Genomic DNA, 288,358 nt, shown 5'->3' with positions numbered 1-288,358 from the left:
TACTCAAAGAAAGAAAAAAAAAGGGGATGAGGGGAAGGATACCCTTACCTGCTGATATGAGGGATAACAAGACAAGGCTTGAGGATAACTTGCCTCAAAGTTCCTCTTTGGTTCTTAATACAGAGCAGCACCAGAAGCCATCAGGCCCTGTGCTATCACTCAAGTAACATTTACAATTATGGTCACATGTGGAAAAAGTGTGGTCACGTTTGATTTCTTCTGGCCTTCTTCCTTCTCCTTCAGTTGCCTGGAATAACTCACCAAGGCACACCAAGTAGAGCCCTCAATTACACGCCCCATTGGCACCCCCAGTTCTGCAAGCAGCAGCAACAGCACTCCTTGGAAACATCATTAGGCACAAAGCTCAGCTGAGTTTGTCCTGTCAATTTGTTATCTGGGATTTTTATATGAATATGCACACGGTACTGCCACCCTCTGCACTCCTTCTGGCATACAACCATACCTGATCCTGGTGTATTTCAAGTGGAAACTTCTCAAGGCAGGTACTCCTGGGTAGCACATGCACACCAGAAAGGGGCAGTGAGCTTAAAATTCAGACCAGGCTGATGCTGACAGCTGGGCCAATGTGAGGGAAACCTCTGTTCCTTATAACCTGACAGTGGGGGAGATGGTTCTGTGCCAGGGGCTGAATCAGTTGGAGGCATCATTAATACATCTGATGCAGTCTCTGTGGGAGTGCACTAGGGTAATTCAGGTTGTGGGTGTCAGAAATAGTGCATTAGTTATGGGGAGGTGGGGGTTGTAATCAGGAAAAAAGTACAGGATTTTTCTGCAGGTTGTTATGAAATCACTTAGGAGAGCATGTTGCAAGTCATTCTGCTGAGAAACAGAGCATCCAAAAGAGAAACTGCTGTGGGATGCTGGAGAACTCATACACTCCTCAGTAATTGGGAGAGTGGTGCAGTGAAAGTTTATCAACTGGCTGAGAAGGGATGGAAGCAGAGGCTGGAGAATAAGGATTACAGAGTCCCTCTCCTCAGCAGAGCTCTCTGTTTTAGATAAGCCTGCAAGCACTGCATTAGGAGTCTCACAAATGCTGGGGGGCTGGAGCCACAGCCCTCTACAGAGACCCTGCATTAGCCTAAAATAAGGGGATTCTGGAGACCTGCACTGGAACGTCACAAGCTGCTGTAAAATCCCCACGATGCCATTCAGCACTCTATTTTCACTCTACAGCTCTCCTGAAAAGATAGGGACATAAATAATGGACTGTAAGGAAAGGAGGGGTGGCTTCTTGCAACTTCCCTCTGCAGGGAGAGTGTTCCTAGAATAAACCCTCTGTTTGGACACTGAATGAAAGAAATCTGGATCTGGTGGGCAGGATGGTGTTAAGGTTGCAGGCAGATGCTGGTGGAGCCTTCTGCTCTTTCCTCTCTCCCTAACATTGTTTCCAGAGACAGTAATTGGACATTTAACTTTTATGTTGGTGTAGTAAACTATCCTTGCTGTTAACTCTGTCTGGTAATAAAATATGGTCTCTCTATAAAGAAGATTTTCAAGACCATTTTTTTTTACAAGGCTTAGAGAGATTTTATTTTCAGAAAGAGTAAAGTGTTTTTCAAGCCTTTCCCAGCCAGAGTTAATTGTGTCATTACCAAGAGCTGGGACACAAGTTTCACATTTTCCCCACAGGGGTTGTGGCCCAGTAACACTCGCTGCTTCACCATGAGAAGGGAATTTCCAATCAGTGTGTAGCAGGAGAAGCAGGATCATGGATTCTCATGCTGAGAATAATAATCTGTTCACAGAAAGGGACTGAAAAGGATCCTCCAGGCTGGTGGAGATGAAGGTACTGTAAGTGCTGGACAGGCTGGCCCCTATAGATTAGTCCAATGGGCCATGAGGCTCAGGAGGAAATTTGGCCATTATTTCTTCTGACAGTGATGGAGGTAGCATGGGGCCCTAGACACTGAGTTACCCATCCTGCCACAATAATTCTTCCCGGAATGCCATCATTCCTGAGACCATTTAGCATTTCGGCGGTTGCTCTGATCTACTCTGGGCTAACACTTGCTCAATAAACTATAATAAACCTATTAGATAGGTTTGCTGAAGTGTACTGCCAGACTGGGACAGAGTCATTTTTCACTGCATTCGGTTACATCCAAAGCAACGGCCCAGCAGGAATTAATGTTGATGTGATGGAGTGGTGCGGTCTGAAAATGACCTTTTCCTTCCACCCTCACACCCTTTCCTGAGAGCTCTTCTTCTGTGGGGCAGAGCCAGTGTGCCACTGCAGAGGGATCCCCTCCCCAGATGGAACCATGCTGTCATCTAGGTCTAGGGAACCGTGCTCTGGCAGTTTCTAAATTATGGGCAAAAGAGATTTTTTTCTCCTCGCTATCTGAGGGCTTTTAGTATCTACAGCATACCCTTTTCCTTATTAATTAATGGTATGTTTAAAACATAAGTAGGTTCTTATTTCTGCTCGAAACTTACTATAATGCCTCGTCAGCACTTCAGTGCCTCTCCTTTCCCACCAGCCTCAGAGCTGGGTTCAGCCCCTGGTGTGTCACCCTGGCCAGAACCGTGGTTTGCAGCACAGGGCTGGGGAGAATTCACAACCTGGAAAGGAGAGCCTTGCATTTACCTGCACGAGCATGGATGAGGAATGCCAGGCCATGGAATGCCTCCTCACCTGGCCCCTGTCCCGGGCTGGGAGGTGTCCCCACCGGGGTGCTGTCACCACAGCGTGTCCCCATGCCTTCGGCAAGGCTGGCACCTGCAGCAGGGGGATGGACAAGAGCAGATTTGGGAGTTAGCTGAGGTGATATCCTTTACTCCAGCCTTGGCGTCACACCCCTGTCAGGACTAATGCAATTACTGCACTTTTTGCTGAAAGGAGGGAAAGCCTCCCATGGGAGCTCATTCTCTGGGAAGCGGCCGGGCTCGGTGCAGCCGGGCAAGCCGCCAGTCTCAGCCGGGCAGGACGCTGTCGCCAGGGTTTAACCACCAGCCCGAGAGGTTTGTGTCTCACCAGTGCCCTTTTCTAGGGAGGCAGGGCGTGTGTGGGATGCGGGATGGAGAAGGTGCCACGCTGGTGACCCGTCTGCCCGGCCCCTTCTCCACCCGGCACGGCCCCCCCTGAACACGGCTATATTTAGAGGCAGATTGCAAACAAAGTGCCGGTGAGCTGCTGCCGCTGCCCATAAATTATCCAGCTGCGTGGGATGCCCATGGGCTCACCCACACCTCCCGCCGCTGCCAGGGCAGGAGAGGCACCCGGAGGGAGGGCATGCTCATAGCCCCCTGCCTTCCCAATTCCTGCGAGGATCCCCCCGCACTGCCCTGGCCCCCATCTCCCCCTGCCCAGCCAGCAGGAAGGCCGGTTCCACAGATGGTTGCCATGGGTTACATCGGCAGCAGTGGATATCCCTTCCCAAACAGCGGCGCTAATTGGGAACAGGGGCTCTGCACTCGCACGGAGCCAGCTCTGCTCCAGCAGGCTCACCGTGCATGGGCACGGCACAGCTGCAGCTCTCTGACAGCACCTCTGGGCCTCCTGCGCCCCAAAACCTCCCCACAGCATCCTCACAGCATCCTCTCAGCTGGTGTGCTGGGGACAGGCTGCTTGCCCACAGCATCCCCTGCCCTACAGAGAGAGCCCTCCTGGCACAAGCCTGGGGAATGGTGCCAAAATGTGGGGAGGGCGATGGAGGAACAGTGACCCTTGGCAGGCAGCAGCCCCACTGCACAGCATGCACGAGTAGCAATATCCAAATTAGAGCCCAGGCTCTGTGCTAATGTTCCCTCTGGTGAAACAGAGCCTTCACAAGGAATTCAGAGAGGCTTTTCCAGGTGCTTTGCACAGTGACAGAGCCAGCAGGACGGCTGCAGCAGGAGGGGATGGTAATTGGAGAGGCAGGGCACTGAGGAGGGGCTGGTGGGGCACCTCAGGGATCAGTGCCAGGCCTCGTTTAAACCTGATCCTTTTTTGAGATGATTAGAGCACGATCAATAGGCTTGCAAAACTTAGATAGCATAACCTGCTGCCACCAATTAAGCAAGATATTTCAGTCCTGCAGAGGACTCAACACGTGGCACAGACTGTCAGTACAGTTACAGCTTCTGCAGGCAAAAGGGAAAGCTGGGCTCTTGCTCTGCTTCAATCCCATTCCCATCCCACCCTCGGGGACTTCCTGGCTCCTTTTCAGGCTCTGTTTCCCCTGCACTGCCCAAGGCTGCTCTGGAGATGAACTCACCTCTGCTTGGGGGACACAGAGTGAGCACAGGAGGGTCTCTGCAGTGCTGTTCCTGCAGAATGAGCAGTGCTGTTTCTCATTGTTACACATCTGATGTGTTCAGCTCCTACACCAGTGATGTTCTACCCAGGGCTGCACCACTTTGCACACAGGTAAGAGTTTTCCTCTCAGGTGGCAGAGAGTCCATTTGGTGTATCTCTCCTTTTGTGATCCCTTCCAAAGGTTCAGCTCTGCCTCCCTTGATGCCAAAACAAACCATCTCACCTCCCTCTGGGTCAGTCCAAAGCACCTCTAGGTCTGGTCATCAGTTGCTGCAGGCTTCTCCAAGATCTTGTCAGGGTTTCTTGGTCAGCTTAGAGGGACATTGTAAAACTGTGCTGCCAAAACCAGGGCCTCAAGGCTACCTTAGCATCCCTTCTTGTCACACACCTAAAATCTGAAAGTATAAAAGGCGTAATTTCAATATTTTAAATTTATCAATTATGTTGCACAATCTTGTTGGGAGATTTGGTGCCCTTCCAGTGCAGCTCCTTTTTCATTGCCCCAACTCTGCAGCTCCACATTGCCTGTACTCCACAGACTCCTTACAAGATTTGCAGGAAGTTCTGCTTCAAAATATAAAAAAACCCCACCAACAGAAAAAAATGCTACTCAAATTACTCCTGTGCAATCTTACCCAGCCCTCTCAGCCCCTGCAGGGTTTGCTTTGCCCTCCACTTGCACAGACAAACTTTGGAGATCAACACCAAAGACGTCACGTTACAGGAAGCCACCAGCAGACAGAAGGGTGCAGCAGAAACAGATTGGGTTATCAGATTTGTTCTGCAGAAGGCAACAATGACATTGGGAATGTGACATCATCTGTGGCATCTGGAAGGCATCAGAGTGTCTGCAGTGCAGAGTGAAGGGTCTTGGCAGCACTGCTGGGGAATTTACACAGATTGCAGTCTGATCAGAGCAGGCTGGACTGGAGAGGCATTGTGTGATGCACTGGAGGTTGACCAGTCTTTCTGTATACACAGAGGCTCCTAAATACCATCCCATGTGTTAAACAGCCAAAAAAGTATTGTGCGCTAGGAAAGCTCAGAGGAGGCTTGATTTAACAAAAACTGAAAGAGTTTAAGATGCCTTTCCTGGCCAAACATCAGCTAAGGCTGTATAAAATCCTCTTCTACAAGTATCCTAGGAGGTATAATGACCACAGTGGGAGAGTAATTGCATCCAGAAGCCAAAAGGAGAATTGATAAATGGAGCAAGATGAAATTAACTTTAAAAAAATAATGGAAAATGGATAAAGATTTTTCCTAGCATGGAAATCTGTTGAGCAAGAGAAGAAGGAAGCTCCCCTGGCTGAGCCGTTTAAGAACAGACCAGAGAACATGGCCTGCATTGCTCTCTAGAGCAGAGAGCACACACCAAGACACAGATCTGTGGCATTCACATTGTCTGAAAAGAATCCCTTCTCCCAGGATTTTTCTCCTGGGAAGCTGAGAAGCCTCAGATAAAAAGAAAACAAGTCTCATTTGCTTCTCCTGTGTTTTGCTCCTTTGGAATGTGTTTGGAGATTGTTTACCCACAGGTGATTGTTCCATTGGATTCTGGTGGGAGTTGTTTTGACTCAATGGCCAATCATTGCCAAGCTGTGTCAGGGCTCTGGAAAGAGTCACAAGTTTTCATTATTATCTTGTTAGCCTTCTGTAAGTATCCTTTCTGGATTCTTTAGTATAATATAGTATCTTTAATATAATATGGTATCATAAAATAATAAATTAGCCTTCTGAGAACACGGAGTCAGATTCATCGTTCCTCCCTGCCACAGGGGTCCCTGCAAACACAATGCAGATCTTTCTCTTTAGTCACAAGCCCATGGGGGTGGCAGCATTTTACCTCACTTTTTACAGCCACCAAAGAGCCAGCATTGGATTTCCACGTCTACCTAGCTCAAGTCTGGCAGGACATGTGCAAGTTTTGGGGAAAGTAGCCAAACCTTCCAGCACAGCCTTGCCAAGTGCTCCCCAGAGCAATCCTCCCTTGCTCCCCAAGGCAGAGCCTGCAGTGTGGAGCTGAGAGCAGCACGGCCACGGCCCCACGGCTCATTAACAGGGATTCATCAGCACCCTGCTTAATAATGCAGGAGCTGTCTGTCTCTGGGGGAGTTCCTCAGCAGAAACTGCACTGCTGCTGCATCTCAGACACAGCCTCTGCTGGTGTGATGGGTTTCCATGCTGACAAAGCATTTTGGTTGTTTGTTACTCGCGAGAGGCATCCCCGTGCTGAGCAGTGGCCCAGCCAAGAGGGCCATCCAGAACAGGGGAGAGAAATCAAATCCTGGGCCTGACTGGGACCCTGCCCTGTCTCAGCACCAGCAGGGACTGCTGATGGGAGTGCTCTGGTCCCGAGGTCATCTTTGCAGAAGGCAAGAGTAGGAGGTCAGCCTGTCCTGGCGTTATCCTCTGTATATTGACTCCACTGCAGGAGGCAGGGATCAGCACACAGTGCTCCTGCTATCTCCAGTCTCCTCCCTTCTGGGATGATCTCCCTGAAACCTTCATCATGGCCTTCACATCTCTGCCAGCACAGGAGTCACTGCAGCTGGGGCCAGACTCACATGGAATTGCTTGGTCCTTAGAGTACTGCACCCATATAAAGGAGGGAGCAGATGTTGTAATTCCCTGTAAGAGTCACTCACAAGCATTATTTTGTCAATGCCCACCTGTGTGTGGCAGCAAGTGGGATAAGGGATGATTTCATGATGGGATACAGCACTGTGCCCTCTCCAGGGACAGCACTGCCAAGTCTGAGAGCTCTGGAGTCTCCTCATGGAAGAAGTGCCCTTTAACATTCACCCTGAGAAAAAGCATAATAGGAAGAGACTTCAGGCCTTCAAAAGCAACCGTGCAAAACAGCCTATAAACCCTCTACACAAAACCAAGAGAACAAAACCCTCGCAGACTGCCCTTTGGCAGCTTCAGGCTGTTCTCTAGCCAGGCATTCTTGGGCATGCATAGCAGCAGCAGTCTCAAAGCAGGGTCTGAACAGAGAAGTTCCCCAGGAAGTGTGAACCTCCAGCCAGGACAGCATGCCCATTGAAAACAAATTATTTGAGTGAGGTGAGATCAAATCCACCACCATTCCCTGGGAGGAGTGAGCATCTCCAGGCCTGGAAGGTGGAAACAGCTACACTTCCCAGCCCAGCTGCAGGCACATCCCCTCTGGGGTGGGTCTGGGGGAGGACAGCTTCCCTCTCCAAGGTGGGCAGGTGCTCCACCTGAATCACCCTGGGCATCCAGCACAGCAGCCAAGTCCCCTGCAGGAGGTGCCCCAAGCTCTGGTACCAGCACAGAGGTGACATCCCCGTGCCCTGAGCCACAATGGACCAGCCTGGGACACCCCTGGGACTTTGTCACACCTCTCACCCTCACACAGACAGGTCCTGGCTGGTGGCACCAGTGGGGCAAAGCCAAGAAACCCATCCAGCTCCTGATGGGTCAGCTTGGCCTCTTCCTGCACTACAAGCTCTTGGGACTACCCTCATTTCTAAGCACCTTTTGTGGGTCATCCACAGAAAGATGAGGCCTCCCTTTCCAACATGCAGTGCCCATAGATGGCAGCCCTGATGGGAAGTGGTGTGAGCCTCTGTCTCAGGAATAAAGGCTGGGCCATCCTGGTCACACTCAGATGAGCATCCCTCTCATTTTTGCAGTTAGACCAGCAAAAGTAGGGGGAAGCATTGCTCACAGCTCTCTCTGAAAGCTCAGGGGAAAATAAAAACATGATTGTGAAGCCCTGCAAAAATTCAAAATCTTCTGATGACTTCAGAGGGAAGGAAAAAAAGCCCCTACCCTCAAGTCTGGTAAATGCCCAGGCAGCTGCTGAGAGGGACAATGGCCCTGAGGCTCATCCTGGAGGACACAGGGAGGGCGTCAGAACAACGGTGGGGCCAAGCTGGCCCAGCTGCCTGGGAGGAGATTGGTCAGCTGATTGTGCATTTCTGTAAAGAGCCAAGAGCAGTGTGGCTGGGAGCTTTGTGTGAGGAGCTGGGGCAGGGAACAGTCTCAGGCTGCATCAGGAGGCATTGTTGGTGCCTGACAATCCTCTCCTCTCCACTCTAGCAGTGCTGCTAAGTAAACCATATCTAAACATAGAAAACTGGCTAGCTTGGGTTTGGGAAAGCACCCAAGAACTCAGATCATTTCCATTCCCTCATCACACCCACAGAAAACTCACAAGCTCTCCATCCCAGTGCACCAGGCACTTTACGTGCCAGGCTTTGAGAAATTGCCATGCATTCTCATTTTGGCTAGGTGATAGCACAACAGCACTGGTCTTTCACCAATGGAAAAAGAGAAATATAAGGAAACCACAAAAAAGAGTGATGTGAAAAAAACCCACCATCAGTTTCTTCCTAAAAAGGTTCAAACATAGGCACCAGTCTGAGCAGAAGATCTCATTTTCTAACCTCTACCCACTAATTTAAGTAGTAACTTGGATGCCTTGAACTCTTTATCTGTGCCTGGCAGCCCACAAGAGTCATGCCTTGTTCCCACAGGGACTTTCCAGTTCAGTGCTTGGGAGAGCATCCATTAAGACCCTCAATTTCTGTGGAACCCTTGAATTTGCATGCTCCCAGACTGCCTGAGGCTCCCTGGGGAAGCCTGTGGGCCAGTGGTGGCAGAAGGACTGGCTGCTCCCATTCTTCAGGCTGAGGTGGTGCAGGAAGACAATGAACAATTGCTCTCTCGCCATCAAAGCTGTGCAAGCCAGGACTTCATCAAGGAACAGCGAAAGCAGTAAAAGATGTTCCTAGGCACTTATGGGAACACTTGCCAGGTGCCCACTGTTGCTTCAAGCTCTGGAAAGACCCATTTTCTCTAGGGGTTCCCTGAAACAGGGAGAGGGAGGGCAAGGCTCATCCTGCCAGAGGTTAAAGCTGGGAGAAAGGAGGCAGAGAACAAGCCCTCCCTGTCAGCCCTGCTGCTGGGACTGTACTCTACGTGCCTGCTTTCAGAGGCCAGATGCTGCCAGGCAAATGAAGATCTCCTTATGCCTGTTTTAAAGCTGGAAGAATCTCTTGAGATAAACATTCTAAATTAAAGATAAAAGTGCTGTGGGTTTGCTGGCAGCCTCTGTCCCCCTCCCCAGGGATAAGCTCTTGCAGGAGGCTCACATGCATCCTTCAGCCACGTGCCCTGACCAAGGGCTGCACCCAAGGTTCCCCCTCTTCAGGAGCCTGGGAGGCACCCAAATCCCTCTGCCCCTCTGCCTCAGCTCCCTCAGGTTCACCCAGAGCAGGGCAGTGCCCCAGTTTTCATTTCCAGGATCTCTTGGGAGGATGTTAAATCCCAGCTAGTCCTGGCTGTATTTAAAGTGATTGTAATTCACATGGATTGGGCTGTGGTTATAAGCTGAATTACATTCTGATTTAGCAGCAGGGATTAAGGCTCTGCATTTTAACTTATTAACCCAATCCAAGTTAGGAGATTCCTTCTTGCTGCCCTGCTAAGCTCCTGCACAAGGAAAGGCGAGGCTGCTGAGGAGATGCAGTGGGATGGGTGGGCTGTGCCCAGGCTGTGTTACAGCTCCTGGGGCAAGGGAAAAGTGGGGAAAAGAAAGGGAAAAGTGGGGAAAAGAAGGGGAAAAGTGGGGAAAAGAAAGCACACAAAAAAAAAAAAAGTGACAGCAGTTGTTCAGTACTCCCTACATACAGGGAATTCACTCTGTGGAAAGGGGGTACATGGGTGTTAAATCCCCATCCCCAGCCAGCAGCCAGGGAAGTGTTTGCTGCTTGCCATTGCTGCTCCAGCCTGGGCCAGCTCTGCACCAGTTTCCTCCCTTCGCTGACCTCTTGCTGGAGACTCCTGCAGGAGTGAACTCCTCTCTCTGGGCCGTACCAGCAGTGGGACAGCTGGGGGAGGTTTGATTTGCTGCTCTGGGTGAAATGAGCTCCTGGGGCAGCCTGCACACAAATGCTTCCTGGCACCACAGCTCCTCCTGAGCACGAAACCCTGCACCTCCAGGCCCAGGGCTCACCCACTTGGCTTCTCTCTCATGCCATCAGACAGACAATTGGAAACAGCCCAGGCACACTCCAGAAAACTTCACTCCATTTAATATTTAATGAAAACCCAGTGTAACTGTCATGTCCTTTTCTGTTTCCTCTCACTAACGCTGCTGGCTGCACAGGTATCTGTGTGTAAACAGAGCCTGTCTCCTTTCCACTCCATTGCATCTCTCCAGATAGGGGCACAGCCTCTGATACCTGTACTGACCTTCAGAGGAACTCCTGGGGCAGCCCTGTCACACACAGCATGACTTCCTGCACGGTGACCTCACCAACTTGGGCATCTCAGGGCATCCCAGCTCAGCCCTGAGGGTCCAAGGCATGGCAGGCTCTGGGGCTCCCACCCACTGCCAAGGAACTGCAAGGTTGCAGTGATGATGATCCCACTGACCTCTGTGCCACGAGCCTGGTGCTGCAACCCCTGAGTGCTTCCATCTGCACAGAAGAGCAGCTCCCTGCAGGTATGGGCAAGGAGGGAGGGAAGGCTCTGCACTTTCATTCCCTGCCTGTGCTGAGCTGCTGGGTTGTAACACATCCTGGTTGCTCCCAAGAGTGGTCTGCAGACAGAGCTGGGGAGATGATAACAGAAGCAAAAGTGGGAAAAAGATGTTTTATGACACTGTTCTTCATCATGCAGCAAATAGCAGGGGGAGATCACATCCAGCAGGTGGTGGTCAGTGGCTCAGAGTCCTGATGGACATCAGCGACCTGTGGTGTCTCTAAGGGTCCATACTGGGGACAGGCACTGTTAATATCTGCATCAGTGACATAGACAAAGGGATGGAGTGCACCCTCAGCAAGTCTGCAGGTGGCACCAAGGTGCAGCTGACACTCCTGAAGGTGTGTGACAAAGATGACAGCCAAAGGGACCTGGACAAGCTTGGCAATCTCATGATCTTCAACAAGGCTGGTTCTGGGTCGTGCTGGCTCCTGGAACTGACACAGGCTGGGGCATGAAGGGATGGACCAACAGCCCAACTGAGCATAACCTGGGGGTACTGGAGGCTGAGAGGCTGGACATGAGGCAGCCAGCTGCACTGGCAGCCCAGAAAGCCAAACACATCCTGGGCTGATCCAGAGCAGCGTGGGCAGGGGCTGAGGGAGGGGATTCTGCTCCCCTGAGATCCCACCTGAAATCCCACATCCAGCTCTGGGGTCCCCAGCATAGGGAGGGCAGGGACCTGTGGGAGGGAGTCCAGAGGAGGTCACAGAGAGGATCAGAGGGGTGAAACACCCCTGCTGTGAGCACAGGCTGAGAGAGCTGGGGTGGGTCAGCCTGGAGAAGAGGGAGCTGATTGCAGCCCTTCAGTACTGACAGGGGACTGCCAAGGAAGATGAGGACACACTTCAGCAGGGCCTGTAGGGATAGAACAAGGGGTGTTACATGGGGGTTTTGCACTGAGCAGTGCTAGTTCAGATTAGATATAAGGAAGAAACGTTTTACCACACTCATTGTAAAACCTAAGAACAGGTTGCCCAGAGAGTTAGATGCCTTATCCCTGGAAATATTCATGGTCAGGTTGGACAGGGCTCTGTGCAACCTGAGCAAGTTGAAGCTGTCCCTGCAGATGGCAGGGAGATTGGAGTAGATGACCTTTAAAGGTCCTTTCCAACCCAAACCGCTCTATGATTCTATTAATAAAAAATTTTATGTTTGTCACTATTTTCAATTTAGTTAAAAATAATTTTACTTAAAAAAAAAACAACAAACCAAACCAAACCAAAAAGCACAAAACCCAAACCCCAGCACGTACAGAGAATGTTAAAAAGGCAGTTTCCTTCCATCCTTGCAGCTGCTGCACAGAGACATCTCTGAACGTTTGCCCTGAGTCAAGGGGAGACCTTTGGAGCAGGGCTTACACTGTAATTTGGAAGCTGGCACTAGGCTGAGGCCCAGGAGCACAATTTCTGTTCTTCACATGAATGCAAAGCTGAGTTCCTGGGCTCTGTGAAGAACTGTGGGCTCTGTGGGGAGCTGAGGGCACTGCCCAAGAAGGCAGGAGAGGATCTGTTTTCCACTGCACTAATGTTTTCTCTTCCCAGCATACAGCAGTGAGCTCAGCCCTGGGCAGGGAATACACTTAATAGCTCACCAACAAAACCCCATTTTGTCCACCCCCCACAAACGAGGGCAGGGCTGCAGAAACCCTAAGGCTTGCTCTAGAAATCAAGTATGTTTTTTTGCTCCTTGAACCCAGTGCTTCAGAGGTAATTCCTGGCGTTAGGGAAGAAAGAGAAGACCTCATTTCATGCCACCCTTCTCTTTTTCTGTGGCTCCAGAAGAAATGGATGTGTGAATCCTGGTGTGGGATGCTCCTGCCAGCATCCCCTTCTGCAGGGCAGACAGGAGCTGTGGGAGAAATCCCTGCCATGCAGTGTATAACCCTCTCAGAAGCAGCAGACCTGAAAATCATGTCTGCCAGGGAAGAGCAGAAGTGAAAGCCACAGCTGGGAAGGGCTTTAAAAGGACAGGGCTACATCCTGTGGCCCCCATCCTCCTGAGCTCAGTGGCAGAACATCCCAAAGCATTAAAAAGGACATCCCAAAGCATTAAAAAGGACATCCCAAAGCATTAAAAAGGACATCCCAAAGCATTAAAAGATGCCAGAAAACCATACTCAACCCAAGCCCTGATGGGTAGGGCTGGGGATGGGATGGCCAGCACAGGGGAGGCAGCTGCCACTGACGGGATGCCAAGCCATGCTGTTGGAGCTGCTGGCTGGCAAACACACCCTGCTGAGGTCTAGCACGCCTCAACAACAGCAAATTGACTTAAAGAAGAAGAAAATGGCTTAACTAATCTTTGGTCACCCAGCTTTAGTGCTGCCGCTGACACAGCAGGAGGTAGTCACAAGCCCAATGGCTTTATTTATTTAAGTGTATTGATTTTAGCCCAGATTGGAAGAAAACAGGCAGATAAAGGGCAGGAAATTCCTCAGCTGTGAGACCCACACAGAGTACTAGAAATCAGATTTAAACTAGCAGATGAAAATACATTTGCCAGAACGAGGTAATGAATCATTCTGCCAGGAGCACAGAGATCTGGCCAGGAGCCAAACCCTGCCTGTTTAAAAGCAGCAATTTGGGGTATTAAGGGATGACTGTGTTCCTATCACTGACCATCATTTAATAGAGCAGCAGTGCTCAGTGGCTCCCAAGCAGAACTCAGAGCCTGCCTCACACAACCAGAGCAAAACCCTCAGACCTTCCCCCAAGACCTTATTTAAAATCAATGGCCTCAGAGTCAATCAGACTCAATGAGGGAGGGCTGAGCAAGAAGAGTGGAGGACAGGCCACTCCAGAAGGTGTGGACTCAGCTATCAGGGCTGCTGTGCACAAGCAGTGCAGAAAACCACAAAATGCACCGAGACGTGCAGGAAAACGACAAGGGGGAGAGTTTTGGAGGGCAATATTTTGTTTCCATGTCAGCTCTGATTATCTCATTAACTTCTTTTTGATGGCTCAGTATCTGGGGCTCTGCAAGAGAGGTCAGCAGCTCTGTTGCCACAGATCTTGCTGCTGGTGCAGTGTGACACTGTGCTGGGGAGATGGGCAGGCAAGGCCTGGCACCTGAAGGGAATCCTAAAGTTAAATCCCAGAGATAGTCTGAAACCAGTTCCTACCTTCTCTGCCAGCAGGAAGGCCTTGAGCAGTCCAAAATGAGAACCCAGGCTCCAGGTGCAAACCCTCTCCTTCTACAGAAACCTCCCAAGAGGCCCTGAAGATACGCTGATGTACCCACCCTGAGAACAGAAAGGTGCTGTAGAAGCTCACCCCATGATGGAGTCCCCATGGAGTCTCCAAAAGCTGGGGGCCTTGAGATTCCTCTTTGCAGGGATGACAAGAGGCATTTTGCTGCAGAAGGGACAACACCACAAAAGCCAGGACAGGGGCAGCATTCAGCAGAAAAAGGGAGCAGAAGGAGCACCAAAACAGACACCAGGTAGGGGGATGTTTGAAAGCAGGTAGCTTGGGCAGTGCAGCAGAACAGAGCACAACATTTTTCCAGCTTTATCAGGAAATGTCTCAGTTTCAAGGTAAAGTTTTGCATGGCTGTGGACTGTTCATGCCTACACTCACAGCAGAGGCAGCAATTCTGCACCTTCAGAGGGCACAGAGGCAGGCAGGGAGAGCCTCCCCCAGCCACAGCATCTCCCCATGCCCTCTGCTGTGGAACTCCCTGCAGGCAGGTGACTCCCAGCTGCAGAGGGAGACTCACTCCTGTCTTGCAAGGGCAGCAGGGATTCTCCCAGGCAAGGTTGGGCAGGTTATTAGCCCAGCTACCCAATATTCCCACAAACACTCATTGCTCACTGCTCTGCAGGCACTGCAAAGGGCAAAGTTGTCCCTTTGTTGAAAACAAAGATAGGCACATCCCACCTGATTGCTGCAATCTGGAGCCCCAGTGACCACTCTAACACACAGCAGGAAGCAGCTTTGGGAAAACCACATCATCTCTGTGGAGGCAGAATTCAAACCTAGATATGCAAAGCCAAGGCACCTTTCAAGCATCTATTCGTTACACATTTGATAATCGATGTGCTGGATTGTAAAGATATTTTCTTAAGCAAATTGTTGATTTGCCTCCCTGGTAAACCACAGGTGAAAGACACCCAGTCTGCATTCTCAAGAGTCTCCACATACCCCAGGAGCTGCAGGATTGGGTGTTCTCACCGGAGGCTCCAGCTTCCCCTCACACCTGAGCGTGGCTGGGGATGAAAGCTCCGTTCTCAGAGCCAGGGGGAGCTGCCTTATCACTTGGCAGGGGTTTGCACAAACCTTATTCTCAGTCAACACAGGCTCTCAAGCTTTGTTTTGAATTCTGTATTCAGGGCAAGTGCAAAACTTCAGAGCAGCTGCAATCTAAAGGGGCAGATTGATCTGCTCTTGCATCACAGTTGCACTCAAGCAGTAGTTTCTTGTAAGGAAAGGTGCTCTGATGCACTTCATCCAGCACTTGGGAGCTTGGTTAAAATGCTAATCTGCAGGCAGGGTTAAGATTGAGCTGTATTTTAATCTGCCGTTTTTCAGATGTCACCAGATGTGATAAAAAACCCCCCAAACTATGGATCTAACCTGTCAAACCCACAAAGAAGTCAGTGGGAATTGTACATGCTCAGCACTTCTGGAGAAAGACAGACAGGCCAGGCCAGTCCCTGAGCAGGCAGTAGGTCAGCCTGTGCTGAAATGGACAGCTATTTTCTTTGCACAGAGGGACCACCATGCTGCAAATGGTGCCCCTGAGATGTCTGCCTTGGTGGTGTGGGGAGGATTTTTATCCTGCCAGCTCCTCTTGGACTGGGGCCCAGGCTGTGCCCCTTAACAAACCCTCAAAATTAACCATGGGCAAATTTCACTTTGTAACAAAACCTAATGCTGGCAGAGTTTTGCTTCATTTTGAATGCTGCTGATTTCACTCTTCGAGGCCTTGACCAATTGGGAGAAATTGGCAAAGGGCTCAGTTTAGCACTGCACACAGAGCTGTGCTCAGCGAGGCTGTGACGCAGTGACCGTGAGTGGAGAAAAGCTCTTTTTAATTATTTAAACACGTCCTCTTACCCAGTACCTTTGCCTAAGAGAACACAAGGGTCAAGGCTCTTATTTGCAACAAAGGAACCAGGGCCACCAGAGATGAATCCTATAGCCAGCACTCAAAGCCTGGAGGAGAAGGTCTCTTCAGGATGCTGCTAAACAGCACATTACTGAAGCCTTTCCTCATGTACCTGCTGCTCTGCATCTCACAGCTGAGTTTTTCAGAGGTGCTGGATAACTAGAGCACTCCAAAACCCCGAGTTCACAGGCAGAGAATCCCAAACTCCTCTGCCTCTGGGTGGTCTTCCCAGATTGCTGCAAACCTTGCCTCTTTTCCTAAGTACTTTGTATATTTCTGGGCATGTTTATATATTTATATATTTTATATATTTCTGGGCATTTTTTGACTCTTGAGAGGTTCTAAGTTCTGCTGAGAGAAAGCTCCTTTAACAAGAGGCACAGCACACAGCTGAGAGCCTGCATGACTTCCAGAGGGGCACTTCCAAAGTGTCCAACACCAGCAATGTCTCAAAACCAAGCAACACCTGACAGACACCCAAGGAAAATCCCAAGTTCTTGCCAATTTACTCACCAGTGCTGCTGAGCTGCCTGGGAACAGCCTCTTCAGATACACGGCTGAGAAGAAATGTCCTTGCTGCTGATGCACCCAGCTGGTTTTTCCCACACCAGTGCTTCCATGGGTCTCAGATCAGTGTGAGCTCTGCCATCCTGCCCCAGAGTGCTCCTGCCAGCTGCAGGCAGAGGGGAGGCTGGAGCATCTCCAGAGGTGAGGGGATTGGGAACCAGGCTGCAGGAGAAAAGCTGGTGGGACCAAATCCAAAACTTGAGGAGGGTGGTCTGAACCCGCCTTTGCTTTAAGCAGCCTGGAATTGAGCAAAGAATGGGGTTTTGCTAAATGCTGAGGTGGCTGGCAGCAGAGAAACAAATTCTGGCAGGGGAGAATTTATCCTCTAAGCTTGTTATCCTGTCAAAAGAAGAAATGAGGTTAGTTGAGGCTCATTTGTTTGCAAGGAACTCCTGTCTCTCACTATTTATCACCGCATGCCATTACCAGCTGACTTTACCCAAGTGCATCAGAGTTACAGAGCAGTGCAGAGAGGGGACAGAGCATCACCTGTCCCCTGTCCCCCTGAGCTCCTCCAGAGCCCCCAGGACATGGTCTCTCCAGCCTCCACCGAGGGCCATGGAAGAACATGGCATCACTGGTCTTTTCAGCAGGGAAAGGTTTGGTTGGGCCCCTCAGTGTCAGGTTTAGCTCTGGGATGAGTGAACATCTCCTGCAGGACTGGGTCCTCTTCAGCATCCTCTCTGCTCCCCCAGAATCCAGGTTTCCAGCTTGTGCCCACCAGAAGGAGCAGGGGCATTAGATGAACAGTTACACCTTCATCTGCCTTTGGAGACAGAGAATATTGAGGACCATACACTGCACTTCCCATTTTCCTGGGGGCCTGCCCAGTGCTGAGCACCAGGCACCCTGCCTGACCAAGGAGAGGCCCACACTGACGTTGTGTGAAAGAAGGATGCAGCAAAACTCCTGCTCCAGAGGATGTGGGGGCACACAGGGAGGCAGCAATAAGCTGGAATGAATTTCCCAAGAGTTTTGTGGTGGTAAGTGATGGCAGAGGATGGGAATACATTTAACAGCTGGCTCAGCTAGATTTGTGGGCCTGCCCTGATGAGATGACACAATTATCTGACACATATCACACCTACCACTTGACTCCAAGGCTGGTTCCAAGTCAGCTTTAGGGAGGACTGTTGTGAGGCATTTGACACTCGGCTGTACAACACTCCGATTAAAAAATCAGCAGTATATAATATCAATAAACCACACGTTTACTACATTAAGAGCTGGCTGACAGATCTCAACAAGAAATTGTCAGTGGTGAATCATCTGCAGATGGGAGTGTTTCAAGCAGGGCTCTTTAGGGAGCTGCATGAGGCCTGACACTTTCCAGCACTTCCAGCACTGGGAAGCAGATGCAAATCTCAGTGCTGTTACAGTGCATAAATGACAAAGAGATTCAAAGTGATGAATAATGAGGAGCACAGGGCAGCCATGCAAAGCAGCCTCCACAGTTCAGCGAGCAAAGGCGGCTTAAACGGCATTTTACTACTCAAAGTTGCTCCTGGAATAAGGAATTCCAGGAGGACTCCCAGGGTGCTGTGACTGGAAAGCAGAGGCTCTGGAAGGGGTTTTGGAGCTCGTGAGCCAACTGCATAAAGCTGTGGCCAGAGGTAATGTGCATTCCACTGGGAATAATGAGGAAGCAAGTGAAATACACCTGTGACCCATGCCGGTAACGTGGATCCCAGCCCACTGCCTCCGGTGTGCTAACAACACTCAGAGTATTGCTGGAAGGAGAGGATCTAGAAAGGAGCCAAATGATCTCAGTGGTCCAGGGGGAAACCCACCTCCAAGCTTTGCAGCAGGCACATAAAGCTCTCACATTATTTTGTTTTGTCAAAAAGAAAATTGAGAGTTGACCTTAATGGAAGGAAATATCAGGTCAAGTTCTCAGGGAGGAGGAGGATCAGGAATAAAAGAGGAAAGATACAAAGGTTGATAGGGAGGAGGACTTGGATATGGACACTTCCAGTAAAAGATTGATGTGCTTTAAGTGAGTGAAGGAGACAGTGAGACAAACTCCAAATCCACAAACTCCAAATCCAAACTCAGAGGGAGATACCAGAATAAAGCAAAGGGCTGGTAGCAGGGGATTCTAAAGGATGTAGCAAGCAGGGCAGGAAGAGGAAATGTGGTATTAGAAGGCTGAAGAACAGCATGTGAAGGATACACTGACCTGAGCACACAGGCAGGACACAAGCCTTGCACACCTCCTGGGAAGGGAAGGCCTGGATGGAAGGCAAAGGTAAACAAAATTCACCCAGCAAGGTGGGTTTTACATCAGGTGAGTCATGTTCTACACAGATGGCACTGCTTTGGTGAAATACATCCCTAAACAAAGGCATGGCAGCAGATCTCATCTGCCTGGACTCCACAGAAAATGCCTGCTAGAGGAAAATTAACAGTTAAGCCAGCAAAGCTGAGGATTAGTGAGAGCACTGAAGATGAGGAGCAACCTGACTAGAAAGGAGCTGGTAGCAGACAGCACTGAAAAGAGGATGGGATGAAACTCCTTTCAGTCTGCTGGTTTTCTTGTTCCTTGGCTTTCTAAACAAACTTAACACGAAAAAAACCAGATGAATGGTAATGCAATATTTTGGTGACAAAGGGGAAATCATTGCCCATAGGGTGGAATACTGAAATACACAGGAAGAAATAGATCACTGTGAGGAGCCAGGCAACTAAAAACAAATAAGAGGCAACAGCCCAGAAGCTAAGGTCTGACAGCCAGGAACAAATAGCTTGAATTCCTCTCACTCACTAAAAGAATAACAGCTGGAACTGGAGGGAGAAAAAAAAAAAAAGACTCAGGTTCTTTAGCATGCTTTTCTCTGCTGGTTTCCTACCTTAGTGCTGGGCTGGATGGGATTGCCTGACAAGCACAGGTGTGGCCTTACATGGGTGTAGCCTTCTCTTTGGAGTGGGGCTGTACCCCTTGCCATGGGCGTGCTGTCTCCCCAGGGACAGGTCTCTTCACCGGCTGCTCTCCTGAGGTCGTGCTTTCAGCACCAGGGTTCATTTCATAGGTTAAAATGAGCTGATTTCCCACTGAAGCCCTGCAGAGCAGAGAGAAAGAGGGGTGAGACTAAGACACAGAGATACCCACTAGTCCTCCTGGTACAAAATGCAGAGCTAATGAGTTTGGTTGATTTGCTCAGACAGCTCTGTACCCCTCCAAAGGACACTCCAACATCCAGGACATGAGGAACAGCACGTGGAGCAGAGGTGGCCAGCTGGGCATCCCTTCATGACTCCATGTGGGAAGCAAGAGGAGTGGGGAATGCAGATGTCCACTGAGGCCAGAGGCACTGCATTTCTCCAGCATAGCAGCATTTTTTATGAACATATTTTTCCTTAGTCTCGCTCTGAGAAACAACAGATCCAATTATTGCTGAAGCTTCTGTTTAAAGGAAAAAAGATAAATCAGCCTGGGGCAGACATTTGGCATTGAAATATTCAGCTGCAGCACTTGGGGTCTGACAGAACAATAAGCAGCTGAGAGGAAGTGTCTGACTGGTGTTGATGGAGGCACCCCCAGACCTGCCCAGAGGAGCAGCCCAGGACTGTGTGGACAAGCCCAGAGGCTCACTGGCTCTTCTGTGCTTCTTAGCTGAAGCCAGAGCTATCAGAGTTGCCTTTTGCCAGAATAATGGCACTTCCAGCAATAGGGCTGGGAGGGGGCAGAGGCCTGGCATTGGCTGGGAGGTAAGAGCTACTTATTGAATTAAAGCTCTTTCCTAGAATAGTTTGCTCCAGCAATCCCTGCCCATGAGCTAGCTCTCCATAATGGAGATGTCCTACAGCTGGAGCCTCCCACCAAGAACCTCTCAGCTCCGGGCACAGCCACCAGGATCTGAATTTCCAGAGTGTGAGCTCTTCTGGGCAGGCTTCCCTGCTTTAGCTCAGACTTCAGAGCAGCACAGAGCAGCAGGGCAGAGCATGCTGCCCCAGCCCACTGAGGTCAAGGATGCTGTGCACAGCTGTGGCAGCCCAGGCACAGAGCTCTCCTCCCCGTCTCCTGGGCATGCAGGAGGCTTGGGAGGGCCAGGAGGTTGTTTGTGCATGCCCAGGGGCAGCCATGTGCTCAGCAGCCTCTGCTGCTGGGGGCAGGAATGGCAGAGCCCTTCTGGAAAGATTTCCAAGGCAGATGCTGCTTTGTTTTTCTAATAATCCACGTGGTTGTGACTCAGAGTCATGCCTGGTCAAAGCTTGGGGATCAAGAGCTTCACTCAGCCACTGCTGTGTTTGGGGGAGCTCTTCCTGCACTCAGCAGAGGTGGGGAAGGCAGGAGGGCAGCGCATGCCCAGAAACTCATCTGGATTGCTGCCTCCTGAGCCAAAGCCTCCAACCACCTGTCTGCAACATAGCTGGTGCCTCTCCATGATGGGCTGCAGCTGGATGAGGCAGGATGTCAAGGAGGTCAAGCGAGACAACAGGAGAAGCCAGCCCTGATGCTTCTTTTTTCCCCTTTTGGAAGCAAGGTCAAGACCTTTCCCTCCAAATCTAGGCTGCACAAGTGTGACAAATCTTCCTCTTTCCCCAACTTATAAAGGAAAAAAAAAAAAAAAAGCTCTCCATACCAACAGTAACACTTTGTTTTGGAATAAATCAAAGTAATTTGCCAGCTTAGGTTGCAATTTTCTGTGAATGAACACATTCCACTTCCCTGCATCCTACCAAAGATCTGTTATGATCTACCCAGGACTTCTGATGTGAGGATTTGCAGACGTGTTTCCCTGCTGAAAAGCAAACAAAAGCCATGGGTTCTGGCCACAGAGTTTCACACTCCTGTGAGCACTGTATGCCTCAGGTCTGCAGGTTTTGAAAAGCTCAAGGCAAAACCTCAAAAACTCTGTAAAAGCAAGGCTGTCTAGACTGGATGAGCAGGAGAAGGAGGCTGAAGCCTTTGGGGAGAGAGGAAGAGAAGGAGAGGAGATGGAGAGAAGTAGAGCAAAGAACAGAAGCTGTGGATAGGTGATGAGGATCTGACATCAGCCTGTGTCCTCTCCACTTCAGCTGTACAACAAATCAGGCGCACCAGCAAAGCAGGGCTGCCCAAAACATCAGCACAAGGCTTGCTGCCAGCTGTGGGGCAGGCCAGCTGTGCCAGATCCTTGCCTCGCTCCTTGGAAGGACATGGAAGAGGAGAAAGTGCAGGCAGGAGCAGCTGTTTGACTGTGAGCTTTGATCTTGTGTCACCAAGGAGCTGTCTGCCTCCAAGCCCCGGGCTTGCTGTCAGGAATGCTCTGGGGAGGAAGGTAGCCAGACCTTGTCCAGACGTCCTGAGGCACAGAGAATGTTGCCAAGTCATGACAGGGTGTTAATTAAAAATAGTAATGAAGGTGGCAGCATTAACACCCACAGCTCAGAGCGGATGGCATCGCTCAGCTCGTGGGACAGCTCCCCCAGAATGTTCCCATCTGAGCAGAGGGACAGATAGTGTCCCTTCTACCGTGGTAAAGGGGTGCATGAAAGATCCCCAGAGGTGTCACAGCCAGCAGGGCTGCCAATTCCCCACATTTCCTAGGACCTTTCATACAAGCCATAACTCACCTCTGTAATCTGACCTGGAATTGTTCCCTCTCTTGCAGGTTTCTGTGCCAGACCTGCCTCCTGTTCCTTCTGGACTTAGCATGATGGAGTGAGAGTTCAGGGCTGGAAGACCTGTGCTCAAAGCAGCCATTTGTGCTGTACCCCTGCTTCTCTGTGCAGGGGTAATATTTATTCATGTCCCTTTGTGAAACACCCAGACCCTCTAGAAGAAGTAGTGCTGCACACGACAGAGCCATTAAAATAAATAGGTAAGGAGAACAGCAAACTAGCCTGGAGAAATGTTGACATTCCCAAGTGCTCATTCAGACAAAGGAGCACCTCCTGCCAACTGCTAGCACAGACCTTCTCCCAGGTGAGGGATGTGCCAACCAGCCAGGCAGCTGCACAGACCAAAACCGAGGCAGATGTTCCAGCTGTGGGCTCCAGGCACTGCCTGCATGTGCCCACTGCAAGTGTGGCTGGCTATTTTGGGGAGATACACCCCTGCCCTTGCAGGGTGACCCTCCCTGTGGGCCAGCCAGGCGCTGCAGCAGCAGCAGCCTGTGTGCACAGACATGCAGAGCCTGCTCTCCCCCCAGCTGTGGGGACCATCCTGGGCTCCTCATCACCTCCTCAGGCTGGGCTCTCCCAGCATGGATGCTGATAGACAGGAGCTGTGTGGCTCTGATGTGACAGCTCCTGGCCTTGCTTCCCCACAGAGCTGAGCTGGGAATGGGGTGTAGGGAGCCCCACAACACCAGGGGCTGATGCTGGTGAACTGCTTGGTGCTGTGGGGACAGCTGCTGTATTAATGAGGGGGTGAGCTGCTCCAAGCAAGGCTGGCTGCATCGCATGGACACCCCTGACACTCCTCCCTGCAGAAACAGCTGCCAGTGCATCCCCTTGCCATGTCATTGTCCTCCTCTTCTCTGGGCCCATGGCAGCCCACAAAGAATCTGTCAGACAGCTGGGGCAAGCATCCACCTCAACCCTTTACTCATTTTCCCACCAAAACCAAGAGGACCAGCTTGGTAACTAGAGAGCCCAAGTCTCCCAGTCCACACTGGTTTCCTATGCAATCTGCCCTGCCCTTTCTCACAGGGAGGGAGGTCCCATGTCCAGCCCATTTGGAACAGCTCATCTCACACAAGGTGCTTGGTGGTGCAGCCTCCAGGTGCCCCTCTGGCAGTGGGGCAGCTCCCCACGGCTTTCATCAGGCAGACCCTGCTGGAGATGCAGGACCTGCTGTCCCCAGAGTGCAGCAGCCCTGCCAGTCCTTCAGCATGGATGTGCTTCCCTGCTCAGTGCTGGGCCACCTGTGAGCCCTCCAGATCAGGGAGCAGCAGGTTCCCACTGCTCTCATCCCTGCACGGCTCCAACTCTGCTCTCAGGACCCTCCACAGCCCTCCCTGACAAAGAAGCACAGCTCTTGGCAGGCCCTTGTTATTTCAGCTAAGGCTCATCAACCATCCTTCTGTCACTAAATGCCTTATTATGTGCAATTAATGGACTGGCTGAGTGCAGCTACAAAGTCATTCTCCCCGTGAACCCAGGGAGGCAGCTGGGTTAGTCCTGGTGGCTTTCTAAGGCTGCCAGCTCCATTGCTAAATGCAGCTGTGCAGGGGGAGACAGGGAGGCGAGATGAAGCTGTCCTGCCTTTCAAACCCCCTCAGGCAGCATGGCAAAGAGCTCCCTGCCCCTTTGAGGGGCACTCACACGCTGGTCACCATCCACAATGGCTCAGAGGCAGTGGCTGGCTCCAGCCCTGCCCCACGCTGATGGGTCTTTACCGCCGCCTTTAACTTTGTTCATTATTATTAATAATACAACAAGAGGAAAGGGAGATAAGAGCAAACTGACAGTGTAGGCTGAAACAGCTATTTTGACTGTAGCCAAACTGCACTCAGATGTGCAAAGCAAGAGAATAATTTCCACTCTCTGATCTCTCAAAGATCATCCTCTTAGATGTCACGATTACATTTGAAAACAGTCTGATGGTACTTGAAGTCGGTTTCCCTTGACAATTAACCTATATGTGCACACCCTTCATGACTTCTTGCTGCAATAACAGATGTGTGTTTTGAACCACTACTACAGTCCCCACATGCAAGGCTGAAAGCAAGAACCAGGTAGCAGAGGGTTCCTAAGCCAGGCCCAGACAAAAGGACACTGGCCTCATCGGAGCGTGGCACTGAATTAATCTGCCTTTAGTAATGCCTTGTTACCAAAATAAGAGTTACAGCTGGCATTTATGCAATCAGTTCTTCCACTGTGCTAAGGCAGTTCCTAAGGACTGAGTGATAAGGAATTTGATGTAGCTTATTTAAAACAAAACAAACAAAAAAAGCGAAAATCGGCATTTCATGAATTTCACATCCCTCTGCCTTATTTGCTCTATGCAGAAACTATGGTGCTCTTTTACCAAAGGATATCTGATTTTTAAGGGTTTTTTGAGGATGGGAAGTACAAAAGAAGTAGAGACCTAAATTCTGGGGCCAAATTCATCACTGAGTGAAATGGGCCTAAGTCCTTTCAAGGAAAGGGTGAGGCAATTGCTTGGATTAATCCTAATGATCCAAGGCAGAACTCATGGACAAACCCTTGCAGGGTTTTCAGCTCCCAAGCAAATGCAGCCTAAGCAGCTGTTACACTCTGGAAAGCAAAATGAAACCCCTAGGATTTGCCTTAAAACAAATCACATCCATCCTAAGAGTACAACACCCTACTTTGAATACTAAGACAGGACTGACCAGTCTGTCATGGTTACAGCTCTGAGGGACACAATCAGGTCTTCTCTGCGCTGCTGAGCTTAGAGGAAAGACTAAAAAGTAAGGAAAGCCCCTTCTAAAAACCCTTAATGAAGCCTGACAGGCATTAGGATGTCAAAGATGGGCTCTTAGAGTAAAAGTTTCTAATAAAATTAAATCATGGAGACTTTTCTTGGAGAGGAAAGACACTGCATGAGAGGAGGAGCCCTGCAGCCACACTTCTACTCTAGCATCAGGTGATGAGAAGCACCAGCTGCACTGCACAAAGCTGGTGGGAAGCTGCAGCCTTTCTGCTCCTTCCCTCTCCTTGCACACCCAGGAAATCCTCATCCCTTTATGGAAATGAGGACAGGAGCCACAAATGAACCACCTAAGGAAAATGACTGGGGCAAACAGGAGGTGTTAATGGTAACTACACCATCAAGGGCCAGGCTCCCCTCTTGTGCCCAAGTGCACAGCAGCTCTCCAGCACTGTCAGCCCCACTCCCAGGTTTGCTCACAGTAATTCTGGCATGACCCAGGGCATGAGCTGTTTGCCTGCAAGGTGGTGGTTGTATAACCACAGCCCTCCTCTCCCTCCTCCACCTACAGTTTACCTTTCCTCATCAGAGAGGACTTTTCACAGAACCAGCTAAAAGAGCAGCAGAGGGGCTTTCTGCACATGTCACCCAAAGGAAAAACATCAGATGCTGTTTTCCACTTCAGCCACGATCTCTTTTTAATCCCATGCAAGCTGGGAGCGTCTTCAAGGCTTTGTTGTTCCTTTAGCAGAGGGGGAAGAGCTAAAGTTTGAATATGAACACTAAAAACATTTCTTTGAACCGGCGAGATTTACCAATGTGCACATGGCTCCCAGTACAGACACACACTTGGAAAAAAAAATAGAAAGAAAGAAAACACATCTATTCCCCCACTGGTTTCTGTCACCATTTGATTCCCCTGCACTGCAGTTTTACCAGGGAAATTATTGGGGGAAAGGGAGTTAGACAACATTTCCCTGACAGCAGCTTGTCAACTGGCTCTTTGAGTGTCAGGGAAAAGAGCTGCATCTCACATCTTTAAAGTGCCATTCTGTCACACCAGCAAGGGAAGACACACATCAGGCTTCCCTGGGGCCACGTGCTCGTCCCCCCTTCTCCCTCACCACAGCCTCTGCCAGCACACATGGCACACCCATGGCCTGTGTCCCACCAGCCCCAGCCCAGAGCTCGCCACCATCCGTGTCCAGGGTTGCTGCACCTCTTCAAGGGATGGAGGAGCAGGCAGAGATCCTTGGGACTATAATCATTTACAGGTTTTGCCTTCCCGAGGGGATTGGCCCTGCCTGGCACAGAGGGAAGATCAGAGTAGATCCCCTGACATGCCACCTCCACCTGACAGCACACAGCATAATGTGCAAGGGGAGAACAGGAACATTTCTGTTGGGAACAACAGCTTGAGGTTCCCTCACTGCGAGAGGCACTTGATCTCTGACAGCCTCTGGGAGCACTCAGCACAGCCCTTTTTATGCCAGGGTATAGACAGGAGCCTCCATCCATCTTATCTGGAGCTCCAGCCTGCAATTCTCTGAGCTGATAGCTCCAGGGAGACCGAGTTTTTCAAACCCTGGGTTGACTCTGTACAATCCCCCCCCACCATTGATTCTATCCCACATTATCTGAGCAGGGTTGTGGCTCTTCCAGCAGACACTGATATTATCAGGGCACAACAGACCCTCTGCTCCTGAGCCATTGCCTTTGAGCCCAAGGAGCAAGTCCCCCCAGATAGCTCCATTTCAGAAGGAAATACCTTCTGGACTGCAAATGACCTTATTCCTCAAGCCTCTGCTTTCTAAAGTTGAAATACCCCAAGACAAGAGCAGGCATTTTTGGAAGTGCAGGTTTCACACCAGGAGAGGAGAGGATGCAGCTCACAGCTGCGATCAGGTTATCTCCCATGATGTTTCCCCGGCAACCACAAAGCTCAATGTCTGGCTGACATTTGCAAAGTGTAATAGTTTTTGAAAGCCAAAATATACATATTTTGTCAGTTAGTGTTGTGTTTCCCTTGAGACAGGCCGAAGGATCAAACAGAAATTCCATGGAGAGCTGATTAGTCTCCATGTAAATAGGGCAGACAAGCAACTCAACAACATACCCCAGCACCTGGGGGCTGGCAGGCACTGTGCTTCCACACTGCTCACACACATAGTGCCACCATTTACTGAGGACCTCCAGGTATCATTTAAAAAGTGCAGTTAAGGGGAACAGAATACACCCAGGATGGGCTTGGGAACTACTGTACAAACACCAGGCTAGAAAGCCAGGAAGAGTGCAAGATGCAGTGGGGGAGAAAAGAGGGGAAGAGGAGACTTGCCTGGAGTGAGGGAGCAGCAGTTCCTTGGTTAGGACTGTAGGTTTCTTCATCTCCTCCCACCCTGCAGTCAGTCCAACCAGTTAATATCTTGTTTTTACCAAAACAGTTTAGTCCTCACCCCCAAGTGCTCTTGTAGGACCACACCAGAAAGCTCAGCAAGGAATTTCCCCACAGCCTTTGCCTTGCCCTGCTCTATCATACCTTGATTGGTTACAGCTGCTGTGGGAGGGGGCCCAACGAGGGCACAAGCCCAATCAACTTAGGTTCCCATTCCTTCCCATTGCTGCAAGGGATTCACTAAGTTATAGGAAAGATCTTTATTTTCTTTTTTCTTCCTTCTCCTAGTCTTTCTGCTGGGATCATGTGGAAGTCAGCAGCTCCAAGTGGTTTCTGTCTTGTTTACACAGGCACTAGGAGCAACCATGCTCTGGGTCTTCTGCATCAAGGCTAGGTCAGCTTTTCTTCACATGATCATTTCTCTCTGGTTTTATGCCCCATATCCCACTGGAGCTGCTGCCCTTTGAAATTATTTTGCAGTGCAAAGTTTCCCATCTATTTCTGAAGAGCGGCAGGTGTGTGAAGAATCACCCTCCAGGTGATGCTGCCCACAGCTTAATGACAGGGTTACTCATTTCTTCTCAGAGGAGCTGCTGAGGTGTGAGCTGGAGCTTTCAATACAAGAAGGTTTTGTGAAAACAAACTTCTGGCGGTGGTTACATCAAGGGCAAGAAACTCAAAGCTCTCCTCCAGCGTGGGCAGGAGCTGGCTGCAGCAGCCTAAACATCTGAGCACATGGTTCTTTCCCCTCCCCTCCCTGCCCCTCTTGCCTGGCTCTTTCTTGTTCTGGAGGCTCTGTGAACAGGAGCTCCCAAATGCCCAACAACCTGATCAGGTGTTGCTCTGCCCCACAAACACTTGCCTCTGGGAGGATAAACAAGCACACGTCTGGCTCCACACTTGAAGCTGCTGTCTGTGGTTGTGCTGGGTGAGGGCTCGGGCTGGGAGATGCTGAGGATGTGCAGGTAAGGAATGCTGTGCTTGCCTGGCTCCTTGGCTTTGAGAAACTGCTCCACAGCAAAGTGCAGACCACCCTCCTCCCCAGCAATTCCTTGGGGTTGAATTGCAGAGTGACAGGTGTGACACCAGGGCTGTGCAGCTCCCGGTGCTTGCAACAGGAAAAGGAAAAGCAGATGGTGCTGGCTTCCTCCTCAGGCACATGGCTCAGGTGCCAGCCACTCAGACTGGGAAGCACAGCAGTGCCTCTGGAGATGGGATCTGCCCAGGTGCATGGGAGAGGCTGTGTGGCCCCTTTAAGGCAGTTTTGCTGCTGTGGAAATATTTCTAGGGAGGCTCATCACCATGGTATCTGAGCACTACTGACTAATGGGGCGGATGGAATGTGCCTGCTTGTATTTGTTATTAATTTCTGTAAGGGTGCCTTTCCTGACATTTCCTTTTTGTTCTCTGCTTCCGTGTGGATGTAGTGCTTGGGTGTACAGAACCTTTCACAGTGGTGTCCCTTGAAGGCACCATGGAAGAGATGAGTGTTGGGAGCAGGGATAATTAAAGGAATCCTGTCAGCCAGTTCCATCCCTTAGGTTTCCAGGTGGTTTAAAAAGGGAAGGAGAAAGGGAGGCAGGGATGTCATTATAGCCATCAGGAGTTAAATTGGTTTTAACATTTAAAAATAGGAATTCAATGAAATGGGGTAAGTCACCATTTCTCTCCACTTCTGGGATGAAAGAAAGTGGCATTGCAAAGGCATTGACCACTTGGACCAAAAGGAGCGTGGATGGGAATCAGCAGTGGTATCAGCCAGGATGATGGATGCTTTCAAAGTGTATGACTTCAACATGCTAGGATTTTTTTTTTGTTACTTTTTTAGCTAAAAAAATAAATTCTATTGGCAGTAGTCCTGGAGAAATAAATCCTGATGAAAAAACAGAGTCAAAACTATGACTTTTCTTTGAATAGACAATTTTGCTGGCATTGACTGTGTAGAGCTGAATACTTTTGTTAGCCCCTTGGCCAGATCTGGCCAGCTGGCAGCTCCCTTTTGCCAAGGAAGCCTTTTGTGAAGACGAAAAAAGCACATTGCAAAAGGGAAGTGGTGTAGAGCAAATCCTTGCTCCAAGATCACAGTCACCGAGAAGTATTTTATGGTTTTGGCCTTTCCATAAAGGGACTGCTAGAAAAGACTCTCGATAGGCATCTGTGTTCTGGGCTATTTTGTGTGATGCTCCCCGAGGGCTGTTCCACTGAGGGCCTGGAGCAAAGCATCCCAGCTATGTCCACAGTTCTGGTCTTTCCAGCTTTTCCCAAGCACATCCACATTGCCCCTTTCAGGATTGCCATGACCCTGACTCACCCACACCTCACACGTTTCTGGATGTCAAGTGTGCTCCCATCAGGAAGCAATGGAGTCTGAAATGGGTTTGCCCCACAGTTTTGACCTATTCTCTCTGCAGTAGGACAGAGTAGGCAGCAGAGAGGTAAATGCCTGCTGCTCTAAGCTTGCTTGGAGGCTGCAGGGCTGGAGCACAAACCCCATGCTGGTCCTGGTGAGTGATGTAGGGATGAAGCAGCTTCTTCCCAGAGTGCCTGCCCTCTTCCTTGCCCAGACTCAGCACATCTCACAGGTCTCCACTGTTGACAGGAGCCCACATTTTGCAAGCCTCACTCTCTTTGGGCTTGTCTCTCCTGGTGAGAAAACAAGGGGCCCAAGCACTCAGCAGTGTGGGGAGGGGACAGCCTGTGTGAGTGTGTGACCTGCAGCAGAGGGCAGCTTGTTCCACTCCGTCCTTGAACAGCCTGAACCCCAGCTCTGCTCAATTCTTCCTCTGCCTGTGAGCACAGGCCTGGCTTTCCTTTCCTTTGCAGGTGCTATCAAAGTCACAAACTTCTCAGATCCTTGGGAAATGCCAAGCAATTCCACCTTACTGCAACTGTGGGAGACCTGCAGGTTTGCCTCTGCTCAGAGCCATCTTCCAAGCTTTCCATAGTGGAGTCTTTAATGTTGTGTCTGAAAGGTACAGGAAAGTCAGTCCAGATTGTGAGAAAAGCCTGACAAAGTCTCTTGCTGAGCCATGTGAACGTCCACATACTCCCCTGGCTTTTACCAGCAGAAATCAGATCCTGAAATAGACTTGATGAATGTAATCCATCATTTTCACAGGTCTATCTAAGCCACAGGACTCTTTGCACAACTCTTTACAAAGAGGTCAGGCTGCTGGCAGAGTCAAAACCGCCTTGCAAAGGGTACAGCTCAAGAAATTGGGATACATTGGCACACCTGCAGCACCGACACTTTTGGAAGAAACCACCAGCACGGTCTCCTTGCCCTGGAACAACCATGTCCAGGGTTCCAGCTTGCAACACAGACCTGAAGCATGCCCTCAGCTCATCACTGCCCACCTGAGGACCTGCTCCAGGAGCTCCAGGTACCTGCAGGACAGCCAGGTGACAGGGATGTGGCAGACTACTTGCAGAAGCAATGAGAGCTAAGGACCACTGGGAGCATTTGAGGTGGGAAACCAGTAGGTGAACCTGGATTACCCCATCTTTTCTTGGCTCCCCAGCATGCCTGATGTGCAGTGAAGCAGCTGAAATGAGAGGAGGCAGCTCTGACCTGGAGCAGCCAAGGAGCACGTGGGCACAGGGGAGGCTGCCAGGTCACAGCTGCTGGCACTGTGGGCAGTGCCCTCAGCACAGAGCAGCCACAATGTCCTGCTGCCCAGGGCCAGGGGGCTGAACTGCAAGGGCAGGCACCAAGGGGCTTCTGCCATCTCCAGCAGCATCCCAAAGGCTGACACTCATAGCTTCAGGGAGAGGAGACTGGTGATGATCTCTGTCTGAGCAAAGGCTTTGGGAAGATTTCCATGCTCCTTGGACCAGGGATTATATCCCAGATTTTTTGCCCTGTGAGAAGCTGTCATTAGTACTCTGTGGTCTGATCCACAACCAGCTCCTTCTTGTGTGTTACCCTTGCTCTTATCTTTATAATCCTCAGCTGCCAGGCTTCACCAGTTATAGTTTGAGATTGTGAGCCTTGCAAGGCTCAAAATTGTTTTAACTCTTTCTTTCCAACAGAAGGCTCACTTTAAGTTGCTTGTGTGACAGCGCTGACGGTATCCAACCTCTCCTAGAAGGCACACAGCCTTTCCTGCCAAGTTAGCTTGGCTCCTCCAACACTTCCAAATTCCTTTTCCACTCTCCTTGTCCTCTTAATTTCAGACCCACAGTCCTCCTTTCCCTCACTTTTCCAGCCCTCCCAGTTGTCTCCACCCCAGACCTGCAGCAGGGGCAGCTCATGTCCCCTTCCAGCAGTCCCAGGCAGTGACAGAGGGTCCTGCCAGCCCCGTGGGGATGGCAGCAGGCAGACCCAGAGAGAAATCCTGACACATTTCCTCCCAGCTCCCTGCTGAGCCCCTGCCTCCGTGTCCCCTCTTGCTCACGGGCCAGGGAGGCAGGCAGTGGTGGTGCCACAGGGGGCTGAGGGCTCAGTCTCCATCTAATCAAACCCATGTTTTCTTTTCTATCACACAATCCTCTCAGGAGCTCATAACCTGGGAAGGGCTGCATTCCTTAGGCAGATGGGTTATTCCACTTGGAGAGGGTGGGGGAGGCAATAAAATTCCATTTTGCAGCAACAATTCTAATGTAGCAGGTTATTGGTAAAATATTTTTGGATTTGTTTAGTTGTTTCCCAAACATCTTGAAGTGGTGGTTCAAGATGAAGTTATGTTCTGAAAGAGAGTGTCATCCAAAGAATGCAAACAAAATGTTATTTTAAACCCCAGATGTCTGTTTTTCTTCATTCCAAATTTTTCATTTTGTCACCAAGCAGAAAAAAAAAATAACCCACAGATTTTCACACAGCCTTATTCTGTGAAAGGTAAGATATTAACAGGAGCAAGAAAATTCTGTGCAACTCACACTCTCACCTTTGTGCAATTGTTTCTAAAAGCACCCGGGACAGATTAAACATATGAATGCTCACAGCACCTCAAACTAGGAATGCAATTAGTAATTGATTTATGTCTCCTGGTAGCAGGGCAAAGGCAACTTAAGCAGCAAATAAAAGCAGATTCTGTTTTCTAGCTTTGTTATCTGCTCTTCTTCAAACACACTAGCAAGATCTAATTGCGGGGAATTCTAACAATCTTGTGTTCATTAAAATAATCATTTTATTACCATTTATTACATGTAATTTCACAGTGCTTTTGGTCCAGCCACATGGAGAGGGGACCCTGATGACCCCACTACTGCTTTTATTGGGGATGACATCTTGCTTGGCTCTGCTTCCCACCCTCTCACCCTTTTTGGTGTAAGTCCTTCCATGGAGGCACAGGCCCCAAATCACTGTCCATACCTGGGTATGGACTTCTCCTTTTCCTCCCAAGGTCTGAGGTAATACCTAGAGCTTAGTGCCCATGAGAAAAAAAGAGAAGGTGCCACATCCAGCACAGGCTAACCTGACAACATTTTGTATTGTTAAAAGAATGAAAATATTCTCACCACCCTTTTCCAAACCTGTTTCTAAAGCACCCACCGTGCTGCATAGATTTTGCCTGCACAAGCAAACCCCCTGAATAGCAGAGACTTAGTTACAGAAGGACAATTGCTGTGTGGATGTGATTTGAATTCCTTTGCTGCCAATCATCACAGGCAAAACAACAGGAACAGCATTTGCCTATTGACATCAGGGATTTTGCAGCATAATGCATAATTCAGTCGGCGAGGTGTGTGATATTTCCCTCCTGACACTGCTAATTCTCACCAGCAAGACTCACCTTCTCACCCTGTGATTTGCTTTTAGCTGCTGCTTCCATCAGGCTGTCCATGAGGACACAAAGAACATATTAAAGAGCTTACAGTTAAATCAGATCCCTCAGAAACAGGGAGGGATCAGTGCTGTGCAGCTCCCCCCACCCTAAACGTGCATTTCGTAAGAGGCAATGGTATTTATTAGGATTTTTTACATTTACTGCTCCCCATTAGGAACCTCTTTGAGTTTATTTGAAGCTGCTCAGCATTTTTTGGGTGGAGGGGGTTTAAATCCCAGCACACCAGCGGGAGCACGTGCTCTGCCAATGTAGTGGTGCCCCTTCCTAAAGCGTTTGGTTGCTTAACAAGGAAAGATGTTTGTTCAGATGACCTGGGAGCCCAGCCTGGTGTGAACTCCCCTAAAAGGAGAGTTCATCTGTCTCCTCTGCTGTGTTTGCCTAGCTCCAGAGATGAGTTATCAAAAGTGGTTTCTTTGCTGTGGAAGGAGGGAGAGGAGGAAAGGAGAAGGAGGAGGGAAATCAATATGGATATCATTTGTCAAAACATTAAGCCAACTGCTGCTGTCTGAAGCACATGAGAATACAGGAAGGCTATTGAAAGGTGTAGTTTTGCAGGACTTGATGACTTCAACCTGAACAAGACACAGCTGTGAAATGTGGCAAACCACAAGCTGGTGCCTAGGCGAGCACAACCCTTCCCAGATGGGTGACATTCCTCCTCAGCAACCTCACTGGCAGCCTGAGCACACCAGAAATCCAAGAGATATTTGCCTGACAAGCCTCAGGCTCCACTGAGCTCCACCAAAACACAAAGATAAGAGGCACTGGATGCCCTTTTGTAATGGAATGGCACCAGTAATACCTGCCTTGCCCTCTGCTCCCACCAGCCAAGGCTCAGAGGCATTAGGGTGTATCACAGGGGTGATGTCTATCTCTGTTCCCTCTGCTTGCAGGTGGTGTGGGGAGGGCAGGTGACCCACCCACCCTCAGGTGCCCACCTGATCCCTCACTTATGACTTGCTCCTGATGCTTTGTCTTAACTCTGGCTGCAGGAGGCTTCATGCAAGGGCAAATGCCTGCCACCAGCTGCATGGGGTTTGTCCCCAGGGCCTGGGAAGGACAAGGGCTCCTCTCCCCGAGCCCTGTGCAGCTCAGCTCTGCCCCTCAGGTTCTGGGGAGCCAGCCCATGCTCTGCCTGCTTCAGTCACCAGGTAGCATCCTGTGGCTGACATGAGCAATAAGAGCCCAGGCTGAGAGCTGGTGCATTATAAATGATTTATTGGTCTAATAAAGAGCCTCAAATTATCCACCGCCTCCTCCCTTTCTCCCTGCGCCCCAAGGACCGATACAGGCACCGTGCAAACATTCTCTACCTCGCATTATGTAATGTCACAGAGAAGAAAAACAAGTATACAGCCCCCTGGAGGGCCACAGGGCTGGCAGCAGCCCCACCAGCAGCCTCTGCACAAGCAGCTGGGGCACAGACCGAGCACTCCCTGCTCTGTCAGAGCATCCATTGTGCTGCTCCTCCCTTCCCAGCCACAGAGCCCCTTGCCTCCAGCATCCCAGAGGAAATAGGAGTGACCTGCCCTTCTCCCACAGCTTCGCCATTCCCTTCTGGCTGCCAAGAGCCAGGGGGATCCTCCCCTGCCTGATCCCTGCCTCTCCACCCCACGCAGAGATGGGGCTCCTGGTATCAAGGGTTTGTGGCCAACACGAGCTGGGCTGCGCTGGAAGGGTGGCCAGGCAAATAGGCAGCCTTAATTTTAGGAATGGAGGATTTTGCCCCCCAATATGTGAGCCCTGGTAGCTCACCCAGCCTCCCACCTAGCATCCTCATCTCCAATCCATACACTACTGCTCCATCACCATCCTTTTTGCAGCAGTCGATACAAATCTCCAGCTGATAAAGTCTGGGAGCTTGTTATCTACTGCTACACGTGTAGCTTTTTTGTTCATCTCCTCAGGGACCTTCCCTCCTCCCCGGTTAGCCTCGCCTCCTGCCTGCCCTCATGCCAGATGCTCCAGGAAAAGCCCTTCCCTGGGACATGGAGCTGTGCTGAGAGCACCCAGGGTCTCTCCTGCCCCACAGTTCAAGCCCACAAGTGGTTCCAGCTCACTTGAACAGGTCACAGCTTCTCACGAGACACAGAGCTGGAATAATAAATTAACCTACTTTAGATGGCTTGCAGGCCTGAACCAGTAAATGTTGCTGAAGGGCTCGCAGAGCCTCAGGAAGTGGCACTGTGGAACAGCAGAGCATTATCATCATCATCATCTGCTATTACCCTGAAGATCTTGAGGTCAGATGAGGTGAACTGAAGACAACAACACAGTCTTAAATATTCAACATCAAATTATTTGAAGTGTGGCAAAGGGGAAAAAAAAGCAGGATTAAAAAAAAGGTGCAGCTGAGCTGTCCTTCCTGGCATTTTAACTTCAGTGTGTGACAGGAGCCCCACGGCTGCAAGGCTGCCCACTCCTCTCTGCACTTGGCAGGGAGCACAGGGGCTCTCCTGGGCATCCCAGGGCCTCCATAACTCCCAGGAGGACCCTCACTAGGGTTGACACATTTCCAGGCACCAAGATGTACCTCAGCCCACAGGGTCTCCAAAAGTTGTGCTTGTCCCAAAAATGCTGTTCATTAAAAAGCAAAAAATCAAACTGGGGGGGTGATGCAAAGATGTTGGAACGGTGTGGTACCTGTCTAGGGCCTGAACTGTTTGGCCAAGGTAAATAAGAGGACAAAAATCCTGGGAATGATGTTATAAAAGGTGTATTTTGGGTACTTGCATTCCCTGCAAGGCTGACCTATTTAGCAGAGGGACTTTAGCCCCTAGGAAGAATTAAATGATGCTGTTAGGAAAGAGGGACCATAGGGATTGAAACCCCCAAGGTCTCTGCTGCTCTGTGGGTGCCCAGGCAGCCCTGGGCTATCACACTGAACCATCCCAGGAGCTGAGAGCCTTCTCTCCCCTTATCCCAAAGGCACAGCTACACCTCAGCCTGGGCTAGAGCCAAGCACAGTAAGTGGGGCTGCCCTTAGGGAGAAAACACAGTCAGAAAGGAGACTTCAAAGCCTTTCCCCAGTGCCTCTAACCCTCCCAGCCCTCCCCACTTGTTTGGTGCAAGGGCACCTCGTTTCCAGAGCCCTGGTAACAGCAGGTCTCTAAGGAGAGTTCACTTGTGTCTCTGCGTGTTTTCCCCATTTGATTGGGAAGATGGCTGAGATATATTTTACCCCATCATGCTACTTCACGGCTCCTGATGGCACTGATAGGTCCCAGGACTGAAATCCCCAGCTTGGGGCCAAGAGAAGACCTCAAACAAAGCTGGGGCTGAGTCAGAGCAGCCCCACCAGGAGTGGGAGTCAGCCAAACCCCAGCAGATGCACCCAGCGCACACCTCTCCTGCCTTCCCAGACTGAACATCCAGCCTGAACCTGCCACCACACCCCCCCAGTGCCTCGGCCCTGCCAAATGAGATGCCTCCTTGGTGATTTATCTAAAGAGCTTCACCCCTCAACCTGATTTCAGACTTAAAGGGTCCCTTTTAATTGTGTGAAATACAGAGGAAGCCCACTTGCCTTTGCTGGGAGGCCTCCATGTGTGGGTTTGGGTGCCGGCGGAAGGAGATGCAATTTGATTTTCTAGTTTCCTCCTATCCACTCCCCAAAGCACTTGATTCTTTTCCAGGGGGGATAAACACTTACATCCACACAGTTTCCAAAAACCCCTCCCCTGGGTATCTGAGATAAGAGGGACTCCACACCTCCTCTGCTCCTATGTCTCATCCCTTTCACCAGGGAAGTGCCAACTCCTACGGCGCACGTGTCGTATTTTCAGACACACTCACTGCTGCTTTCTGCCTTGTTGTCCCTCACACTGGAGAAGACTTCTCATAAACACCTGAAAAACTGCCTCCCCCTTCTCCTCCAAGCCTCTCCTACAGCACAGGCTGCTGCTGTGCTGAGGTTACCACAATTCCTGGTGACCACTACTGTCCCCTTGCCCTCTCGTGCTGCTCCTTCTCTGCCTGGAGTCTTCCCCTGCCTCTCCCATACACTGTGAGGGCAACACATGGCAGAAACCCCTCAGATTTTGAGTACCTTGCAGAAATAATCCAGTTTCACGTTCTGAAACACAGCTGGGCTCAGAAGCTGGGCCTGGATGCAGCTATTCCAGCAGGGAGTCTAGGCACGTCCCTTTGAACCCGGAGACGTGAAGCTTTGCCCCAGGACACATCAGCCTGCTTTAACCCTCTCAGTATGTTCCTTCCCAGAGCAATTCCTACCATTCTCTGACACCACACCACAGCTGGGGCAGGATAATGGCTCAGTGGGTGCTATTTGCATGTTCTTTAAAGTGGGGCTGTAACAAACTGCAAGCAGGAAGGAGAAGTGTGGTTGTTACTAATGGTGTGTGCCTGCCTGCTCCCTTCTGCTGCTCTGCACTGGGTAGGTGGAAGAAGGCTCACCAAAGCTGCAGCAGTAGATTTTAGTGGCCAGAGGGCAGGATTTTAGAACACTAATTTCTCTTAATTTAACCATTTCTCTCAAGGAGAGAAACTCCTATGGGAAGCACCCAGACACCAGAGCATGATTTCTTATTACTTTATGCTTGACAGCCAAGACAGAGTAACTGCTAAAAGCAGAGATAAGTAGAACACAACAATGCTACCAAATAAAAACTCTTACCTCTGTACACTCATCAGCTCAGTGTGAAGGACTGGGTCTGAAGAGCACAGGATCAGGGTCTGTGACTCCAGGGAAGGAAAGGCATCACAGAGGGCTGCTTCCACCAACAGCCATGAGCTCCTGAGAATACATGGGAGTTACAGGTGCTGCAAGAGGAGCACCTCTAACCTCAGTCAGCTGCTGCACTGAACTTCCTTCTGCAGGTGCAACCAGCCCAACAAAGAGCCCCAGGAATGGCAGCAGTGCTTGTGCAAAGCCCAGGGACAGCCTGGGTGTGCAGCACGGGTCACAGCACCCACAGCTCCTGTGCCAGTCTCCCTCCTGACTCCAGCCTTCACACTGCTCATGAAGAGCTGGCTGTCAAAAAAATAACCCCAGAATCCCCTCCCTGTGGTGGTGGGGGGCATCCACTTGAACTCAATCCCAAGTGCTGGGCTGAGCTATCACCTCACAGCTGCAGGGCAGCCCTGGGAGCCAGTGCAGGAGCCCTATGCCCCGTGTGGCAGCCCACATGCCACAGGCAGATTTGCTACACCAGTTAATTGGTCACCTCCCTGACAGCTCCACTCATATTGCTCATGCTCCTTTACATCACCTGGGTGATATGAGGCTTGCTATGGCAGGTTTGGGATTGCTAGGGAGCTGGTGCAAGTGCTGGTGGAGTTTTATTATTGCTGTTATTTATCATTATTTGCATTACAATAGTGCCCTGGGGCCTCTGTTAGGATTAGGATGCAGTTGTCCTGGGTGTGGGGAATATTTAGCTGGAGACTTACAGCTGGGAACAAGGTGTGTGCTTAAACTCCCTAGGAAAAGCATTGTTGTGAGTACAAAAGAGTCTCTAGGCCAGTGGGTTTTTAGTCTTTCCTGGTGAAAGTACACCAGGAAACACCTTAACACCACCAGCTCTGAACACTGCTGCTTTTCACATCCACCAGCCTTTGGAAAGGCTTAGGGGTGTAGCAAGACTGCTTTTGTTTCTGATTAATGGGGGATCCTGGTCGTTCCATCACCACCCAGAAGACCAAAAGGAAGTCTAGCAAACAAGGAACACATAATGAAGTCTGCCAGGAGCCCCAAGCCCAAAGAGGAGCCTCACCTGTGTTTGGTTTGCAGCCCCCCCTCTGCCCTGGCACGCCTGAAGGAAGGTGTGGGCAATGGCTGGTGAGGAACAGCTCTCCTCTTGCAGGTCAGCCCCTGAGCTCCTGCTGCTCCAAACTGCTGCTCCAAGCTGCTCAGCTCTCAGCAAGGCCACGGGGAAGGGGATCAGAGTGGCTGGAACACCATCAGTGTTGGCTGCTGCCCATCTCCAGAGCTTCCATGGGAGCTGCACGGACAGAACCAGAGCCAGGAGAGCCTGGCAGTGGCTTCATTTCTGCAAAGCAAACACCCCAAAGACCCAGGAGGTCCTAAGACATAATTTAGCAAATACCTAATAGCACACAGCAGCTTAGGAAGTGCAGCAATGAGCACCCTGTTACATTAAGACCACTTTTTGCTATTTATTTAGTGCCATTAGCATTTGTCAGAGCAAATGGAAACCGGCTACTATCCCAAGGAATTCAGCCTCTCTCAATTGTCAAAGCCATAAAAATTCAAGGCGTGGGATGTGGGGATAAGAGCTGAAAGCTCAGGGGCTGAGGAGATTCAGTGTCACATGAATGCCACTCCACACATTCAATCTGACCAGGACACCAGGCTGGACACTGTGACAGTGTTCACAGGGGTGTCAGGATGAGGGAAGAGACGAGGATCTGACTCCAGGTTTCAGAAGGCCTGATTTATTATTTTATGATATATATTACATTAAAACTATACTAAAAGAATAGAAGAAAGGATTTCATCAGAAGGCTAGCTAAGAACAGAATAAGAAGGAATGATAACAAAGGCTCTGGCTCAGACTCTCTGTCTGAGCCAGCTGGGCTGTGATTGGCCATTCATTAGAAACAACCACATGAGACCAATCAAAGATGCACCTGTTGCATTCCACAGCAGCAGAAAATCAATGTTTGCATTTTGTTCCTGAGGCCTCTCAGCTTCTCAGGAGGAAAAATCCTAAGGACAGGATTTTTCACAAAAGATGTCTGTGACAGGACACCACTGTGCTTTGCACATGGACAGGAGCAGCTCAGACAACCAGGTCTCATTCAGTTCATCATTTCTACATCATTACAGCCTTCATTTGGTCAGCAGCACTGCCACTCCTCACAGGGCACAGCTCCTCAGCTGGGGACAGAGTAGGGAAAAGAAGCCTGTAGCCTTTGTGGGACAGCTACAGGGAACTTGGGGTCTGCCTCCCACCCAAACACTGGGCCTGGCCAGCCCCTGAGAGCTCTAAAAAACCTGCTGAAATGATGCCTACAGGAGGTAAGAGGCCAAAGCAGGCAAAGACTTTGCAGACTGGTCCCATGTCACGTCAGATCAATGTTTGCACTGTGAACATCCTGCAGCTGCCCTGGAGCACAATGAAGTGGTCAGGGGTCTAGCTGGAGGGCTTGGACACCTCACTCCCCTTTGCACCAAAGCACTCCTTCCCCTGGCTCTGAAAGCAATCTTCTGTGCTATCTGCCACAGGAATTGCTCACACATTCTGCTTTTTCCTCTTGCACCTGTAGGTTCCCTCCCTGCCTTTGGGACCAGCGAGGGAACACTTTCCAAAAAGAAAAGCTGTACCCAAACACCACACACTGCACTCCCAGACACAAGTCTGATGTGCCTGTATGCCTCTGGATAAAAAGATCATTTTACATGCTCAGTGCTGATGGGCAGTCAAGTAAAACTGCTTCTCCACTAGGCTCACTCTGCAGTAAATTTATTAGCAATGGGACTTCCTAAATAACATAGGTGGAAGAGGGCAACTTGGTGGTATACTGGGAGAGACAGATTTCCACTGCTCCATCAGCTGGCAAACCTCAGTGGGACCATGCCTGCAGCATTCAACAAGCCTGGCTCAGCATGGAGTAAGTGAATCTGGCTGTATTTAAAGAGACAGTCTCAAGGGCTCCCTTTTAATCTCATCTCTGTTTGCTATTCCCCCTTCTGAGCCTATGAGCAACATTTCTTTCCCCTTCAAGTGCTACTCTGCTCTCTCCAATTTTCTCTTCATCCCTCCCTGCCCTCTCCTTCCCTCTGCTATCCCCATGTTTCTTTAATGGGGCTTGAAATTATAATACAGTGATTCAGCTTCCTTCCATGCCTGCCAAGAATCAGTGGCACAGCCCTGAAAAGAGGGTTTTTGCTGGTCTCCTCAGCCTGGGCTGCACCTTGAGGCTGGGGATCTTCTTCCTGTGGCAGGTGGCAAGGAGAGGAACTTGCTCAGGAGCTCCTCAGCTGACCATGGACCACAGAGTGCAGCCAGGGGATGCCATGCACCATGTCCAGAGTGTGTTACTCTTTGCCAGGCATATATATACATGTGGATTTTCTGGGGCTGTTTGAAATGGCCTGGGAAGGTGCCAGCTGGAGTTACAGCGCTCCCTTCTCTTCCTTTGCCTTAATCTTCCCTTCCCATCCCTGCCCTGCCCCTTGCACAGTGGCTGGAAGAAACATCTGCCAAACATCTCTCTGCCACCACCCCGGTTTTGCTCTACACTTTTTTCTTTCCTTCCTTCTAAGCAATGCTCCTCCTGAACAGACAAATTCTTGTGCCACCAAAGAAATTCTTGCACCACCAATTCTTTGTTCCTTTCATTCACCAGCTTCCAGGTATCCCAGTTTTGGAGTCACTGTGTTGACACTCTCCTGGATAAAGCATGTGCAGGCAGTCCAGCTCCTACCAGTAATCCCTGCTTGTTTTCATGCTTTCTAGATGAGTGTTTTGTCTTGGCTTCATTTTTTTCCCCTTCTATCCCACCTGCTTCTCTGCTCAGCCCCTTCTCTTGCCTTTCCGCTCAGTGCCTGCACCTTCCTACTGTGCATCTGTCCACACCTGTGGCTCCAAACCTTCTTTTGTACTTCAGAACACTCACCAGTCCATTTCCTCCCTTGCATCTTCTCCACTTGCAGCCTGTTGACATTTCTCAACCCCTCCCACCAGAGCCCCCATGCTCTTTTTCCCCCTCCCAGGAGGCACAAGGACAAATGTCCTGCCGCACTTTTTCCCGAAGAGCGGAGGTGCTGTGCTGGCCTCTGCCTGTGCTCAGTGCTGGAGGCTCTCCTGGCTGCCTGAGGGCAGCACTGCAGCCAGCTGTGCTCCCCTGCAGCCCCACACCCCTGCCTCACCCCAGCATTCACGGCAATAATTAGCACTAATGACTTCTGCCAAATTCCCCTTGACTTTCCCTCCTGTCAGCAGGCAGGCAGCCCTTTCCTGCACGCAGCCAGCAGGAACAAAGGGGCTTTGTATGGATGTGTGTGCACACGAGGTGACCATTACCTTGAGGACTTCCAGAGTGAAAGGACAGGAATTTTTATGGCTGGAGCCTGAGAGCTGTGCTGCCTGCTAGAGAACAGGCACACATCCCCCATGGGTCAGTGGCAGGCGGGGGACCAGCAGCTGCTGAGCCCTGAGTCAGGAGCGCAGCAGCAGGGATGTATGGAATGAATGGATACATAGGAACACACGTTTCTGGGTGGGAAATGTCCTCCTGGCTGGGAGCAGTGAGTGTGTCTGTGGGTAGGTGCCACCACCACAGCACAGACCACTGTGGTGTGTGAGCACAGTGGGGAGAGCAGCCTGGCGTGCCTCCTGCCCTTCCAGGCTAATTGATTTAGGAAGTAGTTAGGCTTTTCCTCCATTAGAGAGGCAACTGTGCCTCCCCAGAGCTCACCCAGGAATGCTTTCCAGTAACTGTTCAGATACCAATAAATGATGCATAAGCTAAAGATGCTATGTCAATAAGGAGGGGTTGTGTAATAAACAGGAATTACACGAAGGGAAGGGAAAATAAAATCCCTGCTTCAAGTCACAAAAGGGAAGTCCTCAGTATGAAAGGTAGAAAACTGGACTCCTTTGAAGAACCAGCCATTTAAAAAAATCATCAGTAATCCATCTCCTCTGTCATTTTTTAAAACCCCTATGCAATGGCAGCTCAGCCAAGGCAAGACTGCTGTTGGTCTCCTGTGTGTGCCCTCAAGGGATGAGTTTTCCACGTGCACTCAGGATTTCCAGGCCTATAACAGCTGTCTCAAGTCTGGGGTGCAGCTGAGACCAACCCCAAACCATCACACAACTACAGGGCATGTCCCCAGGACACACCAGAGCTGTGACATGGAAAGCACAGCAGAAATGTCTGTAATCACCACCTCCATGCCTCCCTGGCTGCCCTTTGCTACCCAACACAGGGAGCAAGGACCATGGCAGCACACAGAAATCCAGAGATGGGGATTAATGGCTATGATACACTAGGAACAGAAAGGTTAGGCTATCTGAAAGTGCCTTTCTTCTCCCCCTTCAGCTTCATGAAGAACCTATCTTTGTAGGGGACACAAAAGGCAGCAAGAGGGGGACACCATGTGCATTTACTAGACCCTCTGGAGCTGTACCCTCAGTGCCCAGCAGTTCAAAACCCTCACTTCAGGTGATTTTAATTGGAGGTAGAGGTGTTTTAGCAGAGAGTGTCAAATGACTGCTGGACATGCAGGTTGTGTTTACCTGAGATAGGTGCTCTGATCTGGCTTCGTTTCCTTGTTGCAGCACACAAGTTGCTTTGTATTAAAGGGTCAGCTTCAGCAATGTTGGTGCAATCCAGGGCTGGAGTGACAGTGTGAGGAAATGGAGTCCCTGTCCCTCTGATGGCCTGCAGGACCAGAGACAGAAGAATCCACTCAGCCTCAGAGATAGTTCTTTCTCATGCAAGCCCAGCTAGCCTGCAAAACAAAATGAACCAACCCTCCCTGCCACTTATTTCTCACTCCACATCTTTGCAGCTGCTAAGAGGACAACCCTGCTCCTGCAGACCCGTGGACATCTGCCAGAGCAATGTCAAAAAAGGAATTAATTATGATGACAACAATTCTTACACCATATGGCTGTCAGACTCGCTCAGGGAGGGAGAACACCTCTGTTTTCTCACCTTTCTTTCGCCCCAGGAGAAGTTTCATCTCTGGATAGTTCATGACAGGGTACTGCCTGTCCTTTCACACAGCCCTTCCTCTTCACCCCTTCACATCAGGCTGCTGCTTTCCAGCCCTCTAGGTGCTAAAGCTTCTCAACACCTCTCTCAGGAGAAGGCTGAGATCATGGGTTAGCCAGAGGCTCATTCATGCTTGCTACTCCTGCCTAGGAGGATTTGCCCTTACCATTGCACAGGTTGCTTTCCTCTTCCTCTCTACTCCACTGTTGTATCACCATTCTCTCTGCTCCACTCCCAGAAGGAATGGGGGAGGTCTGGATGGATTGAACCTCATCTCCTTCTCAGTAAACCTGCAAGAAATCTTGGCTGTGGCCAGAAATGCTCCCCCAGCTCTGTGGTGATGGACCAGCCCCTGATAACGTGGCTGGTCTTTGCCTGAGCAGCCCATCTCAGAGAGTGGGGGAGAAATCTCTGGCTGCTTTAGTTGTGCAGTGCTCTAAGTGTCTTCTTAAAATCAGCCTAAAATTTGGATGAGCAGAGAGGTCATTCTATTATACCATCTTCTGGCACACGCTACAAGGCCCTCAAAGGTTTTTCTAACCTGCTTTTCTAAGGTCTAGCTAGCCCAAGAAGCCCCCTTTAATGTATTTCTCCCTGGTTTCTCATAACCTGCAGCTCAGAAAGTCCTGAGCTGAAATACCTTTCAGAGCAAGAAGGCATGTTCTGGTTTTTAATAGCCTTAGGAGGTTTCTATCCATGAATATGTCCAAATACTTTTTAAACCATGTAAACACAAGCCCATAGCATACTGTGGCAAGGAGTCCCCAGATGAACAACGCCTTGTATTGGAAATTTCTCCCTGTTGTTTTGAGCAATCCAGCAAGCCAGCTTTAGCTGGTGCCCCTTTATTCTTCTAGGACATCAACCAGGCAATGGGTTCCTTGCCTGCCCTCTTGCTAATGATGTTTCTGATTTTACAGACCCCCAGCAAAAACCACTCAGCAAATTCTCGGCTGAAGAATTCAGCCCTTCTCAGGCAGGCCACACTGACTTACACCAGCTGAGGTCCTGGCCCTCTATCCTTTCTGAAAATGCAGGATGACCCCTAAAGTTTATGTTTGTAAAGCCCTACAAAAACACTTCATGTGGTGGAGGTCAGCGTGCATCTCAGGCATTTTCTATTCCTGCCACACATACACAGCTACATTTTTTAGCACAAAAATTTCCTTTCAAGACATGAACAGCAAGACAAAGCAGGCATGAATCCACTGACCAACAGCTTCTTACAGAGAAAATTGCTCCACGGCATTCAAGGGATGTTTAGAATGAGATGATCAGAGTGGCTCAAGCTTAATACAGCTTGACATCATTAACTGTTAGTGTTGAAGCAGAACAGTAGAGTAAGCTGTACTTATTGCTAGCCAGATAGTCTCCAATGGCCAAGGAGAAAATAATCACTAAAGGCAAGAGGAGATTAAAGTGAGGTGACAATGTCACAGTGCTCTTTTTCTACAAATTATAGATTTTCTTGGCAGTGCTCACAGTCTGTTTGTTCACTAGTACTCACCAGAGGAAGTATAATCCTTTTTTTCCTTCACCAACCAGTTTGTACCAAGCCATTTCCCTTCCTTAACCTCAGCTGGAGTGGCTGTGATCACAAGAAGGGTTGGACACACCTCAGGAAGGGACAATGCTTCTGCTTCACAGGTGACACCAGAGGTCCAGGACACAGAGGTTCATTTCCCTCAAGGGCCCAGCTTCCCAATCTTCTGCAACCCAAAGGAAAGAGAGGATGAGCCACAGTGAAAACATAAGAACAAGGAGGCAGCAGCATTGTGGCTCTCTCCTAGTGCTGCAAGCCTCTTGGAAACACTACCACAAATCCCTCTCCATCATGCCCCAAGGCCACAACAGAGGAAATCAAGCTCCTGACTTGTGCAGGAGAAACCAAGTCTGCTTCCCCTGCTCCTGGCTGCCCTGCCATGTGGATACCTGTTCTGCTGGAGAGCAGGTTACCTGTGGGACAGGCTGGAGTTCATTTGCAGAGCTGGCAGCAGACACAGGGCCCCTAACCCACAGGTGAAACCTGGCATGGTTATTCATTAAAGCAGTCTCTGAGCATGGCAGGGTCTTGTGCTAATGATGACAGCCACACACCTGAGCAACTGCCACCCCTTTTCTTGCAACAATCCTTATTTAGAAAAGAAATCCTTATTAAATATAGAAAATAATCCTTATTTAGAAAATAAAAAGGAAACCCAAAGAGGTCCAAGCCTGCTGATTGTTAGAGCTTGTGCTCCTCACCCACATCCATGCCTGACCTCCACAGTGACTGGCTGTGCTGTGCCTAACCACGTGTGGTCAGGCAGCACTTCTTTGTGCCAGAAGAACAATTCAGAAAGGGAATCAGCCCTTCTGCTGCATGTGCAAGCACAGCTTAGCCAGCAAACCTGGGGCTGAGGAATAGCAATGCCCCCCTGCAGCATGGCTAACAGCAGGCAAGAGAGCCAGAGCATCCAGAATGCAGCTGGGGCTTTGTCCCTCCAAGCTGCTGAGCTCAGGGCTGTACTGCCACCAGGGAAGCTGCTCACAGCAGAGAGCAGAAACAAAAATCCTGCTTGCAAGAGTGGCTAGGGAGGGAGATGAGACATGGACTGCCTCCACTTGGCTCTGTTCACAATGAGGGATCTGTGCTCCCGAGCCCCCTGCACAGGGCTGAGATCCTTGCTGAAAAACTACAGGCTGTTCAAAACATTTCCTGACACTGCCCAGTGTGTCCAAAGACAGTCTCTGGATCAGGGCAATTCATCTGCAAAGGACGCAGATGAATTTTCTGAGAGCTACAAAACAACTCTCTCTCCTGTCTGAGGAGCTAAAACAACTTGATCTTTAGAGTGGCCCTAGAAAGACAGAGCTCACTTTCGGAAATTTGGGTTGTATTGCCAAAAAAGACTGAGGCTCTTCACAGGGATGCAAGGAGACACACTCTCTCCCAGGCAGGTGGATATTTGAGCTTAATAGGCATCATCCAATTGGCAACAGAAATAGAAACTCTTGCTTAGTGCCTGCAGTCAAAACATCTGCTTCACACCTCTTGGCCCTGGGACCTTGAGCCAAAATTCAAGTGCAGCTCTCAAGGGCAACATAGACCCAAGTACCTCTAAAAGTAGTAGACCAAATTAGGATTTCTGCATGCACAGTGCCTACACCATGATGATTTTTATTTCCAAAGCACAGACCTTTCAAAGTATCTTAGAGGTGAAATATTCAGCAACAGGACATTTGTATGTCCATGCTTCTTTGCTCTCCAGCTTTACCCATTAGGTGATCCTTACATGTAACACACCACTGGGCTATGAAGTTCACACACAAGGGATCTCCTTTATGTAATAAAGAGTTATATTGAGGCCCCTTTACCCCTTCACTGATGGAAGGGCACTGCTTTCATGCCTTTCAGCTTTTATCCCTTACTAAGAACATGAAGAGACAGTAATTTTGATATTGGAGTGCCTCTTTTTGTTGCTGTTGTTATTTTGCTTATGCAGCTAGTGAAGGGATTTTTGCTAAACTGAGGAAATCAAGCCCTCGGTCACTGGCAGCTGAGGATGGAAGAGCTCAGGGCAGGAGATGGGTTGCAGCAGGACCTCCTCTAACCCACCTTCCCCTCGCTGTTTCCCTGTGCATCCTTCACACAGAGCCCTCTGATCTGGTCCTTGCTGCTGTGACAGGCTTCTCCATGTCTGTGCTGCTCACAGGAGCCTCTGACCACTGTTTCACCAAGTGAAACCACACCAAAACATATTTCTCACGTGAATCTATTCTTCCTTTTCCCTTCCTTACCCAGGGACTTGAACCTACCAGAGACACAGGGGAAGTGAGAGATGCACGTGGGCTGGAGTATTGGGAAGCCCACAGAAGGGTTGGAGGACCAGGAATTCAGAGTCTCCAACCCCCTACTCACCTTTGGCTTTTGTACCTTTGGGCTGAACACTCGGATTCCTCCATCAGACGGCAACGCAGCGATCGAGAGCTGCTTGGCATCGCTGCTGTTATTGTCTCACGTTCCCCTGTTTGCTGGCACACCAGACCTGGTGCACAACAGCTGCCTCCCCTCCCCAGAGCCCCCTGCCAGCTCTGGGTGCCGGCTGTGACCTGCCCTGCATCCTTCCTGCCGGGATGCAGGCAGAGAGACGGAAAGGCTTTTGGAGAGCTGGAGCGGCACCAAGGGAGAGGGGAGCAGCCAGCGAGGAGAGCTCTTCAAAGAGGAACATCAAAGCGTCAGAGACGGGAGAGAGCCGCGAATGACAGATCTGGTTTAAAGAGCCATCTATCTCCCAGCTCTTACTATGTAAATTACTCCTGCTCGCTGGCTGCTGCCGCGGAGGTAATTGCTGATGTTTTTTGGAAGCGCCTCCTCCATGCCAGGACAGCAGGCACTGTGCCCTGCTCTAGTGGAGGTGTTGGTAGCAGGGATGTTCCCCAGCGAGCTCCTCCTGGGTCAGAGTGGAAGGCTGGCAAGATGCTCTTTGCTTGGCCCATCTGCCCTCCCTGATTCCAAGTTTCTCCACAGCCTCCTCACTGTGCTGTGACCCTCAGACCTCCCATCCCATCTGTCCACATTATTGCATTCACTCCTTCTCATCCTGCCATCCTACTCCTTCCACTTGCTGCTCCCCACTGTCTTCCTCTGGGGCTCCCTCCCATCCTGGCCCCTTTCTGCCCGCCCAGCTGGGCACCACACCCCACAGCCTGACCAGCACAGAGGGAGAAACACATGCTGGCCAGGGCTGGAGCCAGAATTATCAGAATGGAGAGGCTGAGGAAATTCCCTGCTGGCCCGTGTCAGGTTTACAGCACTCGAATCTCCCAGCTGAAATGGGGTTAGAACATGAAATGGGGTTAGGACACAGCACCCAGCCCAGGACCAAGGAGGTGAATATTGTTTTCTGGAGTCTCTCAGGAAGCCTGTTTGCCAAAGTCCGAGCTTCATTTTTTTTTTTTTTTTTTTTTTTTGGAGAAATAGAACTAAGCACTTTGCCAATGTCACTGCTTTGAAGTGAGCCAAGGCAAAGCTGTTTCAATGCAGACCTCCCCTTTCCCTCTCAGGAAGAGCTGACTCCATGGCCAACCACACAGGCCCTTAGTGAGTCCTTCCTTTCTCTCCACCCACCCATTTCCCCTCTTCCAGCTCCAGTGGTTCAATGAAAACTTGATAACTTCCACCTTCCTCACAAGGTGGTCACTTTGCTGCCTTCCACATCTGCAGTGCCCTCAGGATCAGCAAGAACTATGGGGTTAGAGGGAAAAACAGATGAGCCTCTGGGGAAGGTCAGGGCAGGGGCTTACTGCAGGAGGAAGTGGAAGGACACAAGCCTGCAGTCTCTGGGAGTCTTCCTCACCCTTGATAAAAAATCAGAGATAATGGCTCAGCCCAAGGCCTGTGGAGAGCGGTGAGTTTGGATGCACAGCTCTCCCAGGGGTTAAGATGTAACACATTTCCCTCCCTAACTTCATCTGTCTCAGTGGAGGGAATGAGGCCCTGAAATTCACCTTATGGGCTGGAAATGAGCATGAGAAATTGCAGCCCAAAGGGTCAATTTTCCAGAAATATCTAAGTACCCTGGAACAGGGGCTCGAAATGAAAGTGTCTCTTGAGCCATCTCTTTCCTTCACTGCTGTGGTGTGATAATAAGGTGCTTTTTATGTAAGTGACCTATTTTCCTGGGAAGCCAGTTCTCCAAGTGGGGAATTGGAAAATGACTAGTGCAGCAGTTTTGTACTTTAATATGTTTTCATTCTGTGTGAGCAACAAGCAGCTACTGTACCTAGAGGACAGAGGAACTGTCTGCTCTCATCAGGGATGCTCCCTGGTGCCCAGCCCAGACAGGAGGTGGGAGGCTGGCCCATGCCATGTGCCATGCAAGCCCCTGGCAGGCAGAGCCTTCCCCTCATACCTGCTGACAGAAAAGCCTCTCCTCCCTTCCCAGCTGTTTGTTGTTTGCTTGGGTTTTTTTTTCTTTTTTTTCTGTGAAAGCTGCTAAGATGAGGCTGGGGGAAGAAACTGAGGGGACAAAATTGCATGGAAGGGGAAGGGGTTGCTGGCTGTGGGCTTTGGGATGAGCTGGGAAAGAGGGGGTCATGGCTGGTGGTGAGCCCTGGCTGCCCACCCACGGGAGAGTCACATGTCAGGGAAGGTGGCCAGGAATGCTGAATAAACAGGGGGGCTGTGAAAAGGAGGGGGGTATTGACATCTCTGTAGGAGGCTCAGCACCAAACAGACCCAGCCTGCTGGCAGACAGGTAGGTGTGCTCCCAATTTGGTATAAGCCCAGAGCATGGCTGTAGGGCACAAAAAGGGTTCCTTTCCCACATTGCCCAGAAATCAAGCCCAACTCACTGCCCTCATCTCCCAGCATTCCTGTGTGACATGAGGAACACAGAACGCCAGAAATCAGCACTCTCATGTCCCATCTCTTAACTAAAAATTCTGCAGTCAGAACACTGCCCATGAACCAGCCAGGTGGCACAACCAGATGACACTCACAGGGAAGATGAAGCCGAATTTCCAAGACATGAGAAACCCTGTTAAGGCTTGGGGCCATCCCATAACTGCTGGCAAGAAGGGAAGCATAAAGGGGAGGGATTGGCACAGGTGCTCCATGCTGAACACCTGTAGTTCACTCCCAGAGCAATTCTGGCTGAGGCATGGCTGTGCTCTCACACTTCCCCATGTGGTGCCTCTGCCTCCAATGCTTTGGCAAGCACAGCAGACCCCCTCTGCTTAGGAGGGGCCTCCCATGAAGGAAGAGGCATTGGCAGCCCCCCAGCATCATTCCCAGTGGCTTTTGGAGAGGTGGGAAGCCCCCTGAGAGGAGCCTTGACCTTCCCTGCCTTGTGCAACCTCCATTCTTGCCCGCTGCTCCCAGGTTGGCATGGGAGCCGCAGGATTCGCTGTCCTCTTCCCCTCCACACCAGCCAGGCAGGAAACACAATTGAATTTTGCCTAGCAGTAAAATAGTGCCAGAATTACAATTCAGGGCACCCCCAGGAGAAGGGGACAAGCAAGAATCTTTCTCCCAGAGGAGCTTCCTTCACATCCAGGCACGCGGCACTTACGCCCCGCTCACATGCTAAGGGTTCTCCCTTTGCTAAAAACTTACATTTTTAAAAATTAAAAGCCGTGGTTCTGGCATGAGAGATGCATTCACCAGGGACAAGTTTCAGCTCACCAAGCTGCTGTGAATCAGTAGCCCCCTTCGCCCCTAGGCATCAAGAGAGATTAAAAACCATTAGTACACTAGAAAGACAACTGTGGTTTAATCAAAACATCTTGGGAGCCGCTTATGAATACTGTTAGCAGGCAATATTTTCTAGTGTATTTGTCTCTCATTAAGAAGAGCCTAACTTAAGCAGCTTCCTTTTTGAGTTTCTGCTTTCTTAGACTTGAATTTGTTTTAATTGCTGGCACACAGGCTGGCTGACCACTCGCTGCCTTCTGTTCCTCCTGTATCCATCACTGCAGTCCAACATTCCAGAATTTTAGCCATGATGCCTCTTTTGTTTACTGGTTTCCTTCCCCTGGTATTTGCAATTCTAAATAAATTGAATATTTATTACCAGCTCGTCACTTTATAGCAAGGACTGAGCTTCCCCCAACACCCACACCCAGGCAGCCTTCCTGGGGCACCCACCTTCCTCTGCCCTGTGGTGGCCCCATGGGCTGGTCCCTGCAGCCCTCCCAGGGCACAGTGCCACTGCTGGCCTTGGTGGAGCTGGCTGCTGTGGCAGGGTGCCCAAAAACAAAGGGGCTTGCTGCTGTTACACAGGAGAGGAGAGTCAGGAACTGGCTGTGGGCTGAAGGAGGCTGGAGAGAAAGACCCTTCACTTCCAGCACTAGAGAAAAGGCTGCTTTTGCTTGCTGGCCAAATGTTTCCTGCTGGCCTCTCCTCCTGGCTGAGCTGGCACCATGCACAGGCTGGGAAAAGCCAGGCTGGGACTATCTGAGAAGCAGGGACAGGTAGGAAGGGTAAGGGTGTGTTCAGGGGTGGTTTTGCAATGGAACATGGCTGGGAAATCACTGGGTTGTTGCTCCCCAGCTTTCCAGCCCATCCATGCACAGAGGAAACTGGGCAGCCCAACAGGAAGCAGCCACAGCAAGGTGGCACCACCCTTGTGCCATGCACCACCAATCCGTGCCAGTCTCCCCCTCCCATTCCTGCCTCTGACAGCTGCAGAGAGGCATCCCTCAGTACAGCCAGCAGGGACTGTGTCCAAACCTCTCTGGGGGAAGTTGTCCCAGGGGGTGCAAGTTCCTCCAGTCCCCCTCGTCTCCACAGGACAGTGCACAAGCTAAATACTCCAGAATTAAAATATCTCTCTTTTTTCTCTCTGAGATTGACAACTGAAGAATCCTCCTCTTCCCAAACATAAAATAATGAAACAACCTGCTTCCCAACTCTCCAAAGAAAAGTAAACAACATTCAGAGCAACGCTGCTGAAAATGGAACAGCAAACCCTTCTGTCATCCTTTTTCTGACAGAATTGCCATGATTTTCACACCACTAGGCTAATATACACCATCTAACATTTGTCCAATCTTTTTTTTTAAATAACCCAATCATGGAGAAGCTTCCAGAAGCTATTTTACTGCCCTGATCTCACCACTATGAAATTCTCCCATTCTTCAGCCTACATGTTGTTATGCTTTATTTCATTGCTCTAGTTAGTCCCCTGCCAGACGTCCAAAACACCATCAGAGGACTGCTCACTTGCAGCACCTTGACATGCCACTGTGTGACTTCTATGAAATATAGGACTGAAATTTAATCTATATGCCTGTAGCCCCAAGCCATTAGGAGCAGGTTGTAGATTTATAACAACACACTTTTTCTCCTTGTCGCTGGCCCAAGGACTCAGCACTTGCACTGCTGTGACCCCATGGCTGCTGCTGCCTGCTAAGTGCTGGCCAGGATGGCTCTGGGTTCATTGGCGGGCATGCAGGAGGAGCAGCAAGGGGATAAGAACCCCTGTAGGTGCCACCTATATCCCAGCAGACCTGTCCTGTCTTCCCACACAGCCTGGAGTCCCTCCCAGGCAGGCAGCAGGCACAGAGGAATTTGGGCTCAGGCTGGCCCAAACGGGAACAGCACAGGAATCACATCCCAGATCACACCAAGACCAAGTCTGGCAGTTTAGTGGTGCAGATGTTTGCATGCTATGAGTGATTCACAGCATGGAAGGTTCACACTGATCCTCCTTCCCTGCTGAGAGACTCGCCAAGCTCCACACTTGCACCTCCACATAGTTCCCAGCTCTATGTGTGCATCCTCCTTCAAGTCACAAGACCACAAGAGGTTTGAGAGTGACTGCAGCAGCACTTTGGAACATCCCAGCAAATGGTGAATGTACAGGAAGTCAAACTTATAACACCACTCATCACAGAGGATCTGGGTATTCAAGGCTCTCCGAGGATAAGCTGGGCTCCCTTCTCCCATCACCTGAACCACAGAAGGCTTTTTCCTGCACCTGCCAGCCTGGCATGCTGTGGGACAGAGGTTGATCAGCACACAGAACACCCAAGCTATTGTATTTATCAAGTTACAACCCATGTTCTGGCTCCTTCAGTAGATCCCATCTCAGAGAGTCCTCAAAATCAAGGTCAGGGTAAGTCCCTGGGTAGTAGTAATGCTCCTGAGGTCTTTGTACTTTCTGCCAGCAGAAAACAACCTCTTCTCTTAAGGAAACTTCTTTTGTGCCAGTTTGCATTTTGCAATCTCCCAAAGAGCCACGTGCTAGGCAGGAATTCAGTCATTCAGAAATTGAGCATCTTGGGCATCACTCAGGGCACATGGAAGCCACTGAAGAAAAGAGAGGATGTTGCATGTACCCAAAATGCTTTTAATTAATGCCACTATGGAAGATGAGGACATGGCAGCAGTAGATCCCAGATCACACCATTGCATGCCTTGGCACTCCCAAAACCTTCTTGGCCTTGCATGCCACTGATGGACCTGGCATGGTCCATCCATGTCCATCCATCCTGCACAAGGCAGCACTGGCTGTGCAGATGAGCCTGAAATGCTTGGAAACCTCCGGTGGCCTTAGAGGCTACTCCTGCCACTCCTGCCTCGGAATTAGGGACGGCATGGGGAATTTCCAAGGGCATGAAAGAGCCCAGCTCCCTGGAGGCACCATCTGATCTGCTGCTTGGCTGCAGCTCTGGTGCTGCTGGGGCAGCTCCACCCTGCAGACCTCCTCTAATGAGAAAGCCTTCTGCACATTTCACAGATCTGCCACATATAAACAAGTAGGTCATTGCTGTAATCTCTTCATCTGGGTATTAAAAAGCCTGTCCAAGTTTAAGCTTGGGGTGTGTCAGTCTTATTATTCCCAAGGGCTTCTGTTGAGTTTGGCAGGGGAAGCACCGAGGCTGCCAAGGTTAATGAGAGCATTCCCAGTGGCAGGTGAGTGCCCTGCTTTCCCAGACTCTCCACCCAAAACGTGCTTGCAACAGAGCCCAGCTGCCCCAGTCCCAAACTGGGGAGCAGGGATTTGGGGACTGGACAAGTTTTTTTCCAAAGCATAGTGCTCTGAGTCAACTGTATTCCAGGCTCCTGCCAGGAATACAAGGATTTTTCTGAAAGAAATACTACCTGGCATTTAGCTGCAAAGACCCTGATTTTATCAGAGAGTGTAGATGTGTGTGAACGTGTGCTGAGTGATGGTGTGTGAAAGCAAGAGGGCACTTTGTTAGCAGCCCAGCCTCTGGAAACCAGAGCCTCCAAGGGAGCTGACTCCAGCTTAATATTGCACAGCAAATTGAGGGTGCTTGTTGCACACAAAGCAATAATTGTATCTGGTCCAAATGAACTCAGCCATCACTCCAGGATATAGTTATTATTACTGTTAACGGGGAGCTAACACCAGTTACTGCTCCAAAATGAACTCTTTCCTTGTCTCCTGATTGGATACCATCACTCTCTTGCTCATAACAGTGATTGCTTTCTGCAGCCTCCATCCGTTTTCTTTGCAGCAAATACAGCTGCCTTGGTGTTTTGACTCCTTCCTCACTGCACTGATCAAGCTCACATTTCTATTCCTCCATCCTGCAGGCATCCATGCCCTCCAAAATGTGAAGCCCAGGCCTAAAATCAAAGCAGTGAATTTTTGCCAGGCAGATGTACATCCAGATGCTGTCACACAAACACAAGGAAAATCAAGCCACTGTCAAAAACCCATTTACAAGCCAGCAAGTGCTTATATCCAAGGAACACCCTCAGAACAGTTTTCCCTACACAAATCCTGTGGTCTAGCATTTGGAATTTTATTGCCATCCAAGGAACACCCTCAGAACAGTTTTCTCTACACAAATCCTGCGTTCTACCATTTGGAATTTTATTGCCATAACCCTGCCTATTGTGCTCTGCTAGACTAAACCCAGAGATTTGCCTGCTCTACCACTCTTGCCCAGTAGTTCCCAGGTCTGTATTAATGTCACCCCTTACCAAAGAGGAGAGCAGAGCCCCAGAGGTCAGAGGCCCTGAGCTCAGAGGCTTTCTGGGGGATGCAGAATGAGCTGGTGTCACAAACCCTGTGTTGGTTTTGCCCAAATGCAAACCTTGCCTTCTACTTTGGAACACCCACTTTCAAACACAGTATTCTCTCTCAAGGAAAAGATACTAAAATATTTCAGAAATCAACACAAAATCCTTTTCATGCTCTGGCTGAGATTCTCCTTCAAGGTACATGCTGACCCTGGCTTCACCTTAAATAATATATACATTTCCATAAATGTTGCTGTTTGTGTCAGTGCTGCAGACAGCTGTTTAAAGAGCACTTGGCTGGTTTGCTCCATCAGGGAGCAACTCCAGGGTGGCTGATGCAAGCCTAGAGGGTGGGTGGGCGTTTTGGCTGGTGACAGTCCATGTCTTGGCCCTTGAAGGTGCAGGTGGAGCTGGCACAGGGCTCACATCCACAGAGAGGAATCTGGTTGGGACATTCCCAGCCATGGCTTATGACCAGAGGGCAGCTTAGGACACAGACATTGCCTGTCTCTGAGGCTAGGGAGAGAAAGGCAAAGGAGAGCATCATCATCATCATCAACCTGTCATCACCAACCACACAAAACACAGTCTGCTGTCCCCAAACGCCACTCCTGCACTGTCCCTGCAAGGGTAAGAAAGCCACAGGGAGCATGGGACAATAACCACTCTTCTGGCCCCTTCACCAGCAGCCTGCTCCACACCACACACGTGTGCTGGGAGCACCCACAAATATTTGGGATTCATGGGGAAACAGAGCATGTGCTACTCCATCATTCCAGTCACAGGCAAGCGGGCATCCAGGTGCTGGAGCACACCAGGCTGTGCAGCCCTCGCAGCCACAGAGCTGCTCGGCTTCCCAAAAGCACCAGCCCTTTCCCCGTGCCCGCAGACGGAGAGGAGAGGCAGGACCAGCGGCCCCGTGTGCCGGAGCAGCTCTGTCCCCAGCCCTGCCGGCAGTGACAGTGCCTCTGCGCCATCTCTTGGCAGCTGGATTTGCATTTCCCCTCCTGAGCGGCCAACAGAGCTCCTGCAATGAGAGACGGCCGGGGATGCTCACCGCGACCTGCAGCGGAGAAACAAGTGTGAAACCGGCCATCCCGAGCGTGGGAAGGTACAGGGCCCTTTTCTGTCTGTCAGCAGCAAAGACAAGAGGACGCGGACCTGCATTTTTCCTGTGTGTGTGGAACAGGACATTGGCACCTGTGCAGGATGCAGGACATCAGACACCCACCCGCACCAGGCAGAGGAGCTGGCAGAGGGTGCCTGACAGAGAAGGATCAGACCCTCACAGCTGGCTCAGGGAAATACCTAGAAAGCATTCCAAAAACATTCTCTTTCTGAAATCAGGGTTTTCCTAAGCTACTTCCCCTGCAAAGCAGAGCTAAAGCGCCGTGGTGCTGGCTGACAGGTACCCCCTGTGGAACAGTCTGCAGGCTACAATCACAACCCCAGGCTGCCCAAGCCATGTCCCTGGCCTGGGACATGCCAGCCCTGGCTCAGCTCGCTGGTGGCTGGGTTTCTTCATCTGTGATTATTCCTGGGCAGCCCTCTGCCTCCCCCAGGCTTGCAAGGGACACAAGGAGTGAAAGTACCTTGTGTCATCGGGCCCCTCTGTCAGCTGGCAAGGCAGCCCTGCACGCCAGCCAAGTAAGTTAATCAAGCAATGCTTAGGGGACCATAAATAGTTCTCAGCAGTGTGATTTGTCTGACTGCATGGGATAGATATGCCATCAGCCAATTTACCCACAGAGTCAGAAAGGAACCAGGCAGCAACGGCTGGAAAAGCCCAAGTGCAAAGCAAGGCTGAAAGAGGGGAAAAAAAAAAAAAAAAAAAGCAGAGAAAAGACTGCAACACTGACAGATGAGGATTTTGGCAGCAATCACCATGTGTGTGCTTTGTGTATCTCACTGCATCATTGCAAGGCTTAATTAAACAATAAGGGCCCCGGGAAGTTCAGGTGCTATGGGAGAACAAGGTGATGGCACTGATCCTGATCACCTGAAAGGTGAGCTGCTCTGGGGAGAAGATCCATCTTATTTAGATCAGAGCAATGCCAACGGGCTTGGCTGACACAGGAAGAGGAATTGCACCTCTTCATCAAGAATATTCTTTATCTGCCTGTTTTGGGTACAAATAAGAGTAGAGAGATCATTTTGACAGCAGCGATGAGATTGCTCAGAAAATGAACCTGTGAAAATTGATTTCTGAGCTCTCTGTTAGGAGTGGAAAAGAAGAATAATTTCAGGTTGTCCAGAAATGCAGATTTTCCAGTTTGCTTGCTGACACCTACCATAGAAAAAAATAAACACACTGGGTTGGCTAAATCCTTGCTTTTGACACAGAAATGCAGTGCCATTTACTTCATTTTGAGGGCTTATGTTTTGTTTTATGCTCTTTTTTAAAAAATCGTGTTTCAAAACAGAACATTATTTCAAAATGAAAAAGGGAAATGTTTTGTTTGGGAACTGTGGGAATAAAACATTTAGATTGAAAAAAAGCCACCCTCCATTATTTAAGCCCAAACTATTTGTCGCACTTGACATGCATTTGCAAATGGATTCAGTTGCCCTGAAAATTGAGGGGTTTTTTCCTTGCTGATAGCTGCTTCAGGGGGGAGGAGGGAAAATAGCCTATTTCTGCCTTGGAGTCCATTTGTTCCTGAAGCTCTTTAACTCAGCTGGAGTCAGAAATGTTCATCTTCACTGTGGGAATGACCAGGCTGTGCAAACAGCCTGCAGGCGAGGGGTGGCAAAGGTGCACTGCTCTGTGCTTTGGCATCAGGAAGGCTGCAGCCCCTGCTTTTGCTCTGGTATCCTAACATCCCAGGACATAAAAAAAAATTGGTATTGCACATAGAGACCCATTGGGAAAGCCTCTGGCAGCCTGGAAATGCTGTTTGGCCACAAGGGCTGCAAAAAGCACATTTTTTTCCAAACAGAGCAGCTCCTCAGAGCTTCCCTCAGCACAGACCCCTGCACCAGACCATTGCTGGGTGGCTCTGCCAGGAGAAGCAGCAGCCAGGTGTGAAGCCCAGCTGCAGGACACAGCCATGCAATGGCTTGACCCAACACCCCTTCCCACCAGGAGGGCAGCATTTCTCTTTATGGAAACGTTCTTCAGCCCTTATCCAACATTGCTGCTGCTTATTCTACTTTTGCACTTCTAATTAAGCTCCTTATTAAAGCAATTAATTCTCCAAACACAAAACTGCAGTGAGTGAAAATTATTACCGACCGAAGGCTGTTTGGTGGAGTGTGGTAAATGAGTCGTGGAGGGCTGTAGCTTAATCCTGGTCCCCATGGATAAGGATTGTTGGAAGAAAAGCCTTCCCCCACTGCTGGAAGGGTTTTTTGCTGGGGCTCAGCAGGTGACAGGAAGAGAGAAAAGCACAGACACACCCCTCCCCTGAGAGCAGCACTACAGGAGCCTCCCAAACTCATCCCTGACAAGGCAGTCTAGGCATGCTCTTATTTTGTGGAGTGCTGTGTACATTAGGGTTTAATAACGAGCTCAAGATTTAGGACTCCGGGGCCTGAGGGCTGTTCTTCTACATTAGCATAACAGCCATGCAGAAACAGACAGGGGGCCATTCCTCCCTCCAGGAGCCTTCTCTTCCTCTCCACACCTTTCCTCTCTCCAGGCTGCCAGCTCTTCTGGACCTCACCCTGCCAGGAAGAACTAAAGCTGCTTCTTTCTTTCTTTAGGTGTGATCACCTTTCAGAGCACAAGGAGTCTTTGCCCTGCTAATCTACCATTCCCAAAGGCAGGCTGTGATAAACCCCACCCTTAATTCTGGTCTGCTTCAAAAGAAAAGGGGTGGGGAAGAAGCAGCAATACAAGAAGGATAAGAAGTAGCTGAGGCTGACAAGCAGCTCACCTGGCACAAGGAGGGCAGGCACAACACAGATTGCCTGGCCTAGAGCATCCCACGAGCTGCCTGAGCCACAGAGCAGTAAGAACATTTATAATATCTGAGAGATAGATGTAAGAAAAGTCCTCTTCCCCTCCTCACCCTGTTGACACCCATTATGTTGCATTCAAAGAGTACCTGCTTTTTTTTTTTTAGGGCAGACACACTTGACCATCTAAAGTTTTCTTTCTCTCACTTAAGCATCTTCCTCCTCCCTCCAGACCTGTTGGAGTGAGCAAAGTACCTTTCCAGGCACCCACAGGGCCTATCAACAAAAAGGGCTGAGGATGAGCTCCAGCACTGCTGAGCCAAAAGCAGTGCCAGCAGCTATCCTTTAACTTCCTCCACCCCCTCCCCAAAACTTTTGTTCTCTGCCTCTACTACAGTGTAACCTCCAGATGGCAAAAATCCCTTTCCCACCACACAGCTCCTCTTTCCAGGGGGACATTACCTGCTGTGGTTTGGCAGGGAAGGCAGTCCCTGAACCAGAGCTGGCTTGTTGCTAGTCCAGGGCAGTGTTTCCTATTCCTGTCTCTCATCTTCATCCCCAGCTTTGCTTTCCCCAGTGCCTGAACAGGAGCAGCCTGTAAAGGTCCCATCACCCACATGATTTACCTTGTCACAGCCCTGCTTCTGCACCAGCTCAGGCATTGTCCCACGTTGTCCCATCCACCCCAGAGAGGGGTGGGTGCCATGTGGGATGTCCAGAAAGCAAATCCTTCCGCCAGCCTGGGGGTGCCAGACTGATTATCGGGCACTCAAGGCCACTGCAGAAAATGTGTGTCTTCTGCCAGGAGAGAGCCACTGCTCTCTCTGTGCCTGAGCACATTAGAGTGGAGTATTTCAGTTGTGAGACACACAAAAGGATCACCTGGTCAACTGCCTGACTGTTGCCATTACAGTGCAAGAGTTCAATTGTCATTACATTGCAAGGGTTCCATATTGCCAGAGTTTCATAACTCCTTGATGCTTCTTGTAGGCAGCTCCTCCAGGCACCGACTCTTCCTTATCCTCACAGCAGCCAACTGACTCCAGTTCCCCCCAGTCCACTCTTTTATAACACTCTTCTTATTGGCTACAGGTGTGGCCTGTTAAATCAGGCCTGTTCCCAATCTTCAATAATTGGCTCAGCTGCAACTCCTTAAGGGGGTAAGATTACTTTCTATGCTACCCCCATTTTCTTATATTGTATCTCCCTACACCTGACCATTTCAGGTTAAAGCATGTTGTCAAGGGCATTGTCTAAATGCCTCTTAAACACAGACAGGGATGGAGCATCAATGACTCCTAGAACCTATTCCAGTGCTTGACTGCCCCCTCTTTAAAGAAATGCTTCCCAAGGCCCAGTTTGAATTTCCCTTGGCACAGCTTTGAGCCCCTAGCAGGAATATGCTCTACTCCCAGTCAGGCTACAAGCCCACATGCCCTTTATATTGATTAAAGTCTTTATATTGGTTAGTGCCCTCACCTGTCAGTACTGCCACACCCAGCACCCACATGTGAGGGAGAGATTCGTTTATTCTATATCTATCTATCTATCTATCTATCTATCTATCTATCTATCTATCTATCTATCTATCAGTGTTTCATAAGAGCTGGGGTTTTCTCCCTTCTCTTGCTTGTACCCTAGTTGCAAACACAAAGCACAGCCACACTGCCACTGTGCCACCAGGGCACAGCAAAAGGGGACACATCTCCAGAGATTAACAGGCTCTCCGGCCAGTCAGGAGCAGCTACAGCTCCTAAACCCTGTGCAAAGAGCTCCAGAAAGACCCTGTCAGCAGGTGGAATTCTCCTCTGGGTTTCTGCTGTCTGAGCATTGTCATTCAGAGTGAAGCCAGGCTGGCACACAGTAAGCACATCATGGGCACACAGCCACGTGTGACACGCTGGTGCCACATGTTCCCTGGAAAGGGCCCTGCCTCTTGCTCCAAGCAGAGAAACAACACATCCTTTCCAACTTTATGGCCATTTCTGGGTGCCAGCCATGGAGCAGTGGTGCAAGGGAAAAGCTGCAGCAGGGCCAAACTGGTGTCCAACTTCTAGAACCCCTGGCTGGAGGCTCACCTCATGCATCATCTGCAGGGATGTGAGGGGGAGTTGAGCTGCAGAGAGTCTGCCTGCTCCTGTTAGTGCTGCTGCTTTCCACTTGCATTTGAGACCAAAAACTCTGGGCAGTTCTGCTGCTTGTTCTGCTCACATGCTTTGGGCTCCTCGGGCAAACACAAGGTGGGCAAGGCTGTGTGGAGCTGCAGAAGGGAAGCCTCTCAAGCAGGTGTGGCTGGAGCACGGGGAAGGGGAGGCTTTCCAAAGCATTAAAGACATGTCCAGTTAAAGCCTGTCCAGTCTGTGGCCATTTGGATCAGCTTGTGACACGCTGGCATTGTCCTACAGCTGCTGCAAGCAAAAGCAGGAGGGAGGTGCCAAGCCCTGGAGCCCTGCAGTCCCCTGTGCCAGGAGGCTGAGGTGACAAAAGCCAGCTCAGGGCAGAGTCATTAGTTAAATTTCCTTCTGGCATTCCCTGCCATGCACCATGGATGGCTCAGAGCTGCTGTCAGCTCTTCCTTGGCTTGCAGGGCCCCCTCCTCCCAGGGGCACACATCCCAGGGCCAGTGATGAGGAGCACAGCCCCTACCAGTGCTGTGCGTGCAAGAAAAGGGCTTTGCCCTCCCTCTGTGCCTGCAGGGACCACAGTCACTAAACCTGGGGACAGAGTAGGATAAAACCTGTCTAAAATGCTCCCAAACCACACAGACATTCTCTCCTGTCTTTTAGGTTCTACAGTAGCAGCTGTAGCTCCAGATTTCCATACATGGCTCTAGCCAAAGCCAGACCTCCAGACTCTTTCCTTGAATGGTTAGCAAGTAGAGGGACTCCTCAGAAATGCATTGCAAGTGTTAAAGCACAATTACCTCTGGCATGCTGGGGAGGCCTTTCCCATCAAGGTTTGAGTTTTCTCACCCCAGGCAGAGCCTGAGCACAGCAGCAGGGGATCTGCCTCTCCCAGGTGCCCCAGAAGGTCTGGGCTCCACCTGCCCTGGCTGCCAGGGGCTCCTCTCATGTGTCCTTGAGCAAAAGATGGCAACTTCCAACCTTGACATCAGTCCAGGGGTCTCTCCAATTTTGGTGGAATTCGGGAGGTTGGTGCCAGCCAAGGGACTGCCATGTTGGATGTGTCAGTGCTAGGGAAGGCAGTGCCTTTCTTTCACTGCTGAATGGATGATCCTGTTCTAAGGCTGCCACCAGAGAGGCTGGTGCTAGAAAAAACCTCCTTCAGCCAAGTAATTCCACTCATCTGTCTGTCAGGAGAGGGAAGAAAGCAGCAAAACACTTTGGGATGTCAGCCAGGCAACTGTCACAGAGCAAACAGCTGCCTGGCTCTCCCCCAGTGACAAAAACACAGCAGCCTTGGCACAGGGACAGGAGGATGCAGTGTGAGCCAAGCAACAAGCAAGCCTTGCTTGGTCCTTGGTGTTTGGGGGGAGCACTGTGCTCCTCCAGGTGCTGCTGTACCCCCAGGTGAATGTCCAAGAGCAGAGTCACATCAGAGCCAAGGCAAATCCCTCCCTCCCTGGTGCCCTGCCAGGGCTCTGAGGAGCCATGCAGAGAGGAGAGCAGCATTTGTGAGGCTCCTTGTCTCTCCCAGCCAGGAGGGACACGGGCAGCAGCAATCCCAGGGGTCACCCCACCTAAGGAGAGGGTGAGCCCCTGGGCATCAGCTCCTCTACAAAAAACAAGAGTGGAAAGAGCAGAGCAGCACCAGTGCTTCCTACACCAATGCCTCCCCCAAGGCTGAGGGCCTCCTGCAGCATCTACAGATGCTGAGAAACCAGGAGGCAAGGGGCAAGCACCCCTGGGGGCAAACAAATCCTACAACTTAGAGGATCAGGCCCTCTAGGACATGCTACTGCACAGGGAATGGGGTGGAGGAAAGGTGGCCAACCCAAACCAGCTGCCATCCTTTTGTCTTCCTTTAGCTGGGGAAGAGGCAGGAGCAGCCAAGAGTTCTTCATGGGCCTCCTAAGTAAGTGCTTTACTAGAACTCATAAAACAAAGAATCCTACTTCAGGAGGCAAGGCACTCATCTTTCATCAGCCTCTGATCTCCCACAGCTCTAATTGACCTCAGCAGAACACACAGATGCACTGCACTTTAAAGAAGGAATCACACCTCTGTGTTATCCCAGCAATTCCCAGGAGAGGTTAGAGCCAGGGAAATTTGGTTGTTCACACGTATCCACAGGAGGTTTGAGCCCACAAAGACATTTCTGTTGGGTTTCTGGCTGATACCAAATGCATCCTCTTTGATGTGCACTTTTGGGTCAATGCACACCAACATCCTCCAGGTCCCCTTTCATCCTGCAGGAGCCAGGGAACCACTTCTGATGGCAGAACTCATTTTAAAATGACTCCAGAAAGCTGATGTGTGTCTGCACTCTGTACCCCCAGGGAAAATGGGACCCTGCAGACATTCCCAGGAGGTTTGCTGCTGCTCCTGGCTTTTACTCCTTGCTTGGCATTTCTTCCCATTGCCTAAGACCTCCCTGTCACAGAGGAGTTTTGAAGCCCTTCAGCTTTGAGCAACGCCAGCTGAATATTGAGGCTGATTTTCTTTATATAGATGCTGTTTTTCTATTAGTGGTCTCTGGAAGCTCCCAGGCCAATAGTTTGAGAGCAGATTTTATAGCTGCATGTGACAGTAAGGAGAGAAAATATGCTAATACATTCTCAACACAGGAAGAGAAATGCCAGGTCAGGCTGTGGGAAAGGCAGCAGCCCTGCAAGGAGAAGCAGCTCTGCACAGGCAAGGAGAGCAGGTCACCATCATGCCAGTGGCACACCTGGCTAGGAGGGGGCCAGGCTTGCTCAGCTTTCAAGAAAGGTGTGGCTTTCCCTGGTGCAAAGAGTGGATTTATCATGGAATGAGTGTGGAGGCATGAGGGAACAACAGACCCTCCTGGTGGGCTTGCTTGGTCTCCATCCCTCATGGCTGTAGGCACTGGAGTGAGGCACAGCTGGTGACACATCATTTCAGACTCCAAGGGGAGAAATGCTTATTCCCTGCACCTCAGAAAGGCAGCACTGAGGTGGAGAGTAGCTGCTGGTGGAGGGTGAAATCAGATAAGAGGTTTCTGGACAGCTTTGGGGGTCAGATGGCTGTTGGGAGAAGGAAAATTGTAGGCTGAACTTTCCCCACACCTGCTGGCTGCATGTAATTCAGAGAAACCTAATTCTTCACAGACTTCCCAATCAGATAATCCACGGGTTACATGCATGGAAGCACACCAACTTCTTCTCTGGTTTCAAGGAATTCAAAAGGTGAAATTGATTCTGCATATGTTGGGGAGTGCTGAGTTCAGGATGTTGTGTTTCCAATCACTGCTTATGTCTTGCTTGCCGTCCCAGCCCTGGGAAGCACAGCCTCCTCATTGAAAGGCTCTTCTTCCCTCACATCTTCATTCATCAAGCCAGCTGTCGACAGAAGCCTGTAAGCACAAAGCTCAACCACAGCAGTGGGCTTGGGAGACTGCTTTATTTTTAGAAAAAAGACCCTAAAAACTTAAAACAACCATATTTCTCTGGAGAACTGGCTCCAGAACCATTACTAGTAAAAGCTGCCTTGAAATAAAACCATTTCTAATGACGGCATTTAGCAGCAGTTTCAAGAGCCCAGGACTCTCGCAATTTAATCAGAGGGGAATGCATTTTTGGGTAAGGCATTCAGGGCCAGTGAAGGGCTCCAGGGTAGGCAGCATAACTGGCCTTAGCTTGCCTGTCACTGCTCAGAGCAATCTGTGATGCCTTTGCTCACAGGACCCAGCATTTCCCCTCTGGCTCCGCATAATGCACCGAGATCTCCGATTCCTAAGTGGTTTGCAGTGCACAGTTCTTTTTTCTCAGTAACTCTCTCATTATAGGCCAATTTCAACTTATAAATTCATTTATAAGCCAGTCCATTTGTGCAGACCGTCTTGCTGGAGGCAGACTTCTGCCTTTCTCCATCTCCCTCCCTCCCTGCTTCACTGGAGCCTCTAATAAGGGCAAGTGTGTGTGAATCCAGGACATCTCTTGTCTGCTGCTTGTGTGGGGCAGAGGTTGGGGACAGGCACAGCCTCAACCAGAAAATGTGGACAAATTTGGGAAGGGGCAGTGCAGCTGTAACTGGGGGGTGTTTTTGCTGCCCAGCTAGGGTACAGTAGAGAGGATGGTGGTTTCTGCAAACACAGCTGTGCCCAGCCCCTGCTGCAAAATCATGAATCAGGGATGTGCTCACACCTTGCTGCTCCTCCTTCCCAGACCTCCCCAAGGGAGCAATGCCAACCCCAGGACATCCCCCAGCAGGGGCCCATCTGGCAGAGGAAGAACTTGCTTCAGTTCACCCCATCATTCCCAGGACTTTCCCTATCCCAGTGTCCCTGGGATGCCTTCCCATTGTTAACGCAGCTTCGGAGCATAGATCAAAAGTGCTTGGGCAGCAAACCAGGGACTGGGACAGGAGTGGCCATCACCTTTGGGCAAGGAGAGATGAGAAAAAGGGAAAGGGTATGAAGGAAACCCAGCAGCAGGAAAGTTGACCTTGCCAGGCCCAAGAAAAGGCAGGCACCTTTTCCAAATGTGAATGGCCCCAGTCCCTCGGCTAAACCCAGTGAACCAGTGAGGGGTCACCAGGCTGACCCTAGCTGGAAGCTGACTCCAGGTCCATAAAAATGGGCCATCATTCACCTTTGCCACTGTGCTACTGAGGACACACTGACTACAAGGCAGTGACCAGGAGGAGGAGGAGGAGAGGGTGAAGTAACAAGCAATAGGACAAAAAGAAATGGTCTCAAGTTGTGTGGAGGGCAGCTTTAGTGAAAGAGTCAGGAAGACTGAAAAGACTTACCTGGGTGGCGAGGAAAGCCCTGGTTAAGGGGGGTGAATTCATGCTATGGACAAATCCAGGCACAAAACATGGCGAGTGCCAGGCCAATCTCACAACCATCATGTGGTGATCATGCACTAATCAGAACCTTATCAAGGCCCAATCATCTGATGATCGTGAGTCGATCACGGGATGATCAAAAGCCAGTCATGTGCAGAGCAGGTGCCAATACACGCTGATCAGGTGAGATCATTCACCCATCATGTGTCAACCATGAGCCATTCATGTGAGGATCACAAGAAGACCAGGTGAAAATCATGTAACGATCATGCAGCAACCATCATCACATCGATCACGTTAATTGCCTGATCATCACACAACTATCACCTGTCCATCGTGCCGTGATCACACTGCCCACCCCACCAGGCGTTTATCCCATGCCAATCACATGGTGATCCCACGTGTCCTGTCCCATCCCATGACATGCCTGTGTCACCATGGCTCGGTTGGCCCCTGGTGCCCCAGCGGTGCTCAGCAGTCAGGGCTGTGGCTGTGCCCAGCCTGGGCACCAGGAGAACCCTCTTCCTTGGAAGGGTGGTTAGACATTTGTCCTAGGGTGGTGTCATGATGCTGGTATCCCCAGTGGTCTGTTCTGTTTATGCTGGATATTATGCTCTGTGCCTTCAAGACTGACTCTGAGGAGTGAAGCTTTGTTTTGTTTTGGTTTTGTTATCAGCCTGCTCCCCCACAGCTGGAGGGACACACAGATGGGGCAGTACATCGTGCTGCTTTTGCTTTTCACTTTGCTCTTGCTTTTGCTTCTGCTCTTTAGTTAGTTTAGCTAAGCAGTGCGAATTTTTCCCTGGACTGTTTCTCCTTTCCCTTTTTTGGAACCACTCAAACCTGCTCTGGGCTGGGGCCTGGCAAACACTGAGAGTTTGCACCTTGTGGCCTGCCGGGGCCTACTCTGGGCAGCAGCCATCCCCAGTGCCAGAGGGACTGATAACAGAGCGACCATCCCCAAGAGAGACTTTCTGAATTTGTCATCTTTTTCAGAGCGGTGAAAGAGTGGTGTCACTCAGTATTGTCTATTTTGTGTGCTGGGGGGTGCTGTGCCTGTTAAATAAACAGGTTCTTTCCACTTCTCTCCAAGGAATCCTTCCCGAACCGGTTGGGGAGTGGGGCTGTGTGGGTTTGCTTTCTGGAGGGGCCCCCTTTTGGAGGTTTTCTCCCAGATTTGCCCTAAACCAGGACAACGCTGGAACGGGCTGAATCGCGGAACCACCATCCCTGGATGTGGCGCTCGGTTTAGCGCTGGATGGCGGCTGGGCACGGTGACTTTATCGGTCCTTTCCAGCCTGAAGGACTCGGTGATTTTGAGCTCTCCGGCTCCCCGGCAGAGGCAGCCGGGCTCAGCCCCGCTCCGTGTCCCGGGAAGCCCCAGCAGATGGTGCCAGACTGTCAGAAACCCTCCGGGAGCCCGCCCGGCTCTGCCGGGAGCTGCCGCCGCCGCCCCTGCCCGCCGGGCGGGGTGCGAGGTTTTGGAAGCCCCGCACCGAGCTGGAGTAATTCCTTGGAGCATGTGAAAACATCGGCATCCACCTCCCTCACTTCAGCCAGCACTCCCTGGCCAGCATCTCGTTGTTTCCAACGTTTTTATTTTCCACCGCGATGTTTGCTCCTCGGAATGACCAGAGCAATGCAATTCCCCCCTCCCTTCTCTTGGCTGACTTTGCTTTGCTTTGGGCAATTTATCTCGATCCTCAGTGTAAAATTTTCCTTTGCACCACTTCATCCTATTATTCCAGAATAAATCAGGATCATTTCCACGTCAAATGCCAGTAGAGGAGGGAGAGTTCCATTGCTAAGGCAGTTCAGAGACTTTCCCTGTGCTCAGGCATGGGGACAATAGGCCCTTCCTGCTGACCACAGGACTTTTTAGAGGTACCTCAGACTCTCACAGCAGTGATGCTTTCCCAAACCTCTGTGAGCAGAGCTGTGCCAGAAGCTGGTGAAAACGCAGGCAGCTGTGCCATCCCAAGGACCAGCCTGGGAAGTCACGCAGGGGTGTTTTAGGGTGTTTCAGAGGGGGTATCTCAATAGCCAGCACTGGTCTGGCAGGACTGCAAGCAAACAGAAACTCATGGGCCTCAGACCCCAAAAATCAGGACGTGTGTCCCCAGGGAGCTGCACACCAGGGATGGAAAATGCTGACCTCAAGCACCCACGTAGGCTTTGGTGCTCCCAGCTGGTGGTGATGCAGTCACAGCTAAACAAAAGTCAGCTTTCAAATTACAGAGCAGAGAGCCCACCCATTCCTCACCTACTCCCAATGTGTCATTAAAACCATGACACCATGTTCCAGGCACGCCCCTGGAGCCTGGGAGAGCTGAGTGAGTAGAGCCCCCTTGGAAAGCAGGGTTGGGACCAAGAGTCAGTGCTCCAGGAGGAGACTCAGTGCTGGAGCCTGAATGTGGGAGCTGTCAGGCAGAGAGCTGTCTGCCCAGCTTCCTTGCTTTACCTTCCCCTCCACTCCAGGTCCTCATGCAGGGAATGTGTCACCAAACCCTGCTCTGAGGGCTTGTCCCAAACCAGCTGGAGCAGCTGCCTTTGCATGCTGAGGAGCTTTCCCAAACCAAGCTGCTGCTGCTGGAATGGCCAAGGAGCACAACAGCCCAGATCCCTCACACACAGGAGGCTCTCTTCTCTCTGTACGCTCTCCCAAGCAGCACATCCCAGCCTTTTCCTCCAGCAGACATCTCAGCTCTGTGTCCCCAGCCCCTCCAGCCTTCACCTCAGGATGCAGCTCCCTTACCTCTCTCCTGCCCTGCATTCCACAGGCACGAGCATCCCTAATGCTTTCCTGCTTTTTGGGGGAATGCAGGTGCTTCAGCCTTGCTTTATAAACATCCCTGTCTCTTCATCAGGCTGGGCCAGTTGTGCCTGTGGCTGCCAGGGTCTCTGCCCCACAGCTGGGGTTTCTCCCTCCCCTCCAGCCCCTCCTGGCTGGCACATCTGATCAAGGCCTGGCAGCTGCAGCCTGTGCATGTTCGTGTGTCAGTGCAGGCAGGCAGTGCCTCCCCAGCAGTGCTGTAAGGTGTTTTGCAGCCACCCTGCAGCTGCCAGCCTCAAAAGCAGCCCTGGGTGAAGCCTTGCTCCAGACAAGCTTTATTTCCAGGCTGGTTCATCAGTAAGGAGGCCTGAGAGAGCATTTTGCCCCTCACCATGGATGTGTTCTCCCTGCCCTTTCTTCAAGTTGCAATGAAATTTGATAGAAAGGGTTGCAGTCTCAGCAATATTAAGGTCCCCCCTGACTTACATCCTGTATTTCTACAAATGTGAGTAAGCAGATAGAGGATTGAGACCCCCACCATCACACTGGCCTTTGCTCAGCTGCCACCAGGCAGCTATGGCTCTCCAGGGCACAGTTAAGCATGTCCTCCCTCCCCACAGGGGCATTTTTAATCAGAGGCTTCAGCTTGTTCATTTCTCTCTGGGTCACTGCCACCAGTGGGGCCCTCAACCACAAACCATGACCTCTGTGTTGCAGAGAGAAAAGGTGAGACATCACCCAGCAGGAAAACACTCGAGCTTGAACGTTGCCACAGCAGAGGAATCGGGAGCAGAAAAATTGAGGACACCAGTGTGATTTCACATATTTAACCTCCTGATAATTCCCTCTGTCTGTATTACCTCTCAGCTTCCAAATCCTCAGTTCTTCTCAGAGAGAGGGAGATTTCTCTCAAGGCTTTAAATCTTGGGATTAGGTTGCTGGGAAATGCCTGTCCAGGTCACACTGATAGGCTGTCTAGTCTGGTCTCCCACTGTAGCCATGGGAAAGAGCACACAGGGTCAACCACTCCTGGGTTCTGTCCCCACCATCCTCCCACAGCTCCCATCCTCTCAAAGCCATGGGTGTGAGAGGACACTTTCCATCCCTTGGAGTACCCCAGTTCTGAGCCTGTTGTCCTCAAATGCCTCTCACCCTGCCCAAACCTGCTGGGACTCCCTGCCTCCAAGGGCAGAGGGCCAGGTGTTCATCACCTTCTGCATGAAGATGTGCTTCCTCTTGTAGCTTCTTCCAAAGAATTGTGGGAGCTTCAGTGAGTGTCTCACAGTGGCTGTGCTGCAGGGTTGGGTGAGCAGCTCCCTGTTTGCTGCCTGTGGGCTTAGCAGACCTCGTTGGTATTCTTTGACAGCCTCCTCCTCTTCAAAAACTGAAGTATTTTCACATCCCTCAGCTTTCAAAGGACACAGTTAGGGTCACATGAGCCTAAACTGCATCCCTGAAAGTGCCAATATAACCATATCTAATTCCCTGCCCTTGCCTTGGTATTCAGGTAGTGGCCCCAGGTTGAAGGCAAAGAACATATCCAAGGTGACCAATGAGACACATCTGTGGAGATGTGAGAGGACTCAGCCTGAAAATCACTGTAGGAACTGGTGTAGGTCTGGCATGTCCCCATCAGCTCCAGGTCTAGCACGAGTCTTTGACTGTGAGGACATAGAAGGTTTTAAAAGAAGTGAGATAAAGCCATTCTAAGCACTGCTGCAAGACTGGAAGCGTGGCACTAACAGCTTGTGCTGGTGCAGCACAGTTTCAGTTGCTTGCATTTTGTATTGAGGTTTCCTATCACACCACAGGGCTCTCTCATCACCTGTGGCCTGACATTTCTAGAGCAGGCAGAGGCAGCAGTGAGCATTAGTGCATGCAGAACATGCTGGAGATATTGTCTGGGATCTCCAGATGGGTTACATGAGGCAATTAAGAAACTCTGAGCTGGCTAGACTTCTATGACAATGACAAGCAAGAAAAAAATTCAGTAGCTTGTTGGCTTTTCCCTGCACCAAAGGCCTTTGATGGGACAGAGGTCACTTCACAGTGGTTCTTTCCTGGACAATCTTCAAGAGTTTTTGTCCTTCCTTGATGGGTTCAGCCCTGCTGCGGTGATATCCTTCATAAGGAGACAACTCTATCACCAGGAAACCTCTTTTTTCCAGGCTGATATTTAAACAAAGGTGTTTCATGTGTCTGCAGGGTGTGGAAGAGAAGCAGAGGGGTCAAGGAGAGGTGTTTGTGCAGGGCTGGAAAGAGAGATCTACCCTGGCAGCAAAAAGTAAATGTGCATGACACAGCTGAAGGCAAGCTTGTGTGTTAACAAAGAGAAGCACAAAATGAGATGAAAAGTGAGCTAAAGAATATAAACACCAGGGAGTTGGCAGCACTCAAAGACATGGTGTGATCCTACAGCAGCCACTCCACCACCTGTGGCCACCCTGGGACAAACCAGCCATAACAGGGAACACCCTACATTCCCTTGCTTCTTGCAGTGCTGTTATCTGTGTGACAGGAAGGTCATGAAACTTTACTCCCTGGGGTAAACCAGCAGGGTCTCAGCCTGGGAGCAGTGGTCAAAATGAGTGATGTGAGCTGTCAGTGTGTGCTATGCTTGCCATGACCATCAGCCTGCTCAGGATGAGCCCAGGCTCCTCTCAGGTCCCACATGAAGGGCACCACTGAGCCACTGAGCTGCTGAGCACCTCATCACTGCTGGCCCAGCTATCAGTGTCTCCAATGCAGAGAGGTTTTCTGTACAGACACACAGCTTTCCCAGTTCACAACCCAGTTCACATGCCTTTCCTTGAAATAGATTTGCATGCTGAAGCTGAGGAAACCAAAACAAGCAGGGCACCCCTGGCCTTGGTGAAGCATGTGGCTGATGGCCAGCAGTGTGGCAGAGTGGCAGAGAAGTGAAAGCTGTCCTTACCTGGTACTCAAACAGCTCATGATTTAACTTGCTTGTGCTCGCCTGAACTCAGGCTGCTGCAAATCATAAACCCACAACCTCAGCCAAAACTGAGGGATTTGAAGGAACTTGGGAAACTCGGGAGCAGCAGAAAACCTGGGCCCAGAACAGAAACATTACACACAGTTCACCTTGCCCATGGGTAAAGTCACCCCAAGTGCAGAATCCCAGGGGTCCCGATGAGCAGCTCAGGGTGGGGAGAACCCCACATCCACATGCTGGTGTAAAGCCAAGAGTGACAACACCACCACAGCAGAGATGGCAGGAATAAGGTGGAAAAACCATTTTTCATGGCCTTGACAGTGACCCAGAGTCCCACCACAAGAGGAATTGCTTTGGAAAGCACTCTCGCTGGGGATTTATGGGTGAACATGACTGTATATTTTACAGTACATTCTTATGGCCTCATCGGTCAATAATCTGCATTTAACTCAGTCCCTTCAGAGTGTGATGGGCCATAACGCTTGTGAAGCAGCTGCTACATGCTGAAATAATAATCAAGGAAGCAGAGGGCAGAGCTGATAATTGACTCTGCTAATGTGCAAGTCGGGACTTTGAGTTATTGATCAGCTGTGCTTCAGTGGCTCAGCAAGAGCCTGGTCCTCTATGCTTGGAGGTTATTGACTCAGATGTTACCAGGAAGGGGGTACTCTCTTCCCCTGCATACTGCTTTTTTGGGTTGTCTCCTCTTCTGGGTTTTTTTCAGCATTTCCCCTGGGACTGGTCTAGCACAGACCCCTGAAATTGCCTGGCAAAGCAGTCTTGTCCCTGCATCCAGCCTGCTGGTGTCCCACACACTCAGATCTTCAGCAGCAGGAACATAAACACACAATGCTGAGGAGACAACAACTTTCACCCCTCAGCACCTCTTTATAGCACCATCCTGGGCATAGGTACCCCTTTGAATCCATTGCTTCCTCCTTCAGGTTTTCCACCTACCTCTCCTCTTTCTTGAGTGACCTTCTTGAGCTTTGCTGCAGCTTTGGTGTGTTTCTCCCTGTCCCCAGAGGTTGCCATGGCTGATCAAGGCATGTCACTGACACCTCATCCCACACCAGCACTGATCACCTGCTCTCCCATGTCCTGGCCAGTGTCAGAGCCACAGTGATAACTGCTTCCTCTGATGTTGGTGAGGTATCTGCAGCCACATCTCGAATGTGTACTTGCAAAAAGCCTGCCAAAAAAGGTAACTTAGTTATGTCAGGCAGTTCTTCTTTTCAGCTGGTTCACTGGTTTGTTCAAAGACTTGCATGAAAGCCAGAAATGTGGTTTCCTTTTGCAGAATCTCTGCGGGTTGCACCTCTGAGCAGTCTTACCCATGTAAGCTTCATGGCCAATTCTCCTAATTCGCTAGGCATTGCATTCATTTGCATGCATGTCAAAGAGACCTGTAATTCTCCAAATCACCCCAAGAGCTGATAAAAATGTGAGTAAAACATTCTCTTTTTTTTTATATATATAAGTGTGTGTGAGGCTCTTTTTTCTTCAATGAGAGAAATATTTCTTTCTGAGATATGGCCCTTTCATCCTCATGCTCCCCAAGACCTCTTGGCTGTACACCATCATTACCTGGAAGCTTAAGGATACTTACTGGTTGCTCCAGCTCCTCCTCTCTCAGTCTCTGGTGCTCTTTGCTCCTGGTGCAGAAAAGGGCAAGATCTGAGTAAGCACCTCCAGAGCCATCTTCATAGTGGATACTGATGTGAAGGAATTATTCAGCCCTTCAAGAACATATTTAGTTTCCTTAATTGCTCTATTTTAAGTACAGGTGACTCACTCCTCAAATATTTAAGCAGCCTTCCCAATATATAGGTTACTTGGGAAATCAGTGTTTTTACACCTCTAAGTTTCTGCATGCTAAAACTCATTTTGATCTTCTAAGACTGGGAAAAAATGTTGTCCAGTGAAGAGCATGAAAAGCTTAGTCTGAGTTGTCCAAAACCAGTTGTGAGATACTTTGAGCAAGTGCTTTCAGAACAGTCTAAGGATCTGGTGGAGAAAAGTAAAAGAAGATTCAGTGACTGAAAGTTAGAGTCAGAAAAGCCATGTGCTCGTAGCTGGGGAAGGTAATTATGCACTGCAGTTCACTCCAAGAGGAGGGCTGGAGACTCTCCATCTTACCTTCTCCATCACTGCAACATTATTGAGCCCAACACAAGGTATCCAAGTGAAAAGCCAGAACATTTTGGCAGCTTTGCAAGGCTAACCAAGACCCAAAAGCTGTGAGCTCTCAGCACAAGCTTTCAAACCCAGAGAGATGTGACATGTGGCCTGGTAAAAGGCTGGGCAAACAACCACAATGCTGAGCTGCCTGTCAGGTGGCAGCTGCAAGTCCCACCACAAGTGACAGCTGCTGGTGGTGGCAGTCAGTGGCACTGGGTGCCAGTCTAAGCTGCTCTCCAGCTCCTGGCACAGGCAGCTGCCAAGACTGGCCAGCCCAGTGGCCAGGTGACGAGCCCCCAAGCAGCACTGTGGTGCCCAGACATGTGCAGGGGTAAGAGGTGCTGGACACCAGCCCAGGGGACACAGGATTTCTGCCTGGCAGGGCAATAACCATGTGTGTTGTGAGCCCAGCCACAGTGAGAGCCAGGGGCTGTGCTGCAGGATGGAGAGCGTGCCTCACGCTGTGCCCCCCTGACCTAGAGGAGCTTTCTCCGAGCTCTGGGGTGAGCAGATGCTCTTCCAGGCCTAGACAGAGCCCTGCCCAAGGCCAACAAAACACTTCATTCTTGTGGTCGCTCATGAGGCTGGAGGCAATACTGATTTTCAGACATGAAGCCCTTCAGCCTGTCAGGTTCCTGCTGATGATAATGTTGCTTTTGACCACCAGACCAAAAGCTCATTGATTCTTTCAGATGGTGATTTCTCCTAGTTCTGTCATGGTTTGGTGATTCTCAGCATCTTGAAGCAACAAACCATGGTTTTAATTTGAGTTTCTTGTAAATCTCCCTGCAGCCTTCCTCTCCATTTCTTAACCAGACACCACAAAAAGGCCCTCATTTCCTTGGATCTCTCCTCACTGCTCTGTGGTTCACGGCTCTGGGGCCACTGCCACAGGTCTCCAAACCACCCTTCTTCCCTTCCTCCTGAACAAGATTCAAAAACAGAGGCTCATCCTCTTTCATGTCAAAGGAAAAGGTGGGATTAAAGAGCCAACTGAGCTGTTAACAGCTCTTGGACTTCAGGTGGAAGTGTGGCACTCCTCCCTGCCCCTCATCCTACCTCTTGGTAGGGGGAGGTTGCATTCCCCAAAATCTCACTGCAGAGTCCAAGCATTGCTTCCATCAGGTGATAGGTGTCCAATGGACTCTGCTTCCCCTCTGTCTGCAGAAGAGGAGCAGGACAGTTCTCAATTCAACCACAGCCTACTGGATGTTGTGGGATGTGCCTACATTTCCAACAGCACTTCTCACTTTCCGTGTTGCCTTTGCAGCCAAATTTATCTACTGCCAGATGTTGCTTACCTTGCTGAGTCTGCAGCTCATGCAGGTGCCAGAGTTTCACATGGATTTGTAGCAAAAAAGTTGACAAGCCTTTTGCACGTTTGCTGTTGCTGGCAGGGTGCTGAGTGGCAGCAAGGGAAACAGGAAGGCTCTTGTTCTGCTCACTCCCATGATGCATGGAAACCTAAGAAAAAGCCAGGCAGGCAGGAAAGTGATGACTCCATATGGAGGTTTAGGATGCCAGGGGTCAGCTCTGCCACTCAGAGACATGGAAGATGGGGGATTTTGAAAAGAAAAATGGCATTTTACAAGCATCAGGAAAATGCTTTCCAAATGCCCATGCCAGCTGGACAGAGCCTTGCCTGGAAGATGTGTGGATAGAGGGCCTGCAGCACAGGCAGCAGATTTGCAAGACAGCAGCCACAGGGCAGCTCCCAGGATTGGAGGGATGGTGGTGGTGGTTACCAAATATGTGTGTACACATTCCCACTGCCCAAAATGCCCTGCCTGAATTTGGAAGCAGCCCCCCTCCAGCTCAGCAAGGAACATTTCTACACTGGAGCTTCTGACCTCTGTCATATCAACAGGCACCAGATGTGGGGATATTGTTCCAGATGCTTCATCCCACACTGTGGCATCTGCAAATGGGATGGAGACAGAAATGTCTGATCCCAACTTGAACCAACTGCCTCAATGGTTCAGAACAAGGTTTTGGTCTTAACCCATTACAAAAAGCTGGACAGTCCAGAGTGCCTTTACCAGCCTGCTAATGAAGCAAGTGCACCAAGGAGAGAAATATGAATCCCGTTTCTGTGCCAAAAGTGAATTCAGTTTTGGAGAGAAACTGCATATTCAGTGCAGTGCATCCAGTGATCTCTCAGCTCCAGTCTGCTCTTTTCCCTCCCTAACAGGATTTTCCCAGCACTACTTACCTCATCAGCCTTTCCTTGGGACTAAGCCAGGAATCCCAGACAATCTGTCCTGTTGCCTCCAAACAACTTTCTGTCTGTCACTAACAGGTCTGCAGCATCCATATGTCCTGCAGCCTCTAGTGCTAAAAACAGTCTTAATCTCCTTCCTCAGCACCAGTTATCAGAATATCTGAGGCAGAAATAGATGTTAAATTTCAGATCATTAGCAGAAAACAGAACCAATTATGAAAAAAAATAGCCAAGAGTAAGAGATCTTGCACTGGATTAAAAATAGATTGGTTTTATCCATTCTCACTGCTTCAGCTGAGCATGCAAACTGCAGGCTTTGCAAGTTCAAAGGGGAAATGTGTCTGGCTTGGGGGCCAGCAAAGCTGCTCTGTGTGGGCATGTACTCACCTGGCTCGGGTCTGAAGCACAGAGGAAGGTGTGTGCACTCCACAGTTTGTGTTGTGGGCCTGGCATGGCTGGCAGGGGACACCTGGGCAAGCCTGGCTGGGGAGTGGGCAGGGCTGGCTTCTGCACTGGGCAGGGCTGGCTTCTGCACTGGGTGCTCATCTCTGCTGGGCATGTGGGGCCAGAGGTCTGAGAAGGCAGCAAAAGGGGAGCAAAAGTTGCTTTTCCCATGCAAATCTGTTCAACATTTTGGTCTCTGACACAGGTCATGGCCTCCTCGGGGATTTGAAATCATCAGAGAAGAAAAGCTGCCCATTAGGCTCCCCTCAGTGGTTCTGCTGCAGGAATGTAATATCCTCTGACAGCATCCTTCCCTCACACCTTGCAAAGCTTGGAGCTGAAAACCACCACCAAAGGAGAGGCATAACTTCTGCCACCACTGACGTGCCCTTTTGATTGCACCAGCATGGCAGGCACTGACTAAACAAAAAATTCATCCCAAAGCAGGGAGGAGGAGGAGGAGGAGGAGGGGAGGATGCCAGGAAAGCAAGCACAAGGAACAACCAAGTCTCCAGGAGATGAAGTGTGTCTTCCATCTCCCTGTCAGGGGAAATTTTGAGAAAGAATGCTTTCCAGCTGTAAGGGAACACCGAAGCTCAGGGGTGCTAGGGGACAGTTTCAGCTGCTGCTGCTGCTGTTCCCCTGCTAAGGATTTGGGCTCCAGCACCAGGTTCACCATCTGTGACCATCACCACCCCAGGGCAGGCAAGAACCCCCTGCAGCCACAGCTGGCCTGGTGGGCGACAAGCAGGGGGAAATAGTTCATCTGGACCCAAGCAAGGCAAGAGCTTCCAATGTTAAGATGGAACATTGACATGAATATTATGTGAAGATGGATTGTTTAAATGCCTTGAGAGTTTATTTTGGCTGGGACAAGCACAAGGGCTCAGAGAAGGAAACAAAATAAAAAATAGAATACAGTTTCCAAGAGGGTTATTTGTTCTGCATCATCTCAACAGAGTCCCAAAGCACTATTAGCACTAGGCTTATGTTCATTTTTTGGGCTCTGTAGTGCTGCTGGGAAATGGTTTGGAGGGTGTCTACAAATATACACCTCCCCAAATAAAAAGCTGGAAGACATGAAATAAAGAGGAATATGTGAAATAAAGAGGGAATAAGAACATGGAAAGTTTGCATGAAGAAGAGTAGCTGCAGCTTGGCTACACAAGAGCTTCATCTATTCCAAGTACAGTAAATGGAAATAAAACTCTGAGTCAAACCTTATTTGTCCTGCTAATTCAGCTAAGAATAAAGTCACAACACAGAGGGGAGAAAAAGATATACAAAACAGATTTAAATAGCTTAAACTAAACCAAATCATTTAGCAGTACACACTTACAATAAAAGCAATTAGCATGCAAAATATTAAGAACCTATCCCGTCTTTAAAATATCTATGGGCCACAAATAGAGGTGCACAAAAGACAGATTATGAGCAAATCTCAACCTCTTATACCATCACTTCTCAAATTAATTATCTGATAATCACCATGGCATTCATTTACAGAATAAGTATCCCATTTAAAATTAAACCTGCACGTAAATAGGAAAAAAAGTTAATTAACAAAACAATAAAGTACCCAGCAATGCAAAAGCTCTGCTGACTCCACTCCCCAGCAGTGGCAAGAGTCTGATGGAACTTTGTGCTGAACTCTCAGATTGAGGCACTGGGGCCTACACTTCTGGCAGCAAAGCAACACATGCTGCCATAAAAAATAAGTTGCAAATTTGTCAGTGACAGGGAAGCACAAGAAAACCTGGATCCCACTTCAGTGCAGCTTATCCTTATTTCTACCTCCATCAAATAAAGTACATAAGCCTCCATGGAAATCACACACTTGCATCTTGAACTGAATAGGGATAAGCAAAGAACATGCTTAAATATTTTGCAGAATTAGATCCACAATCTTAATTTCATACTGCAGTAATTCATTCTCTGAAAAATCTGTTTCTATGGAAACTTATTTTGGATCCAGCAGAGAGATTTTTCCCTTTGATTCTCACTATTAGAGTCAGTCTTTTCTCTTGTCTCTTTCTCTAGAGATATTCTAAAAAAACAGATTTCCTATTTCTTTGCCTGTTTCACAGCAAACCTCTATCTCTAAGTTCCCTCATTTGTTAAGCAGAAAAAATTCTCAACTATCTTATTGTGATAGTGTGAAGTCTTTGAATGCTGCAGAAAAAGAAAGGATAATGGATAATCTAAAAGCTTCATCTTGCCTAGTGGCCTACAGATTAACATGATTTACTGTACTGAAAGGGAATTCTAATGCTTTTAAAAGCATATTTAGGAAAAAACCCAAAACTGTTTGCCAGCCCTCCCTTTGCCCTGGCTAGGTGTGCTGCCCTTTGTGGAGGAGGAGGAACAGCCCTCCATGGAAGGTGTGAATGCTCCCCAGGTGTACACAGCAGCAAAATTATGTTTTTGTCTTTATTTCCTGATAACTCACTCCTCTTTTTGCTGTCTTGGCTGCTCTGATCATTGTGCAGCTGTTACATGCACCTGGCTATTCTCACATGAAGGTTTTGCTTCTGGATGACAGCAGTCAGCTCAGACCCCATAGTTTCATACGTGAAGCTAAGACTGGTTAATTTTTGCCACCGTGTCTCACTTTACAGTCTCCTACAAAAAAGTCATCTCCTGTTTTGTTACCCAGCCATTCAGCCTCATAGCACCCTGTGAATTTCATCAGAGTCAGCCCTTGCTGCTAATGCCTTGATTAACTTAATATTATCTTTCTTTGTTTAGCAATCATCCTCTTTTCCAGCCCATTTCTGCGTTCGTTGAGAAGCACGGGTCTCATCGCTGGTGACCTCCCTTTTCTGTCAGAACCACTTACCTTCTTTTCTGCCTGGTATTTTTAACAAATAGCTTAGCCCTGCGAGGAGCTGCCAGTTTAGTCCTACCATTACTTAGTTTCTGTAATAGCCATGGACATTGTGGAGCCTCTTTTGGCTCCACACAGACTACAGCCACGAGATTTTCCCCATTCGCATGCTGACTCCTTCAAAGAACCTAACAGATTTGTGAGCCTTTTTCAATAGCCAGACCATTTCTTTGCTTAGTGCAGAGGTCAATCCTCCCTGCAGGTGCCTGCAGGTCCCTCAGATTTCTCATGTCTGCCTGGTCAAGTGCAGCATCTTGTAGAGACATCCAAACCTCTGAATACCCACAGGAGGCATACAACAAGGTCCAGCCTCATCCTAGACCCAAAAGCCTTGTGTTAGTGAAGACTATAATAAATATAAATATAATAAATATTCAGACATCCTTTCGTCAAGATAATTCAGGTCTTTCCCCAAAAGAATCTCAAGAAGATGCCATTGCCCAGTATCAGCTACCAGGCTCCCAGGTCACTGCCTCTGGATTAGGGACTCCATCGCAAGGAGCCTCTGGGTCTGTCCCAGAATATCTGTCAGTTGTCTTGCTCGAGTTCAATTAAACACCCAAATGATAGCACAAAATCTAACCTCCCATAACTTTGCCTCACCTGGAGAATGCCCCAAATTGACGTTCATGTTCTGAGACCAAAGAGCAGGATGACCATGCAGGATGTGTGCCTCCAAACGTGGCCATGTGACACCAGGACAGCCTCCCAAGGACAGAAAGCAGGGGACACCGTGCCACACAGAGTTAGCCTGTGACCGCCCCGCTACCCTTGCTCCCTGTCTCTTTAGCCCTTCAGTAATTCCTCTCTGAATTGCCTGCCTCTCCTAACATTACCAGGCAGCAGCGCACGTCCCACTCCATTAAGCCTGTAAGCCACTGGCTGGATGGTATCTGACTCGCATCCGTTTGCAATTTCAAACGGGCATTTGCTTCAGATCAAAGCAGCAGCGGCAGCAGGAGCAGAAATTAGCATCTCGCAGCCTCTCTCTCCCTGGTTTCATTGCCACAGTGTGTCTCCCTCATTACCAGGGAAATGAAATGTCTTTACAGTTCAGGCTGCCTCTCTGCCTTTTTATCCCGCGGCCACCGCGTGAGGCATTGCCGCCGCATTTAACATCGATTGGTCATGGCCCTTCTCTTTCAAATGGGACAGTGGACCTCTCCTCCCTATTAGCATCCCACGAGGGGGCTGGGAGGAGTCACAGCCCCTCCTGGTATGCCATACTGCTTCCAGCATTCACCCATTAATTCCCTCATGCCTAAAATAATGATAAAACCCGTGTTCTCCCTCCAGCAGGTCAATTTTCACACTTAGTCGACAGCCCTAGAAATGAAAGTTCCTCTCACCCCTACAATGAGTAGGTACAGCACAGGTACACACATTAATCTTGTCAGTCCCACACCACCACAAGCAGAATCTTTTCTGGGGAGTGCAGCTGGCTAAGAGGACACTGAGCTGGTTCCTCTTGCCTGCTGTGGCAGCAAACTGAGACACATTCCACCCTACCACCTCTCATCCATCCTTCCCACCTCCAGCCTCACAGCCGTGCTGCTTCTGCCCTGCAAGGAATTGCTCCTTTCCTGCCCCATGCAACTGCAACTATAACAATAATTACATAATGCCATATTATCCTCTGGAAGAAAAGAGGGAGGAGCAGGTGACTTGAGAAGGACCAAAAAAATCCAGCAGCAGGAAGATCCAATGCAGCAGTTTCTTAATGGCTAAGGAAGGTTCAGAGTTCTGTGAGTGCTTCTGCTTTGTCTAAGTTGCCAAAGACCAAGGCCAAAGGATACACAAAACAGGCAGGAGCTGCAGGAACCAGCTGGAATGCAAAATGGCATCAAGTGAGACCAAAGCACATAAAGAAAACTGCTTCTTTTACTTCCAGTTTTTAAATATTTTATCACAGGAAGAAAACCAAATGTCAGATTTCCAAACCAACTCAGAGTTAATACAAAGTAATTAAGAGATGCTGCTTGAGAGGGGGCATCCCAGGACAACTCCAGGTCATTTGTTTGGAATAATTTATCAAAAGTTTGGCAACCTTGCTCAGCAGCCTTGCCCTGGCAGTCCGGGACAGCACGCCGCTCTTGTGCCCTCTGCTCCAGAGCAGCAGGGCAGGCCAGGAAACCCTGAGCCATCAGCCACAAACTACCTCCTTGCTTGCAAACCACTTCCCTCCACTCCTGCACGGCAACCAGCTCATCACCCACCCTCCCTCTTGCCAAAAAAGGTCCTCAGTGCAGGTGAGTCACTGGTATGATCCTTTGGCCCATTGTACATTGGATAAAGCACTGAGCACGGGCTTTTTCCCTGCCCAAATGCAAGGTGCCATAAGAGCATTCCAGGAAGGACACACAATGCAGGGGTTATATTCCCATCCATCCTGTCCTTACATCATCCATCCAAGCTGCAGCAGTGTGCTGCTCTCCCCTTGCCTTACATTTTCCATACCTTCCTATGAAAACCTTCCACACACAGCACAACACTTCTGTTTTTGTAGCTCCATGCAACCACTTCCCAGTGGATTAATTCCTCATGGACCGAGCCCTCCATTGTCCTGTAACCCTTTTAAACTGCTTTAAAAAACTGTGAAAGGACCCTGTATCTCCCTGCCACATGCTGCCCTCACACAGGACATTCATTCCCTGGGCAAGGGCACACGTGGGGGACAGGGTACAGCACAGGCACTGCTGTGCTGCTGCACCATTTTCTCCCCTTCAGGTGGGGAATGTAACAGCTAAATATATATTTTATCAGCTGTTCTAATTTATATCACAAGCTGAATTTGAACAAAAGGTGTTGATGGGGGTGGGTGAAGGTTGTCAAGAGCCTCAGCAGCAAAATCAACATCCTCCCCCTGTCCCATAAAGCACACACATCTCTCTCCCTTCTCATGCATTTACCACAGCTGAAAGAATTGTTGTCTTTAAAAACAGGACATTTTTGGAGTTTTACTGTGATAAGTTACAATTCTAAGTTCCCTCATGGAAAAAAAAAAGACATCTTAAACATTTAACTGAAAGGTTTGGCAGTGACCCAGCAAAGCCAGAAGAAAAAATAGGGAGAAAAGCCCACTGCTGCAAAAACACACATTCTCCTTGCAGACCCTTTCATCAAGGCCCTAGGCACACTTACAAACTTAAATTAACACCTGGATGAATGGGAAGCTGCTACTTGTGGAGCTCTGTTTAACTGAGCAAAAACGGCACAGAAGAAGAAAGCGCCCTCTTGATGGAGAAACCTCCCTCTCTCTGCCCACCTTTTTCTCCCAGTCCACCAGACACAACAATCTCGTGTTGCAGCAGTCTGCAGCGTTTTGTGTGCAAATCAGATGCCAGAAAAGATCCCTCCACAGACCCACCATGGGCTCCTGAGGTGGCTGAGTGAGGGGGACAGCACAATTCCGGGGGGTGCACCAAACTCAGGTCACTCAGCTCACACAGAGCTCTTTTGGAGATTGACCCACACATTTGACTGCTACAGTAGGGTAGGGGCTGTCCCCAGCACTCTGGTAATGAGTAGCAACCTAAATAATTCAGATTTTTGACTAGAAAGATGGTCTTGATGAGGTTCATCCTAGGCCACATAAAGAATGGGCTGTCAAGCCATCTATTAGTAGTTTGCTGTGGTAATATCTAAGGAGGTGTGAGATACCAAGTGAGGCAAATAGGGCAAAATTATATTTAAAAAGAAGTGGAAACTGAGCACCATCTTTTTAACTATAATCCCCAGGGAGACACAGGGACAAAGTACTTAAAAGTACTAAAAAGAATGCAAGAAAAAAACCAACCCACTACTTTTTTGTTTGTTTTGAACAAAACCAAAGCAGACCTACCTATCTCCCTTGCAATAAGACTGAAAACCTTGTGGGAAGGGATAAGCAGCAGGCATCATATATTCTTGACTTCACCAAGCTTTGTAGGCTCCCAAGGTATTCTTGGGCAAACTAAGGAAACAATCCAAATGAAAACCTGGATAAACAGCACAAAATTAGCAGATAAGCTACGTGCATAGATTTATTGTTAACAGTTGATAGAGAAAAGCAGTTCTTTCTTTCCTTCCCCATGCCCTTACACATCTACATCTCCTTTCCATATCCCCTAAACACAAACCAGGCACCAGGTGGCCAGCTCACACTGCAGCCTTCCCTTGGTGGCCTGCCTCCTCTCCTTCATCCACCTACCACTTCCCATGAAACCTGTAGGAGTTTAATATCCCAGGAGCATCTGCTTCTCTGTCAAACAGACGGAAACCGGCCTATGAGTTAAAGCTTTACCAAGACTGGGCTAAGACAGACAGCAGGATCTTCCACAAACTGGTGCCAAAAGCTGTTCAACACCCCCATGAAAATGGGGCTGCAGTTAGACAGAAAAAGCCAACAGCCTGAGCACACAGTGGAGACACAACCTGCTAGACAGCAAATCTGCAGGACAGGAGCCTGATGGTCACGAGCCAAGCGCAAACAGCGCCGCGCCGTCACACGCAAAGAGGAAATCAAACATCCTACTGGGATGTGTAAACAGGACATAACCCACAAGGCAGGGGGGAAACCTCTGCAGAGAGCCCCACATGCAGCTCTGAGCACTCACGCTGTGGGAGAGGCAGCTGGGGTCAGGGCAGCAAAGGGAAAAGCTGCACGGGGTCCAGAAAACATCCTGCAGGGAAAGACTGAGCGAGCTGGAAGCAGCCAGCACTGACAGAGGTGGCTGAACAGGGAAACAGGAGCAGATGTGTGCAAAAACTGCATCTTCAAAGGACTGAAGCACCTGCCAGTTCTTCAGGATAAAGTCAGGCAGCCTTCCTAATTGCAAAGAAAGTGAAAGAACAGGTCATCTAGAGGGGCTGTGGTGTCTCCAAATCTCTCTGTGGTCGCAGGAAGCAGGTCTGTGTCTGCTGTGGTTTCTATAAAGCTACTTTGGTCTGAGGACAGTGCTCAGAGTATTGCCCTGATACCTGACCTTACAGCTCCCTGGGACCATTCCCAATACAAGATATTTTTCAGGTAGCAGAGCTCCTCAGCCTTGAAAAGGTGAGCCCGAGCTGGATAACAGGGTATAGAGGAGCGGCCCCACAAGCACACACATGGCTTTTTTTATTATATGGGACAACCTGGATGTGTCTAATACCAGACCCCAGCTGTGCAACTTCCTGACTCACAGATAGCCCAGGTGCCAGGGGCTGGATGCTGTCTTCTCCTACAGCAGAAGCAAAGGAAGGAGCTGGAACTTTGTAGGCTCATGTCTGAGATGGTTTGATGTCTACATCTTCCTTCTGGGATCCAAGACTCCATGCCAGTCCTTTACTAGGTCAACAGGATTTGGTTTTTTGTGGATGGCTGTGATTCCTCTGCTCTGGACTTTCTTCATGCCCAGCCAGCCTTGCTCAGTCCTCATGTTCCTGTGACAGGTTTTGGGATGAAGACCCATTTAATTTTGGAGAGGTGATGCTCTTTGGACGCAGGCACTCTCAGGATGTGAAAAGAGCAGTGTCAAAGAGCTTCCCCAGCAAAGAGTGGGCAAAGGCATGGGTGATGACTGAAATGGGACACCAATATTCCACTTCCTGTTCTACCACTGGTTTTTAGCCTGGATACCACATAGATTTTGTCAAGAGACCTAAAATTAGTAGAAATGTGGTACTTTTGTGTCACAGCAGAGAAAGAGCTGTTTTTCCCCTTATTCCTGCAGAGGAATAACACCACTTCCATCCACTGTGGGAGATGCATACTGCAAGGGCCTCCAAATGTACCACAACAAACAGAGCAGGAAATGGGTGAGTACCTAACCTCAAAGACAGAAACACTTGTTATGAAAACCCTATTTGCTTAATAATTCCAAAGCTGCCTCATTCCACCAAAAGCAGACACACACTTTCAAGGATTTATTGCAAGAGCTACTACAAAACAATAAAAAGCCCCTCTGCAAGTACTCAGTCCTCCCCAGCTGTCCAGCTCTGCTCCTCCAAGTTACACCTGCCTCCACAGACCAGCTAAGTTTTCTTGGCCTCTTCATTCCCTTCCAGTTCCATCATCCATCCAGTGATGTTGGTCTTCTTGCTTTTCCTGAATTTGCAGTACCAGCAGAAGACAGCAAGGGCCAGCAGAAGGATCAGAACCAGTGGTAAGTATAAGATGAAGTTCAGCAGTGGTGGGGATGAGCAGATCCTAGACAAGACAGTTGACTCTGAAGGAAAAAAGAAAGAAAAAGTGAGGCCCCAAGCTAGTTTGAGTTTCTCACTCCTAAGTGCTATTTTCTTAACACTTTTCCCTCAATCTTCAACAGCTACAAATTTTTAAGAATTCTTACAGGCTACCTGAGGAGAAGGGAGAGAGAAACCAGGTAATTTGCCTCAATTTCTTGTCTGGGGAGGTCAGATAAGGCCCTGGCTTGTTCATCTGAAACATCCCAACAGAAACAGCCCAGTTCTTCTGCTAACTCATTCCAGACTGGGCTCAGTGAGGAAAAGCAACACACCCTGCCTGACATCAGTGACAGTGGGATGAGGTAGAAGTCTGTCAGAGGCTGCACTACTGAGCAAGATGGGATAAGAGGAAAGCAAGAACACCAAATCAGGAGGTGCCTGTCCCCCCCAGACATCTGCCCCTCCTTGTTACTGCTGATCTGCTATCATATTTCATCCCCAGTGAGCTGCAGGCAGCTGTGAGCACCATCCTCATCCCTGGCAGCTCCTGCAGAACAGCTCCCCAGCAGAGGTGGAGGCTCCTGGGTACTTCAAAGATACCTGCATCACTGGAGGAACACACATGCACACACATGGCCACCCAAAAAAAAAAAAAAATTAAAAAGAGAGAGAGAAAGAAAAAACACCCAGCTAAGATTTTGCCTTTTGTGAAAACCATGAAAACCACTTGGCAAAAACACTTATTCAAAAATTGGAGGAGAATTTACTACCAGTTACTGAGCAATTTTAGCAATGCTTTTTCCACCAGTAATGGGTAACAAGAGATAGAGGGAGCTGATGAAGGAGAAATCTTGCGTGCTAGAGAGCTGTGATGGATACCAGCAGCAACACAACAGCAGGGGGGATGAAGTGCTGTCAGTCCCTCTCTGTGCAATTAAATCCAGATTAGCTCTGCTGTAGGTGCAAAGTCATGAGAGCAGGCCTGTTTCTGGCTGTGGGAGCAGCAGGCAGAGGGAAGGGCTCTGCAGGGTCACTCTCTCCATGCTGCTCAGTTCTGGGAATTGCTGCAGAAGCCAGAACTCGTGGAGGCACCCAGGCTGGCTTCAGGCATGGCAGCTCCAGAGCTGAAGGCAAGCACAAGATCAAGATCCTCTCAGCTGGGTGCCTCATGATTGATTTCACAGTTTATATTTTTTCCTCCACGTGGGTCATCTGAGCCTCCTATTTTCCCAAAGCAGCAACAACTCCTGCCTATTACCTTCCCAAAAACCCTGCGTGCACCTGACTGAAACCTGTGCTTTTATTTACTTAAACTTCTGCGTGCAGAATCCAGTCCCACCTTGCGATATATATCTTCTATTGAAACTATACTAAAAGAATAGAAGAAAGGATTTCATCAGAAGGCTGGCTAAGAACAGAAAAGGAATGATAACAAAGGCTTGTGACTGACCGAGACAGCTGGACTGTGATTGGCCATTAATTAGAAACAACCACATGAGACCAATCACAGATGCACCTGTTGCATTCCACAGCAGCAGATAATCAATGTTTACATTTTGGTCCTGAGGCCTCTCAGCTTCTCGGGAGAAAAAAATCCTAAGGAAAGGATTTTTCATAAAACATGTCTGTGACCCTACCTTTGCACCCAGCAGGTGCCCCCACTCACCCCAAAGTGAAGTTTAGAGAGACCTCAGTCTAGACAGACTTCCCAGAGAATTTTCCCCCCAAAACATTTAGGTCCTGGTCCCAGCACGGCTCTGGGGAGAGGAGGTGATCAGCCCCTGGCACCCAGCAGCGTTACCTGGCGGGATGGTGATGAGCTGGGTGTGCCCTGAGCGTGCCAAGGCCTGCAGAGCCCAGTCCTTCCCCTCGCCCTGCTGCTGCCATTCCTGCAGCTGGCAGTAATATGCCCCAGCATCTCCCCTCTCCACGCCGCTCAGCGTCAGGCTGAAGTCGCGGGCGGAGGCGCGGCGCAGGAACAGCCTCGCTGCCAGGCGCCCCTCGGGGTACTGCACGGTGCCATCGCGCTGCAGGGACAGCAGGGCACTGTCACGGCCGCTGCCCTTCACCTGGAACCAGGTGGCTGTGAGCTGTGAGCGGGGCGGGAGGGCGCTCTGCAGCCGGCAGGGCAGCGTGGCCTCCTCGCCCTCCCGCGCGGAGATGCTGTCGTTGGTTTTCTCCATCTGCAGCTTGAGCTCTGTGGGAGAAGAGGGAGAGCAGAAAGAGATGTTGCGGTGTTGCACAGCTGTAAAAACACTTCTGCCTGCACCCACAGGCTGACAGGAACCTTCTGGAGCAAAGTGTGAGGGATTGGAATGGCCTCCCACAGGCCCCTTGCTGCTGTGACTCATTCTCCCTGGGGTGTCGTGTCCCCCACCTTGCCCATCATCTCTGCCCCCTGTGCAGTAGTACTTCCTACCCCCTCCAAATAAGTGATAAAGGCATCTTTTGGACCAAAAGCTATTTAGGAAGCTGGTATTCTCTGATCCACTTTATTTAGGGCTGGAGAGAGGCTGATTGAGGGAAGAACTGAGCCAGGGAGACCCACCATGCACCCCGGAGGTGCAGTGATTAAGGTGAGAGCAGCTGAACCTCCAGTCTTGTTCCTTAGCAGCAATGTGCTGCAGGGTAAGGAAAACCTGGTGTTTTCCTTCAGGATGCTCAGCAGCACCAGGTAAGGGCAGCTTCTCTATTCACAGCATTGCACAACCACCCAAGTGCACCAGGTGTTGGAGGGAAAAGAAAAAGGCCAAAATTCACTTTGTTATGAAGCATTCCACTACATCTGCCAGTAATAAAAATAGCAGCTCGGTTGGCTTGGGAGGATGTGGTAAATCTTCCTAATTCCCTATTTCCCTTTGAGAGGCACTGACAACTCCTGCATCCCTAAGCCTCTGATCCAACACAGGAGCTGCTGCTTTTCCTAAGCCCTGCCAGCTTAGGAGAGGCCTGGCAGGGGCCTGTCATAAGTTGACCCAACCTTCTCCAGCAGCACCTACACAAGGGATAACACCTGCTCACCTGAGAGTTTGAACTTCAGCGTGGTCCTTCCCGATGTTCTCTCTCCGAGCTTGTACCAGCCATCCACCAGCCAGAGCCATTCCTCCACCACACAGTAGTAGCTGCCCTCGTCCCCCAGGTTTGCAGAGAGAATCTGCAGCTGGAATAGGCTGCTGGACACCCTCTGGCTCAGGAATCGTGACTTTAGCGCAGGAGAGCTGAATTCAGACCCGTATTCCTGTACACCGGTGTAGTTGGCCCTGAGGATTTGCAGGGGTTTTGTGTCTGCCAGAGGAGGCAGGAGGTACCAGGTAACAGCAAACTGTGAATTTTCCTGGGCAAACACAATCCTGCACTGAATGGCTGCGTTACCGCTGGCAATCTCCACAGAGCTGTCTTTCGTATCAACCTGAAGCTTGCTCCCTAAAATGGAGAAACAAAACAGTCATGCCAGATGCAGCTGCCAGTACAGGATACTGACAAGGAGGGGAATAAGGCTGAGAGAAACACGCTGGAAGAAGAGTAAGGAAGAGGGCACACAGAGGACAAAGGCTCATTAGGGGATGCTGGAGCAGAGGGTGGAGGGAGGAAGGAAAGAGCAAATCCACACACCCTTGTGTGTACACACAATAGCAGGGAATCACAGCTGGGTGTTAGTGGGCAGGAGAGCAGCAGAGGAGGTGCCTTGGAGACCACGGAGCAGGAATGGGGGATGGAGGCAGCCATTGTGTTGGAGCTGGGAGGCAAAGCCTCTGTCTGAAGCACATGTGTCTGCCTACCACTGCTCCCATCAGCAGGCTCACACATATGTGACAAAAGCAGCCCACAGCTTTGGAGACTGTGAACAAGTGTCTTTTATCACAGAGTGACTACAGAGCCTCTGTGGGTTTCACTAACAGTTGCCATCTCAGGTGTTTGCTGTGGTTATTAACCCAAAACCACACAGCAGAGTCCTGCACACCCCTGTGATCACACCCAGTGATTGTTCAGTGCTGTGCACTTGAGGAGAGCAGAGGGATGGTGCTGCCTTGGGCAGAGGGAAATCCTGATCCTGATGTGTCTGTGCTGCTCCTGCTCTGAGGGAACCTCTTCCCACAGCACATCACCTGTTGCTGGAACCTCTCCTCCAGCAATGAAAAGGCTGCAAATCCATATCTTTAAAGGTCATCCAGCCACCTGCATTTCCCCTCCATGCTCAGCAGTCAGGGGAAGGAATACACACAGGTATCCACCCTTGGGTAGGGAGAAATTACTCACCAGGAGACACCATCAGGGTTTTAAGGGACTGTAGGCTGAGTTTCCATTCTTAGCACTTTCCTTGCCTATGAGCTGAGCAGCAGGACACCCTCTGCCACAGAGGCTGGGGACAACTGAGCAACCTTAAGGCTCAGCCCCTGGGCGCTGGTCTGGGGACAGGCAGCAGAGTTCACACTGAGATGGTCCCTCAGAATGTCTCAGACCCCTGCCCTTGTCCACAGGTTCAGCAGGGCACTCTCCCTCCCAATCCCAAGGGATGTGATGGCAGCAGCTTGTGGAGAGGGCTTTGGGACAGGAGGGAGCTGTGGCTTCTCCCACAGGGGCTGAGGGGGAAGGAGGACACTGCAGGAAAAAGCTTTCACATTTCCCCTTCCTTCAAGCATTTCTTCTCAAAACTCAAGCAATCCACTTCAGAGCCCTTCACTACCTCTCTTGAGACTGGTCAAAGCAAAATATCCCAATTGATATCTCTTTACATCCCTGTAGAGCCTCTGCTTCTGTGAAATCTGCCAACAAAACCTCCCTGCTTATTCTTTTCTCTTTGCACCCCATTACTCTTCCTTCTCTCTGCAGACAAACACATTTTCGCCACAAGGCTGGCAGTCTCCTCCAGAGAGGCACTTGCACAAGTCCCAGTATCTGCTTATTGTCTCGATTCAGTGATGAGGATTTCCACAGCAACACTCACTGGGATGAGTGGATGTTCCCAAGGGATCACAGTGCTGTCCTGCATTTCACAGTGTGCATTTGCTGCTCTGAAGAAACAGGTGTGGGCAAAAAGCAGAAGAGAGGGGACAGCAGTCACCCTAATTAGGACACTGCAAATTTATCAGATCCATCATGAAAACCACACTGACTTGAGCACACGTGGGAACTAGATGCAAGTTGATGTCTTACACTTGAGTATTTAAAAGCACACTCATCCCAGAGCTGGCTCTCTGGAAGCACAAATGTTCAGAGGGGGATGCTGAAGATACCCAAAAGCCATCTAGAGAGGGTTCTGGGCAGCCTGCTCTAGGTGGCCCTGCTTGCACAGGGAGTTGGACCAGGTCACCTCCAAAAGTCCCTGCCAATCTCCACCATCCTGTGTTTCTGTGACAGGTGAACTGACCGCACTGGAAAAAATAAGACACTTAATTCTGAACTTCATCTGCTCAGCACCAAGGATACCCCTCAGCCAGACAGTGAAGTGCCAGGGAACAAAGGGGCAGGCAGGGTCTTGCTTGAGTATGGCCCAGCCTGGCACCCACTCATGGGCAGGGAATGCTCCAGAGAAGGAAAAGCTACGAGATCTCAGAGAGGAGGCACAGGAAGCAAGCCTTGAGTGCTTGATTTTGATGAGGAAAATTGCTGTTACACGCTCAGAGATCACCTCAAGAGGAAGCAGAGCATTTGCTGCAAAGCCCCTTTGTTTTAACTCCAGGTCTCCTCTCTCTCTGCTGCTAAAGATCATTTACCAAGAGGGCAGAGGAGCTGCCTGCCTCTTCCTTTCTCACATAAAAGCCATGATGCTGTGCTCCCTTTCATTTTCAATTTAATTAACCAAGCTGAGCACCTCAGCACCCATCTCCCTGTGAACCTTGCCTGCTGACTCTTGGCTTGCTCCTGGCCCAGGAGCAGTGGAGCAGGCAGAGGGACACAGCCCACGTGGGCTGCTGGCCTGGGGGACACAAGGTGAAAATGCCCACTCCAGCTCCACTGGAGAAAAACGAAAAAGCCCACTCAGCTGCACTGAGAGGATCATGGAGCACTGATTATGAGATCCCACCTTAGATACTGAAAATTGAAAAGATCTGTCCTCCTTCCCTGTCTGCTATAATCTTCATGGATGTCCTTCCTAGCTGAAGATGGTCTCTGGACCACAGCAACATGTAAACTCCTACAGCACCAACTGACATCAAGTAATAAACAAAGTGCTGAAGCAAAAAGTCAAGCACTCCAGTATCTCTGCAGGCTCCAACTATAAGGTTTTATATGAGGAGAAGCAGGCTGGTGATTTTCATGATTTGCAGCTTCATTTTCTGCCGCTCCCCCTCAACCCTATTGCTGCCTGAGCCAGCTTCCTTTCCAGACTTCCCAACCTTCCCAAATATCCTCCACTGGCTCGTGCTGCCTTTCCAAGAGAGGTGGCACTAGAGGCAGCAGGAACCTCCCACTGTGCATCACCCTCTCCCAGTTCCCACCATTCTTTATGGAGTCACAGTCTCCAGCAGCAGCTGCAACACATTTGGAGCCAAATGTTGTAGTCTCATGCTGCTGCCATCTCCTCTGTGTAGATGCTCTGCAATTACACCTGCTCATCTTAATGCCATTTACACTAGAGATGTGTGCTCAAAGATGCTGATTATTGTCACCCCTTTGCCTCAGTGCCACCCTGCCCCAGCTGGTTGTAGCTCCAGAGCATCCCAGCAGTCAGCTCCACAGGGGTGAGGAATCAGTAACAGTGGAACAGGAGAGAGCACCAGAGAAAAGAGCCCAGACAGGGTAGGGAATGTATTAGCCTATGCCACAGCAAACCCATCAGTTAAAATACATGAAAAATGCATAATTTCAGTTCACTGGGCTGTGATTCCAAAAATCCAAGGATTTTAGAGGAAGGAGCACTTAATGCAAGGAAAAAAAAAGAAAAAAAGAGCAAGAGCTCTCCTTTGCTGGCAGAACAGACATGAGGGCAAAAAACCAAACCAGCCCATGTTCTCACACCTGCCTGCAGAGGCTCACTCGGAGGCTTTGGCCAGTTCAAACCCTGCAGTTCCTGCAGCAGCCCCAGCTGTGAGCAGGGCACGCTGGCTCCGTGGTGCTGCCTTGGGGGCTGGGGTCTGTCTGCTTGCAACATCTCTCTTCCATAAGAGGATGAGGCTCCCAGCAGGATGCTGGCAGGAGGGATGGCAGCGCAGCCCCGGCCTGCAGGGGTGGCCATAAAAGGGAAGCCTGGGCAGGGCCCTGGCTGTGCAGCCCAGCTGTGCCTGGCAGGAGATGCCTCCCCACGGAGTCCCGGCACCCTCAGGCTCAGTGCTGGCTCCCAGCCCGGCAGAGAGGCCTGGTGCTTTCTCAGCATGCCTTCAATATTCTGGTCAGGGAACACAGGCATACCCCAGCATCAGCTTCAGGGGCTGGTCTCTCTCCACTGCCTCCCAGAAACCCACACTATGGGGTGTACTTTGTGCCCCAAACATTCAGCTGGGCTTCTTGGGGGGCTCTGCTTCTTCCCAGAAACCAGGCTTAAAATCCGAGTGGCAAGGCTGATCCCTATATGCTTGGTGTAATCTGCAAATAAAGAGATACTGCCACTTGCCAGCACCAAATTTGCCTCCAAGGTTTTGTCAGGTGCCGAGGAAGCACCAGAACAGGCAGCAACCATCTCCTGCAGCCCTGGGGACGCCCCAGACATCAGGGGCCCTGGTTGCCCCTGGTGACATTTATTGGATTTAAAGTTGCAGGAGAGACCTCTGCTGAAGGGTCTGCTTACCTGGCAGCACCACTTTTATTCCCACGGCATTGGAGCTGGTGCTGGCTGCCGGCCGCCCCAGGGGCAGGACGTTCCTCCTCCAGACCTCCACCTCGCACTGGTACGTCCCCTCGTTGGCAGGCAAGGCGCTGTGGATGTGCAGCCTGAAGGAGGTGTCAGTCTTCGCCAGCTGGGCTTTCCCCTGGAAGCGTGGCTGTGCAGCCCCCCAGAGCACGGTGCCATTGGGAAGGACCTGGACCAGCTCCTCTAAGGGACTCGTGGGCGGGTTGGGCTGGAAACGCCACCGCACAGACACCGGCACCTCCTCCAGGGCGTAGCTGGCACCCACCTGGCAGAAGAGCTCAAAACTCTGCCCGTAACTGACCGTAGCAATTCGGCTTCTCAGTGTGGCCTGCAGACCCAGACCTGCTCGGGAGGAGAGAGCCCTTGGCTTGGGGACACAAATCCTGCCCTTGGCATGGGGACACAAGTCCTGCCCTGTGCCACCCCACCGCCACCCTTCCCTTCCCAAGAAGGAAGGCCATGGTCACTGCACACCATGGAGATGAGCAGCTCTGCACTCAGAGGGCAGGAGAAGCAATCAGAGGCCAGCACCAGGGGGGTATCTCTGATAAATTCCACCAGACAACTCCGCAAGTAGCTTTGTGGAACTTAATTACTGCAAGTAATTATGCTGCTAGAACAGATATTTTGTATTCCAGCTTAAGGAGACAGGCCTGCTGGGCAAGATACTGCCCCTCAGGTCCCCGAGCATTTTAGCTGTTGTCTCCCACTGGTCTCTCCCAAAACACACCATGGAGGACTGGCATCTTGGTAGAAATGGGGAAATTGAAGCACTGCAGGGCCAAGTGGTCAGCCCTAGGTCACCCTGCAGCAGCAGAGCTCAGAGCACAGCAGGCCCATGTCCCACTGATGTGTCTACCTGTTGGAACCCGGGAAATTCCTCTGACTGTCCTGGAGAACTCGATCCCCTGCCCGGGGGCTCAGAGACCTTGGCACAGAGCCCAAGACCCCTGTGCCTTTGATTTTGACCCATGGAAAAACAATTACCAAAGAGAGTTTAAGTAGAATAATAGTTTGTCACAGGGTGAAAAATAGATTTTTTTGGGTTTTAGAATGGGGGCTCGAGGTCCCAAGATGGAGGAATTTGGACGTACCGTGTCCTCCTTTCTTCTTCTTCTTAGCCTCCATGTTCTGGGTGATGGTGGCACTTTTGGATTGGTTTAAGGTAGAAACTCACTGTCTAACATAGGTGATAGGTATTGGGAAGTTATTGTAAATAATGTACACGTAGTTTTTAGTATAAAAAGATAACACCACCTCTGAGGGCAGCCAGTGTGCCTCAACCCAACCTGCCAGACAAACCTTGGTGGGTCGGAGAAAGAATGTTAGAGATAAGAAATTATTAATAAACAGCCTTGAGAATGAGAATAGAAGAATCCTGACTCCTTAGTTGACTCAGAGTCACTGTGACCAGCAGAGAACCTGAGATCCACCCACTTCTCCCACTCAGAAACAGGGATGGCCAAACTCACCTATGGAGCCGACCATCACCGCTACCTCCCCCTTGCCTGTCCAGTTCCGGCCTCGGGACCACTGCGTGGCTTCACACCGGTACTGCCCGCCATCATCCTCATCCAGCGTGCTGGGGATCACCAGGGTGAAGGTGCCAGAGCTCTCTTTCTGCAGCCTGAGGCTCCCCCGAGCCCCTCCATCCCGGTAGGCGCTGCCCAGGTTCAGGGCACCATCCTGCTCCATGGCGGCCACCAGCTCCCTGTGCCCCGGCTGCTGCGGTGGCAGGTGCCACCAGCGCAGGGACACGGGGCCGGTGGCTCCCTGCACCTCACAGTGCAGGACCAGGGCGTCTCCTGCTGTCACCCGTGGGGTGCTGGTGGACACAGACAGGCGCAGGTGGATCTCTGCAAACGACAGTGACCGCGTTGGGATGCTGTGCTCCTTAGGAAAAGCCAGAGATACTCTAGTGTTACATGGAAGACCAGACAAATCTTGATTTTGGAAAAGGAGTTGGGGTGTAGTAACTACATATCCTCTGAACAGAGAGAGACTTGCTTCTCCCAGGAAAATCCTGGGAGGCTGTGTAGAAGCTGTGAGAAACTTAGAGGAAATAATTCAAACAATTATTATCTCTCTTTCTGTAACCATTGTTTATAGATATGGTTCTCCAGAATGTGCTATTCATAGTTCACCAATAGGGTGAGAGAAGATTCCTAAAGGCCAATCAGGTCTTAAGTCCACCATTGTTTCTATAAAACTGTAGATTTCTAATAAAAAAGTGTTTTTGCATGCCTTCTGATGATAGAGTCTCTGTATCACCTTTAGCTGTCCCCGATACCCCTTCACTGATATTGGGGAATTGCCTGAAATTTTCAACCAGCCTTTTCATATAAATTTGGAGAAAGCTTTGTGGTTGCAGTTTTTTGGTTTTGTTTTTGTTTTGTTTGTTTTTTTTTTTCTTTCTGTTTTATGTCTTTCTTGGGACACAGATACCTAAAGAATGAGTTAAGAAACAGAGTCCCAGCAGGCAGCTCCTGCTACATCAGAATAACCATTATCTAGCTATGACAAGGAAACCAAGAACCTCCTACACACTTTTCTTAGAGTGGTTTCTCACAAATCATCCATCCAAAACAGTGAGAGTACCCTGATGGAAATGGCAATGATCCCCCCCCCCAGACATGCCTGTTCTGCTGGGTTTTCCTGTGATTTTCAGGAGCAGCAGCAGATATTGCTCACAGTTTTCAGTACCAAAGATACAAGAGGACCTAGACTCCTCAGAATTCTACCCATTTGCCCCAAAACTTACTGTGAAGAGATTGGACTAAAGCTTTACACTTTGTTGACAGCTAATGTGTCTGTCATGCTAATATGTGCTAAAGCAAATGCTTTTCCCATTATCTATCAAAAACTATGGCATATTTACACTCTTGCTGCCCTTGTCAAGATGAGGCCAGACCTAAAGCATTTCCCAGTCAAGGATCCTGCAGACTTCACCCAGCAGGGCAGCTGTTAGGCTTTACTAACCTACTGGCTTCACGTCGACTTGGATGCCTGATGACACAACAGTCTGGATGCTCTGCAAGTCCCCAGGAGTCTTCATTTCTGACACAGAGCACTGGTAGGTACCCTCGTCCTCCAGCCCCACCTCAGAGATGGTGAGGACGTAAACTGTGTTGCTTGGCTTGAATGCTCGGAGCTGCCCCAGCCTGGCTCTCTCCTGGTATTCTTCCTCCCAGGTCAACACCCCGTGGGGGTCAACCCTGGCCACTTCCATGTCATTGAGGAGCCAGACCACTTTGAAGTTGCTGCTCTTTGGGGCTTCCACCACACAACTGAGCTGCAAGGTGTCCCCTTCAGAAAGGGAGGGTTCAGCGGTAGTGAGGTCCACGGAGAGGTCTGTGCCTGTGGGCAACCAAAAAACAAGGAGGGTGGTGGGTGGCCCTGCCCATGCTTCCCTCCTGCCTGGCAGCACCAGTGGCCTTGCAGAGGGCAGCAGGGGGGAATTCTCTGTTAAAATGTTGTTTTGTTTTGGTTTTTTTCCATAAGAAAAGTAATCAGGATGGAAAACTTGGACCCTGGGGAGAGGGTTGCCAGCTCTGGGCACTAAGCAGCAGTTGCAGGTGGAGGAAGAGCCAAAGCCCTGGGGAGCTGAGCTCCCCCCTTAAGAGCAGATAAACCCAACAGAGCACTCACTGGGACAGCCTTTGGCCACAGCCTCCCCCTGCTCAGCTCAGACATCCAAACTGAGGGCTGCCCTAACTCAGAGGCATCAGCTTTTGCAGGTGCTGCTCTGCCTCACCTCCTGGAGCTGTTTTACCTCATGGAACACCTATCCTGTAAGCCAGAAAGGGGCACAAAGGGCTTTTATCACAGTGGTGGTTTTAACTATGCTGCTTGTGATAGAAAAAGGTGTATGAAGGGCTGGCTTTCAAGTGGCTTGTCTGAATCTACTGTGGCTCTTCCTGCATGCTGAAACCCCCAGTGGCTACTGTGGATTGTGGGCAAGAGATGCTCTCCAAGCTGGAGAGGACTTGGGTTAAGTTCCTACAGAAAGCAGAAATTTCAAGACTTGTCACATCATGGGGAGGCAGGAAGGAAAAAAGAGAAGGTGGATCCTGCTCCCTATACCAATTAGCAGTAGGTACTGAGCAAAGAAGGCAGTGACAGGGGGAACCTGAAGTCATCTTCCCCTTGGCAGACCCTCTTGGGCAGTCAGTCAGCTGTGTCTGAGGTAGGGACCCCATCTCTGGGTCCTATGGTAGCATTCACCTTCCTCACTGGGCATTCACCTTCCTCCCCAGGCACTCCTGGCACCAACCTGGCTGGACAGTGGCTGCAAGCAGGAGACCCACTGGGTACCCCAAAACCCTGAGCCATGACCCCACTAAGCACTGGCTTGGCCAAAAACCTGGAGGAAGGACTGAGCCCCCGTTCCCTGGCTCACACCACTGTGTCCCTGGGTCACACCACTGTGTCCCTGGCTCACACCACTGTGTCCCTGGCTCACTGTGGTGCCCCATGAGTATCAAAACACGAGAAAGGTTACGTGCTGTAGTTTGGAAGGAAAACAGAGCAGGTCCCAAACCACAACTGGAAGGGCTCAAATAATTTACCTAAAGCACAGCACCCTGTGGATTTAAACACTGGTTCATAAACAGTTTGGGAACAGGAATCCCAGCTGCTGCAGATATGTTTGGCATTCCTAAATATTTGCTGCAGAGTTTATAGAAGCCCCTGGAGCAGCTAGCCATGGTCAGAGTGGCTGATGGCTCTGAGAGTGACGGGGTGCTCAGCCCTGGGTTCCCCCACTGGGTGCTGGAGGAGGAAAGCAGCCCTGCAAATTTGATGGAGGGCTTGCACACCCACTGCTGCTGTCCCACCATGGCAATACCAGGAGCACCAACTCTGCCACCATAAGGTCCTCTCACCACCCTTTAACACTTACCACAGGACAAATATCAAACTCTGACAGGGTTTCTAAACAATCCCATGGCACTTATGCCTGAATCCACACACTACCAGTCATGACAAGCCCTCCTCAACAAGAGGATGCACAGAAGTGCACTGACTGCCATTGCTCCCCAGGCAGCAGCAGGCTTGGAAACCTTTGCTGCAAACAGTGAGGGGAATAAAGCTTACCCACTCAGGTTTCAGGAGACAAAGTGACAAGAGAGCACACTTCCTTCCCCCTCCTCCTGATACCTTGCTCCCCTGAGGCACATTCGGAGTGCTGAGTTCTCACCCGTCTGTTCTTTGGTTTCCTGCTCTGACTCACTGCCCTCCCACAGGACATCAGTTCCCCTCACTGCCCCAGCTCTGCTCTGAGGCCTCCTCCACCCACCCTGAGCAGTGGGGACAGGGTACACCACCTCCACAGGCAGGGCTTCAGTGGGAGACTTGCTCCCATTTTACTGCACCCTGTGTTAAAGGACACCAACTAGCCACAGCCTTGTCTTGGCAGCTTTGAACTAAAGCTTACTGGTGAGAGAGAGAGAGAGAGAGATTCTCCCTTCCCCTGGGCACGGCTACTCACACACATCTGGGGGAAGAGCAGGGTGAGGGAGCACAGCCAGCAGAGGCTGTGGCAGCAGGGACAGACAAGCCACCCCCAACAAGAGCTGTGCAGCACACACAGCCCATCCCTGGGCCCCTCCATGCCTCTGCTGAGGCACAGTGACAAGCAGCTGACTTTTTTAAGGCCACAAGAGCCTCGAGGCAGTGTAACAACCCTGTTTTCCACACTCTGGAGTTAGGACTGCCAAGGATCCATCCAGGCTGCTGTGGGCACACGCTGTGCCCTCTGCTAACACCTCACACGGGTCTGTGAGGCTGTGGCCTTGCTGCTGGAGTCAGGGATTCAGCTGCATGAGCAGCCAAAGCACCAGCAGCTCCTGAGCAAGGGCTGCCGTGGCCCTGAGCTCAGCCCAGCCCACCCCCTCAGTGCCCAGCCAGACCCACCAGCGTGTCCCTGGGCTGCGGCACGGGCAGGTGAAGGGGCACTGAAATCTGCTGCTGTAGAGCCTGGAATGCACAGGGGAGCTGGAGCCAACAGGTGAGTTAGTTTGCAAAAGGTCTTACCCCGGCTCAAAACTGCCAGCCAAGTCCTCTGAGTTTGGTTGCGGGAGATGTCCTTCCATGTCTTGTCAGGATCCTCAATCCACTCGGCTGCCTCACAGTACAGCTGCCCCTGGTCAGATGGCTTCACTCCCCTGATGATGAGCTTGTATGTGGTGTTCCCAACCTTGTTCAGCTGCACATCCCCCTCCAGAAACCTCTGCTCATAAGAGGGCCCCGGCTTCAGGATGAAGTCCTTGGAGAGGGTGAGGATCTCCTTGGCAGGCTGCTCTCCTGCTCCCTGAAGAAGGTACCAGCCAACTGAGAGATGGGTGTGCTGGGCAGTGGCCTTGGACACCTCACAGGTCAGCTCCACCACATCCCCTTCCATGTGACTGAGGGCCTGGGGTGCCATGGAAGCCGAGAGTGTGTCTGGAATCACTGAGCATGGGGAGAAACACAGAATCACAGAATATCCTGAGTTGAAAGGGACCCATGAGAATCACTGAGTCCAGCTCCCGTCCCTGAGTAGGACAACTCCCAAGAATCTGCAACCAGGGCCTAGGGGATCTGACAGCACAGGAGAAGAATCTGTAGCTGACTGACAAGGTTTCCATCACCTTGTGTTGAGGTGTGAAGGGACTAAAACCTCAGCAAACAAGAAAAGAGTCAATCTCTTTACAGTGCCCTCTTCACTCTTTACAGTGCCCTCTTAATTAGGCAACCCCAAGGAGATTAGAACCCATCCCCTAATTGTCCCAAATGTAGACTGGTGCAACACCAAGATAAAGGAGAAAATAGGGCTGAACACCAAGTGGAAGCACCATACCACCGTGTAGACTCAGTGGGCTCACAGCTGGGCCTTTCCCTCTGTATCTCCACCCCATTGCCTTCCCTCCCCAGTGGTCTGCAGGAGCTGCTACCTCCCTCCACCTGTGAGTATCCTACTTGGGTCAATTCCTATACTCGCAGAGCCTGGAAACTCCTGCCTTCCCAAGCACTCAGCTGCAACACGTTGTGTCTGTGTCAGGAGCTGAAGTCAGGCCATGGGAGAGCAGAGGCTTCCTTTTCCTCCCCTTGCTCTGGCTGGGAGGCAATAACCACAGAATCACAGAATAATGAGGTTGGAAGAGACCTCTAAGATCATTGAGTCCAACCTATGCCCTAACACCTCAACTAGACTATAGCACCAAGAGCCATATCCAGTCTTTTTTTAAACACATCCAGAGATGGTGATTCTACCACCTACCTGGGAAGAGCATTCCAGTACCTTATTATTCTTTCAGTGAAATTTTTTTTCCTAATACCCAACCTATACCTTCCCTGACGCAGCTTGAGACTGCGTCCTCTGGTTCTGTCAGTTGCTGCCCCGTGGGAGAGACCGACTGTCGGAATTCAGGACATCCCTCTGGCTGTCCTGGATTGCCAGGACCCCTGCCAGGGGGCTCAGACACCCTGGTACAGAGCCCAAGACGCCTGTGTCTTTGATTATGACCCATGGAAAAAGTTACCAACCTTATATGAAGATCTACAAGCCACAAAAGTATAAGAAGAATAATAATTAGTTTGTCACAGGGTGGAAAAATGGATTTTTTGGGGGTTTTTAGAATGGGGGTTCAGGGGGCAAGATGGAGGGATCTGGGCGTGTCCAGCCTTTCTCCTTCTTCTTGGCCTCCATGTTCTGCTGTGATGTTGGCACTTTTAGATTGGTTTAGAGTAGAAGCTCACTGTCTGACATAGGGGATAGGTATTGGAAAGTAATTGTAAATATTGCACACGTAGTTTTTAGTATAAATAGATAACACTGCCCCGGGGGTGGAGTGCCTCTGTCTGTCTCTGAGCGGATCTTGGCAGGCCAAGAGAAAGAATTTTATAGATAAGAAACAAAAAACAACCTTGAGACCGAGAACTGAAGAGTTCTGACTCCTTCTTCAACCGCTGGGCTGGGAAAAGAAACTTCCTAATGCATCTCAGGGTCACTCTGACCAGCTAAGGCCCCGAGAACCGACCCTCACCTGTCTACAACCTCCCTTCAGGAAGCTGTAGAGAGCAATAAGGTCACCTCTAAGCCTCCTCTTCTCCAGGCTAAACAGCCCCAGCTCCTTCAAACGTTCCTCAAACCACAGAACACGCAAGGTGATGGATATCTTGACATACCGACCTCAGCCCCACTCATCACCCCTTTCCCCAGTGTCCCTCTGACAGATGAGATGTCCCTGTGGGGACAGCAGTGACCTGTCCCAGCGGGAGCAGGGCTCTCACTCAGGGCCCACCTGTGAGGTTGGTCTTGGCGCTGTAGCTGCCCAAGTACCTCTCGTCGGTGTTGGGCGTGTGGCACTCGTACTGGCCGGCGTCGCGCTCCTGCAGCTCGGTGATGTGCAGCAGCACGGCGTCCCCCTGCAGCCGCTCCACGAAGATGCCGCGGCCGCGCACGCGCTGCGTGTAGATGGCGTAGGGGAACGAGGGGTCCACGGTGCTGACGATCTGCACCTCCCGCTCGGGGGCCGAGGGCAGGTAGATGGACCACTGGAAGTTCTGCTCCGCCGGGCCCTGGTAGCCGCTCACCTTGCACCACAGGGTGACGTGGGAGCCCTCCGTGCGGTACAGGGGGCCCTCCTGCACTGTCACTTGCCGCTGGGCACTGGTCAGACCTGTCAGCACACACGGTGTTTGCAGGGGGGCAGTTACAGGAACAAGCCTTGTGACAATAGAGCCCTGAAATTTCTTGTCTCCTGTCACACTTGTTTCCTGTCTCTTCTCTCTCTTACACTGGGGGGTCACACAACAGAGGCCAGAGCATCATGGCCAGAGGGCTGCCAAGCCCGTTCTTGCCTGAAGAGCCTGTCTCAGGAGCACTGCAGGGGAAGCAGCAATCAGGCTGAGAGCACTGGAGGAAGCTTGTGGTGTGTTAAAATGAAGAGGGCCAAGCTCTCGGGTCCTGCACAAAGTGTGGGGGACAGGGAGCATGGGGGACAGGGAGCAGGGGTGCAGAGCTGGTCACTGCCACAGGAGGAGATGCAACACAGAAGCTGAGGCACACGGGACAGTGGAGGTCAGCAGCAGGCTGGATGCTGCAGAGATGCTCCATAGGCAGAAATGGAGGAGAACACAGGAGAGGGGGTCAGAAAGAACTTTCCTCTGAAGGCAGGGGGTACAAGGAAGCATCAAGACCTCCCTCCATTTCTGCTTGCAGAGGGTCTGGGGATTGCTACCCACAGACCCTCCCCTTCCATACAGCACCCAGCAGTGACGTTCACTCTGGAGCTCAGCATGCACACCAAGCAGAATGCCCACAGGACATGGGTCCTGAGTCAAAAAAACAACTGTGGTGGCCAGGGAAGAGAGCTGGTGAGAGGGCTGCCTAGGAAACCTTCATAAATTCCCTCCCAATGGAAGAGGGAGTGAGGTAACACCCTCCACACACTGCAATCAGCCACTCAACAGGGACGTGCATGTCCCCTCACTGAAACCCTCTTAGGGTTTGGGCTCTCATTTTGGAGTGAAAACACAAAGCAAAAGGAGCACATGCTGATGCACCTCTGCCCATGGCAACTGAGCCAGAGCAGCGCTGGCTGAGCCCCCCATGCCCTGCTTTCCCCACAACACTTCCAAGAAAGCTCCAGCCACTGGGCAGGGCACTCACCCAGGAGGAGGAGGAGGAGGAAGAGGAAGGCAGCTGCCAGGCACTGTGCCAGCCCCATGGGAATCCTCTCTGCTTGGATCCTCTCCCAGAGGGGCGCTGGTGGGTTCTCATGGGCGATGGCGGCAGCCACGCCGCTATTTAGAGAGAGGCTGGGAGGAAACTGTCTCTCAGTGGTGGTTTCCTCTGCTCAGAAAGGCAGGGAGAAGTCACGGAGTGGGGTGCATCAGCAAAGCAACACCCTCTGGGAGGTGACAGCCTGCACCCTGTCCCCAGGCCACCTAGGCAAGTGTGACGATGCCCAAAGTCCCTTCTGCCACTGCATCCATGCCAGATGCCCACCTGTGGGCACCACTGGCTGTGGCTTTGCTGTCCAACAGCAGCTCATGGGCTAAACCTCTGTCTCACTCCTTCCCCTTTATTGCACGGTGTAGCTTGGTCCCTGCTGACAGTGAGGGGACGACAAGGGGCTGGATTCCAGGGAGGGATGGAAGCAGATTTCTAGGGATGGATGAAGGTTCCTCCAGCTATTTATTTCCCATGGCTGCAGCCAGCAGCATGATGCCTTAGGTAGGGGCTGGAGTGGCACAGTGTTCCCCGAAGATGGCTGATCAAGCTCTCCCCACTCCAGTGTCCCCAGTGGGGCATCCTTCCCACAGCATCCCCCACCAGTCCATCCACACCACATGGTCAGGAGGATCATAGCAGCCAGTCCAGCCAGCTCGTTGGTTCTTGAAGGACCACCACAGAGCCAGGAATTGGCCAGGAACTCTATCCTGTATGCAGATCCCATGGATGTGGGAGATCCTGGCCCAACACTTCTGGCAGCAGCAATGGGACCATGGGGAGCTGCACTGGAGGGCTGAGGTCAGGAGGCTCCAGTGCAGTCCCAGGGGCTCTGGCATATTCCCAGAGACAAGTGCCGTAGCTGCATTGCCTGGGACATGCTGCTGGCTCCTGCTGGCAGATGCCAGGGGTGTCCTGGGACATGGTGGGTCATCCAGGGCCACATCCTGGGCAGGGAAAACCCAGTCTCTGAGGCATGTGTAGCCAAAACACTAGAGATGGGCTCAGAGGCACTGCTGAAATTATTTGTTAGGTGTTTTTTGTTTGGTGAGGTTTTTTTTGGTTTTGGGGATTTTTGGGGGTGGGGTTGTTTTCTTTGTTTTGGGATTGTTGGGCTTTTTTTCCCCAGGTGGCACAAAGCATTTATCCCTGAGCCATGCTGCTCCTGCTGCTGCCAGAGGGATTGACTGAATGACTTAATTAGCTCAGGGATTCACAAGCAAAATCCAACCATAAAACAGCTCCTCTTGCTAGATTCCCAGGGGGCTTCCAGAGGGAATGAGATTCATGTAACGACCCAAAACAAACACCAGGTCCCTCCTTTCCCCATTTATAAAACTAACTCACATGACAGGCTGGGAGGTGGAGGCAGAGGCCTCTTGCTGCAAGGCTCAACCCTCCATCAGCCAGCTCCTCATCAGCTCCTCAGAAAACCATATCCAGAGCAGGGGACAGGCTGTGTCAGCAGGCAGAGGTCCCTGCAGGATCCCACCTGTACCCTGAGGAGGGTCTGTGCCCTGTGGCAGCAGGACAGAGTCATAACTCTGTGGTAGGCTTACATTCCGTGCTGCAGGATTAAACCTCCCCATTTCAGAAGGAAAGGGATGGAGAGGTTTGCTTTCCAAGAGCAACCCACTGCCAGCACTGCCCTGGGGGATCATCCTGTTGACAGTAAGCCAACCCACTTACCACTTTGGAGGAGGGAAAAGCATCAAAAGCATCTCTGCTACAGTGACAGAGTAAATGGAAAGGAAACTTGGAGTTCAACCTCAGTGAGCTTCCGACAGCCAGTGTGCAGAGAAACACACGCTCGGGGACAGTTTAACTCCAAGCTTGCAGCTCTAATGATGCATGAGTCGCAGTTCACATTTGCAGTAGAGAAACTGGGGAGAATAGGACTGCCTGGCCAAACTGTATCCCTGGCAATAATGATGCTCTGTGGACAAAATCAACAGTTCCTTACTCCTGGGGCTGCACAGTCTAAAACTCACTCTCTTCCTCTCTGGGAAATCAGAGCAACCAGACATACAGCAGGGCAGGGTGAAAGGAGGGGATCAGAGAATTCTTTACAAAGACAGCACTGCCATTAGAAGCCACATCAGGGAGTCCAAATCCATGGGGAGAAAGATTCCCTTGCCCTATTTTCCCAGGCATGACACCAGACAGGAAATATGCTTCTTGGATAGCAGAGGGTGCCTGCCTGTGCCTACACAGAGCAGAGGACTTTCCTCCTCTGAGCCAGGTGCTGCATGTGCCCAGGGCCCCACCTGGTGAACTGAAGTGCTGCACAGTCCCATAGGGATTAAACACTCTTGGCCTCTGGCTCCTGGGACAGCCTGGCTACTGCCAGCACCACAGCAGGGCCACCTCTCAGTGCACTTCAGCAGGGTACAGCTATCTCCCCTTCCAGAGCATAAAGTTGGAGATTGGGTTGCCCAGACCACTGGCTTTGTCTTTCACACTGGTGATGACCATCTTCAATTGCATGCCTTCATTCTCCTGCCTCTCCCTGGATCCCTTTGAAAGTGCCCTCACTGGATGTTGCTCAGCCATTTTGGGTCGAAGATTTGCAGAAAAACGCCAGCAAAAGCACAGCATGGAAGGTTACCAAGCTACCATGGAAAGTTACCAAGCAAGGTGGAGGCTCTGCTAAAAGAGCAGAGCAGCCATCAGCAACATCCACAGTGACTCAGAAACCTCTTGGCTAGACAAGTGCTGACATTCACCTTACACACTGCAGTGAGCCTGGGGAGAGATGGAAATAAGGCAGGCTCAGCCCCACATCAGGGCAGAAAGGCTGTGGAGGAAGCTGTTGAGGGTGAAGGAGGTGACTCAGTGTTTATTTTTAGGGGGAGGAGTCTGTTGAGACCCAGAAGTGGTTAGGCAAGCACAGGGGAAAGGCTGTAACCCAGATCCCAGTCTGGCTACATGGGTCCCACGAGTTCCCTCACCCCATTTGGGCGCCTGGGGTTAGGGAAGCTGTGGTTTCCTGCGCCTGCAGCCATCCACTGAAAAGTCACAACAAACGCCACCATCCAAAGGAAATCAGACCTCAAACCATGTTACAGGCAAGTCCAGCTTTGCACAGGAGGGGTTTTCAGCCTGTGTGGTTGTAAACACCTCTGTGCCTTGCAAAGAGCAGCTGCAGAGAGCTCCCCACATTTCAGGCTGCTCTTGTGACCAAATGGGGAGGGGGAACACAGCTCAGAGGTACAGGCTGTAGGCAAGCTCTCCAAAAATGCTGCCTCTGCCTCAAAACTAATTAGATTGACAGGTCTCTGGAGCTCTGTCTCCCACCCAGAAATGCCACTGCTGTCTGCCCACAGTGATGTGGAGAGGCAGGAGGACAGGGAGGGATGGAAGCTACAGCTTTGAAAGCAGGAGGCTGGCGCCAGGCAGGGTTGGAGAGACAGAGGGAAGAGCACAGCATTAGCCGGGATAATCTGGCAGTCTTGGGGGACGCGCCAGAAGCCTACAGATAATCAGGGGAGCTGGTGCAACAGACTTTGAAGTCTGCCATCAGGTTTTCTCAGCCCGGCTCAGACATCAAAGGCAGCTGGTTGCTGCCCCCAATTACAGAGCGAGCCGGCCTGCTGCCTGCCTTCCCCAAGGCCGGCGGCTCAGCCGCGCTCCCCCGGGCACGCGCTCACGGCCAGAAACCTCCTGACAAAGCAGAAATGCCCAAATTCCCTGCAGCTCCTGCTGGAGCCAGGCTCACTTCGCTGGGAGCTCGCCTGGCTGCCACGTGGCTTTCACCTTGGGCTGTGGGAGCCAAGTGAGATCTCGGTGGATACAGATCTGCCCACTGATGTGCTGCGGGGCCTGTCACTCCCAGGAAAACCAGACAGCCACAAAAAAAGGGGAAGACTAACAAAAGAGAAGAAAATAACAACCTTTTCTCATTGTGGTGGGAAAGTTGCTGCCTTCAGTCAAATCTTGCGTGGCCTCGTGGGACATGGCTCCAATGCAGGGCGAGGTCAGGGTCTTCATGAGCAAAACCCTCCAGCAGCACAGAGAGGCTGTTGGGGTCGGTTTGCACTGAAAAAACACAACACAGTACAGCAAGTGAAAGCAAATAATTAAAACCACAAACAAAACAAGAGAAATTGAAATCTAAGAGCAGAAGTGGCTGAGAAGCAGAGAAAAACCTGTCTTGTACCAGCTGCAGCTTCTAAGGAGTCTGGCCACGCTGAGTAGCAAACAGCCAAGAACACACACAACTCTTCAATGAACCAGTGTTTGCTCTTATTTGCACCATCATTTCTACTGGGAAACAAACAAACAAAAAAAACAAAAAAAACCCAAAAAAAACCCAAAAAACCCCCCAAAAAAAAACCAACCCAACAAATCAAAGAAGAGAAGAAGAGAGCAGCCTGCCCTCCATGAATCCTGGTGATCCCCTCTGCAGCACACACAGGGCCTGATCACGTCACAGTCAAGTCTCCAAGTGCAGCCCCCCTGCCCAGCCCGGCTTCTGCGCAGCACCAGGAGCCGCCCCCGGCCCGCTCTGCGCTGGCATCTGAAGCAGCATCAGCATCTTTTACACAAGCAGCATCATGAAAGGCTCTTTGAAGCACAGCAGCAGAGGGATGAGCCTGGTTGTTTCAGTTCCCCATGGACACAGCCCGGGCAGAGGCCGGGGAAGAGAGGAGGGAGGTTAACAGAGGGATGGGAAAGCAGTTGCACTGGAGTTTCTGGGGGGGAGCACAGGAAGGTGGTGTTACGTGTTGGGAGAGAAACTAGGTTTTCATATTAAGCTGCTTATTTAGGTCTCTAAGTTATGGAGATTCTGCACTTCAAAACTAATTAGATTGACAGAGCTTGGATTCGATTACAGGATTTCCAGAAGCAAGAGGGTTTGAAAAAAATCAAATTAAATAGCTAGCCTGGAAACGCTAGCAAGAGAATTAAACACCCATTGCTGCAACCAATTGTTAAATGCATCTAGGCTGGGAAAATGACAACTCCTATTCCCAAAACCCACTGCACCAGTGGCTGCAGCAGGGAGGTGCTCTCCTAACAAACCCAAGTGGAATATGGACAAAACCATGTTTCCCAGTCCTAGAGGTAGGCAGAGGGTCCCAAGGCACTTCAGGAAGCACATGCCTCTCCAGTGGCAGTGTGTGAATTTTTCCCTGCCCTGAGGCTACTGCAGCGAGCAGAGCATCCAGGAGCTGTAGGCGGGGAACTGCAGGGCTGGGGCTGAAGAGGGAGGAGCTGGAGGTCCCACGGAGCAGCACTAGGGCTTGCAGGGGAAACCTCACCACATAAAACCCGACCACCTACATAGACAGAAAGTCCCATTCTTACCAGCCAGGACACTAAAGTGTTTTCTGCACCAGAGGAGTGGGGCTGGCCCAGCACTGCCAACAACGTGGGACCATCTCACAGCTGTGCTCCTGAAATGACAAAGCAAGGGAGCAATGGCAGAGCTACACTTACACCTCACCTACCATCAAAGGCTTTGCTCATCTGCCTGAAAGAACTCCCTCTTTCCCACTCCTCTGAGATCACAGGAATAGCAGTGGCTTTTAAGGCCCAACAGCAGAGCCAGAGTGGCCTTTTTTAAAATCCCAGAACTGCCAGCTTGAGTTCCTCTTGAAGCTCCAAAAGCATATTTTCTCTCTTCTCTTCAAGCATCCACATGCAGGTGTCCAAAGAAAGTCAGCTTGGGGCCTGAGGGGTTGCCAGGGGAACTTTGCCTCCCAGTGTAGGATGGGCTGGGTGTGTTTAGCTACCTGGCCATGCAGTAGATGCTCTGTTTCCTATATGCCACCTTTTCACCCTCCTTAGGTTTGGGTAGAGCACTCTGGACAGCATCATCCCACATTGTCACACCAGCACCACAAGGCAGAGCACATTGTAGGCAATACTGAGGCTGCTGCTGCTGCTCTCCTCCATTTGCACTACAGAACTGGCATCTTGGCTATCGTCACAGAAAGGCTAAGTTGTGTTTACTCTGAGCCAAACAAATTCCCTTCAAACAAAAGGCAGGAGCTGCAGTGAACTCCAGGGAAAGCCTGCAGGGTACACTGCTTTGATTAAACAGAGATGGCAGGAAGAGTTGCAAATGTACACAGTACATCTCACTTGTTTGTGCTCGGGTTGTCAGTCTCAGTGTGAAAGCAACTCCCCCTTCAACGTTGCCACTGAAGGGCTTGATAAAGGATGTGCTCAGGACTGCAACACAGCAGCAGCAGCAGCTATCTTCCTTTTGCCTCACACCTTCCACACAAGACAGCCTGCAGAACTCCCCTGCTCCTCACAGGGACTTGGAGAACACCTCTCACCACCAAAATGTGTGTCTCAGCCAAGCTGGGAAGAGGTGACACTCTGGCAACACGCTGCTGCCACCAGTGACACAAGGTAAAGAAGGGTTTAAAGACAGCAGCGCCATGCCCAAGGGTCCTGAGAGCTGTCTTGTTAACACTGTACACAGTCGGGTCGAGGAAAGGGATTTAATGAATAGCAACTCACAAAAGACCTTTATAGACCTTTTCTGAAAAGACCTTTTCTGCATTCATCCATGCAGGGAACTGTAGGAGACAGAAAGAAGAGAGGGGCGAAAAAAAGATAATGGCACAAGGCAAAGACATCTCAGCACGGACCTGAAAGGCCACAAGAAAAGCCATCAACTTCAAAAGGACCTTAACATCTTATTTCTAATGAAATGGATTATTCTACCAGTCCGAGCTCTCTGAGCTGAAGGGGCTCTCCCTGAAAAACCTGAGATGGACATTTCTGAGCTACAGGAAGGGGCCATGCTTTTGTCAGCCTACAGTGATGGGGGCAGGGGAGAGAGTGGGCAGTGACAAAAACCAGCTAGTAAGGTCTGTCCCTGCAGAAGAAAGCCAAAACCACAATAAAGTAGAAAATTTTTTTTTTTTTTTTTTTTTTTTTTACTGGAAGACTCACCTTAAGGCAATGATTTTCCTCTAAATGCTCCAAGAAGCTTGGTTACTCACTGTTGGCACAGCCACTAGGAAAGACACCTTCAGAGGGACTGGACACTGTGGATAACACACCAGGGACTTCAGTATGAGGCAGGGTTGGCTCCAGTAGCCACAGAGCAGAAAAGCTGCCTGGCTGAAGCCCAGGAACCTGCAAAAGGATAAAAAACACAGAGTAGACTGCATTCATCCTGATAACCATCATCCAAGGGCTGTTGCACAAAGAAAGAGGTGTTATACAAGTAACAAAATAGAGATCAGAATCCACCCTGGAAGTGTTTTCATGGATATATAAGCTATGTTTGGAGAGAACTTGAGGACCCATCACCTGTCTGTGGGCTGAACAATGACCACTGCTCCCTGCTGGGACTTCTTCCCTCCTTCCCAGTCCATCACTTGATGGAGCTGCCATTACCTCATGTCTCTCAGCCCCTACCTGTCTGCCCAATACTTTTATACAGGTATCTTGCCTAATTCCCATGTCTTGGGAGAGCTGTGATTTCCTCTACAGCAATAGTGAGAAACAAGTGTCTACAGTTCTTATTCTGAGATGTGTATCTTGAGTAGCTCAGATAAATTACATTCTTTAATTACCTGTTTCTCAAGTCCAGGGTAGCTATCCTGGGTGTTAACAATGAATCATGTTGTTGTTATTCTGAAAAATGAAAATGTTCAGCACAGCGGTCACTTGTATGGAGCTCCTAGACACTGAGCAGAATTTGTGTTATGACAGCAAGCAGATGGAGAAAAAAGGCTAAACCATCTTTCTTAGAAAGAAAAACTGTCCCTTCTGCTTTGGCAAAGGGAATATAAATGTCTCTTTGGAGTCACATCAGAAATCCTTACTTTCCTTGCATATTGCCTGGAGTCCTCATGAGGAAAGTGGCTACAAAACATTTGTGTGTATGTGCACAGGGTGCCAGTCTTGCAGGTGATTCTGCAGTGGGCACTGGGCTGCAGTTCTGCAGCCTGAGCTCTCAGCAGATGAATCAAGATCACACTATAACAATCGATTCAAGAACACTGTGACAACGTACCCCTGCTCTCCTCCAGAGAGAGAAGCACAAAAGGCCATCGTCCTTGAGATGCAGAGACAAAGGCAAGAAAAGGCCCCTGAAATGAAGCATGAAAAGCAGAAGAGATAAGGCAGAAGGAAGAAAACACAGATTAAATCAGCAAACAAGTTTCAGCACACTAAAAGGATGTACCTGAACACCAAAGGGGAGGTTACAACTACTGCACTTGCATTCAGAACATGCATTTGGCTGTAACCACACACAGCTTTCACACATCCAGGCAGATGCTAAGCAGCATGGATATTTTCTCTTTTTACCACAGTCCTAGCATCCCAGCAACTGCACATTATGCCAGGGCCTTTGTAGAGCTAAGTCAGCACAGAGGCAACAAGAGCTACAGAGGCAACACCAGTCCTGTCCTCTCAGACATCTCTGGGTTCTCAGGTGCCCAGGTATGTTCATATTGCCAGCTCTGCTGCAGGAGCTCTGGAAGCACATCCTCCCTTCTCTCCTAGCTCCACCCTTTAGGAAACTTTTAGTGTCTTTGGCGCTCCTTACCATCCATTAAGTATGTCAAACTATTGCCAGGATCATAGAAGCAAGGAACTGGAGGGCATAAGCCAGGTTAAGTTGCTAAGAAGAAACAGAACTTCATGCCCATTTGTCCTGCAGCTTCATCACTCACCTCTGACGACAAGAGACTGAGTCTGTGGTCTAGTCTAAGGAACAAAATATAATATAATGCTAACTTGCTTTCCCAAAGCCTGTATTGCAAAGTCCTGCCTCTCTACCCCCTTGGCAGAGGTGGAAGCTCTTACGCTTCTGGCACTTGATGGAATGCAACTCTGCTGCCAGGGAGAGGAGAACAGCTTGTGTCTATGGCAGCTCTCCTGAGGACCTGGAAATCCACAGGGCCTGCTTTCCTCCATAACCCAGGATCAGTCATCTGCTGGCTACAGCACAATGCCATTTTCCTCAGTAGCAGAAGGAGACCCCTGGCAAAAGGCTGTCTGACTGAAAGCTACACGTGGCATTTGAGGTGTATTTGGCACAAGGATGAGAAGTGGCTTTTCCTTCAGTTAGCACATCCCACAGCTTCAGTCACTAAAGACTCTCTCTTGAAACACCATTTGTCCTGATACCTGCTGTGCAGACCTCAGCCCCCTGCAGCCACAGAAGTGTGGGAAGTCCCACAGGAAAGGCTAAAGCCACACATTTCCTTGGAAGATTTGCATGGCAGGGCTTCAGCTTCACATGATAAAGAGGAGGCAGGTCTCCTCATGCATCCTGCTTGACACCAGTCAGTTCCAGCCCAGAGAGGGGTTTTGGACTGGCCCTGACCTGAGCAGGGCAGTCAGCCAGAGCCACAGCAGCACCAATAGGGTCTGTCAGAGAAAAAGGACAGCCAAGCGTGTTGCCTGAGCCTGCTGTTATGAAAGCAACTAAACTCTCAGGCTCTGGCACAAAAGTGCTTTTCAGACTGCCCCCATGGCAGCAGGCCATACCCCCATCAGCAGCTGGGAGAGCTGAGTCCATGGCAGGTACAAGGCAGTGTTAGAGACCTGACACCTCCCATCACTCACTGCAACACCCAGGCACTTACTTAACAGTACCCCCTTGCATTTCCAGACTTCTATTTTTCAGCTTTCCTTCTTATAGCAAAATCCAAGCACGTTTACAACAATGGTATTAAGACCCAGGTCATCCCAGGGGGCGGGGGAGGCAAGTGAATTCCATAAAAGCTCATCCAAACTTACCTGTGAGCTGTAACCTGCACAGCTCGAAGCCAAGGACTGCTGTCCCACGAGCACACCACTCCTTCCTGCTGTCCCTGTGTCAGAGGCTCTGCTGAGGGACCATTTGTGACATTCCTACATCTCGGCTGATGGCTCCTGAGGCTCCTTAAGGATTTAGAGCTTGGTGCCACCTCCCAGCTTCCTGCAAGCAGACTCTGCAGAGCACACCTTTCCATCTAGAAAGAAGCCAAAGGTACAAAGGTACACACTTTGCTGTCACCTGGCCGGCACTGCAGCCTGTCAGACACAGCACACACCACTCTGAACACAAACTCACCTTGCCAAAGCCTGTCTTGGCCTCCCAAAACCACTGCTGCCTCAAACAACTTCCTGCTGGAAAGGACATGTGCTGCTTTTGGCTGGAATAAAGTTCATTTTCTTCACAGTATCCAGCATGGGGCAGTGTTTTGGATTTGTGCTGGAAGCAGTGCTGATAATGCAGGGATATTTTCCTTACTGCTGGGCAGAGCCTGCACAGAGCCAAGGCCTTTTCTGCCTCTCTCCCCACCCCAGCAGCGAGTGGGAGCACAAGAAGGTGGGAGGGGACACAGCCAGGACAGGTGACCCCAAGTTACCCCAGGGATATCCCAGAGCAGACAGTGCCATGCTGGGCATATAAAAGTGGTGGGAGGAGGAGGAAGGGGGGACATGCAGAACGAAGGTGTTTGCCTTCCCAAGTCACTGCTACGTGTGACAGAGCCCTGCTCTCCTGGGGATGGCTGAGCACCTGCCTGCCCAGGGGAAACAGGGAATGAATTCCTTTGTTTCCATCTATGGCTTTTTCTTTCCCTATTAAACTGTCTATATCTCAACACATGTATTTTTCTCTTTCACCCTTCCAATTCTCTCCTCCATCCCACTAGTGGGGGAGTGAGCAAGTGGGGGGCTGTGTGGGGCGTGGCTGCCAGCTGGGATCAAACCATGACAGCAAGTCACCTCCTTGCTGTATGATTTCAGTGTCTTTGCATGGTTGCTGGGGGTAAAAAAACATCCCAAACTCAGCCATTGGCAAAGAAAGCATGAAGTTTTCTTCCAACACTATTGATTTTCCTCCTGGTATTCTGGAAATGAGAAGCCTCGTGAAGGGGTCAAGGAAGACTCAACATCTAACACCAGGTTTTACAGCAGATATTAAATATACACTCCCAACTGTGACTCTTGTCCTTAGCTAATCAAAATAAAACTCTTCCAACAAAAAGGGTGACTTACAGTGAGGTAGAAACACAATAGACTCAGAAAATAATTATGCTTCCCAATTCATCCCAGAAATGTAGGCAAATATTTAAAACTTACTGTAAAAATAGGGTTCCTGCTTATTTTACAGGGTAAACAGTGCTGGAAACAGGACTGTGAGGTTTACATTTTATACCTTCAACAATAGTGTCTGCATACATGCAGGGAACAAGGAAAGAACTGCCCCTTAGCTCAAACATCCAGACCCACAGCACAGACATAATCAAAAAGGACATAATCTTTATTTTAAACATAAAAAGAAACATTTTACACGGCATTGTTAGAACTATTCGGTACCTGCATTCCAGAATTGTGCCCAAAACTTTATTTTATAATTTTGAAATTAAAACAAAAGAAAGAAAATATCTTGCCCTTCTGCTGTATGATGTTCAAGGTTGCCCTGGATCGAAATTCCAAGTGCCTGGAGGAATTTACCAGCTTAACCAGGAGACATGGCAATGCAAACAGAGGAAGATCAATGTGAGCCCTTAGGATACTTTGACAATACCACAGGTTGCAGCAGGGAGGATATGGATGCTTGTACTGCACCACAGGCAGCTTACTCTTCTGATACTCTGCAGGTTTAATACACAACCAGATGCACACACACCTCCACTCACACAAACCCTGGTCACACACAAAATAATAATAATAATAATAACAATAAAAAACATGAAAAGTGACCTAGATTTTTTTTTTCCCTTAGAGAGAAGATTCACACTCTATTTTTAAAAAAGGGGATAATACAAAATTGGCACAAGTAGAAGGAAACCTGGGGGCTAGGTCTAGCCCATCAGCTTCTAGCCTTCCAACTACAGCAAATACAGGGTGGGATGGGATGCAGCGTTGCCTTCCAAGGGGCTGTCAGCAGTACAAGCTAGTGGCAAAGCTTCCTTCACTTGGAGTGACAAAGTTGGTTTTTATGGGCTGTGGAGGAAGGTCAGCATTAGCTAAGGACACGGGGACCTTTCACTAGAGAAGAAGGGAGCCCTGACCAAAATAACCCTGAGTTTTTTTCCAGCAGGGAGGAAGTGTGCTATATTGTGTGTTTGGGAAGAGCTGGCTCATCCATTCCCTAATTATTGCCCTGCTCATCCATTCCCTAATTATTGCATTATGGTCACGATCCTCTCCCCTTAAAACTTAACCAAGGGCATAGATAGACAAGGAGTCAGTCTGCCAGGACAAAAAGTGACTGATGCTGTGCTTAGAACTTCACCACCACTTCCACCCCTCCCAAGATGCCCCAATGCCACAACCTTCTGAGAAGAAAGCAGATGTTAATGCAGGAAAGAATCTGCTAGATCAGCCAGCATCCCAAACATCAGAATAGTGTTTCATAACATCCCAGGAAAAAGCAAGATTTCACGACAATAGAGACAGGAGAGGAAGAAAAATTCTTGCTGTCAAAGTAGTATCTGAGTGAATCCTTTCCTCAACTCCCTTCCTTTGGAAAGCATTGCTACAGATTTCTGGGCTTTCACAGTGGAAGCTGGAGACTGCTTCTGCCCTGTTCTTTAGGAAAGGCAGCTAAGTCTGCCTGCAACAGAGGTCTTTTCAGAGCTCTTCCAGAAAGAAAAACATCAGGCCAGAAAGAAAACTTGCTATGTACCTTCAGGACAAAGTCTTTCAGAGGTCCATAGGTCTGGGGGTCCCAGTTTTGGAATACTACATGAAATGTCTTAAATAACAACTTGCAAGCCCCAACTCTGCAAATTAAGGCCATTTTGAAGATGTTTCATACTCATCTATCAAAAATCCCTGGACACCTCTAAGCATACAGATGTATGTTCACACACAGGACACAGAGCAGCCTTCTGGAAAATCCCTTCACATCAGCCTCAGAACAAAGGTCACAAAGCAAGACAGAAAAAAACAATCCACACTAAGAAAACTTAGCACAAAAAGCCTTCATAGGCCAGATACCAGACCTGCAGCTCCCCTGGAATATGCAGTAGGATGAGCTATTAGAGAAGCAGATTGTCTAGGACATAACTAATGTCTAATCAGGCAACAGCACACCACAGCCACTACCTTCCATGGATGCTCTTCTTTACCATCTTTTAAAAGCCATGGTAAGGATTGAGCCCTGGCCTCACCTCTGCATTTCTCACCCTTCTTGATGCAAGCCAAACCACGGCTGTGACATCAGACTGTGGTGAAGTCCTACTTCCTCGTTGGTTTGTACACAGTATCCTTATTCTGACCCTTATTGCTTAGAACACCAGCCGTGCTGGGAAGACAGAACTGCCTGGCAAAGATGCTGCTCCCTCTCAGGAGCCAGGTCAGTGTATTTGGAAGACCAAAGCAGGAGTTCCATACTATAGCACCGAGGCATAGGTCTCAAGCCCAGGGGGAAAGCCCTGCTGAAAGGCTCATGCTCAAGACCAGGGCCCTTGGAGCCTGAAGGATTCTTGCTGCCCTCTTGGGCTTGCTCTTATTCCTATCCTGAGCTGCACTGCAGCTACTGCAGATCTCAGATTCTGCTCACAGGTTTGAAGGTTACCAGTGAGTGACTGGCAGAAGCAGCACTGAAGTCTGGTCTGTGCATTTGGTAATACATAGTTTATGAGTCTCTAAACATGATCAGTTGGCCAACTGCAGATGAAGACCCCTATTTTCATAGGTCACACCATCACCTGGGGAGCAAGGTCTCCAACCTCCCTGCTGAGGCCAGCAGAAGGCTGAGCCTTGTCCCTAGATACCACGTGCCCCCCTGCCACAAGCAGAACAGGGTCTCAGGCACGATGTGAGCAGCTGTAGTGGGGAGAAGAGAAGGTGGAAGGGTGTGGGAGAAGGTGGCCATAGGCAGACATCCATCAAATGCTTGTCTGAGAATCAACTCTTCAAGTTAGTTCCTACTCACCATAGCTAAGAGATTTGAGCACTGAAAATAAAAGGTTTAAAAAAAGTGCTTCAAAGACCTCCACCAGGCAAGGTACGTGTCAGGATTAACTGCAATCTCTTGGAAAGCCAGGGAAGAGAAGGCATGCTGACAACCATAAAACAATTCTTTGCTGGAACAGCCTCGTGATGGCTCCAGTACAGGAACCTTCCCCAGCCTTCAACCCAACACAGAGAAGTCTCTGAGATACCAAGGTGGAAAGAGAAAGGGAACAGGATGGTGTGATGGGGACAGAGGGGAAAGGTAGATTGGTTAATACAGTGAAAGTCTAACACTTACCAGCCTCTTTCCCATTCATCATCCTGCCCACCTTGCCTTCATACAGGGACATCTTTCCAAAACCACAAGGGGGGGGAAAAAACCAATGAACCAACAAACAAAACATTAATGAATTTTGTCACAGGGCCCTGCTGAAAGAAGGCTCAACAGTTTGCACATTAGAAGGACATGATCCCTATGCAGAAAGTGCTGCTGGAAAAGGAGAACTCCCAAGTTGCTAAATATGGCCTGATTGTTCTCAGGACATGATGTGTAACAAGGAGAAGCAGAGGTCCAGGCTGAAACCAGAGAGCAAACGCACTGTCTTGTCTGGGCCTGTGAGCAAGTGTCTCAGCACAGTCCAGGAGCCCTGTGAGTCTCTCCTGAAATGCAGTGTGCCCAGCTTGGTGCTCAGTCCATCTCCATCGACATGAGCCGGCGCCGCTCGCGCCGCGTTTCCTGCACCTCCTTCTTGCAGCACCAGCGGGAGCTGCAGTAGCCAATAAGGCAGGATAGGAGTCCAATGGCCGTGGCCAGGCCGACGCCGATCAGCAGGGGGTACTTGAAAGCATTCAGAACTGAAAAAGGAAGGCAGAGCCATTAGATATCGCTGAGAAACTCAGACATCCCCTTTATTTCTGCTTGACTGAAAAAGGAGAGAATTCCACATTATTCAGTCAGGGACAGATTAATTATTTCAGAAAGAAATTATGCTAATTTTCCTTCTTGATTTTCATCTTCCCAGGTTTGAAAAATTGGTCTTTTAGTCTCTCCCTTTGCTCTTCACCCTAATTCTTCCTCTATAATTTCAAAGCCTTGAAGAGGCTGGAAGCACCAGAAGAGCCCTGGAGTGAGATAGCAAAGTAGAGTTTATTTCAAAAATTATCCTCTCACGCATTTCTCCAAACAAAATATTGGATTGTTTCCCCATCAGAGGAAGAGTGTGGCTGCATTCTTTGTAATTTCCAAAAAGCAAGGAGTGGACTCCTTTGTGCTTTGAATTATTAGAATTACTATATATTTACCCTATCTAATCAACCTTCAAAGCTGGTGCCTAAACAAAAAAAAAAAAAAAAGATTTTGAAGTACCTACTGCTCAGTTAAAAGGCAGTAAGAACTGAAAGGAGTTTGGAAAGTACAGTTATAATAGTTATCAGCACAGTGGGAAGAACAAAAGCTTCTTGTTCATTTCAAGTTCATGGAACTTCCAAAAATGACCTCTCCTAGAAATATCAAGAAAGCAACTAGTTCAAAACCCCTCCTGTATTCATTTTACTCCTTAGCTGAATTCTGAATGCAGTATCTAGTGTGCAACTTCCTGCTCATAAAGTCTAGCAACACTTGCAACTCTGGGTGGAAAGCAGACAAGGCATAAAGTGCAGGGAGCAACATGTCTTGTCATCAGAGAGGGAGGAAAGAGGCAGAGCTCTGATTTTTCTCTTCTCAGCTTTGACACTAACCACAATGTGACTAATTCACACAGCCCATCTGCAAACCAAGGCTTCCTCCAGCAGGCAGCAGAAGGGTTAACACTTGCAGAGAATGATGTGCCCTTGAGTAGAAGATGCCTCAGCTATGGAAAACATCACCAAGAGGTGATCAGGAAAGAAAATGCTCCAGTCTTGTATCTATCAACTGTTTAGGCAGAACAGATTCTTCTCCTCTAAAGAATCTTGAATCAGAAATTGCTAACCATAAAAAAAAAAAAGACAAAATCTAATGAGGCACCTTTAAAAGCAGTTATGGGGAATGTTTGCCACAAAAGGACACAATAAGGTGTTAAAACCTAAATGTTTCAGTGTCTCACCATCCATTTTCACAGAGAGGAAGATGGGTTTGGCTCTGATGTCGGGCTCCCGCTGCCACACGCCCGTGGCAGACCGCACCCAGGGGGTCACCAGGCAGTAGTGGTTCCCGAAGTCGTGGTCCTCGCAGCCGTGCACGCGCAGCCGGAATTCCAGAGGGCTGATCCTCTCCAGGCTCAGCTCGCTGCTCCCGTTCCTCCTGCCCTGGGTCACAATCCCCCTCCTGTCCAGAGAGGCCAGCAAGATGGGCTCTCTGTCCAGGGCAAAGGAGCGCACGGCAAACCAGGAGACATCAAAGGACATGTCGTCTGTGTGTGGGGACAAAGAAGAGTTCAGATGTGCTGGTGAGCCCTGAAAAGCATCCACAGTGCCATTTCTCAGCAGAAAGGTTAATTTGTAAGCAGCACGGCCAGCACTGGTCTGACAGCAGAGGGGGGGGAAAAAAAAAAAGAAAACAGAAAGAAAAAGAGACAGTCCCCTGAACATGTCCTTTCTAGGAAGATTCAAGCAGTGAACTGCAATGAAATGCATTGACAGGAAGAATGGAGTTGTACAGAAAGGGTGACTTACCACAGGGATGACACTAAAGTGATTTCTTGCCTTTCTGCCTGCTATTCTGATATTTGTATTAAACTCTGATCTAAGTTTTTACCAAGCAGGCTTAGTATCATAAGAAGTTCTACAGTTATACTGCATCTATAGTGAAAGGGAATGGGAGTGCTAGATATTTGCTAGCAGAGAGTGATTTGCAGTCACTGTCTTCATGAGGGCCTTACACAAGCACTCAAGATCAGAAGGCTCTATCCTGAAGGCCCCTTCCTTACATTTAGATTTTGCCTAAATGAATACATATTCTGCACAGTGCACAAAAAATTATCTGCAACAGTACAAAACATTCAGGAGCAAAGCCTGACCGTGCTGCTTTTATACACTTTTCCCAGAGTTGTGGGTTACTGAGACACATCAGACATGATGCCTTGTGCAAGTTTCACCACCCAAAGACACAGTCTATATATGGATTTGCAGGAACTTACACTTTTGACACAGCTGACCCGCAGTCAGAGTCCATCAGCACACCCAGCTCGCTGTGTGTTCATGCAAGGTCCTATTGATCTCATTAGCAAATCTCAGTCCTAAGCCTATTAGGCAGATGTAGCTGAGTATCTACTTTCAAAATCACCACTATTCTTTGCTATCATGAGCCCAGCAGCACCTGTCAGAGTCTGAAACCTGGCATGACCCACAGCACGGGCAGGAAAGCCTGCTCACTTGTTTCCTCACAGGTCCTCCTCCCTGGCACATCAGCAAACCCACGGACACAAAGTGGAAACAGAAGTTACTATTTCTGTCCTGAGTTTGGAGTACTGATACAGTGTGTGCACACCTAAGGCAGTCCCAGTGATTCTTGGCAATGTATCAAACCTCCATTTTCTAGTATTGAGAGCTCTGAAAAATACAGCACCAGCAATCTGAAATTTGAAACTGATCTTTTGGCTAAATGAGTTTTTTTTTCTCTTAAACTTTTACATTTGACCTTCCGGCTAATGGAAGCCCTAAGCCTGCTGTTGTACTGAAATTGTTTACAGATCTAAGTGAAGATGATTTTTAAGTCTATCAGGCAAGCTAGCACTTTGAAAAAGAAGGGAACTTCCCTATTTTAAAGTAAAAGGAAGAAAAGGGACAGTCTCAGCTCTTTTACCTAAAGTATATTATCAGCTGGTCATGTGGGACATTCCTCCTTACTGCAGAAAAAAAGCCAAACAAACCAGTGTTTGAGGTATAATTAATTCCTTCCTAAGGTGCACTGGTTTTACACATACCTACAGAAACAAAACAAAAATATGAGAAAGCACATGTTCCTAGGAGAGACAGTGTCTGACCAAACTGTTTTGGGACACCAGCCAGTTTCCTGCCCTGCCTGCCCCAGCCTGGTGCTCTGAATGCACAGAACCTCGGGAGAGCACCTGGCCTGCTCTGCAGCCCTGCAGCAAGTGTCCCAGCCCTACATGGGGTACAGCATAGGTCACACGGACCAGCAGCCCTCAGAGCAATCCCTCTTGCCTCTCATCCTGCAAATGCTACTGGGAGTTACTTGGCAAAGCACTTGGACCACTTCCCTTGAAACCAAAGTTAATAAAAATTACCATAAACACATGTTCAGTCAAAGAGACCAAACTTTGACCTCTGCTTTGTGCACTCATCCAAATGTCTATGGGACACAGGGCCTCTGCTGGAGAGAGCTCTGTTTATAGAAACCACTCTTCATCCCTGCTGTCTGTTTATGCCAAATATAGTAATAGCACTGGTCCACAGGCAGCACGTTGGGAATGACCAATTCCTTCCAAAGATCCAAGACTGACACTTGCTTTTGTGTTTCCAGGTGCTGTAGGAGCATATGGACACCTTTCAGGCTAAGTGAAATTATACTTAACACACCACTGACCTTCTTCAAACAATAAATTTAGATATTAAAAGATAATAATAATAATCTAATCTTCAGATCCTCAGGCAGCTTTGAAGAATTCCTCCTTTGGCATCTCAGATAATTTGAGGTTCCTGTCCCTTCACATGAGTACAGGCACTTGCTGTCATTTTGAAATATTTGAATCTATCTTCTGTAATTACAACGTGGGACAACATTATTATGCCAACATATTTTATTAGCCAGTATACAGTTTGCAATTAGTGACTCACTACAGACAGTCAGAGGGAGGCTTTGGCTCTGAGCACTCTGTCACTATCCTCCTTGAAATAGCTTAATACAGCAAAGTCATCTGATTCATTTCTCTCTATCTCTGGCTTTCATGCAATAAAAACACAGACAAATATAGCAAAGCCAGGACATAAATCAGGTGCTCTCTAAATATCAGAGATGAACATACCTAGCAGCTCCCAAGTGCTAATAAATATGTAGATTCACTGACATAAAACAGGTCACACACTAGGCATCTGCCTCATTCCACACACCTTGCATCGATGTTGACGAGCCACTCTCAATTTTTGACCCAAATGTACAAAAACTCCATTTCAAGAACCACGCTCCCACTCAACAAAGGTTTCTTTTCCTGGCTCTGTCTGTGCCATAGTTAGTAGTGTGGAACACCTGGCCAAGGTGCCCCACAGTGAAGCGTCACATCCCAGTGCCCACAAGGGCATCAAGGACCTCAGTGCCACCAGGACATGCACCCTCTAAAGGAACAGAGAGCACTGGGAGCTGCCCTTGAGAGCTCTGGGAGCAGAGTTAGCAGGGCTGCTGTGCTTCCTCCCCTCCTCAGCCAGTGAGGATCATCAACATGTAAAGCACATCTTTAGGCACATTTCGATTTGACACACAGGGCTAAGCTGTCTGGGTCTTAGCTACTTCCCTGACCAATCACCCCTCAAAAGAGGGAATCCTATTTCTAGACCAGCTTCTTAGGAACCATACACTTCCACTGCTTAGAATGGAGCTCTCTCAGCATCCTGTTACAGTGTTGAATCACAATTTTGAGACCCTTTTTGTTTACTACATTTAAATGAGGTTGAATAGGGCTTCCTAGAGAGCTGAGCAAACCACTTCAAGCCATATAAGGGGTAAACAAGCTGGTTTTGTTAAATTCTCCAGAGTGCCCATTGGGTCTGGCTGGAGCAGATAAAAAAACCCCACATCTCCTTTCAGACACAGTAAGTAATACTTTTAAATCCCTAAGCACACAGCCCAAGAATGGGTGATCTGGGAAGTCTAGAGAGATCATTTGTGAAAATGTGTATTCAACAGAAGTATCAGAAGCAGCTTTTATATCTTCAGGGCACAGAAGAACTACTATTCCCCACTGACACACACACATATTCCCCTCGTACCAATTCAAAACACCAACCACAGCTGCCAAAGCAAAGGAGCACTTCTTTAGAGGAGCAGTTGCTGCCATGTACTGGGCTTAGTAACACACACTCGATTTCAGCAGAGTCTCAAAGAAGCAGAGGAAATTAAAGCATGTAGCAGTCACGCCAAAACCTTTTCTACCCTTTGAAAATTTCCCACAGGGTGGATACACACAAACACACACTGAAAGCATTGTGAGCTGCCTCCACCAGAAAAAGGTTCAAACCATAAGTGATGCCTCTAGAATAAAAAATAAAAAAAAGGATCAATCTAACTAACAAATGGCACTGACAAACATAACCGGTCATTTAGCTTTTCTTCAGCTCCTTGGAAGTACTTTATTTTTCTAACTGTGCATACAGAGAGGGAGAAGAGGTGGCCCCTGACACCAATGTACCACAGGAGGCATATATACTAATGCACATGCAAAGTTGAGTGTCTATGTGCACAAGAGCAGAGCTGGCTGGCATACCAAATACATCCAAAGGATGTGCATCTAACAGGATATCTTAGGAAACATCCTGCTCCTCCTCTGCTCACAGGGGATCCCACACCACAGCCCTGCAGCAGGTCTGACACAAGAAGCAGAGATGGCCTTGAAAGCCGCCACACCCCTCAGAAGGGAGTCAAATGCATTTGCTCTTTTCTCCTTTCTCATCACATTCCCAAATGGAATGACCATGTCTGTACTGCAGTCATCTGTTTTCTTCCAGAAGATGCTGATAACTCTTGCCTTGTTTCTCTAAATGCCAGGTGTGGGCTTTCCCTAACAGCATGCCTCATGTCCCCAGTGGGATGAGACAGCCCTGTATTTTCACAGTCTGTCTAACATTTGGCACTAATTTAAAAAGCAAGTCCTCCATTCCAATTGTGAATTAAATTGTGATACTGACACAGCATAAAGACAGATCAGAAATGGGACACAGAGGAATAAGGCTACCAGTAAAGAACTACATGTTTGCTACCATACAAGCCCTCAATCCCTTTCTCTAACCTGCTCCATTAGCCCCCTCCAGCTCCCAAGGCCAGGAAGGGAGATGGATGAGGAAAGTCTGCACACCCTGCATTAATTCCAGCTGTTCCCTACAGTTCTTCTGCCAGTCTCATCCAGAGGACCAGCAAGGACCGTGTTTCATCACACAGCATGACTGGTTAGGCCCCAAATCCTGCTCATCCTGCAACTGGAGGCTCAGAGCATGGACTGAAAAGTCCCCTCAAAGCCTGCCACAATGCCACATTTTACTCCACTCTAGGTTTACTCGTCTGGGCCTCATCTGCCCCATTACAGATTGAAAAAGAAAGAAACCAAACAAACCACTGACATGAAAGAAACAAGATAAAAAACCACCACAGAGGTCTGCCATGTCCAAGATGACATTACCCAGCTATGGAACAGATTACAGTGCTGACATTTAAGACTCTGCTCTGGTTGCCCATGACTGCTGGAAACAGCATCATCTCCAGCTCCAGGGATCATCTATCAATTCAACAGACACCCACAAACCCTTGTGAAGTTGCCAAGTTAAAACTTAACTGTGCTGCTACGAGCAGCTCCCTAAAAGGCAACACCTTTTTCCTTCAACCTTTTTGATTATCCTTATACTGTCCGTGTTCCTCCCAATCTCAAGGTACCAAAAACACATAAAACCATCCCAAACCCAACTGTGAAGCTCTGACAGGAGAGCCCCACTGCTACTAAGTGGCCTCTTTTCACAGCATGGCTGAGGCTGGAAGGGACCACTGGAGGTCATCTGGTCCAACCTCCCTGCTCAGGAGTTATCCTGGAGCACATGACACGGGATTCTGTCCTGAGGGCTTTTGAATCTCTCCAGAGAAGGAGCCTCCACAACATCTCTGGGCACCCTGTTCCAGTGTGTGGTCACCCTCACAGTAAAGAAGCTCCTCCTCATATTCAGGTGGAACTTGTTGTGTTCCAGTTTTCAAGTTTTTAGTGAGTCAGGGATGCTGAGGCCTCTTTCACAAGGCTACGCTGAGCTCATTTAGGCTGTCGAGCACCAGCAGAAGCAGCAGCTGCTCCCTGTCAGCAATTATTGCTTTGGAAAGGAAGGCAGCTGCTCTGAGTACTGCCTCACAACAATACCTCTAAGAGCTTGAGCACACCTCAACGTGCAAGAGGCTTCCTGCTGAGCAGAAGCCACAGGACAGGCTGAGGTAGATGCACAGGCACACGCTGCTGCTTGCTGTGCCCAATATCCCAGGCTGTGAGTCTTTTGACAGCAATAAAGTTTACTCAGCTTTTCTTCCCTACCAAGCATTTCAATAATACAATCTACAGACTTCTATCATTTTTTCACAGGCAGCACACGACTGTAATCTGGCAAATTGCTTCCCTGCCACGCTCAGATTTAATGTAGAACAGACATCTTGTAATTTCAAAGTGATGGGCCTTTACTAAGCCTGGTACCTCATCTCATCAGCCACTACATCATAAGTAATATTTTCTGCACAGCACCTCTTTTGTAGTGGTTTATGTGTAGGCTTTTAAGTTTGGCATAAATCATGATAACTTTATATTTAGATATATTCACATATATTTATATTTACATATATATTAGTAGTTTTATTTTAAAGAGATGCTTATATCCATATACATAATGACTCAACTGACTCCAAACCCAAATTCTGGGTATAAGAAAGAGAGCTACTCTCACAGCATTTTGATGAAAAGCAGCTCAGACAATGCTTGGCAAGCAGCTAGGTTTTGAGCAATTCTCTGAACTTTTCAGCTCTCCATAAAAATTTGCTTTTGTGTCTGCTACTCTTCCCACAGGAACTAGGTACTGTATTTCTTTCTTCCACATAAAAAAAGGATGCTCAACTCTGAAGGCAATGAACATTCATTTTGGCATTTAGGCTGCAGCAGTCAATTATTATGATTTTTAGATTTACCTTAAGCCTTAAATTCACTCTGAAGTGAGAAGCTGACTGGCCAGGAGTCTAAGATTTCTTTACAGATGACCATTTTCTTCTAAATGGTTTAGCCAATGGAACTCCTTTCCATTTAAAGGGAATAGGAATAGTTTTCATGGCCCATCTGATGGTTGTAGGTTGAGATTACCTGCAATGGGGTCAGTTGGTGGGGACAGCAGAGGGGGATTTGATGGTTAAGAACATTTTTTCCCTCTCCCCTCAGGAGGGGAAAAAAACACTTGCTTTAAATTGAGCTGTGTAAAAGCAAGCATACTGTCCTGCTTTTATCTAGTTCTACAGAACTGTTGGTTCTCAGCTCTCCAGCCTCACTCCAAGGACATAGGGCTGTCACTTCTGAAGGCAAATGAGTTACGGGTGAAATAATTTTGCTGAAATACCTGTCTCGAGTGGCATTCCTTCCATTGTGACGATGCACAGCAAATCTGCCACCTCACCCTGGTAAATCGTTGGGCTGTCAGAGTGCACCGAGACATTGAACACAGGACCTAGAAAAGAGTAACCACAAGTATTCATGCAATTATTCATGACAAGCTTTACTTCACTGTCCAACACCTTTCTTGCACATTTTTGAAGTATCCTCCCCTAGTTTGTGGAGACAGAGCTCTGAAGTAGGGACAAGCAGCCATTAAAGTTTGTTGTAAAATACTTTTTCATTTTTAGCCATTTAATTCTGTACTAAGACAAAATACCTAAACCATCAGACCTTTCACCCAACACAGAGGCTGCTGCCCAAATCTGCCTTCTGCTCTCCAGCACAAAAGCAGCTGGTCTTCCACTAGTGACTCCTTTAAGAGCATGGGAGTTCAGATCTTCAGGCTAATCCAGAATGGATCTTTTTGTTGAGGCTGTCAATAAGAATTCAAGTTAAAGCAAAACAGTATCTTAACAATACCAATGGTTCTACACTGGAACAGACAATACAAGAAGTGCATCTGATAATACTTTTCTGTGGGTTTTCCTTCAGGCTCTGCCACAGATAGCTTCTTCTGAAGATGTCTCAAAGCCCAAGGGTACAGTAACTCCTTCAGCTGCAAAGTGGTGACGATATCAATGAAAACCATTAGGCTGTTTTGAAATACTCAGATACCATTGCAACACTGTGATGTTTTAAAAGACTTCTGACATACATAGGTTAAAATCCCCAAAACTTCTCCAAATTTTGACAACAGCTGCATCTTCTAGTGCAAAAGTAACAAAATCACAACTCCTCAGATATGCCAGCACTGTTAATGCTCTCTATTTCACAGGGCAGAAACTGAAGAATGTAACAAAATACCTCTGTGACTTCTCTTACTAACCAAGGAGTGAACAGAAGGAAAGCTGATCCCAACAGTGACCCCCAGGATGACTTTGGGGGACAGAGCCAGGGAAGCAAAGAAGAAACTTGGGACTCAGTTTAAGAAGTAACCCTTTTGACACTCCCTAGACTGCCATGATTACCTGGCTCACCTACTTCTGGCACAGCAGCAGCAACAACAAGCAGAGAGGGTGGCTTGGGAGGAAAGAAAAAGCTGTTTATTTCCTCTCCTCCACTCTTAGCTGCTACTCTTTTAGTACAAGAACCCTAAATTTCAAATCCACTGAAGATCAGTGGCAAACAATGCTTTTAATGAAGAACACTTCAGGAAATCATCCAAAACAACCACTTGTGCCTTGCCCTCTCAACATGTTTCTACACTGATAGCTCACCACATGGCACAGACAACATGATTCCCAAACTGAGGTTCTGGAAAGAAACTTGGATGTATCATGAAGCTAGAGCTATAATTTTTGGTGCAACTTTTCTAGACTACAAGGGCCTGGCTTGTTTTGGTCAACAGAAAACACACAGCACACTAAGAAATTAATTCCAACTACAGTGCAATAATTACTTCTCCAGCTTTCAAAATCCCCTCTCCCCCAGTTTCCACCAGCCCTCTCCTCTGCCCCAGAAGCAGCTGCACTTTTGTACACAAGGGTAGTATGCAGACATACAATCTGAGAGTTTGACACCCATTTTGAAACTAGAAGATCTTTCTTAAAATTAACACTGCAAATTACCCCCCCAAACTAGGATAAAAGGGTGGTACAGATGCAATAGAGGTTATACATGGATTACCAACCAAGACTCCTACATGTTTATGCTAGAACACATTTAAGGAAACAAGAGACCCAGAATACTGAGATCAGCTGCTCAGGTAGTGACTGCACAAGCAGGCTGCAGCCCTAACTTAGGCTCAGCATGATGGGATCCTTTTCCTAGGAGATGAACAGAGATTACTCTGAATGCTTCCTCAGCATCTGTCTCAACTGGTTTTGTGTGAATTCAATTTGTTTCCTGACATTCACACACGCACACCAAACTATATTCCCCTTGCAGCCTATTTGATTATTTGATAAATCAAGACATTTCCATCCTCTTGTTCAGAGTTGGGCAGACAGAAGTTCCAGGTCCTAGGGGATTAAAGGCAGCATGGATCACGTCACTCCAGCCAACTAAAAGCAGAAAAATCTCAAGCTGTGTGTGAACTGTCAGAGAAAAGAAATAAAGAGACTGTCAAAATCTGCTAGGAATGTCCCTGCATTCCCAGCACAGTCCCTCTGCTGCACTGATCAAAGGCAGAACAGCACCATAATAATCCTGGTACTGTCCATAGCTCAGAGTCTATCCTCAGTCTATCCTGCAGCAGGTGAGGTGACATCACATCAGGAATGCAGCACATGCCCTGCTCCAGCAGACAGGCTGGATGCTGGGAGGAACTGAGCAAGACAGATGAACTGCATGGTTCCAACTCTGTCAGGCTAAGGATGGGCCACCTTACCCCTGCCCCAGCAGGTTAAACAAGAGGGCACATGGGACTTTTCAGGCCTTATTTCTAGGCTGAAAGTCCAGGTAGCTCCTGCATTGAACACTGCCTTCAAACCCTGGCAAACCAACAAACCACTGATGTGGAGCAGAGTCAGAGCATTCCTGGCCACTGGATGCCACAAGGGTAAAAGCTGAGCTTGGCTGGTCACTCAGCCAGGAAAGGCTGTGGATCATGGAAATGCAGCACTCCCAAAACACTCCTCAGTTTGGGTCACCAAGCACTTCTCCGCTGGGAGAGCCAAAGCTTCCCAGGCATGAAGGCTCCAATGCATTGGCATTTCAGGATTGTGCTTTCCCTTGGTAAGGCACAAACAGTTCTTTCCCTTCAGGTATTTCCCTAGCAGGTAACATCTCTTGCAAATTACCTTTTCTACCTCCAGGGAGAAATCACTGTCCTGTGCTAGAACTGGATATCAATAGCCAAGAGGTGTGTTGGGGGTTGTGTTCTTCCCTCTTCAGCTGAAGAGGGAAAACAACATTTAATTATTTATTAAAACCTAAGCAAGATTAATTGCAGTGAAAGTTCCTCGGTTCAGTCTTGAAAACTGTGTGGCTGCAACTTCCTAGGATTATATATTCTTTAGTTGTATCTCAGGTCTTCTGCCCACATAACCCATGCCCTGGGCTCCAGGCTGCCCTCAGGCATGAAAGGACAGAATAAATCACCTTCAGAGATTTATTGCCTCCCTTAAAAAAATGGGGCACTGAGTGCCCCATTCCCCCAACCCAGTGTTCAAGAAGCTCTGGGTCTGGACCATGCCAAGCAAGGCTCAGAACACAAAACTCAAGTACACTTTTCTCAAGTTTTTGCCCTCAAAGATAAAACAAACAAACAAAACAAAAAAAAAACCAAAACAAAACACACCAAAAAAAAAAAAAAAAGAAAACCCAAAAAACCACCCGAAAAAGAGGCCAAACATCTCAGTGCCAAGGTTACAGATACAGGCATTGGTAAAACAGGCAGCTCCCAGCAGACACTGCTGACACTGGCTCAGGGTCTCAGCTCCGTCACGCTCAAGCACTTGCAGTGTCACTGGGAGGGTTGGGGAGGTGACAGCAACTCTCTCCTTCAGTGAGATATGAGTTCATGCTACATTAACGCCAAGAAAAACAGAACTCTGCAGATAACAGATGATGTGGCTTTGGCCATCTTTGCCACCTGCATTTAACAGTTTGAAATACTGTAATTGGCACCTACTGGTCACTTGGGAGAATAAACAAACCAGAGTTTAGTTTCAATTGCAGGGCTGACAGATCAAGCATGACCTGTAAAACTCATCAAGAACAAAGCAAAGTTAAATGCTGAAAAGCTGTTCGTGAGCTTGAAAGCTGAGAAATAACTGGATTTTAATAACTTCAGATTTGAAGATAAGTGTCATTCCTTCAGATAATTTGGAAGCTAAAGAGCACAGATTTACAAAACAAACCAGCATTCCCAATTCTAAGAGGTAAGCATCATAAATTGCCATGTTCTGCTGAGAACTTTGATTTAAAATAAGCCAAAATATCTGCTCCTCACTATAAATAAGGCCTTATGTAAGCTTAGATAAAACACCTAAAAGAAGTTTTCTTCTTTATAAAGTAATAACAATTTTATATTAAAAAGCATCTGCAGTCAGGATGGTAAGAGTTTTCAGAGCATTTCTTGACTCCTGAACACTTGAAAAACACTACACAACTTTAAACAGAAAGTTTAGAAATTGACAGACTTTAAACAGAAAGTGAAGAAATTGAGGTCAGAAGTTTACTAGTAAAAACCCAGAAGTGCTTTAGAAACCAGGTTCCAGAATCAGGATTTCTTCAGTGTACTTTTCTCTGAATGCTCCCTTTTATAATAGATCTCAATGCTCAAACTGTTGATTTCATGTCACCAGGAAGGTAAATCCAGGAGCCAGACACTATATTGATACAGTTTTCAGCTAAAAAGTGCTATGCTAATTCTTCTACACATAAAAATGAAAGGAAAAAGTGTTTGTAAGCTGAACCAAGACTTGTTTAATATTTTGTGCTCAATCAGATTCACACTGAAGGGGCTGCAGGGTGGAAACGAGGAGTTCAAGTTGATCAAGGTAATTTACTCAACTTAAGGACTGAGACAAATTCTGAGCCCTCTTTACCTGATGTCACCCCACTTTCTCCCTGCTTTCCTTCCCTGCTCAGTAATCTGAACACTTTAAATCTACAAGAAAAATGGGAAAATGAAAGAGAATAGCCAAGAGCCAGTTAAAATCCAGTCTGCAACAGAAGAGGCCCTAATTATCTAGGGTCCTAGGTGATGTTTTGTCTTCTTTGATTATCATTTTACCCTGTACTTCTCTGCAGAAACAAGGTACAGTCTCCCCCCAGACACGAGCTACCTTCATTTCCCAGCCAAGTAGAGAAGAGAAAGGTCAAGTAATCTGATGACAACAGAGACCTGGGGCAGGCTGTTCCCCTCAAGAAGCCCATGCCCAGGCCATTACTGACCAGGGACTGGAATTCCAGCACACAGTTACCCTGCTTCTAATCAGACAGCACCACAGACCACAACGGGGAAAACAACTGATGCAACCCACGAGCTCTGCGTCATCCAAAATATTACTCATCTCTGCCCTGGCACCAAATCCTTCACTCTTCAACTGAGAATTCCATGACCTGCTTTTCTCCAGATAATAAGTTTCTTCACCTTCACTTTTCCAGACCCCTGCCCTTTCCCAGTTTCTTCGTGAAGCCGTTCCCTAACAAGCTTTGCCCCAAGCCTCATAATGGCTGTTACTGGAAGAAGCCCTCAGTAGTTAAGTCTGTGGTTTCTACTTCCAGCTACAAATTAATGCACACAGGCACAAAGGCACACAATGACAAAGCACGTTCCTGCCCATTAAGAGTGGCTGGAAAATACCAGCCTTTCTTGCCAAAGAGTTTCTGCTGCGCTGCTTTTCATTCATTTCCGTGATCAAGCTTTCTTTCCTCTAAGAATCTTTCTATTCGCCCTTCTTGAAATTGAGTATCTCTCGGGGTCATTGCAGGGCATCATTTCATTTTAATTGCAAGCTCAACATCAATACTCAGCTCATATTTCAGCAGCTCTTGGTTATCTCAGCTTCTTCCAAAGTGAACGATAATACATTGCTGTGCAATGAGCTCACATGCAGATGTAATCCAGAGTTGAAGATTTCATTGAGATATTTCCCTTACAAGTTCTCTTTTATTTTTGCCTCTCCAGAACTTTCTACCCTCTGCTGAATGGCACAGAGCAGAGACAGCTCAGAGCACAGCCAAGCTCCAAATGGATCTCTCACATAACACACTTCTCAACATGAGATTAAAAGCTTCCTTCTCCCTGCTTCCTTCAAGGGAAAGGAAAATAAGTCACTTGTGTGGAAATCCTTGAGAGTGTGTAGTGGGCAAACACATTCTAAACACCAACCTGGGTTTCATGGTGAAAGGGTTTGAAGATTAAAGGACAGATGCCAAAACAGAGTTTATGAAGCTGTCTTCATACACTGGCTTGAGAAGAACACAAGGGACAGAAGACTGGTGTGTTCCAGGCTGAAAGGAAGGATCTGTACACGTGCATCAACAAATAGCTCAGGAGGAGAGAGGACGCACTGGAGTAGAAAATGTGCAATGAAATTAAGAGAACATTTCAAGACAGGCACTGGCAGCTGCTCTTGTTCCTCACATCACTGGGCAACCTTTTAAAAAAGACATGGCAGAACCTCTCTGTCCTACACTGGGAAGACAAACAAAAAGCACTGAGGAATATTAAATTCTTCACATGGGACAGCTTTCCCTGCCCACCAGATAAGCTTATTTTGCTTACAGCAGCTGGACATACAGAAGGCATTCGTTTTATGAAACTGGTCTAGTGATCCATGTTATCCATGAGGTCATACCAGAAGATTCACAAGATCCTCTCTGGTCTTAAAATATATCCAGCAGAGAACAATCTGCCATTGATTGAATATTTGAAAACTAATGGGCTAGTAGACTCCTCCTCACCACCACACTCCCCCCCCTTACCTCTAGTTCATATGGCCCAGTGGACAAAATCCACATTTCCTTTTTTTTTAGTTCAGGGTGTTTCAAACAAATGCCTTTACATTAACATTTCAGATCATTACCAAATTGAATAAATATGCCCCTCTGCAACAGCAAGTGGAGAAAGGAGAGAGGAGATCTCTGTCTGCAGCCAGCAAGTTCTGCCCTGAATGGAAAGAATCTGAGCAAGACATTTTCCACAGATGTTCATGGAACAACATTTCAGAGCACTGCCACATTTCAAGCCTATTGTGTCAGGAAACACTGAAGTTTCACATGTGCAGTCCCCAGCTCACATATGAAAAGCTCACAGGCCTCTGCCCCTCAGAGAGATCACATGGCACAATGTGTATGCACGCTTAAAAACTCCTCTTTGAAACATCACTCAGCTCGGAGAGATCTGGGAGTGAGTCAAATGAGAGAGAAGGATTTCCAGTCCCAGCAAGCCTCACCATCCCCCATCAAAGGGGAATCAATAAAAACAACTGAGAAAGGAATTCCCTCTAGGACTAAAAGCTTCACGTAAAACCCTTTAAGGGCTTCCTTTTGCTGAAAATGCTGCTTCCTTATTGATCCCCTCCCCACTCCAACAGCCATGATGGAAGCTGAAAATGCTGCCCAAGCCCAAGATTTCAAAGTTTGGAGGAGACTGCAATACATCCTATTTTTCAAAATTACATTGATGTATATATTCCCTCCAGCTGTTATAGATAAGTTGTTTTTCTGTTACACTTTGAGAAACCAGTGCAATTGACTCCTTAACAGTTTTCCTATCAGGGACAAACACTCATAAGATACCACACCCCACCCTCCCTACAACTCAGGATTTAGCACACTGGTGCTCCCCAGGTTTTGTTTTGTTTTGCTTTCCCAGTTGCCTGGAAAGCTGCATGCCCCTCTTTCTTCCCTGCACCTTTCCTGTTAGTATCTTCCCTCCAATTTTGAGGAAATTTTCCCAACAAATAACTAGCTCCCTCAGCAGTTCTGCCTTTCACCATGCCCATTAGGGAAATTCTGGCACAACTTATTTTTTCTGAAGAACAAGTTTGACAGCTGCTTGTGCCACAGGATGCAAGAGAAGGGTGTGATATCTGAGCTGTGCTTTCATAGCTGCTCCACAGCTTTGCCATTTACCCCTGGCTCCCTGACTCAGTCTGCATCAAAGACAGGAGGTTTCAGCACACAAAACCAAAGTAACACACCCACAAAACATCTTCTGTCTTGTATACTTAATTCCAGATGATTTCCCAAATAATAATTCCACAGTTAGTCCATTCTAACTGTACTCATCACATGTTCTCCTTGTGCCCAGAGGTGAATATCCAGCAGGGATATCTGAGTAACAACTGAAGGACACAAAGTTCATCCACCAATTAAAGAAAACTGCAGGTATTTCAAAACAGATTTTGCTACATGCCAAGATTATTTTGGGAAATAGCACTGCAGCAAATTGTGCCTGGGATCTCATTTCTTTCTTCATTCTTTTGTAAAGAATGAAAGGCTGACAGGGCTTCAGGACCATCCCTCCCCCTGCTCCAGCCCTGCTACTGGAATTCACACATTCCCAGGGCACTTCTACACGCTGCCTCCCTTTCTTCACTCCATGCTCCAGAAATCCTATCTGGGTGGAGGGGCTGGGAGGAGAGGCTGGCAGCAAAGAGAAGTCAAGACTACAACACGCACGCTTCCCTCCCTCGCATTGCTCGCAGGTTTCCCTCTGAACCCTGGGTGTCAAAGCATCCCAACAAACTCTCTGGATGGGAGTTCAAAGTGACACAAGACCAGCAATATTGGGAGAGGCACAAACCACCACTTTTGTGCAGGAAAGCCTCCGCATAGGAGCTTGGAGGGGCAGGGTGGGGTTTTGTGCAGATTTCATTCTTGCTGGTTTCTTTTATCACTCCCTTGGCAAATACTACTCTCCCACTGTGTGTGACCCAGATATGAAGAGTAATAAGGCTAAAACTGCAGCCCACTAAACCATCTTGAGAAATTACCTCAGACTGAAAGAAGCTGAGTCAATGTCCTCTGTCTGGCCAGCTTAGATCAAATCTACATCTCAAAGCTTCCTACGAAGTGATGTCTTCACTGCCAGGCTGTCCTCCTACGATCAGTCCTTGTCCTTTTCCCAGTGTGCCATATAAGCAAGTTCAGATCTTAGGAACCACATCATCTAGAATAATTACCTTAGCTGTGGATGCAGCTGAGAAGTCAGGCTGCTCTTGCCTAGACACATACACATCTCCTAAATAGGCTACAGCCTGTTACTACCAGCAGAATATGAGCATGAAAGCCCCATCAGCTCAAAACCCCACCAGCTTGGTTTATCAAATCATGAGAGGAGCCCTTCACTCATATGTGCACCAGTGTTATAAAAACAGCTCCCACTGCACTTCCCAACAATATAACATGACAGAAGTCAGAGTTAATATGCATCTCTGATGATCCAAATCAATGCCATCCATCTCTCCCTCCCTCCAACATATTATCAGGACAGGCACGTTTCTATAGAAAAGTCTCAACAGGCAGGCTTAGTTACAGCTGAAGGTAAGGGTTTCAGCAAGCAATTGAGGAACAGGATGTCCTTCTGGGTACTGAAATCCCTCCCAATTTGTGGAGCTCTGTAGCTCAGCCGCGAGGGACCTCTAAGGTTTTGCAGTGGCAGGATACACTTACTGAGATGGCTGAAATATTACCCTGACCTGGCCATTTTCTGCAATTACATCAACAGTGAGGTGTGCTCAGGAAATTTAATGCTATGCTAATAGAGTCTGTTTTGGAACAGAAATCCAGTTTATATTAATGCTCTTCCAGAGCAGCCGCTACTAACAATCTAGTGATACAGCTGGCAAATGCAGCAGCAGTTGCTCCATACTGAGAACAAGCTCTGAGCCTGCAGGACCATAAAAGCTGCATTAGTAGAGAAAAACCCAGGGGTTATGATTACAGCCAATTCATTAAACATCTTTCTGTAAACAATCAATAGCACAAAGGACACAAGTACCACCAAAGAAGACAAGCACAGCTCTCAGCTATCATACCATTTGTTCCAAAGAGTAGATATTTCTGAGACACAGGGAAATCAGTGGGAAGGCGTCACAGAATTCCCTCTCTCTCTGGCTTAGACACACGGCTGCCAGGTTCTGTACCAACCTGATGTCTGGAAGTCTATCTGGATAGGGTTGGACAAGCCATTGACCGCTTCACGCCACATGCCCCCGCCACCCGGAGACCAGGCGGTCACCACGCAGCGGTACAGCCCGGCATCCGAGATCTGGGTCTGGTACATCCTGTAGCGGAACTCGTTCTCCTGCACCTTCTCCAGGACCACCCCGTCCACGCGGGTCTGGTCCGTCCAGTCCTCCAGCCGCACCACCGAGTCCTGGTTCAAGGAGATGATGCGAGTGGTCCCGTTGGGACTCGACTGGTCCGTCAGGGGCTTCTCGGCCGTGATGAGGACGGAGTAGCGCGGAGTCTTGATGTTCTTGGAGGACACTTTGCACGTCATCTCAAAGGTGTGGCCTGCTACAAAGAATGGCTTCAATTTCACCGCCTCCACTGTGAGCGTGTAATCTGAAGAGGGAAGGAAATAAAGCGGCAAGAGAGGGTTAACAAACAGGCTCGGGTATTTCTGCAGCACTTCAACCTACAAGGTCACAGACAGGCAAAGTTTCTTTTTTGGAGGAACAAATTCCAGCACATTTATCTAAACACATGGACAGCCCAGAATGCTACTCAACAGTGCACACACACACAAGTACACAACAGTTTGGGTCAAGATGCACAAATTCAAACAAACACCAAATACTGAACAAATAGAATACACAGCTTGCCACAAGACAGGATCTCCAGGATTGCTTTATTCAAGAATAAAGATATTAGACAAGATTCATGTGTCTGTGTTCAAAGGGGTCTTAGGATGAGAGAAGAGATGAGGATCTGACTCCATGTTTCAGAAGGCTCGATTTATTATTTTATGATATATATTACATTAAAACTATACTAAAAGAATAGAAGAAAGGATTTCATCAGAAGGCTAGCTAAGAATAGAATAAGAAAGAATGATAACAAAGGCTTGTGGCTCAGACTCTCTGTCCGAGCCAGCTGGGCTGTGACTGGCCATTAATTGGAAACAACCAACATGGGCCAATCAAAGATCCAGCTGTTGCATTCCAAAGCAGCAGATAATCAATGTTTACATTTTGTTCCTGAGGCCTCTCAGCTTCTCAGGAGGAAAAATCCTAAGGAAAGGATTTTTCATAAAAAACATGTGACAGATTCAGTCCCAGTTTCATACTGGCGCTGGAAGAGCACCCTCAGTGACGGGGTAATAAGGGCACTGCTGAAATACTCATGACTAATGACAAAAGCTGCCACTTGCTAAACTGGCAGCACTTAGCGTAGCATCTTTTATTTCCCTTGAAAATCCACCCTAACGGCATTCCTAACGGCAATCCAGACACATTCAGCTGAAAACACGTGACAAAAGTTGGTGTAACAGACGTCTCCACCCCAGGCACCCCCATACAGATTTACACACACCTCTGCCTCCGTGTCAGTCTTTCCTCCCCTTGCTTCTCATACATTTACTTGCATACAAGCCTACCAGAAGTCTTGACATTTCCTATTTGACATCAAGAATTCCAGCAACACTTACTGCTTAGTTTCCTTCCATTCTCTACTGTCTCCTCAATCCCAAGAATCCCTTAATTACAGGGTTTGGGAAAATTATACATGTCAGAGCACAGCTCCAAGACACACAAAATACAAGCTCACAGTGAGAAACTGAGAAAATGAGGAGTGACTGAAATCAGAATCAGATAAAAGGAAAGGGAGTTGCTAGTTTCCTGGCATTGTGATGAAAAGACACCCTGTATGTCGTGGTTCTTCTTAAGGAAGGGGGGGGGGGTGCTGGGGCAGAATACATAGAAGTAACAATCTTGCAAAAATACAGCCAATCCAACTCTCTGGACTTACTTTGCTGCACCATATTCTCCCTTCCCTCCTTTATTAAAAAAAAAAAAAAAAAACAAGTGTAGACCTGTTAAAGAACTCCACAGAACCGTTTTATGCAAGACAAAACTTCTCAGGAACAGGGAAATAAGCAATGGTGAGATTGAAACATATTTCCCAAAACTGAACTTAAATGCAGTAATATTTATGTCCTCCCCACAAGAGCAACAAGATACTTGTCAAGATTACATTTTGCAGTGTTTTGCCTTCAAGCAGCAGTTTTCACAATGAGTAAACACAGCCCACAAGATGAGAAGCCCGGTATGACAACTTTAAATCAGTACTGTATAAAGCAGATCACAGTACAAAGCTATATAAAGAAACAGCAGGAGCAGTGAAGGCTGAGATGCTTCTAGTGGTCTAGCTGAGCACAGAATTATTTGATACTCCACACCAAACCCCCCCTCACACTTCCACCCACTAAGCAAGTGACAATACAAGAGTTGCACATTTAGGCACTCAGGGTACAATCACAAATGAAGTTGTATAGCATCAGAGTCATTCTACTCTCCCTTGTGAAAAGACTCATTAGATACCAGATTCCAGACTTCAAATCCATTTTTTTGTCCTCATTCTGTGTCTGTGAGACTCAGATATTTCCTTCTTCATATGCCTGCAGTATTTAGGAGCCCAGCACAGATCAGCTTTTCACATACTTTTAGGAACATAGTAGGCAATTATATTTTGTCCCAAAAGCAGAAGCACAAACAGCTAGTTATACTTTTCTGGCACATATTGTTGCTTTCTAGGCCATATGAGGAGGCTCTGGGCAAAAATCGCTCCTTACTTAAATGTTCTTTATGTTGTTGATCTTCACATAAGAACACTGGGTCCTAGACACCAGAAAGGAAATCTTACATTTGGTCTCTGGTATATGTGCTTAAGATTAAACACCCTCACATGCCCAGAGCAGTTCAGCTACAGCTGAGATAACTCTCCCTATTACCTGAGTTTCAAACACCTTAACTTCCACTACTCCTTGAGCCACAGGTCAGACAGCAGCAGAAAGGGCCATGTGTTGTCCCCAATAAGGACAGCAAATTTTGTCCCTCAACATCCTTTATTGGTTTTCCATTTGAGGCCATTAGCAAATGCCTTTCCCTAAGTATTTCTGCTACAGGAAAAGGAGAAAGGAGTGGTGGCAGCATGGGACAACAGCAGAAATTCCACTGGTAGAGTTTGTGGAAGAGAACAACTGAGGCCCAGAGATGCAGCTGGAGAACAGTGATAGAGTTCAGAAGGGTTAGAAATTAGGATCCTGAACAGAGAACAAGGAGATACATTCTTGTGAAAGTTCTCTCAAAACATTTTTCTACCTTTAAAAACCCCCGAGGTCATTAGTTTGGATGAACACACAAGGCAGAGGCACCCCCTCTTGTGTTAGACCATAAGAAATTTAGAACAGAATAGAGAAGGGGACACACAACCCATCACATACAGGTGCTGAATATTTCTTTTTGCAACAGAGTCAAAAAAAGATCAAAGGGATGTTTCTGTATGTGCCATAATATTAGAGACCTGCATATGTAGCAAGGTAAAACAACAACAACAAAAAGGCTCCATAGCCTATCAACTAGAAAAACCTGGATCACTATTCTTAATATGCTGGTTCTGTGCCAAAATTGTTCTCCTTCAGCAGCAGCAGATGAAATGTAATTAGCACTCCTTCACCCCCTCGTAGAAAAGCGTGTAGCTGTCTGTGTGTGTGAGTCCACATTATGAAATAGAGGGCAGCCCAAAGATCTGGCACTTATCTTAGAAATAACAGTAATCTGCACAGAAAAATAAGAGGGAAAGGAAAGTCTCTTCATGTTTCCTATGTTAGCAGAAATTACTCATCAGATCTTGCAGCATAAGATGAGCCAGAGAGGTTAAATGAATGTTTTCTTCCAAGAACTGCAGCCTATGGTCTCATTTCTAATCTTTTGGGAATTGCCAAGGAAGCAATGTCTGTCTTGAGCACTACTCCACACACTTGCCTGTCTGCATACATGTCTGCAGTCCCATGTGGAGTCTCATCTCCTTCTTGTAAAGCTCCATGAATGAAAAGCACAATAAAACACACCCTGCTTGGTCATATACAGGAGGCTGCAATCTGCAGTTTATTCTGGAAAGCAGTAGGAGAAGAGTTCCTAAGTAAACCATACCCAAAGCTTGGGCACTACTCCAAGACAGAGGGCTAGCAACAGAAGAAAACCTAGCCAAATGACTCAAATAAAATTCAAGTAAACTGTACTTTGGAGCCTGGCAGTGCAAGCTTCTGCCTTCCATCATTGGCCAGTCCAAGTGGTTAAGCCACACTGTAATTCTCCTGTTGCTCCTCCACCACAAAGTGTGTGCTCAGCTTTAAGAGCACTTCCTGCGTAGTGACCAAAATCAGTTTTCACCTAATCTGCACCAGGCAAATTTCTAGAGAAGCCCAACAGCTAAAAGGGGAGGAGGAAGACTTTAGAATAAACAGCAAACACCTTCCCTGCACTGCTTTGACTCCAGCTGGAAAAGCAGCACGTTGGCCAGGGCTGACAGCAATGCTGGAGCCTCACAGCGCTGCTTGAGGCTGCTGACAAGAATTCTGGTGGTCATAGAGGCCCCTCCATCCCCCAGAGCACCGATGAGGCTGCAAGTGCAGGAAATGCAGCAGACATTAAGGCAGTGACAGCTCTGCCATGGCAGGAGGTGGCTGTACAACACCCCAAGGTACAACTGCAGCCCCAGCAGCTCTGGAAGCACAGCAGGCACACCAAAGCCTGCACTGCAGCCTGCACCTGAACACACCTGGCTGCAGGAACTCCTGTCCCTACAGCCAAACTGGCACACACACTCTCCAGCTTAGTGCCATGGGGATCTCTGTGCCTTGGGGGAACTGTGTGTCTGTATACATCAGCAATGATATATAAAAGTAGCTGGCAGAAATATTATTTGTTCTCTATTTGCAGGACTGTCTGAAAGATTAAGGCACCCTTGCTCCCAATTAAGTGTGATGGGAGGGCCTAGGCAAACATTTAGGACAAGTAACATTATGTTAAATATAATTATTTTGTAAATTAAAGACAGAAGTATTAACAAAACCCCAAATAATAGTACCTTTGGGATTTGGAATTTCAATTAAAAGATAATGTTTTCTTCTGCTAAGTACTCCATGCAGATCCAAAGTTGACAACACTGGTTTAGGAAAAAAGCATTGATTTTTTTTTTTTCAATGCAAGCAGTATCTGTGTTCTAAATGTAACTCATATTCAAATAAAAAAATAAAATTATCTTTTAGAATATCAAACTTTTTTCTGGGTTGAAAATCATTTACAGAGCTAAAATAGGTTTCACCCCTTTTCACTGACTGGAATTTGTACTCTAAATAAGCAAAACATAATACAAGTGGTATTTTTAATTTCTGAGATGAGACAGAGATGCCTTCTTTGTCACCTTGGCAGGGGGGGAAGTAGAAGGGGGGAAGAAACATATCAGGCAGACTATGTCAAAAACAATGGTGATCTATGATAGCAATTGGCTGCACTTGCAAAGCTGAGTAAGCAGAAAGATGTGTGAGCATTATTGGCCCCCATAGAATAAAACAGAAAACAGAGACAATAAAACCCCAAGTTCAAATGGGCAAACACACAACTTATTATACAGTGCACAAAAAAGGGTTTTTTACATGTTTACATGATGTTTACATTTTGAATAAAGGCTCTGAACACCCATCTTTGCTGAGAGACCCACAGACACAATATAAACCCATTTCTCCTTTCTCAAGAACTCAGAACAATTGTTTTCAAAGTGAGATTTCTCCAACATCCTCCCCCAAAGCAGTGCTCTAAAATCAACAAAGAAGATGCAAGCAATGAAATTGATGGAAGAAAAGTCTCTGTATAGGCATAAGCTATGCAAGGAAGAGGCAAATTTCTGTTCTCTCCTTAGGCAAACACGTGGGAGCCTGGCTGCTGGCTTTTATAAGCACTGGGAGCAGTTAGGGACTCAAATCACCAGAGATACTTGTCAAAACAACAGTCAGAGAGCACAGGCAGCAGCAGATTAACTCCTTCATAGCTGCTGGCTACAGCACTGGGCTCCCAGCAGCCGAGTGTGCAGCTCACAGGAATAGGATGTGGCAGGGGACAGGGCACACAGGGAGAGGCATCTGGGGCTGCACTGCTGAAGGGGGAGTTGAGGGGGGTAGAGAAGGGGAAATCAAACCTGTATTTCACCCTCCCCACCTCATATACATACAACATTCTTTTTCAGGAGGGGAAGGTTTTGTAGGAGAGCTCACTTTCACATAATAAATCCCCCAACCCCAAGCTTTGCCAACAGAACGTACTTTTCAGCACAGGGACTACAACATTTACATTTGTGCTGCAAAATTAGCAGAGTTTCTGGAACAAAACCAGAACCAAGGGAATGTTCACACCTGTCACGGTTTGTTTTCCCTCAGAAATGTCAACACAGGCTGAGACTTTTCAACTCCAGCTGGTCTCTGTAGCTGCTCTGAAGGCGACGATCCATTACACCGGCATGCACATGCATACACTCCGTGTTGTGGCATAACACTGAACTAATTGTGACCAACATCCAGCATTAATGAGACTTCTCAGTCCTGCTGGAGAAGTCAGCTTCAGGGGTAAAAAAAAATACAAATGAAAAAACACAAAAAAACCCCGCAAACCTTTCCCTGGACCACACATGTGTAGCATTGAGCACCACTTCTGTCTCCACTGAAGCAGAATCACAGCAGAAGATTTCCAATTTGCTGTTCAGGGATTATCCCTAAACAACTTCAAAATTATTTCAAATTGCTTGTCTCTGAAATATAGTTCTCTGCCTGTGGATGCCTAAGCTATACTGTTAAAGTAGTCTATCAAGATAAATGCAGCTTAGCTAAGCACAGATTTTTGACAAAGACATTGCATCTCTTTCTGATGCTCTCCAACAGACCCCTCTTGCATGACTTCACTCTGAGCCAAAAACAGTACCACTCTACAGCACATCCAGGAAACACAGATCCCATTTTAAACCAGAGTTAAGAAACTTCAGGTAACTATTAAGCTTCTAAAAATGCTCCCAGAAGAAGTTAAATACTGACCAGAGCTAGTTTACTTTTCCCTAAAAAAAAGGTCAAGATCCAAGCAAACCATGGAATTACTTTGTTCAGCTACCCATTTATTTTTTGATACTCTGGTAGTACTATGCCCATGAACTTCCTCAGATATGCCTTTTAAACATGGGCTTGTACAAGAGAAAAATAAAACCACAGCTCCCAAACTGTCAGACAGGGAAGACAAAGTGACATTCCTCTTTTCACCTCAGTACTACCCTATTGTTAGCAGCAAGATGCACCCTAAAGAGACCAAAATACTCCAAGCCACAAAAGTGGGCAATGACCATAGCAGCAACACTGCTGGATGCCACCCCTGCCACTTCCAGCCCAGCTCCTGGAAGTCTCAGCAAATTGATGGAAACTCTCCTTTGATGGTGTCTCTTCCTTTGCACTTCCACTCCAAACTGTTGCATAACAGTGGTAAAGTAGTGATGCAAAATAAAGGAGTAATGTAAAGCAGTTCCCCTCCACAGATAAGAGGCCTTTGCACAAGTTGACAATGCTTTTAAACCTTCATCAACACAGAACCCCATTTCCAAAGCCCATTAGCAGGCCTTCTGGCTGACAAGCCTACTCTCAGCCATCCAGGTGTAAAGTTCCTACCTTGTGTAGCCCAGAAAATGTTGACAGATGCAGAAGCCACATCTTTGCTCTTCACCCAGCTGTTGTTACGGTGCCTACTCCACGCCGAGATGACACAGAAATAATCCCCTCTGTCACTCTCTGAAGTCCACTGGATTCTCAAACTGAAGGTGTCAGCAGACTTTTTAGACAAGATGATTTCCCCGTTCTGAATCCGCTCTCTGCCCCTGTCCCCAGGCAACAGAGCCCAGTCTGCATCCATGGAAGCCAGGAGCTCCTCTGGCACCACGTCGTCACCGGGCAGGCGCTGCCTGTAGTACCAGGACACGGTGAAGCGGATGTTTGCCTCGGTGTCCTGGACATTTGTGATCCTGCAGTTGAGCTCTGTGGGGTCATCCGAAAACTTGGGTGTTTTAGAGGCATTCAGGAACACGTCATAGTCTGGCTCTGCAGGAGAGGAAACGCAGAAGAAACAGGTTAGGAGCTACAAGAAGGGAGAAAACGTCAGACTTAATCAAAAGATATACTAACTTCTAACATCCAGTTTTAGCATCCAAGCTGAGTACCACGATATGCATTTTTCTTACAAGACCTTGGAACTTTGGTTATCAGACTTGCACCTCTCTGACACAGGTACCCCTAAGCCTGCATTTCAAACAAGACACTCCATTTCATAGGTCTAGTCGGACCATTTCAGAAAAATCAGGACTAAAAGATCTTGTTGAGCAAAATAATTCCCTCCTTTAGGCCTGCCCCCAAGAACCCACCTGTGGGTTCAATTTCAACACAGCCAGACACTTTTGCATCTGTCAAATGCTTGGGGCAGCCTGCAGCAGGACACTGGTTATCCTCTAGCTTTGGACTCACCAGAGCTGTCCCATTTTCCCAATATCTCTCCAGAATAAGAGGCCATCTCCCATCTTGAAATGCCTTATTTTCCACACTTAACCATCCTATTGTGTCTCTACAACAGTTTAAGAATGGTAAGAAACAGCCAAACAGTTCACCCAAACCAGGGGACACAGAACACCACTGGCACTGGCCAGAGGCAGAACCAAGAGCTGAGCACATTAAATTTCAGAGCTCAGCAGTTTAAATACTACCTAGGTCAATAAATACTAGGTAGGATAAGAGTTGAAGATGTATAGATCAGAAAAAAGCTTCACAGTCTGAATAGAGAAGTATGTGCTGTGCAGCTGTGAGGCTGGAATACCTCAGGCTGGAAAATCAGTGCCTGAGTTTCACGGGTTAAGAATGGGGCTGTTGTATTTAAATCTGAAATAGCTGGCTGCCCAAAGCCTAAAAGCGATAAGGGAGCCGCATGACTATTTTCTCTCAGACTACAGAGATAGTAAAGGAAAAAGATTATAGCAAGAACCTCACACCACAAAGGAAATACATATTTATTTACTAGTATTAGAATTTTTTTGTCTTGCTGTCTACTATAATTCAGAAAAATGACCAGCTTCCCAACTGTTCGGCCAATACTCATCACACGGCTTTTACAGCCTAACTGTATTCAGCACTCCGTATTTATTTCCTGCTTTATGTTTTACTTGGCATTTTGCCCTCCTAGAAACAATTAACTGAAGCTATAATTGGGACAAAGAAGGCAATCCAAGGCTAAAACTTAGGCTTAGCTCACCAACAAGCCATGATAATAAAGCATCTTAATAGAACTGCTGTGGAAACTCTGTGTGCATGTGCACTTTTGGACTTGAGATGCAAAGGATAAAAACAATTGTAGCTACAATTCTGCTGCTTCTATGTCAGCCTGCAGAAAAGATCTCTCACCAGTGTCCTTGCATCTAGCAAGAACAAGGGCAGCAATACACACCAGACCCCAGAGAATCTGGTAATACTGGTGGGGAGTTTCTGTGACACTAGGCAACATAAAATCATAAAAGCACTGCTTACAAAGACTGTGGTACCTACTACCAGTGAGCATGTGGAGATTTCTGCACTTTTTCAGGGCAAGACAAAATAAAAAGAAAATGCACAGAATTTTGCTACAACCAAAGCACAGATTATTAAAGATGGCCAAACCCCAATTTTGGTGTAAGGCCTCTTAGACCCTATAGCTATACTGCTCTTCTTTTCTCATTCACAAAAGAGTAGTTTACTCCAGGGCCTCATGATGTATTGCTCACACTCTACAACTCTCTTACCATTCCCCCTTTGCCACGCCTTCTCCTTAAAAAGAAGGCATTCAAGACCAACTAATATCTTCATAGCAACAAAGAGAAAGCAGATGCACTTCTCTAGACAGGGGCACAAGAAGGAGAAAGCCACAAGAATCCCAAGTTCTCAGAAAATCGCTTGAAGTTTGGTTTATTTGTGGGCAGGGGAAAGACCCTAAGAGGAGAGTTTCTCTTTGATAGCACCACTCCAGATAGGCGCTTCACCCTGACAGACACTCTAACAGAGGATTTAGAAAGAATAAAAGGCTGGCTGGATAAACCTCATTCCTCCACTCTGTCAGCTGTCAAAGAACAGCCTCACTGACAATTCAACGACTTAATACTCCAGGAGCTCTTAACTTCCATTAAGGAGGAAGAGTTGGTAAATTCTGGATGCAGTTGAAAACCTCAAACACTGAAAATTTATTCTGCTTTTCCTCTCCCTAGCAACCAAGCATCTGCACCTGCTGAAAAGCAGATTTTATTTTCTCCAGTTCCCAAATAATGCTAAATTAGAATGGAAAGAGTAAAGAGAAGTCCTAGAGGTAGAGGCATGAAAAGAAAGCACACACGTGTGCAAGTGCATCTGTACACACATGGACAAACGTACATGACTGCACATGCACACAAGTGGGGAAAGGAGGGAACACTGACAAGTTAAATGTGCAATGTGAATGGCTGAATGAGGACAGGAAATGAAGACATTAATCACTTGTGCACTTTAGTACACATTACAAGTGTACTTGGGGACTGCCACGGCTCAGCTGCTCTGCACAATGCTAAAATGCAACATTTAAAGTCATTGTTGATGGGATTTAACCTTATGGCACAGCTATTTATTGCTGAAAAACAGGCTCTCTATATGCTAGCCTCATTCGGCACTTTCATGTTGGAGGAGTTCTGCCTTTGTAACTGGATAGTACCACCAGTTTCTCATGACAAGAGGATCTGAAAGGGTACATTGAAAGGGTTTGGGCCTGGATGCTTGCTTCCAGTCAGAGCTGGGAACAAGCACCAAGCACTACAGCTCTGCCAGTTCACATCCAGCTTCATTCATGCTTCCAATATCACCAATACCTTACACAATTTAGCAGGTGCACATACCTTACCTACAACATTCTGCAACAACATCCTGAGTTTCACTGGCTCTAAATTGAAGCTATTATCTCCTCAAGAATAAACTAGAGAACAGATTGGGTAGGCTGACATATCTAGACCTATCTGTAAAACAACAGGCTTTTTAAGAAGTTTTACTGGAGTTTCATTTTTAGTAATTCTCCCAGGTAACTTTGCTTCTAAGGATATTTGCATAAAGAGAAATATATTTGAGAGAGATGCCTACATATAGATAATAGATGCAAACAAGAGAAACATTTGTGCAGAAGAGATTCTGCAAGGTCCTCTCCCTTTTCTGACGGGGCCAAGGATTGAGGGATACGTTACCCATGAAGTCTGACAGCACAATCACTCACCCAGTGCTGTCACCACCACACTGACTGGTGCAGAGGTCCTCTCCACCACCTTATGCCAGCTCCCATTGTGCAGTGGCACCCAGATAGCAGCTTCACAGAAGTAGTAGCCAGAGTCCTCCACGTCCACGTCACGCACCAAGAGGCGATAGGAGTTCCTGTCCACATGGCTGAGGCTGATGAGAGTTGAATCACTGACAACAGAATCGTGGTCCATGCTCAGCAACAGCTGAGCATCTGACAAGGTGTCATCAGGTGATGCAGAAAAATACCACATCACCTCTGCTTGGAAAATACCACTTCTATCTGTTGTGATGTTGCATGTAAGATCCAGAGAGTCTCTTTCGGTCACAGACACATTGCTGGTTGAGATGACCACATCTAGAGCTTGGAAAGAGAGACACAAAAATTCAAACAAAAAGTATTTTTTATTTGTTACTTTTAATAAACATAGTTCACTCTCACATTCTATTAACAGGAGCTTCTGAAGAGGCTCAGTAGCCCAACCTTCAAATGCCTATTGGATATTGAGCCGAGTGATCTATTACAAGGGCAATACACATTATCAGTCAAGCAAGGGATGTGAGATGAGGGCAGAGGGGAGAAAGGGAGGGAGAACAGCATTTTTATAACCCAACAGCAACTGGTCCATGAAGGCTTTGTCTCATCCACAGACTGCACATCACCTTTGCACAGCAGGAAAATGTGTACAGAATTTTTCATTCTCACAGGAGGGTCAAAATGTTTTGGGACTATGCCTCAGAAGACCAAGCATTTACAGAAATCACTAGGAACTACATTGGAACTCAACATGGCTTCTGCTGACATTTTTGAGCTCCTCAAACAGGGCAGATTTAGATGAGAAGCAGCCATGGCCACACACTGGAGTCCTGACTGACCTCAGGTGTGCTGCAAAAACATGAAATGGAGGCAAACAGAAGGCAGCAGTAACTCCCTATGCTACTGATATCTGCACTTACTGCTCAGAACAACACACATTGGGGACTTCAAAGCAATACCAACAGCCACTCCAAACACACTCAGCAACCACTGGCCTGTAAGTACTTCTAATATACATATCACATATGGTCACAGCCAGCATTCAAATAGGACTAGATACAGAATATTAAAAAGAAAACCATGGAAGCACAGTGTCAAGACCAGGCTACCACGTGTCTTCACTTGCTCATTCACTCATTCTACACTGCCTGAAGATTAGATCTGGGTCTCAATGCAGCACCATTCCCACAGTGTGTAATGCAGCTGCTCCCAAAGTCTCCACTGAGGCCAGTGGACAGGGCTGCTACAGCAGTGGCTCTTCTCAGCACAAGCAAGAATAGAAATACCTGCTTTAAACCAGCAGCTGTGTCTCTGCTGAGATTAGCGACTTCTGTGTAAAACCATGTTCTACTACATAATAGTTCCCCATCTGCATAAACTTCCTTGGACTATCATCTGGAATGAGACAACACATGAAGGCTAGAGCCAAACTGAGTAGTCAGAACTATTGCCAATGAAACCAAGCAAGGCTCATTCTCACCCCTCACCACGTGATAACACAGAGCAGTCAAACTGGGCAGAGGGTAGCAAGCCCCACCTGAGTGCTGAAATAAAGTCCAGATGAATCTCTCACTGGGACTTGCCTCACTGTCTTATTATGGGATTAAAATCAGTAGGAAAACCTAGCTAATTTAACAGGCTAATATCAGAATACAAACTAAGACTCATCTGCAAGGTTAAGAGCAGCAATTCTCCAAGCAACATTTCTGTCTTCATGAAAGTGATGGGCATTCACAATCTGGCAATATATGCACCTAGAGGGACTTGGAGAAAGTTTACCCATAGGCATATAACCATTTACATCTCAAGTTCTTTCAGCATGCAAGTGCAGAGATTTCAGATGTCAGCACAAGATGCTCTTCAAGTCCTTCTACAGGATGTGTATTCTGCATTTTGCTGGAGAATAACCTATCCCCTTTAGCATAACTTTAAAAAACCTTCATGCCCCTGACAAAGCGCCAGTGCTGCTAATGACTGAGTTTAAAATGAAGGCAAAAAAACCCAAAGAAAAACAAACAAAATCCCCCACAAGAAACAAACCACACACCCAAACCACATCAAAAAACTGTACCACTGCTGGTCTTGGCCAGCCACATGCTGTTTTCAGCCACTGATTAAACCCCACCTACTTAAACCAAACACTGCAAAAGTGTGACAAAATCGACAATTACAGCTCTTAATTAGGCAAGTCCTGTGTCAGCAGAGAGCACCTGCAAGCTCAGCTGTGCAAGAGACACCCTCAAAAAGAGGGTGCAGGTTGATCCAGTAAAATTTCACAGGCTAAGTACCACCAAGACACTAAAACTACATCCAAATGAGCCAATCAAAAAAACACAGGCTTTTGAGTTCTCCCTATAGTGATTAAAGGATTACAAAAATAAAAAGGTACCCTTCCTGTCTGAACAGTCCTAAAATACTGTGATAATCTCATATTTCTGAAGGACCATCACTGCCTGTTTTTCCACCTATTCAGTGATAAGGTGTATCACCCCTGCTCTCCCTCCTCCAACTAGCAGTCAGAATGCTGATGCAGTCAAGTGCTTAGTGCATCTAGTCCTGAAATCTCTATGGGCAGGGATATCTGGATATGCTCAGCACAGCTCTGCATGTATTTCTGTCTCCTTAGCCAAGCATGCAATGATATGTTTAACAGAACCATTACTGTCCTAGACCCCTGCCAACAGAGCAATCAGACCAGTGATAAAAAATCATTGGGTAATTTGCCCTGTTAAATTATCACTGCCTTCCTCCTTTCTCTTGATCTTTCCACACTATTTTAATAAACAGCATACAGAAGAGCTCCACATCTATCACTAAATCACAAGCCATTTTCACAGGGGAAGTGCAGCTGTTTAGTGCTATGGAACCCTGTGTTAATAACAGAGCAGAGGGAAGGCTTTGGGGGACCAGGTGTTAAATAAAATGTTTATTTAAGAAATATTAAAAAAAATATAAAAAACCATGAGCCCTCTGAAGTGAATGAAGGATGAGATAAAATCTGCATCTAGGCTTCTAAGAGGTTCCAGGATATCATTCCATGCCCTTTTCTCCAAAATAAAGCTAGAAAAATTATGTCACAGATTTAACAGGCGTGAAAAATGTATGTATTTTATGATTGGCTTTTCGCAAATATTAAAATGAATATTATATGTGTTGTGCTAGAAAGTAACACTGTATTAATTCTCTTAAGTATTGTGTTAAATATAGTTTTAGGTTATAAAAAATGTTAAAATAGAAACTATGCTATGTAGGAGACTTTTTTTAAAGAAAGGACTCGCAGTGAGATAGCAGCCACAGGACACCTCAATCCTTCAGAGGAAGAGAATTTATTTCCCTCTTATCAGGAGAAACGAACTTCTTCCACCTCGAAGGTGCTGTTAGGATTCGGAGGAAGAAGCTGACCCTGACCAGACAGAATCCTGTGTTTGAATGGAATTTATGCATCATGTATGAGGTGTATGAATATGCAACAGGCTATTGTTTTTAAGGGTTAATTCTTTGTTTATGTGTGTCCCTTTCATGGCTCGTGCTGCCCAGAAAAAGGTACCCGGACGTCCGTAACTCTTTGTATTTATTGTCTCATATTGTCCTAATTCAATTTGTCCAAATTGTTATTACTCTAATTGTATTACTATTTTTAATAACCATTTTATTACTATTAAACTTTTAAAATTTTTTCACAACAGGCCAGCTATCCAAACAGCACTCCAGGTTCTGCTGGAATGCACCCTCACTTCGTTCAGTGACCCCAAAGCACCAGAGCCTGGTGTAAGAGCCTAAATGAGAGATGTGGGGCTCCAGGCAGCTCTCCAAAATGCAGTTTATTCCATCCAAGAGGTTACAGCAGTCCAGGGTGGTGGGCGACAGAGCCTGTGCCTACAGCTGTCAGCTCCAGCTGCAGGCAGGCCTGGAGACCCTTTGGTTTAGGTTACAATGGATTATATACTTTTCTTTGCTGAGCATCTTAATACAGTAGAACCAATCTATACCTTAACTATTATCTATAGCCTATCATAACTACTATAATTACCATATTCATGTTACTGTTCTCCAATCACTAAAGGTCAGTGCATTACAGTTTAAGCTAGAAGCTGTTTTTCAGTTTTCTTGCAGTGGAAAATTCTGAGACTTTTTTTCTACTTGCAACTTTGCTGACTTGTTTGCCTGTGCTATCTTCTTGCTTGGTAAAAACATCATCTTGTTTGAGGTGGGTTTATCCTTTGCTCTAAGCCATAAAAACCCCTTCTAACTAACACACCCTTTGCCTTCTTGGTTAGCCAGTCAGACTGGCTCAGCAATTCTTTTCTTCTATATGAAAACTTGCTTCCATCTCTATTCCTTCATCAGACTCTACATTTAAAAATCTTTCTGCCAAGCATACATATCTGTGAGACTTTCTTGTCAAACTTTCATCCTTCCCAACAGCCTGGACACAGCACCGTGACCGCAGCCCACCAGGAGCACTCACCGGTCCTCTGGATGGACACAGTGGCGATCTCCACGCTCTTCTCCTGGATCTTCTGCCACGAGCCGTCCGCCCCTCTCACCCACTCGCTCACGAGGCAGCGGTAGGCCCCGCCGTCCGCGGAGGAGGCCTGGGACACGGAGAGCCGGTACGTGTCGTTGGCTCCCGTGTCCAGGCGGATGTCCCCGCTGCGGTAGCGCTCCTCGTAGCCGGGGCCCGGCTGGAACTTGCCCTCGTGAGTCAAAGACAGGACGTCCCGCCAAGAGGAGCCGCTCCTGACCTGCCAGGTGACGTGCAGGTGAGTGTGCTCTGGGGAGGTGGTGGTGGCTGAGCAGCGCAGCTTGAAGGAGTCACCCTCAGACAGCCGGAGAGATGTCGAGGAACGAGCTTTGGAACTGCTCACGGACAAGCCGTCGGAAATCACTATTAGGGGGAAAAAAAACCCCAAACGATACAAGCATCACAAAACAATCAAGTAGAGAACACCCACGGTGAGCTGTTCAGATGTGAGGCAATAAAACCACCACAGAGCAACACCTTGCCAATCATTCCTTCTCCCACACATACATATATTCCAGGAAGAAGGAAATTCAGCTGAAAAAGCACTAAAGGAAGTGCTCTGCTTTAAACAAGACAAGACAAGAATTCATTTATCCTTCCACTCACTTTAGTTTCTCATCCAAACATTATCTTTTTGACTATTCCCATACAAAACTAATCTTGATATTCATGTGAATAAAAAATAAGATATGGGAAAAGAAATAGTGTCCAAATTTAATACTGAAAAATGCTAAGTGATAGAGCAAAGCTAGGACAAGACTGTAGTATCAACATGCTATAAAAGAGAAAAGGAAGATTACCTCCTTCATACAGAGAGATCCCTAAATGACACTAAAACTGAGAGAGAAGGCAGCCTGTGGTTTTTACCTGAATGTAGCTTCTCTACCAAGAGGATTAGGGACATGAAATATTTGCAGACATCTTCAGAAAACCCACCACTTAGTGTTTTATTTACATATTTACTAGACAGAAAAAAAAGTGGTGTTTATAGTAAACAGCCTCTCTTCACTTCTTCACCTCACTTGCCTTTGCTATCATATTTCCCAATTTTAAATTCTGGCTTTAGGAGAATTAAAGAGCAATAAGAAGAAGAAGAAAAGAAACGAAAAATCACAATGATCATAAACAACAGAAAATCAACATTCTTAAGGGTACATCTATAATCAATATCAAAAACAAATTTAAAGCACACCTCACTCTTCAGAAATACCTTTCACTTGGACCTCTGCATCATAATTTCCCTGAACGGTGGCATCAGTGCTGGGCGTGGAACATTTGTATCTCCCTTGGTCAGCTGGCTGGATGTTCCTAATCACAAGTTCCACAGCATCGTTGCTGCTCCGTCTCAGTTTGATATCCCCGCGGCCCACGCGTTTTTGGTACTCCTCAGAGGTGAAGGTAGAATCCCAGGTACTCACTATCCGCACGAAGTCAGTGTCCCGGGAGAACTCCCAGTCAAAGTTCTGCTCGCTGGGGCCGTCATAGTCGCTAACGCTGCACGGGATCGCCACCTCCGTGCCCACCACTCGAATGAGGGGACCTTTGGGCACTCTCACAATGCGCCCTCTGCAGAAAGCTGGGCAGGAGAATGGAGAATAGGGCACAGTTAAGGATAGGCTTCAACCAGGAAAACACCAAAAATTAAACATGCCAAGTTGGGCCTCCCACTCTGCAGAAAGCAAGAGCTAGTAAGAGCAATATTCCCATTAACATTTCAACTCACTGAAGAAGGAGCCTCTAAACACACCATTTTTACTGTGGGCAATTTTTTTTTTTGCTGCTTATTTAATACCACATGAGGCAACAAAATACTAACTGAGAGAAAACTGTAAAGAGAAAAAAAAAAAAGAAGAGAATTAGCCATAGATCCAATGGATAACAGTTTCTCTACAAGGCAAGTGGTACGTAAGATGTCTATACAACACTAATAAGTGGTTTTCATTACTACAATGAGGGCATAATCTAATCAGGAATTTTTATAAGACTTCTGCTGATACCACAAGAGAGTCTGAAGTAGTAAATTAATTCTCCCCTAGATTGAGGGCTATGAGAATTTTAAGGTGACGTTCTCCCAAAATGAGTATAGTCACAGCTGCCCTAAAGGGTCATGGCTTCTCAAACACAGGTGAGATTCCTTGCCCTTCAAATTGATTCAAAAGGAAGAACTGATTATAACGGACACAGTTTGCTTGAGTGGATTTCTGCAACCACAAGTTTGCTCTCTGGTGAAGGCCCAGAAGCTGGGAGCGTGAGCAGAGCAGGCTGCCTCCAAAGCAGAGGAACACACAGTGCCCAGACTGTGTTTTCTGGGACCGCCTCACCAGAAGGAAAGGACAACAGCAGTTTTCTGCAGAAGCTGGCAAAGCAGAATGTTATGCTCCAGGCAGAAGTGTGAACCACTTAAACAAGCCAGAGGACCTGGCAGAGACACAGCAAGAGACTCTTCTGGTTGATTTGGCTCTGTAGTCCAGAGAATAACCCCAGCAGCTGCACATGGATTTTGGCAGGTCCTTACTTCTCCAAAGAGCAAACTGCTTTGATTCATAGTTCCAACCAGAGAGATCTCTTAAAAGATGAGTACTACTAAATTCAGCCTCCAAACACAAACAGCTTACTGCATCCCACCACATCCATATCCATAGCAAAATATTTTAACAGCCAGGTAGAACAGAAGCCAGAACACTGAAAGACAGTTCTTGATACAACCAAGAAGACATCTAACAACAACAAAAGCAATTGGACCAAAAAATTGCTCTGAGATACTGCAGAGGAAAAGACAAATTTAAACAAACAACCCCCCAACACACAGAGTATAGCATTCCACATCTGCTACAATTCACCAAGTCCATGGGGAAAGCCACCAGCTAGTGACACAAACACCAATATATTTGCTGAGCCTTTCCCTCCTATCACTCTGCACATCTTCTTGCTGTAGATTAGGACTCCACTTGCTGGCTTAGGCTCATCATGCCAATGGGTGTCCAAGTGTGGGCAAAAGAGTCTTGTGAACAGAAACCCCCACTGGGGAACCTGCTATAAAGCACAGCTTGTCCACTCCAGAGCAGTGTGGAGAAGGATGTGTTAAAGAATAACATTTCTGTGGGCATTTAAAAACTACACAAGCAGCTGTACACACTTAGCATGACTGCAAGAGAAAAAGTGTGATTTTATTTGCAGTTATAGTTCAGCAAACAGTTGAACCAAAGACTAAAATTGCCCCGTTCAGAACTCTAACCATGCTCTTTGCTTTGCAGGCTGTTCACGTGTACCGGCTCAGTCATAATAGTCCAATTTCCTCACTGCCATGACCTTCTGTATTCAACATTAGTACTTCATTAAACTTATTTGTAATGCAGACTGGGGTTAATCTCCTACCCCTTCTATCCCTCCCAGAAGACTGTTTTTATATACCTGATCAAGTGATTGACTAGTCCTAATAAGGAAGCTGGACTTTGCTGCACCATTCACATGTGCATTGGAGAGGAAAACCTCCACTGACAATGTACTGTTCCACAGACAGATGTCTTCAAGGACACATCTCCTAACCCAAGCACCATGCTAAAATCCTAAAATCATCCACAGAGAAAAACAATCAACAAAAAATAAAGCAAGCTACAGGGCTCTGATATACTTCCTCACAAAGTCTTAAGTTGCATTCAATCCTTCAACTTATCCTCTTACAGAAAGCAGTAACAGCAGCAGGTAAGCTTTAAAGCCTGACAGCCAAACCAGCTTCCAGCAAACCACTGTGAGAAGTCAGCTCAGGATCCCGACTGAGGGCACTCTTCAAGCACTGACATCTCTCTAGAAAATACTCTCTGGTGACACTAAAACAAGCAGACAACACTGTTCTGCATGTGTCTTCAGCGGCAGACCCACATACCCTGCACTGCACTAATCCAATCTAGAGGTGACAAAGGCATGACTAATGTGGCAAGGGCTGGACATTTGTGTTTGAGATTAGCACCGACAGCTCAGTTTCTCTTCTTCCAAGGTCACTAAAGACCCTTTGGCACTAAATGAAGGTAGGGGGTGATTAGCACCTTCCTACGAAAAGGCAAACCAAAGTGAAAGACAGGAGCACAGGGAGTCCTCACCAGATCCGTAAAGCCATGACTATCCCCCTCCCCACAGCACAGTCTCACAAGCAATTCCTGCTTAACCCAGGGCTGGAAGGAAGGCAGAGGAACAGACTGCAGGAGAGAAGAGGAATGAGGTGTAACAGAATTTGATACTTTCCAAACAATAGTATTTATTATTGCCAAGATAAATCAGGATTCTGGTAAGGCAGGAGCAGAGGCAACATCACCAAGATTGAGAACTTCCTGCAGAGCAGCTGCTCTGCCCTTCCCACAGTGAGGAGGAGTGTGCACAGGACAGGCACTCCAAGGGTAAGCTGCATTTCTAAGTGACCCAGCAGGCTGGGAATTCAAGGTTCTGCCTTTGGTCCTGCAGCAAGGCTATGCCTAGAGACTAAACAAGCTGTCCTTTGCCGTGCATTAGGGATTAACATTTCATGTAACTGTGGCAGAAGTAGCTACAAACACTGATCTTGGCAAAAGGTGAGCTCCATATTACTCTGGCAGATAAGTGAGGAGCTTTTGCAAATATTTTATTCTCACAGAGTCTTGTGTTAATTACATACACCCCCTCATCTTCCCAGAGCAATCATGATACAAGAGCTCAAAACTATGAAAATTTGTTGGAAACATTTATTTTTCATGACACCAAATATATTTCACTGTTACTATAAAGTGACAGGTTCTTGATGAATTCATCTGAATCCCATTTAACTATAGAAACAGATGGAGGAAGACAAAACAATGTATACACTAGTGACAGAAAACAACAGAACTTCGACAAATCTGCATTTCTCAGTATCACTGATCCCACCAAAGATGTGAATTTAGTGAGAACTCAGTAATTGGATCTGAGTTGGTGTTGGACATTAAATTTTCAAAAGTCCAAGGTTAACTGTTAAATACAAAACTTTATTTTTATTGCGTTACCAGTCCACCAGACAAAATTGCAAAGAACTGTTTTCCAAAACAAAAGGTAATGGAGTCCCTGCAAGGAGGACAGCACACAAACACAAGGCATGGGACATACTCCTTGGGTTTGTGAAACAGGCGACAGCACTACCAGGCAACACTAGTCCTTTTGCAGGGCTGGGCCAGAAACAAATGTAAGACAACCACAGAGCCCTCGTGGGTATTTGTCAAGCACTTGATTAGAGGATTCTCCCATGGGAATGCATGAAATACTTCACCAGAAACATGGACTAAGTGTGGCTCAAGGTAGAATAACAATACAGAGGGGTCTACCATATTAGTAAGACAGGGGCAAGACAGTTCAGACATAGCCAAGGCAGCTTTGAGATAGTATTTTTTCCCTAGCAATGGTTTATAAATTTGATCCACCACCCAGATGCACCATCACCCTGCTGGCATTAAATGAAATCCTTCCAAAAGGAGAACAAGGAAAGCAGATGATTGAATAGATGGGTTGTGAAGTTAATCCGAGTATAAATAGTAACCTGTCATTTTTAGGATAACCAAGAAAACAAGGCAGCAAAATTGTGCAGGACCTACAGAACAGGTAGATGTTTAAACTCTCAACAAGCTACAAAACTCCAGGAAAGGGCTGGTTAAGTATTTCCCCTTGCATTGGGGACATTTGGAAAGTCTTCTAGGAGCTTCATTTTCATATACATTTTGCATCTACGTATCACTTACGAAAGGACAAGATGAAAAGTAATCTGTGGAGCCGTCCACAAGAACGTATTATTGTTGCAAAGAGCACACTTGTGCTTCAGCACTCTCTTTCACAAGGTGCTTCCTCCAGCCTGCACTAGACAGCTCTCTCTAATAAGAAAACATGTTCTCGTAGCAGCCTGGAGAAGGAGGTCGCCTCCACATCCGCCAGCTGAAGGAAAATACAATCTGACATGCAGTAGGAAGCCAATTAAAGTCAAAAAAGTAAGAGCTAACGAATGAGTAAATTGGCTCAGACTAAGCACTCGAGCCTCTGCATCAGAAAGACTTGGAACACACAGTCCAGCTCCTCAACCAAGGCAGTCACAGGAGACACAGCGACAACTTTGCTGACGCCTTTCATCTCAAAAGAGCTTTCCGAACAAAAGGTTGTTTCATTTGCCAACTGAACATTACCATGTCTGGGAAGGAAATACCCAGCAGCCCTTTCAAATTCACAACAGTTTATGACAGGGAAAAAAATACTGCAGCCAACTTTGCAAATGGTGGTAACGATCCTCCCTCCCTGAACTCCTCCATCTATTTCCAGTCGAAGCAACACTCGCTGCAGCACTGGGGGAGTGAGTGAACTGAGCGGGGGCAGCCCCTCTTGTGCCACACTGGAGTGTGAGCAATGGAGCTCCTACCATTAAAGCTATTTCTAGCAAAATCCCAAACCTCTCACTTCTGTACTGAACTGCTTAACTACAGCATTCGGGATGTGTAAAGCCATTTTCCAAACTGAAGAAAAAAAGTTATTTTTGCTAATTTTTTTTTTTTAGCCCACCAGAGTCACGTCCACTCAAATATTCTTCCTCCATTTTCAAAAAAGAAATTATCAGGCTCCTGATGGAAAGCATTCAGCAACTTTCCCTAGCGAGCAGGCAGGTGAAGGGACAGGCAGCATGCCACACATTCACAGCCTCTCCTCTTGGGAAGGAGAGCCAAAGCATATCAACACAGGAGATGATAATCCTTATCTCCAATCTGCCCCTCTTCCCCTTGCCTATCCTCCCAGCTTCAATTACAATCAGGCAGCTACACATCAAGAATGTCATCAGTGACTACCCGGGAGAGAAAGAACAAGTTATACCAAACACGCCTACAATGCCTGAAAATCTTTCAAAACTTTCAGTAATTGTTACAGCAATTTTTTTTTTTAAATATATAATTAACATGATTTTCCTAGAAGAGGCACATTTAAACAAACATTTTACTTTGCTATTTCCTCCACTTTTTAAATGCAGTCAATTAAATTTTCTACGCTACACTGTGTAGTCTGAGAGGAAAAATCGGAGATTAAGCAGAAAAGGAAAGTTCTTGAAGAACCAGAAAGGCAGCTAACTATCAAAATTTCCATATTAGTTTCAAAAAGAGAAGGAAAAAACCAAAACTAAGTAAGTGAGATCCCTTACCATTCCTGCTTAACACATGACATTATCATACCCTTCTTTCCAGTGCAGACACACACACAGCAGGGATTGGGATGTATGCTAAATTATGTGGTAGGCTATTCCTATTCTTTCCAAATAACCAAATTCAGATTGCCTTAACCAGCAGAAGCAACCCAGACTTTACAACTGGCCAGCCTTCACAGGGAAGAAACAAGGGGCTCCTTTAAAAAAAAAAACAAATTTGGTTCTTTATGTCAAAGCTGTAATCACCACAGTAGCCTGGGATCATTGGAGGCACACAGAGCTCCCTCCAAACCTTGTAAGAAAACAGTCATGTTACACCTCTCTGACTGTAGAACTGCCTTACCTAAAAAAAGTCTGATAGATTTTTATGGCTTGAAAGATCTGCAGCCTATCATCTGAAGATATCAGAGAAGAGCAAATGAAAGAGTCCGTGAGAGAGACATTTACATTGTTCTTTCCCAGGCGGCTAGGATTCTTTTTTTAGATAATGTAGAGCTCTTATCAAAAGGAATTAGCCTGGGTGTAATTGCTTAAAACCCATTATCTCTATCAGGATGAAGAAACGCATACTGCATCTTAAGTGGAGCCTCAGAAATGCTATCAAACTGCAAGGCTGCTGGATTGCTGTTATCTCCATACCATCTGAGATCTCAGAAAAACCACATCTCCAGCACAGGGTGAAAAAGCAAGTACCTTCCCAGCTGAACTCCATGTACACCACGTGGACTAACATGAAAGCACAAGTGTTAATTTTGCAGCACAGGAACAACCTGCTTTCTTTACCACTCATCCCCTCACCCACTGCCACTCCAAGCCATGGGATTATGAAAGCACCTGAACAAACCATGAGGCTTTCACTAGGGCACAGTTCTCAGTTATGACAGAAACACAGAATGGTTTGCGTTGGAATGGACTATTAAAGATCATCTAGTTCCAACACCCTGTCATGGGCAGGGACGTGTTACACTAGACCAAGGTGCTGGAAGTTTCAGCCAACCTGACCTTGAACATTTCAAATAATGGGGCATCCACAGCTTTTCTGGGCAACCTGCTCCAGTGTCTTTCCACCCTCATCATAAAGAAGTTCTTCTTAATATCCAGTCAAAACCTGCCCTCTTTCAGTTTAAAGCCATTATCCCTTGTCTTGTCACTACATGCCTTGGTCAAATGTCTCTCTCCATCCTTTTTACAAGCCCCTTGAAGTACTGAAAGGCCATAGTAAGATCTCCCTGGAGTCTTCTCTTCTCCAGACTTAACATCGGCCTTTCTCCATAGGAAAGAAGTTCAGCCCTGACAGTAGTCAGAAGATCTTACTGTCCAAAAAAACAGGGACGGTAAGAGAACAACACTTCACCATATGAAACACACTGTATCATTGCACATAGTCAGCAGTTCATCTGCTCACTGCCCAAAAAGATTCACTTTGGAAAAACATCACTGAACCATCTCACAAAAATGAAAGCCACCTTCTGTCTCACAAAAATCAAAGTCACCTTCTGTCTCTCTCCCAAGGCAGCTGCAACAGGTAGCATTGTCTCTCCTGCCATCTCAGACTTTTGGCAATGAAGCACTGGTCACCTGTACCAGTTCCTCTCCTCTGAAGACAAGCAGACTGGCATCTTTCACTCCAGCACATCACCCATCTCAATCCTGGGCCAAAACAAGCTACAGGAATTTGCTGCAAGTGTTTCTGTGGATTACCCATGCTACAGTACAAGGAGAAGAGACCAGTAAACTGCAGTGGAAACTGTAAGGCAGAAACCAGGTGCATGTGCAGGTAGAGTTTAAAACACTATCACTGGCTGCAGACAGCACAGATCCCTTTGTACGCCACTAATTCCTGGCCATGGGGAGAGGTTTGCTACGGGAAGGTAGACCAAGGCATATGGCAGGCAGAAGAGAAAGCAGAAGCCATACAAACCTTTCCCAAGTGTGCAAAACAGGAGGCTACCTTGTAAAACAGAGCAGCTCTTGGCAGGCAGAGAACTGTGGTACCACTGGTCCAAAAAAAAAAAAAAACCCAAAAAGCCCAAGAAAAACCCCAAAAAAACAAAAAAGCCCAAAAAAACCCACCACCAAACCATCTAGCAGGCAAAGATAACACTAAAGATCATGTTTTAGCTTCCCTGGATGTCGAACAACTCCATCACATACAATCTCTATTCCCTTTCCCTATCACTGACTGACAGTTAAAGATAAAAAGCTGTATCTAAGAACTACTTCTGACAACTCTCTAAAATGCATCTGGGAGTGAAAAAGAAAGGGGATAGGAAAAAAACCCCATGAAATGCCAGAATTAACATGCCACTTATTCCTGGATCTCACCTGACAAACCTGTCCCTGCTAATGGCCTTCACTTACTGTCCTCCAAATTGTCTCTATTTCTATCCTGCTCTGACAGAGCAGCCCATTTAGGTTACCTGGTGACATCTGAACCAAAAAGTCCAGGGATTCTGGAAGTGGTATTTAGACTGCCACACAAGACAGGTGATTTTCTGTTGTTCTTCCTCAGAAGCAATTTGTGTTGCAGAGGAGAAGTTCAATATGTTGCATTGTAAAGAAAACAGTTGACAAAGCAGTAAAGCCCACAAGTCAAGGCTTAAGAGCATAGTTAGAAACCAGGCTGCAAGTATTTCCAGAAATGCTGTATCTACAGTATCTTCACATTTCCTTCAGTGGGGAGGAAAGACACAGGTTAACAAATACCTACTACTAATGGCAACTTGAGCAAGAGAAGTATTTTTTAAAAGTCCCCAAACTGGAATATACAGAATTAAAATCAGTGCTGCTCCGCAACATCATTAACTTGCACTTATCTCTTATCTTAAATCTTTCCCAAAGCAGTTGGAACTGAGCAGAGCAGTCCAAATCCATTTGTTCTATACTGCAATTTCCTTTGGGCAGAGACAAACTATTTTTTTGCTCTGTGTGGAATGCAGCACACCACTAGGATTAAACAGAACTTTTGGGAGATTTAACTGGAGTAAACAATCGAAATAGATAATTTCTAAATCTGCATCTACATTAACTAAAAATCATACATTGAGTGAAAATCCAATGAAGACAAAAAAAATCTAAATCCTAGAAAGATCACATTAAAACTCTATAAGCTACTATGTTTTTTACCAACATATCTTACAACAGGACATAGCTCATAACAGAGCTGATAAAGCTGGAAAGCTAAGAAAAAGCATTTGTCAAAAGACTTTTTAAAAAGCTGCATGAATAGCAATATCCATGTGTTTCACAAGTCTCTAAAATATATATATTATATGAATTACAAAGGAAATCCTGAAACACTCCCTTCTCTCCTTAAAATAATTTCCATTATCATCACTCTCTTTTTCTCCTAAAGCAGAAAGCATTGATTTTTATTAGCATGAAGTAATCATTTGTTTTCCAAGTCATCTTTAATGCTAGGTAATATACAAAAAAAAAAAAACCTTTAAAAATGCTAACAAATACAAGAAACGCTGAAACCAATGGAAAGTCTCTTACTTTTCATTAACAATTACACTAAAACCAAAAAAGCAAAGCAAGAAAAAGCACAAACAGATGTTTGGAGGTTTTCTGGGTTTGTTTTTTTTTTGGGGGGGGGGAGGGGGCGTTCTTGAGTGATTGTTTTGCCTTGTTTTTAGATGTGAGCGTTTTATTTTGTGTTTGGGATGAAGGGGGGACAGGCTGCAGGAGGTTTTTGTTGTTGGTTTTTTATGTTCTTTACCTGGTTAAAATTCATGGCATTTGTCCACTGCAATTTAACCCAACACCCCACTCACACCAGACAAGGTCCTGTCTAAAGCCAAGTTAAATCCAAAGGGGGTGTGGAAATGAAATTTAAAAAGTCAAATACTTTCATAATCCAGATATTACTTATCTTCACCTCCCCAAGAATTATGTTGGGGTTCACTTCAAATCTCCACACCAGGCACTCGTTTCCTAACAAGTGTTTCACTGGATGAGCAAAGGCATCCTGGAGGCTTCAGCAAAAGCAGCAACAGAGGCCCATCACAGAAGTGAGCAGCCACACCACCAAATGACACAACACACACACACACTTGGGCTCCCAGACTCTCCACCTGGGATCCTGAAGGGCAGCTTCACTCTGCCTGCATCTGCTGCTGTGAGAGATTATGGCACGAGGTGGCTGGGCAGCCAGGCTGCTGGAACGGCTGAACAAGGCAGCATATGGCACTGGCCCACCTTGGCTCCACGCTTGACAACTGATTTGCAGCCACAGGAGCCAGTGGGGGGATGGAGCTCAGTGTTTTAGAGCAATCCTTTTTGCCTGTAATTTAATTTTCTAACGGTCTCATCTTCACCGTAAATAATCTCCAAGCAAGCAGCCACATTAAAAATGCCAACAGCAGATGCACACAGAATGAGTGTTATGGCATGGAAATCAGTTCCTGTGCCTTGTAGGACTGTGGAGGTAAGTGCAGTAGCACAGCTTTTGCCAGGTCCTTTTGCAGCAGATCTTCTTGGACAGATTAACCAACTAGACCAAATTAAAAAGCTAGGAACAGATTACAGGCATTCCTGGTTTCAAGCTTAGTGCTCACTGCATCACAGTTTCTTTACATAAAGATGAATGCAAAGAGCCAGGCAAAGATGACATAAGCCAAGAGAGAACAGTTACCTAACTTGTGCTCCAGCAACTGGTGCCCCCAGAGGACTTCACCTGGGCCCCTACACAGCCATCACATCCATACTGCTGCCTGGAACCTGGAAAACCGGAGGCCAGTGTTTTCCAAGCCCTTCTCTCAAAGCCTACAGATCCAATTAGCACCCAAAAGCCAATTTCAGGTCATGCAGAGCAACAGTGTTTAGTATGTTAATCTCTGTGGAGCCTGCATGGTGTTTTTCTCCTGGACAACAAGGAATTGCACGCATGCGTGCACACAGAGTATGATTTGAGAGACATCAGGGCTCTTCCTCCTTTAAGACAAGATTTACATAACTAATTCTGTAATTGAGAACAGGACTGGAAGGTATTTACACTGCTTGATACTGCTGAGCTTTTCTTATTTGCTATGGGAGAGACAGTAAGAGACTCTCTTGCCCCAGAAAAGATAGGTAGTCTCATCTGTAGCATTAAAAAAAAAAAAAAAAAAAAGGAGACACATGAAATTACCCATTTCAGGAAGAGATATTTTCCATTACAGAATCATTTCTCTCTTCCAAAGCAGAGGGTCAGTGGTTCAGTGGGAACAAGGGAAGAAAAGAGGTCTGGATAAGAAAAAAGATGAGAGGTCAGGGACATAAAACAACATCTAGAAGGCACACAGGGATTCCAGTCAAGGTCTCTGCGCAACCCCCACGCAGACTGTTAAATAAAATTACCCCCAGATGGGTCTGCAAAACAGCTGGCTTTGAAAACAGGCATGCCACAGCACTCTTCATTATTTGAAAGGGACAAATACCAACACAAGACAGTTCTGGAAACACAGGAAAAAAGCATTCAAATCAATATTGCTTGTTTCATTAAGACTCCTGAAAATTCAGAATAAAGTTTTAGGTTAGTAGATGGAACTCAAGATGGCCTCCTTATTTACTTCACTAATATTTAAACAGAAAAAAAAAATCTGCATTGCAAAGAAAAATAAGACTACCACAACTATCTACTTTGACACTAGCACAGTCTTAAAAAACAGAAAAGGCTGCAGAGGGGAGCTGATGCTAAGCCCCCAAAAATCATACTGCTTCTTTGGGAGGTGGCAGTGTACCAAAAATCCAAGACACCTGAAGCACAGCAGATATGCTCCTGGAGTGACACTTCTGGGTCAGTTACATCCCGAGGAATACTCAGATTGCTTCCCAGGAAAAAGCAAAGTGCAGAAACGGGAACTCACCTCAGAAATTCAGTCCTCGACAACGAAAATGATAATGAAGGTGCAATCTGTGTGCTCATAAAAGATGCTTAAAGGACTGCTCACATTTGAACTTCAGTCTTCCCTAAATCACAAGTGTGAGCTAAAGCCATAAACACATGTGTGGCCAGGATTTGAAATCCACCCACACTTCGCAGCATCACTTATGCCTGCTCAACAAATTTAACAGCCAAAACTTCCAAAAAAGCATGCAAGACTCAAAAATTTCCTGGCATTCAGTGCCTCCAAGGGCTTGAAGGCAAATTAGCTGTGTAATTAGCTGTCTGTGGCCCTGAATCCTACCTCTAGAAAGCTGTTCTCACACGTGAAAGGAAACAGTATTGCATGTGGCTGCTGTTTAATTTCCTGGAAGATTAATTTTACTGGACAGAAGAAGAGGCTTTCTGGAACAGGTGGGCAGGTATGTGCATGTGGGCAACTCAAAAGAGATCCAGAAACCAGCAAAGCATTGAGCAAGCACCTGGTGAAATTCCACTCCAAATTACCCAATCCTGGAGAAAAACAAACATTTCTACTTGTGACTTATAGAGTAAGCCAAAAAAAAAAAAAAAAAGAAAAAAGAAGCACTCTGCTCTTGTGCGACCAAAGCTAGGTAGTTCTTGAAATGAAAAGGTTCAATTATCAAAAATGCCTGAGCATTAATCTCCTGGGGAACCAAGCCTCCTTTCTAAAGTTCCAGGCTCACAGTCCCAAGCCTTCTATCACCTGTGAAAACCCTGCCCTGAATTGAATGCAGGCACTTTGTTACCTCCAGTAGCAGAACAGCAAGGTTCATCAATTCAGCACCTGGCCAAAGAAGACCAGCAGTCATTTCATGTTCCCCATCACAAATTTAAAGTCTTTTCTCCCTTTAGATTATATGCCAGTAAGTTATCTCTGTTATCTGCTTTGATTAACTTGCAGCATTTGCTGCAGTATCTACTTTAGCCTCAACAATCAATCCTGAACAGCCTCCCTGGTACACACAGGGACAGGTAGCACTGCAGAATGTCACACACATTTAAGCTTCTGGGGAGAATTTGATGCCATTAGACATGCGAAAACCCACATGTAATAAAAGACTATCACAGCATAGCATCATTTGGAGCCTTAGCAAAGTCTGGGGTTCAGCCTTTAGCTACCACTTTCACTTAAGCATGCCCAAATATACATCTCAAAATGCTTCCTGCTATTTCTCTCCTAAGTAGATACTTTGCTGCTGTCATTGGCATGCTATGCATTGGACAGTCAAGTCAACACCAGAGGTGATGAAAGAGAAAGGTAACACAATAAGATTATCTAATAGGTGCCAACACCCAGAACATTTCAGAAACCAGCTTCAGAGGTAGCCAAATGCAACACCCATGAGCCAGCAAATACTTGGGGGAATTAGCCAAGGTTAAGCACATTAAGGTGAGGTTGGATGGAGCTCTGAGCAACCTGGTTCAGTGGCAAGTGTTCCTCTCCATGGCAGGTGTCTCGATTTTGCATGGGACCAAAACCATGACAGCAGGGGGGTTGGAACTAGATAATCTGTAAGGTCCCTTCCAACCTAAACCATCCTATGATTCTATGAGGATACCACCTCTAATTTAGGAAGCTTCCAAGCTACATATGATCATGAAATAGTACACTAGGATAGTAATATCTTCACTCTACCCTAGGCTTCCACTCATGGCCACTGTCAGAGGCAAGACCTGAGGCTAAATAGGTCTTTGGTGTCAGCCTTCCCCTCTCTTCCACAGCCTCAGGAAGCAGGAGCTTGGAGGCACTGCCCTTTTATCACTGCTGCTCCTCAGTGGAACCCAGGCTAGTGACTAGGCCGGGCCCAGCAGTGAGAACAGAGACAAAAAAAGGAGTGAAAGAACACAGAATTTTCAAGTAACTCCAAAATCAGAAGTCAGGGAATCCTTTTGAGCATGAAACAAGAGTGAGAGGCGTGTAGAGAACCAACATGACATTAAAATAGCAGGAGGAGGAGAATACATTTTTTGAAAGACACCCAGAGGGAAAACGCTTAATTGTTTCTTTTCTGATCCAGTCTCCATGCAGAACTATTCTAGGTTACACTATTTAACAAGACAACCTATGCACAAAATAAGTAGCTGTTAATATTTGGGTGAAGCTTGGGATATGCTGAAATTATTCTGTAACTAACACTTATAATCAGCTCACATTGAAACAGACAGCAGATTGCATGCACCCCAGGCATCCTCACATTTGCTGCGCTGGAAAGAAGAGTTATGTCCCACAGTACATTGTTCAGCAGAACAAAAGACTCTGCATCCCAATGGACAGCACACCAGCCATTTTGTGGGTCCTGCACTGGCGCACACGTGTAGCACATCAACAACAGACAACACCTCCAGTACACATTGCAAAAGCAAAGTGCAGTGCTGACCAAGCCACAGAAGTCTCCACCAACCCCTGTGTTCATGCAAACAAAATTTTAATGTAACTTGAAATTATGTCTAGTGCAAACACAGTAGCTGTCTAACACCATAAGAACAGAAGGGGAAAGTACATCACCGATTTAGAAAAGTCAAGGGTGCTAAAATTCACCTGGAGAGCTGTAGATGGATTTGTCCACCAACACTGGCATTAGCAGTCCATGCTTCTAAAGCATGAGGGAAGAGCCTTGGTTGCAGCTTTTAAGTACCTTTGGGATTTCTAGTGAACAGGTGTGTCTCTGAATTGTCCCCTTCACTTGAGGGCAAAGAGCCCTCGGGTAACAAAGGATGCACTCACTGCACAGAGAGCCCATATTGCCCACAGGTACTTCTGACTGGGCCCAGAAAACCAAAGCATCAAACACTCCTGTCCAACGAGCAGAGCAAGCCCTGACCCCTGAGCACATCCTGAAGCCATGCCAAGCCAGAGACCTGCTCACCAGCCTTAGCACTAGAGACCCCAGGAACTGACACATCCCTCCCAGTGCAAGCACAAAACACAGACCCATATGTAAGAAAACAGAAATGTGACATGTATTTCTACCACACCAACCTAAACTGGAGAGGTGTTCATTTGGCACCTAAGCCCTTAACTCAGACTGTAAAAAAAAAGTTTAACTGAAAGCTTGATCTCATAAGCATTAACAACAACAAAAAAAACCCACAAACAAACAAACAAAAAAACCCAACTAAAAAAAAACCCAAAATGACAAACAAGCAAAGAAAAAAACCCAAATAAAAAGATAAAGTAAGAGACTGAATTCTGTGCAGCACTGAGAAGTTCTCCTTGCTCACATGCCTCATGATAACATCTGAAAAGATAGCATTGTTTAAAAAGTCAGTGCTATATCTAAGCCCCCTTGGGCAAAAGAAAAAGAGTTATGCCTTCAGTAATGCTCAGAAAGAATCATGGTATACATGTACTCAGATTTCTCAATGGATGGTTTAAAAATAAAGTATCCTCCTCCCAGCTCTGCACCTAGCCATGTCCAATGTCAGCAATACATACCAATAAGCCTGACAAGCTTTTCATAAATAAATACAACAAAACTGTTTATTTCCCTTTTAATTTCTTCGCTGTTTATAAATTCACACTTTAAACCTTCTAAGTACTACTTACACGCCCTGCTCAATTTTTATTTTACTACACCACATAACCAACTGGGTTGCTGTCTTGCTGGAATGACAGTCATAAGTCATGCTAACAGCACCACTATCCTATAGAAAACTTGTTTATTATTAGAGAGCAATCAGTATTACTACTGTTACAAGAAAATAATAAAGTGGCTAAAAGGCACTCCTGTTGCTAGTGAAGATCTAAATGAAGGTACACACAGAATTTACAGGGCTCTAGTTAACTATACAATTCTGCTCTCACCTCCTGCCTCCCCACTTAATTTTTCAGAAAAAATAACAGGTTTTTAGATATTAATAATCTGAAGAGAATTTCCCAGGAGCTTAAACCTGTTCAAATCCACAACACCAAATTATGACATTTCAAAGTATTCAAGCAGAAGAGCACCTGCCTTAATGGAATGTAAGAGCAGCCTACAAATTCCTCCACTGTTTGTAGTTTTATAGCCTAAGCCTACCTGCAGTCAAAATGCAGGGCACAAAGCACACAGCTACATCATGTTTTGCCTTTCCCCAGACAAAACACAGATTATTGCAAGATCTTTATTCCTTTCACAAAGAATAAGCAAGCCTTGGACAAGGGATTGCCAGCAAGTCTTAAAGTACAGAAGTCCAGTGTGTCCCTAGATGGAAAAGTAGCAATCTTTGCCTTTATTGTAAAAGGATATCCTCTTTAGCAAAGAGAATTGTGTTTAAAAAAAAAAATCTGTTTAATATTTGCGTAATTATCTTCCCTGGGCAGTTTTAAGGTATTCATATTTCTGCCTACCCTGCTCAAACTTCACTTTCATCTCTTAACAATTCAGTGCAAGAAATTCACTACCTGTCCATCACCTACAATTGCTCAGTACAATCAGTGAGTTTTCCCAGAATTCTCTGAGATCCTATTGAAAAAATCTCTCTACTGATGAAAAGAACCATCTTCATTAATCCACCTGGCAGATGCATTCTTCCCTTCTAATCATTATGTGAGTTTACAAATCTAACAAAGCTGTACTCACATCACATTATTCAGATTACAAATTCTCTGGGAAAAGAAAGCTCGTGGGCATGGTGCTGTAAATCATCAAAACCACTTCTTACTCCTAGCTGATACCCACTTTAAGAAAAGGTATGTACACAGCTGACTGCTAGAAAGCTGACTTTCAGGGATAGCCAGATGACTGACCTGACCACAGGCATGGTCAGTCAACTGGCTATCCCTGAAACAAGCATCTGTTAAGCAGCACTAGTCAATAATCAGAATATTTTCTGCAGGAAGGACACACATTTATACAGGGCAGCTCAAACTTTGAGTGAAACCTACCCAGAGTATTGTAAGCCAAGGCTGTTAAGTTATCTGCAGAGAGCCTGAAACAACAGCAGAGGCAAAAGCTGCATCCTTGAATGTCAACACTAGAAGCCAATAACAAATTTAACATCACTACTGTGGATTGTTTCAGGATTTATGTATTTTTATGGAAATGCACAAGAGTTGAATGTTCAATTGCCATTATCACAGTCAGGTTAAGTCCATGAGGCAGTACTGGGGTTACAAGAAACATCCTGCAGAAAAAGCTTAAAATGAGGCTCCCTAGTTTCTGTCAGTAAAAGAGAACAGACTTTAACAACCTAACTTCACAAGCTCCTGCTAAGCCTGGATGTCAGTCAGTTAAATGTTTGTCCCTATTTCATCCTTAAATGCCAGAAATGTTAAAGGAAAAGGAAAGAAAACATTCAGAGAATCACAGAGTATCCCAGGTTGGAAGGGACACATGAGGATCACGAAGTCCAACTCCTGGCCCTAGGCAGGACACCCCAAGGGTCACACCATGTGCCTGAGAGCAGTGTCCAAACACTTCTTGAGCTCTGTGAGTCTTGGTGCTGTGACCACTGCCCTGGGGAGCTGTTCCAGTGCCCAACCATCCTCTGGGTGAAAAACATTTTCCTGATATCCCACCTAAACCTCCCCTGACTCATCTTCCTGCCATTCCCATGGGTCCTGTCACTGTCACCACAGAGCAGAGAGCAGTGCCTGCCTCTCCTCTTCCCCTCATCAGGATGTTGAAGACCACAACGAGGTCTCCCCTCAGTCTCCTCTTCTCCAGACTGAACAAAACAAGTGACTTCAGCTGCCCTTGTACAGCTTCCCCACCAGTCCCTTCATCATCTTCATAGCCCTAATTCCAATTAGTTTCCATCTCAACATAAAACATTTCTGTAACAATCAGAGGTAGATGGTGCTAAGGAGGGGGTATACAGACAGTGGAATTTCTGTATGACCCCCACCATAAACTCAAATAATGTTCTGCCAACTAATCCATTTTTAGAGCTCATTCGGTTTTAAACTCCAGCTTTGTTATTACTTGGGACTTGTGACAGGAGCTTCCATGCAATGCATAACTCAGCATTCATATGGCAAAAATCATCAAAATTACAAGTCACAGAATAACTGTGTGGAAGAGCAGCAGTATTTATGTAACCACAGTAATATAAGGCAATATTCTTTAGAGATCTTTCGTTAGACCAGCTCACAGTAAGAAAAGATGGCATACATGTCCTTTTTCTGAAACAGATATAATAAGAAACTTCCCTAAAGTTTCAAAAGCACCAAGGTCCTAGAGAAAAAAAATATCTCTACTGCTATACCTTGCCTATCATTCTGCCTCAATGAGCTCAAACACAGCTCAGCTCACGTCCCACAGCCCCTCACAGTTCTGCCCATCACAAGTGCACACTCCAGTGCTTCTACTCACAGTGACTTCCCTGCAGAACAAAACACCCAAGATGACCTGACAAAATCCTTGCTGGCATTCACACTTCTGATGCTGCAAAGAAGACTATTTAGGTAGAAGTGGATTCAAATGGAAGAAAAAAAGGCAAAAGGTGACTTCATGCACAGAAACAGATGTTCTGAAAGAGGGCAAGAAAGAGATTCCACTCTCCTAAGAATGCCAACAATATATACCACCAGATGAGCAGAATTCTGTCCAAGTGCTATTCAGGTTTCCCAGCAGGTACTCACTGCTCTTCACCTACTTCAACACAAAGCACACATGCCATCTTTTCCAAGGAAAAGCAGACCCTCCTCAGCACAGGCAGGCTAGTTAGAGACAGTCTGAGGCTCCTGTGGCAGAGGCTGCTGAAGCAGACCCACAGGTGCCCTAAAGCTCCCACCAGCCTTCCAAGCTATGCTTACTGCATGAACCAGGCTTCTCCAAGGAATGCCACAGCAGAACAAGAACAAAGGCAAGCCATGCTTGCTCCCCTCTGCACACCTTTAAAGAGTGTCCAAACCCAGCCTGACTTACCCAGACACATCCCTCCCTCTGAAGATCTGCCTGAAACATGGTAAATGTATCAAGAGGAAATTTTATATCAAATTACAAGAAAAGGGTACATTAAATTGCCTGTGAGGAACTTAGAGATCCTGCAAAGACACAGAAACAATCATCAGACCATTTCCTGTCATCATCTGGTGCCATACATCCAGGACAATATAGAAGTCTTACAGGTAGGGCATTAATTACCACAAGTTAAAAATCTTCTTGGCTTCATGTATTGAAAACAATTGTCACTTCATGAGCTTTTCAAGTTTCTAATGCATACAAACCCAGCAAATGCTGGGGAGCTGCAGAAGGAAGTGGTGGTGTTAACTAGTGCCAAGAAGCATTCAAATAACTTCAAAGGTCGAAGTTCTTCACTCACCCATGCAAACAAAACAGTGAAAACCAGGGCAGACAGGGCTGTCCCTCCTTGTGCATGTGTCAGCCACAGCCAACACACATCTGGCTGTTTTGTATCAGGAACTGGGTTCTGAGCTCACTCAGGAGCCAACCTCAGCTGCAGAGTTTTAATTCCTAGAAACATCTGTGGACTCGTGAGAGTCACCTGACCAAAGCTCTGCTTTGGACTGCAGTCAAGATCCCACAGCAACAAGGCAACCCTGACACTGGAGGATTAGTGCTGAGCCCAGACTGCCACTCGTGTGAAAGCAGAACTCACGCTGGACTTGGGCCAAGCCCACATATGCAAAGCGTGCTCTCACCCCAGTGCACCAATACCAGAAGTGCAACCAAAAGAAGAAAACACAGAAGGAAAGCTAGCACATTACTTTGGTGACAAATGCATGTTCTGTCAAAGTCCAGGTAAGGGGACTCATTTCTTATTCTGGGCTAGGAATTGTTAAAGCAAGGAAAAGACCCACCTTACAAGTTTGAGTACAGAAGTGCCCCATGCACTGCCCTGCATCCACCTGTAGGTTACTACCCTTGCCCAGAGACACAAAGAGGTCTAAGTGCCTCTACAGCATCAGCCAGGGTGAAAAATCTCTCCATATACATACAAACTAAAAGCTGACAGCTCACATCAAGAGGGGGATGAGTGAAAAATACTTCAAACTAACTTTAACAGCTACTTTCTAAGAAGCTTTGGCCTATCTCTGTTGATCCTTAGAGGTTCATAAGGCAAAGTCCAGAACAGGCACACGCCCTGCAGCCTCTGGTCCTAAGCAGGAACAAGGCTACCATGTGAAGTCTCATTTGTTCTTCAGCTATTTTGGAAGGACATCCCCACCCAGTAACTCTATTCACAGTACTGCAGCCTCCCCCTCAACCCGCCCTTTCAGACTTTAAAGGCAGACACCAGCAACAACTCAGATGCCACAGCATACCCTGCAGCCACATGCATCACACTTCAGTCCTTGTTTTAAACTCTGCAGGAGTCTACAATTAGATATTCCATTTACCTGCCAGTGATGAGCAGAAAACTTTGCTTAGAAAACCAGGGTATTTCAAGATTCAACTGCAGAGCTTTGAAAAACCAGCAGTTTTTTACCAATGCTGTTTTGTGGTGATAACTGCCCCAGCACCACCATCTCATGCAGACATACCTTTAACTAATTCTTCCATTTTAAACAAGCTATTCCCTCATTTCCCTTTCTCTTTGGAAAGCATGCCCTGCTCCGGTTATCTCTCCTCCTTTCCTTCTCCCACTTCTAATTTCAAGCAACAGCCATACTTCTGTGCCCAGTGACCCCGGGGGTATACATGCTATTTTCTCAACTTTTTGTTTTAATAGATAAACCTACAGACCTAGGGATGGCAGCAGCTTTGCAACTATTGACAGGTGCCTATCAATAGAGTTTCCAGCAGACAGGGCTCAGTCAATAGCTTTAGTGACCATTCAACCCCACTTGTGATAAGACAGGGAAGACCCAGACTTGTTTTACCTCCCGCTTCCAAACACCAAGTGATTTTGTCTCTAATAAGCTGTCATGTTCTTTATTTTCTCACTGATGAGGCCACCTCCAAGCACTTACGCTCTGCTTGCCAAAAGGTACAGCATGCCTTGTCTAGAACCAAGCCCCTAGATCAAACAGGAACAAGGCTGATGTGATACATTTCTTACTCCACATTAACTTAAAGCTCTGTATAAACTGGATGGGAACAAGAACACTGCACACACACCATAAAGGCTCTTTACACAGACAAACACCATCCGCAGACATCACCTCCCCAACACACAGCATATTGCTGGGCTTCTAAAGAACATAACATGTCTTTTGGGGGAAGGTGGATGTTATCTGGGTAAGTATTATGGGTGGTGCTGTGAAAGCACAAAATAGTCTGTGGCAAAGGCAAAAGGCAAAGGAAGACACATCACTCCTCCTACCCTCTAGGAAGAGGATTAGAGCGCAGACAGAAAGACTAACGCCTCGCTGCTTATTCTAACAGTTTCCATTAACAAATAATTGCCTATTTTCACCTCAGTATTACTAGCTGCATTCAAGCACAAATACATGTACTGATTAGACATGCATTTCTGAGGGGGAAAATGGGCATTGAGACTTACATTACCATTCACAAACCAAGCAAATTCTGAATTTTTGCTCCAAATAAGTATATTTGGTACCCTGAAAACCTAGGAAGCATCCTCCATCAGTTCAGCATCTGTTTCATATTTAGAAGCTATTCTTTGCAAATGCAGGGGTCACACTGCTTTTAAAGCAGCCTCTGCCAATTCCCTTTCGCGGGGCAGATTTAATAGCGAATTCCACTGCCACAGGATCCAGTGTGTAATAATGAAGGGTAGCGTGTCAATAGATGAAACTGCACACATCAATAAGGAGCTGGCAGAGGTCCCCGCGGATGCCTCTCTTGCAACAATCGTTCCAATGCGTGTAGGAGAACAATGCGTTACAGCCCGCTCAAAGATTCCCCACAGCCACACTGCATCAAAGGCCGGCTCAAACACCGCGCTAAAGCTCTGCTCTCGGAGCCAGCCGTGCAGCATGCAGGGAAACAAAGTCCTTTACACTGGCAATTGTTCTTGTTAACACTGGCAAACCTGAGCAGAGCCAGCTTTCTGTCGGAACTGGACTCTTGCTAACCAACACGACCCCCGGCAATGGATCCGCCAAACTCTTTTCAGAGGCTACCGATATGGCAAGGAGAGAGTGACTCAGAGAGCACGAGAACACACAAACTGCAGTCACAAAGCAAGCACCGAGCAGCACAGCTAAACCACGTCTTTAAGAAAGGCAGAAAGGCAAGTCCAGACTAATCAAGCCTGTTAAACAGAAAGAGTGGAATAAGAGCAGCTACAGCAGCAGGAGTTGTTTTACAGCCAGTGTGAAGTAAAGAATGGTGATGGATATCTGGGAAAAAAGCCTGAGAGGAAAACTGAAGCCAGAGAACAAAAGTTAAAAGCAACACAAAGTTTACATTGATTTTTTTTTTCCAAGCGACACATAGGAAAGATGATATATATACTTTGTGTGCTACAAGCAGCAGACTCTCACAGCAGCTCTGATCAGTGATCCACACAGAGCAGTACATCAATCCAGCACTGGCCAATTTGGCAAAAGCAGAGAAAAAAAGAACAGAAGTGGGGGGCAGGGGAGTGGGGGGAAAGGCTTTCACACACATTTACAGAAGTCTGAAACTGGAATAAAAAGGAGGGCTCCATTTCTCCACCCCCAACTGCAGTTGTAATCCTTTGACACCTTACAAGCAATGACAGAATGCTTTCTCTAGGGACCTGAGACTAATTCCCTATTAAGCTTTTACAAACTGATGCTTTTCCAAGTCTATAATGTGGCCAAATTTGGACATTTTCCTAAGAACAGCAAAAGCCACATTCTTGATGCAGAGTCAACACTCCAGCCAAATTTCCAGTTCTTGTTCTAAACCACAGCAGGGTTGTGCTAGAACTTCCAAACTTGGCAGCTGAGATTATTATTGGTTCAAGAGTGACAAGGAAGAAATAGCTAGAACCTGCAAGAATCAAAAAGGAAAAAAAGACTTCACCCTGCTGCCTTCCCCAGTGTAACTACTGGAAATACTGGAGCATTTTAAGAGAATGAGAAAGTGAGGGGAGCAGTGTTTCCTGGGGGGGGGGGGAGAAAGTCAACCTGTGGTAGACATCCAGCCCAGGAAATTTCAGCATGAATGCCTGAAGTCCTGCAGAATAATAAACAATTTAAGAGATGGCACTCATAAAAAACAGTAACAAGCAGATATACTACAGGCATTGCTGCCAGCCCGGCTTATTGGCAGCTGTGACAGATTGCCTGGGAGCTCCAGTCTTTAATTAGTTCTCATTCCTGAAGTTCACAAGTCAATTAATTCTAAAAACCACCCTCAGATTCTTTTTTAAAGGAAATCCTGTCCAAGATTCTCTGCCTTTCTTACCTCTTCTTCCCATAGCTCAGCTAACAGATCCTTTAGAGCATCCATGCAAATTCCATCTGGCCGTGGAGATTATCACTAGTCAAATACTTCAGCTTGCTTCAGCAATTCTTCATATTTCTGCAGCAGGATTTTGCCTCTGCTGCACACAACAGATACTGTTCCCCAGGCTGCTTCTTCAGCCCCTCTTTCCCCACAACTTGCCTCCTCCAGGGTAATGAACAGGAGCACCAAGTCCAACACTCCAGTGCCAGTTTCAAGCAGTCCCCGTGGCAGACACATGGACTCAAATCTACAAGCATTACCACATTGCTTTATAACTTTTTCAAGACTCAACAAAGGCATTTAGCAACATCAGTTCTACCTTCTACCTAACTCACTTTAGACTTGGTCAGAATGCCACAGTTGATTACAGTTTCCACTGGAAACCCAGCTTTGAAACCACTACCAACTCTGGAAGGAATGGGGAAAAAAATCAAAACCAAAAAGACCCATCCTTTTTTTCTGTCTCAGACTTCATTAAGAAGAAATCAGTTATGCTTTACAATTGTGAAATCTTACATGTATATGAATAAACCAGCTTCTTATATGAAACTCAAAAGACCTAAGAAACTTTAAGTTCCTTAATTTCTGTCTTGCTTCTTATCCTATCTTATATATGCTGATCATCTGGAAAGACATTATTGAAGACTTTTGGCACCTTAGCAGCTACCTGTCAATTTATCCAAAAGCAGTTTGGTCTGAAACTGATTTTACACCTTTGCCCCTTGCAAGACACAAGGTGTATTAAAAGTTTCTCATTATTTTTAAAATCTCTTCTCAATAGATATTTGAATCTTGAAGGACAACTGAAATTTGAGCTTTCTATAGAATCAACTGACAAAAAAAAGGGGGAAAATTGAGAACCATTGAGAAACTGGTATCTCCCTGTAAGCTCATTTCGTCTTTAGAACAGGAAATTCTAACAACTTCAAACCTGCTTATGACAGTCTCTCCCTGCCTTGTTCAATACAGTTTTGAGGTACCTTGTGCAGGTTAGGAACTGGGGTCAACCTGGAAACTGCTTATTATTCTTGGACAGAAATGGAAACATGCCTAGACAATTTCACCTCAAAGGTCTCTATAAAACTTTAAAGTCTATAAGACTTTATCACTTACTATCACAGATCTGAGAAAGCAGAACAAATATCAGAGGCCTGGTAACATCTCCAATAAAAGTCAAAAGCAAAGTATTAAACAGATATTTTTATTTGCATTCCAATATACAGACTGACTCTATACTCCATCTAATACCTTTCTTTTGAAAGTACTAGAGACTTTTATAGACACTGACATAACCCCTACTTTGACCTAGCTCCTTGTCTTCCTCAAGTTCTTTCCAACTTAACTTTCAATCGACTTCTATACATAATCTGAAAGAATTCACATTGTCAGACAATGTGTCCCCTTTCCCTTCCTTCTAAAACACAGAACTTCACACACCATAAAATATATCACTGAAAGGCATCTAAAACCAGACAACTGAAATGCTCACTTTCTAAAAATACCTTATTCAGATTTGTAGCCATTTCCCTTCTAAAAAAAAACCCATACATTTCTGTTTTGCAGGTTAGTGTTTGACAAGGATTATGGAGATGGGAACAAAAAAACCCCAACCCACAACAACAAGAAATAACCACATAGAAACAAATCAACCCATGAATACATTAGATGTGAAAGCTGAAATCTCAAATGTTCCTGAATGTTTGTTTATATAACTAGACGGATGGATATATATTCTTTCTTAAGCACATTCCCCTCTAATCAAGCATGTGGCTGCATTTTTAAATGACCCCTACTGCTTACTTCAAATCTTGTTCAGGCAGGTTTATACCTCAGTTCGGGGATTAGAGCCAAACACAACAGAGGCTACCTAAAGAGAGCAAGCTGTTGCTACACTGAAATGTAGCCATCAAGAAACCTGGGGAACAAGGTCAAAGAATTTCAGAAAAAGCACCTAGACTCCCTAAAAAGCAGCCCCAGACAGGCACCTACAAAGATGCAAGAGAGCCAGAGAAGGTGACTAAGCTATCATCTGCCACCCCTAAAGAACACAGGATGTAAAGGAACAAACACTCACTACAGTGCTCACCCCTCGATTCCCACATGTTCCCGCAGCCTACACAGCAAGAAAATACATCAGCATGACAAAGCCACAGGGAAAGAGCTTCCTCCTCAGCAACACCACCTGCCCTTCAGTGCCTCACCAACCCAGTTCCAGTTCACTACATGCTTCTAGTGCATTAGCAGTCTGTAATTCCCTTTTGGAAGCCTTTTTAGCCACCTCCTAAGTCACAGGAGATATGCAGGTCTAGCTGTAAGCCTTCTCCGAGTAGCAGTAAGGATCTGAGCCTGCCTCCTTCCAAGAACAGGCAGGCAAAAGCCTCCAGGGCCAGCCCTGGGCTCACCTGCAGGTGAGCAGGCACCAGAAAGGGAAGAGGGAGCAGATTCCACTTTAACATACCTTGAACACTCCATAGGCAATCATCCTTTCATTGCCTCCCTGCCCTAAACCTTGAGGCTCTCCCTTTCTCTAATGCTCCCACTTCAGCTGCAAATGCAAGAAAAGATTAAAGCACGCTTTTCCTTGAAGTGCATGATCACAATAACTTACACTAATTACCAAAAGCCTTCTATTGCAGAGCTTGAATTAAACCTTGATTCAAATGACTAATTGTTGTAGCTTCTGAGGAAAAGAAACAAAAAATAATTTCAGACACGAGATGCAGGAAACAACTCCATCCATCTAAACACACAGCTCCTGGGGTTCTGGCACGCTGGAACTGACTTTCATCATAGCAGACAGCGAGTGCCACACAGGTCTAAAAGGTGAGTAAGAAAAAGGCCATCTCTGGAAAACCCATTATCAGTGGTTTTCCCCCAGGATCTACTGAGTACATGCCCTCCTCATGCCCCATAGCATTTAAACAAAAACCTTTTTTTTTTTTTTTTCAGATCCACTGAAATTATTACCTTGGACCTCAAACAAGAACCAGGAAAAAAATCCAGGAGGTTGAATGCTTATTGTTTACTTTACTGTCTGAGCCCTGGTAACAATCAGATGCTTGTTTGGTTTTTGGCCGTCTTGTCCTAGGAGAGATGTTTTGGTTTCCAGAGGATTTCACAGGTTGATTAGGTAGATTGGCTGCAGAGTGAAATCACACATGAAACAGACAGAGCACAACGCTCTTATAGTGCCCTCCTTTCTCAGGATCTAACCACACCAGAGGAAGGAAGAAAAGAGAGACCAGATGAAGCCTTAGTATCAGGATCCCACAATCTCCTTACCAAACAGATTATAACTGTACTGGATCAAAAAGAAAGAATGATTAAAACATTCTCGTTTGTCACAGCCAAATACTTCAGCCATTTGCATCCTTTTGCTGGATTATTTTGTAAATATCTGAAGAAAACAGTCAAGTCTAAGTACTCACAAGGGATAAACTTGTGTATGCTTCAGCTCCTTCCCTCCACCTCCCTTACACAAGAATTCTTCAATACTTGCAGCAAAAGCTCCAAGCCATCTCTCCATTAAAGAGCTGCTAGAAATGGTTCACAGAAGTGTACTTCTCCCATCCAGATGAGAAAATGACTACTTTCCAAACCTCTTAACCTTTGGAATATTTCATAGAAGTGACCAAGTAATGGTATCAAAAGACAGGCACTCTACAATGCACACTACAAATAAGACTACAGTTCAGAGATTTTTCTGCACACAAAACCACTTTCAGTTTTAAAAGCACCATTCTAATTACCAAAAAGAAATCCCCAAGAGACAACTCAGAACATCTAGACAAACCAGATCATGAACAATGGCCACATATCTCTGCATGCACACTTTAAGTTCTTCAAATTATTTCATCTTGATTTAAGAAGGAAACAACTTTCCTGTTGTGCGTCATCCTTAATAGTTTTTACTTTTTGCCGCGTGACCTTGAGCATCTGAGAGTCTTGATTTTCCGCTTGTCCTATTAAACCATCCTCTTGAAAAATCTTATTCCCTTTCTGTTTCTAAACAAAAATACTGAAGGTGAGCTCTCCAGCTCATGACTGTTTCCCCAGCTGGCAGCATGCCTATATTGTAAAGATAAATGAGATGACTAACGTCAGCTGCAAGTAAGAGAAAGCACAGTGGACACTTTTGTCTGGTAGGATCTTGGAGACAGAACACCCTCTGCCCCAACAGCCTGCAAGCAGCCACAGGAAAAAGACCGGGACAAGACCAGGTTTAGGAAACTGATTTTTCAACTGCAACTCTCAGCTCTGCAGACCTGGCTATGAAAGATTCAACATCTAAACAATGAGGAAAGTGCTCTGGCAGACTTAAGGAAAAAAAAAAGTCGCAGCAAAGTCAAAAGTACAAACACAAACTAAGTCAGTGAATAGAGTTTTGTTTAAAGAAGAGTGTTGGCATTGTGGGGCTGGGGCACTGTTTAGTTACTCCTTTCCACCTGAAATCTGGAAAAGGCTCCCACTTACTACCTGCAATTAATCAAGTGTTCTGAATCATGAACTACATAGAGTAACCTGTGGGACATGCTTGCTCACCTGTACCTGATGCCCTTCTGGCTGCCCAGAGCCGACACAAAGCCACTAAAATACTACAAGACAGAGCTATCTAACCCGAATGGTCTTCTGGTTCTCTACTTTTACATTCACTGCTACATCTGTAACAGGGTTAGCAACAACGCTGCAAGTACAAAGTTGGGGGGAAAATAAGGGAAAAAAGAAAAAATAAAAGAAAAAAAAAATCCCACGACAACCACCACCCACCCTTTTGTGTAGAGCTTGCTTGTCTTTATTCCTGCACGCTGCCTGGCTGGCACTGACACCAAGAAGGAACAATGCCACATGTCACGCTAACGACAGCTACACAATTACCTGAACGCAGCGTAAACCATCACCTCCACAATTACACGCTATCTCCTAGCGGGAGAACTTCCCGGCAGAGGCAGCAAACCCCGGGAGCCCGGCAGGAGGGCTCCGGGAAGCGCTGCTTCCCCCGCACCCCGTGCGCCCGGAGAACCCGAGCAGGGTGCGGGCCCCGGGGGACAGGCACATGGAGGGTCCCACCTCAGCCAGCGGCTTCACCTCCGCCAGGTGAGCTCTCGGAGCGAAAGAGCGCTCTCACATCACCGCCAACGCAGCCCCCGCTCCAGCTCCTTTACCAGCAACTACGGCTCCACCGCCACGTTCCGCGGCCGGGGCGCCGCGGGACCCCGGAGCCTGCGGGAGCCCCCGGGCAGCACCCCGCAACCCACCCCCGCTCCGGGGAGGCCCCCTAAAGTTTCGGGGAAATACCCGGCAGCGAGCCCCCGGAGGGAGCAGCGGGGGCTGGGGGATCCGGGCCGGCCGATTCCGCCCGCTCCGGGGGCCGGCACAGCCCGGCGGGCAGGCGGCACAGCCCGGCCCCGCCGAGGGCAGCACCCGGCCGGGCTCCGCCGCGCCCCGGGCGGGCACGGCCCCGCGGGCCGCTCCCTCCCTCCCGGCCCCGCCGCGCTACCTGCGGGCAAGGTGGCTGAGCACCCCCGGCCGCCCTCCCCGCCGCCCCCGGCCGCGCACCCCCGGCTCACCGAGCAGCAGCAGGACGAGGAGGAGGAGAGGCAGGCAGGACGCCCTCTCCCCGCGGTGCCCCATGCTGGCAGGGCTGCGCGGCGCCTCTCCCTAGGCGAACGGGACCGCGGGCTCGCAGGCTGGGCTGGCCCGGGGGCACCGGCGGCGGCAGCGCTCCTCGGCCGGCCGCTCGCTGCCCTGCGAGCGCACGGAGCCGCCCGCCCGCCCCGACCGGCCGCGCCGCGCGGCGCAGCCAACCACAGAGACAAACTTTCCCAGCGCCCGCCCTCGCCCGCAGGTAGCGGGGGCGGCGCGGGGTCCGGCCCGGCCCGGCCCCTTCCCCTCAGGCGGGAGAGGGAGGGCGGAGAGCGGGGCCGCGGGGCGCGAGTGAGCGCCTAGCCGAGAAGGGCCCAGTGGAGAACGGCGCTACCCTCGCCGCCTCCCTCCCTTCTTCCCTCCCGGGGCCGCCGCCGCCGCGCACACGTGGCTTGGGGAAGCCCCGGTGCGGGGAGGGCGGGCTGGCCCGGCCGGGAGCGTCCCTGGAGCCCCGGGAGCGGCCCTTGGGCAGCGTGGGGCCGGGACGCTGTTTGGCCGCTCGTTCCTGCCCCGGCTGCGGAGCCCCTCCGGCCCCGCCTCACGGGTGGGGTCCCCCCGTGTGCGCGGCCGGGGCTCGGCTGTGCCCCCGGTGCTCACATCCCGCGCACGGAGCCACCGCACACGTGTGGAGTCACTGCTGGCCCTGTGCCCATCCTGGGCTGCCCCAGGCACGGCGGGCACTCGTGGCCCATTCCATGCCTGTGTGACCTCAAAAACCAGTGCCGGCTGTGCCCATCGTGTGCCCTACCCTTCCACGGGCAGCAGTGGCCTGCCTGTGCTCCGGCGATTCTGTCCCGCTCACGGCCCGAGTTAGGAGCAGGAGAGCACCGACCCTCTCAAGTGTGTCTGTACCCCAAGCACTTCGTGGACAAGGCCACCACTCCATTACCCACTGGTGCCAGGCAGCCCCACAAGCAGCATCGCCCTTTTTTTGAGACTCGGTTTCTTTCCCCTGCCTGAGATCCCAGTTTACTCAATAAGGGGCTGCTGCAGCATGGCATTCGTGCCACCAACTCCACCACCTTCCTTCCCAGCCTGCTCAGAGATTTTTGTTTGCTCGGGGATTTAATTTCCTGTTTGTTTGTAAAAACAAAGAGCGGAGGCACTGGGCGGCTCTCTAGTAACTCGGACAGTTGTCTGCTCTTTCAGTCCCCTTGCCACATTCTCTGGGAAATCTGTGCTCTCCTTGGGCACACCTTGCTGTCTGTTGTCCAGGCGCCGTGGTAGAGAAGGATCTGTGTTATACATTTTCCTGTGGGGAATCTCTGGAGCCTATGCATGGCGTGGGGCAGCTGCTCCTGCTCAAAATGGCTGGTTTAGGTTTTATTCTAGCATCTCCAGTGCACCTTGCTCTTGAGCATGACTTGGCTTGGGCGAGGTTCAGGAAGTGTGCGCTGTGTTCTTGACTGAGCATGATTATCAGACTGGATTTTAGGCTGGACTTTGTTATTCTGTTATGCTTTACAGGAAAGAGGGTGTTGCCTGATAGGAATGAAATGAGACCCTCCTAAAACTGATGAGAAGAACTTTCACCCTCCAACCACAGTTAAATGAGCTCCTGCAAGGAGTAGGTCGACCTCTTTGCAGAGCTGCAGCCACGAGCTGTCTGGAGGACACTTGGTCCTGTGCACAACTGAACTTCTCACAGCTCCCAGACAGCAAATGAGGCTGAATCCACAAACATGACCGAGGAAAAGCTGTATGAAAAAAACAAGGCTGTCTTCAAATATATTCAAAATGCCCTCATATCCCTGCTTGTTCTTGCTGCCTGTTCCCAGTCATTCTGCTCTCCTCCTTTAGCCAGCATTTAAACACACTTTTTCTTCACTGGAATATGTCACTTCCATAAACCAAGACGTGTCCCTTACATCAAATTCAGAAAGCAAGTTAGATGTCTCACTCTTACCAGTCAGCTTCCACCGCACTGGGTAAACTCCTGATCCTTCATCAAGCTTTAGTCCTGAAACCCTGCTGTCCTGAGCCCTGGGTTGTGTTCTCAACAAGCACCTCTCACTCTTTTACCTCAGTAAGAACCATTTTTCCCCTACATATAGTCAGACTTCCAGACAGAAGGGACACTATAACCCATTAATCTGACCCATATACAAAAACCATAGATTTTTTCCTCACTAGCTGGATCAAATTGAGTTAGAAAGACAACACGTCTTAAAGACTCCAAGTAATGGAGTCTTCTTCAGTGGCAACTGCCGTCTTCCACCTACTAATTTATTCCAATGTTTAATTATCCTTGCTGCTAGGAAATTGCTTCTTTCAAGGTTGAATTTGTCTAACTTCAACTTTGAAACATCAGAACTTGTTATGCCTTTGCCTACAAAACTGCACACCCATCCCATTTTCATGGATAAGTAACCATACATGGTGCTTTTAATAACTTCTTGTTTAACTGAATAGATTGTTTCCTTTGAAGCCTCACATTGTAGGATTTAGTTTTGGTCACTGCAGATTTTTTGGACTCCAGTGTTTCTAAGTGTTTTTTTGACTTGCAGGCACCCAGCGTGGGTACAATGTCATTGTGGTCTATATACACATGCTGTGCTCAGAGTAAAAGTAATTTCTCAGTCATTGTTTTCCCCCTTCTCTCATAACTAAAAATGGAAGTAGACCATTTCCTGTGCTGTACAAAAAGCTTGTGGAGTTCATTACCCATGTTGAGTCCCCAAATCTCTTTCTGCATCTGTGTTTTTCCTGAAAGCATCTTTATCCTGCCATTCATCACTATGCCCTTCCCTCCTCAGCACATGGTCTTGCAGCAGGGTGTGTTAAAATACATTCTGTAACATTGTGACAATTTAAGCAGGTGTCTGAGATTCTCATTCAATTTGAGAGCCGTTTCTCCAAGGCTGGTAAATCGCCAGCACAGATGCCAGAAAGAGCAGGTCTGAAGTTGACCGCTGTGTTAGTCTACCTTCTCCTTCAAAGCCTGTTTTCTTCTCCTTTTTGTGTGTCCTACTTTCAATGGATTGTTACATGTATGTGATTATGTAATTTTTCCCCCTTGCCAATTCCATTTTGTATCGTTCAGCTATGAGAGCCAGTCTGAGCCAGAAGCTTTCTCCAAGTTGAAACAAATATCTTCCTCTGTTTTTGTGCATTTTCAATGTTTATTCATGAGCTGCAGAGTAAATACATGGTCAGTTGTTTGTTTCTCAGGAAGGCAGCCCATTTGACTTTCAGTGTTTAGCATGTTGTTGATTTGAGTAGATAGCACGTACTTATTTATTGATGATGCTGTAAAAATGCTTGCTTACGTTTCTTCATACCTACATTTCTGCATAATGTATAGGCTGAAAGTGTCTCTCATTTGGGGGTAACTAGGTTAGCCAGCAGAATTTCGGGGAAGGATCAAGATTGGAGTGTTATATTAAACACACTATTATGCATGCACATGTTCATGAAACATGAACACACCCTGATCCTAAAGAAGCCCACACGCAACCACTCCCTGCTTGCACCACTCCCCCAACATACACTTGCTAGCCTTTGCAGTTTCTCTCTTGGCAAACATGGATAAACAACTCTTGTTCTCCCCACCTTGTTGCCTGAGCAGCAGAGGATGGGGTGAAATGTCTGTGTATGAGGCCCACATCCAACATGGAGTGCAAGAATAAAGAACATTTAGAAGGGATGACCAACAGCAGGAGGACCTGGACTGATGAGGACCCAGCACTTGGTTAGGAGAAGAGATGCAAAAGTGCTCCTCTCATGCAGTGCAGACTGCAGGATGCAAACCTTAAGCAGGGGAGAAACCTTTTGGTGCCATTGCCCGGCGTGTGGCAGCCAGGAGCTCTCCACAACAAACGAGAGGCGTGGGCAGACAGACAGGTAAGGCCATGCTCCACTGCCCCGTCAGCAGCACAGCAGCCTCTAAGGCAGGAAGAGGGCTCTCAGTGGCTTCCAAGCTGTTTGCATGAGAAGCCTGGGGAAAGGCAGCCACAGCACAAACGTTGTCCTGGAGACATCTTGTGCAGGGATGTGCCATCTCATTTAAGGACCTTTTTCTCAAGAGCTAGGGACTTCATCCCCAGCATGCTGGCGAAATTCCACGTTGCTTGATTTCATTCCGCCCCTAGGTTCCCCTTTGTGTCTCCAAGCAGGCACAATACTTGTCTTCATTTCCTCTTCTCAACTCTTGTTAAATTTCGCCTTGCTCCAGTGAACAGAGCGCGTGTTCCAGCCAACGGGCTGCCCCATCACGGTTGTGGCTGACGTGAGCCCCACGCTCGGTTTTGTGAAATGTTTCTGAGCGTACCTGGATGGAAAATATATGCCCCCCTGTCATTCCCCTTTAGCAGTTGAACAGAAATATGGGCAATAGTAGAGAGCTCACAAAGAACTGTGAAAAACTCAGCTTAGCCATTTATGTATTATGCATTAAAACCTGTCTCTATTGAGCTGTCCAAGATAAAGTCCTACTGGCATGTGATCAAAAGCGTAGGAAATTACCTTGATTTGTCCTGGCTAGAGCTGGCTGCCTCATGTAAAAGTATTTGTGAATAAATTATTTGCAGATTGATGAGGAAAAAGTGAGTAATTTATTTGATGAATATTGTTCAGCTGGCTCTTGAACTAACCAAACCATGAGGAAAAAATATTGGTGAATGATTTATTTGAAAATCTAGTTGAAATCTGACAGAAGAAAATGGTCAAACAATCTGCCACAATTATTCAAATTCCGGTAGACCTGGATAATGTTCACACGCTACTAAAGCACACTCCACTGCTTCAAGCTATGGTGGTAAAGAAGATATTGAAATCTGAATACAAATCTTCAAATCTATACTCACCTTCTCCTCAAAAGAGATTCTCCTCAACCACAGACCCAAAGGTACCTATTAATGAGCATAGAACAGATTCTACAGTTTGCAGTTATTTATTCTTATTTATTATTAAGACACTCTGGAAACTCTCTTGCTTGAGAGAACAGCAATGAAAATTGAGTACCTTTTACTCCTCTACAGCCTCCTTTCAGTGGATTTCTGAGCACTTTACAAATTTCAATGGGTTTAATGTTACAGCTGTTCTCTGAAGCAGGAAGGCATAATGAAATCCAGGAAAATAGAAAGCACACCACAGCTACAGGTTTCTTTACAACATAAACTCCAGCTTCATGAACATCTTTAGACTAGATTCCTTTCAACAGAGCACATCTTTCTAAGACTGACAAAATTTCTAAGATTTTTCAAAGATGACTTCCTGAGTTTGGGTTCCTGACTACTTAAGCACTCATAAACACTCTATGCGTTGAAATTTGTTGGGACTTTTGAGCACAAAACACACAAGGAAAACCCCCGTGTGCCGTGATATTTCCATGCATACAGATTTACCAGCATATCTCTAGATAACTGATGGTCTCACAGGTTAGAGCCATCACAGCTGCAGAACAGGCAGGTTGCAAAAAGCTGCCTGTGGCTGTGGGTTGCACATCATGTTGCTGTCGCCACATGAGCAAACCACATGCAGAAAGGTTATCCAACCTGTTAAGCAATAAATGACACATCCTCCTGCCTCCTGCCTCCCTCTTGCACTTCCAGCAGCAGGGCTGCAATCCCTCTGTTGCTTCTTGGTTGAGATGGTGAATGAAATATGAGGGGCTGCACTTCAAAGTGCTGGAGAGATGTTAAAGATCTGATGTTAGATGTTATGGCAGTTCCCACTAGGGCAGGAACAGTAAGGATAAAATCAACACCCTATTCAAACTACTGGAAATTTTCTTGTCAACTTGAGTGCAGACAGGATTTGATCTGTAGTACCTAAGCAACCAAAGAATTAGGGAGCATAAAATACATTCTAAAGCAGTATATGACAAAATTATCCCCCCAACAACTTGCACTCTGAACTCCTACAGAAGTAAATAATTAAATAACCAATCTAAAAGATACATTTTTTTTAATAAGGAAGACTGAATATCAAATTAAAAATCTGCTGTCGGCCTTAACACAAATAAACTGTAAAACCAGAAATAAATATTTGTATAATTGCTGTTGATCATTAGAGGCAGTTTAAAATCCGATTTACTCAGTGTGATTTTTATTCTCCTTCCCACTGGCATGTCTCCTCTCTTGAACTAGGAAAAATCAAAAGGAGTCAATTTTGCTTTCAGGTTTTCTCTCTTTCTGCGATGTGACTGCAAAAAATCATAGGGGAGGATATTGCTCTGTTTTAAAGGAACAGATTTCATTAGATACAGAGAAGGAAAACAATAGAAACATTTCTCTTGGCATTTATTTGTTTTTATACGAATTCTCCTAGGCAAAATTGAAGTCACGAGAGAGGGGAGTCTCTGTTTATAACGTGGGCAGGTACAATTCTACAATTCTTACCCTGCTCCAGATTCACTCTCATGAGTGTAACTGACCAGTTACACTCCATTTTGGGAGCTTGCTTTTTTTTCAGTAAGGTCAATCTGAACTTAGCTCTTCATTGTGTTTTTTACCTGTGGGACTGCTGTCTTCCCACATCAGAAACAGGCTCAAATCCTTCTCTGACCTTGATTGCAGGACATCCATGTGATAAGAATAAATCAGATTAAATCAGAAGCAGGAACACTGCATTTCTTTGGCAGGTCCTTGAACTTCACATATTGTTGCCTTCTATTACACAAGGTGTGTAACCCAACCTTAACTTTAGGCCATTCTGAGGCACAGATATTGTGGAAACAAGAGGCCAGGAGGACTCTGCCTGTGCTAGACTGAAATGCTACACATAATATACACTGAGCTGTCACCTATTATCCTGAGTTGATTTAAAATAATCTATAATCCAGGAATGAGAAGTGAGCACCCTAGGATGTGGGAAATCCTTCTCATACAGCATGACAGTGCTGTCATTATACCAGACCATGAAAGAAGAAACACACCGTCTCTTCAAAAAAGGACTTCTAATTTCTTGAACACTATGGCTAAAAGAATCTTTTCCAGTCCATTTACATTAACAGGAATTAATTAAGAGATTAGGCTAAGACTGGTGATTAGGGCCCTGTCTGAGAATGCGGGCACACTCTTTATTAACAAGAGCCTAGAAACAGGAAGGAGGCTCCACACCCCCCGTGCATATAAGCTAGTGCAGTCACTGCAAAGGAACTGAGATCTCAGTACAAAGGATGATCCAGAAGTCAGTCTTCTGGGGATCTTCCCTCCCCTTGATGGGACTAGAGGAGATGCTATGAAGAGAGCTTTGTGTTCTCAGACCAAAAAAATGTCTGGGAAAGTCAGTGAAGTCTCAACGTGTGTTTTTCAGGTTAATTTCTAACTTGCAGTGCCAAGCAAAGAGAATAGAGATGCAAAATACATGCAAAATAAAACCAACATAAAAGTTCAGTGACAACTGGCATATTGAAAACCCTGCTTTTAACAGAGTTCCAAAAACCAACTCAGAGAGCTTAATGCACAAATAATAAAGGAGAGCAAAGCAACCTCTGTACTTATATATTTCCAGTTCTTTTGGCATCCTAATAGTCCAACATCTCCTGCCTATTGCAATTTGCTCTCCTTTCCTCTGTTTTGTTTTCACATTGAATGACCAGCTAACTAGCTATTGAGCCAGCAGAGACAAAAAAAAAAGGTCAAAAACTGCAGATGTCTCAGTGTTTGTGCCCAGGGGACATCAGATAACAAGCTGTTACAGTCTGCCTGCAAATCCACTGGTTGACTTGTTATTCTTGAGTGTCTGCGTAAGGCCTCATTGATTCTAGTTTGGCACTGTCCTGTTGACCCTGCAGCGTTTTGAGGAGATCTGCAGTACAAAAGGCTCATCAGCTCATCCAGCCCATCTTCTGTGAGTCTTGGATAATGGTCAGAGAAGTAACTCAGAGAAGCTGTGTCTCACCCCAGACCTTCAGCTGAGCTGGCAGCTGAGGGCTCCTCTTCTCTGCTGGGACACTCCATACACCTGTGCCTTGGCAAATCTTGCATCCTGGGAGATGGGCACTGTTAGAAGGTGCTCCTGTGTTGGCAGAACAGGGAATATGTCTGCTGATCATGTGGTTCTTCAGGACTCCCCAAAAGCCCCAGAAGTCACAAGGTAAACCACAGCACAAAGTCCCCTTGCCTACTCTGTGACCGCAGGGACTGCAAGCAAGGAAACACATTCAGATTCAAATCACGATATATGAAACTCTCACTAATTTAGACCCAAGGGACTTCAGAAGAGGGCAGATTTTGGCTCTCTGTGAGAGCGCAGTGTGTGCATATAAAGTCACTGGAAAATGTTCAGTGAGGCTACACATACAGTGTCCCTCAAAATACACTTCTGTGACGGGGGAGCAGTGGCTGTTATTCATGAACTTGAACTGCATGTCTTATAGCAGAATAAGAAGGGTTGATAAAAACAGCATGAATAAATCCTATTAGCATTGTTTTAAGGAGACTTCCACTCCAGCCCTCGCACAGATGAGTGAGCAAAGCTGGGCAAGTCTGCACGGGGGCTCTGGCCATTTTCTTGTATCCCTGAGGGAAACAGCATTTCTCTGTTGGTGGAAGGGGTGAGAGCCTGTACATTCCCTGCCCCTCAGACTTCCCATGGGCTTTGAGGTCAGCTCCTCACCCACCACCATGCTGTGGAGTGGTGTTTCATGCAAGCAAGATGACTTCAGAGCAGGGGGGATTGAGGAGCAGGGAAGGACTAGTGCAAAAGGAAGTATCACTGCATTTCCAGAGCTTGTCACGGAGGATCAGGACAGCTGGGTAGCCTTGGAGACAGAAATTGAAGGTGTGTTACGGGGATTTACATGCTGGTTTTGGAAGTCCTGTTTCAATTTAAGATGATTAGCAATATCTGTGAAAGCCCTCAGGAAGCTGACTCCTTTACGTTTCCATAAAGGAATCAGACAAGGCATAGCCCTTTTCTTTTAGGAAGAATTTCCTAGCCAGTGGCTGGAGAAATGTGCTGCTTTTCTCCTTGCCGCGAATAGGCAGCTGCTGTGCTCACTAGATTATAACCCAGGCTGCATGGGAAGATTTGATTTAAGGCAAGCCTGGCTGATGACTCTCTGCATGCAAAACTTCCAAACAAGGAGGAGGGAGCAGCTGCAATTACAGTTTTCAATTGGGAAGTGAGAAAATAGAGATAATTTCCGTTTCTACAGCAATGTGAATAATTATCAAAAAGAAAATGGTCGACTGGCAGCTAGAAGCCTTGCTCCTGCTACCTAGAGCAATGGGCCAGTAGCAGCAGCACAGGAGAAATCCTTGGACAGAGGAGTCCACTTCTAAATTTTAAATCTCCTTTCCCCATTCTCATGTTTGTTTGTTTTTCATTTACACGTACTTGGAATTTACATTTCCCCACCCTGCCCTGAGAACACTCTGTATTACAAGGTTTGCATGTGAATATCGCTTCTGAGATTTCACCTTGCCTCTGCTTACATCTCAGCACCAATCAAACAAGACTGCAAGGCATTCAGGCACTAAGCCTCCATAAAGCATCCCTTTCTAGATTAGAATCAACACTGTTTATTCTCAAGAACGTTTGAAAACCAGCCATGTTTAGCAGGTGATGGGCACTCCCCATGAAGTTGCTTTGACATAGCGCTAGTTTTCAGGGGGTCTCCTGTCTCAGACAGGAATTCCTAGCAAATTTCATGAATCCAGAGACTGGCAAATCCATGGCAATAGCCTTCTGAAGTGCTAATAAAATGCCAAGCCAATTCTGGAATCATACTCTGGCATACGAATGTGGGCTTGTGTATCGAATGTTGTGATGCATCTGCTGCCAGCTAAAAGAAGGTGGTGCCCCCTGTGAGTAACACTGGCTCAGCTGAGCGACCTGGGCACTGCACAAGAAGTCCAGTGGCACTCAGCTGGTCTGACAGCAAATGCACTGAAATTCACTTAGCTAGCAACACTGAAAATCCACAGGATCCTAATTAGAATGATCAAGTAGTCAACTTTAAAACATTGGTACTATCTGCTACCAAGCCCACAGGCTCTGTGAAATAATGAGCATTAAAGGAAAAAAACCTCTTCAGAAAGGAAGCTCTCACTGATACCTTAGATAGCAGGTCATGCCTTTTGCATTTCTTGATGAGCTTCTGTAGCCAGTCTTCTCCGACTGCTCCTGCCAGCACATGTTGGAGCACATCTCATGCCTATTCAAACAAACAAAAGAGGATGTCTTGTCTTTCTCCTTCCTCCATACTGTGGGGAATTACTGCTCTTCTCCATTCTGCTTCTCATGTGGAGAGAGTAATTTTTAGTTTTTTATTGCAGTAAAAATAATACAAAGCTTCATGAATGAAGCTGGCAAAATACAGAATTGGGCTTTACTCTTCATGCACAAAGATAAAATGGTAACATAATATTTAATCAGAGAGTGAAAGAAAGAGAAGTGAGTTCATTAACTTTTCCCTTGAGTGAAAACTCCTGTTTTCATTCTTCTTTTATTTTTATTCAAATAATTTCCAAGAGAACACCATCCATATGCAAATGCATATGTGTTCTCAGAATACAGCTTTCTTTTATATAGATGATCATGAACTCACTTTAATAAAGGGAAAAATGTCAGGATTTCTTCATAGAAATAATCGGCCAGGCAGCCAGCAGTAAAATCTCTATTAACCTCCAATTATCTCTCCCACATTCCCAAGAGCTTGTATACTTCAGTGGACAGTGTTTTGCAGTGCTGGACATTACAGATCCAAACTGCTTTTACTCAGTCCTTCTGTGTGAAAAATCACATGCTACTTTTTGGGGTTTGTAGGGGCTTTTTTTCCCCCTAGTCGCTAATGACAGCAGAAGAAGAAGGAGCAACTTTTTCATTGAGTTTTCCATGAAGCAAGATCAATGCTCTTTGGAGGCTCCATAATGCTCTGTGAAGATCCACGTCTCCACTTCTGGATGCTGACAGGAGGTTTGGATTTTTGCCAGGAGTGAGCTCAGAGGCAGAACTGCCTGTGACACAGAAGGACAGGGGAAGGGCAAAGACACTTTCATGTTGAATGATGGGCAAACATAATTCAAAATATGACATTTGAATTGTGCCCTCATGCACCAGAGACCAGGGAATGGGAATGTCATTTGTCCTGGGCAATGGCAGGGAAAAGGCTCAGGGTGACAGCTTCCAGACAAATTTTGAGGGAATGCTGAGTCTTGACACGATTGCCCATCTCTACCCCTTGACCTGTTTAATAAGCACCAGTTGCCAGATCCCTGAATGGGGTCAGGCACCAGCTCTGCCTCTCCTGAGGCATCCACATGACAGGGAGGAACATTCTTATTGAGGAGACATCCCAGCTAAAAGAAGCCACACAAGAAAGAAAAGGGAAGTTCAGCCCTGGGAGTACCTGCTCAGAGCCCCTGATCTAGACTGTGCTACTGAGCTCCACCCCAGCAGCTTCCCCATCCAGACTCTGCTGGCTGCACACTCCAGTCCTAAAGCACAGAGCACGACAGCACCGAAATAACTGCAGAGTTAACATGTCCTGAAGGTCTCCTACTTTCACAGGAGCATGTGCAATGTCTCTTCCAAATGATCCCTCTTATGGGTGTTGCCCCCAGATACGCCCATTTGGGAAGCAGTTTGGTTGTGCAAAAGTTTTTAAGAGATGCAAACATGACCATTAAAATAATCGAAGCAATTCCCACACCCCCTCTGTGACATAAAAAACATACTTGTCTCCCATCACCAAGACATGTGATTTCTTTATTTTTCCTCCTGTTATTTCCTTTTAGATAACCACGTTATCAGAACCCACTAATTTATGGGGAACAGAGAAAGACCAGGAGAGTTAGTCCCTTCCTTGAAGATGTTACTTCTGTCAGATTAATATGTGAAAAACAGCCAGGAACTTCTCAATGAATCTTTCTGGAATATTTCCTAAGCAGCTGCTGATTCTTTCTGGGTAATAACAGAAAAGAAATCTGAGAGGAGAAACTGCAGCTGCTGCCACAACAGAAAGAGCTTATTATGAGACATTGCGCTCTTTTGTTTTTTCACTTCATTTGTTTGGGTTTTGTTGAGGTTTTTATTTTTGCCGAAGTGATAAATTGCTAGGGAAAATCCACACCAGGAAATTTTTATATATACATATATATATATACGCCTACCAACAGGCAGGTTCCCATACAGCCACGGATGATGTCAGCTGTTTTGGTTAGTAATGATTTCGTCCCCTGTGGTGCTTTGATTCCCTTCCTACAGGACTCAAATTCTGCGCTGGAGGCACTGGGCTGGGATTTGAATGATTTGCCACCAGTGCCTGTCTCTTTCCAGTGCACTCTGGCTCAGGTTTCTTCCATTCACAGTGCACCACAATCCCAATTATCTTCTTATCTGCCTCCATGGTTATTGCGTTCCAATACTAAACCTTTCCAAGAAAGGATCATATCTTCATCAGATTTTTTGCCCCTATTGCAATGCAATAACTGATAAGAGGGAACACCATCTGCAGAAAAATACAATTCCCAAAGCTGCACTTAAGGCAACCTTTCAGTCCTTAATTACCCAACACTGAATCAGAGAGGAAAGAAAGAAAACCAGCTCCAGGCATCTGCTCCCTCAGTCCCTGAGGAGGAAACCTGAGCTGCCAGCCCAGAGTCACCACCATGCAACATTTCCTCCTGCTCAGAGAGCACGGGGGTCCTGTGTTTGCCTTATACCCAGAACTGGTAGGAAGCGAGAGATTAGGAAATGTGATGTTGTCAGGGCAGACTCAGCCCAGCACTGCCAAGAAAGGACATTTAGAAGAGCTCAGCATTTTGAAAAGAATCACCAAAGCTTTTTGAGTTCCACAAAATGCTACTTTACATTCACATTACAAAACTGCGTGACACCGAGGCCAAGAACCAAAATGAGGGGGAATACCTCATATTGTAACATAGTCAGAATTCAGGTGGCTGTGGGCATGCTACCTGCATGCTAACAGAAAGTGAAGATATTTCTAGTCACCAGCAGGCTTTTCTGAAGCACCTCTGACATCCTCCAACACCCTTCTTTACTGCCAAGCATCAAAATAAAATAAAATAAAATAAAATAAAATAAAATAAAATAAAATAAAATAAAATAAAATAAAATAAATGCTACCATTGAGCAAGTAGGTTATTTACCCTCTTAGGTACTCCATGCCCTCCTCTGGAGGCTGCACACTCTTTTCTCCACTACAGTTCACTTGCTGTGCAAGTTCGGTTTGGCATTTGTCAAATCCTTTCCAAATCTGGAAACACTGATGTGTCACGGAAGTATTTCTTTGTTCAGGGGTTACTGGGTGGATTAATTGCAGTGGCTTCTCAAAGGACAACTTAATCTGCATTAGCAACTCACCTGTTTCTCAGTGCAGCTCCTCTGCACATGTTGGGAAGGATGGATGAGAAATTAGGACATTGAAATAATTTTTGCTGTGTGTTTCTTGATGTGTCTTACCTTACTTGCCCAAAACGGCTGGCACGCATTTGCCACAGCATTTGCCACATACTTAAATATCTTATGAAAATGAGTCAACAGAGAACCTCAGACTGGTTGGGAAATTTTTTGACTTTCTCAGGCAGGCAACTAGATCATATCCTCCTAAGCAGTTGAGTCCCTATATTATTTGTCCATTAAAAAAAAAAATGTAGTTTTAACCAGCAATGTGACTTTGCAAACAGTCCATTGTATGTCTTGGAATCAAAACTGCTCTGTGACACAGACATGTTTCATTATTGATTCAACAAGTTTCATTCCATATGGCTTCAGTTACAGAATAACTAACTAGAGCCTTTCCTTCCTTGCACAAAAGCATCGTCAGCTAAACCCCAATAAGAGAAGCCTTATTTCAGGCATGTGCAAGGGGTGGAAAGAGGCTAATTGAATCTGATCTGATAGTTTTTCCAGTTTTAAAAATTAGTGTGGATTGCCATTTCTTCTAGATGAAGGAGGGGAAAAAACCTAAAAGAGGCCAGATTCTGAGCTGGTGCCCCAGTTGATGAGCTGGTCCCATTTTACAAGTAGGAAAATAGTAGTTCTAGAAGGGTGACTCCCTACAAATGGGACAGGATGGTGTGGGTAAGTGGTGAGGGTTATGGACTAGCATGCAAGTCCTCTGCAGATCAGAAATTAATGGGAACACCACAGCATAGGGGTTTTGCTAAATCCATACCTCTGATTTGGCAGCCACAGTGATTCAGACTTCCTCCTGCAGCTTGTGGTCCTCAGCCAACGCCCACTCAAGTCAACAGAAATTTTTGTTGACTTCAAAGGAAATTTACTTGGCCTTTTTTTTGTCAGCCTTTGAGGGCAATTAAAGCCATATTGTGTACAACTGCATGGAGGACACCGTTCCTTGGATGATGCTTTTCTTTCTTCACTGCTTGGTTGGTAGGACTGGTGATGACAATACCAGTAAAAGTGGAAATCATTCTGCTTGTGCTGTGAGCCTGCCAGTGGCTTCCAGGTGTTGGGTGACTTGAGGAATCAGGGCTTTGCCTCAGTTCCAGCTTTACAAAGATTCACAAGGAGAGGAGTTTAAACCTTCCCTGCCTCTGGCATTCCTTCAATTAATTGCCCTGTCCCTTTCTTTTCTCTAGGTTGTCCCACTGCTGCTTGAGCCCTGTAAAGTAGGGCATTGCAAAAAGCTTGGTGCTAGAAGCCAGTTTTGCTGAGATTGACATGATTAGTCAGGGTGGCAGTGGGGTCCTGAGGGAGGGAACTGGAACCCAGAACACTCTGAGAGGCAAACAAAATCTTTCTGTGGGCAGAAGTGAGGTCTGAAGAGCTCCCTACCTACAAGCCCAATGTCTGCAAGGTTTCACTCCAGCTCTTTTCCTGGTGACCCTTACTGCTTTTGACAAGTCACCAGGCAATTGCAAATCACAAGCTCAGCCCCAACTCCAGTTGGCAGTGCCTTAACTGAGACTGGCAGTGGCTGATTTTCAAACCAGTGAAAAGGTATAAGAACCTCACCAATGTATTGCTGGGAAGGACAGGGCTGTGCCGGAGGCTCTGGGCAGCCAGGAAGCATCACAGCTGTACTGCAATGCAGATCCAAGTGTAGACACACTCATGGCCAAGTCCTGCTTTCAGGTACTCCTTCAGTACAGAGGAAACCCTGTGGCAGCTCCTTTCTTCTAACCAAGAGCAAGTGACACTGTCCTGCTTTCCTCCATCAGCCTGCAGGATGGGGTGACAGCCAATCTATGCCTACTGCCTCTTGCTGTCTCATGGCAGAGGCTTCAGGATACTGTTCCCACCCCTGGGGTCTGAGCAGGGCGCCCATTCCCGTGGAAGGACTTCTGATGTGTTGTGTGCTGCACTGTGTCCACTGCAGGGACTAAATGTTTAGTTGTCCACTGCAGGGACTAAATGTTTAGTTATCTCACAGGGTGCATACATTCAGAGCTGAGCTAAAAATGGACTGGATGTGTTTGCTGCATCTTGAACTGCCTGGGTGCAACAAAACATGACAGGCTGTTCCAGTTGTTCAAACTTGTATCTGTGTTTAATCAGCCCAGGTGCCCAGCTGTCTGCTAAAGGAAATCCTTCTGGAAGCCACTGAGATGGGCTTTTCTTTGTGAAATCTCATTACTGTGATAGGTGGCAGCAGTGTCTGTTATGCAGGTTGGCATTATCTTCAGTCTCTTCTAACGCTGCCTGACTTTCCCTGGCTGGGCTGACATCTTCTGTGAGAGGTCTTGCCTAGGGCTGATGGATTCCTCAGCCTTTTGGAAGACATGCTATTCAAATCTGGTTACTCTGGTCCTGTTAATTTCCTCTTAGGTTCTTCTAGAATACCACTGTAACGCTGAAGTGCTTACAGCAACTCCTGCATTTATAATCACCAGCCCAGCTCACCTGGTGAGAAACAGCAGCTATTTCTGACAGCCCCTTTGAGCTACCCAGGGTCTGCCTGCCCAGGGACCAGCCTGCTGGCACAGTGCATGGAGGTTGAGCAGGACTCTCACTGACTTCTGTCACTGCACCCCTGTGATTTCAAGAAGGGCACTGGGCAATGAGAGCACACAGAGGCAGTGATTACCTACAAATGCTTGATGAAGTGATGTCCATGATATCCCACAGGTACACGGCACCACAGGCAGGGAGAAAGTCCAGTTCTCTGGGACAGAGCTCTGGTGTCTTCTCAGTGAGACAGAGCCTTCTTTCAGCCTCCACATCAACTGTTACTCTTCTCCAAAGAAAGGAGCAGAGGTCAGCAGGCAGCAGCCTCCTCTGTCCTCATGCTTTGCTGTTCAGTCCCTCCACAGCTGCAGTCTGTGCACTGAGACAGGCAGGGGCTAAAGAGCAAGTTGGACACTCATGGGGCCCAAAATCAGATTACACAAGGCCACCAGCATTCTGGCTCTCCTCCACCACCTTCCTGCTTTGTGGAGGGCTTGCTTTCACAATCTTTAGCATTGTGCTTTTAACATCTTTTTCCTTGGAGGAGTGGTGGTGGTAGGAAAGATGTCTAACAGAAGCTGACCATCTTTTGGAAAGATTTCTCAGTGGTAGCTCAGGAGATGACAGGGCAAAGCCCCAGTGACATGTACCAGTCCCTTGGGAGGCCTGTCCCTCCTTGGGAAAGCAGGGTGAGGAAAGCTCAGCTCTTCTTCCTGTGAAACTCCAGCTGAGGTCAGGCTGCCAGGCCCCAGGTGCCTGGGAGAGGTGCTGCATGCCTTGGATGTGTGCTGTGGTTCTCCTCAGGGTCCTGGCCACCCAAATGAGTGGATCTGACCTGAAGCTGGCATGTCCTCCTGCATGGAAATCAGGTGCAAGGAGGTGGAGACCACTGACTACTTCTGACTGAGCAGGTGATACACAGCCAGGATGGGCACCTAAATTCAAGTGCCAAAAAGGTCATGGGCTGACATCATACAGATGTAGTTTCTGACACCAGAGATTGCATGCCCAGGAGCACTACTATTTATCCATCCTGGCATCAGATCAGGCTGGTTTCAGTATTTAAAACAATGTTTCAAGCCTAAATTCTTCTTGCAGCCATGAAATGCCAAAAATTGAGGCTGCTGGCTGACATGCAATCCCTTCCTCCTCTTTCATTTGTGCCATGGCTGGTCCTACTTTATCAAGCCTAGCACCTTCCACTGGGAAATGCCAGTCGAGATTTTACATTTATAAAAATGCATCGTAGCGGATCTCGCAGTCTATCAGAGCATGTGGTACTCTGTATGCTGCGAGCCCATCTTCACTGCTGCACTGAGCAAAATGGGCAATTCTCCTTCTGCAAGGCAGCTATTCAGATCCCAAACAGGGCTGGTTATTTTTTTCCTGACTTGCAGTTATTAAAAGCTCTGTCTTTTGCAGGCGCGTTGTTGTGCTGGATCAGAAATAGCGATGCAGGGGCACTGAAGGTTGAGCCCTGTGTTTTGCTAACACTTTGGAAGACGATGCCATCTGCGACATGATTCAGATCAGTGGTTCAGTGAAATTCTGTTGGCAGGGAGTTATTCACCAGATTAATGTTTCAGAAGTTCTCGTGCTTCCAAAATGATGCTTTGCCTTCCATCTCTCTCTGCTGTTTTCTTTCTCATCTCCAAAGGTAAGCCCTGTCAGAGTGCCTCATTAGCATGTCTGGACGAGGCAAGAAATACAATCTTTGCTGGCACAAGCCCGTGATGCACAGCTTGAAAGGGTGCACAGAGGTCCTGATGCTTTGAGCAGGTCATGCAGATGCCACCAAAGCCTGCACCATGGGCACACAGCGAGAGTCCCCCCCAGACTCCTCTTCCCCACAGCATCCCAACACAGGAGGCATCCCCAGAGCACATGCAGAACACAGTGTGGAAAGGAAATTTGGTTCTTTCAAGAAACATTAATTTTGGCCATCTGAAGACCTCCATGGCAAATCATCATGTGCCTCATTTGTGTGAGCAAGACCAACTTGAAAATGCCTTTGATTTTGATACCCTGTCAGGACTACAGCTCCCTACACACACCAGACTCTGGTTTACAAGCAATCAAAGTATTCTCAATACTCACTTGCAGAGATGGACTTTACAGAGGTCCTCTCAGGCCAGGAAGCCCCATGGCTTTGGGTGCTGCTCAAACACCTCCAAAGCCATTAAAGGGCTCACAGCCCTGTGAAACACCTCACAAACATCCACCAGACAACCTAGACGTGGGAAATAAAATTCTGCAGCACCTCTGTGGGCACCTGTCCCCAGCTATTTTCTGAAATACATTTTTCCATAAAGCACCAGCAGTGTCAGACACTTCAGAGTGGCTGCAGCATCCTAAGGATGTGGGGGGCGTTTTGAATTACACCAGACCTTCTCTGGGCAAAATTATCTCCACACAGCATTATTTGTAATTGAAAATGAGAGGTTAGAGTAAATGAATTCTCATCACCATCACAGATCTTCATAAGCTGCCCACTGCCACAGTAATTAGGCACAAAAATTAGGCAATAACAGCAGTTGTTTCTGAAGTATTTTGAACATCATAAAAATAGTTTTAATGGTTAAAACCCAAAGTGCTGGGAGCCATCACTGTGACAGCTCTGTAGATGAGAGCTGCATCCCAGCAGCAAGATGCAGTAAATTTACTCACAGTAAATCTGGATCACTGGAGAAATAGTTAGATAAAACAGAACATTTTCATACCTGTTAGTTTCTGGTTTGCTGTTGATTGGACAGTGTGTCTGATCATTTTGTGCAGCAGAGTGACAAATAACTTACAAAATTATTTCCCTGAAATTGTTTGGAAATATAGCTCTTCTTGCCACATATTTCATCTGGAAGGCAATTTTTTCCTGCCCTTCTGCAGATCAGCCTGGAGTTTCTGTTAGAGAGAAGTGGTAATACAGAGAGACATCAGCATCATTCATTGAATGAAAATACTGAAACAGCAAACAGTTTCTAAAAATAAAAATATAGTGAATATGTCTTTAGGTCTCTAAGGCATTATATGGTGACTAATCAGAGCAGTTTTCCTATGAAAAAGGGACAGAAGCAATAGAGATGGCATCAGATTTAATAGTAGAAAATGCAAGGTCGTGCCCCGAGGGAGTAATAATGAGAATTTCTGCTACCAGCTGGGAGCTCATCAGTTGGAAGTGACAGAGGAGGAGAAAGACCTGAGCGCACGAGCTGATCAAATGTCTGTAAGCTGGCAGTAGCATGCAGATGTGAGAAAGACAAATGTGAGCCTAAGACATGTCAGATGAGGGATTTCTAATAGAAATAGCAAGATTTTAATGCCATCACAGAAGTACAGAATATTGTATGTCCATATAAAAGATGAATTAATTTCAAATTGCCTTTTTTTGTGCCTTTCTCTCTTGTCATGACCTGGGAGGAGAGAGCTTTCTTCCACAAGAAGAGACTAAATGAGCTTGGTTTCTTGAGTCTAGCAAAATGCAGGCTGGAAAAAGATATATTTGTTGCTTACAAATACCCTGGGGGGAAGTACCAGGAAGAGAGAAGAGCTATTTGAGTGAAAGGGCAGTGCTGGCAGAAGAACAAGTGCCTATAAATTTGCCAGGAATACATTTCAGCTGGAAATTAGAAGAAGGACAGGACTGTCCAAGAAGTGCATCTCTGGGATTGACTTGCAGGAGATTTTATAGGGACAAAAAAACCCAACTTGTTTTAATGCAGAAGTGAGGCAGCTCTTTACCACAGCTACACCAAGCAGCAGGGGATTGGACAATATGGTCCAAAAGGTCCCTTTTGGTCCCTCTTTTCCACTGTCCTCAGGTGCCTATCTTGTTCAACAACCTCAGGTTTCACACTGATGGTATTCAGCTACCTTTGAGTAGCTGAATAACCAAAAAAATTGGTCTTTCTTATTTTGCTGACTAGAAGAACTCACAGCCAAGGCCTGGTTCTGTGTCCCTCTGGGTATTTTCTGGCCCATTTTGTTGAAGAAATTGGTGAGGACAATCCCAAGCCTGTTTCTAATGGACACATGCCACATGAGTCAGACCATCCAGCATGTCTGTGGAGAAATGGGCCAAAGGCTCCAAGCTGCCCTTTGCACTGAGATCTGCTCTGCTCCTGCCTGGGGTGGAGAGAGATCACACATTATCCAAATGTTTTAATGCAGAAGTGAGGCATTGCACACAAAGATTTCACTACTGCAATGCAAAGAGCTGCATGGGCACATCATAAATTCCTTTTTTGGTGTCTTTTTGTGACTCTTCTCTGTGTTAAAGAGATAGAGGTGAAGCTTGGGCTTGGAGAAGGGTGGAAAGGCATGATGTGCAAGTGTCAGGTAGGTGATGAGCAGCAGCTTGAGGCAGCTTGCTTGCTAACTGCTCAGCACTTCCTGCAGCGCTCACTTTTGTAAGGTCACCTGAAATATGAAGAAGCCCAGCCCAGAAGCAAAAATTCAAGTGAGCAGCTATGGCAGAGGATCAGCTGGGTGAGGTTAGGCATGTGACATTGAAGTCCTCACTTAAAGCAGCTTAAATGGAACCATGGGTGGAATTGGCAGGTGGGAGCCTCAGCCTCAGCCTGGAGGAAGTTTGCTAGGTAGTTCTTACCATCACTATGCTCTGAGCACCCCTGAGGGACAAGGAAGTTTGTCCTTCCTCTGCCTGTAACAGGAGACTCTGGGCAGATGATCTCAGAAAGCATCTGGATGCAAAGCATTAGATAAGGACACCTTTTATGTACATTTCTTTACTTTCAGACTTAATAAAACACCACTGACCTTTGTTTTCTTTACCTCTTCTCCCTGGCATATTATGTCTCTCAGATTGCAGTCCCATCAGGGTGGCTGTTCTCTCCATGTCACACTGTAACTTTACACAGCAATTTGTCACCATAGATAAAACATCTTTGCTGTCCCAGGCTGCGTGCAAGTTAGAACAGGCATGGCATGCAAATCCAACCAAAATTCAAGAGTTCAAGTTCAGAGGAGTCTGGAGGAGAGGAAAGAAGGGGGAGTGCTTTAGGAGGACAGCTTTGCAGAGGGCTGCCAAGGCAGAGCGATAGTGCACTCACAGATGAGAGGAGGGAGGGCTGCCCAGGAACAGGAAACGCAGCACAGAAGGGCAAGAGTGGGAGCAAGGGATGCAAGGAGGGATGTGGAGGAGAAATGCAGAGGAAGGAGCTTGGAGGAAACAATTAGAGAGCTAACACTGCTGTTGTGTGCCCAGAAATGAGCAGGAGCCCAAGGGCACTGTAGATAACAGAGTATGGCTGCTGCATCCCACACCAGAGCCTCCCCTTCATTGCTGGGCAAACGATCAAATGCACACACAGACACACAAAGCCTTTGTAGAGGCTTCAAGGTGAAAGGCACCTATAACAGGAATTAGTATTGTTGACATTAAGTAGCTGAGGAAGTTTTCACTTGGAAATGCACCTGGGTTTTGTCCCTTCTCAGCACAGTTGTTATTCAACTGCAAACCTGCACGGGAGTTTCTTAAGTGCATATCTTTGTATTTGACTCAGCCAGCTGGTTTGGGTTTGCAGCAGCAGAGAACCTCCTGTGTGTTTGAGCAGCACACACATAAAGCCTTACTCTTAGCACAGCAACTGAATGTATATGCTTTGTTCAGTTTGATATTCCAAGCACTGAGTAAACCCTCAACAAATGCTGACTTCAAAAACTGGCCACACACCCACGCCAGTCAAACTTTCCACGGAGTCAGAACCTCAGAAATCCCTCACCAAGAAGGAAGCACTGGCCTGGTCTGAATTCATTTTAGGAGAGGAGGGAACAAAGAGAACACATTCATCAAATTTTGTTTAGGCTAATGATACTGGACTGAAATTCAACCTTCTACTTCTGTTAGATTTTATAGCCTTGACAACCAGCAACATCTTACTCTGAAACCCTACAGGGAAGCAATCTTGGGAGCAAGACTAAAAGGAATAATGCTCTTACTCCATCTTTTTGGGCACAAATGCATCCCTCTACAATGAGCTCCCTGTGCCCCTGAGGAACTGTGGTCTCTGGGGAGCCCAGTTTGTGACACAAAAACTGGGATGAGGCAGCCCTTCTCCACAGGGCCTCAGGTTGTGCAAACAGCTCTCCTCCTCCTTCTTCTCCCTGCAGCAGGGCAGGAGATGAGGAAGGAGGCAGGCAGAGCATGCTGAGTGAGTCATGTTCTGGACATGGGTGCAGGAGTAGGGAGGGAGCCATGGGGCAGCAATGCAAGCAGCTCTCTGACTGCACATGGCTTTTTACACCCAATGAGCCCAAAAATCCTTTAAGGGGGTACCCAGGGACAGCCTGGTGAGCACAGCAGGAGCTTGTGCTGCTCCATCCCTCTCCTGCACTTGTGACTCCAGGCTGGTTGGGAGATAACTTTATCTTTAGGCTGAGGAGAGGACTGTACTAATGCCTAGCTGTTGATGCTATCCCCTGGAGAGCCCCCTGTGCCCTTGGACAGGCCTCAGCTCTCCAGGGAAGGCAAGTTTCTGCTGCCAAGGGCCTGTGTGGGGGCACAGAGCTGTGTCGGCAGGCAGGCTGTGTTTGAGTGATGCAGTGCACAGCAGATGTCCCAGAGACAGCCAAGAGGTGGGACTGAGGCAAGGCACAGGGAATGAGTCACCCACAGCTGAAGCCAAGCAAGGCCTGAGCGTTGAGACAAATTGTCTAAGATGAGAACAGGGCCAGAGCCAAGTGGGAAAGAGAAGAAGTCTTCCCATCAGGGAAACAGCCAGAGAGATGGAATAAGGAGGACGAAGAAAATCAGAGAACCACAGAAGTGCGGGGTGTAATAAGGAGCACCCTTCACCAGACTGGTGAGCATCCAGCTTGGTACACTGTCTGCAGCAGGGGCCAGGAGCAGATGTCCAAGGAAAAAGTGCAGAAAAGCCACAACAGGCGTGGAGTGTGACTTTCCCCAGAGGACCCTCCCAGCCTCTGGCACTCCACAGAGTAGCAACTCCCCGAGCCAGAGGCTGTGCCTGCAATGTTCATAGCCTTCAGGGAGTTTTCTCCTCTGAACCTGATTGCTTTGCAATCCCCTCTGTGCTCTTGGCCTCTGTCCGAATTGGCAGGAGCGAGCTCCACAGCCTGAGGGTGCACAGGGGAGGGAGAGAGGGAGGGATGGAGGAAAGCTGCTAAGTGAGGGAGGATGGAGGGGAACCTTCTGGGAAAGGACCCATTGCATCAGCCTGTCCAGCCATTTGCAGAACCCTCCTAAAATGGCAAATTGAGGTCACATCATTGTGGTGCACTCCTAAAGCTCTTGTGTCAGCCCCTTGGAGGGTCCAAGACATCAGCAGTGCATTTGAGTGGACTGCCCCAAGCGTAGCTCTGTCAAAAGGGAAACTGTTTCTGAGAAAGAAAATGCCAAAACCAATGACTTCAGCACCAAGAAGTTTGTTTTCCCTCCCAAGGAGACTGCAGTCCCCACGAGGCCAGTTCCTCTTCAAGAGAAGAGCTCCAGGCACTTGGACAGCCTTCATTGGTGCTCCTTTCTGGACACCTCTGTGCCAATCTGTTGGAGAGACAAACTTGCTCTGGGCACAGCAAGAGGATAGGACAAAGGCTTTTTTTCCCCCCAAATAGTAGAGCATTTCTTTTTTCCTCCAGGAAAGGGGCAGCAAACGAAGGTATTATGCTGATTAAAAGAGAGGAGGGGGCAGGATTTGAGTTACAAAAGAAACCAGCACATTACAGCAAGGGAAGCTGCAAGGTACAAGGCCACACTGTAAAAGAAAAAAAAAGAAAAGGCATTCAAACCCTCTCCAGCATCCATCAAAGCGATAACATTATTGCATGGTACGTTTATAGTTCCCTTGCAGCTGCGGCAGCAGCTTTTCAGTGGGGCTGGGCTTAAAACGAGACCAGAGCCGGTTCTCTGCTGCTCCAGCACCAGCAGACAGGCCTTTTCCACCCCCTCCTCCATGCACAGACATGCACAGCCTGTAGCAGTCACTCCAAAATTCATTTCACCCTTTAATTGGATTTCATGGAGGAGAGCGAGGCGCGGAGGGGGAACGGCCGGGGCTGCGGGGATCCCTGGTGCCTGGTGGGACAGTGACAGTGCAGAGAAGGACAGGGTTGGGACAGGGCTGCTGGGACAGGGTCCTGCCCCGTGCAGAACCCACCAAACACAGTGTGGGCCGGACGAGCAGCAAACACTCTATTTCTGGTGTCAATTTTCAGCGAGTGCGAGTCGCTTCCATTTCATCGCACTCAAAAATGTCTGGGCTTAACTAGGTCACATTTCCTAACTGTATCAGAGGCAGAGGCTTCTCTTGCTTGAGTGATTTAACTAACCACCCTGGAAGAATTTTACTGAGAGGTGCCACGAGTGTCCATGATGAGAGATGACTCCCCCTGCCTTGCTCTGGAGGAGTGAAGAGAACCTGTGCAAGGGACCAAATGCTGTTTACAGCCCCACTGCTTTAAGATCCTAGGTGAGAAGCAGCTCCTTTTCAGCAGTATGAATATATGGTCTCTGGGACAAGCTATTTCCAACTTGCATTTTTACCCCATTAGGTGCCAAGGCACAACTTTTGTACGCTGTGTTTATCCTGCAGACAATGGCACTAAGCAGTGAAAGCTATGGGGCAAAGAGATTCTGAACCCCTGGTGCAGGTGGAAGACCAAACCTCAGCCCTGGGTGCCAATGAATAGGTAAGGAGAGGCTAGAATTGGCAGACATTTCAATGTAAACCCCAATCTCCTCTGCCTCTTTCCCCCACTGCTGTGGGTGCCCAGCACCTCAGCCCTCTTTTGTGAAGAAATCAGATAGGTCCCACATGCTGGCTGATTGTTTCACCCTGCTGGGGGGACCCCTCACCTTCCCTCCCAGCTCAGCATCCCCTTGGCACTGTGACCACTGCCATGCCTCAGGGAAGAGCTGCAGGGAGCCTCAAGGGCAGCCCTCTGGAGCTACAGCCCAGTCAACCTGCCCTGCCAAAATCCTAACCCCAGCACAAAACAGGAATGATTGTGATTCACCTGCATGTACAGCCCTACCCTGAATCATGCTGGACTCTTGGTGTGCACAATGTATCCTTCACTCTCATCCCCCAGGTGTAGCTTCACAGCTGAGAAGAATCCATCCTTTTGCCCACATTAGCCATTCTGGCCATCAGTGTCCATGGATGTCTCTTTGATTGTGCCTCATTTAGGGGGATAAACTGATTTGTCTTTGTTTTTCAAACACTTCACCTCAATCCTCCTGATACAGGTGGGAACAAGACAGTCACTATTTCCAGCCTCTCTGCATCCATCACTTTCTCTGCTCAATTTTGCTCCACATCCTTCATCTGTTACTCATGCAACAAGAGAATGTCTCCAGTCCATAATTCACCTGCTCTGCCTAGACAGCAGAAAGGTGGTATTTTCAGCATGGCTTTCTTTTTTTCTGCCTTTTTTTTTTTTAATGCTGTTCTTTATATAGCCAGCCATTTTGTTCTCTCCTGAGCCAGCTGCTGCAGACTGAGCAGATGTTCCCAGCGAGCTGTGTGTGGTGACACCCAGCCTCCCCCACCATCACCCCGGCAGCTGTGGTGGATTGAGGAACCAGAGAGGTGGCAGTGCCATCGAGGCAGCCTTCCCCACCGTGTGTGTCAGCAGCAGGGGTCACCTGCCCCTTACCTTGGGTAAGTCCCACTGGGTGCCTGCACAGTCTTCCCTAGCCTAAATTATTCCATGCCATCTGCAAAACTTGCTGCTTCACTGCTTCCCCCACTTCTCCAAGTCGTTAATAAATATTAAGCACCAGCAGTGTGCTCACAGCTCACTGCCCAGTCTCCATCCCTGGAGGGAGAGTGCATCCCTTCCCCCTTTGCCACCAGTGAGACCCCCAGCATCCCCTCCCATCTACCCCCCCATCGTCCCCACCTGGCTGCAAGGGGCTCCAGCCCACACAGAGCAGCTTTGGTGGGCTGCAGGGGTGTTTTTATCCCTGGTCAGCCCCTGTTTCTAAAAATGGAGCACAGGTTGCCCGACCTCAGCTGACTCACTCAGCTCCTCCACATTTCAAAGCACTCAATAATTCACAATGCTAAATGGCCCCTTTGGTTCAGGCTGAGCTTCCCATCCCAGGGGATGACAGACACGGCACCGCCAGCTCCTGTTACCCTCTCTGTCCTGCAGCCAGAGCAGCACCTACAGAGGCCCCCAGGCTGACCTCCCACAGGGCCTGAGGTGCTGCTCAGCCCTCTGAGGATGCTGCACCCCTGCCCATGGGGGAAGGAGCATGCAGTGGGCTGTGGAAGGGAAGAAAGACTGGCTCTAGTAGGGATTTCTCTGCTGACTTATTGGGCAGGAAAAATGTGAAACTGGCAAAAACGTCACTGAGGGCACCCACCTTCCCTCCCCACACACTTCTGCATACAGCCCAAGAGATTGTAACAGTCCCCCCCTTGTCATACCCAAAAAATCCCTTTGTGGGGCTTGAGACCCTCATCCCCCTTGCCCAGGGGCTGGTGATGGCCACCTGCACAAAGCTGCTGTCTGTGGGGAGCTGCATCCAACATTTCATCTCTAGTTTGAATGGAAGGGACGGCTTGTTTTAATTTTGTTGATTATCTATTTTAAAGAAAAACATAGGGAAAGGAGGAATTTTGGTCTGCATGTCTCTAAAGCACTGCTGCATACTAGAAGTAGCTGTGGACATCACGTCTGTTTGCCCAAGGATATCCCTAATATTTCACCACCTCCCAGAGCTTTGGCTTTTGTATGTCTTGTCCACCTCACATCCTTCCTTCCAATACCTAAAGGGAGCCCACAAGAAAGATGTAGGGGAACTTTGTACAAGAGCATGTAGTGACAGAACAAGGAGGAATGGATTCAAACTGAAAAAGGGCAGGTTTACATTAGACATTAGAAAGAAATTTTTTACTGTGAGGGTGGTGAAGGACTAGAACACGTCACCCAGAGAAGAAGTGATCTCATCCCTGGGAGCTCCACCAAGGAGCTGCAGTGCAGGGTCTTCTGCCCCTCTCCAACCTTGGGTCAGGCTGGGGCTCTGTCTGCATTTTGCTCAGCCCATGATACATTTAACCAGACTTGTCACTGTGCAGGGAACTCAGCCACTCATGCAGACTGCAAAGCCTTGTTCAGATGCTCACTTTGAGAGCTTAGCCACCAAAAAAAGTACAGTGCATGCACAGTACATGACTTTAAAGCAATCAAAATGTGCTCAAGAAAAAGTCAACTTTAAAGACATAAGCTGAGAGAGATCTTCATTGCAGAGGTTACTTCCCTGCCTAATTTCAGCCTTCCATTCTCTGGGGTTTTGGCCAAAAATCTGCTAAGAACATCACTACTTCTTCCTAATTGGTCAAACCACATTTCTTTTCCAGAGAAAGCCTCCTTCCCGCACAGACCCAGGCTGGAATAATCACCACTGCTTGAAAGACAAGCATTTTGAGCAACTGGGGAACAGGGGATTGGAGAGAAAACGAGTGCCCTGGCTGCCCCTCAGCAACCCCCACGTCTGGTGCTGTGTCCTCACAGCCTGCCTGTCCTGCAGCAGGGCACTTCCCTCCCTCCTTGGCAGAGCTGTGGATGCCTGCAGTGGCAAAGCCTGTTTTCCCTAAACACAGAAGGAAACAAAAGAGAGATTTCCCAGTCACTCTTTCAGGATTGCTTCCCCTAAAACTCTCTAAAGCAGTGCTGCAAGCCCTTCTTTGATGTTTGCTTACATCCTCCTTTATCGGCTTCTGTGACACTTTTGTCGCTTTTCTGCACGAAGTGATGCAGTTCCCTCCCTGCTCTGCAGTGGCCTCCTGTGCTTGCACTCAGTCACCCTCTCCTCTGGTCACACCTCTCCTGACCCACTGTGTGCACCGCTGGCAATTTGGATAGCAGCTCCTACCATTTCAGCTCTATGTTTCACAAAGGGAGTCTGTACGGGGGGTTTTATATGTATCTTGAGAGAGAGTAGCTTTTAACAACAGCTTTTGCTGACCTCTCTGCTGCATCCAATTCATTTTCATATAACTCATCTAGAAGGACTAAAATCTATACAAAATATCACATGCTATCCATTCCTGAACGTTTTTGCCTAAGGCTTTCTGTTACTTGGAGGTTTTTTTTCTCATGTAGGGTCAGAAATGGCAGTACTGAGAGAGGGTTTATAGATATTGTGCTATTTGTATTATACTACAAATCAAACACAGGAGAGGAGGATAGAGGGAGAGAGAATGAGTAAAAACTCTTTTTTTTTTTTTCCAAATCAGCCTGTATTGAAAAGGCAATTATTATTTCAGGGTAGTCTCCTTCTCTCAGACCTCTCCATCAAACTTTTCCTATACACATTCCTCCTCATTTGGTTAGCATTCATTACTATGAGCCTGATCACAGACTTCACGGTGCTCCTTGAAGAAATTCATGCCCCCATCCCATGACGTCTCCTTGATCACTTGACTCTGCACTTGAATACAACGGGCAATGCTTTTTTCTGACACATATGCAGAGCTGATGGCACCAAAATCTTCATGACTTGTCACAGCCTGGATAGGTTTGCTATTTAAAAAAAAAAAAGGAAATAAAGAAAAAGGAGGAGAGAGATGACCAAGCAACTCTTCAGGCAGCCAAAAGATTTCATTTCAGTATTGTCAAAACGAAACATTCAGAACAATTTTTCATTTCTTTCTAAGCCAGAAGGTCTTAAATCCTCATAGATGGAATAAAGAAAATGAAATATATGGCTTTGCCTCTTTGCTTTGCCATGTTTAAAGTTAGACTGTGTTTTCTTAATTTATTGTCCTGCCATGGAGTTGCCAGGAATTGCCAGTCACTACAGATTGCTGAGTTTCCAGAGCAGAGGAATGAATTGCTCACAGCTTCCCCACCCATGGACTCTGCTGCAGTCCCCACTGCCCCATCCAGGCAGCCACCCAGCTTCCTAGAAATGTTTCTGCCTTAAGAGAGGTATTCTTAATATTCTATTAATATCTCCATGCAGGTGCTCTCTGCATCACCAAGCGCCTTTAGCCGGTGCTGTGCTGCGCAGCAAACTGCTTCCTGGGTCTGAGCAATGCAGGCTCCTCTCCTGCACTTTGCCAACAGGTTATTCCCACTGGAATGCTCTTCCAGCCTAGCACTTTGCTGGCCTTCCCTCCAGAAATGCTCAGTAGTTTGTCAATACAGAGCTGGCCTTGGCATGCCTGAAGGGCAACAACGTTGTAGTTGCTGCCCGTAAACCCCATCCTCGCTTGCCCACTGCAGCAGAGTCCTCCTGTGCCCTCTCCAGAGCCCATAATCACCGAGTGATGCTGCCAAGCATCTCAATTGCAAGTTTACAGCCCAGCTAAATTGCCCTGTGCTCCCCACAGTTCTCATTCAGCATTTCCGCCGTCACCCTCTCACTGGATATCTGGTTCAGATTAATTGGCCCGAAGATGGGGCAGCCTGCATTTGTCTGGATTGTTTCCTGCCCGAGCTGCTAACCTCAATAGATATAATTTTTTGAAAAGGAACGCATTGGCAGACCATCAGAAAGGAAAACTCCCTGACAGTGCAATTATAGTTTAATGTGTAATAGCCATCTGGGAGATGCTGGGAAAGCCCAGGCATTTTGGGCGTATGGAAATACAACTTGCTGCTACGCGTGGAAAAAAAATGAAAAACCCACTGAAGAGGACTTTGCAATAGCCAGGGGTGAACAAACTCTGTGTGAACCAATAGCTCATTTTCATCTCCACCCCTGATACCATGGGCAGGGAAGGCTCACAGAGAGAAATGTAGGCCATGCAGGAAAGGTGGGATCACCTGCGGCCAGGGAGAGCCATTCCTGCTGGTGATGGGCTAAGTGAGAAAACAACACCAACTTGCCCTGATCTTCGGTTCAGTGACATTGATGGAGGGATTAATTCAAACTGATTGACCACAACTTCAGACCTCACATTGCTGTCACATATGATTAAAGCTGATCAAGTTGCTCACTGCAGATAAATCCTGTGACAAACGCAGCGCCGCTATCTGTCCCCGCGTTATCAGCCGGCAGCTTGGCTGCTCACGGGCGGGCTCGCTTCTCCAGTGGCTGTGACAAGTGCTTTGTGTGAAGGCATTTTAACATATGGCTGAGCTGAGACCCTTCTGCTGAAAATATCCTACTCCTCACTCAGCATTTACGTTGTGCCATTGGTCATGTAATTCATCCTAAGTCGCCTCTGGTTAGGTGACATCCCCTCCTCGTCGCGAGTTATTTGCAATCACGCCGGATTGTTCCACGAGCCTATTATGCAACTGATAGGGCTCTTCAGCCTGGCTTTGAGAATAAACACCAGCCTGAGAATTCAATTATATTTATTCACATTACTCCAAAAGATAGCTTGCTTTCGTGAACATCTTTGCGGGTAGAAAATTCTTTTGCAGCAGAGTGTTTGGGAATAAAATGGGTCACAATCGCTAAGGAAGACAGGCTGCATGTTTTATTCACGAGCACATTTTGTGAACGTTTATTGCTACATACGCCCAGCTCTAGTGAAGATGGACATCTCTAGTTTTCCTTCTCATTTGCCCTCCCTTAGTTCTTATTTTTGTCTCCAGGTATTATAACTACATCCTATTGACATTTTCAGCTACCAACTGAAGGGGGAGGGGGAAAAAAGTCATTCTGGGAAACTATGAAAAAAAAAAAAATTTTACTCCCTCCTAAACCTTTTCCTTAAATTCAATTATATCACTCTCATCTGCAACAGTCTAATGGCCATTTACAGAGTCCATATCAGATGCAGCCACACGGTTTCTGCTGAGCAAAAATTTCTCTGGCAAAATGCCACTTCATTTACTGGTGAGCTGGTTTGCTCAGCGCATCTCAGCTTTGACAGATTTTCACCAGCTACAGCACAGGATTGCAGGATGAGTTCAGCCACAGTGCTGACCCCTCAGGGGGTGCCAGGGACCCTCTTTTGCTCTCTTGGACCCAGAAGCTCTCCCAGACATTTATTTTCCCAGGCCAGGTAGCAGCAGTAGCTGGGCTTTTATGGAAATTTCTGTGTGGAGTGCTCACACTTCCAGCTTTTCAGGCCATGCTGAAATGGGGGGAGACACAGTCTCTGACCAAATGCACACACCACTGGTCACAGTCCAGCTCAGCCACTCCGTTTTTCAGATGGATTTGGGCACCAGGAGGGCTTCTTACAACCCCTACCACTGAAGACTGGAGATGACTTCCTGTGTTACAGGAGCCCAGACTTTCATTCCTGAACTGTCTTGAACCTCAAGCTGATCTCATCAGTGTGTTTGGCTCAGCAGGAATAAAGAGACCAAGAAAACATCAACCAGCACAGGGAGGGACTCTGTGTGTGTGTTAGAGCCTGCCAACTAGGAAGCAGACAGGAGCCCATCTCCTTCTTCTATAGAAATCAACACCAAGAGTGAAGGATGGAGGGAATGAAGACACAGTGGCCTGGCTGAGGAGGAAGAAGAGAAGGCAGAAAGGGTTTCTGGCTTAAACAGCTCTCTTCTCTAAAGGCTGTTCCTTTCATCTGCCTCAGAAAGGTCAGTGTGGAAAAGGAAAATCATGTTTTAAACCCAGCTCTAAGATAAAGACAAGTTCAGCAAAATAAAAACTCTCACATAAAAAAATTGAGGAGGAGCAAGAGGAAAAAATAAACAAAGTGATTCTTGGCTTTCACTTTATGTTACTATCTGTGGAAATTTCCTATCTTCCAAGATGCCTTTTTTCCATACTACTCATTTCTCTTGGAGCAAGCATTTGACGTAGACCACGCATGTGCAAGGATGGCTGCATGGGAAGGATCCGGTTTTCCTCACAACCACTGAGAAACAGACACAGATGGCTACAGGGATAGAGAAACCATCCAACACCTCCCTGGGTGGGACTGATCTTGCCCCAAGTAGTGTCACCACAAGGGCTCTGGGGCAGCCACTGTGCAGATGGACACAGATGGGTGACTCTGCTGCAATGTCCCCATCTGGTACAGCAGGGCCCCCAGAGGTCCCTGTGTGGTCAGGGGCCACTGTGCTCCAATGCCTGCCATCCCAACAGGCCACCCAGCTTCTCCTTCCCACTGGGAGCAAGGGAAGAAGACAGACTGGCAATGCTCCTGCCACTAAAACTCACTAAAACACTCCCCTGCCACCCCTCCTGCATGAATGTCTGTGAGCATTACACAAACCAACTTGTTAAGCAAGGCCTGCTGCCCTTCCTTGAGGTACTGAATTAATATTTCCATTTTGCAGGCAGGGAAACAAGGCTGGAGAGAGTGAGGGTGTTTGTGTGAGATCCCATATGTTCTCCATTACAGGCCATGGCGCTTCCTGGCTGCAGCACGACCTGACTGAAGCGCTAAATAACAGCCAACATTTGTTCCTTTCGTAAGTCCACACCAACCAGTAGCAGGAAGCACAGTTACAAACTCAGAAACCTGGGAGGTCTGGGGAAGGGTTTGGGCTCCAAGCATATGTGCTCTGGGATCCAGAGAGCAGAAATGCTGGATGCATTAACCTTCTCTGCAATGAGATGCACCTCCTACCAAGGGTCAGACAGGACACAACTGCTTCTAGCTAGCTGGAGCATTTGCTTTGCAAAGAGGAAGGTTTCTAAGCACTCTCCTTTCCTCTCCCTGGGAGGAGAGGTGCCAGGACACCACCAGGAGAGGGGAGCAGCAACAGCAAAGCAAAACCACCACCCCTGCAAAGCCACAGAACATCAGTGGTGGCCTCCTCACAGCTTCCATGTCCAGACGTGCCTGCCCCACACACCACCTTCCTACCACCCTTTCATCAGGAGGTCAAAGCAGCAGGTGATGGATGCAGCTCTTGTGCCTCCTGCACTGCACTGCCACACAGTAACCACCACAGAGGGGCAAAGAGGCCATTATTTATCCAGCCCAAGCCAGGAAAGCACAACTTGGCTGATGGGCACAGAGCACACTGTCCCAGACAGACATAGCTGAGAGAGGTGCAGGCAGCAGAATTATTGATAACAAACTGAGGGATTATGCTTGGACCAGCATCACCACAGTTCTGGAGGGTGACTTGGACCTACAAGAGTCTGGATGTGATCCTCAGCCAGCCAAACCTCTGGCCCCTCTTATATTACTACATAAGTCACACTTAACCCCAATTAGCCAGGATTTATTTTCAAAGTTTCTCTACTCAGAAATATGATGATGCCTTACAGTCTACCCCCTGCATTTGGGGTTCATTGGGGATTGGACTAAATCACCTCCAGGGGGTCTCTTTCAGCCTAAATTAATCTTTGATCCTACAGCTCTCCAGTTTTGAGGGAAGAGGTCTGAGCCAAAGCACCGCTCAAGCGACAGCACTGGTCTTTACCGCATAATCACTTTTATCCTCAGTGCATCTATGAGGGAATTGTTCTTGGTTTCAGCTTGTAAAAACAACATCCCTGTGGAGACACAGCTGCAGCTGTGTTAACGTGGCTGGTCACCCAGAAACTTCTGAAGGGAAGCTGAACCATTTCAACTCACTTCACAAAGAGGATGCTGCCTCACCCTCTGCTTTGAGCCTCAGAGCCATGGCAGTGGTATGAGGGAGGCTTTCAGTATGTGAACCAGATTACCCCCAAAACACACATGCAGAGCCTAACTGGATTTCCTAAGGAGGCTAAAAAGCTGCAGCCTCCCCTTTAGCACCAGCAAATAACCCTGTTTAACACATGTGTTTCACAGCACCCACAGTCACACGCAACCAGGACCCTAGAAGAAAGATTATGTTAGAAACAACCTTTCAAATCTGAGGATGCAAGGGGCTGTACAGAAGAGATTTTCTCTCCTTGGGTAGCTGAATGCTTTTCTGTCCCACAATGCCAGTCCAGAAGCAAAGGGAGGAGCTGTACACCAGACAGCAATTGCAACTGCCCAGGTACTGGGTTTGTACCTTTCCCCCTGAACTAAAAAGTGCAGGTGACAGGAAACCTGTGCAAAGACTCAGCTAATGGTTAAAACAGCAACGTGCTGCCCCATGAGCCTCCTGGGGCTGTGGGCTTTGCAACATCCTTTTGCCAAGACCTGACAGCTACAGCTCTTTCAGCTTGCCTTGAAGGTCCCTCCACAAAACACAGCCAAGCACCACTGACGCCCATCCAGCCCAAGGCACTCATCTCCTCGGCCACAAGACAAATAAAGTGCTCCAGCTCTGGCTTGGCTTTCTGCTCTGCATCGTCTGGGCTAGCCTCTGGCCTTCCCACACAGAACAGCTGGCTCCATGCAGGCTCATGTGTGTCCTAAGGACCTTCTGGGGGCTGCACCAATTTTCCACTAACGCTGCTCTTTGTTTATGCCCAGAGGTCTCCAGGTCAGCAAGCTGCTGGGGGTGGGGAGCCAGAGCCATTGTTTTAGTGTACACAAGAAAGGAGAGGCAGAGCAAAACCAGCTGAAGAGTCTCCCTATCGTGGTAGCACCAGCTGCCATCGCCTGACTGAGCAGATGAGAGAGCTCACTAAAAAATAAAACAGCTTATGCAAAACCTGGCTCTGTTAGACATAAATACAACTGTTGTGACTCACCATTAGGTTGGGACAAAGGCATGAAGAGAGGGATAGAACTGGAAGTTGCACTGGTGTTACTTCTCTGAGGAAGCTGTCCTGAGGAGGTCATGAAGGATGCACAGTACATCTTGCTTCTTGCTTCATGTCTGTTATGAAGAAAAAAGAATAAATATAAAAAGGCAGAAAAAGGTGAAGAGCACATGACCAGTTTAGGACCCTAACCCCAGTGAGACACCCAGCAGGCTGAGACCAGTAGGGGAGGAAATTAGGTTGAGCACCAAGGGTGCTGCTGGCACAGCACTGTAAGGACAAGCCAGTACCTTTGAATGCATTTTACTCAAAGGCTCTTCCCCAGTATCACTCTCATGGTGAAAATGTTGCTTAGCACAAGATGCTACCACCCTTAGGAGCAGCACAGAGCCTGGCTGTGCCTTCCCCAGAGGAGTCAGAGACATCCTCAGACTCAGAACTCCCTCCCACACCACATCACATTGCACCACATCACTTTCAGGTGAGTTAATATCTGTTCATCTGCTTCGGTGGAGCCTCTCACAACACATGGATGCATTTGGGGTCAGTGCAGACTGGAAAGAGTGATAGAGACACTTGGCACAGCTCTTTTTGCTTCATGTTGCCTTAGCATTTGGACAGGTCACCACTGCTGTTCAGGTATGCAAAGCCATAAGCTGGCTTTGCACAAGTCAAATCCATAAAGCCAGCACTTCTCAGTGTCCTCCACATACCTCCTCACAGGTCTGGTCTCTCAGTCAGAGGCAATTCACTCTGAGCAGCAGGAAGCTGTTGTTTAAATGCAGAGCACAGCTGGGGGAGTAGCTGAGCTCTGGGTGGAGCTGATGCCCTTTGCCCAGGGCTCAGGCCCTGCCCCTCTGCAGAGACTGGCAGCTCTGGGCAGGGACACTCCATCACTTGCAAAAGCCCCAGAAATCTGGTCCTTGAGAGCCCTGGGCAAACCAGGCAGCAGCAAGGTGCAAGAATGGGGACAATTCTGGCACACCAGGAATGGCTGCTGTGCAGTGCTGAGCGCTCAGCGTGGGAGTGAGGGGATACCCCCACGACCTCCCCTTCCCTGGTGCTGCAGCACAGCACAGCCTGGCTGCCTGCTCCCATTCCATCAACAGGGAGCCCCTACCACAATCTGTGCCCTCCTAAAAGCCACAAACCTTTGCTGATGCCAGCAAGCCACCCCAAAACCCCTCCTGGCCACTCAAGCCACGCACATCACTCACCATTGTCACTGCCACTTGTTCCACCCCAGCTTTCTGCTTCTCCCTCAGCTCCCGCATATGAGCAACACCCCCCACCCATCCAGCACCTCACTCAGGGCACAGGTGTGCTTAGGCAGGCTGGGTACAGCCACCCAGTCCATCCTGGCAGCAGCAGGGGTCTGCAAAAGCAGTTGCCAGGTTTTAGCTCTTACAAGGATAGATAATACACCTCCCCGAGGGGAGCTCCCACCAGAGAGAACAGCACAGAGCATCCCTCAAGAGGAAAGCATTTTTGTCAAAATGCTGCATTTGTACCCTTAAAACAGGGCAGGGGGATTCAGTGAGGGAGCACACACGGAGCCCATTTTAACAAGCCACACGTCGCCCCAGGAAAACGCCTTGGACAAACGTGATTTCGAGTGGCACATCTGCAGCACCTTGCAGCTTTAGTTGACAGCCTGAACAAGCAGGAGAGACAGGCATTAGAGAAAACAGAATCAGAAACAAGGGGGGAAAGAAAGACCAGAGGAGCAAAGACAGCCTAACAACAAAGGCTTGTCTTTTCCAGAGAGAGGAAAGTATGTGTGTGCCTGTGCAAAGAAAACAATTTTTTTTTTAACTTGAAGTTGTATGGAAAAGGAGCCTGTATACACACAATCTGTAGTATGAATTTTTACAGAGCAAGCAGTGCCTTTGTGCTTAATAAGTGAAGATGTGCATGTAATGTGAGTTCTGTGAGCACTATCTGGGCACATGAAGTGGTTATTGTGTCATGCATTGACTCAGAGAGGGGGTGCTCACCTGAGGAAGGGAGCTGCATGGAAGTGACGCAATTAGGGCGTAATGTACACAGCAAAGCCACACAGCAGAGCCTGTGAAAAGCATTTGTTGGTAGAGATTTCATGCCTGAATCTGCAAGCACCCATGAGAAGTGAGGAGGAAACAGCTCACATTTGGGGACTGGGGATGAGGAGAGTCCTTCTATGCACATGTGAGAGAGTGAAAGACCATGGGATGCTCATAATCCCAGAAGGGAAGCAAGGTGGGGATGCTGCATGTGTCAAAATTCACTCCAAACAAATGGCCAGGAGCTTTATAATCTGGCTGAAATTGGTGTTGCTCCCAGCCACCCCACAGTGCAGCAGGGCTCTGAACATTTCTCCAGCCTGACACCTTTGATTTGAAGTCAGATGGCTCCATGTTTTCAGCCTTCAGAAAACCTGGATTTTCAGGGAACAACATTCAACCGTTATGAATACAAAGAATAAGAGTCACAGAATCATCTAGGTTGGAAAAGACCTCTGAAATCATCGAGTCTAACCATTAGCTCAGCACTGCCAAGCCCACCACTAAATCAGCTCCCTAAGCTCCACATCTATAGGTCTTTTAAATGCCTCCAGGGATGATGATTCAACCCCTTCCCCGGGCAGCCTGTTCCAACGAGTTTTCCAAAAGCCAGGGTGTAGTGGCGGCTCAAAAAGACATCCAAGCTCGGCACTGCTTCCAGCCTGATGTTCTTGCTTAGTGAGGTGGGGCTTTTTCCTCCTTCCTCGAAACACTACAGTGGTTTGAGCACAGGTGCTCTCTTACTGAAGTCCGCATGTTTTAAGGAAGAGCTTTTCGGGAGGCAGGGGGGAAAGGATCAAGTTTTGACCCCTGAATTGCTGCGTGGTGACAATACACTTCATGTTCCCCTATGTTTTACATGGGGGAGAGCACGGGCGTGTGCCTGGAGCCGGGGAGAGAACTCGGGGCAGGAGGAGAGAGAGGGGATGCAGGCGGGAGAGGCGCAGCCGGCTGCTCCCCGCGCACCGAGCGGAGCTTTGTGCTCCTCTTTGATGGCACAAAGCTGCGAGCTCCCAGGAAGATGAAAAGGGCTCACAGGGTTTGTGCAAAAAAAAAAAAGGTGGGGCGAGGGGGAGGCGAAAATAAAATAAAAGGGGCAAGGGAAGAGCCCAGCAGCAGAGCCGTGCACGGAACAGTTGTTTCCAGGTGCCCTCTCCTGGCCTTGCGGGGCTTTCTCCTCGGGGCTCCTCGTCCTCTACAACTGCCTGAAAGAACCACCCCCAGTTGTGCCAGCCGAGGCTTAGATTGGATATTACGAACAATTTCTTCACGGAAAGGGTGGTCAGGCACTGGAACAGGCTGCCCAGAGATGTGGTGGAGTCACCATCCCTGGAGGTATTGTAAAGATGTGTAGGTGTGGCACTTATGGACATCATTTAGTGGCTGATTTGGCAGTGCTGGATTAGTGGTTGGACTCAATGGCCTTAGAGGTCTTTCCCAAACTAAATGATTCTAGGATTCCAAAGATTTGTGGCTCTTTTTTTTTTTTTTTTTGTCTTTTGCATGACCTCCACACCACCCCCCTGCATGGAAACAGAATCCTATCAAGACCTTCCTCTACTCACCATCAGCTTGCACCACTGAGTCTCTGCAGCCTCCACACTAGACACCATGAGCTGAAATAATTAACCAGGGGGCCAGGAGTGATTTATGCAGCAGAATAAAGTAATAAAGACATAAAGTTAGGAATCATTCAGAAAATAAACTCTGTATTTACACAGACATAACCTGCAGACTTATGATGTGCTTCCCAAAAAAGGAGGGTAAGAAGGAAGGGTAGAGAAGAATAGCACGTGGGTTGTTCTACAATTCTATTTAAAATAAGGTTAAGAAATCCCTGCATCTCTAAAAAGCAAAAACATGACAGTGCTGCTCATTTGGGGAGAGTGCTTTCACTTCCTTGTTGCCCCTTGCTCAGCTGTGGTCCCTGTTCCAGTTCCTCCACCAGAATTAGCAGTGTCAGATGTTACAGGATTCCTTCTGCTTTGTGAGGAACAAGGAGACACATAACAGGCCAGGAAAGACCCAAAATGAGCTGCATGGCCCTGATTCCACCTCTGCCCTTCCATTGCCACTCAGCCTTGAGCACATCCCAAACACTGAGTTTCTGACATTGGTTTTTGTTTTCCGGCAAACAAGTTTTCTCAATGCACCCTCTGGGAAATTTCGAGGCAGCAGACAGGGAGGTTTGCCATGTGTTGTGGAAGTGGTTAGGACATGTCTGAGCAGCTGCCAGAGGAACCAAAACCTGAAACTGATTGTAGTGAAGATCACAAGCAGAAAATAGTGATTTGTGTCTCAAATACTAATAACAGGAGTCAAGGGCTTAAGAGAAGTCTCTAGTCTTGCTTACTTGTATCTCTTTGGGTGCAAAATGAGGTCTAAATTAGATGGGCAGTTAACCATTATTGTTTGTGAATCTCTTCTACAGGCACAAAATGCACTCTACTGAGGGTTAGTATGTGAGGGCCATCAGAGTTCAAGAGTTTGGATGAGCTCCCTTTAATCCTGGCCTGTGATAAACAAGCCTGACATAAACTGTGTGTGTGAAGCCTGTGACAATAACAGCTTTCACACTGCCTGTTTCAAGGAAAAGCTTTGTGGCTACAAAATACAGGCCTGATCATCAGGATGTGAATTAGTGCAAGGGAGGAGTAGAAGGCATGGGAGGAAGGGCACAGAGCTGTGCTCATGTGGTCCCACTAGATGACAGCACCAACATGTTCTTGTGCACCCCACGCTCACACCGGCTGGATAGTTCTGCCCTCCCTGCCTAGTGGTGAGCACCACAAATTGCTAAACAACTGCTGCATCCCTAAACTCTTGTCTTTGTTGTATGGCCAGCCCACAAATTCCCCTTCTCCTCCAGAGAGTCCAAGCAGCTCCCTGAGCAACTCCCTGGTCCAGCTGCCCCTTGAGCATGAGTCCAGCCTTGTGTCCCCCCCTCCAGCCATGCTGTTCACCAACAAAGAAAGAGACTTTAGCCCAGAACCCACAGCTCTGGGTGTTAAATGGGCATAGCATGAAATTCCCATTCTTTGTGCATACAATTCTCCCCAGCGAATGTTTTCAGCAGCACATTTGAGGTAGGGCATCCATCCTGGCCCACCCTGGGCTGTCCCTGAGCAAAAGGCTGACCCTAAAGTGGCAGCAGGTAGGTGTTCATCCTGCCAAAGCTGCCAAGAGACCCATGGCACAGATCCACAGCCTGGGCTCCTGGCTGGGTGCCACCACACCATCTGCAGACAAGTTTCTTCTTCCAAGACACGACTGTCCCACGACACCACCACTTGCTCTTCAGGCAGCCACATGACACTGGGAGCTGGGAGAGGGAGCACAGCAGCCAGGTCTCACGTGGGACACGGGCCAAGTGTCCCAGCCCAGGCATCCGTGCCCATCCCCAGATTCAGCCCACAGAGGTTCAGCACCTGCAGTGCAGTCTGCAGAGCTGGGCTAAGCCTCACCTGTCCCACAGAGAAGGATCATCTGCACCATTTCTTCCATCCCAGCCTCCTGCAGCAGTTTTCTCCCAAAAGGATGCAGCATCTTCCTTTCACACCTTGGACAAGGAGAGCTTTTGCTTCTCTTTTGGTCAATCTAGGCCTGTAAATCTTTTTTCTGTACTATTTCTCATGAGGCCTACAGAAGCACGTGTCCCCCAAAACTCCAGGAGAGGGAGAGGACCAGCAGTTCCTGCTGCTCAACATGTGTGTGTACATGTGTTGAGTCAGTTGAGACAGCTGCTCTGGTGCCCACCGGTCGTGGTGCACTTTTTCATCTCCAGAGAAGACATCACTCCTGCGTTTGCCTAAGGTGCTCTGCCACAGATGCTCTTCCCTAGCACAGATGCTTTGCGACAAAGCAGATTCACAGCTGATTCTTCTATGGTTGCCATCTTGAAATGCCTCTCCTCCCGTTGTTGGCGTTGCCTCTAACCCTGGCACCTGTGGCTCTTCAGAGCTGCAGTTTGGAGGTTTTCCAGTTTAAGGGAAATCCAGTTTTCCTGATGTAATGTTCCCATCAGGAACAACAGGGAGGCCCACCTCAGGTAATATTTCAGAGATATACATGTCCAGCCTCTTTTCTCTAGAACAGACCCCAGCCAAACTGTACCTGTGCCAAGGAAGAGGGGTGAAAAGACACGAATGAACCTGATAAGAGAGTGTAGTTTGGCAGCAACAGTCAGGGACATATTTGCTGTTTTCTGCAGCATCACACAAGGCAGCCCACCTGTGACCTGAATTTCTAGGCAAGACGTCTGAAAGAAACAGGGTGGGGACACCCTTTATTTTCACCCCTTCTTCCTTATTAAACACTTTGGAAAACTGTGGATTCTGATCAACTCCTTCAACATTTGGTACTTAATTTCCACTACAGGGCCTAAAGGCTCCTACAAGTCACTTGCTGTGCAGATAAGTTTCCTTCTTGACAGTGCTTTTAAATATCTCCATGTTGCTTGGTTCCTCTTTTGCAGTGGATAGCTTTAGACTAAGCTTGTCTTCTTTGTCATTTATAAATGGCTAAAAGCAAAATAGAGTCTGTAGAAACTGTAAGGTCAGCAGGAGAGCATTGGACGTTTTCCTGGTTGAATTTTGGGTTTGAAATACCAGAACTTCCTACTAGCAGCAGGAACCACATCCTCATTCTGCCATGTACTCCAGGGGCCCTGGCTGCTGAAATCACTGAAGCCAGCTAGAATTGGTCACTACAGTGACCTGTGTGTCTGCAGGACACGGGCCTCGCAGTCCCCCTTGCTGTTGGTGCAGCCTGGTGCTGTACAGCCATTCCTAGAGACACAGATCCCTCAGAACAGCCATTCCCGGAGACACAGCTCCCTCAGGTGGTGCCTTTCACAGCTGTAAAACTTCCAGGAAAGCAGAGATGGAGGGGAACAGCAGCGCCAGCACAAACTGATAGCTACTCCCTTCTCATACAAGAGGGGAAATCCCATTCCCAGCAGGAATACTGATAGCTACTCCCTTCTCATACAAGAGGAGAAATGCCATTCCCAGCAGGAATACAACTAGGAGCATCCCAGGAGCATCCTAAGCCTACAGACTGCCCTTGCTCTCCCTGGTTTGCCATTGTGCCTATTGCTCAGCACAGGGCAAGTCACAAGGGACAGACAGGACATACCAGTCACCATGAGATGAGTCAGGAGTAAGAGCAGAGCCAAGGCAGAGCAGGGCAAGCCCCCAGTGCCCTGGCACAGAGTTCCTTTCTAGGAACTGCCCAGCAGGATCCTCCAGAACACCTTCCAACAAGCACAGGGGGCTCTGGGGCGCCCAGCCAAAGGGGAAGGGACTGACGCAGGCTTTGCAAAGAGCCCATCGTGGAAGAATGTGATGTGCATGCACGTTTTATGAAAGAAAACCTGGAGACCAGGGCACCCTTCCATAGGAACTCGTTGGCAAACAAGCATGCCTTTATTTCACTGCCATTATTCATAGGAAAGCTCGCTTTGGCTTTAGCAGAGGAAGAGGAGTTTGCCTAATTCCAGCTGCTTAGAGCAGCGGTTCCAGACATTTCATCCTGGGGCTCTGCCAGGGCCGGCTGTCCAAATGCCTCTCTGCCTGTCCCCATGTCACTGCTGTCGAGGCGGGGGTGGCAAACAGGGAAATCAGCCTGGGGATGCCTGCAGGCAGTGCTGTTTCAGAGCTGCTCCCCTCAGTGGACAGCAGTGACAGCACCAAGCGCATCTCTCCTCGCACCCCTCTGCCTCCGCACCCTGCTCGCTCGCCTGCCCCGTGCCCCACACCAAAGGGCTGGAAATGATACCAGGCATTTGTGTGGGAGGCCAGGCAGCAGCCAGAAACACTAGCCTGCTGTTTTTAGGTAGGCAGAAAGAGTGTGTGGGAAACACAACCAATGAGCATCTCAGCTGTGGCATTATCTCTTCCTGTTATCTCAAAACTGCGCTTCAGATGCACCCCAGGCAGAAACTGTCGAACAATAGCACCCAAAGCAGAGGCAGGCGAGGCTCTGGCACCTCACTGGGGCCAGTGCTGGTGGCAGGCAGGTGGGCAGGATCAAACACTGCCCTAGCAGGGCCTCACAGCACCATGGGCTCCGTGCCCGGGGTTCACCACAGGCCCAGGTTGTACACTTCCCATGGCAGAAGGCAGCCAAGAGGTTCCTTCCAGAGCCAGGAATTGTTCCTGACAGCACTGGCAAAGGCAGCCAACAGCAAAGCAACCTAGAGAGGGGCTTCTCAGGGTGGGCATGATCATGAGGAACCATGTTCTGAAGCCATGAGGACACCTTGGAAGTCCCCTTTCCTCCCTTAGGCTGACATGTGCATAGGTGGAGTCCTGAGGTGTCATTCAAAGAGGAAGGATAAACCAGCCTGAGTGGGCATTTTGTAGCAAAGGAAAACTAGAATAGACAGTAATGGTGGGAAGTGCCACAGGAGGTGAGAACAAGGCAGCTGGTCCTCAGATGAAAAAAGGAAGGGGTAGCAGGAGGCCCAGCAAGGCAGGCAGCTCATGCCCCAGCCCAAAGGGTAAATCACACTTCAGATGGGAGCTCTGCACAGAAAGAAAAGCCACACCCCAGGACTGAGAATGTGACAAAGTTAAGTGACTCAAATCCTGCTTCCTGACCATCCAGCTCATCTTCTCAAGCAGCCATTTCTGTGCCTGCCCTGTTGTCCTGTATGCCCCATGCACAAAGCCTGGCTTATTCACTGGGCCAGCTCAGCTGATCCCTGCCCTGAACCTCAGCCTGGAGGCCCTGGGCAGTAGCTGGCAGATGCTTTACTGATCACTGTGTGAGGTAGCTCCTCACATGCCTGCCCTTTTCTGCTCACAGCTCCTTTTCACACCTCCCCAGATCCACCAGAAGGTCCAGGGGACCAGCAGTCATGTCATGCTTTGGGAAAGCTCCTTCACCTGTGTCCCTGCTATTCCTAGGGAGAAAGCAACTCCCACTCACAAAGGAAGAGTGAAAGGGCTGTAGCAGAGCCAAGTGGAATTTCAGAGGCCCTCAAGCAGCTGGTCTGGCACCTCTTTGAAAGGGTAAAGGCTGAAGCTGCACCTCTGAGGGAGGGAAAGGTTCCCATGGTTCAGCTGATCCATGGCTCAAGGCAGGCAGGCTGGAAGGATGAGAAAAGGTCCTGTGGTAAACTCCCTTCCGCAGGGAGGGAAGGAGCACTTTGGTGGGGGAGAGTGAGAAGGTTGGGTTTGGCACTCCTCTTGTGAGCTGAGGCTGGCAGAGGAACCAGGAGGCCAATTCCACAAGGCACAGGGCCTCTTACTGTGCTCCCCTTCAAATAACCCTTATCTTTCTTCCCACAGCACGAGATAGGATTGCCCAGCAGCAGTATTTCACAAGCTTGATAGCTACTACAAACTGATCTTATCCAAAATCCTGAGGCCAGACCTCTTACATTATCAGCTGCAGCACCTGAATATCTGTAGCAGAATAAGGACAAAATCAGTGTCTTTTCCCCATGGCATCATTTTGGTAAACATCTCAAGAAAGGCTTGTACTAGCGATGGTTTCCTACTTGACTTTTTACTCGGAGTTTTAGTTTAGGAATTAAATTATTATCTGGCCTGTGCCAGAAGCCTGAGAACCTCCCTCTGGACAGGCCAACAGAGGTACAGGCAGGTTCTGGCTACTTTACTAGAAAGGCCAAGTTTGGGCAGCAAGTGCTGCTGTTTTCACAGGGGTTTATGGTGGGATAGAAGATTTGTATGTTCTACAGAACCAACCATTGCTCTTTTGGGTGCCTGCTCAGTCTGCCCATCTGGTGAGTGCTACAGGACCACAGCACAACCACAGACCTGCTTTGACCATGGGCTGAGCCTCCCTCCATCCCATTCCTTCAGCACTGGCTCTGGAGCACACCACCAACAAAACTGATCCCTGCTAATACCCAGGCAGCAGAAACTGCAGCTCTCAAACAGGGGGATGAGGCAGCAGACAGAAAAGGACAAGACCAGCATTGATCATCTCATCTCATCCCCCTTAAGAAGAGTAGGAAAAAACACTTCACCTCATGACTCAGTGTTAGACGCATCTATAAAAGAAGAACCAAGAAAGATTACAGCAAGAACCACCAGAGCCAAGCACATCCTGTTATGTCTTAGGTCCCAATGTCAGCTCATTTTCCAGAACTGAAACATCCACTACAGCATAAAAACCCGAGATTTGAATGCCCCACGACGCACATTCTGAAAAATGAAGTTCTGCTGGGTGCTTGTTTGATAAGTCAGCATTTTTTCTGAACGTGTCATGGACCATTGGCAGTCATCATTGTTTTTGTGATGTCTCACGTTTGTTCCTGATGTGCTTCAATGGACAATACTTGTACAATGAGACATCACAAAAACAATGGTGACTATCAAAAGAAAAGGAGCAAATAAAAAACAAGTTTTGTTCTGGTGAGCTTTCCATTGCACAGGCATGCTCTGTGATAGTAGTATTTTCTTGCCTGCCAAGGACTGTGTTTTGGGGTAAATCAACCCAATTGGGATAAACCTTCTTTTTCAGGCCCCAGTAACCCTCCCTCTCTCCCAGAAAGGACCCCCACACCTGTAACCACAGAGCAGCACCAGTAAAGCTCTGGCAGCACAGGACAGGCAGAGCAGCTGTGTTCACCCACACCAGCCTGAGCACCCCAGCACCTCCCAGGGATGGTGTGACACCTCCTGCACCCTGCCTCTGTGGCTCAGGGACCAAAATAGGGTTTTTTGCCTCCTTTGATACAAAGTGAGATACTGAAGTACCAGCACAGCTGTGAACTAAGATCCTCTGCACCCAGTCTTCTCTTTATTTATTCAGTACAGGGATATAGCATATGGTATGTTACAAAGTAAACCATGAAACATTTACCAAATGCAATTTTAAATAGCAAAAGCCCAAAAATCAGCTGCAGAAAGCTAAGGCAAGAGAGCAAGTGGCACTCCCAGGGCTATTCCTGCTGGCAGAGTTCAAGTGGAGTGACTGAGCTCTGGAGGAGGCAGAGGCTTCCTTTTCCTGACAAGTTGCCTCCTCGCCCTTACACCAGAAGATAAAAATACTCATATTTCTCAGGAGAAACAAAGCATGGCTGTTTTATCTCCCCTGGCACATGTGGGATGGGCCAGCCTGGAAGAGGTATTGGGTGTCCTTCTGCCTGGCACATCAGCTAGCTGGCTGGATGTCTCATGCTCTGTGCCTCTTGTAGCTCTCTCCTCCTTCACCTGCCCTGCCTTTTACCCCAGATTGCTGAGTGTACCCATGCAGACTCTGCTCTAAAACAGGCCTGTGCTCCCAGCTCCTCAGCTGTCCTGTGGAGGCAGCTATGGCCACCCCCAAGGCCCAGAGGAGCAGCGCATGGAAGGTGATGCAGGTGCACTTTCTGCAGTCCAGCTTCTCCCTTGGGGATGCAGATCTCGCAGCAGCTCTCCATCATGCCCTGGTTATACCTGAGGACTGTGTTTCTTGATTTTACCAGCAAAATCAAAAAACACAGTCCCTCACCCTCAGCAGGAGGCCCTGGGATGCAAATCCCTGAGAATTCAGACAGTGCCACCAGCAATCCTGCTGGTTGGCAGTTTATAATGCTTTGTTTCACAAGCCAAAGGAGACCAGACCTCTGCTAAGCAAAACAAAAATTGTCTGGATAGCCCCACAGAATTATACTGAGAATAAAGGTTTGTTTTATTTGCCTAAAAATGACAGAAAACTGAGTTGAAACTGTCCCTGAAGAGGCTGTGTCGCACATTCTCCTGGCCCTTGTCAGAACAGAAAGGTTTCACAGAATGGGTGTCTCACCCACCCTTTGAAGCCCCAGTGCTGGAGAACCTCTGCCAGAAATCTCTCTCAGTGTTTCATTTAAAAGAAAAATAAAATACTGACCTAACTCTCCCTTGCTGCAATCCAAGCCCACAGTTTCTTTTCTAAACACAGTGGAGAAAGGGAAAGGAAGAAAAGGGAAAAGTTCTCCCTTTCCCATTTGCGTTTTTCCCACACAGGTCCTTCAAGGTTCTCACACATCCTTTCAATTTTTTCTTCTCTGCCTTATGTGACACAAATCCTTTCAACTTCAGACAAATATTTAATTACATACAACTCATTTTTGGTCCAGGAGGCCATGTATTTGATGCTGAAGCCAGAGAGCTGTCCTAATGCGTAGCAGGAGATGAAACCCTGTAAGATCCATAGGTCTGTTTTGTCCAAGTAGAGCTTTAGCTTCCTCTTGGTGAAAACCATCCAAAAAGCACAAAGACGACAAGGTGCAGTGAAAGCAAGTGAAGCACAGAAAGACACAGGGGCTGACTGTTCCATATCCATATCCTAACATGATGGAAAAATGGCCACAGGGATGAATGCCCATCACCTTGAGCCTCCTTGTCTCCACTTGATGCTCTCTCTGGTTTTCTGCAAGGAAAGCCACCTTTTCATAGCTGAGCATTACACAGGGCTGGGCAGAAGGGGCTCCTGGCTGTCACAAACTTTCTTTTCCCAGTGAATGGTGGAGCAGAGAGACCAACATCCCTCCTGCCAGTAATGCAGCCTTTTCTGGGGTTCAGGCTGTTCCCAGCTGGCTGCAGTGGGGTCTGGATAGCTCTGACCGGTTCAGCACAGCTGTCCAAGCTCCCAAGCAGTTCTTGGCCACAGGCAACCTCTGCAAGCTGAAGCGATATCAGCTCTTTAGTGATGATCAGCTCATGGTGATTTCAGCTCTTATCTTGCTAGGCACCTAAGCAAGCAGAGGCAGGGAGAGAGAGGAGAAGGCTGTGTGGGGCTCCACAGCGATGTCTTTATTGATTCTTCTGCGAAGGTTCCCAGTGACAGCTCTTCTGCCTGAGCTGGGCAAAAGCGGCTCTTTATATAGGGTTCAGGGGTTTTGGAAATTGTCCAATGGCCAAGATATCAGCTCTTTAGTGATTATCAGCTCATTGTGATTTCAGCCCTTCTGCACAGTCAGGCAGATGCAGGGAGAGGGAAGAGAAGGCTGTGTGAGGTTCTACAGCGATGCCTTTATTGATTCTTCTGCAAAGGTTCCCAGTGACAGAAGGCTCTTCTGTGAAGGCTCCCAGTGACAGCTCTTCTGCCTGAGCTGGGCAAAAGCAGCCCTTTATATAGGGTTCAGGGGTTTTGGAAATTGTCCAATAGCAAGGGTTAAAGGAAAGTGACCTGTAGTCTTACAGAGGGATAAGCAGGGGTCCGAAGGCAGAAGAGAGGGGCTTCCAGGCCAGTCACCATGAGCTGGCATTTCCTATCTTAGGCTTCTCAATGCCAGGGAAGTCTTACAGGCTCTGGGCCTGCTACACACCAGGCTGTGTGCTCAGGGCCTGTGTCTGGGGGGGTTTGGGGTCCGTGGCTGGGTGCGGGGCCGTGGCTGGGGCCGTGGCTGCGGGGGCTGCTGGGGCTGCTGGGGCAGCGGCCGCTGCTGCACTCGCTGCTGCCTCGGGGTGGGCTTGGATGGAGCCTGGGACAGCTCCCACATCCTCCTCTCATGGTCCACGGGCAGGGTCTGCATCGCTTGCTCCTCCCCTGCAACAACACAAGGGCCCCACAGTCACACATCCACCAAAAAGTCCGAAAGACACGGAAATGTCCTCAGCCCAAGCAAGAAAAAGCCAAGTGTTGGGGTTTAGCTGCCACTCTCAGGTGTTCCTGCTGTGCCAGTGTGTCACCATGATATTTTATGAAAAATCCCTTCGCCGGGATTTCTTTTCCTGGAAAGCTTCAGCTTCTCCCTGTTTTGCTGCTTTGGAATGTGATTTGGAGAATTGTTTACCCAGCATGTGAATTGTTTTTAATTAATGGCCAATCACAGCCACCTGTGTCGGACTCTGAGTCTGTCACAGGTTTTTATTATCATTCTTGTTTAGCCTCCTGATGTATCTTTTCTCTTTTTATTTATATATTCTTTTTAGTATATTATTTATATATTATTTATTTACATATTATTTATATATTATTTTTATTTATATATTCTTTTTAGTATAGTTTTAGTATATCATTTTCATATCATATCATGTAACATCATAAAATAATAAATCAGCCTTCTAAGAACTTGGAGTCCGGTTCTCATCTCTCACCTCATCCTGGGGACCCACCCAGCACCACAACACCAGTGAACAGCAAAAATCACCTCTGCCTGCACCTCCCAGGCCAACATGGAAGTTTTTTTTGGCTGCCTGGCAGAGATCAAGGTACCTGGAGCATTTGGGGCAGCTCTGCCCTATCTGTTGAGGGAATCAGCTTTATCAGGGAAACACCAATGGACACCCCCAGACTGAGCTGCTCTGTCCCCTTTTGGAGGCTACTAAAGGGAAGGTGAGATTTAACACCAGGAAGCAACATCAAAGCACTCTGCCCTGCATTGTCTGTGCTGGGATTTTCAGACTCCTGGCAGCCAGAGATCCCTTTTGCCAGCATTAATTTTCACACACAAAGAAGTAAATTCATACAGACTGACTGATCACTGACTCATCGTTTCTGAAATATCACTCACCTTAACTTCAGGATTGAGGGATTTGCCTCTTGAGACACTGAGTCGGCCTTAAATTCACAGCAAACTGTTCCAGAGAGGCTAGTCACCATAAAATAATCACTAAAATATTAGTTTTCATTTTCTCAGACTCATTTTCTCAATTCCTGCTGAATCCAGGCCCAAGAACTGAGGCTATGGTGTCACTGCACAGCTGAAGCAGTGGTCTGTACCACTCAAAAGAGAACAGCCACAATGTAAAATAATACTCAGGTGGCTTTCTCAAAGCACGTATCAGAAAGTGAGACTGGCAATGCCAGCTGATCTACACAGATTCACCATACGCTAAGACCAGGTTATTGCTCATGTCAGGGCAGAGAAAATGCTCCTGACCACAGGGGGTTGCTGTCAGTGGGAAGCTCTAATATTTTAGGTGGCTGGATAGCAAAACAAAGTCTCTTAAATACTTACCATAAACTTCATTCCTTTTTGCTTTCTTCCTTCTGATACAATAAATAAGACAAATCACAAAGATGACAAAGAAGACTGCACCTCCTGCTATGCTTAAGATGAGATAAAAGTCCATCTTGCCTAGTTAAGGGGATGAAAGAGGATGTTAGATGGAAAGAAATCACTTGCACAACATCTACTTAGAATCCTGTATTTTCTTCCATTGACTGTAAAGGCAGACCAGCAGACACCCCACCTTTTGCCTTTACCTGTTTACAGCAGAAAGTTGCTGTTCCTCGTTGTTGAGAATTTTGATTGCTCCCTGATGGGTTCAAGTTCTGCAGAAAATTGAAACCAGAGTGTTCGTGTGTGCCAGCTCACTGTATTTAAATTGCCACTTGTTTTAGTAGCCAGTGTTACACCAAGGTGTATTTTGCTTTTTCTGTGCCTGTTTCTCCCAGATGAGTGCAAGAGGAGCCCAGAGAGATTCACATATAATTACACTTCCATGAAAAGCTGGCTGAGCTAATGCCCACCTGAAATGAACCTTCTTGCCTCTAAAGGTCAAAATTCAAGGTGACTGGCCTCAAATGCAGGACCAAGTGTTCACAGAGGACAGCAGGGTTAGAAGGAGGTTTGACTGCAAGATGAGGGATTTTTAATCTACTGTGGAGCTGGCAGAGTCCCACCACTACATAGAAAATTTGAGAGGTATTTAGTTTGTGTAGGAAGAGTAGTGCTCCATGGTCTTAGGGGGTTTTTGGTATCTGAGAAATGCTGTGTTTGTACCTTAAAATCATTGGTATTTCTCTGTTAATGATGTGAGAAAAAAACCCAAACTCTCCAACCGAATTCACCCTGTGATAAAAGAGTATTTCTCAAGGGTGAGAAAAAGTGAAATCAGAATTGTCTAGATGATGGCCAATGTCTGCCCATAGCAGCAGTGCAGGCAGACCTGGGCTTGCCTGGCTTGTGTCCTGGCATGGGCAGCTTTGGCCAGCATTTCCTCATCCAGACAAGGAGTTTGGGATAGCTTGCCTTGTCTTAAACAGACCCAATCCAGCAGCACTCTTTCATACCTGGCTGCAAAGTCCATGCCACATCCTGCTTGCCCCTTCCCAGTGCTAACATCAATCATCAATGGGACTGTGCAGTCCATCAGGTCAGGCAGCAGCAAAAATATGCATTGCTTGGCTATTTTTGAAAACAGGAGGATTATTCAGGGGGCAACAGCTGCACAGGAGAGCAGTGGCCATCCTGTCCCTCAGCTCTTTGCCCATCAGTCACAATCAGCACACCTAGGATCACTTCAGTAAAGCCTTCATGCCTTCGGGCTTGCTCCCTCCTCCCTTCTCACACCATGGGCTGTCCTTCAGACTTGGACTTTCCCTAAATTCACTGTGGCAGAAATATGTAAAAATTTGAAGTACTGAGCCAGCTCTTGTGAGCCCCCCTACTCTCCACCACCTCCAGCAGGAATCTAGAGTAAGAAAATGCTTCCAGCAGAGCACTTGTGGTTGGGTGGGATGAACCCAAGCCTGGAAAATTCAAGGACTTTTCCCCAGCACCGCACTGGAATTCTGAATTTTGAACACCACACCCCGTGTCACACCAGTGTGATCTGTCCTTTGTTTGTGCCTTAACTTGCAGAATTTTTATGTGGGAGGATGACAACTGTGATGACTTCTTTTGCCTACTGAATCATTTTCAGCATGACTCTTCCCATTTAAAATGCAACCCTTTCAGTCCTTTTGCTCCATCTGTGGTTAGCTGAATAGGAAAACCTTGGTACATTTGAACCATGCTTATCTGACCTGTGTAACCCCAAAGAAAAACCCTCCAGAACTTCCCTCCTGGTTTCTAGGCCAAGCTGAAGAGTCCAAGCAGCTTATTTTTTCCCCTTGTGAGAGGACTCATCCACACCCATGGGTAGCAGGCAACCACCACATTGATAGACACGATTGTGGAGAGGAGAAAAACACAATGGATCTCCCCGCAGGAGAAGGGGAGGAGCAAAACCCCTCTCACACCCCATTGCCCTCGGCAGTGATCCACCCTAGCACATTCTGACAGAAGAGATTTCTTACCTGAGCAGTTAAATACTTTTTCAGCCATTTTTTCACTGACTTGGTTCTTAACAACGCATCGGAACGTCCCAGAACTCCACCCGTGCCATTCCAGCAGTGTTGCATTCTTTTGGATTTTTCTGCCATTGGGTTGGGTCAGTTCTATTGTAAATGCTTCATCCTTGGCCTTCCCTTTTGTTTCATCCTTGGCCTTCTGTTTGGCTCCACACTTGACAGACACACTTTTATTCCTGCATTCAGCCATGAGGATTGGCTGAGGGACAGGTTCTGAAAAAGAAGGGAAGGGACAGGCACATCTGAGAGAGTTCCTCCTCCTGAAAGCCTCTGCTTTAAGCAGAACAGAGAATTAACCCCAAATCAGCAGCCAATGAGGTCACAGAAGAATGAAGAGCAAATTAGACCTCTACTGCAGAAGTGACAAGGCAACAATAAAGAAAATGCAGAGCAGTAGCCTAAATGGTTGGCCTGGTGAAGCAGAGCTGGACACCAGGCAGGTGAGGGGAGGAAGCTGAGTCTCCTTGTGGTGGGTGGAAGGGACTGAGAGCCACAACCCCCTCCACCTCTGGACCCTGTGTTTTGGTGCAAGGGAAGTTGATCCTGTTCTGGCTGTGCCCATCAGGGAGAGATTTTTCTCTAAAGCAGGAAAAACTATGAAAAGCTCCTCATGATGCTCTGTGTGCTACCAACAGCACTCAGCAGGCACGACAGCACAGCATGGAAGGCCATCAAGCCAGAATGGAGAGCACAAAACAGACACTTCAGCTCTCAATGAGGTTATGACAGAAAAAACTGATTTCTGTCTCTTCTTATGCCCTGCAAACAACTTGCTCCCTTTCCAGTTTCTCTATCACTAGTGGCACTCAAAGAGATGGAAAAGCCTGCAGGATTTTCCTCAAGTAAGGCCAACTGGCAGGGACAGCAAATGAAAAAATAATTATTTCTACCTTTAGGACCAGATAAACAAAAACATGCCAATGCCACCTCTAGTTACAGGCTGAGTAAATTATCAAGATAATAAATACTAAAGCACATAAGGACTGCTCATAGCACATGCAGTCAAGGCTCACACCACAACATCCTCAGCCACCCTTTCCTTGGTAAGCCCACTCCTCCTCTGCAAACTGGAACCTATTCCTCAGGGAAACATCCCAGTGGGAAACATTAGAGTCCAGGTGCTGGAGTTGGGTGAGGATATCATTGAGACAATTTTCTTTTTTTTTTTTTTTAGAACTGTTTATCCAGCCCTAGTAACAAAGGGCCAGCCTGGCTGACAAATTATTCTAGCACCCAACAGTTACTACAGGACTTCCATGTGTCAGAGGTAATGCAACCTCTCTGCTGCACAGCAGAGGAGATGATGCAGCACACAGCTGGGCTGGAGCATTAACCTTGACCTGAAATGAGGACACCCCAATGGCAGCAGTGTGGCTTCAAAAATGAGCAAGAACCATCAGGCCCTGACAACTTCCTCAATCTGTTTACAGTAATAGCTCCCAAAGCAGTGAGACACCCTCACTACTCAGCAGCCCCTTAGACACAAAGGGGCCTCCCATTGCACAGAAACCCTGCTAAAACCATTCCAGCTGTCATTGCTGGAATGAGGCATCATTTCTGCAACCCCAGCTGGTGCCACAAACTCAAGATGTTGGCAAAGCTGTACACGATGACTGAAGAAGGACAGAACAAAGCTATCCCCTTACTGGGGAAAAAACCCATGCTGTCCTACAGCTTAGAGGTCTGGAGAGGACACAGCAGCTTTTAAGGAGCAGAATAGCCACCCCCATCATCCCTACTCACCCCAAAACCTTTGGGCTCTACTGCTCTGATCTCTGAGGACAAGACACAGCACAGGAATGGAGGCTGCCCTCATGCTTTGAACCCAAGCAGCTGAAATCCCCAGGTGTGTGCTTAACTGTGCTTCAAAGAGCACTGTCTTTCTATTTGTTGTGTTGTGCAAGGATAAGGGTGCAGGAGTCTTCTTCCACTGCAAATTCAGCTCCTTCTGTGGTTTATCTCGGGGCGGTGACGGCTGGCTATTTTGTATGTTAGAGCAAAAATGGAGTGGGATTCCATTGCCTGAATGAAGGCATTTAGTGCCATCAGGACTCCTGAGCTCTCCTCAAGGGGCTGGCAATACAAGTTACTCAGCTTGCTGGACCAGCAGCCAGAGAACAAAAGTCATAACTCAGTACCCATAAAACGGCACCAGAAGTACCCAAAACCCACAGTGCATCAGCCACAGCTGTACCCCACATGGGCTCCTGTGGTCTTGGCAGAGGTTTCTGGAAGCAGGATGCTGCTGGGAGCCCAGGCCCCTCTCAGGATCCCACCCCAGCTCAGGGTCCCAGCACTGTTTGTGGCGCTGCAGTAGGGCTGACCACCCTCACCCTGCTCTCAGTGTGAACCTGCTCACAGCTGCTCTCTTGGGCACAGCTGGGAACCTGCTGGCTGACAAACAGGGGAGCCAGAAAGAAGCTGGGGATTTGAGGCCATCAGCCAGAGCAAGAGAAGGGAGGAGAGAGGCAGGCTGCTGTCAGTGGCAGGAAGGAAAAGGTAGAGCCCTACAGAGGTCCTGCCACTCCTAATCAGCAAGGAGGGCACTGAGTAGGAAAGGCTGTGGGAGAGAGCAGAGAATGCCAAGTCTTGTCCAGCTGTTCTGAGCATGGTATGGCAAAGACAAAAACTCACCCTGAACGAATAACTTTATATTTTCCTCTGCCTTCAGCTGTCCATCCTTCTGATAAACCTCCACCTTGTAGTTGCCACTGTCCTCCTTCTCCAGGCGCTGGATTTGCAGAGTCCCGTTCCGGAGTATGGCGCACCTGCACTGCTCCTTGTTCACAAAGTGCTTGGCTTTGTTGTCTCTGATCTGAACCAGCCTTTCTCCCTCTCTCCTCCATGTGGCCTCGTAGATGCTCCCAGGAGCAGTGATGCTGAGAAGAGCTGTCTCATTCACTGCCTTGTAAATCCAGCTGCTGCTGGAGCCTGTGGAGGGAAGCACAGCCAGCCCCTCAGTTGTCTCCAGCAGCCACAGCAGTCACCCAAAAGGCTGTCACTTGCTATGCCACCCTCTTCCTGAGCTAAGCCTCTCTGCTTTACTGATGCCATCTTCTTCCCCTGCTCCAAAATATTTCTTGATTGTTCATTAGATAAACGCCAGCATCCAGTTTAATTCTGAGGGGCAAGAAGGCTAAGAGCCCAGCTTTCAAAATCTAAATTTATACCTTGGCTATACTTGGAGTGACTCTAGATGCCAAAATTCATGGCCTTCCATTCACTTTAACATGAACTTAGCCCTTCCTTCAAAGGTCACTTCTGTGTTTTGCATGTGGCACAGGCTGGTACCCAGAACTGCAAACAGCAAAAACAGTCACATCCCTGGACAGCAGAATCATTTCAGCAACCCCAGTGATAGCAATGATGATAATAATAGCAGCCCATGTCAAGCTGTGAGTGAGTGTAAGGCACTGAACTGGAGGCACACCCACAGCAGTGCCCTCCCTCTCCCATCCCAGTTACTCTGCCCCACTGGAATGTATCCACTTGGATTTTTCTAGCACAGGATCCTGATGGGGAAAGTAAGGCAGGAAGAAACAGCTACCAAGATCTGAGGGGCTGCAGGAGTCATTACAAGAAAAGCAATTGCCAAAAAAAAACCCAAAAATCTTTTCTCTTCCTTTGATTCCAGGTCCCTTCTCCAGGACAGTGACGAGTAGGAGCTTCCCCAAGGTGGTGTCAGGACTGGGAAACACCCGGGCATGGGGCTGCCAAAGGGGTTGTTCACTAAACATCCACCGCGTGTCCAGCAGTGGGGATGATGCACTCCTGGAGCAGTGCCCGGGTGCTCTGCCTGCTCCCCTCCAGCCACTGCCTCTGCAGACCCCATTTCTGGTGAGCCAGCACTTGGGAAAGTTCCCTGGGAGGTCATTCCAAGTGAGGAACTGTCCCCACCCCCGTGGCAGGTGGACAAACCTGCGGGAGGAGGGCGAAATCCGCGTGCAAGTGTCAGGTGGGATAAGCTCACTGGCGCAAGCTCGAAGCCACAGCTTATTTAGTTTGTCATTTTCTTGCGCTCATTCCTCCTCAATTTACAGGGTGAAGCCAATCAGCAGGAGGAGATTTCCCTTCCCATCACCACAGAGAGCTGATTCTGCCCTAATTTTATGTATTTTAAGTAATTGTTTCCCCACAGAGAGAAAAACCTGTGTTTATGCATATTTTTATTACAGTCCTTCACTCCTTGTATCTAGGATAATGATAAATGGCACCACAGAGGGGAAACTGAAACCCACTGGCTATTTCATTAAACTAACAATATTAGAGATAATCAGAGAACTAAAATAGCATGCCTCTGCAACAAGAACATTAATGCTGTAGTGCTTCTGGCAATTCACCACCTCCAAAGAGAGGTTGTTTTTCCAGCATTGCCTTTCTTGCAAGGTATTTGACATATCTAATGAAATGTCCTGAAATAAAGCTATCAACAAAACAGCCTTGGAAGCAGCTATGCCCCGCACAGAGGACACCCCACATTATACCCCAAGGTTTGATTTCTGATACTTGTTTCTGCTCAGTCATGAACAAGTATTTAGAGCTAGGAATAGGATTTCTTTGCATAACTTGTATTTTCTCTTATATTTTAAGACACTACTTATATTTTCACTCTGAAAGTAAAGGAAAAAAGTAATCTGAGTTTCCAAGGATAATTCAATGGCATCTCTGTGGACCAGAGACATTTCTAAATATTAATCTGATCTCCATTGTCTTTCTAGTGGAAAGCTGAGTATTCCACATGTATGATACTAAAAATCTGTTTAGCTAATGAAACAACAATCCTGATAAAAATGCCCACTAAAATGTGCTCCAAAGGGCAGAAAGGTTTTAACTGAGAGACTACAGCTCACTCACAGTCACAAGAAAGAGTTAAAAGAAAAAGCTCCCATAGTAATTTTAGAGAAGGAAGGAAGTCTCTGAAACAATTTTCTATTCGAGGGAATAATCCTTATTTCTGCTGGGGAAGATGTTTTATAGATTGTGTACATAAAGAGAAGAAATCCTTATTTATCTATTAATTTTGTTCTGAAGGAAAAGCAAAGCATTAAACAGCCATACATACAAACTTAGTGGAATGAAACAGAGGGGGAAAAAAATTATGCAGGCTAGTATTGTCTCCATCTCTTAAAACCTTCTCTAATCTATGAGTTAACACCTTAATTAAGTTTTTAGATTAATATTTTAAAAAATAATGAGAGCAATAATATGCAAAATATAAAAAATATATGCAGTTGCTTGCTGTTTTCACATCTTAAACTTCAGCTCCACTGAAGACACTGAAATCTATCACTCTGTTAATATTTATGGAAGAATATAAATTGCACTTTCAAAAGATTTGCACGTCTTTGATAAGAAAAGGAAATTACATGCGATAATGCACAGTGAACTGGATCTCTAATGTAGTACAAGCTGCCTCGAGGGCAGAAAGCAAACTGTATGCTGACATTTCTCATTACACATGTGTCAAATTAAGGCTCATTAACTTAAAACCAAAACTCTTTACAACTTATTATTATAACTGGAATAGGAAACTCAGGTCCTGCCCTCCCCCTGGCTGAAAATTAAATCAAATAATAATAGCAATAACCCAGATGTCTTCACTCATTGGAAAAGTGGAACAAGTTCCTTATCAGTAGCAGCCCACCAAGTTGTAAATGCTTTAAAATGCAATTTTAACATCAGCCCAAAAGAGCAAAAAACTGTAAGAAAAACTCACATTTTACACTGGGAAATAAAAGCATCAAGCACTTGACTAGGAAAATCCTCCTAAAGTTCATTTTCAGGGTCAAAAAACATCCAGTGTTGCCTTGTCTAGTGATAGCTCCTGGCAGGTGAAAGGGTTTTCTGCTGTGAGCAGGCAGTGATGGGACATGTCGGTGCAGCCTCTGTGCCCTCCTCCTCTCCTCCAGCACTTCTCATTTCTAGCAGGGGCGGAAATAAGCCTCAACAGGGTGTTTGATCTGCATGGAGGCAACATGGAGACAACAACGAAAATGGGCACTAAAATGCAGGAATGCCCTGGAGGTTTGTCCACCCAGCTGGAGGGCCAGATGGGGCCCTCATCCTCCTCAGTGCTCACCTGGAGAGCTCAGCTCCAGCATCCATGTGAAAAACGCCAATCACTTGGGGGTTTTTAAAATTTTAAAAGTTTAATGATAATAAAATGGTTATAAAAATAGCAATATAATTAGAGTAATAATAATTTGGACAATTCGGATTAGGACAATATGAGACAACAGAAACAAAAAGTTGCAGACATCCGGGTACCTTTTTCTGGGCTTTTCACAATCCACATGCCATCATCCTAGTGGGAGGGACGCAGTTTTTGGGTGGGGGAGTGATGGGAAGCCTAATTCTCCCCCACAGACTCAGCAGCAGCAAGAGGAGAGCAAGCCCAGGGCCCCCAGGGAGGAGCAGGTGGCTGTTGGACAGGGCTTGGAAAGGAGACACACTTCCCTTGGAAAGCAGCAGGACCAGCTTGGCATCAACATCTGGGGTATGCGGGGCTGGCCAGAGGCACAAACGCTTCCTGCAGGCAGCTGAGAGAGGGATGGGCATGGAAGGGGGTGAGAACCCTGCCTTGATCCAGCCACAATCTGGCCCTGGAGCTGGCTGCTGTGGGAAAGAGAAAAGAAGCTGCGAGGAGCTAGGTCCAAAAACATGAGAGAAGCTAATGAGGTCCTTATCCCTGATTCCAGTATGAAACAGATGGAGTGGTGAGGATTTTGAGTCTTATCCTCACCACCATAATTCCTCTGCTGCAGTAGCCACTGAAATGTTCCAGCTTTTTGTGACAGGCATGGGCCAAGAAAGAAGACAGAAGGAAATCTGTGGCACCAGATATGTACAAGAGTAGATAAACCTTGCTTGTTTGTTCATGTCATTCCTCTTCCTTGAGGTTAGGTCTTCCTTGTAAGACACCTCCCCTTCTCCAGCTTAATCATTTTTTACTGGTATTAATGAGATTAAAAAAACCACTCAGTGGAGGAAAAGCTAGTTTTTCTTCCTTCTTTCTGCTCTTGTTTCCTTCCAAAGAACACACAAAGGAGGCATACACATAATGAGAGAGGAAGCAACAGCAGCAAGATCACATTTCTGTGCCTGACCTCCACCCTCTGTGGCAAGAGACAAGCTGAGGGCAGGGGCTGCCACACTCAGGTATCTCCTCAGCCAAGCAATCTGTGTCAAACTCCTGGACACATCTGCTTCCAGCCCAAGCACCTAAAGAAATTTGGGTAAAGGCAGCAACCCTGATTTCTCCTCTGTTTTTTGAAGTTTTTTTGCAAGGTCCATCAAGCAGAGCAGAGGGAGATCCACCATGCTGAAACCACTGTCCATGCTCTGCTCAACTTTGTTTCCCTTCTTCTTCCTCAGGCAAACATCCCTCAAAGCCCCTGCCTGCTTCCAGGGTACCCCTGCAGGGTGTCTGTTTGCTGGCATGGTCACCCTGCCAACACTCTGGGGTGGGAATTGTCACGGTACAAATGAAATGCAAAGGGAAAGATGTGTGCGTGTGTGTGAATGTGAGAGAGAGAAGACAGGTAAAGCTCCATAGTGGTAGAACCAGGTGTGAAAAAATTCTCTGTATCCATAATGAAGGCCACTACTTTCAGTTAATCAGTTTGGCATGCCCAGGTGCCACACACAGTCTTCTAAACTCACAGCTGAAATGGGTCAAAAGCCCCTATGGTCCAGCACACCAGCTCACCAAACATCTGGCTTGCTGTTGGAGCAACAGGTAGGCAGGAGCAAGAACCTATTTGTAAAGGATATAAAACATCTGTTCAAAAATGAGCTCACTGTGAGCAGTGAAGAAGCACTTGAGAGAAGGGTGAGGGCTCAATGGCTGATGCCCCATGGTCACTGGACTCACAGAAGAGACACCAAGCCTTGGTATTCCCGAGTACTCGGTGCACATGCTCAAAATCCACTTGCAAGACTTTGAGTAACAAGAGTTAGAAGCACAGCCAAACCTGCAAAAAGGGCACACCACTCACCTGCAGCAAGAGTTCCCCATGAGATCCTGGCACGTGCATGGTCTGTCCCAAAAGCAGCCCCTTTTCTAACCAGCCTCTGAAACCTCCTGCAGCATCAGACCCAGCTGGAGAGAGACAAAGCCACCCATGTCTCTAAGCTCAGTCTTCCTGCCAGATGACAAGTGGGGACATGTCAATATTCTGCCAGCTTTACCCTTCCCCTCTTGAAAAGCAAGGCAATGTCATGCTGCAGTCCTGATTGGGCTTTGATCCCCATTTCAGAAGAAGGATTTTTTGGATGTTACTTGGAAGGAGGCACTCTAAGTTGTTGCACTGATGTCTCTGTTTTCCCTTCAAGGAGAGTCCCCGGAGAAGGCATTGAGGAGAAGGTGCCTGAAGGTGTCTCTGGAAAGCACAGCAGCTCTGGGCTGCTGCCACAGAGGAACCCTAGAAGCCAGCATGTACCTTCAGAGATGTGGCACGGGGTAAACATCCTGAGAGCAGCTCCAGCACAGAGCACTGGCCAGAAATGCCCTCCAAGGTGGAGAGAATGGCACAGAGAGAGCTGTGGCTGGAGCTCTGTGTGGCCACAGCCCAGGCACTGGCCCAAGCTCTGCTGGGCAGGATAGGGTGAGCTGTAGATAGATAACAGCTGTAGATAGCAGTGCTCTCACTCGCTTCTCCTCACTGCAGACACCCTCTCTCCTCACACAGGAAGTAACAGCACTGGATTAAACAAAGGCAGCTAGAAAATGGGCAATGATAGAAAAGTAGATGTCTCCCAGCACGGTGCTGCTAGGCCTGGCTCAGTTAGGCCTGTCCTTAGCATCAAACTAAGGATGCTGGAGCCCTGTTTAGCCCATTGCACTGCTACACATCCCCATCTTCTGATGCTCAGGAGACCAGAGGACGGAGCACAGCCACAACAATGGGCTGGTCTTTGCACATCTCTGCTCTCTCTCTGAGGCATTGTTTCCACTGCAGAAGCCACAAAGCGCTGCACTCAAACATTTGCTTCTGTGGCTTGCTCTTTCCTTTACACTTCTGCTCTTTGTAAGACAGCACACAGTTTCCTCACAGGGAATGTAAGTATTATACTCACATCTCCTTGTAAAGGTGACAGAGTCCCCCCACATCTGAAGGCAACATCTCAAGAGACAATATGCAGCTGTTCACAGCTCTAAGTTCTCAGCTTAGTGATGAGCCAATAAACATTCATGCCTGAGGCTTACTTAAAAAAAAATTTGTGATAAAAAATACTGTTATTTGATATACTAGAAAAGGAAGACTACAAAAAGTAGATTTGGAGCCCATCTGATAGCTTGTACCGTCTTCTCTGGTATGGAACTTTGGTTATAGAAGGTGGCATTCGCATGTGAGTCAGACATCCTGCACTGAGCATCACCCAAGACCTTCACACCTCTAAATCTCTCACCAGGCCTTTGATGAGGCACAGTGTGCGAGGAGAAGAGCAAATGTGATTTTAACTGGAGTATCAGATAGGTAATATGTGGAGGGGAAGCTTTGGGGATGGGTAACTTTACTCTTGGGAGCTCTCCTGAGCTTGCACCCTGGCCTGCTCCATCTGGGTTGCCCTGGGTGGCAGCTAAGGGCTTCCTGATGGCACATTCCCCTTCACTGTAGCTTTTCACAAAGCAGGAGGAGCTGTGGGCAGTGGTTGGAGCAAGGGAGAAGCAAAGACAGCCCTAGCAAGGGGCAGTGCCTTGCACTATGAAATGCCAAGGAACTGCTGGCTCCCACATAGAGTTTCAGCCACTTGGTTGATGGAGGACACATCCTGCCTCCTCTTCACTTCTGCCTCACACAGGGCCAAGAAAGGAAAAACTCCAGCTTGAATCAAGTGGTGGAAATATGAAGATCAATAACTCAAAACAGAGCTTTAGCCAAGGGTTTGGCAGGGATGCTGACTCAGTGCCTCAGAGCTAACTGAGAGCCTGAGTTGCCCATACACAACGGAAATCTTCCAGAAATAGTGACACAAACACACAGAGTACTGATACTGAAACAGTTCTCTGCACAAACTTTTTCATCCTTCTCTCAAGAAAAGTAAATTAACATTTTCAAACCATGAACCATGCAGAATAGTCCTCACCTGATTATTTGAAGAGACACAATTCCCCTGCAATGTCCATAATGCCACATTGAAAATTCTGAGGTGGAAGGGATCCACAAAGATTCACCTCCTGTCCCTGAATAGGACAGCCCCAAGAATCACACCCTGAGCCTAAAAGCATTGTCCAAACAATTATTCAGCTCAGACAGACTTGGAGCTGTGACCACTTCCCTGCTGAGCCCATCCCAGGGCCCCAAAAGCCCCTGGGAGAAAGGCCTTTTCCTGATATCCAACCCAAACCCCCCACCCCAACACAGCTTCATGCCATTAAACCATTAGCCCCAGGTGCTCTCTCTCAGACACATTTTCTTCTTTTTCAGCTGTAAGCATGTGTCAACAGCCAAACCTCACAAAAACCACCCTTTATTTCTGTTCTGAAGGAACATAATCCCCCTCAGACCAAGCAGTGTGTGGTTCACAGCAATGACTGGGGCTAGAGCAGATGGCAGCATCCCATCAGTTATTCTTGCAGATGGTGCATTTCAGTCTGGCTGATGATTTCCATCATCTATAATGGCCCTAGATTTAGGAGCTAACTCTCAGCATCTTGTTCCAGTAAATTCAGTGACATTACCACTGCTGCAAAAGGTGTTGGCTTGCTGGCATGCTGCAATCAATCTGTCTCATACCAGAAGCCAGATAAATGACCATAAAAGCCTCTTCTAGTCCTGGCAGTGGTAAATACACAAAGACCTGTGTTAAATACAATGTGCCCCTTCATCATGAGAGAGTGGATGGACCAACTACCCAAGAAGGATAATAGAAGAACAGCTGCCCCTAGAAATACATCTAGGAAAGACAAGTTGTTGCCACCATCTAAGTAATCTTTTGGATAAGATCTGACACTCCCCAGAAGCCATCAGCTTAATAAATGCATGTATACCTGATGCTTTGCACAGTGTTTTATTCTATTACAGTACTATAAATTCAGAGAGGAGGGAGGGACAGTTGGAATGGGCAGGTGGGAGGTTGAGGAGTGATGCAGGAGACTGAGCACAAACAACTGGATAATGCATTTCAGTCCTGGGTGCATTTATTCCTAGGAGTGGCCTTTATACATCTCCCACAGACAAAGGAAAGTCTTCCCTCCAAATGCAAGACATTGTTGGCATTTTTCCTGCTGGTGCAGCCCCTGGGGGACATGTTTGTGGGCATAAAATGTCCCTCCTCCTAGAAGACCTTGCATAAACCCCTCTGAAGCACCACTGTGGATCCTAAAGGTGTCTGTAGTTTATTTATTAGACCTGTGATAGCAAAGCACAAGGCCCACTATGTGGCTTTGTGCATACATGTAAGGAGGTTTAGCTGTTATTACTGGGAAATTAAGATGTGAATGTCTCAGAAACATCTGAATGACCTGTCAGCACAGTCTTGCTGCTGCTCTCTGGAGCAAGAAAAGTGCCCTGGTGTCTTTCACACCATTTACACAGGTGCCCTATGCACCATGTGCACCTGGAGCCATGAGATGCAGTGAAGATTCAAGTTCTTTCCTGCTCAGTGCAGATCCTTGCAGCAGCTCAGTTTCCCCTGCTTCTTCTCTCATCCTACAAGTTTCCTGTGCCCTGTGAACCTGGTTTTGGCCTCTCTGGGGTTTGTCTGTTCCTACATTTAAATGCATCACCTCCTGCCAGGTAGCAACATCAGTGTGCAGGGACAGCAGAGTGGCAGGATGGGCTCAGCTCTGGGGCCAACACCCCACACCTGCAGCAGGAGCCACACCAGCGTTGGCAAAGAGCTTTTCCCACAGAAAAGGAGAGCACAGGCACAAAGCTGCCCATCTCTCTGAACAGTTATGTCCCACAGCTGCTGCTGCCTGCCGGGAAGGGTAATGGCTAAGGTGCTGTGTCATTGCATTTCTGAGAATCTCTGCTTTTCAAGATCTCAGTGAGGCAGGTGCAGGATGTTCTGTGTGATGCAGATGAGCACCTGCCCTGTGTGATGCACTGGTGGCAACTTGTGGTTTTTCACAGCATTTCTACTAGGGCAGTACCTGCAGCCCAGCTCCTTCTGTTGCGCTCCTGACAGTCAGATTGGGTCACCATTCTTTTCAGCCATCCCTTTACACTTCCATCATTGGAGAGCAGCCTTTTTGCTAATTAATGTGTCCCATGTTCCCTACACACATGGCTTTCAGCAGCTCAGTGAAAATCTGCTGAACTTCAGTGGGCACTTTGCAGAGCAGGAAGTTTACTGTGCAACCTCAATGGAAAGTTACTGTGCATGCCTTGTGCCCTCACAGATGCACTGGGTTAGAACCACAGCTGCCATGGTTATCTGTGTTATATTGATATTCCTTTGAGCTCTTCAGCATCAGTAGTTCAGTACAAAAATGAGCATCTACTTTCCTCTTATGCTGAGGCTGTTTAACCAGTGGGACTTTTTAAGATGGATGAGATAAAATTCATGGCAGTGTTGACTCCTCCTGATTTTGTCTCCAGCAAAGAAAGGACTTTTCATCTGCATCTGGTTCTCCAGAGAAAGCTATAAACAGATCTTTGTACTGGCCAAATAGCAAAGCTTTAAACACTCAACAAAAAGCAGGGAAACAAAACTCCTTATCAGACACCAAATCATCTTAAGGAAGAAAAAAAAGTCCCAAACTCTTGACAGCTGGGCAGAAATGTGTACAAAGAGAAGCTGAAGTTGCACAGCTTTCCCCATGACCTCCTATTGCAGCAAGAGGAATCCTGGCCCAATTTGTGCACAGGAAGGAAAGAGAGCTGGCACATTCCCACCTGTATTCAGGGTACCCAAAAGGCTGGATGGAGTGCTGCCTTTCCATCACCCTTCTCCCATCTCATCTAGAAAAACCCTTTCCAGAAAGTGACATCAAGATAAAGATGCTGGAAAGGGTTTGCCAGAACGAGGAGGTGGAGGAAGAAGAAAGGTTATTTCCTGTTTGCTGCTATCAGATTTGGGCTTATTCCCCTTCTTGGGCTTCTCAAAATTAGCACAGCACATTCCCTGCAAATGGCTCAGGAGAAAGGCAGAGAGGAGGGAGGAGTCGCTGCAGCCCCGGGGGCTCAGAGGGGCTGTGATGTGCCACCGGCAGAGGAGTGCATCTGTCTGGGGAGCAGCACCCGTGACAAATGCCAGGCAGGTGAGGAGAAAGCAACAGCAGCCGCAGCTTTCTGCAGAAAAACATTTCATACTGCCTGAAGAGTTTGCAGGATGATGGAGGACAGACCTTGCCTCAGACCCCTGCAACCTCCCCACCTATTTAAGGGAAGAAAAAGCATCTCTGCCTGCCATTACTCACCAGCACTTCTGTGCCCTCTGTCATCAAGCCTGTGCCCTTTCTGTCTTCCCTTTGGATCCTGCACAGCACTCACTGAGTCTGTGTCATCACCCCCTTCCTCTCTCTGTCCTGTCACGGGTCATCCTGACAGCAGAGGCTGTCCCAGCCAGCAATGCTCCTGCTCCTGGCTCAGGCTGTCCCACCCAGCAATGCTCCTGCTCCTGGCTCCATCTGTCCCACCCAGCAATGCTCCTGCTCCTGGCTCAGGCTGTCCCACCCAGCAATGCTCCTGCTCCTGGCTCCATCTGTCCCACCCAGCAGTGCTCCTGCTCCTGGCTCCATCTGTCCCCCCAGGAAAGCCTCCACCAACTTCTCCAGTTGGCTCCAGGTGAATCACACACCTTCCTGAATGTGTCACTTGACACATCCCTGAATCCCACCCCTGCTGCCCCAAATTCCCTCCCCATAGATCTGCCGTTTTTTTCAGAGGAGAAATCTGATGCCTAAGGCTCTTTCACAGGGCTGCAACACAAACTCTCAGTGCTCTTTGCCAAAAACACCATCACAAGTTCCTTTTCTTTTTTTTTTTTTTTTTTGTCTGTTTGAAGATACCTTGTTACATGACTTTTCAGTATCAAAAAAAAAAAAAAAAGCTTTTAAAACTGTTTCACTCCTTAGTTTAGGGAAAATATGTTTTGGCCTCAAAGAGGAAGTTGTATAAACCAAAGATGAGACAGCAGTGCTGGCTGGAGGATAGGCACCCAGCTGTATTGCTTTGTTCCATTTGCATATGATATGGGAGTAGGCAATCATTCTCTCCAATGCACTGCATTTGCAATTCCAAAAGATTTGCTGAAAACTGCCTCCAAGTAATTCTTGGCCTATAATACATCTAGTTTCTGTAGTGTTAGATAATACTAAAACTATCAGTAGCCATCATCAGTTTTTAAAATTCTGCATAGAATTTCCAACAGTAACTATATTTATATTAGCTATAAAACACACACTTTAGACTACAGCCCCATTCAGTATTTTATCATGGATATTGGCCAAGTGTGACACGGAATATGCTAACCAGGAAAATAGATCAATTTAAAAACAAGCTGACATTGGCCACCCATATTTTCTACCTCTGCAGATGGGAACTTTCCTTATGTTAGTGTTTGGCACAATGAGCAGACTACAGCTGTACATGAACTTGCAAGTGTAATGAATGATTTTATAAAGTCGGGTTCCTGCTGACCTCGTGGCTGATGGGAGAGTGGGGGAACCTCTGCTGCCTGGGGCTGAAATCCCACCTCAGGCAGGAAATATCTTCTTGAAGGTGACAATGATGCCATCAGCATGCATTAAATATATACATACATATATATATATATTAAATATATATATATAATTAACACCTGGCAGCAAGGACATGGGGCAAAGGCTTCAAACTGAAATGGGGTAGGTTTATATTGGGTATCAGGGAGAAACTCTTTTCTGTGAGGGTGCTGAGGGACAGGGAACTGTGGCTGCCACATCCCTGGAAATGTTCAAGGCCAGGTTGGACAGGGATGTGAGGAACCTTGTCTAGTGGAAGGTGTCCCTGCCCACAGCAGGGGTGTTGGAATTAAATGAAACTTTAAGGTCCCTTCCAACCCAAACTTTTCTATGTTTCTATGATTTGCTTGCTGAAAAAGTACAAATATCTAGAAGGGCTTAGGGCCTTCTAGGTTCTCAGTAAAGACACCCCAGCTGTCTCCAGCCACGTCCTCTGCCTAAGGAGATGAGTCATGTACTCTCACAGAAAGGAAATGCAACATTTACCCTGAGCAAAACACATGCAGGATGCAGTGCTTGTCAGAGGTCCCAGGCACTGAGCAGCCCTGCAGAAGGCACAATCAGTATCCAAACACTAATCCAAGCTTCTGCAATGACACTTCACAGAATTCTGCTCCCATCTCAGACAGAAATGGGTGATGCTGCCATTCTCACCCACTTCTGTTACCAGCTCTGTGTGTTTACCCGTGGAAATCTGTGGGGCATCTCACTCCTGCCTGCCTGCTGGGAATAATACCAGTTTGGATTTTACAGTTACAGAATTTGCTGTTTCATTCTAAGAAGTGGCTTTAAAGATGTCCATCTGTGACACTGCCTGCTACAGGTTCATTACACAAACCTCTTGTTTGCTTCTTTTGAAATGAGCTGTAATAATTCATAAAAAGTGACATGAACTTACCATGTACATGCCTAAAATCTAGAGGGGGTTTCTTCAGCTACACAGAGATTTCTATCAGAAGTTCACACAACCACTGACCATTATCAGTTTTGTCTATCTGCCCTCAGACTCACCAACTTCTACTCTTGTTGTTTCTGGGGAGCTGAGGGTGACAGGGAGGGCTGGTCCTGCTGGCTCTGGTGTCCCTGCTCCCATGCTGGGCTCTGAGGCAGCACCCCAAGGGCTACCTACACAGCCACAGGGACACCAGGCACAGCAGCCTGAGGTAGAGGTTGAGAAACAAACCACTTTTTCATTACTGGGATGTGGGAACTTTTCTGACGTGATGGTTTTGTGGGGATGAGCTCATCCTGAATGCTTAAAGAAATCTAAAGGGATCCTTCCATTTTCTCTGCTCACCATTCTACAGCACATTTCTTGCTTGCTTTTGCTTTCACTTTGATCTTAAGTCAAGTAAGTTCATTCTCTGTTCTCCTTTTATATTCATAACCTAAATTAATTACACGATGAAAAGATTACATATTGCATTTCATGTCAGTTGCTGCTTAGCACTTGCCACAAGCAAACTCCTCTCTTCCCACTGTGAAAGACTGACATGGATACAAATCCAAACCTCTATTCTGTACAGTGCTACAAACCACTGGTGGGAGGATCTCACATCCCAAAGCATCCACATTTCCCACAGAGCAGAGCTCCCCTCGTCCTGCCAGCACTGGATCACCAGAGGGGTGGAAGCTGCACTATTCCCAGCCTTGCCCAGTGGCCAGAGGATGATGTGGGGGTCAGTTCCCATCACCTGGAACCTCCCCAGAGGCACCCTCCCACCAAGGACCCTCTCAGCAGCCCAGAGAAGGCAGGGCTGGCATTGCACAGCCTCACCAAAGGCACCCAAAGAGGCAGCACAGGCACCTTTGTTCGTGCTCAAATTCCTGATAGCAGCACCCACATCCAGACCCTGTTCTCCTGTCAGACACAGGCTGGAAAGGGTCCCTGCTCTTTCCTGGGTGATGCAGCAGCATAGCCAGACTGGAAAACACCAGGAAATTCAGGCAGATGGCTCCTGGGAGTGCTGGGTTCATGCACTGCAGGGCAGGACCCTCCATGCCCAGTCACACCAGTGTTCCAGGGATAAACCTGTTATGGTCAACTCCAGGGCCTTGATAGGATTCTATCAGGAAATTCCTTTTAACCACAATCTGGGCTCACTTGTCTAAGAGTAAGAAGAAGCTTTCTTGCAAAAGGTGCAATGCAGTCCAGCATCCTCTCACAGCCAAGGTGGTTTAGGTGCCACCAAAAAAATACAGACAGATAAAGATGGGTAAAACCAGACCATCCCCCTGCATCCCTGCCCTGCAGCTCACAGGTACCAGAGCAGGGCTTGGTGAGCTGCTGGGGCACACAGATGTTCTCACACATTAACACACACATTCCAGCTGGGACAAGCTTGTGCCACTGTCCTACAGCCTCTCCTGGAGTGATTTACAGATGAATGTTCTCATGATCTCTGTGCCCTTGGCCACCCAAGTCAGCAATAACTTGTTATCACCTTTCCTTTCTTTGTTTGTGTATGAATTTGAAAATAAGCCTGTACTTTGTGTAAAAACCAGAAAGAAACAATTACTAAATAACAACACTTAAACAGTTCTGAAACAAGGTAGAAAACAGATCTTTTTATTTGGAACAAAATGCATCATGGGGGGAATGGAAAAAGAAAAAAAAAAAACACCAGAAAGAGAACAATAGCTGAGCATGAACACATACAGTTAAAGGAAGAGCACAGGCTGCATCACTTCTCTCCTGACCTCACAGTAACAGAGCCTTTTACCCCTCTGGAATGGCACTTTCAGTGGTAAAGGACAGAAAACCAGCCATGGTTCAATCTGTCTCACAAAGACCTCTTGCCCCTCTATGGGAAAAATCCTTCCAGGGCTGGGATCATCGCAGCGGTGATGGGCACCCCCAGCCCTGCCGGGGCTGGCAGCGGGAAGGCAGCACTAGGATAAGCTGGAGCTGGGATGCCCCAGCCCAGCAGGACAAGGCTGGCCCGGCTCTCTCACCCTCAGCAGTGAAACAGTTGTCTGCTCAGAGCACTGATCAGCCTCTGAAGCATGTGCTGGAGTCGAGTGTCCCCTCCTGCCCCTGCCAGAAAGTGCAGCAATGCTGACTGTGTCCTCCCATTCTGGTGACACCGGCCCGGTGACACCCAGCCAGCATCGCTGCTTCTGCGCTGCCGCCCCAAGCACTCCGTGCCACTTCTTTTGTCATTCAACTCACAGCCTTTGAGGAATGTTTATACCGAAAGGAGTTAGAACAGCACCGTAAGGAAAAGAATTATCACCTCCCTCTTACCGTGGAAAACCCGATTCCTACGGCAGCCTTTAAAAGCAGAGACCGGCTGAATCACCACCAACACAGCACACAGGAGCCAAACATCTTCTAAAGAGAGTCACGGGACAAGGAGAGAAGGAGAACAATCACCTGTGGCTGGGTGCCACTGATGCAGAGCCCTGGCAAGCAGGCAGAGATGAAGGAGTCCCAGGGGAGCGCGCAGCCACCCTCCAGCTCCCTCCCTGGGACACAAGTCCTCAGTTTCGTTTGGATTCTGCTGGGGTGCAGCCCTCGTTGGATGGCTTTCACCAGGCATCCCTTAAATGCATTTCCAAGGGATTCACCGTGTCAGCACAATATAAAACAGGGACAAAACGACAAGGGAGGAGAGGAATGCAGTACACACCTCCTCATCCCTTTTGGTCCCAGTCTGTACCATCTCTGCTTTTACTACCATTCCTTTCTATCCCAGCAGGCTAATTTAACGCTAACAACCAATTTACCACCTCACTCTGACTACTAAAATTGTCTCATACAGTAAATACCTTGCTCTGGCAGCACATCCTGCAGTCCCTGGCAGCTTTGCTGGGACTCAGCTGCCTGCGACAGAATCCCTGCCCTCTCCTCACCACATCCTTCTTCCCTGCAGGTCTAGCCCAGCTGCTGCACAGGCACAGCTCCCCCGAGCAGAACAGGACATGCCTAGCAGCAAGACTTACCTAAGAGATCTTATAAATTGCTGCTGTCTGTGCAAAGAACACAGCCCTGAACAAGCCTACATGCACAGGCAGATGGCCAGCTTCATCAGCTTGCAGTAGCTCAACTATTACACTAAAGGCACTAATGCTTGCATTGATAAACAATCTCAGCCTCAAAATCAAGGTTTCTGCCAAAATTGCAGCCCCAAGCCCCCTCCTGCTGCAGGCAAGCAAGCAAGCGACAGCTCAGGGGCAGCCCAAGCAGGCGGGTTCTGGGGAAAGGTGCCCTGTACCCTCTGTCATTTGGGGCACCAGGAGAGGAGCAAAGCCAGCACCACCCCAGGTGTGCACACAGCATCTGCAAATGGCACATTTCAAGCCCCCACCACTGCTCCTGCTCCAGGCAGCAAGAGGTGAGGGCCAGACCTGGAGCTCAGAGGAGCGACTCAGGTAAGCACCCAGGACAGCAGGTACCCAGCTGAGACCTCCTTTGAGTTTCCTTGGCAGGGCCTGGGAAAAAACTGCCCTGAAGTCTCCTGAGAAGAGGCTTTCTCAGGAAATTTCTGGCAAGCCCTTGGCTTCTGCCTGGCACTGGCAGGCACCTCAACCTGCCTGCAGTGCCTGCCCCTGGCTGGCAAAGGCAGGCAAGGCATGGGGTGGGCAGGGAGCAGGAGGAGCCCTCTCATCCCAGGCTGTCCCCTGGGCTCCTCAGTTTGGCTGCAGCTCTGTTATCAGGCAGAGCATCACAAAGCTGCCCCTTTTGTTTGTTGGTGAACCTGTCAGGCCTTGAAGCCATGTGTGTGCTTTTCTCTGGATTTTCTTTTTTCTTTTAAATGACGTCAGAAGGTCTGACACCTCACTTCTTTCCCCTGCTAAAATTTTCCAGACACAGTGAGACTATGGGACGCAAAGGACGAGTGTCACAGGCTTCAGGGTGGAACAGCAAGCATGTCAGATCAGTCATCAGTTGGATCTGGGAAACAGTCTGAGGCATCTTCCTGGCTTTCCATATCAACTAGGACCTCAGCAGCTGGCATTTCCTCAGCTTCTATCTGCACTGTTAAGTTTTCTTCTGCCACTGGCTGGGGCTCAACACCTTGACCAATCTGGGCAGCATCTGGAAAAGGGAGAAATGGTTTATAAGTGCCCACACTGTGGCTCACCCTCATGGAAGTTCACCCCCTGGTCCCTAATGCTGCAGGCTGCCTAATCTGCTCAGTCCCCTCACCCCAGGCACCTGCAGGTCAAATTTCAATTTTCTCTGTAACCAGTCATTTACTGAGCTATGGATCATGCCTTAGGGCACTTTGGTATTGAAGCTCTCTGGCTTCTTAGTACCAAAGTACCTTAGTACCAAACCTTTAGTACCAAAATCTATCCATTTATATTTGAATAATTCAAGCTGGCTAGCAGCACACATTTAGTTCTTGCCTACTTTCCACATGCATCTCTGCTTTTTACTTAATCGTAAAAAAATTAAATATGGACTACTTTTTAGTCAGACTTATAATATTTGATTTTTTTATTAAAAGCTCTACACTTGAAGTATATTAATATTAAACAATGATCTGAAAGGCCTTTTATTTCCTCTTTCTTGCTCTGTGTTCATGAGTAGCATATAATATTTTGAAAGCAGAGCAAAGAGCATCCAAGGTTAGATTTAAAGCACAGCAGAGCTACAGGAGGCTGTGCATGGTACAGTGAAGGACACCAGAAATGGAGACAGCAGTGCTGAGACCAGGCTATGACCTGACCTATGTAAAGCTGCTCCAGTTCATGATGTCTCTGCTAAACCTACTTCAGCTGATGATGGTGCATTACTAGGCAAGGTGTTGCCAGCACTTTTGTTTGGGAAGCAAAACTGAAGGAAACATAATGCAAAAAGTGGCGTACTAATATCAAAACATACAGAACAGGACATTTCTGGAGGGTTTTTATCACTGCACTCTCTTAACCATATTATGCTAAGGCTGTGGGGGTTTATGCTCTACTTCTTTGAAAAATTTAAAATGTGACCATATTCCCACTCTAGCCTCAATTTAAGAAAATACACAAGCCTCTGGCTTTGATGGGATTTAGCTGTGTTTACAGCTCAGCATATTGGCTCCTGCTGTCCTGAAGATGACTGCTTAAAAAACAGCACCAATTTTTATAAAATGTTGCTAATGAGAAGGGGAGAAGGGTGAGAAAATTACAGGAAAACTGCTGTTTTCCTGTAAATAAAAAAAGATTTGGGGGTGAAATGCTGTTTCTGAGGTATGTGGCACAGGAGATAGCGGAACAGACAGCCTGCTGGCAGCACCCACATGCTTGTGGGATGGCTGCCTCTGCCTCTCACGGCATGAGTAAGGCACTGAAAAATGCCCTGCTGCAACTCCTGCAGAAGGTGCAGCACCTTCCCTGTGCTGCCATGTCCCAGGCCCCCCTCTAATGCCACCTCCACCCCCAGGAGCCACACACAAACACTGTGTCCCCCCGAAACAAGGTGTGTCTGACCTCAGACAGGTCTCTGCACTCACCAGGCTTGGCAGGACGGTCACCCTGGGCAGCCTGAGCCTCCACGCGGTCTCCATTGGGGGGGCTCTTCGTGCCTTCGCCGGACACCACTGACATTGTTAACCCATCGTCCTTCTCCTCCTCTGTGAAACCAAACCAGAGATTTGAAGGAAGAGGCGCCCACAGCCGCAGCCCTGGCAGGGCTGCTGTGAGGCCAGACCCCAGCACGTGTTTGTGTCCCCTCCTGAGGTGGTGCTGGCCCCGCTCCCGGAGGGGGCAGATGCCGAGAAGGGAGGGTGGTCACTGCCAGCCTGCCAGGCACCAGCCTGGCCAGGCTGCCAGGATCACAGCTTGAGGTGATCTGCACGGGCAGACTGCCCCCAGGGACAGAGGACTGCCGTCAGAAACCATTTTGGGATCACATCTGAATGAGGTTCCATTTTATTGCCCAGAGGAGAGGTTTTGCTGTGGGTTTTTCTTCTGGCCAGGAGCACAGGGTGAGGGCAATAAAGGAAAAGTGAGGTTTAATTCAAGACTCTGCTGGCTATAGAGGCTGCCTGTCAGCAAGAAGAGCTTCTGCTCCAGCAGGTCAAGGGAGGACAGGCTGGATGGAGGACAAGCAGCCACACAGCTGAGACCGGGTTACTCTAAGGCCACTGCACACACACAGTCCTCTCCAAAATTCATAACAGGGGGGGTCACAGCATTCCCCACTCACCTGAAGGCACTGGGATGAACTTGTGTCTCCTCTTCTTCATGCAGCAACATATGGCTGCAGGCAAAGCCACCAGCAGGATAAGCACACCCGCCGCACAGCCTGCCAGGATGTAAATGAACCCCGGGTACCGCAGCAGGTCTGCAGGAAGGACACAGCATTGTTATCTACCCTGGTGGAAAAACTCCTTTCTCCCTGTGGGAGAAGCCCTGCAGCCAGATTAGAGCTTGTTGCTTTAGTTTGGATCAGGGCAGCTGGCACTGTGAGCCGTGGCACGTTGTGATTTAAGTCACATCGCCTAATTATGGCATGGAATTTTTCATTAGGAGGAGAGTCCTGTGTGCCCAAGCTGGTGCACTCACTTCTGCCTGCTCTGATCACTGACATCTAAGGTAACCTGTAAGTTTTTATCAAATTTAACAGAGCAGGTGGTGATTTGAAAGATCTACATTTCAACAAGGGAGGGAGACCCAAGGGAGCACCTCCTTGTGGCCACAGTTTTCTTCACAGAGAGCAGCAGGCACAACTTCCCAAGGATTTTTCCTGGGAAGGCAGTGAGAAGTACAGAGAGAAGAGGAGAAAACAATTCTTATCTCTATTCACTGCTCCTGCTATTGCACATGTGGAATGTGCTGAGGAGATTGTTTACCCAAAGTGATTTGGTTAATTGGACATCGGTGAAAGTTGTTTTGAGTGATTAGCCAATCACTCAAAGCTGTGTCCTGGCTGTCTCAGACAGTCACAGGTTTTTCAGTAGTATAGTATAGTATTCTTTAGTATAGTTATAATATAGTATTTATGTAATATAGTGTAGTTGTAATAAAGCAATTGTTCATCCTTCTCAATCACGGAGTCAGAGAGCATTATTCCCTGGCAGGGGGATCACCTGCTTCCACTATACCTCCTGCTGAAGTAGAAGCTGCAGCGTCCACCCTCAGAGCTGGCATCACAGAATCTGCTTAGGACAGTCATGTCATGACTGCACCAACCCCAGAGCAAGGCTCATCAGAGCCTACACTGCCTCAGGCACCAAGACTGTGGCCACTCGAGCCAGAGCTGTAGGAAAAAACCCTTCCCTGGCTCTGCTGCTGCTCGGGGAAGGATTCCACCCTGTTCCCCTGACCAGCCCGTAGAGCAGAGCACGCTGCAGGAGCGAGGGCTGCAGATGGCTGAGCAGAAGGGCAGCACAAGTCACTGGTGATTATTTCCCAGCTCAGCAGCCCTTGCTCAGGGTTGCTGTGATGGGGCAGACCCCCACGTTCACTGCTGCTGAGCAGGCAGCTGGTGCAGGGCACAGAGAGACCTATCCAGGCTTGCTCCTTCACGGAGATCATCTCCCCCAGCCTGGGGCAGCCTCTAGGAAAACTCTTCTTGCCATATGCAAAAAAACCCTACACAACTCCACTTTAACATAAATTCGTTAAAATTCCTTAGGTAAGGCTGTGCTATTCCCCTTCTGAATAATTTAACTACTTTTCAGCAGCACACGTGCCTGCACAGCACAGCAGCAACTAACAGGCTCATTTGGAGCTTATTTCAAGCCCTCAAAAGCACTAATTGCTCCATATCTCCAGAGACTAGGAAGAATTTTAAATGTTCCAGGATATACTACACACCATCATACTCCACCTACTCACTGGGACAGTAAAAACAACTGCACACAGGTGCTTGTGGTATTTTCAGAGTGTTTGTTCCACTCTTTTTAAGAGCAATTGCCAAGTTCAAAAAAAAAATCCATATTCAAAATTAAAAACTTTCAGCAACTCAGAAATAATTTCCCTAATTATTTTAGTTGATGAACGCTTAGAGAATATTGTGAAAAGTAAAAATACAAGTTGGAAATTTTTTTCCTGAATCTTTTCCTAAAAATTTGCCACTTGTTAATAAGGTCTTTTTTGAGACAAAATATTGTGTTAAAAATAAGCAATAAACAAGTCACTAATCAATAAAAGTCTTTTATATATGTTGACTTCTTAACTACTGAATCTTGTGTGTTCAGAGCCCTGTGTTGCCTGGTAAGTTTACGGCATTTCTGCCAAATTGTTTTTGGTTATTCAAAATTAATTTCATCAGCCAACAGGTTGCCCAAATGAATGTTTTTACATAGATCACATACCTAGAGTGGAAACAAACAAATTCAGCCCTTGGCCTGGAGCAAATAATAACCCACAAACACAATTCGTGATTAAATTAATTACAGCAAAATTTGTCAAAAACCTTATAGTGTTGGTATGCCTGTAGCTTTGATAACCATCTGTGCTGCCAGAGATTAGAAGAACCTTCACTACTGGAGGGGCAAATTAAATGATACCCAAGGATCCAGATATCCTGTCTCATTAAACTCTGGCCTTATTCAAGCAGAATACTCAGCATTTACAAATAGCTTGCAATTGGATAAAGTCTCAGCCTCCTCGCAGACTTACATGTCTGAGCAAGGATATGGAGGGGAAAAAACCCTACATTCCATAAGTAAATGGCTTGTGTCTTTACCCACCTCTGATGGATGGGGCTGATGGAGAGACATTTGTATAGATCAGAAAATATTTTGTGCTTCTGGCCTAGATAAAGGGAAAAGAGATGAAGCAAAACACCTCAACTGAGTCCAGCACCAACAGGGCTGAACCAGTGGAAGGGTTTTTATGGGGATGCCAGAAACTGGAAGGCATCTGGATCATGGATGCATGTCAGAGTAGGAAGCAGCCTGTGTTTCTAAAGCAGCATAGAGGATTGGTGCACAGGAGGGTGCAAATCTCCATCACCAAAAAGTAGGAAAAGAGACAGATGGAGATCCATCCTTGCTGCAAAGCTGGGTAAAAGAACCTCCTCAACAAACTTATCCCATCTGTGGTTGTAGGCTGTGTCAGTCCAAAGCACAAGAGGGAGGAGGAAATCAAGGGGTTACTTTCTAAAGGCAGAATTTGGTAACTCTGGAAGGGAAATGCCAGAGGACAGAAGAATTTGTTACTCTGAGGACACCAACAACCCCTCAGTTAGCTGCTGCTGCAAGAGACCAAAAGGAAGATTTTCTGGGGATGCCATTACTCACCGTAGCTGCAAGACAGCGAAATGGGCCTGGTCCTCGTGACACTGTTCCCCTTCAAAATCTCACACACAAACTCCCCAGGCTCAGTTTTGCCCAGGTGAACCTTCTTCCCAGCATCCTTAATGCAAGCCCCCTCGGCTTTCAGGTGGGTGCCATTGAGGAGCCACCTAAAGACCAGGATCTCGTTGCTGGCCACGTTGCAGGACAGCTCCGCAGTTCCATCAGGGAAGCACTGGATACCAATGGTCGGCTCTGGTCACACGCAGCATGGGGCAAGGGGAACAGGGAGGAAAGAGAGAGGTGAGGAGAGGACTCAGCAGTGAACAAGAGCCGAACAGAAGCTTCCCTTCCCAGTAATCTCACATTTACTGTATGAAGGGAGCACAGAAACAAGTAAACAATCTCTTGAATGCCTGCACTCTGCCCTAAAATGCTTTACAGTGCCCACCCCAACGCTGCTGGTTGATTCCTGATCTCTGTTATGGGGATGCCACCAAAATCTGGCATATTGTCATTTTCCTAACTGACATTAAAAAAAAAAAAAAAAATAAATAAAAGCCCCTGGTCTAAGAGGATGGTGGAAACACCCATAGCATGTGCCAGCCAGAGCCCTCCTCTGAAATCAGCAGATAATTGTAGTTTTGGAGGAGACTCAGCCCTCCCCTCCACCAGAGGTTTGTACTTTTGCTGTCACTCTGCCCCTTCTTCCATTTTAGAGAGGAACTGGTGCAAATCATGGCCAACATGGACACGAACACAAGACACCTGCATTAGATACAATACCCAGACTAGGACATTTTAAAATAAATTAATTCATTATTACTCTTACGACATTTCCCTGAATTTCTCTCTTTCAGTCTACTACAAGGAACAAAACTATTTCCTACACTTGCCACTTTGCATATACAAACTAGGTAGAGAACTGGTATGGTTTTGGGACAGCAGGAGTAACACTGAGAACATGTATCCATGGAAATAAGCTCAGAAATCACTTTCTTGTGCTAGGACATCATCTTCAGTTAAAATTCCCTGCCTCCAGGAACATGTTGGCAGTGAAAGTTTTTCCCTGCCTTAGGGGTGGCAACAGAACAGAAGGAGGAGGCAAATGTTCCCAAAGTAAACCCACTGAAATGGAGGTTAAAGCCAGGATGCTTCTGCAGCCTATTTCCAGCCTAAGCCCCTGTTCTTCACACCAAGGAGTCACATCTTTGACCTACTGTGCACGGCAGTTCCGCCTGTTTGCACCCAAAAGGTGTAAGGGCTCATTTGTCTTCACTGAGACCAGTTTGCTCAGACATTTTCATTACAATTTTGTGCGCTTCCATTTATCTTGGAAGCCTGTGTAAGTGAAAGCCCTGCAAAAGGAACGGCGGTGATGAGGACCAGAGCAACGCACTCTGTCTGCCTGGAGCACTGTTCAGCAGCAGGACAAACCCTCCTAAGCCTTCTCCATATTAACCCAAGCAATGAGCTGGATCCTGTACAGAAGTGACTTTGTTTCTGTCTTTGCTGCCTGCAGATGGATGAGCGGGCACACAAAAGGGAGAAGGAATTCTGAGGCTACAAGGGACAGGAGGGAGACTGGCACAGCTCCCAGGGGCACCTATAGCTCCTGCAAGCTCAAGCAGTTTCTTTGGAAAAATTTCAAGGCATCAGGCTTCCAACAAGTTCAAAAGCTTTTTGTTGCTAAGAAGGCCACTTACCAAATACTTCCAGTGTAAAATTTCTGGCGGTGTTCTGAAAAACAAATCCGTATTTTCCTTCATCGTCTTTCTCCACACTCCTCAGCACCAGGGAGCCATTCTCTAAGTTCAGCCATCTACTAGCAGAAGTGCCACACTTGGCCAACAAGGTATCATTTAGGACAGTTGTAGAGCACTTCTTATCCTCCTTGCTCATGCTGGAGAAGTTCTGCAGGCTTTGGATTTCCAAAGAAAAGACTGCTGAGTCGCCGCTAAGCGCACCAGTCCAGATGGCAGAGCCTGAAAGGAGAGCAAGCTTGCCATGTCCATCCATCCCCTCCTGGCTGCCTCCCAGGAAGGAAAATGCCCAGGTGAGACATAAGAGGGACCGACCCAACCCTAGGGACAAGTTGGATCACCAGTGATTGAAAATCTGAGGATTTCTGTAAGGTCCAACTTCCCCCACCTCAACAGCACAGGAATGGTGTGCACACCATGCACACCAGGGAAGCAAAAGGCTGAACAGCTGGTCTTTTCTCTGTCTAAATTTAAGATAACCATCTACCAGCCCCCATCAGAGATGAGAGACTGTGCAAAGAAAGGTCCTCAGGGCATCAGTGCCATGGACCTTGCACGGAGGGTAGCAGAAACAACAGCTGCAGGTGCCCAGCTGCTTTCACCCAAAGAGTAAGGTCACAGTTTTAACTTGAACAGGTCTCGCAGTACCCTTGCACATGATTAAGTTGTTGTGTGTAAATCAGAGGTGGGTAAATGGCAGCAGCTTGGGGACTAACCCAAGGTCACACTGAGTGCTGGGACCTGGACCACGTCGCTCTCCAGCCAGCACTCTGTGTACAAGGACCTTACATTCCCCACTGAAAAAGCTTCTCCAGACACAGGACAGTCAGAAAGTACAATATTGTTAGTTATTGTTACTTTACTGGAAAAATCATCTGTCTTACTTTGGTCTGACTTCCCCTTTCATGCATTTGCAGCTACACTATTTGATGTCGCCCCAAACCTGGTAGCGTCCTTAAAAGATCTTGGAGCAAAATTAGGGTGTCTGCTCATCTAGGCAAACCTGTGCCAACCCCAATAAAGAAAAATCCTACCTACCTTGAGTGACAGTTATTATCACCAGCAAGCAGAGCAGAGTCAAAGGAGAGCTGAAATCCATCTCAAAGAGCTCCTTGCATCATATGCTGAGGAGACGATCTGGCTACAGAGCTCGGTGAATTTAGTGCTCGGGAAATGATGTCAGAAGCAAGAGTGAGGGAAAAAAAAAAGAAAAGAAACTCCATAGTGGACAGATTGAATGATGTTTCAAAATAGACCTGCAAGGTTTTGGGTGACTGAACTCGGGCTAAGCCAATGCAAGCCACAATGTGCTCTGCAAAGTCCCGCAGCTCAAAGGTAGCTGTGAGTGTGAGAGTGGGGCTGAGAGGTGAGGGGAGACAAAAATATCTCCTGGTCAGCTCACCCCATTTAGGAAGGTGCTAACAGAGCAGGCAAAGGAGTAACACCTATTTCTTTCATCCTTTCCTAGTTTATCAAAGTACAGCATCCCCACCCAGGGAGAAAAAAGTCCAGTCAGATAAAGCACTTCACATGAAAACCAGCTGATTTTCTCAAATACTAAAAATGATCACTCCTTGACATCTCACCAGCAGGAAGGAGGTGTGGGACAAGGCTCTCCCTCTGTTCCCAAAGGCTGTGTTGCCAAAGTGAGCTTTGCCAGGCTCTTTTAGTGACTAAGTGGTACCTGCCATGCAGGAAAGGCTCCATACAGGAAAGACTCCATCCCAGGCAGAGTAAAGCTTATGGAAAATTAAGTTGCATTGCAAAACTAAACTGAATATAGCCCAGAAGCCACCCCAGCTCTGTTTGGAGTGCAAATCTCAGAGATGAGACTGAAAAGTCAATCCTGAAGAAGCCCTGTGAACCAGTTATCTGGAGAGCCAGACACTTGGCACTTTTTGAGATGGCTTAAAGCCACAGGTAGGGCCAGACACTTGGCACTTTTTGAGATGGCTTAAAGCACACTGGGCATTACACCGAGTGCCACAATGGGTTACACAAACAACACAGGGACAGCAGGAACTGTCTCACTCACTGGAGGAAGTACACTGGTATAGCCTTAGAGCCAACATCTGGATGCTTTCAGATGCTTAGCAGATGTGCTGGGGAAAAATTACAAGAGCTGGGGTCAGGATGCAGCTGGGAACATTATATTTTTGTTTCTCTGGACACAGATATAGACACAGTCCCCTAAGGAAGCTCCACACAGAGGATTCACAGGTACACACACATTTCTGAGAAGTGGGTAAAACCCTTGCATTGTGGTCTGCACTATTTTTCAAACAATCTGGCTATGCTTGAAAAATTCCACATTTTAGCCACTGGTTTGGCCACTCTGACTTCTTTACCAATGAAGTAAAGAAGCACATCAGCTCCTGCTCCAATGTCCCAGACTTACAAATTTGGTTCAAGCCTATCACAGCAATATGCTGCCTTTATCATATGTGCATAGGACAGGTCTAAATTGATCTGAGACAGAAATAGACTTCTCTGAAACAGCAGTGAAGTGAGTCTACAGACACTCACAGCAGCACAGAGGAAGGGAGAGAGAAAAAAGTATTTACAGTAAGAAACACTTTCATTTCCTTCTGTGCTGCTGAAATAACATGAAGAAAATCTCTCTCAAATACCACTGCAAGACTGGGGCTAGCCATCTGCCTCGGATGTGCACATTCATCTTCATTTCACCTTCATGCTTGAAGGGCAAGCTGGTGGAGCTTGGGGTTGCAGTGCTGTGGTGGAGACACGAGACAGAACAGACAGCATGCACAGGGTCATTCCCAAACAGCACCCCAAAATCTCAGAATCTCAGCAAAACAAGGTGCAAAAGGGGACTAATCCAGCAAAAGTTCACCTTCTCTTCCAGCCAATGAGAGCAGAGCCCATTTGCAGTAAAATGCAATAAAAATATGGCCTTTCTGGTGCGGCTCTGTTGTCACAAAGTGACTCTGCACGGCTGTGACATTGCAGTGTCCTGCATTTCGTCTCCCTCTCGGTGACTCCAGGGCAAATGAGTACATTTATGAGTTCAATATTCCTGACTGCAAGTGCCCCATACATCACACAGTATATGAAGTCCCATTAGGCTTCTTCTGTCCCTCACATCCTCACTAGCTAAAAAAAAAACCAAAAGGAATCACAGCCGGGATAAAGATGACAGCACACACACAATCTGTGTTGTCATCAATCAGCAGCCTCTTTTAAGAGCAACACTCTCAAATTTCACTCATAATGAAACTGTTAGATGAGATCTGGCATTAATTTCTAGCATTGGCTAATGAGTGATCTCGCAGCACCCTTGGCAAGGCAGAGAACTCAGTTCCCCTTTTTATATAGAGACAGGGTTTTGTGTGATTACTGCAGACAAAAAACACCTTGTAAGGCTTAACAGAAATCACAAGTAGAAAAAGGGGGGAGGGAAGGTGGACCAAATAAAAAACCCAAGAATTTGTAGTTAGAAGGTGAACTAAAACCTTTTTTACTTGGTGAGCTGCAAGCTTACAGTGTCATTTTGCCCCTTCACACTGAAGGCTTCATGAAAGGGGAATGGAGATTCATTCCATAGATGGCATAAGGCCTTGATGGAGCATGGAAGATGGGAAAACCTGAGCTAGCAAGTAAAGCAGGAAATAACCCGTGAAATATTATGGAGAAATCTGCCCATATCAACTCTGCACAGGCTGGTAAGCATAGGCAGCACACCTATTTTACTGTCATTAATGTGTGTCAGTGCTCTCTGGGGAAACACACAGGCCCAGATCCACTCAGAGGTAGCCAGCAGAGCTAAATGCAGAAACTCAACAGATGCAAACAGAAAATAGGCCTGCAGCTCCAGCAGTGCACAGCTGCAGTGGCCCTTCTGTCCATCCATCCATGCAGGGCAGGAATGGGGCACACACCTGAGAAATGTTTCTGTGTGGGGCAGCAGGACCCCAGAGACTGATAAATATTCATATTCATATCAACGCTTCCTTTGGTACATTAAACTAGCCAGAGAGCTGTGCTTAACCTCAAGATCTTTCTTGATCATAGCAATAGAAATAGCAAGCAAAAACAAAAACAAATGCTAATGTCAGAGTCTCAAGTACAGATGATATCTCCATGACAGGGACTTTTAAAGAAACCCACGAATTAAGAAAAGGGACGTTGCAGAAACGTGCTGAGATCAGAAAGGCTCCAGACCTAATAAGAGACAAGGTGCATGTGGTTTTCTCCATCCTGTGGTACCTCTGGGGAAGGCACAGTCCAGCCCTTGAAAGAGTCAGGGCCAATAGGAATGCACTCTCTTCTTCAGAGCACCCATGGTTATTTTCATCCTTCTTGCTAAGAGATGGAAGGAATGTCCAACATCCTACAAACAAATACAGCTCCCCTGACATGGCTCTCCCAGCCTGCCCCACGATGACAAGTGAAAAAGAAGAGCCCATATACAGAAAAACTGCTGGAAATGACACAATTTATATTTAGCTGTGTGCAGGGTGAAATGCTTTGCCTTGGCTTGAGAAAAAGAAAGAAAAAAACCCAAACCAAATGGTTTATTATTGCAGAGCTATTCAGGCATATGGGTTCAATCCTGTCACAACATGAGCAACACAACTGCAGGAACATGCTCCTCTTCCTCCTTGTTTTGTCTTGCCTCACTTTGAGGGGAAAGCAGACCTTGCTAAACCCCAGCTTGGAAGATGAACTTGGGAAATTTCACTGACGTTGCCACCTTCAAACTAATAATATAAGCATTGTTTACAAAGGCAAAAAAAGATTTCACAGGTTAAAATTCTCTGCAGGATTCACTGAACAGTGTGAGCATTCCATCTGCTGTGGTTAGGAGAAGGTTAATGCCAGGCTCATTTTTAAAAAAAATCTTCAAATACAATGCAGAATGGGGACAAAAGCCACCAGAACAGCTTTACAACCACAAGACTGCAGGTGGTTGTGACAGGGATTCCCTGTCACACTCTAGCACGTGAATAACCTCAAGTGACAGAAGACTTGAAAAAGCAGCAAAAAACACACTTTGTGCTTTCTCCTGAGGCTTTGCTACCACACACAAGAAGCTGCAGCCACTGATACCTGCAGCAAATTAAAGCATTCAAGAGCTTTAAAAAGTTTCCTTTAAGCAGCAGAGAATATTCTTTGATTACAAAAAAACAACCAAACCCCCAGGTCATTTAACTTTGTATTACTTACTAGAAGTGCTCAGAAAATGCAGACATTTGGGATAATGCCTGTATTTACAGCAAACTGAAATTTGTTGTAAAGGCACCAGAACAGTACTGAAAAAAAAAAAAATTAGGAGAGCCACAAACTGAAAGAGGCTGAAAAATAGTGTTTTATGGGATCAAAGCTGGAAACAGCTTCAGCATGCCAAGTAGGACTTAAAGGGCAGATTGAAAAGTCCTTGGTCATGATACTTTAACAAGGTAGTCTGGCTGGGGCCAAAACAGCAAATAATTGAGGCCTTTTAAGACTAGATTTAAATTTTTGCATACCTGATATTGTGAAATGAGTAAGATTTTCTGAAAGTGCAAGCATGGAGGCACTTACCCCATGAAATGAATGTCTGACCATGCTCTGAGAGCACCCCCTGGACCCACAGTTCCAGGTGACACACCTGGTTCTTTCCTCTAGAACCCTTCTGCATAGATATTTCTTTTTATCTCCTTAGAGATAAGGAGATCTGTGTGTATTTATCAAACATTTGGATCTCAGGGTCTCTCCAATAATACAAGTCATTAAAAAAAGGCAACAAACTGGAATGTTTTTGCAGCCAAGATTGTGTTCCTAATATGAATATTCCAGCCACAGAACACTTGTGCTGGGCCAGTCTCAATTTATTTGGCCTTTACACCTCATGTGCATTAAGGAATACATGTGGTCATTTAAGTCTCTGCACAAATCTTTGTTGTCTTTAATGCTTCAATTAATTCTTTCTACTTTCCCTAATGATTGAGGGTGGGACAGAGAAGACAACTTTTTTCTATTCCTAAGCGGTAGGCTTAGACATACCTTGGAGAGGTTTTGTTCAGTAATGTGGTACTTCCCTGCCCTCTCCTGATAAAAAACAATCTCCCAAATACCCTCCCTTTTCTTTACAGAATTGTAATTTAGTTGGGGAGATTTGATAGCCTTTAGCTGACAAAGCAACTGGCATTACATGTGTATTCCAATTTTCCCTATTTGCACTTGCCATTAGCACATCATCCACACTCTGAATTAATACAAAGTTATTGGTTAACTCTCCTCTAAATCTGCCTAAGATTTTCAAAAATTAAGTTGACAATCCTGCAAACCCAGTCCACTTTTACTGTTTTCCTTCACAGGTGTAGACAAAATTATACTGGATGCACCATTATGCTGGGCACAAATCAATTATTGCAAAACATTTTGCATTAGCCAGTATCATGTTTATAGTTGTTGAATTATCAGGAACTAGAGTCCTGGACAAATTTATAAACTGATCTTCCATCTAAGCTTAATTTAAGGTTTTTTTAATCAGCAAGACAGGAGTATTACAGGGAGACTCACAAGGGAGAAAATACTCTACTATTGGTCTTATACCTTCCCTTGCTTCCAGAGATAACAGGTACTATTTTAAGGAGGGAGGTTTGCCTCCTGCACTTTGAGCTGTACTGGATTAGCTGACCCTAATAACCCACATGACACCTCTGAGTTCCTGGGGTATTTCTTTCCCCTTCAGTCACATAACCACCACGTTTTGGCACATTATCCACAGAGTCACAATGTGATCACACAAATTTCTTGTGGTGAGCACTGCAACTGTGCCCAAAATTGCATAACAAATACCTCCCCACCAAGTTTGCTGGTACTGATTCCAACAGCAGAAAAAGAATGATTATCAGACTGTGGATGTATCTGTGCCATCATGCCCTGGGTACAAAGGTAGCTTTACCTGCTATTCATACAACATTTACTTTACCCTTAATTGTTGATCCTTCCTGGGGGGTTGTTAATGTCACATAAACTGTGCTGCTATCTATCAGACATGCCTTAAGTTTCATCTCCAATTTTTTAATCTATAATTGGTTCACCAAAGCCCCCCAAGGTGATTATTTTTATATCTCCTTCCACTGCTAGGGCTTGGGGGTCTGCTCTGATCATTGTTCATTGCTTTCATTCAGCTCCCGATTTATTTGATTTTCGCTTTGTTGCTCTCATCGTTCCTGCCTCAGGATCACAGGACATTCTCTTTCCAGTGGCTTGGTTTTATTGCAGTAATCCTTTGGACTTCTCCAATTTAAATTTCCATTCCCCTTATTTCCATTATTACCCCTTTGTCCTCTGAAATTCCTGCCTTGCAGAGCAGCTGCTAACAAGCCAGCCTTCTCTTCCTGCTGTTTTCTCTTCTGCCTTATCTTAAACTCATCCCTTACATTACACACAAATGTTGCAAGAACTAATATCTCTTCCATGAGCTTCCCATGCCAGCCCAGCAAACACTGGTGAAAATTATTAACATCTGGGATCTACAAATAAGGAGACAAGCAAAGACCCTTTCTGCAGGGCTTCTGGGTTCATTCCACCACCGAGTGAATGCCTTGTCAGCATTATTTTCCCTTTGTCTCGTTAACCATTTCTTAAATCCTCTCCAGCAAAATCTTAAGGCATCTGCTTGGTCTGCTAATAGGAACTGGCTGGCTCTGCCCACACAGTCCTACATCCAGCAGACAGTTCTTTATCTTCCTGCATAATCAACACTTTCTCTTTATGGGGTAAAAACAGTTTCCCCGTAACCATCAAACATCTGAACAAAAAGGGTCACATGCAGTAAAAAGTCCCCCAATCACTGACTGAGCCTTTCACTCCAGACTCCTTCCTAGAGCCTGGGCATTTGCTGCTGCCAAACCACCAAATCTGCCAGACGAAATGGCACCATGGCTTCTACTCCCGCTGCTGCAGAAGGAATGGGGGCTTGCACAGCTGCTGAAGGGAAAGCAGAAGGTGCAGAAAGAGGAACAGAAGGAGTGATAGAGCAAATGGGAAGCAAAGGAAACAGAGACACATCTGCAGCAGCTGAGTTTGTATGAATAGCAGTGACTAAGGAGATGCCTTGGTTCTGTTCTCATTCTTTACCTTACCTTGTAAGGCCATTAGATCCATCATGCCACCAACTACCCCAAACATGCCAAAAATCAGCCTGAGCTGGGAAATGGTCTTCAATATCAGCATTAAACACATTATGCAGCCACAGATAAAACTGCCCACTGATGGCCCCTTTTGGTCTCTGCTCCCAGATGCAGCCACAGCCAGACAGGTATCTCAACAAATCCAGAACCCTTTTTCTTGACATCCCATGGCTACCCACCAATTTTGCTACAATTACTCGAAATTTCTAATAATGAAGTACCTCTCACTAAGCCTTGTCTCCTTTCCAAACTGAATGAATTATGTAGAATTACAGAAACTCAAATTGCCACCACCTCACCTCTTTCTGGTTGGGTCCCAGCACACTCCCTGTGACAAAAGTAGGTGAACTCACTGGTCCCACAGATCAGACACTCCCCACAAGCTGCCACAGCCAAACAGTGGATGAGGGGGTTCCATCTGGGTTTAAAATTCTGCTGCAAAATTGGTTTGAGATGTTTTGTCAGCTGAGGAAGAAAGGGGCACAGGAATAGAACTACGAGGGATTTTTAAGGAATTTATATACAACTAGAAAAGAAAGACTGAGCATGGTCATCTGACAGCACACAGACACACTTTTGCCCCCTTCCCTCATGCTCAGGACCTTTTCAGCATTTTCAGACACACAGTTCTGCACTGCCTTTGCCACCCTGTGGTTAACACAGGCACAGCTCCAGACCTTCCCCTTCGACTGCCCAGCACAAGTTACTCTTTATTAATCCCTCTCTTTAGAGCAACATTCCACGTCATGGCTCTTGCTATTTCAAAATTCAGCAAGGATAGTGTGGTCAGTTTTGAAAATTAAAAGTTAAGAAGTCTCAAAATAACACAGCTTTCAAATCCTCAAATCCTGAAGGGCTGCAGCAACTGGATTCTGCAGGAGAACAGCCATCAAACACCAGCAAGGACAGTTTGTGACCAATACCTGAAGTTTTAAAGCATTTTCACCCAAGCATCATTACAACTCCCCCTGCAAAGCATTCCCTTAAGAGTCTAACTTGCCTTCCTTGGGTCCTCATTGATCAGTCTGGTGTAGGCAGGAAAATAATCAGTGTGGGGACTCACACCATGGTAGGGACTGGCTACAGGACACTCCATAAGTAATTATGGAAATCTGAGCTGAGTAACATCCTCCATGAGGAAGTATGTTGTTTAAAGCAGAAAGCAAACAAAAAAAAATGTCTGTTCACAGCTGAAGCCAAGTTTCTACAGTTACTAGATTTGTCTATTTACTGAAAACTCAGAAAAAAGTGTAAATTGAAAGCTCAGTCTTTGCCATGTCTCTCAAGCAGAACATCTGAATTTCACTTGGCTTTACCCACTACCTCCATCACTTCCTAGAACTAGAAAACCCAGCAGGAAAGGAGCCCAAGAGGACACATTTGCTCCCTGGACAGCCCAGCTCACACGTGATGCTCTGGTGTTGCAGTGCTCAGCAGCACTCCCATGCAGGAATCACTTCTGCCCACACCTCACACAGCCAGCCCAGGGTGCCTGCAGTGCCTGCTCCCTTTGCTCCCTGCAGATCACATCCTGGTGTTGAAGGGGGAGGCTCTGTCATTTGCCTCTGTAGAGCTCTGCCAGTGTCATGTTCCTGCATCCTGCCTGGTCTGAGATGGTCTAGAACAGCCTCAGAACTCTTCCCATGTCCCTCATGGCACCAAAAGCATAAAGCATTTGTCCAAGTCATTTCTGTGTTTTCATTTTTTTTTCCAGACCACCTGAAAGAAGTGTTTCAGCTTTGTCCTTGTTAGATTCAAGAACGTGGATTCACCAATAAGTTCTGTAATTCCTTTAAATGTTTATGCTCCTGAGGGAAGAAATACATATCTGCTCATTATTGGGTTTCATTCCACAGAGAGTGACCACAAGCAGGATTATTCCTTTTATCTCTTGTTAATTGGAAATGTTCTTCCTTTACTATATTTATTTGAAATACTAGCCTGAAACCAATAGAGAGAGATCCACTGTGAGTGCTTTAATACCTAACCTTGTAATAAAATAGCTTTTTTCATTTTAACAACGTTTCTTCCATCCCACGTGCTTACACAGATTTTCCTCACCACAACAAGATGTGCAGGAGGGATGCACAGGAATCCATATAGATTTGCTTCCTGAAATTTCCTACTACCTTGGAAGCACTGCCACACAGGTTTACAAATTATCAACTGGGAGCCTGCACACAGCCAGGGCTTGCTGTTGAGAAGGCAGCAGGTAACAAATGAGGTCCCTGAACAGTTCCCCCACCATAAGAAGGTCCATTTCCTTGTCAGGCTGAGGAAGCATTTTAGTTGGATTTGATTTAGAAAGAGAGAATCCTACTGGGAGGTCACAAGTCATAGCAAGCGTGTGTTTTGAATCAGTGTCCATCAGATATATTAATGCCTAGGGACACATCTAGAATATTGTCTTTGACACTGCAAAAAACTAAACCAGTCATTTTTAACAGCTTCCCTACAAAACTGGATCCTGACATTTGCAACAGCTGCTATGTCAGAAGCAGAAACAAACACTATCCTTTTGTCATAAGTTGAATTTGGCATGTTTGAGTTATACAATTACTGTAGTCTGAATGAAAATAACTCCCATACAAATGATAATTGCTTGCTTCTAAAAATCTAACTGCTTCTGGGCCAAGATTATTTTGTTCTGACTAGCAAAGACTCTGCCCACATGGAAACCACCTGCCATAAGACATTTGAGTCCTTTAGCTATTTCAAAATAAGATAGGACACATTGCAAACAGCCTCCTATTGGCCTGTTCTGTCTTTTCATCCAAAGTAAATGGAAAAAAAATTCCTTGGTTCCCATCTCCAGGAACCAGAGTGAGAAAAGGACTAAGTAAAGGGCTCAAAAATCAAGTCACCCCGCACAGCAGCATCTCATCAGAACCCTTTTTCTACTTCATGCTCTTGTATTGCTCTGGCTTGAGCCAGAGATGGCAAATTGAAGCCACTGAAGCACAAAATTTGGAATTTCCTTTGACATCCAGGGCTACCAGGAGGGCAGGGCAGCCAGAGTGCCTGGCTGGGTACTGACAGCATCAAGGGAGCAGTGCAAGGAGCAAACTCAGTCCCATCCTCTACTCCAGCTGCAAAATGATGGAACCAGAGGGGAAGGTGACTGGGAAGACAAGGAGTCACTGGGGAGAGAGGCAAGTATGACTTTTGTGGCTCTCCAACAGCCCTGAAACCACAAACAGAGGGTGTTGAGACAGGGAAGCAGGAAGGCAGAACAAGGCAGAACACTCAGACCTCTGTGCCAGGTAAAAGACAGCAAGATCTCACAGGCCAGGATGCTCAGAATAGGGAGGAGAGTCCTAATCAGTATTTTGTAGGTCCCAAAATCTCCATATTATTCCACTGTGGGTCAGACTTCATGAAGGCTAAGGCAGCTTTCAGTAAGCCTTGCTGGCCTGGGTTGATCTTAATGTCCATGTTAACACATATTTTAAAAATTTTCTAGCTGGCAAAGTCAAGCACTGCATAGAGACAAAAAAAAAAATACAACAAGATGTGATGTGAAAGAATTTAAAATTAGCACCCAACAATTAAACAAGGAAGCTCAGTAAGAGCTCAGCACATTTAGGAGCTTCAATGGCTGGGTTTAAAAGTCCAACTATAACATCTTGTTTTCAGTCTTGTAGCAAAAGTGTAAATGCTAATTGCAAGGATAACAAACCTTGAATCAAGAATATAACATGCAGGAGTCTCATTTAAATTATCACATGAGCTCAAAATGAACTGACATGAACTTTTGCCAGGGGAGGTTCACATAAAATATTAAAAAAGAAAAAATAACACTGGAAGAGTGGACAGACATTGGAATAAGCTGCCCAGGGAGGTGATGGAGTTGCCATCTCTGCAAGTCTCAGAGGCATCTAGATGTGGCACCTGGGAATATGGTTTAGGAGTGATTAAGGTTGGTGCTGGGTTGAGAGTTGGACTGGACTATCTCAAAGGTCTCTTCCAACCTCGATGATTTTTTGAAAAACAGAGGCAGCAGCTGCCAACTTCAACATATCATCTCTACATCATAACACAAACAAGTGTCTGATCCACACAGCCCAACACAGACAGACAAGGACTTTAGAGGGAGAATTTCCACCCATCACACACACCCCCCTGGAGTTCTCTTTGGAAGAGACAAAGCTGTGAGAGCTGTTTCACACATGGCCACGTGCCATCCCCCATCCCCTTTCCCAAGCACACGGAGCCCCCATTAGGGAAGAGAGGAGTGTGCTGGCCAAGCTCAGCGTTCCTGTGCATCCAGCACTGTGAGCACCCAGTTCTTGCTGACAGCTGATCCAAAAATGCTGCTCCGAGGTCAAAAAACAGCAGCCACATGCTCTCCCATCTATCCTGGACACAGCAGTGTGAGTTGAAAACACAGCACAAGGAAAAAAGTCACTAACGAACAGTTCAACACGATTACAGGCATCAGGCTGAAACTCTGGTGATGATGGGGGGTTGAGAACATCATCTGGGAGCTGGGATTTAAAAGTGAGAACTGGGATTCACTTCCAAATCCAGCTACTGCATGGTCTCTAAATAAGCACTAAAGCCTGGCTTGTCCAAGTGCCACGCATTACGCACCGAAGGCTTTGTACCAGTCTTCCTCCTTAGCGGTTCCAAAAAGCTGAAATGAGAAATTTCTTTTAACTCCTGTCAGGATTTTTTTATGAAATAAAGCCACAAAAGGCATAAACTGATTTTAAAAAGTATTACTGACAGCTAATGAACCAGCTATTTCTATTCCCTGTAAACACCAAGACACAACTCTCAACTCATAATTAATAATATCTAATAAGCCAACTCTGTCAACTTATATTTGGTTTATTATTATTATCTTGCTAGAGTTTATTACAGTGCTCCTTCAAACATTAAATCTTTAAGAGGAAGCTGTAAGCTTAATTAATTAATATTCTATTTTTAATTGCTTGCCTTTTTCATATTCCAAATATACTGACGTAATTCCATTAGCCGAGGCCTTTTATTTCCCAGTGGAATAGATTTCAAGCAGAAGCTGCTTAACAACAGCAAGTGCAGCATGCCTAAACACTTGAGGAACATCATTTTGTTTCAAACCAGCACTAAAATGTTGTTCTGGTCCTGCAGCTAATAAACCCACAAGCATAATCCATGCCAAACTAGATATTCCAAACCAGATTAGCACAAAAACATGCTGCTACTAGGGAATTACATAAATTTTCTTACCTTCAAAAATAACAACTGCACACAACGCAGCCTGTAATGAATAATATTTAATATTTTTAATAATTAATATAAAACATGAATAATTATTAAATAATTTTTAAATAGGTAACACTTCAAAAGTGACCTTTTCTTTGCAATTATGAATACATTTCTTCATGGGTTTGTTCATCAGGTAACCTTCAAATCCCATTAACTTAGATTCAAGTATTCTTGCATGCTAATTATTTCCCTACTATCATCTGAGCAGAGAAATTTTAGGTAGAATAGCTGTTTCATTAAAAAAAAAAAAAACAAACACTTGTAGTTTCATCAACTGCCAGCAGTGTCTGCTATGAACTTGTGGGTGAGTTTCCCTTTTTTCCATGCCACAAGTGTGACACTGGAGATTCACATTGTCAGGCAATTTTTCACAGCCAAAAGAAACCCAAAGGTGTAGCTGGAGGTCAGCCAAGGAAGATGAATTGCTAGAGATGGACTTGCATGTCTGGACTAGCAACTGCTCCTCTGGCCCTCAGCAAAAATCCTCCAACACTGCCAAAGCTCCTGTTTGTGTCTCGTCTTTATCATCAAAAACAGATGTCTCAGAAAAAACCCCTACATTACAGCTACCTGCACTATCAGGGCTTCCCACAAGGAAACAAAATTCATGTAAAATACTGTAACCTCACACAGAAACCCAAAGCAGTGCCATGCATCCTCCTCTGCTTCCAGTTTTGCCTCTGGATGTGACAAGCCATGTGAAGCCACAGCAGACAGTGCAAAGCACTCCTTGATGTGCCAAGAGAGCACATGTGAAGAAGCCAAATTCCTGCAAGTCCCTGGAGAAGCCCATGGTTCCAACACCTCTCTGCCAGCTGAGCAGTCACCTCAGGAAGTAAATTTATTTCTGGAGTTCACAGAATCTGATTTCCCAGCCTGCAGGAGGAAGTTTCCCCTTGCAGTACACGCACTGCACCAAGGCTGCGACTTGAGCAGCAAATTGTTGATTGAACCTGTGTTTGCTGCTTTGTTTTGCACAAATCACTCCCTTCAGCAAGGAACAAGGCAAACTGCACACAGGGCAGGGCTGGCACTCAGGATGAGCCCCAAAACCAGACAGAACTCCTGAGGAGGAGAACAGGCTGTGTCCTTTATCTCCAGCCAGGGTCTGTGTACAAATCACGAACGGGACGGGACTGCTGAGGAACGTGCCTTGAGATGTTTGATTTTCCAGCATCAGCCTCATTACATGGCCATGACAATGGGAAGATGCCAGCAGCTCATATCCCAGGCAGCACACAAAGAACTTAATGTTACAACTTACTATAAAAGTTTTTTCACCAATCACACAAAGCAAAAGCACATTGACAGTAGTTCCGTCCAACCACTATAAGCACATGTACCTTTGGTTAAACAATGTCTGCTTATTTCAAATACAATACCTGCTTGTAAGCCTTAAAACACAATGCACAGAGCTCCATTATTAAGCTTCCTAATATCTTGCTAGATAAACCTTTCTGTAGCTTAGAGAGTTATGCTGGACAAGCATTAATACATAGACCATTGTTCTTTTTGTCCTTCCTTTTCTACTTTTCAAATAATTTTTCTGCTGACCTATCTCATGGCTGCTGCTTAGCTCTAACCACAGTTCTACTGTCTCTGAGGCCTGCCTCTTGCAGCTTTCCCAAAACCCTCTAATTTTGTGGATTCCCACATCTCCCTGCTTGTCAAGCAATGCCTTGAACCCCAATTCAGCAAGTTCTTGGTCAGAGAAGATCACATTTCCAAAAGCCTTAAAATGAAACAAATGTCAGCTGCCTCACAGTGACTATCCAAAAAAACTGCTTGCTGTTGTTCACAGACATGCAGAAGTGAGAGACAAATCTCAAAGGCAACCATCTGAAAAATTTCAGCCTGACTAAAAATATGTGTTGCCATCCAATCAACAAGCCAAGCACTTCTCACATGCTAGCTTCACCAGAGCCTCCATAACTTTCATTGCTACCTCCATGGGATGTGTTTGACCACAGCTTTGTGGGTCTCTTTACTGCCTGATTTCTGCAAACATGGAGACTGCTGTGAAAACCACAGCACTTGGAAAACAAACCACCTATGATTACATATTCATAAGAAAAGGAAGGGAAAAAACCACAAACCAGCCCCTTTCAACGCAAAAGCAACCAAATTAAATATTAAAACAGCAAGAAACAAGCACAAAAAGCCAGCAAATACAAAAAGTCTAAACCATGTGCAGAGATCTAAACGAACAGGGCAGCTTAATGAAGCCAGATAAAAGCTGGATGCCTGTCAGTGCCTTTGGCAGCAAATGCCATTCAGCTTCCCAAGATCTCTGAAGGAGAGCAGCTACACCAATAATTAACATATTGTGCTGTAACAAGGATGGACAGAGCGCAGCCTCAGAGGCACCTTCCCCATATCAATCTTTGCACAGCAATCTGCACAAAGGCTTGTGGAACGACAGCCGCAAGCAATGCAGAGGCACCAACCCATTCACCCTCCTGCAGATCTGCTGACCATGGCACAGCTCCTCTGCCTTCCTGCCACACTAAACTGGGGTGTTCCTCATGTGGATAACAAGGCAGCACATTTATTGGGCAGCCAGAAAGTGGCTGAGCCTTTGCACAGCCCAAAACTGTGGCAGTCATAATTTCTGGAAAAATGCCAGAAATTGGCCCAGGATTTTGCTCCTGGGAAGCTGAAAAGCACCATAGAAAAAGGAAAACAAATTTTTATCTCATTTGCTTCTCCTGTGTTTTGCTGCTTTGGAATGTGTTTGGACATTGTTTCCCAACAGGTGGTTGTTTCATTGGTTTCATGTGAATTGTTTTGACTCAATGGCCAATCAGGGTCAAGCTGTGTCAGGGCTCTGGAAAGAGTCACGAGTTTTCATTATTATCTTGTTAGCCTGCTGTAAGTATCCTTTCTGTGTTCTTTAGTATAGTTCAGTATAGTATTCTTTAATATAATATAGATCATAAAATACTATATTATATTAAAGAATGTTATACTAAACTACAACATTCTTAAAAAAGAAAAGATATAAACAATAGATATAAATAATATGATAAATTAGCCTTCTGAGACCACGGAGTCAGATTCATCATTCCTTCCTGCCACAGGGCACCCCACAAATGCAATACAAGCCAGCAGCAAGACCTGCTGAGCAGGGCTAGTTGGGGTTTTAGCTACAGCTTTATACCGGGTTCAAAGTGGAAAGATGCTGCCTTGCAGCACCAGCCTTGCTAAAACCACTGTGCCCTTCATTACCCTCCTGCTCTGAGGAACTGTGTGCCTGCACAGGTGTGCCTGTATCTGTGCAGGTGTTTGCAGGTAGCCACGCCTGAGCTTTTTGTTTTAAGCTTTGTCTTGCTGGTTGGATCCTCAGGCAGGCACTGTAATCAGAGAAAGCTCAGGAGAAAACCAGCTGAATAACTCCAGCCTCCCCTGGCAGGCCTGCTGAGCAAAACCTTCCCAGAGCAGCAGCCTCCAGTGGTCTCATAATCACTGTTAATCATTTCTTCTCAGCACCCAGGGAGCACTGGAGCCCAGATAATTTGCATGTGCCATTACCTTTGGGCAGAGAAGGCTGGTGCAGGCATTTTCAGGTGCACAGAATGCACCTGGAGCTTGTCAGCCCATGGGTTCCCAGGGAAATGGAGCTGCAGCGGGACCCGAGGCCCCTCCCTTTTCACTTTGCATAATGTGATTACCCTGATGAGGCTGGGAAAATAAATATTTAAACAAATAACCATGCTAATGTAGATCAGTCCCTAGATCAGCCATATCCTAAAATGAAGTCATTCAACAACACACTGCCTGAGCAAAAAAGTGAGGAAAGACTGACCCCTTCAGTACAAGAATGTCTTATTCCCCAGACATCATACAGCTTCCTTAGCACACCCCAGGACACTTATGTAATTTTAAAAATTAACAAAGCAGAGTTAAAGTGACTAAAAACAAGTTTCAAGTTCTCTCTAGTGAAAAACAAGTCAAATACAGACAACAAGCACCTCATTAATGCTTCTCCTTCCAAGTCTCCCACAATTGTACACAATATTTCCCTTCACCTCTTCTGACTGGCTTCTCAATGCTGTTACCTGCCTGATGTCTTTCCATCCACAGGACACATCAGAACTCCTTTGTTACTTCCCCAAAAACTGCTGGAAAAATGCATGCATGCTGGTCTTTTGCCTAGCTTCTGCTAGCTTCTGCTGCTCAGCATGATCTTTTGGAATGTTTTCTTCTAAATACCTAATCAATGCTCTGACACAAACTCTGCATCCCCAGTGGAACTGATCTCCTAATTCATTTAGCACAAACAGAAAAGAATGAGAGAACTGACTCACAAATCAGCAAGTACAATATTGAAATCTGTCTGGGTGTTACAAATACACTGGCAGAAAACAGCAAGCTTCATCAATGCCAGACTCAAGGGACAATTGTAGGCCATGATCTATGATGTTTGCCTTTTACTTGATGGTGTTTCATCCACATTCCTTAAACAAGCCTTTTTTCCTCCCACAGGCAAGTGTCAGTTAAGTGAGGGAGACCACATTATACTTCAAGCAGTCTGAAATGCCCCAGTGAAAAACAAGAGTGACAACCACAGTGTTTCACTGCAGAACTTGCACATTTTAAGGGCACTTTACCCTTTATATGTTGAGTTCTCCCTCTAGACCTCTAAGATTACATTTTGAGCTTAATTAAAACTAAGAAATCAGTAGGTAGTATTGTTTACAGATATGGAAAGCTCAAGAAAAATACTAGAAGATCACGTTCAGATATTTACAATGAAAACACTATTAAAAACAAACGTACAAAACCGTAATGTAAATAACAACATAAGTTACAACATAAGAGAACCCTGCTACTGCAACCTCATGATCACAAAGGTGGGGGCACAACCTTTGGGCAAAGCAGGGCACAGGTAAGCTGGACTTAGGAGGGTCTCACAAAGGAAGCATCACTCAACAACTTGCCTTTCTTACGGGCAGTCCTTCATCTTCAGAAGAATCTTCAACGTGACTCAGTATGCCAGTCCTTTCAATGCCAGTCTAACCATGCTTTCAGTGAAGAATTCTCTTCTAATATCCAATCTGAGCCTCCCCTGGTGCACCTTGGGGCCCATTTAACCAGCCAACTATTTAAACCTTGTCTGTCTTCGAAAGATGCAACAAAACTGAGCACCAATTGAAAAACTTCTCAATGCAGTTTCCCTGGCTGCTTTTCTAGGGTTTCTGCAGCTCTCAGCCCTTAGCTGGTTTTGTAAGGGCATGGCCATAAATCCAGGTAACAGGAAATTAGGCAATTACTGTAATTAGGCAAATTAGGTGAAAACTGTAACTGACAAGCTTTTCTGGGGATACAAACACAGCCTCCACTGACAAGATGCACCAGTGTGCTGGCCAGCTGTCCCAGGAGTCTTGGGAGCTGGTGCTGATAAATTCCCACAGGTGTGTTCACTTGGACTTAGTTCTCTTTAACATTTTTTTCCCAGTTACTCAAAGTTGTGAATGCCTCTGCTGCCCCTGGCTGATTCTCCTCCCCTAGCTGTTACACTCCTTTTTGTCTAGAGGGGATTTTTTTAACAACTTGAATTTTACTTAGGGGGCCTTAAAAATCACACAATGACAGCTACTCTCTGGGTGAGGGAAGGGTCCCTCTCAGATTCCTTACATTGACCCTCACACATGTCAGCTACAGACTGCTGGTACACAATGTGTACCTAGGAAAATCCCCAGTGATAAATCTCCTCAAGTTCATGGCACTTGCCAAAGTGGTGAGCCTGGTGCACAAATATAGCTTTGATTTTGCATTTCATATGTAATTGGCCAAACACAGAGGTCAATTTCTTCATAAAGGGAGCTCACGTCATCATTTGTAAACAAAACAGGGCATTAAAAACAGCAGGTCCAGCATGTGCACACATTTCCATTATTTTTTATTTGGAAAATTTGCAATTTATCCAATCTGGGTAAGCTTGAATCAAACCTAGCAAGAAGTTTGTGGCACCCCTTTGCTGCCCTCAGCATGTGTCTGTAATCACTCTGATGGCCATCTCAGTCTGTCACAGGTGCCCTTGAGTGTCCTGACAGAAAGCTCTTCTTTCTGCACCCATTTTTAAGGCTGCTGGTAGATTCACCTCAATTTAAGAAGCTCAAAGCAGCAGTTCTTAATCAAACAAAATATTAATACCTTAAGATGGAATCCTCTCACAGCACTGGCACCTGCTGTGGTGTAAAGAATGTGCATCTCCTCAAAAAACAGGGAAGGTGCCCTGAACTACAAAAAAATGAAAGGTGACGTGGTGATGCTGCCAAGCTTTTGGTGGTTTGCTTCTTCACTTGTTTTTTCCACAAGCACATGCCTAGGTTAGGGCAATTGTGTTTTAGCACTGATACATCAACTGTTTGCTTTCCAGTTTTTCAATCAGTCTGGTGTCAGTTTGCTTCCTCCCTTTTTTTTCCCGCCTTGTTTTTTTTTCCCTAAATGCCATGGAGATGTGGAGATGCTCAGACCCTGACTGGTCATGGCTTTCAGCAGCCTGCTCTGGCTGACCCTGCCTCACCAGGGAGTTGGACTAGGTGGTGTCCAGGGCTGCCTCCCAGCCTGGGAGTTTGTAACTCCAACATCAGAAACTTCTGGGAGAGGGGGAAGATGTAATACTTCACATCCAAACCAAGGGCTGCCATTATCTGCTTGGAAAGCTCTTCACTTAACTTTCTGCAGTGTTAACAGGCAATCTTCTCCAGGCTACAAAAACTCCATGTATTGATGGAGTTGAAATGCTTGGAGTAGAGTTTCCTGTCAAATGGGCTTGAAGAAGAGTAAGGCAGCAAACTGTTCTCCTTGTTTATTTCTCTTTTAGCAGCTCTTCAGAGTGTTGGTGCTCTCTGCATATAAGTGATTGATGTATCACTCCATTCCAAAAGTTTTTCCAGTGCAGGTGAAAATGGTTGATCAATACCTAAGTTTAAGAAACAATCTTCAGTGGGCAGCCACAATTCTTCAAATGTCTTTATTAAACTTAGTTCTTTCTATTTAGATGGCAGTTTTGCTCAGTGTAAATTAATTTCTAAAAAAGTGTGTGTAAATTCATTTCTAAAATGAATTTCTATAAAAGCTGCTGGCTAGGTACAGTGTTCCTTTCAGCACTGCAATACCAAGAGAAATGCAAAGGCCAAGACTAGCTAGAGCTTGCTGCAAAATGGAAAAACAGCTCAGTAGTTCTCCTTACTCTGTCATTCCCACCAGAGTTTTTTCATTGCTCTTCTCCAACATGGGAGTTTGGTCATTTCAATTATTTAAGCATCGTAGACTTTTTAAAGACAAAATACTTTTAACAATAAAAGCATAGAGACTTCTAAAACTGATATATTGGTCTTGTCAAAACAAAGGCAAAAATAAAGGAAAGGTGATTGTTAAATCACTAGCCAGCTGAAGTTCAAAGTAATCAAAGACTGAAATTGCTCTGATGTTGTAAAAAAATGGAGCCAGGGCTTGATATGGTGGTGTTTATTAACTATTAAAGATATTTTGAAATGCAAGATTTTTTTTATACCTTCTGTCTAGATTCAGGCAGTTTTATTTTAATAGTGATGTAGTAAATGCTGGCTTGTCATTTATACCAACCTGCGGTTACTTTGTTTCTTTCCCTTTTCCTTGAAATACAGTCACATTACCCATTTTGTACATTTCATTGCTTTACACATTTTCAAGACAGACAAATCTTTTTCTGAAGATTTCTCCCCAGTTACCGACTTTTAATTACTGAACTGTCTGCAGGATGGAGACTGTATGGCATAAAAAGAGTTCTCAGATTTCAAAAATCTGTAATAATTCAGAAAGTGCTGAAATAATACACAGAATGCTGATTGGAAGAAGCCTCTGGAATCCAACCTCCTGCTCAAAGCAGGACTATCACCAGCACCAGATCAGGTTAGGCAGGGCCATATCACTGTCATATTTTCTAGAAAAATCCCTTCACCCAGGATTTGCTCCTGGGAAGCTGAGAAGCACCACAGAAAAAGGAAAACAAATTCTTATCTCGTTTGCTTCTCCTGTGTTGTGCTCACATGTGGAATGTGTTTGGAGATTGATTATCAACAGGTGGTTGTTTCATTGGTTTCATGTGAATTGTTTTGACTCAATGGCCAATCAGGGTCAAGCTGTGTCAAGGCTCTGGAAAGAGCCACGAGTTTTTCATTATTATCTTGTTAGCCTGCTGTAAGTATCCTTTCTGTATTCTTTAGTATAGTTTAGTATAGCATTCTTTAATATAATATAGATCATAAAATAATAAATTAGCCTTCTGAACATGGAGGCAGATTCATCATTCCTTCCTGCCACAGGGCACCCCGCAAATACAACAGGGCCACACTCGGAAATCCTCCAGTGAAGGAGATCCTGCAACCAGCCAGGTTCCCCTTTTGTCTTTTTGCATACATTCCTACTTTGACTGTGAGCACAGCGATCTCCAGCCCTCCACACTTCTAAGCAAATGTGCTGCATGGCACAAGCACGAGGAGGATACAGCAATGTGCCTGTCAGCTGCAGTGTTTTGTAAATTGATGGGGTTATGTTTTCCCTTTCATTCTATTTCAGTATTCCCATCTTATTTTGTTGACGACTGTTTCTCCATCTGTACACAGCCACGGAGCCTAATGAGCCTGTATCAGTCATCACTTCTCCAACAGAAAAGGTCTTTAATGCAAATTGGTATTTTAACTTTAACAAACAAAGCCTCAGCAGGACAACACTGAACCTGTTCATCTGTCTCTTCCTGCAATTCCCATACACTTCGGGGTACACAGTGACTAAGGTTGCTGACTAATTCACATTGTTTCTGCCCTGCTAACAATAGCTTGAAGTGAAAAGGGAATCTGGAGGCTTTTAGACTATTTTTCTCTTCGTTACCATGAAAGATTTTCACATTCCTGAAAAAACACCCCTTTCTTTGTCATCCTGTGGGTCCTCACTCATGGCCAGCTTGTTTTGTACCACTGCTAAGCACAAACGAGGCACTTGGGTGTTTTAGCTCCTAGAAAGGCTGGGTAATTTTCTGTGTTATAACCTGAGAGCAAAACCATCACCCATAAATTCAGGGTATTCATCATTCGGGATACCAGGGCCGAGGTGAAAATCAACGCGTTTTTTTACAGCTTCAGGAAACTCATCTGCTGTCTCATGCCTGTGGCCACAGGGTGGCTTCCTCTGTCTGCAAACCTGCTCACGGTCCTCGGGTAAGGTGGCAGGGAAACCCAAGTGCTACATATCTGAGCAAACCCCTTCCCACCTCACCCCCTGTGTAGGGAGAACTTTTCCAGCATCAGCGTAGGGAGAACTCAAGCAAACACACCCAAGCTCTCACATCTTCCCCCATATTTCATGGAAACACACAGAGCCAAATAATTTCTTCCCTCCAGGTATGTGTTAGCTGGAGAAATTAAGAAGAGCAGGCAGCACAGTGTAAAAACATGTGTGCATTTCCTTCCACTGGGGAAGCTCCACATAAGGCAAATCATTCCAGAACAGTGACTTCCCATTTCTTCTCCCATCTTGCACAGCACGGTGTCCTCACAAGGAACTCCTGTGTGCCCTGTTTTCCACCACTGATTAAGTGCTATACCCCCCCGGATCAGCTGCTTTCCTTTCTGCCCTGGAGTTAAGCCTGGCAGTGAGATGTCACAGCTCCTGCTTGCTCCGTGCTGTAAGCCCAGTTGGAAATTAAGCACAGCCTCTTGTTCCACCCCTCTCTATCCTCTTCAGCCTGGTAGAGTGGGGAGGAGAATCAAAAGTAAAACTTTTAGGTTGAGATAAGAACAGTTTCATGACTGAAAACGAAGTAAAATGTAATAATAATTGTAAATAATAATCATAATATAAAGAGAAAGGGGGAAAAAAACAACAACAAAAAGAAAAAGAGTAAGCACAACGCAATTGTTCACCACCCCCTTCCTGAACCCAGATTTGTCCCACTTCCAAGTAACCCCCCAGTTTATACACTGGGTATGAGTTCTGTGGTCTGGAATATCCCTGCAGCCAGTTCTAGTCACCCATCCTGGCTATGCTCCCTCCCAGTTTTCCTTTGTGCAGCTCCTCACTGGCACAGCCTCACACACACACACACATATTATCATCTTATCACATATTTTCATTATTATCTTTTTAGTATGCTGTAAGTATCCTTTCTGTATTCTTTAGTTAGTTAGTATAGTATTCTTTAATATAATATAGTATCATAAAATAATAAATTAGCCTTCTGAGAACATGGAGTCAGATTCATCATTCCTTCCTTCGTCAGGGATCCTGGCAAATAAAATCAGTGTGGAGCTCTGCACTGGGATGAGTGCCATAACCTCCACACCTCACTCCAGCCATGGCAGGAATACAGGGCTGAGTGGTCGCAAAAGAAATTGAGTAGCCAAGGTAAAGAGCATCCATTGTAGGACCCAGGTGCAAAAATAGGCTATGACAACAATAAAGCCAAAGCCCTGGGAACAATAGGATGTGTTTGCAAAGCCCTCAGTGGAGGTCCAGACTGGGTACCCTTCATGCCTTGTCCTAGTAAAGCTGTGGGCATTGCCTACAGGAACCTCACACACACAGATGATCTCCCTGTTTTGGTTTTCATGTTCAAGCACTAACTCAATACACCCAAGGCTATGCTTCTGCTAGTAACAGATGAAATCCCTGCAGGAGTGTCCCCTCTGTTGATGCAGTTTGTGCCCTCCTTTCACGGAGACATGGCTGTGATCCTGGCAAAGGAGGAAGATCTTTCTTCCTCCTGACTACCCTGTTGTATAGAAGTTACCTGCCTCCTGCCACAGCAGATCTGAGCATAGCAGCAGTGTGTCAGTGGCAGCCTGAACTAGGAATTTTTGCAGGCTCAGAAGGGAACTCCTCCTTCTACCCTGTCTCTCTGCTGAGATGCTCCCCAGAGCAATGGTTGTTGGGTATTTGTCAGGTGCTGGTACCACCTCTGAAACGCTGATGGATTTGCTCCTCCAAAGTTCCTGTTTGTTGACAGCTTTCAGAGCAAAACCCTTCTGTTTGTGGTGAGTTGCCCAGGGGGAAATATCTGTGTGTGGACACGGTTCTGACTGCAGCTCTGGAGTGGGGGCTGCCCATCTGGTGCACCTTGCAGCATGTAAATAGCTTGGAGTGGCAAAATCCAGAGAGCTGCAGGGCTGCAGAAAGCAACCTCCCTTTATAGATCAGTTTGGAACTGCTGGAAACAATCCATCTGCACAGGTGGCACACTTCAGCATTCAGCAACTATTTGAAGTAGGGACTCAGATTAAGGTGGTTTTTTTATTTTTGCTAAAGCTTCCATTTTGCTCATCTGTTTATGTTTTCTTTCATGATTCTGCAGCTCACAGTTACAGCCTTTCTCTTTTGCTTGCTCACTTTCCTTCTGTCCAGCTTTGCCACAGAGAATAAAAGATTTCAAGACTTTGCAATCCCTGGCATCTGAGGTACAAAACTGTCCTGTTCACCTGAGCTGTCTCCTTGGTTCTGACACTATCCAATCCCTTATTCCCATAGTTAAATAGCTGGTGGTGGATGGAGTGGTCTGGGCACCCATCAGTTTGCAGTGTTTTGCCCATCTGTCCAGTAAGTCAGTTCCATCTGGAGCTTGAGCAGCATCTTTGAAGTGATGAAAACAAGTAACTCTAAAGAATAAAAGCAGTAATGTCTTAAAACCTTTAAAAATATTCCCACGAGTGATCTCAGCTTTAGCTGTGGTACACATTGCTCCCTGTTCCTAGATTTATCCCCCCAGTACCCCTTTCCAGCTATCTTTGATTCTTACCTTTTAAAATAAGATGGGATCTTTCTTACCATTTATATTTTCCCCATTCTTCTGCTTTTTTTTCTGCAGCAGCTGCTAATGCCAGCCCTCTTGAGTCTAACTGCTGTTGCTTACTGTTTGGCTGGTTTTGGCCTCAAAATAGTAAATACTGACAGAAAAATTCTTGTCTTGGGTGTTGATGGCATTTGCAAGGGCAGCCTGCATAACAGTTGCATTCATGGTGGTTGTTGGAGCTCAGCAGGGATGCCAGGCTGGGAAGTGACAGAATCCAGCTAGAGCAGGCAAGACATCAAACTGGGGGGGTTTTGGGGGTTTTCTGCCTCAGCCTGAGAGTCTTGGAGGAGAAAGAAGAGATAGCAAATACAAAAATCAGGTTCTGGTGTCTAAGAAGTAATCTCCTACTTAAAATACTTTAAGGAAAGTAATTAGACTTTTGGCTGTCATTATTGAAGAAATAAGTGTAAGTGTGGCTGGGTTTTGCTCTTTTCTGACACCTGCATCTGTGATTACTTTCCCCAGTTCTGAGCCCAGCACATCTGGTGCCATGTCCTGACATGCACCACTTATCAGAAGAGGGGCAACCTTGAGTCTCCTTCAAGACAATATCTGACACCAAATGCCTCAGTAGTACACAAGATGTCCCTAAATGTTTGTTGCTTGGTTGATTCCATTCCTTTAAGTAACCATTCTGTTTGTTCCCAATATTCAGCAGGGGAAGTAGATTTAAGACCTCTTAAGCAATCAACTAAGATTGCTTTTGTTTGCTCCTGCAGGAAGGGTTCCTGGTTGCTGAACCTGATGGAACTGCACAGATGGACCAAGGAGAAGAGCAAGAATACAAAGCCTTGGAGGAGACACACATGGGTGAGGAACAAGTGATGTAAGTTTTCCAACACAGAACAAGCAAAATGCTCTCTGGGCTGCCTCAGTGCTATTTGAGCCACTCTGTTTTATGCAGGTCACATTGAGACTTTGCTCTTTCCCCCTCAGGGAAGGCAGCCTGCTTGCCTTTGTCAGCTTGCAGGTAAGGGTGTGCAGGAAAAGGGAATATTAGGAATGTGGGAAGGTTTTTTGGGGATAAGGAGACACCTGTAGCATTGCCCTTGGCTCTGCTCTTCATGGTGCCTTCAAGACAGAGAGAACCTAGAGATGTTCTGAGGATCAGTGTCTTTTTCTGTTATTTCTAGAAAGGAGTGATTTTTATCCCAGTAAAAACCAGCTAAGATTTGTACCTGTTTCCTGTACCAGCTGTCTGTGTTTTCCCTCACGGTAAGGTCACAGCCTGGGATGATTGCTTCCCACAGAATCCATGTCTCCTACGTGCCAGTATGTGGTATTTTTGGGGTTTCTAGGATGAAGGAGGAATTGAGAATTTTATTCTATGTTTTTAGAAGGTTAATTTATTATTTTATGTACTTATATTAAAGAAATGTTATACTAAAACTATATTAAAGAATATAGAAAGGATACTTACAGAAGGCTTAACATGACATTAATTAAAAACTCATGGCCTCTTCCAGAGTCCTGACACATCTTGATTGTGATTGGTCATTAAGTTAAAACAATTCACGTGTTGGATAAACAATTTCTAAACTACATTCCAAAGCAGCAAAACACAGGAGAAGCAATCAGATAATTATTGTTTTTATTTTTCTCTGAGGCATCTCAGCTTTCTAGGAGAAGAAATCTTGGCAAAGGAATTTTTCCAGAGAATATGATAATGACACCAGTAGTCTTGGTTTTAGATGGTGTTTGCATCTATTTATTTAAAACCCCCACAGCACTGTGCTGGGTGCCTCTGTGTGCATATTGTGGGCCCAGCTGATGCTGTTCTGGGGCCATGTCTGTGGAACAGTGTGTTTGCTGGGTTGTATCATTGTTAAATTGGCAATTCCACAAATCACGCTGCTGTCTGGCAGCTTGGTCCTCAGCAGCAGTTAACTAAACTAAAATCCTAATAGGTGTTTCTCTGAGTTTTTTTTAGGTGCTTTTGGGGGTAGCACTTTATGACTGTTTTTATGTCTTTAAAAAGTATTTAGGATAACTTTTTCAATTGTGGTCTTTTAATTGTCTGATGAACTGAAAATGAACAGGAAAATGATGAACAGAAGAATGATGGCACTTGAAAAATAAGCTGTGTCAAACTGATTTTCTATTAAATGCTCAACATTTTTTCTTGGATAAAAAGAATATTTTGAATTCAAATACCATGGTTTTGCATTGTTAATGATTACAAAGAGGTAATTATAATTTCTTGACTGATTCCGAGAATTTCTGTGATGTTTCTGTGAGTGGTTTTGACAGTTTTAATAATTACTTTCTAAGGAACATGAGGGATGCAGGATTCTGAGAAAGCAGAAGGATCTGACCTCTGAAGGGATTTTCTTCACTTTGAGGAGGAGAATATTACTACTGGAAGTGTGTCCTTAATAGGAATTCTAGCTCAGGCGACCACTTGGTACGGGGGAGGAGGAGGGAACTGGCAGTAATAACAAAGATGTTAATATCTCTAGCATGGAAGAACTCCCTGTAATGAGTGTGGCAGTATAGACTGAAATGCCTGTTCCACCCACGAAGACAAACAGGGGAAGAAATCACAGTGTGCTTCAGGCAAGAAAACGAAGCCATCGAATCTGTTGTGCTGCAGAATTTTTATTTTCAGCACCACATACAGGCCTGGTGCAAACAGTGAGCTTTCACACAGGGGTGAGCTCCCAAACAGGGGAGATCACTTAGGGCAGAGAATGCCCAGCATGAGGAGCACAGGATCCCTAGGAAACAAGCAGGCTGTGACCAGAATATGACTGGAATAACAGTCTGAGTAATGTGGATGCATCCATGCCTCCCTCAGCCACCAACTGCTGCCACAAAGGGCACAGCTTCTGGCTCCACTGGCAGCAGATCTGGTTTAAGGCATTTGGTCCCTACTCCCACCTTCTCCCTGAGAGCCTGAGTAATACAGTTGTGCTGAGTAAGTGTTCACATGGCTGTGCTCTTAAGATCCATGAGATGATCCCTGCTTTTGAAATGACAGACTTCCCAGAGTTCATTCCAAACTCAATTAGTCCAATCTAGACCACAGGACTCACGAGGAGCAGGGTATGTACCGCTGAGAGGCTTGGAGTCAGAGAAAAGACAGGCCAAAAAAAAAAGGAAATAAATAATATGGCCAGTATTGCTGTTAGTTCCCAAAAATTACTTAATTTAAGAGGTTTGTTGCTTTTCTTCCTCTTTTTTTTTAAATGTTTCCAAGAAGGGCTAGACCTGAAAAAGCCTGACACATTGCCTTTGTTGCTTCTGCATTCTCAGCCCCATCAGAAAGTCCATTGCCACCAGAGGATGGAAACTACAATTCATTTTGGTGCTGTCCTTGCTGCACATGCTGTTACCAAAACATTTATTTATTCTGATTGGTAATTCTGCCCCCATAAAGCAGCTGAAAAAATGTCTCTTGCCTCAGAGCTGGAGTTGCAGCTGGTTGTGTACATTTGTGGAATGGACAAAGCAAGGCCAGGGGGGTCACACTTACAGAGTAAAAGG

At 47.3% G+C, this 288,358-nt stretch overlaps 4 protein-coding genes across 4 annotated transcripts; all 4 read right to left on the bottom strand.

Annotated features, from left to right (window-relative positions):
* Nucleotides 1-85,323: 85,323 nt before the first annotated feature.
* Nucleotides 85,324-103,098, bottom strand: CD101 (CD101 molecule). Its single transcript, XM_066571906.1, has 9 exons — nt 103,041-103,098; nt 101,671-102,048; nt 99,422-99,838; nt 96,368-96,745; nt 94,861-95,244; nt 93,326-93,730; nt 88,621-89,022; nt 87,401-87,796; nt 85,324-85,640 (listed from the first exon to the last, which is right to left on the bottom strand). Exons 1-9 carry the CDS (start codon nt 103,096-103,098, stop codon nt 85,447-85,449), a joined length of 3,012 nt encoding a protein of 1,003 aa, XP_066428003.1. The 3' UTR covers nt 85,324-85,446.
* Nucleotides 103,099-117,515: 14,417 nt separating this feature from the next.
* PTGFRN (prostaglandin F2 receptor inhibitor) lies at nt 117,516-184,317 on the bottom strand. Its single transcript, XM_066567619.1, is given in 12 exon segments — nt 117,516-117,839; nt 119,069-119,374; nt 126,258-126,365; nt 135,902-136,321; nt 143,457-143,882; nt 147,088-147,471; nt 151,613-152,032; nt 152,880-153,245; nt 181,574-181,654; nt 181,657-181,748; nt 181,750-181,948; nt 184,314-184,317. Coding segments are annotated over 12 exon segments (2,973 nt in total). The 3' UTR covers nt 117,516-117,672.
* A 42,446-nt stretch (nt 184,318-226,763) lies between these two features.
* On the bottom strand, nt 226,764-238,845 carry CD2 (CD2 molecule). The gene is made up of 5 exons (XM_066568252.1): nt 238,753-238,845; nt 235,671-235,967; nt 232,983-233,249; nt 230,917-231,036; nt 226,764-229,502 (listed from the first exon to the last, which is right to left on the bottom strand). Exons 1-5 carry the CDS (start codon nt 238,811-238,813, stop codon nt 229,294-229,296), a joined length of 954 nt encoding a protein of 317 aa, XP_066424349.1. The 5' UTR covers nt 238,814-238,845; the 3' UTR covers nt 226,764-229,293.
* Nucleotides 238,846-250,256: 11,411 nt separating this feature from the next.
* Nucleotides 250,257-260,775, bottom strand: LOC136568301 (uncharacterized). Its single transcript, XM_066568239.1, has 6 exons — nt 260,684-260,775; nt 259,589-259,867; nt 257,889-258,137; nt 254,846-254,983; nt 254,151-254,270; nt 250,257-252,748 (listed from the first exon to the last, which is right to left on the bottom strand). Exons 1-6 carry the CDS (start codon nt 260,742-260,744, stop codon nt 252,588-252,590), a joined length of 1,008 nt encoding a protein of 335 aa, XP_066424336.1. The 5' UTR covers nt 260,745-260,775; the 3' UTR covers nt 250,257-252,587.
* Between the last annotated feature and the right edge of the window lie 27,583 nt (nt 260,776-288,358).

The sequence above is a fragment of the Molothrus aeneus genome, chromosome 2 (assembly GCF_037042795.1).
Source record: "Molothrus aeneus isolate 106 chromosome 2, BPBGC_Maene_1.0, whole genome shotgun sequence".
In the NCBI taxonomy this organism is placed as follows: domain Eukaryota; kingdom Metazoa; phylum Chordata; class Aves; order Passeriformes; family Icteridae; genus Molothrus; species Molothrus aeneus.
The sequence above is the reverse complement of the archived record's forward strand: the minus strand, read 5'-3'. Positions and strand labels throughout refer to the sequence as shown.

What these genes read in the sequence shown, in the direction of transcription:
- LOC136568301 (XM_066568239.1), bottom strand. Translation starts at nt 260,744, where the DNA reads ATGGATTTCAGCTCTCCTTTGACTCTGCTCTGCTTGCTGGTGATAATA. An exon ending in GATAATAACTGTCACTCAAG is followed by an intron (nt 259,868 to 260,683) that starts GTAGGTAGGATT and finishes CTCTCCTTTCAG; the next exon opens with GCTCTGCCATCTGGACTGGT. An exon ending in GTTCATCCCAGTGCCTTCAG is followed by an intron (nt 254,271 to 254,845) that starts GTGAGTGGGGAA and finishes TTGGTTTCACAG; the next exon opens with AGGAGGAGAAGGACGATGGG.
- CD2 (XM_066568252.1), bottom strand. Translation starts at nt 238,813, where the DNA reads ATGAACTTTAGGAGGATTTTCCTAGTCAAGTGCTTGATGCTTTTATTT. An exon ending in TTTATTTCCCAGTGTAAAAT is followed by an intron (nt 235,968 to 238,752) that starts GTGAGTTTTTCT and finishes TTCCCTCCACAG; the next exon opens with GCTCCAGCAGCAGCTGGATT. An exon ending in AAAAAGGAATGAAGTTTATG is followed by an intron (nt 229,503 to 230,916) that starts GTAAGTATTTAA and finishes GTGTTGTTGCAG; the next exon opens with GGGAGGAGCAAGCGATGCAG.
- CD101 (XM_066571906.1), bottom strand. Translation starts at nt 103,098, where the DNA reads ATGGGGCTGGCACAGTGCCTGGCAGCTGCCTTCCTCTTCCTCCTCCTC. An exon ending in CCTCCTCCTCCTCCTCCTGG is followed by an intron (nt 102,049 to 103,040) that starts GTGAGTGCCCTG and finishes GTGTGCTGACAG; the next exon opens with GTCTGACCAGTGCCCAGCGG. An exon ending in CGCCAAGACCAACCTCACAG is followed by an intron (nt 99,839 to 101,670) that starts GTGGGCCCTGAG and finishes CCCCATGCTCAG; the next exon opens with TGATTCCAGACACACTCTCG.